Source organism: Pyrgilauda ruficollis, unplaced genomic scaffold, assembly GCF_017590135.1.
Source record: "Pyrgilauda ruficollis isolate IOZ18807 unplaced genomic scaffold, ASM1759013v1 scaffold2, whole genome shotgun sequence".
NCBI classification, from domain to species: domain Eukaryota; kingdom Metazoa; phylum Chordata; class Aves; order Passeriformes; family Passeridae; genus Pyrgilauda; species Pyrgilauda ruficollis.
In genome coordinates this window covers 30070637-30341133 of record NW_024519206.1, presented here as the reverse complement: position 1 = coordinate 30341133, position 270497 = coordinate 30070637, and the positions used below count along the sequence as shown (strand labels likewise).

The window sequence follows — 270497 nt, the reverse complement described above, 5'->3', positions numbered from 1 at the left end:
GGGGGGGGTCGCGGGGGGGGGGGGGGGGGGGGGGGGGGTGGCTGAATGCCAAGGCACTGTGTCACCATAAATGTAGCCCGTTGTCTTATGACACCTCTACTTTAAGCTAGGAGAAGAGCTCCAGATGAGAGGGCTCTATACAATCATTGAGGATATATTTTTCTATTTACAAATAAATGGTATGTGCTGTCGATATAGTCATAGCCTTCAGGAATTGATACTGCGTACTTGAAACATCGTTGTGTACAGCCAGCCGTCAGAAAGCCTTCAATCCGGCCAGACGCTGCACACAGCATTGTGTAAAAATATGGGTGCAGGAGACCTCATTATCCCATGAAATATTTACCCCCAACTATGCCATTCCTTTTTGCCAGTAATTGTAGGTCAGACGGACCATAAAACATTAATTCAATAACTGGGCGCTGTGCAGACTTATTGATCTTTAGTTTTATGCATTGGGTAATTTTATTGCTATCAAAATACATATTCAGTGTGTAAGATGAAATTAAGGTGACATCTGTTCTGGCACTGACTTCAGTTTACAATTGCTTGTATCAATATACATGTGAATAAATGGGACATTGCTGTCACCTTGTCACAGCATGTGAATTTGAATTAATACTTGCTTCATTTTATTTATTTTTATCAATTAAGCTGATGACAAAGCAGAAATTCCAAGCAACCTGTCTGACATGAAGTATCTTGTATTTGCTTTGGAAGTGAATATAACCAGTCACTTAAAAATTAGTGTAATCTATAAAATATCCTCTTCTTTGATAATTAAAAGTCACTTTAGGCATCATGTACTCTTTAATGGGTAAGTCTTTTGTGCTGTATTGCAGTGCTTGAAAAGGTAAATTCAGAGCCTTTTTAAAACATCTCTTGCCTCTGAGTAAATACTTTAAATAACATGTTTTCATCTAGGATGGTTTCCTACCTTTAGTGGAGACTGGCTGCATCAGCACAAGTAATGGCATTCCCATAAAGAAGATGAGAGTTAGGCCTTTAATATGAGTGTGTGTGGTTTCTATTTTCTTACACCTTCTACTCTTCTTGAATCAAAATTATGGAAATATAAAAGCAGGATCATACCAATTGCTGTCTGCTCAAGGCCTACAGGAAAGGAGAGAACTTGCTCCCTGGTACTTTGCAAGAGTGGGTTCTTCCCTTCTTCTGGAGCTGTGGGTTGCTGGGTTGGCAATTTTTGCATCATTGCACTGTTTGATTATCTGCACGCTGCTGTGTTTAACACCCTGTTTTCTGGAGCACTTCTTTCATGTTCACTGTTCTTCACATTTGTTGCAATGTGGTATGCTTAATTTCAAGCATACGAGGCCTTCTTTTCTTCTTAGCAGGTGGGATAGAATTCAAAAGACTTTCAGGCTTCTTTTCAGGGAGTGTTTTTTCCTTTTGCTCTTTTACCCTTGATGGGTGTAGAGCTCCCACAGCCCAAATGGGAATCATGGATGAAGGAGGACTAAAAAAGTTGGGCTGAGTGATGCATCAACCTGTAACATAAGTTTTAAGCAATAATAAATGCACATCTCTTATCTCCAGCAGTAGGAAGCAGGAGGCTTTGCCACTGAAATCTTGATTACATTTGTGCTGTTATCCAGTAAATGTCTAAATGGTACTGAAAGCACTGAGCCCTCACCCTTACTTCACCACCCCAGCTAAGCACTTCTGTAACCTGCCTTCTGCAGCACTGGCAAATATGCAGCCCTGCAGCAAGCTGATTTAGCTGAAAGCTGTCCTTTTCCTTTCTGTGACGTAGGTAAAATCCAACTAATGTCTGAACAAAGCCTGATTCTTACCTAGAAATCAGTTTCTTCATGTAAATAATGAAAGGTTTTGCTTACCAGATCAATGGGCTATTCAATCTTTACACAAGAGGAAATCATAAACCCTTCTCTTATGGCCTTTCCTTCTCTCCAATCCTCTTCACATGCTGCAGTGTCTGATACTCTGCTCATCATGAGACTAGTGCCAATTTTTTTAATAGTAAAATAAAGTATCTGTTACATTTTTGATCAGAACTAAAAACCAGAATCCATACATAAATCATTAGTGATGATGTGCTTTCCTGTGCATTTTGCTGCTTGATTCCCAGCATGAGTTGTAAATGAACCTAGCTAACAAGATGGGAAAGAGCATCGTATATCACAGAGTCAACCTTCCATGGGAGCTACACCATGATGCAATGTATGTGGCTTGTGGAACGAGTGTGAGCACCCATCAGGAATCTCCATAGCTCTAGCTGTGACATGTTCAATGATTCTTTCAGCATCTGTGATCATTCTTATTACAGTATAATAGTGTTCATTTATTTTCATGCACAGGGACTCTACAAATGTGCAAGCAACAACTCCATCCATGCTTTGCTCTGTGGACACAGGATGATGAGTATATGATTTCAGTACCCATGCTAAAGTGCTTTTTAAATCCTGGGAAACCATTGTAGCAGCTGGCATTAATCTTATTTTATTTCTGATTGTAGAGATCCAGCTGAAATTAACAGAGAAGCAAGAGCTTCAAGAATGGACCCTGATGTGATACATAATGGAGAACAAAGCTGTGCGCTGCTTTATTTAAAAGCAGTATGTGGAAAAACAAGCTATGGCAATTTCTCAGCTAGTGTCAAGTAGGACAGTAGATCGGTGGAGATAGAGTAGTTTATACCTGCTGCAAATCAGGGGTCATACTTTTATTGAACATAAATATAGTCTTTCATACTTTCATACAAAGCTTTTGCTTTTTCTCTGGTCACCTCTTCAGGCTGCACTCTGTCTGTGGTGTATCCTTTGTGCTCTGCAGCAAACCTTTTACTCCTTGATCACTACCATAGGCCTATAGTAACCTATAAGAAAGGATTTCCTAATTCCCTCTTCACCTCCCTTTATCTGCACTTCCTAGTTTCTTTTTACCTCCACCACTGTATAAGAATATATTCTGCTACTAAATTATTTAAAGCTGTTTAGGTCTAATAAGCTATGGGGGGTTGCTGCTTGTAAAAAACATGATATTATGAAATAAAACCTGTAGGATTAGGTTTTGCACTTTAATTGCAAAGAACTTGCAGGTTTTGGATCAAGTTCAGTCCTGTGTTCAGTAATGCAATGTAAGAGTCAACTAGTCTTTGTGGGATGTTATTCTGTTGTTGTAAGTAGGAACAAATTTCTCTGGCTGCTGTAAATAACTGATCTCTATTATTGTATAATTTTGCTATTTAATATCTCAGAGATTCCTGTGAATCTGAGAAGACACTTCGCTATTCAACCACAAAAGAAATGTTTCTCTAATATAGTTGTCTTCTTATTTTCTTTTCTTGTCTTTTGTTTTGTAGCAGAAAAAAGTGTCATGAAGTCTGCTGCACTTCTGTTCTGATGACTCCTGCTAATAAATGATAAGCCTGAACAGCAGTTCTTGCACTTCAGCTTGTTTTTAAAGAATGGATTTTGTTACAATCAAACGTTTTTGTTCCTTACCCCCTTATTGCCACTGGTTTTTGATTTGCACATCCTGAGCAATACAACGAATGCTGAAATCACGCAAAGATGTCTGTAAATGTTCTTAGAGGTCCTTACCATCTACAATGAAAATGGAGAGAGCTTGCTGCTATTAAAATGTACCCTTTATAATAATTTGCCTAATGTTCAATTCTAAAAGGTGTTATTTCCAAACCTGACAAGGTTTGTAAGTCTGGGAAAAGTTCAGTTAGTAGAAAACAAATGTAATCCTCCTGAAGCATGAGGAACAGAGGTGAAAGATGTTAGAATAGCTGTAGCTGGCCAGTATCAATAAAAGGAGCATCAAAACAAGTGGATTCCTTTTGCCTAAGGAAGCTCTTGCAAGCTAGACACCTTATTTCTTCTGATATTCTTTGAATGACTCAATGTCAGGGGCTTAAAGAGCAGCCCTAGTCTCTACCTTGATGTTAGGATAGGTGAAAGACTCAGGCCTAGGTTTCACCAGAAATTATGGACATGTTGCTGTGATGCACTGAGTGATCTCAGTCCTGTTTCTTCAGTTTTGGTTAATGGAGGCTTGTGATCTTCAGAGTGTATTCACAAGTCCATAGGTTTGGGTTCCATCTTCAGTGGCTTTTGCTGAATCAGGACAGAGTGGGGAACAAACACCTTCAGGCAAAGCAGCTTTACAACTTTTGCAGGATGAGAACAAACTACAACACTACAAGAAGGGAGAAGAGAAACAATGGGAGACAAGGGAATGCGAGAAAAACTAGACAAGAAACCATCGACTGTACTGCTCCTAGCTAGTGAAAGATCTTACTGACTATAAATGAGGCACATAGCTTATCTCTGCCCTGACACTGAAAGCACAAATACAGCGAGTAATGCTCAAGATAGTACAGCCTTGATAATGATAGTAGTGAAACGGCAAGAGAGTCTCTAACACAGGATATACCATCCACTGCCTGTAACTGCAGGTAGTCACCAGCCTTCAGGATCAACAATACAGCACCAGCCTGGAGGACAAACAAATTTCTCACCCATCTTTCAGCTGCAAGAGGTCAGGCCTGTTCCTGATGTGTTTGCTTGACTAGGTTTTGAAAAACACCACCAAGAAGGGTTTCCTCCACAGGCAGCCATCTCTGCTGTTGTTCCCTTGATCAAATTATTTCCTGTGTCAAACTTGAAAGCACTCTGCTGCAGTTTCAGACCATGTAGAGAAGTGTTTACACTGTTATTCATGCCTCTGTTGCCTTGCTAAGGAATCAAAACTAGCAGAGGTACAGCTGCCCTCTGAACAGTGTTGGGTCATGTGCACATGTGGATCATGGCACAAGGTGTGTGAAATGGGCTCCATGTCCGAACAACACTCTTCTCTTTCCCCCTGCCTCCAGCCCCCCCTCTCCCTTTTATGTACAGCAGATCCCTTTTTTATCCTTGTGGAAACAGCATGGGGAGCTGTGTGTTTTTACTGAAGAGCAGTGGTGACCAAGGGAATCACGGCCCCTTATTACCATTGCCTAACGCAATCTTGTTCACACATTATACGGTGGAGTCATGGGTACGAGGCTGTGCAGCACATCCATCCCAGCTCCTCCCAGTCAGCGCAGGGCTTCAGCTACCTCTGCAAGGTGTACGTTAGCACCATTAGCATTGCTCTTCCCTTAATTTCTATGTTTTGAGGGAGGAGAGAGAAAGAGGAACAGATCCACTTTTTCCATTAGTCACTGAAATGGTCTGTGTTAGCCAAAAGCCTGTGCCTGGATGATCTTGTCTTTTGAATTCTTTTTGGCTGTCAAGTTCTGATTTGCGTCTTTAAAAAAAAAAACCCATGTTGTTTCAGAAAGCATGAGGAAAAAGGTCAAATTTCCAAAATGTAGGTGACTAGGATCTTAAGAAAGAAACCAACTACTATCATAACAATGGTAAAACCCCTTTTGTTATGTAAGTAACAAAGAGCAAAGAAAGAAGTGTGAGGTTTTGTTTTATTTAAGGGAAGGATAAGGTTAAAAACCATTAAGGATGCTAAAGGTAATCTGAATCTAGTGAAAAGCAAAATTAGTATTTTTGTCAGTATTTAGTAGCAGAGAGATTACACAATGTGGCTGTGAAACAGGGTAATGGGAATAAGTGAAGGAGGGCACATTCTGGGTTTGGGTGAAAACTAAACTTAGATTATTTATTACTCAGTTTCACTGGGATTATAAAAGTTGGCAAAGGAAACTGTAATTCCTCTAGTGATGTTTATCCATACAGTGAGCAAATTAGCAAGTACTGTGTGGTTGGGGAGCAGCACATATAGGACCTGTTTAACCAACAGAGGAATCATGAAGCCATCCATTACCAACCATTAGTTGACCTTGGCAGGATGCAAAGATTTAGTACAGACATTGAAGAAAAGATTAATAAGAAAGATGGAGATAAGTGGAAAAAATATGATGTGAGTTTGTAATATATCATTCACAGTTGAGTAACTCACTACTGTTCTTTGGCAAGAAAAGCAATTTGGTAACTGTCACTCTTTGTACAGTTGCCGTAACATAACTGGTAATTTCACATGTAGCCCAGTAGCAGGTTAATACAATTATCTTACAGTAAGTGAGGATCCAGAAGAAAGGGGGACAACAAGGTGCTATTGTCAAAAAGAATGCATGGGGCTAGAAGAAAGGTCATAGGATTGGTAGTAAGGTAATAAAGGAGAGGATTTAGGAGTACTTTTAACAGACATTTGTATTAACAATGTTAGTACAGCAAATAAGGAAAAAAACCCAGTGAATTTTGCAAAGGATGATTAGAATGCTGTAGTATAAGACCTCACTGAAATGGGCAGTTGTGAATGGAAGGTTGGTAGCTTTAATAGGAGTAACGGTGTATTGACCAGAGTCCAAGGTCACAGCGGTTGCCTGCAGGGGAACTGGTTAGTTGTACTCCAAAAAAACAAATCCATTAAAATTGGAGCAGATGCAGAAAATGTGAATTGAGAGTCTGTTTAATGAGGAAAGCTGAGAGCATTTTGGCTTGTTTAGCAGAATGAAGGCTGGAATGGTATATAGATGCTGTTCATAAAAAAGAGAGAGATATAAATATACGCTGTATCTACACTAGGGAGGTGAGCAACGATTAAGGAATATACTTGCAATGGAAAAAAATATTATATGTTGCCCATGATGAAATTCAAGCTAAAAAAACAAAACAAAACAAAACAAAAGAGTGATTAACTATCAGAAGAGGAAGATTTTTGAGCAACCTATCAGTGAGGCATTTTGGAAATATTTCAATAAACTTCTCGGATAAAAAGTGCTATAATGTGGTAGTTGTGAGCCAGTAAACCAAGATTCTCATATTTCTGACTCGGGGAAGTACAGTAGTCTCAAGGGACACAAAAGACCTTCTCCTTATTCATCAACAGTGGCAGCTTCTAGGAGCCAGTGAATATGCAAACAAAGTTGTTTTTTTCTTCATAAATTCCTGCTGAGGGAGGGATATTGGCAAGTGAGATGGTTGTAATATTCACTAAACTTCAGTGTGAGATTTCCCACAGCAGGCTTTTAAAGTCTAATTGTCATTAACAGTTCTGCACATGTTGTGTTTATGTGAGGATGGAGAGCAGGCATCTAAACCTGCTTCAAATTCTGCCAAGGGAATGACAAGCCAAATTACTGGTCTGACAGATAAGAGAAAGTTAGAAAAGGATGGATCTTGCATTTTATAGCTTGAAGGGAGATTTTTGTCTGAAATGAACTCCCCATTCAGACAGTTTCCTGACATGTGTGTTTATTTCCTCAGCTCTCTCCTGATGTTTAACTGTACAAATCATCTAGTACTGAGCTTCCGGGTCTAACAATAATGAGGAGACAGCTGAAATATGAAAGTAGGGCCCTCCTGGAAGCCATTTAAAATCTATCAGTTTGACATAAAAGAGGCTACTAATAGTGCTGTATTTAGATTTTTTACTAACCTGAACAGATAAGGAACTTAGGTGGCATGTTCTCCCCTTTTTTCCTCAGGTATTCTAGCTTTGAAGAACATTTTGGGTCACAGCATAGAGGAATTACTTGGTTGTTGTTTAGTCCCTCCATCACTGTCACACTGCATGCAGTTCACCATAAGGCTGAGTATCCCTCTGCAGTTATGAAGATAATAAGTTGCAGAATACAGAAGTTTGTGTGCTTGAACAATGAGAGAGGTGACTGCTAATACCATAGAAAATCTAAATTCTGCTGAGGTACCTGCACTGACTGGTTTGGACTTCCTTAAGTAGTTAAATAAATTAACATTACTTCTCCATATATGTGTTGCAACTCAGTTGTCATATCACATCAGAATTAAAGAAATAACCTTTGTGCTATTCTGGAGTAATCTCGGCTCTTATCAAGTAGTACAAATATTGTTGCATCCAGGCTCAAGCAGATCATGCTTTTCACATCTATTTTTTTGACCATAAACTACAGCATCTTTCTGGCCCAGAGGCTCCTTAACACACTGGGCCAACTTCTGTAAAAGTTACAAATTCCAGGGACTAAGGGGAAGGAAATTATTGCAAAACTATTGATCATAGTTGACTATTATAAGAAAAGGACAACATGAGAGGAGCAAAATAGAGATAATGGGCTTCAGTAAAGCAGATGTTGGTAAAATTTGTGAGAGGATTCTTTTGGAGGGATAATTCAAGGACAAAGAAGTGCAGGAGTGATAGCAATTACTGAAAGAAACTGTATTTAAGACACAACAGAAAATTATTGTGCTGCAAAGGAGAAATGAGTCAGCATAAGAAGGAATAGCTGGAGAAGAAGCTCTTTAAAGTCTTGCATGTTTAATAGGGATTTATTTACAAATTAGGAGCAAAGACATCTGGCTGAAGCTGGGTAGAAACAAAATAGACCCAAAGTTCATGGTTGAGCCCAGATGGATAAACTGCACAATGACTTACTACTATTGAGGGTGATAGCAAATTAATGTGAAAAAATTGTATGAATACTAAAAGAGCAGAAAAAGGCAAAGTAAAATTCTGGCCCATTCCTTAATAGGCAAGGAATACAAATAATAGGCCATGAAGAGAAAGCCATGATATTTAATGACATCTTTGCTTCAGGCATGACATAAATTGTTAGTGAATGCCTAAAGCATTTAGGTTGTTTATAAGAGCACAGAGCAGGGAAAGATGATGTTAGAAAATATTTAATGTGTTACATATATTAAAGTTAGAGTGGCCTGATAAAACTGACCCTGGAATATCTAAGAAACTGAAGCAATATCTGAATCAGTAACACCTATTGGAAACAAAAGAAGAGAAGGTTCTCTAGGAACTAGAGAACTAGAAGAAAACCCACAGAACCCATTCTTCAAAAGACAAAAAGCAAGATTCAGGGAGAGAACAACTCTATTTGTGTTATCCTGAAAGATATTTGTGATCTGTATGTAGAGAACAATAAGCTAATAAAAACAGAGTAGATTTGTCAAGAATAAATCATGTCTAAGTAATGGCTTACTTCTCTGATAGAAAAACTATTCTCATGGATAAGGGAGAAGCTGTAGACATGTCTTGACTCTGCTGAGGCTTTTGGCATGGTTCCATCTAACAGATTGTAAAGGAAACAAAAGAAACACATACCTACCTACCCAGGGTCACAGTACAGTGGGCACATGCTTTCATGCTTTGAGGTTAAACTGGGAAGGCATTACATGCAGGGGTCTATAGAAATCATCTCAGCATTTCATCAACAACATGAATCATAAAACACACAAGTGTCCAAACAACATGAAGCCAGGAGGGATTACAAGCTCCTTGAGACACAGGTGCAAAATTCAGAGCCATACTGAGAAACAGCACAAAAGGCCCAAAATCAACAACGGAAAATTCAGTATTTTAATACAAACACTTAACCTTGGGAAAGGGAAATTGAAATACAAATTATAAATTAGGGAACGAAGGTTGCTCTTATGGAAATGTCTAATGGTGCCATAATATGATACTGTTACAAAACTAGGCAAATCTCACGCTGTGAGGCGCTGACTGAAGTGTTGTGGGTAACATATGCAAGGTAATTATCCTTTCCTGCTTGACCCTGGGATGCTGACACTGGCATGGAACAGTTTTGGACACTACACTTTCTCAAGTGTTGCCAAACTGGGAGGAGTCCAGAAGAGGGAAATGAAAAAGGTAGGAGGTAGAGAAATCATGGCCAGAAAACAAGAGCCAAAGTCGTGACTTTTGAGAAAATCTTGAAGGAAATTTCTTTGTTTGGTATAGAAAAGAGAAGACTAGAAATAAGATGTAATGATAATCCTGTATTCAAGGCCTGTTAAAGAGAAAGATGGTAATTTGTTCTCAGAGAGACTCTTGCAAAACAGACCATGATGAACTCAATGAATTTGCATCACAGATATTTTATGGTGATATTTTATTTTATTTATTTCCTATTTATTAGGAATTTATCTGTGGTGCAGTGCCTAAATATGCTACACAGGAGAGTGTTTATGGGAGGATTTTAAAATCAGGCTGGACAAATTATTAGACATGGTCTAGGTATAATAGCCCAATCCTGCAGCGAAGAAAAAGGACTGTTAGATGCCAGGATGTCCTTACCAGGCTTACATTGCCATTATTCTACTAAATTAAGTCCAGGAACACAGCAGGATTTGACTTTATTATCTTTGCAGAAAATGTTCATTTCTATACTTCAAATACACAAGGCTATTTTAAGGCATCTTTTGTTTTATATGGATGTTGGACAACCACAAATAAGAAAGGAATGTGATTTAATTTTTTTTAAAACTGTCCTTAATTTTGGGCTGGTTAAGGAATAATGATGTGGGGAAAACAAGATGTAATTAAGGAAATATAGGAGGCCTGTAAAGAATTAAATCTGGTGTGTATAATGAAATCCTAATCATTTCAGCAGGCCAGTTGAGATGGTAGCCTTGCTGGCAGAAATCAGACTAATTATACCTACTTTGAAAATCCATTCTTAGGATTATTGTGGAAAAGAAAATGGAGCATAATACAGAATACAACTTTAATGTGAAAAACCAAGAACACTCTTGTGTGAAAAGTCAAGGAGAGGTGTAGGAAATCCTGAAGACCTTAAAAATCAGAAGCAATAGTTGAGAAATAAGTTTAAGTCAAAAATCTTCTCTGTGTTTGTCATAGAATCACAGACTATCCTGACCTGGAAGGGGCCCACAAGGATCATCAAGTCCAACTCCTGTCTCTGCACAGGACAATATCAAAAATCACACCATGTGCCTGAGAGAGTCCACACACTTCTTGAACTGTGTCAAGTTTGGTGCTGTGACCACTTCCCTGAAGAGCCTCTAACCTAGGCAGAGACTGTAAAGGTTTCCAAAGTTGTCATTTACACCCTTGTGCTCTGCAATCATAGTGTAGAAGGGTGGTCACTGGAGGGCTATGACCCTAACCCTCTTGGGACGCTGTCACTTCAGTGTTGCTCCATTTGTAAAATCTCTCCCAAATAAAAGGTCTGTATGTTAAGACTGTGCCAGTGCTGGTTAATGAGGTTTCTTAATGCAGCAGCAGCAGCAAAGGGCATTGCTTGCTAGCTGCTGTAATTTATGCATTTATCAGAACAATGTGAAATGCAGTACAGGAGTTACCTATGAACTGCAAAATGTAGCACCCTTCTTTCTCAACTGCTGGATCCATGTACACCATGCAGTGGCTCTGAATGCTGCTGACAGCCTTGGAGGAAGGAGGCTTTACTGATAGCAAACTGTTGAAGCAAAGCTTTGGCTGGTGTCACCAACACAGCCTCTTCCAGACAACCTAAGGGTGCCATAAGTGCAGTGCAGAGGACAAGTGTCTCTGCAAACATAGCATCCCTCCTGGGACCTCATCTCCCACGCACTGCAGCCTCACCCAGTCAGAACTGATACTCAGAGATGACCTGATGGAGCTACAAAAAGGACAGAGCTCCTCTCACCCTACCTGGGACGTGGCATCCAGGAGCCTTACAGTGTAGTGTCTGGGCTTACTTCCCCCAAACACTTTTCCCAACTGCAATATTTGCATCTGTTTGAACCCCTTTTTTTGTGGCAGCATTCCTCTAAGGACAGGGGTCTTGGGATCTCTGCATCTAACATGAGTCCTGGGGCTGAATCTGTTCTGAGGGAAGAAGCTGTTCTGAGGGAAGTACGTTTTCTGAGAAAGCTTGTGAAGCAAAGGGAATTAAGTTTGAATGAGTTCTAGCTTTATTCCACATAAATCTCCTGACCATTAACCTGGAGTCATTATCCTTAAGCACCAGCGACTGCAAAGGCCCTTCTTAGACTTCTGAGCAGAGGCAGGGAAATACACACAGGTTGGCATGCCCCTTGAGGGAGCAGCAATAGACAGTGGGCAGTAAGAGTTTGGTAAGGGAGGTAACAGGCCTTAGCAGGTGGGATTTGTTAAATCTGTGTTCATAAGCAGACTCCTGCTCTTACTGAGAAAGGAAAAAATCTTGATATTTCTGCATGTAGCTGAAGCAAGCAAAATGTCTGAAATATCTGATGTATGTCTAGTCTGGTTTACAGGGACTCAACAATCCCATGTGTTGGATGCTTGGGGATGAAATAGAGCTAGACCCTCAGGCACAGTGACCTGTAAATCTTAAATGTGTCCACTTGATTTTTGAAAAGAGAGAGAAGCAGCCATAAGGTCAGCATCTTTGCCTTATAAAGCCTGAGGCTTTGAAGAGTTATTCAAGGCAATAATTTATCCTGTGCCTATGAGGAGCTAAACAGAATGATTTTTTTGCTTACAGGAAATAACAGCAAAACTTTGCTCCTGTTGAGAAGAAGACATGGTATCTTAATTAGCTAAAGAACATAGTTATGGCTCAGATGATCTCCCTGACCATCAACAATAAAATAGACAAAGGCTTAACATATATAGGACATATTATTTCTCTACAAAGGGGAGGATTTATGCACAGTGCTTCCTTTAAACTTTGGATATTTTTCTTACTGTATTGCAAACAAATCCTCCCCCATTAATGAGTAAGACTAAAATTTAAGATAAAGCCTTTTAGTCTGTAATTTCAAGCTCCTCAACAGAGAAAATTTAATATGTAATGATGTGACTTTTTGTTTTCTATATCTGTGATGCTCATTATTGCATCTCCAGACAATGAAGTTACCTGTGCTACAGCCAGTTAAACTCACATTTTCTTGAAGATAGGTGGAGATTTGGCTAAAACCCAGTAGCACATTTTCTGTAGAACATGATCTGCTTATCTTCCTCATAGCAGGAGTTACTGAAGAAATATGTACTCTAAGAATGTGCTGAAACAGTGCAAGCATCTCTATTGTCTCACAGTACATTGAGCATCTTTTGTAACAGGAGTGCTACAGAAAAAGGAGGAAGGACTTCTTACAAGAGAACTCTGATAATTTGCAAATACTGAAAAACTCAACAGGGTATGGGAACATGATTTCCCCCCCACCCCAGTGATTAAAACTTGCTTATAACACATAGAATCTTTTATCTGGAATTTAATTAAGCAATTCTCTCAATGAAAGGCAAAGCAGGTTAAAATTTGGTTTGGGCTTTCCTAACTGTACAGCATTTTTGTAGCTCAAATGGCTAAGATTCAAAAAACAGTTTTTTTATCTTGAAATCAGCCAAAAAGATTCCTAATAAATGTAATATAATCCTTAATAAATGTAAATTCTTAATAAATGTACAAGATCAGCTGAAAAATAAAGAAACACCTTTAAAAAACTGGCAACTTTCCTGATTTTATTGACAGTGAAAGTATTTTCAAAAATAATTGGGAAGACTCAGTTTAATGTATTTTGATGTAGTAAGAATTTCTTTCACTGCTCCTTTCTTTGCCTCTAAGTTTACCAATTCATCTCTAGCATTCAGATTTCTATGTTTAAAATAGACTGCTGAGTATCTGTGTTTGTAAGCAATGCAGACCAAAGAGCAACACACAGCAATTTCTGCAGCTAGCAAAGAACTTGACTTTGAATTGTAGCATGTTTCAAAAAGACACGTTGGCTTTTCTCTTTGTTACAAATTCTATTTGATTGCCTCCATCCTTATCAGTAGGTATTTTGAATTTTATTAGTTCTTCAGCATACCAACAAAGTATCTTTAATTTAAAAGCATGTATGTGACTCCTCTTCTAAATAAAAGATGCATTAACTTTATGATAGTTAAGATGTTCATTTTACACACAGTATTGTGACAATATCAATTAACTCCATGCCTGGTAGCAATATCAAGAAAGAGTTAAATGGGCACACAGACATCCTTGTGATGCTTCCATCTTATCCAGGGTGAAACTGAAGGATGTTGATGTAACAAGAAAAGCTTCTTGTTTAGCTCTGGTCTGGCCTCTCATTAGACAAATTCAAAATTAAAAAAAAAAAAGAAGGGTGTATGCTTGTGACAACTTCAGAATTTGCAGTATTAGGTAAAATATGGCACATTTATTTAGAAAGTTTATTCTTGAATAGATCTGCCTTCTGGTGGAAGAAATTGACCTTAGTTGTGTTTCCTCTCCCATTGAAGATATCACATTGCTTTTGAAGGAACTATTATTAACAATATCAAACAGCTAGTGATGATGACTGTGAAGAGCTCACTAATTGCTAAAGCTGGTTACAATCTAGACCATCTCTAGATTTTATGTTGTGTTCAGTGGAAATTCATTCCTGTGCTATTTTGGCTCTACTAACAACATTAGTGACATGATATTTTCTGCCTACTGCCTCCTGGTTTATCAGTGTTGTGGGGTTTTTTATTCTTGGTATCTGAGTCGAGTTTGCATTGCTTAAATGACCTCTCTTTGTTCTTTTTTCTCTCCCTTAAAAAATAAATACTTCCCTGTCTTCCAGTTAGAAGATCTAACTGATCAAGGCTTAGAAACCCACTGCCTCGGGTGTTTTCAGTCTCTTTTGAGTTTAACATTGTTTGTCAGGGTTCTTGCCAAGTGCCTCAGGATGCAAAAGAATCATGGACATATCATCTGGGAGAGGTTTTTGTGTTCAAGCCGAGACTGAATTGACTTACTGGCTGTATAGGGTACTAGGAAATACACATTCACTACACCTGTCTTCAAGCCAGGGCTTCAGTTAAGCACAAGAGAAGCAAAACTTAAGATTTATGTTTTAGTAGAATTGTCAGGTATGTTCTGTTTGCCAATTCTTTCTATTTCTTTTTCATATGCTCAGTATTTAAGTGGTTCTCTTGATGTTTTCTGATGCCTAATGTTTTCTAACAAATTGAATGGCAGTGCCACGTTCAAACTAATAAAATGCAAAAAAATTTGTCTGATCACAGCACAATTTGTAATTCAGTTTTCTTTAGTTCTGACTATTTTCTGACTACCTTCAAGATGAGGTTGAAGATGCTAAAGCTAATCTTTCTAACCTGAAGATTGTCTGAGTCTGTATCCACATCTTGCAAAATTGCAAATATGTCACTTCTATATCCTCTATAATAGTGTTGGGTCAAAATCAACCATGCAATTTCACAGGCATCCTTTGTCACATGGAAGGAAAATGCTCTTTTTGGTGACATTACTATGAAGACAACATGTGCTGGACAGACAACATAGGCCAACATTGTGGATTTTGCAAGGTGCCAATACACCCATGCAGTAATTCTCATTTTTCCTAAATTTCATGTGTTCATGTCCCTGCACTGCCGTTTGCTGTCGTATTTGAAGCTTTCAGCCATACTTTCTTTCTTATAATGAATGCTATCAAGTCCTTGCTTTAAAAAAGTGTTTGAATTAGAACACAAACAGAGTCATTGGAGTGTCTGGAGCCAAGGACAAATAGGGCTATTAGTATTTTCTTTGGCATTGGCAGAACAGAGGATATGAGTTTCTGGGATACTAAGTCTCCCACATACAAGAACCAAGATTGAAGGGAGCTACAGATTTGCAGGTTAGGAGGGGATTTGGAAATGGGTTTTTTTGGAGGCTTACGAACATATGAAATAGGGCTTTGCAACAAAAGCAGTTCATGCCAGCACTGATGTACTTCCTAGATCACAAAGCAGTGAGACTCCTACAGTGTAGTTGCTTCTTCAGAGATGGGTGTCCCATCCCTTGCAGTGCTCAAGCTCAGGCTGGATGGGGCTCTTGAGCAACCTGGTCTAGTGAAAGTTGTCCCTGCCCATGGCAGGAGGTTTGAAATTAGGTGATCTTTAAGATGCCTTCCAACCCAAACCATTCTATGATTCTATGATTCTTTAAGGCTCAGTTTGAAAAGCTGAGGAAATTTCCCTTTTATCCTTCTTTCCTTCTCTGAAGTATGTATTTGAAGACAAAGTGCAATCTGGCAATATAGTAAAAAAGTATATAAAGCACCTTGAATTCCTCACAGCATTATCCAAATGAAAAGCATTCTGATTGTCAGATGTTGCATGTTGACCCACACTGGTACTTTCTACGTTAGACATCTGTGAAATACAGGACTTGTATCATCTCAATCTTCAAGTATTTTAGCATGAACATTATTAGGGCTTTACTTTTGTGAAACAACAATACCTGAGCAAAATCAGTTTTCTCATAGTCCAGTTCATCTCACTTACCCTGGATTCAGCCCATCAGCCCTCAGATGCTCTAATGGGCAGTGATACCTCAGTTGCCTTGGTTTGAGGGAGAAGCTTGTGCTCAGAGACCTCTCAGCAGCAATGTGTGATGGAAAGCCTATTTTAGATTTTGCACAGTGATGTTCATAGGGGCTGTGTCCAAATCAGCACCCCCCTTAAGGAAATTCTGTGAGGGTCTCTTTGCCTTGCAAAGGATGGAGATTTCCCAACAGCCCTTCATGTTCTGACAGTGTCTGGCCAGACTTCACAGCCCAATGAGTGTTGCATCCAGTCTGGTGCAGTGAGCAGTATCTGATGTGCACAGCCTACTAGCACAGCAGAAGTATCTGCTCACTCAGAATCAGTTTCTCCTGTGATACCTAAAATTTTGTCCAGCTGCCATTGAAAGCAGTGTGGCTAACTGAAAAGTTCAGTGGCTAACTGCTTTTTTTTTTTTTTTTCCAGCACTGTTAAGAGCATGAGATTATTTTACTCACAACATGCCTTCCATCCTTGTCTTTACCTCTGACAACAACATTCCTGCTCCCAACCACTGATTTATTTTTGCTGAGAATTTCAACAAAAATAAGCAATTTTGTCAGGCACTGAGAAAAAGAATACAGACAGAAGAGAGAAAATCTGTAGTGGACTGAAGACCATGGGGAATTCTTGCTTCATTTGATCTAAATCAGCCTCTATGACTTCCATTCCAATTATTGTTTCTTTTGACAAGGATAACCGATGTAGAATTAAAGCACTTGGGAAGGAGAATAAATCACAGTCATCAGGCTGCAGAGTGCTTCATTACGTAAGATAATCTATCAGCTTTACATGGGGGAAAAAAACATAGGAAAAAAAATTGCTTTTCACCCAAATCAGTTCTGAGGGGAGAAGGCAACATCAGCGTATAGTATTCAGTGACTGACAGGATGGAGGTACAGGCTTTGGTTATGAGATTTTCCTCCTCAGCAGGGTGCCTGATTCTTGTGGCTCTGCCAGATCTGGCCTCTCAGAGTACATATGGCTTTAGTCAGGGCTTTATCATAGTGCAAAAGAGCACAGGACAGAGGTCTGAGACCAAGAAGGGATGAGAAACTGAAGAGTCAAGCAGGTGGTCTGAGGATGTGAAAGAAAGGTGGGAAGAGGATAAAGGATCCCTTAAGGTGAAAAAGATGATGGCTAAACAACAGGTAAAATGAAGATGTGAAGGATTGAAAAGAGAAAAAGAAAAAGCAAACCAACAGCACAACTTCTACGACTACTTTGAACAGGAAAAGCTCCTTGACCTTGGCCAAGAGTTCTTTGGTCTTTTAACACAAGTAGGTGGTGATAGTGGAGTGAGAGAAGATGAAAAGCCTGGGTGACGTTCTCAGAGAGGCACATCTTGCTTAAGAACTATGATAGTGGAGGCAGAAGGTTGTTTTTAGTGTTATATTAAGCTGTGTGACATGTGATGGGGCAGGGGAGGTATCAAGTGGAACAAGAGGACCAGACATGTTGCTGGTATGAGCGGTACAGATTTAGCATGCCAATCCAAGTGAGGTGGGATGTGGAGGAGGGATGTGTTCTTCTCACCAGGAGTGTTTCCTTGCACCATTTCAGTTATCGCTGAGCCAAGCGATGCTGCAGGGTGGGAAAAAGGAGTGAGTAGATTGATGCTTCCATTCCCCCTCTAGATGTGGGCAAAATGGGTATGTTTAATAAATGATTATTTATTTGTCTTAATGCTCAAGGAAAATTACATTCTGGTAGCTGAAGAGGCTGAAATATTTCATATGAAGTACAATCAGACATTTTAAGCTTCTGTGATACTGAGTTCTCCTAGGGCTAGTTCTGAGGATAAACAAACAGGCCTCTCTTCATGATTAGACTCAACATGTTGGTGATGTCACAATTGTGTATCAATCACTGAACTGAATCCATCTATCTATGTCACATACTTGAAACAGTCATCAGAAGATGACTTAACTTTCATCAAACGCGACTTCTAAGTAGCAGCGTACCACCACTTTCGAAATTCATTCCAGTCCCCTACCAATTCCATTGGTATTCCAGATCGATGAATATTTCTCTTTCCTTCCATCTCTGGTTTTAAATATAAACAGATGGAGAGCTTAGAAAAAAACAAAAAGGAAATGCTGTATGGTTTCTAGCTATTGGTAAATACCCAGATAAAGTGTCCTCAATAGATTAAAGAAGTAAGCTCTTAAGAAGCTTATCTAGCCTCATCTCCTACTATTTGACCTTTACTTTTTTTCAGAGTTAGTACTGATTTGATTTTTTTCCTGAAATCATTTGCTTCCAGAGTGGTCTGTCTTTAAAATGTGTGGTTTTGCCCAGTGTGTGTTTTGGTGTGGGCTGCTGATGGATGAATAGGTGGCAGCTCAGAGGACAGCAAGTGTTCAACCACCACTTCAAACACTGGAAGAAGGAAGAATTTGTTCTGAAACAGGGAACACATCATAATGTAGCTAATGTGAGATGCTGAAAGCTGATGAGGCAATAGGAAACACACAGATCTTGTGCTAGCATATGTCTGATAGCAAAATAATTCATCACTTAAAGGAAAGAGTGAACATGAGGCTCTGAACATTGCTGTACTTTGGTCCTTGTTGCATAGGGGAAAATACATAAACTTCAGTATACTACCAAACTGTCTGAAAAAGTAACTGCAATGTTGAAACAATAGGTCAAAACTTGTATGAACTCATTCAGGGCCTGAAAGTTTTAAAAAGAGTTCATTCAGTTGGAGCAGGAACTCAAATATCCCAAGACACCCAACCAGCATATATCAGCACTGCTAATTTCCAGACTAAACCTCTAAGGTGGGCAAGACAGATCCACTGTGGAAAACAACTGTCCTGGTAGTCCAGAGGCTTCTATAGTCCCACAGAGCTTAGCATAAGGAAGAAATGGTGTAGGTTTTTAAGAGGCAAGAGGAAGCCCTTCCGCCATGCAGTGTGAACTCAAGTCCTCTTTGAACTTTCTGGTGCTGAAAGTTTCCCTGAAAGATGAGAAAACCTTTTGTATGATGGAAACAAATGTTAGCTATATGCCTCAAAGGAGTAAAAGATGCGAAGTTTGCCTTGTGTGGAGCTGAGATAAAAGCTTCAATTAAAACGTTTCAGAAAGTCAATATAACAAACCAACATCCCTGTATGGAGGCCTGCTTAAAAGCTTTCACCCGTATCAACAGATGTACTGTTCTTCCCTCAGGAAAGTTTAAGAGAAAATTCCCATTAGTTGTAGCCCATTTGGTGCTTCAGTGTATGTGTTTGCAGCCATTTGTGCACCACAAAACCAAGAATGTCTTACCCCATTTGGACAACTCTGCTTTGCTTCTAACCCTGTCAGCAAATCATGCTTGAGGAAAAGTTTCTGATAGATCCAGTTACTCATTAGCAGCTTTACAGATCTAGTTTTTCACTTGCGTAATTTCTCTTAACTGACAAACTGCTGAAACTGGTGAAAGTTGCAGCTGGACCAGGAAACAGCAAATCTTGCTGGTTTTGTTTAATTTTCAGTGATGACAACTTGTCATTTTTTATCACTCTGTCATGGTGGTCACAGCAGAAACCCAAAAACTGAAGAACTGGGGTATTCATAGAATATAAGAATGGCATATATTCTATGGTGGCAAAGCCTTTAAAAATTTCCATTTGAAATTAACTATGCAATATGGTCTTCAGCACAGTTGATTCTGAAGCAGTCACAACAGTATCAGCCAACAAAGTATATGAGAAAGTCAGATTTCTAGAGATTAATTCAGTGCAGGAAGAAACACCTTCTATGAAGACATTACTCAGTATTAAATGGGAGACTAAACTTTATGATCACTTTTCTAAAACAACTAAGAAGGTTTATGAGAAAAGAGTAACGCAAAGTTTCCATAAATTAATCAGAACTACTACACCGTTTTGAAAACAGTGATAGTCAGATGGTAATCCAACTGCTAGGAGACTGTCTAAATGTCTACGTGCGTGTGTACATTGAAGAATTGGGTCAAAAGTGATCTGGTTATTCAAAATCTCATTGTAAAAGAGAGACAGCTAGTTAGAAGTCTATTTCTCTTAGCCTTCATTGAGGGATAAACATGCCATACAGTATTTTTGATGTCATCTAAGAGGAAATACATACAGAACTGTGTAGGTTAAAATGCAGATTAAAAATACAGTTTAAAACACAGGTTTACCTTTTGGATAAAAATCATAAGCTAGTGAATTGAACTTGGCTTTGATATCATGCACAAATGATTGATGCTCTTACTGGTGGCATGGCAGCAAACCCTGGTGAGGTGAGGCTTCTTGGGGCACTCTCTGGCTTGGGCTTTCAAGGGGGCCTCCAGGGTGCCTCCCCAGATGTAAGGGTGACCAGAAAAAACCCGAGTTGTAGTACTAACCTCATCGTGGCTGAAGGACCTGTCAGTGTGTGCCAACAAGACAAATGGTCCCAGAAGCCAGTTTACACTCATCACGGCTTTGCTCATGCTAAGGTTACATTCCTGTATTACCCCAGGAACGATTTCACTGACCTTCTGTGGGACTACTTCACAGAGCTAATCTTCCAAGACCAACCTAGAGATGTTCACTGCAGCAGAGAGGGTGATGTGCCATTAGTTATGCTTAAAGACTTAACAAGACATTGATGATGCATAACTTTTTACACAGGTTGTACACACACATATGCATTTCAGTAGCATACTTAGCACTATTGAAGAATTTATAGAAGTGTTTTGCATTTGGTAATGAGCCAAAAAAAAAAAAATCTATGGCTCAGCTGATACCTCAAAGGGATATTTAGAAGCTTTACTACCATTTCCCCTAAGGCCCTTCCCATGATAGCTGCAATACTGAGACGTAGAAGGCTAATTAGTGAAAGTTTGTAAGGACTTTGAAGATGAAAAGCTTGTTTTTTTTCTCTTTTTCTCCTTTTTTTTTTTTTTTGAGCTAAACATGCTGATGATTATAAAGGTGGGATTTTTGTCAGCCTCTTTGTTTTGCATGCTGCAGTGAAGTAGTTTGCCATTTATTCATTTTGCTGCCAGATTTTCAGCAATTAGTTTATCTACTTTACCTGCTGCTACCTTTTGCCATGCTGCCCTCTTCCCCCTGGACCAGCACTACTGAGGATGCTGGCTGATGTCCCTGCACACCACCAGGAACCCCACAATGGGCCAAGTGAAAGAAACTCATTTTCTCTAACTCCATCAGAGTTACTCCTTGACTTCAGTGAGCAACAGAAACATAACCTTGCAACCCAGGAAATGAATGGTGCTTATTGAACAGGATCTGTGGGGCCAGCTCTTATCATCTACAAAGGCAGCCCACACTGCCATTCTGCTTAGTAGGATACATCTTAACCATGCGAGATTGAAAAAATGACAGCAGCTCTGTCTCTGGAAAATTTGACAAAACCTTCTTTGCACAAAATCCAGTACAAAATACCAATATTTAAGGAGTCAAGTACTAAACAGTCTGCACTAGTGCATCTTATTCATTTAAACACGAGAGCTCAGCAGCAACAGCAGGCTTTGAGTCTAATTCTCTGAGCTTCCTGCTATTTCAATAAAAAAACTTCCCCTTCTCTTCACTGAACTCATTAGGTTGCTCTTTATCTACCACCTACGCTTCCTCAGGAACTGGAGCCTGGAACAAGGCAAACAGCAGTCTCCTTCATCACACAACTTAGTATACTTTCATATTCAGTAAAATTAGCTAATGTTATTCTACCAGCAATCTTGATGGGTCAAATTTATTAAGTTTTCATTAATCAGACAACTGCAGAATTGGAAAATTTTTATACCTATACAAGTGGGTTTATGAAACAGCTTATAGTGCTGAAAATATGTTTTGAGACATTTACATATTTGAATGTTTTTGTAGCTCAGACCTGAGGATACCTTGAGAAGATGCAAACAGCAATCATTGGACTTCATCTTAGCCACTGCTAGTTACTTGACTGCATGTTGCTTTGTTTGCCTGCATTGCTTCTGCATAGGGTGAAATGCACCTTCCCTATAAGAAAAAGCATCCAGAGAACTATGACAAAACCCACCTCTAGAGCAAACCAGTGGTGTTTCTGAGTTTGTACTGGATCAGAGCAATGTGCAGACTGAGAATTTTCTAAAATGAAAAAAAAAAAAAGTAAATGTAAAATTTAATTTTACTAAATGAAAAAAACAAGGCATTTCTTCAGCAAAGAGCTAAGAATCCTCTTTAGCACAATCTGTATTAAAATATTTATTTTAGAGCAATATGTTGTTGGAGGGAAGGCGTCTATACTACATAAATAGTTCTCCCTCTTTTTCTTGAAATTGTATTATAAATTATCACTATTAGTTTATTGAGCACTAATTTCCCAGCACATATGGGTAAGCAGTCTCTCTATATTTATGTTTTCAATATAAAGAGTGTCCCAATTAGATATTTCAAGGCAAAAATCATGGTCAGTATAACAGAAGATAAGCCACAAATTGGTAAACTGATATAATGCCCTGCTGGTTCAGTGGCTGGAAACCAGCAGGGCTCCAATCAGACCCTTTTGTGTTATACTCACTGGAGAGCTGAAGCAGCCCCAGCACCAGGAAATAACTCTTCTGCTTGGTGAACAGGTGTGAGCTACCAAAAATATTTCAAGAGTAGTTGCAGCCGGGGTTTCCCTCAAATTTCTATCAGTATTATTAAAATTCATCAGACCAAAGGTCCATATAGCAAAATATCTTTCCCAGTGGCTAAAAAGTAGGTGCTCAATGAAAGCACATAGAAAAGAAGGCATCCACGGTCTTGGAATTATTCAGTTTATGACGAACCTATTAATTAATTTCCTGATAGCCTCTAGGTAATTTTTTATTATTTCTTGGTGTGAGAAAGCATAAGTTTGAGTCATGATCATTAACTGAGTTTGAAATAGAATAGCAGTCCTTCATCCAAGAAAGTTTTCTGAGCAAACATTTTGAATGATAGCTTCAATACACCGTAACCAAGCATTGAGGACAAAATATAATCTCTGAGCCTATTAAAGTCTCCTCGAGGTAATTCCTTCTCTGTGTAAGCAGGTGATAGGCTTGCAAAATAGGAAATTGCACCCTGCAAGAGGATATATACATACCTGCGGCTTGTTCTGCCTGCTGTGCAAATCTTTTTGCATGGAAAGGTGAGACCAGAAGACTACACACCCAGCATCTCTTTTCAGAAGGCACATATGGGATCTTTTTTTCCACATAAAATCTAAGGGTCTGATTTCAAAGGGACCTCACTGTGCGAAGTACCTACAAAACCTTGCTAAGAAACATGAAGTGCACAAAACAGCCTACAGCCTGTCAGGGGTTTCAGCTACAGAGCTAATACTTGTGTAATTGCACTGATCCTTTGATAAAGAAACTGTACAAAAGGCTGCCACCACCTCAGCTAAAGTCATAAGCATTGGCTCAAAAACTGTCTTCTGTAGGTAATTCTCCAAACTGTCTCCTGCTATAGCCAACACTTCTTCTTCCAGGCAGGACCGACAGTCAGTTTCCTTTCTGTGGCACTGCCCCATATTCCCCTTGCTACATCGCCCTCCTCTAAGTAATACAAGTCCAAAAGACCATCCAAGAAGCAAATCTATCCAATCCTGTCCAAAACATCTCCAGAGGGCTCAAACCATTGTTGCAAAATAAAAATAACACATGTATAAAGGGATCTAGTTAATGATTTAGGAAAGAAAATGCTCTTTGTGTGCATGTGCCTTTGGTCACTCAACCACAACCAAATTACTGGTGCAAATTTATCTTAAAGAAAATACCTGTTTTCCCCAATCAGTCAACCAGTCTCTGACACACCTCTTCTTAACTCTACCCTCCACCACATTATCTTTCTGTCCTTAAAAAATATGCATTTCTGTCCTGACAGCCCTTGACAGTCCTGCAACACCTATTTGCTCCCTCCTCTTAGGCCATCCCACACTAGGTCAGGTTGCGTTTCTTTCTCTCATTCTTTTTGAAGTTTAAAAAAGAAAAAAACTGTTATTTTTATTACCTGCATGTAACAAGCTTTCCTACCTCCCAAGGTCCTTGTAAGACTAAATATGAGTCACATACTGTGAAGGAGACAGGGTCACCTCCCTCCAAGGTCTCTTCAGGATTTTTTTGGATAGTCCAAATGTCCCACCTACATCCTCTTGTCTCCTTCCTCTGGCTTCCCCCTTGTAAACCAGCACGGTGGAAATCCTCTGATGGATCTGGCCCAGCCACCAGTATTTCAATGGGCTCATCTCTGGCTAAATAATTATTTTAAGCTTTCCAGTGAGCATTGTCCCTCTGGGAGAAGTGACCTATTGATCTGCACCAGTTTCTATTGAAGGGAAGCATTAGAAAGCCAATGCAATTAGCATGCTGACAAGGCTGCTTACAAAGATGAATTTTTAGTCAGTGTTACCTCTAATAACTATTGCCTAATCACATTTGGTTTAATTACATATAGATCACTGATTCTCCCAGGAATTGCCTGGTGCCTGCCTGTCTTTTTGTGCTGGTTTCAAGTGCCTGTTGGAGGCAGCCTGACCATCAAGTAACTATGAAGGTGTCCCTTGCTGCTGCCTCCCCTGTGGTGGAAGGGGAAGGCTCGGTAGGTGTACAAAGTCTTCCTCATCAGGCATTGATATGAGATGGGAGAAAGCAGCCTGACTTTTGGGAGGAGGGCAGCTGTGTGTGTGCTCTTGAATTGTTACTTATTGTTTATAGACACATGCCTCTGGGGCATGCCCATTGCTCTCTGCTGCTAATGTTCCCAGATTTTGGCACACAGACATTTTGCTACTTTCTACCATTGGTACAACTCATGTCTGATGGCAGCTAGGTTTTTAGCTTAGCACTCAAAACCAAAGAATAATTGAAAGTCTTGCTTGTTTACAATTCTGTTCCAGCATCATTATTCACAGCAGCAAAACATAAAGTGGCCAGATTTTTTAGGCAGATCCCCACTGGATACTAAACCAACAAAACAAGTACTAGAAATAATCTTGCTTTAGCAAGCCCCAGGGGCCAATACACTAATTTTTAAAAGTATATGGAGGCAGTGTTTGCATTAGGTAAAACCATGGCTTTTTAAAAAATGTTATTCTGCATTATGTTAAACTCAGACTGGAGTATTCTCCTAAGATACAAAAAGGCTGGATGAAGAATTCTCCCTACCAGCAGTATAATGATCACAAACCAAACATGAACCTAGATCTCTTTGATCTGACACAGCCGGTTTGCATTACTTTAAGATTTTTCACAGCCTCATCTACACAATATTGCTTTTCTTGCAAGACATGGAGAAAGCCAGTAACTGAGAACTGGGGAAATAGAATTATTCACAGTTACATGCACAAGATCTTTTGAGGGCAGGAGGATATCACACTTGTTATGATGCTGTCACTTGTACCTTGTCACCAAGGGGTATAGTCATGTCCTTTGCATGCACATTGCCATGTCACAAGTCAGCTCTGTGGTGCATGCAGTTCTTGCAAGTCTGCTAAAACTAAGCTGCCAAAGAGAAGGATTAATTTTCCATCGGATCATTGCAGCAACCCTTTCTAGCAGCATCCCATACATAGGTTGGATTAAATGTACCATGAACCTGTACTCCAAATGGACTGGAAAATAAATTGCCTACGCAAGCTCATTTTTTCAGCTTGGTTTGCTGGGAGACCTATTTTAAAGCTACATATGCTCTGGACAGAGTTTCTTCCTTCCAAGAGAGGGCACCATTAGCTTTCCTTCTGCTGCTCTTTGAAGCAGGGGTAATAGGAATAGTCCCATAGGGGCTTTGCAAGCTTTGGTTCCTTTGGGATATCTCAAATAGCTGCAGATGTGCTCTACGAATGCCCCATAGGATGTCTGCCCACAGGGGCAAGGGCTGTGCCTGAAGGACCCCACCACTGTGCTGTGCCAGAGCTGCATTCCTGTGACATTTATGCCTAGCCAGGCTTGGTTTGACCTAGCCTGGCCTCCATGGGCAGCAGTAGAGGTTACACATTGCTCTATTTCTTACCCACAACCAGCAAATTCACAGAGATCCTCAGCTTTTGATGACTTAACAGGATCCAAGAGCTAGATGGGAATCAAACCAGCTGTGACCCTTACTAGATGTACTTTGGCTTGCTAAATTTGTGCCAGGACAAACACTGCTAAATAAAAGTTGTCTGTGAGACACAGATATCCATCTCTTGTATCATCACTGCTCCTATCTGAGAGGGACAGTGTCCAGTGAAGTCTAGAGCAATCCATAAGTCTGTGTGCTTTCAAAAAAGAAAAGGAAAAAGAAAAGGTGCAAACACACAATACATACATACAGTACAGGATAAAGATGAATAACACTTACGGTGCTATTTCTGATCTAGTTCAGTTTCAGGGCTGTAACTCACTGGAGAAAGCAGTCTCTGAGGTTAACACACACACATTGAATAACATTCCTTCTGCTCTCTTTAGAAAGAAAACAGGTTTTCAAGTAAAAGGATTTCTGCAACAAGAGCTCTGGTGTTGAACTTCACACAGATGGTACTTATTAAAGAGATTTCAATTCCCAACAAACAATTTAAAGCACCACCTGATCTGCAATTCCAGCTCCTCTCTCAAATAAACAGCAATAATTCACATTATGGGACTAAGGCTTTACTTCCTCCATTTATGTTTACAGATGTGCTCCAAGCAGGCCATGCGGGGAGCAAGATCAGCCACCCCACTGAGCATCCTGAGCAGGACACGTCCCTTTGTGCCTGCTGTGCCAGTGGCACCCCTCCTGGGGGTCTGCCATGGGTCTGATGCAGGAGTCTGCTGACAAAAGAACAGAGCCCATCTCAGACAGCAAACATAATGTCACTTTAAGGAAGCTGTCACCTTCACTGCTGTTCCCACCCCCCACCTTTGGCAACTGCAAGGCCCCTCTTTCTTGCCAGACCAATGCCTGGTACAAACACCCCGTATCAAATGCTGCTGCAGAAGCCTTGCCCCAGTCAGCAGCCTGAGGACAAGAACAAACAAGGCCATTTGTGACGAGTTACTGCTGCAATGTGACAGTCTCAACAGTCTCAATGATGGTGAAGCCCTTCCATGTTCAGTGCTGTAGGAGGTATGTGGGTTTGTCCCAGGTGCCATGGTAGGTGGTCCAGCTGTGGCTGTGAGCCTCCTCAGGCCACATTATCTGTTACTGGCTCCCTTGTACATTTCTGATGTGTTCTGATGTAATTATTGGGCATTCATTCCCCAAAGGCTGGCTTTGTTGTTTTCCTGGGTTGAGGTCAGGAGTGCCAAAGGGTAAGGCTTGCTTAGGGCTGCTGTTAATAATGATGGAGCCTATGGAAGAGACTTGTATTCCTCTCCTATCTTTTAATAGCAATTTTCTATATCTTATCTTAATCTGCCTTTTCCTGTGCAGGCAGATAAGGAGGTTAAACTGCAGCTGTGTTTCTTTGGCTGTCTTCTATTCTTGCACTCTCCGTCACTTTTCTGTTTATTTGAAGTTGACTGCACTGAACTCAGTGGAATTTCTGAATGCTCATCCTTCCCAAACACCCACGCTTTTCTATACTTATACCATTCTTCATTTTAAGTTCCTCTCTTTTTGGTGCTTTAAAAGTGGGATTTAGCAAGTCAGGGTCCTCACCCTTCTGGGGTAAATGCAGAGGCATTGCTGTGCCTCTGTCAGATACAGACAACAGCAGTTTCCTGTCTGATAAGGACTTTTAAATCTACAAGTTGCTTTCTGATCTTCAGAGGACGTGCATAGATGTACAATGTATATTTCAATTTCCTTTTTGATACTAATTATTCTTCTTCAGAGCAATACTAACTTATCTAGAATCTTCACAAGCCAGCTGATTTCAAAGTGGGGGGTGGGTAGGAATGAAATCATGTGCCAAAAGAGCAAATATTTATTTAATTACTTTTATTAAAATAAAAATATCATGCATTAATACGCATTAGACATTTCTGAGAACCAGTAATATGAAGATTAAGACTACATAATTTCTGCATAAAATAGGTTGAGCTGGTAAAACATGCAGCCTATGTACTGGAAGGGTCTGGATGGAAAGATGAAAATGAGAAAGGTGCTATTGTGGCTTTTTTTTTTTTTTTCCTGTGTACAAAATTAGTCTATAAAGACAAAAATTATTTCATTTACTAATTGTGATACCAGGGACCTATCCAGGCTGAATGCATACTGACAATTCCAGCTCCTCTCCTCTTTGCTGTCTTGCCAATGCAGTGTATTTTGCTCTGTTGTGCTGAAGACCCTGCAATTCCTTTAATCTTTGTCAGCCACATGTTCCACCAGTGGGATATTAAACACCCATACTCAGGGTACACTGGGGCTTCATTTGGCTGCCTTTGCTAACAGAATTTCTCTTCCTGCCTAGTATAGTAAAACAATTCAAGTCATCAGTGTGACTCTGGTTGAGACTTTATTTTGCCTTAGCTATGTACTTTGGAAATGGCCAACACTATGGCTTCATATGCCACACAGATCAGCCTTTGAGGGACTGCTTTCACTCTGCTTCTGCTCTTGTCATGGAAGTGAAGTGGGAACCTGACACATAAAAGAGCAGCTTTTTTTAGGCCCTGATAAGCAGCACCTGGGCTTTCATATTGCACTTCCATTGGTCACAAGGGTTGTCTGTATTATTGCTCACATTATGAAACTCCAGCACTGTGCATGCAGAGAAAAGAGTGCTGTTGAAGAGAGGAAAGAGTGCTGTTACTAGCTTCACTAAGCTCTGGATAAATCCCCAAGGTGACAAATTTTACCAGAAAAAAAAAATAAAAATCTAAGTCCATTAATAAAGAACCCTTACTGTGAGTTCTCCTCTGGCTACAAGCTACAAGCTAGCCACTGCTTTTTGTTCCGCCCAAATACAACAGTATATTACAATAAAAGTCCTCCAAAAATTAAAAACAATTAAAAAGAATAATATACACCTCATTTTTTCATCGCTCATATACAAACAATCTTTGATCAACAGTATAAACCATTAAACCATATAAAAGTCAAGAGTTTCTTATTTTACAAATAGTGCTTTCATAGTTGAGTAACTTTACAATGCTCTGAAGGTACCATCTGTATCTGTGGATATATTGCTTGACAGTTTATTGAAACCAAGTCATCATATCTTATATTCGGTTGATTGCATCAATACAAAGCAGCCTAAAATGGGCAATGGATCCATAGGATCTCTGATTATTGTGAGGGATTTTCAAAAATCACTCAACATTAGCCTTGTTTTATACTCTCACTGTAATAATTTTAAGCATCCCATTAATTTCAAGGAGAACACTATTAGGAATGTAGGATTAAAAAGGGAACGTAGGTATATGAGCCAAGCCTCCTACCATTGTAGACAACTACTTTTATTATTCCCTTTAATAAAATATGAGGATAACATTGATGGTGGTTGCAAATGCACACTCTCCAGCTAGCTTATGGGAGGTAAGGAGAAGAGTCTGGATAAATTCCAGCTGACTGGAAATTATGTACTGTATTGGCTGTGTAGGAACAACACCTTCTACCAGTCCAGTTGTTAGAGGCATTTTCTGGTTTTCTTTCTTTTGGTTTCTGGTTTTCACCTTATTAATCAGAAAAATCCATTACTTCAAAGTGAGAGATAGAAAGAGACCATAGGACCTGTGCTGCTGCATCCAGACAACCCCATCTGCACCATGTTAGATGACAGCAAAGTTGATGGAACACCAGCCCCAAATCTTGGTTGAAGGTGTTCAGCATTTTGACTGCTGACTTCATCAGTGCAACAAGTCCTGTGTCTTTTGCCAGGTAGGTCTTCAGTTACCACTTTTTTTCTCTTGGGAAACCCATTTTTGGATGCTGTTGAGTGCTTAGCTTGACCACTAACTGTAGTACAGCCAACTATGGCTGCACTTTTCTCTCCCTGCATAAAAAGAAGGACTGCACGAACCCACAATTCTCAGTCCACACAAGCCATGGTGATAGGGTGGTGATCTGCCTAACACCAGACATCAAAAGCAGGCAGGAAACATGGCAGAAAGCAAAGCATATAATGGAAGCTCTGTGATTTCAACTCCCCTGCATAATTAAAGTAATACATAACCAAAAGTGTTACTGTTTTAAAGTCTCACTGTCTGCCTACACACTTCCTCACACAAAAAAGTTATTTTATCATGCCTCATCTTCACATCACCGTATTTTTTCCTGATACTGAGCCAAAATATCATTTGCTTCTTTTTTCTTGGCTTCTTTTGCTTCTTTTTTTCTTGGCTATGTCTCTGTTTAGATATTGCATTAAGTGCAATACAGAGTAGAGGTTGTACGTTTGGCCCTGAAGTGATACATGGTCCTGATATTCAGTTTGGTTTTCTATGGACAGGCCTCACCCTCCTGCCAAACTCTCTTTGCTCAGTGGAGATCTGACCCTGCCCCAATGAAGGGTGGAGCTCTGTAGCTCTTCTCTATAAAAAGAGGCTGTGGAAGTGGTGATCAATACCTTATTCCTTTAAAGCAAGAAAACAAGACGTTACATCTTTGGTCCTAATGCAGCCCATTTGACAAGCTACTTGAAGGTGTCAAGTTTTTCTTTTGCATAAACATTTTTTTTTTTTTTTTATTATTTAAAAAGGCTTCTTGAAAGTTTTATGTCAGAACAAAGAAGGAACATTTTTAAGAAGAAAGCTAGAAAATGGGATCCCAATATAAAAATTTGAACCAGTGGTGATAAAACATTACAAAGCACTCTTGCTAAGTGTTGTACACAGAGTCTGACATTTCATGAGTATACAGTTTCCACCAAGAAGGAGGACACAGTTAAATTTTCATACTTTGTCCTGATTCAAGTGTTTTCTCATAGAGAAACTTTGGGGGAAACAATGGCCAGAGTACCATAACTGCTCATTTGACAGGCAGTAGTCATACTAACAGAAAATGTTGAACCCTGAATGTGAAAAATGAGCCCTTGTCTGGAAATGCAAAGTTTGTTTTTCACACACTGGAGCATCCACAGACAGACCAAGAACACCCCAGGCACCTTGTGATGGGATTTCTTCAAGCTGTTTGGGGTCCTGTGACATTGCTGTAACCCTAACTACGCCCCCTGGGAAGAGAAGAGATACCCCCTGTAGTACAAATGCCACATACATTGGTTTTCACACAAGCAATCTCTGCAACCCACTTCACATCAAGCTGGGTTCAAGACAGGAGCAGTGTACCTGCAGGAACAGTCAATGGCCTCAGTGATGTCCCTGTGCAAACTCAGCAGCTATCTCAGGTATGGACTGGTCAGCTGCAGCCCTTCCCTGGCATTACTCTCCCTATACAAGTCCCTTCCTTTCAAACAAACTTCAGGACCACATTCCCTAATGCTAGGGCAGGCTTCAAGTCATGGTGAAGTTGGTGGGATGGGGCATCACCCTGAGGCATTCCAGAAACCACCATCTGTTTCCAACTGCTCTCTCTAAAAAAGCTTACTTCAGTGTTGACTGTCAGCTGGGAACAATAGTAAGCCCCTGCCCTCTGGAAGAATTTACTCAACAAAATCAATTGCAAGAGGAAGAAAATTTCCCAGATCAACTCCCTTTGCAGCAGAAGAAAACAACCCAAGGCCCATGATGAAATAAAGTGCGCTGACACTGCACACAGTCACTGGAAAAGATCAAAGTAAGATGAAGACTCTTAAATTACATTTTCATAAACTTAGAAGTTATTAAAAGTAGTAAATTATTGCAAAAGGAGTTCTGTAATAACTACAGCTTTATGATAGATGCTAAGGACTAACTTGTGAGTGTTCTATTTGGTCTTCCATAAGAAATACAGTAAAAAGGGAAATTTTATCTTTCTCAAGTGGCAAGACTGTTGGCTTTCAGAAGAGGCTTTGGAATGCTATATTTCCCTATTTAGCTGTGTCTTTAAAATCAGCCTTTTCTACCCACACCTCCAGCTGACCTTTCAAGTTATTTCTGGATGTTGATTTATGCTGCTTAACCATGGTCTCCTGTATGAGCACACACAAACTGCTGGGGTCTCCTTGCTGTTTAATGTTCAGTGAACTGCAATGGGAAAACCAGGGCATTTCTGCTGCTTGTGTTTTGTTTGTTTTTGTTTTTGTTTTTTGTTTTTTTTTTTTTAAATCCTGGTGGAAATGATTTGGTATATTGCTATTATCTGTTACCTGTGAGCATCACCCTGCATAGCACCTGTGCTTCCAGCCACAGCCATTTGCTGCACAATCCCATCTGCTCCCAGTGCCACTGTATCTGCCCCTGCAGGCACTACCTAGTTTTTATTTTTTGCTGGGTTTTGAATCATTACTGCCAACTTACAAATCATGGCTTACAAGATGCCATGTACCAGAAATACTTCACAATATATAGTTGATCCCGCCAATCTGTAATCTACATTTGTATCAAGAGTTTCTGGTCCTACATCCTCTTTCCTACTTTTTTCATCAAAAATATCACATTCAAAGAGAGATGTTCTTTCATACTTAGATTGCTTAATTTTTAGATGAATTTCCTTGTTTCTAGCACTGAGTTGCTACTGAATCCCTCCTGAATTGTTTTAAAAGGGCAAGCATTAACCTCTATTCATGCTACATAATGCTGGTGATACATAATGCTATTTCTCAGTGGCTTTCTTGTTTTAGCTAACAGATTAAACAGATTAAAATCAGTAAATTCCTTTGTGCAGTAGTGTTTGAAAGATTCTGTGGGAGAATACGCACTATGTGATTTTCTAGTGTTCTGCTTGGAGGCATAACATCTTCAGCAAACTGAAAAATTATCTGTGAATTCTGTTAAGATCTTTTTTTAGTTTTAGGTACATTTCTGCCAGGGCAGTGGGTGGGGGAAAGCAGCGCTGCCTGTGTGCACATGTTGCACACTTGTGAGAGCAACACAACAAATCTGCTCCCAGGAATGCAAGGAGAAATCTGCTGCTAATTGGACATGGGAACTGAATTTTGGTTACTGTTTTAAATAAAAGCCACTGATAATTGAAGTCAAACATTGCATCTTCCACACTGCCGTGTCTGGGACTTGGTCATGGTGAGACACATCTACCAAACAGAACAATCTCTGGATTCTGACCCAACATGCCACTTCACACTGTACTGTAGTGGGACCCATGAGCTGTACACATACAAACTGCTAATGCACGTTACTTAAAAAAGGGCTCATTTCACATGACTGAAGGTTTCCTTTCCTCGGTAAATCTGTAAAAACAGTGCTCTAAGGATTTGCTGCTTGATCCTGGACTTTAGATGCAATACCTAAACTGAAACACATAATGATGTATTCTAAACACAGCAGCAGCTTAAATGTGACTGTTTCTTGCTACTTAATATAGACTACAGATCCTCTCCAAGTCAGCTGCTTATGCTACCCTCAAGCAAGATGCCAACATTCAACTAGTTAAGGGCCTTTGTCCCCAAATGAGAATTTGCTTTCTGATCTAGTGGTTTGATTAAAATAGCTGCAAAGCTGCTGGTGGGATGCATCTAAAGGACTGAGTAAATTCACACTTTAGGCACTTTATTCCTCCTACATTCAAAAGAAATGTTAGTGATGGAATAATTTTATGGGTCACTGGAAGGAGTTGCTGCTTTTCCTGCTTGTGACTGATTTATACTGTCAAGCCAAAATCTTAGCATTGCCTTGCCTGCCTATACCACACTAATAACCAGAAGATGATGTTGCATATTTCAAAGAAGCAGTAGGTAAGCCTGTGCTTCAGAAGAGGGAGATAATATTTTCCATCACTCTAGATTATTCCTTCTTTCCTTAATTCATTCTCACTGCTCCTCCTGCATTGCCAGAATAGTAACCTCAAAGGGACATGTAACCAGCCCCAGCCTCTGCCCCAGCGTGGGACAACAATTGGTAGTATTTTGCCTTGAAATGAGTGAAATGTACTGCTTAGATAGTACCCCTTTTCTTTGCCAAATGCATAAGGGAAAATTATTTCTGCTTTGAGTCCCTTTAAAATGGGAAATAAAGCTGCACGGCCAGAACTACCTGTGTTTCTTGCCTTAGTCAAGTTTAATTTAGTGTAGTTCTTCCAGTCTGTCTTGTGAGTGCTCCAATTTGCCACTATTTGCATTTCCTTGACATTTAATTGAAGTCTGTTAAACATTATATGACACTTCATTTTTCAGTTACGACAACATCTTTAACAGTTTTGTTGAAGAAGAAAGGCATTTTGACAACTTGACAGCTGCATAAGGGATCAGAACAAAAAAAAGTTTTGGGTTTGACCATCAGAAAACAGACTAGTGAGCAACTTTATAATCATGTATAGGTGACTTGGAGGCGTGTTCCTCTTGTCAGTTTGTAGCAGTAGTGGTCAGCAGGTGATGCATTGTGCCATTTTGCTGCTTGTGCTAGTTTTCCCCAGACCAATCCACTCCATACTGCCCTGGGCAGAATTGCCCATACGTCCCTCAGATGCACTTCTCACCTTTGGGCCAAAAGGCAGTATATGGAGCCAATTTGTAAAAATCTAGTGGCTTGGAATAACAGTTTCAGTTCCAGGAGATTTGGAACATAATTCTTTTCCCTGTTGGTGATCTGAGCAACACTTAGCAGACGAGCAGTACAAGCATCTGATCTTGTAAAAGATCCAAAACTTCTGTTAGAAACATTTATAAAAATACAGAATGTAGAAAGAAATTTGACTGTACAATGTGTACAGTTCTCGAGTTCATCCCAGAGTGGCTTTTTACCATGCTACCATTTGAAAATGAAAGGAATGCATCCATATTTCTTCAGTCTAGGAAGATCCTGCTCCATCCCAACATGCATCTGAGTGCAAGCTATGGGCCTCAGTTATTACATGGAAATGGGCACGGAAAGACCCAAACTACCATCAGACAGGCTTTGCAGTTTCAAAGCCCCATGTTGAAAAGCAGAGGTGCTTTTTGATGCATTGTGGTTGCCATTTGCTCTGAGCCAGAGTCCACTCTTGCAGCAGTCAACAGTTCACTTATTCAGCTTGCCTTGCTGCAAGAAGAAATTCTCTGTGGTCATGCTGAGGCTTCAATGTATTCACTTTTTGGTGCTGCTACCCTCAAGTACTCTGGGTTTTCTGCTGCAGGAACTTTCAAGAGACCATTAGATTTGGTTTCCTTCGGTAAGAAGTCCTGCTGGTAGTCAGGATTGTCCAGGTTTATTTGGTGGTTGCCTGCCTGGATCCAGTAGGGAGAGCTCTCAAAGACTGTCTTGGTCAGGGGAGACTGGTTGGTGTTGAGATACTCAGGGTTGTCCACAGCTGTGCTGTGTGAATTCTGGTAGCTGGAGTCTGTGGGGACCTTTGAGTTTGCTGTGAGAGAGAAGTTGTTGTAGATTGGATTCTGGACTGCTGAGGCAGATGCTTTCTTGGGCACCAGTTGGTTCACATACTCTAGAATAAAAACAAAAATTAAAATGAGAAGGAACGAAAAGGAAGATATAAAATTAATGCAGACATTTGTGTCACTTGGCATTTAATTTCAACCCAGCTGCCACTTGGTTTTTGCACATGGCATGTCTCAGAATTTCCCAGAGTGGAAAAGAGCCAAAGGCAGGGACTGCCACTCTGGGGCACCCAACATGCTACTCTGAGGTTCACCTTCAAGAATTTTGTTTGCCAACCAGCAGAAAGCCGGCGTGGACCATGAGACAGTGAGATAGCTACTGATGATTTTAGTGGCGCGTGGGTGGCTGTGTCCCAGATAGTGTTCTGAAATGGCAGTTTAGGAGGTTAGCTGCCAGAAGCTGTTTCCCTGGAAAAAATGTTTAGAGATGAGGAAAATGCCTAGAAAATACAGGACTGGCAATAACACTGACTCCACATTTCACGTCAGTGCTATTCCTCGCAGGGCCTTTCACCCTTTTTAGCTATGGCATATTCTTGGAATGGTTGGTTGGGATTTTTTAAGGACACAAAGCATCATCACTGCATTATCCAGCCCCATCTCCCTCAGTGCTCACTGGCTCTTTCTCTGGCTGCCTACACTGTAAGTCCACATGAAACCATGAACTTCTGTGGATTAAATTCTGAAAGCAATGAAACAGCCATAATGCTCTTTATATTGTTGAAATGGTAAAAAAATGAAACCAAATTTTTAGAGGGTATTTTCTCAAGTAGAAAGCTTTAAACATATAACCACACATGCAAACTCCCTGCCTAGATGGCACACATGGCTAACATAAGGAATCTGGCTCATGAGGGAACTGAAATGAGAAACAGTTAGAAGCAGACAGATAAAGGCAAGGAAAATGATATGTGAACAATTTTCCATTCCCATTTATTGAGCCAAAAGGGTAGAAAGCATTTGAATTGCTTCATTTATACAGAAAAGGAAGGAAAATTATTATAATTACAAGCAAAGGCCTTGTGAGTGAGTGGCCATGGGATGGAAAAACCAGAAAAGTACTCACCTGGGGCTGGTAGGAAGCTGTCATCTAGGCTGTCCTCCAAGAAAGCGCCTGTTGGGTCTGAGCTATACCTCTGGACAAAGCTGTCTTCCCGCACAGGGTGCCCCTGCTAGAATGAAAGTAGACAAAAACAATATTAAAGGGACTGATTTGTAGAAGCTGATCCACATAGCCACATAGGAAGAGTTGCTCCTTTATTAAAGGCCATTCCACTTACCCCGTTCCTGTCAATGCAGGTTGTAGCAGAGTTGTTGCTGGTAGCACTCTTAAAAGAGAGAGAAAGAAAATACAGACATTATGAGAAGCAGTTCACTCTTAAAATTTCATGCCATGTTTCCACAACGGAAAATTTTCATACCAATGAACTCAACAGAGGAGTGCGAGACGTTGAAGGGCTGTTGAAAAAGCCCTGGTGTGGCACGAGGTACTCATCCGCATCCACTATATCCTCCATGTCCTCCTCCTCCATCAGGGTGCGATAAAACTTGGAGTCTGTAGGGCTGGGCAGGTGCATCCTATCATCTCCCTGTTGAAAATGTCAGGATAAGACAAGACTTGTAGACTCCTTTCAAGCCCTCATTCTCTCCTTTTCTCTGAGACAAAGTAATTTAACACGAGGCACAAGATGCAAAATCTTGATTCACAGATTCACAGAATATTCTGAGTTGGAAGGGACCCACAAGGCAAGTCCAATGTTTATGTAAATGGCCCATTCAGAGATCTGTGTGTCTAACCAAATTTACCTAGAGTTTAGGAGAACTTAGGCCTGCAATCTCAGTCCATGCTGCTGTAAAATAACTGCATTTTGAAGAGGATCAAATTCTGTTCTCCTCTCATGGACTGTTTCTGGTCCATAACTGAGACCAGTACTAAGAAAATAGTGACCAGTCTAGACATTTTTTTTGTGGCTCTAGCTGAATGAGTTAAAACCTGTAAAGCAACAATATATCTGGCCTTCAGTTATCCATATAATATGTTCTCATATGCATTACTAGTTACTTTGGGCCTCCGATCATCAGAGGTCTTCCCACCACTGTGGTTAGTACCTGTATAACAAGATAGCGTGGAGGGTCACGGGCCATTTTTGAGAATTCAGCTATCAGCTCACGAAACTTGGGACGGCTGTCGGCATCGATCATCCAGCCTGCAGGAAAAGCAATGCACAAACAAAATTGTCTTGGTGATCAAACACTGAGTTTAATATAAAAAATAACAGCAAAAAAGTAGTGCCATGTGTGGGACAAAGAAAGGAGCTACCCCTAAGGGACCACCATAAAAAGTGAATTCATCAGCCATGGTTGTGAATTTCAGCATTTAAAATGCAGATCTTGGCAGTTTTGGGAAGACAGAAATAAAATCCCACACTGGAAAAGCTTCAGGCTAAGTCTGTCTCCTCTCCTGCTGGCCTATATCCACGCGGGCAGGCAGGTCCCACCTGAGGGATAATCCCAATTAGTTTGCTTTTAAAAAAGCTCTTGAAGGAGAGAACACAAACAAACACCAATGGGTGCCTGCAGAGGTACCAGGATTTGGCTATCTGATAGTCACTGGACTGCTTCATAAAGTCCTGGGAAGACTACAGCAGAAGCCTCCCTCTGTACCAGATGTCTTCTAAAATACAAAACATCCTCACTGGAGACATATTGAAAGATTACTGCAACTAAGCTGTATTTAATTAGTAAACTGACTTCAACAAAAGTAAGTCTTTACAGCTTAGTTTGGATCAATGCTAGAAGAGATTTCAAATATGGATACTGGAGGTTTTACATGTGATATTAGTTAGGAAACCCACACTTTCTGTAATTAACTAACAGATAAGCTGATCTAGAGACTCTTGTGTTTAAACTTAAAAATAATAAAGGTCAAGCTTAGCATGTCTAGAGGAACACAGAAGAAACAGCCTATCTATATTGATGGGAAAATGAAGTGGTAATATGCCTTCTGAAATCTGCATTAGACAAAGACATCCATGTTAGACAAAATCTCATAATTTCCAGTGACTTTTTATCACGCTAGAAATATCATTGCCCACTAATTAAAAAAGAAATGCTTCTTGCTATTAGACAAAATTGAGTGTTTGGGAGTTTACCGTTCTTGCAGGAATAGAATCTACTGTTTCTGACTTTATAAGTTGCCTATATTTAAATGCTAGTTTTTAAATTTAAAAATTAGTAATTATTTTGCAATAACTTTGAACATTTCAGATTATACTTTCTGATTATAAAAGAGGTGACTGGGAATCCTGAATTCCTTTAGATAAAATGGCACGGCTTCAATAGGGTCTGCACTGTAGCCTGCAAACATGAGTTGACCAGAGCAGCAGAAGATATGCAACTGAGTCCTGTGCCAGGAGAAAGACTCAGCCCCCAGATCCTCACACTCTTGCATTTAAACTCAGTGTAATGGCATGGAATGGATGGGGACACTCCATTGGCTGTGTTTTACAAGCAACAGGTACCAGATTAGGTGCCTGGCAAAATGCCTTCTTTCTACATCTGGACTGACCCTATGGAAAGATAGGGGCTGAGGTGTCAGTAGGGTTCAGAATCTCTGAGGAGGAGTTTCTAGGACATTGCTTTGGGATCTGGGCACCTCCCAGGCTAGGTGTACACTTCTGAATGCAGTTCCTGTTGCCCTGCTGGGCACAGGATCGGGGTCACCTTGTGTGATGCTTGTCCCACCACAGCAATTTGTGGGTGCTCTAGGATTCCCCAAAAGTGCTGCACTACAGAGTGTTCATGGTGGCTCCTGTTTCAGGAACAGGTACGTATTGCTCCAGTGAGAAGGTCTTAAATGCCACCTAGTGGGCTGGCTATCACATCCTCACAGCAGTGAGCAGGGATGTGGCAGTCATGGCCTAGAGATGTGCAGGAAGCCAGATAGTAATCTGACATTTAGTAGGTGATACAGATGGAAAGGGGGTTTGAGGTTCAGAAGCCCTTTGACGTGCCCTAAACCAGCCAAAAGTGCTTCAGAAACCCTCTGCTCTTGAGCTACTATACTGCAACAGCTGCATGCCAAAAAGGGACCAGCCAAATTTTGAAAAGGAATTCTGAATCCTCATGTGTATCTAATATTATGATTGTGCCTGCACTCCCAACAGTCCTTTAGTAATAATCCACCTGTATGCTTGCAGTGGGAAGCACATTACTGAATCGGGGGTGGGGGGGAGCTTGGAGGAGAAGGCAGTGTTGATTTTATTTCCTAGACATACAAAGTCAGAGTATCAGGCAAAGTGGTTGGTGTCACGCTAATTTATAGTGCCTGACCATATAGGTTTAAAATAATTGACAGTATCAGTCAGTGGTGTGAATGGTGAAAAAAACATTAGTTGGTTGAATGAGTGACTCATGAAGCCACATCCCGTGCTCCTAGGTAAAGCTCAAGGTGTGGGAATACACTCTGGTGTCACCACTCATTTCACACAACCCTATTTCTGTGCCATTACTGTGGATTAGGAATGCAGCACAAAATGCAACTGAGTTACTTATTCAACTCAGATGAGCAGCCAGAATCCCAGGTGTGAACTCACATTTGACCATGATCATGTACACATCGATGGTACAGATGGGGGGCTGCGGCAAACGCTCGCCCTTCTCCAGGACAGAGGAGATCTCACTGGCAGGGATCCCTTCATACGGCTTGGAACCAAATGTCATCAGCTCCCAAACTGTCACACCTGCAGGGTGGGAAGAGGAGAAGATCATGAAAAGAGACTGCCAGAAGCTGGACTGCTCTGCCTGGGTGTGAAGTGGCAAGCAGAGAGGGGTCCCCTGGAAGCATTGTTTTGCCAGAACCCCAACCTGAGAAACCATTTTCTGCCATGATTTTATAGAGAGATTAATATAACACTTTGAAATCATCCTGCTTCCATTTAAGGTTTTGCTCTCTTCCTTTTTTTTTTTTTAATCTCAGTTAATATATTACTGTTGAACATTCTACAAACTTCCTGGCCCCACAGAAAGGAAATGCAGGTTACTGTCTCTCTCAACTGCAACACAGCAAGTGGTTTTAAAAATGGACGTTCTGTTTTTGTTTGAAAACAATCTCTCTGGAGATGAGCAGAAGCAGTTTTTGAAAGACGTGTAAACCAGCTGCCTAAGCGTCATTTGCTGACATACCATGGACTCTTGTGATGTAGCTGTTGTGATTGTCCAGTAGCTTAGGATACAAAACAAGATTTTGGATGCCAAGATACATAAATGGATTAAGAAGACCAGAGGCTGTACTGTTTCAAAAAGGACATAGGATCTGACCATCTGTATTAAATATTTTCCAGAAATGTAAGAACCCATGAGGGGGAATTTTGCAATAGGTTGCTTTGAAAAGTTTCCTTTCTGCTCCTTTCTTTCAACCTGGCTTTATGAACAAAACAAATACAAAATAAATTCTCCAAGGAGGTTATCATACTGCTTCCCTTTTAGCATTGTCCTCTCAGTACCAGGACAGCATAAGCATTTCAGGCCTCAGCAGAGTTACACTGATTGACACCAACTGATAGTGTGGCCAGCGATTTTAATTCCTCCTAGCTATCTGTCTCTATTGCCAGCTCCATTATATTTCATGTGAAGCTGCTGAAGAAAAACTTTAACAGAACTTCAGCAAATAGACCAGTCTCCTACCTGTGGCCCTTTTCAGGGGAGGGCTCATTACCCAAAGCATATTCTTTGAAACATCTTACACCTCACTCACATGCAGTTTCATGGGGATTTTACTTGTTGAATAGGTGATTTGGGCACTGTGTTTATATATTTGATCTCTTCTTCTCACAATACAAAGTAAAAAGGTCAGTATAGAGTCAGCAGCAAATCATGAAATTTTCCAACCCATCTGCAATAATTGTAACTGCTTTTAAACTCACCATAACTCCAGACATCACTTTGATGAGTGTAAATTCGGTGTAAAATTGACTCCAATGCCATCCATTTAATAGGAACCTAGGAAAATTCACAAAGAATCCTTAAGAAGCTGACCTAAAATTTTTCAGGGATATTTACCACCAGGTGGTGTGTAAATCAATAGTTTGGTTGCAGAAGCTAAAAGCAGCCAGCAGATCTATCTGAATGGTAGAACAGGCAACTTTTGAGTTCCCGTTTATTATTTTCATATATTATGAAGAATCTGAAAACATGTGGAATACTAGGGGCATCAGAAATATCTCCTACTAAACAGTTTTACAATATTTTTAACAGTCAAATAAGTACTTTTTAGCCTTCTGTCAGAATAGGACACAAATCCAATCTTAGGCTACATGACTGATCTACACTCATATGGTTTCTATTTATGGCCTCTGCAATATTTGCAGCTTGTCTTTAATTTCTCAGCAGGACACATTCTCTCCATCAGCACGCAGTACAACACAAAAGCATGTTGAACCAAGTCTGACAGGTCTTTCTTCTGCTATAAATATACAACATTCCCTTTCTCTTTATAAACTGCACAGTCTTATTGGTGTTGGCTACACTGATGAATTTTCCCAGACTTTCTGGGTGGGAATTTCAAAAGCGTTTGCTGCTCTGCTACCTCTGCTCCCACTGCAGTCCCACTGGCCTGATGCTGCTTTGGCTGATTTCAGAGGACTTCCACAGGCTTCAAAGGCAGCATGCTGAGATGGCAGCTGAGAGCTTTGAAAAACATATTCTCTTCTCCCTGCCTTTGTTTTAGGCTTGTGTGCAAGCACAAACACCAGTTTATTCTGCAGTGTGCTTTACCTTGCCTCCCTCAGCATGATATTCCTTCTCGTCTGCACCGAGCAGCTTTGCCAGCCCGAAGTCCGTGATTTTCACATGTTGAGGAGTCTTAACAAGGACGTTCCTGGCAGCAAGGTCACGGTGCACCAGGCGCCGTTCCTCCAGATAGTTCATTCCCTGCAAGGTAACAAACACACTGCTGGTCAGGCCTCGTGCACTCGGAGCTCGGACAGACAAGTCACCAAATGTCAGCTGCTTTGTGGTAACTACAGACACCACCATAAACACATGGTAAGTTATCCCACCTGCACTCTCCCTTTACATGAAGTTTATTGCAGGGCGAGGATGAGTGTTACTATTATAATATTATTGACTGTTCCTATTACTCTGCAGAAACCTTCTTGTGGGTCCAGGCACTGGTGTAGTGATGAAGGAAAAAGACTCAGTAGTGGGTAGAATAGATAGTAGCAGGGGATCTTGTTCCTTTAGGACTTAGTTCAAGAAATACAAAATCAGGATGGAACTTAAAAATAAAGGGACGAAGTCTTCTTTCGGCTGCACTTGTGCAAACCCAATGAGTTCAGGAGAGCACAGTACAGAGTTTAACTATCCCCTGCTATTATATACACACACCAACCCTACACAGAGTATTTAGACAATTACTCAAAGTTGCTCGAACTGTGTTTTATTACAGGCAGCATACTCTGCCTTCTCCCTGCTAGCAATGAGGCAGTGCACTGCAAAGGTAAAAATGGGGGAAAAACAAAAAAAAAAAAAAATTCTAAGTTTGAACTCAAAGCTGCATCCATTTTCCAGTTTCACTGCCTCCCATGATTAGGCTGGATTTGCCATAGCATACGTGCTTTTTTGGTACGACTGCCTCTCAAGGAAGAATAGAACTAATTGTGCTGGTTTGACTTCTAAAGCATAAATTTAACAGCAGCGTTTCTGACCACAGAGATTACTCCACTTTCCCTCAACACCAGTCTCTTGGTATATGGAATAAAAAAGTTAATGATTTCCAAGTTTCCTGCAGTATCTTTTCCAAAACCCACTATTATTCCCAGTCCATGCATTTCTTCTGGTAGTAGCTTATGCACTTGTATTTTTATGAAGAGAATTGATAAAAAATTACTTTTAGCCTACAAAGTTAGCACCAAAATGATCATGTTGATGTCATGGTAGAGGACTGGAGGGAATAATTGCCTTCCATCCTCCACCCGCTTCCTAAGCCCACTTCTAAGCTGGACCACCATCGAATCCTCCTTCCAAGTCCCTCAGCAGAATTTCACCCATGCACTGCTAATGTTGCCAAAACAAACTACCCAAACAAACTGGCACAGTGCCACTATGAGTGTGCACTGAATTGCACAAATAGATCTTTAGCAAGCAGAGCTCTCAGAACAAAAACTTCTGAGCTGCTGACAGAAAACAGACTATTTAAAAAAATAATAATTATGTAATCTAGCCCCAGTAGGACAAAAAATGTCCTGCTAAAATTGATTTGCTGCAGAGGCTAATAAGACTCAAAGCTGCTGAAAGGCAGAATATTAGTGTCACATGAGGCTGTTTAGGGCGCTGATGGCTGAAGACTCATGCACGTGCATAACCATACACTGAAAATGTTGAACTGCCAGCTTAGAAAGTTCAGCAGATCTTTAATTGTGTGCAGGCCTGGAGTTTAATCCATTTTTCATCACTAAGCATGAGACCATTGTGTTCAAAGAGTTCCTTCACAGTGTTTCTGCACATGGAGTGTTTATGCTATCATAACATCTTGCCTGGAAGAGAGGACTCCATACCTCAGGAAAAGATAATGTTTGTAAAAGATGCAAAGAAAACTTATTTCAAAGCTGTGAAAACAGTAATGAAAACAAGCTTCCCAGGGAACTTGCCTCCTGCTGATTAGTTACCAGACATGTATTTGTTTCAATTCTCTTTTCCACTCATAAGTAAATTTTTAAAGAGTCAGAGACTGTTCAAAAATCTGGCATAACTTTATCAGAGTAGCAACACCAGACACATTGGTGGGAAAAAGCTGTACATAAGATTTATGAGTGCTTTGAGGAAAAGTTCAGTGTGGAGCAGCACAAAGGAGTATCTTGAAGGTCAGGCATCACTGGTGAGGGTAGAAGTTGCTATGGGCAAATGTTGAACTGACATGAAAAAATCAAACAAAAGCAAACAATTGTGAATGGCAACCTTTCAGGCAAGCAATGCCCCAAGGACCCATTTGGGGATACATTTTGCTACCTTAAAAATTAACAAGGAGAAGAAGGAGGAGGAGGGAAATATAGTCTCCAATTCACCCTCCAAAGAGACTGAAACCAGGACAGAGCAGTAATTGATTTTAAACAAGAAAGCAAAAAAGTCACAAAAAGTCACAAAAAAAGGAATTCACATACCAGGTGGACACATGAGTTAGATTTCACTTGTTGTGGAGCAAAATGTAAAAAAAAAGTACACTGAGATGAAAAATGTGCTCTATAGACATTTGGTGGATACATTTCTGAGGTCCTCAGCACGTTTCCTGAAAGCAAACCACGGCTGGGTGAGTCTGGCATGTACACAAGGCCTCAAGGGACCAATAAGTTTTTAAGTGTGTGGTTTTCCTGCAGATTGGCATTCCTGAAACAGAAAGCATTAAAGCAACCATGCTCTGTGGACACTGCCATCTCATATGATGAATCTCCAAGAAATTGCAGTTATTTTTTTGCTGGTTTTGCTTTGTTCTTCCATGCTTGCAAATGGCTAACCACCATCCAAACACAGCATATTGCTGCTAAGGGCTAGAGGCTGTGTTGCAGTTCCTTTGCTGCACTTTGGCAAACAGTACCAGGTATGATAATAAGACTTTTATGGCCATTGCAGTTAGATTACAGATCCCAGCTCAGCACCTATGAATTACAGAATAGCTATGGAGTGCCTTAATGTCTTTTGGTGAAAGCCAGCCTGAGCAAGGACAGAGCTGGGATTCAGCAGTCAGCAGTTTCGATCCCTGGCCTCAAGAAGTATTCAACATCACTGTCCTGTGACTTAGCCTGAAGAAATCCACTGATGGAAGCAGCATTTTGCTATGGAAATTGACAAATTCTTCTGTTGCCTTCACTGCTGCCTGGGCTGCATCACATTTGCATCACATTATCCTTTCAACACCGGGTGCTTGGCTTGGACATAAATGTCTAGGTGATAATATTAAGCTGCCTAGAAGCATGTTGAAGAATAGTTAATGTTTGCTCATCAGCATGAAAACAGTAAATTGTTCAAGAAAAATAACTGAGAACAGTAAATTGTTCAAGAATTTACTGCCATGTATAAGATGCCTATGATCCACGTAGTGAAACAGAAAGATTTGCAGAGACAGGTAATTACATGCTGTCAGATCTCTGAGTTTTAGCTGATCTGGAGTTCTGGTCTGCTCACCTTTGCAATCTGCACACACCAGTTGAGGAGGTACTGAGAGCCGATGTTGTCCTTGTGCTCTCGGATGTAATCCAGGAGGCAGCCGTAAGGCATCAGCTGTGTGATGAGCTGAACAGTTGAAGTGAGGCAGATGCCCAACAAGCGGCACACATGAGGATTGTCAACACTAGCCATCACATAAGCTTCCTGAGAAGAAAGGCAAAAAAAGAAATGTGAAACAATCCCTTTGGCATGACATGAATATTTGGAGGCAATTTAAACTAAGTTGGTCATCCAAGAAGTTGCTAAAATACTATATGCAAACTCTGTGTCTCATATCACATACAAAATACACATATTTCCCACTCTGTGGACTGACTATTTTCCATTCAGTGGAATGTCCAGATTTTCAACACCAAATCATCACTGAGATGCTACAGAAGAGCCAGTCTCTCACTACTGTACACCAAGCAAACATTGGACATAAAATCCTGGGAGATTAAGACTTCCAGGCCAAGGAGGAATTAATAAATTGAACACCAACTGGAAGCTGATGGGATTTCATAATTTTGAGCACCTAATTGAAAGGACAATATATTTTATGAACATGTGTCACATGGCTTTTTTTCTCCACAGACCTCTCAATGAAACTGTCTGGAAATCACAATTTTTGAGTATTCTGCTCCCCTGTCAAGACTGGTACTAACCCAGAAAGTCAAAGCTGTCATCTAGAATGTGACTGACAGTCTCATTCTTTAAGAGACCATGCTTGACCATGCTGTTCTTCATTCCATGTCAGACCTATCAGATTAATAATCAGTTCACTGCTTTAGAAGCTTGAATGTTTTCTTTAAGTAACAATGGTGAAAATGCTGCCCTCAATTGGAAAAGCTGGCTTAGACTCATATAGCAATGTAAATTATACTAGAAAGATACTTGGAATGTGCGAGCCCAAGCATTACAGACCCTTTGGTCAACTGGAATTTTGGGGTTTAGTTTCATAAATATGTGAAAAACTCTTTTTTCAAATATGGGTACACCCTGTGTAGCTTTAGGTACCTATCTACAACACCCAAGATACCTCCTCTTCTTTTGTTCTTCTGTGGGAAGGGAAAGACCCCTTCAGAGTCTGGTTCAAATACATTATTTAATATGGCCATGGGGTAAAAATTCCTGATCCTAAAAAACTCCTGATGGTTTTTTATGCAAAAACTACTTATAGATTGAAATTTGAGATCTGTATTTATACTCAAATCCATGGTCAAGTGCCAGCTCAAAGAATGGATTCCAGGGGAAAAAAATTAGAACTGCAGTTGTTTCATTTCTTTAACTAACTTTGTGTCTGATTTACAATATGTCACATTTAGATATTTTAGAAGTGATTTGGTTGAAAAGCAACACAAGGGGAAATGAATGGGAATTTTTCCATTCAGTGAGCAGGTCAGCATCTTGATTCAGTATCTGGAGCAACACCTACTAATCACCCTTTTGCAATTCAGGCTAGCAGTTCCCCAAAGCCTAAAATCATAGCAAAGACACGAGTAATGCAAGGGAAAGAGCAAATCTGCTCTTTCTAAGAGCTTAAGAAAATAAATACCATAGCACTTTACTCATCATCTAGCAAACATTCCACAGATGTCACATAGCTCCATAGCTGGTGAGAACTATTATTAAACAAAGTTATTAAGGCAATGACGTTTAAGAAATAAGCAACCCCAATTCTTAAGCAATACTTTCTGGCCTCTGTGTTGTTGCTTAATGGGCCAGCCTAAGCAAAACATGATGTAATGCAGCCTCTTTTGAGGTACTAGTTCTGCATTTGTTATCCTTGTTTCAGAGCCCTCAGGATGAAAATGGTCTTCAGGCAGACAGGTTAAATAGGATCTCCATCAGAATTAGTAAGAGCTCGTCTACCTACTGCATGATGTGGGCACACCATTGAAAAACAGCCCTCTGCCATGGATAGTACTGATTGTGTGGGCTAGCTCAAGGACAGATAAAGCAGTAACACAATCTGCTATTCAGTTTGTATATATTTGTGGCATCATTTGTTAGAAATTCTTACAAATTTGTTATCCAGTGCTCATACATAAGCAGAGACCAAAACAACTTCATTTCCCTAGGCTTCCAAACTGAGCCACTGTAATGATGAAGGATGCTTTGCTTCCTGCTGGGATTCAGATCCATATTGTATCCATTTTGGCAGGGAAGGGTGGGGGGAAGACTGCAGAGGAGGAGCTGTTCTCACTGCCCATCTGCCACACAGCCTGTGTGGGGCTGACCTGGGGGCTGAGCACGGGGACACTGCAGGAGCGGGGTGGGCGTTTGCGCCACACAGCCTTCAGAGAGCATCCAAATGCTGATCGTCTCCACCATTTGATACTGCAAAGGAAAACAGGCCACCCCCTCCTCCTTGGAAAGCAGAACAGAGCTATTGTGTGGTTGTGGGTCCCTCTAAGTAGCCCAAGACATTAAAGTGGGTCTTTGTTGCAGCGGTTTATCTTGGAAATCTCTTCGGGTGCGCTCTGACCTGCTCCAAGTATGCTTGGTATTTAACAACAACCTTCTGAATTAACCCTACCCTAATAAAGTCAGCCAGAGCTTGCCTGGATTACTAAGAGCTAAAGTTGCTGTGCTTGTTCTATACCTAGCATGATTCTGTAAGACAAATCATCTTCAATTAGACATTATTATCTTTGAGGTGCCAGTGACCTTGGAAAATTGGTTGTGTAGCAAAATCTGTTTTGAGAAGTGCTTTTGGAGTCATCCCTCTGGCTTCTTTCACTCGTTTTGTATTTATTGAAATTTAGTTCTGACATACAGAGTTCCACCAACCAAATTATCTAAAAGTTAACAGGACTGGAAAAGCAAGAGCTTTTTGATAAGCATCCTAATTCAAAGGAAAATATAATGTGGGGATTTGCTACAGAAATTTCTTCTGAGAATGCACTTTGATACCACTCAAGAGCACACAGTCCCTGCATCTACTGCCCCATCCGGTGATCTTGATCTGCTGTAGGAAGGATGAAGTACAATAGGCTTGTTAACTAACCCTTCCTCCAGGATACATGCCTTCAGGAATTTAATGCCATTAAGTCCAAAGCATCCTTTATGAACGCTGTGTTATGCTCCTTGTCACTGTGAAGAGCAAACTGTGGGGCAGAGCTCAGGGCAGGCAGCTGAGCAGCATCTCTGCCAGCTCCTCAATGCAGGGAATGCCAGTGAAGGGAGGGATCACAGTCTGGTGAGGGACAGGAATGAGGGCCACATAGATAGGGACCTGGGGAAGGGCTGATTCATAAATCATTAGGTCTGTTGTTATTTGACTTAGTAGTACCACCATAATGACAATGAATGCTACAGCTTAAGGCCTGAAATATCAGAATAAAGAAAATATAATTATCTGTAAATGTGTGGTCCTGACTACTCCTTAGGTCCTATCCCACAAGTATAAAATCTGTATTGGGACTGCGTTCATGAGAGAGACAAAAGCACTTCACAGACTGGGCTGCAAAGTGCAGAACTTCTAGATGGACAATTGAATTTAGGATGCAAAATATTTCTTCCCACACAAATTCCTGAAACCCCTCTAGTTGTTAGAGAAGAAAATCCGCAGACCACTGGCAACTTGAGAAAACAAATATGAAAACTCACATCAAGTATTTCCTTGTTGGCTTTTGGTGATGTAGCCTCTCTCAACTCTTTAATAGCAACAGGAATTTTAACCTTCTCTCCTTCTGGGATCCAAAGTCCCTAACAAAAAGAAGTACAAAGAGTTATTCAGTCTCATACCTAACAAGTTAATTCTCACAGTTACACATATATTTTGCATCTTCTGAGTAGACTTAAATATTCTGAGCAATGAAAAGACACGGCAGACAACAAATATATGCAAAAACTGTGTCTTGTGGGTATTACCAAATTCCTGTTAATGGGGTGGTACTTCTTTTTCAGTCACCTCTACCATACTTTCTTGAAAAAACATGTTCATTACTATGCCTGCGTAAACAGCCCAAGAAATGCATAAAGAGCAACATTTGTGGATGGAAATCTAACTAATTAGAGCATCACAGCAACTGCATGTGCAAAACCTTGCCACTTCCAATGTATAAATAATGGGATGAAAATAATTAGCATTTTCTCATTAAAACCAGATGGCACCTATACTGTACAAACAATCCAGTCATACACATGCAGTGGTAGGGAAGTCTGCCCCACTGGTGCAGTGCTCTACATCTGAAGTGTCAGGAGGCCATTTAGGTGGCAGGTCAGCAGTGTGGCACTGGGAGGATATGCTACTGAAACCCCCAGCAGTGCAAGTGCACATCTTTTAGTGCCCCTGAAGTTCCTAATCATAGCTGGATGTCTGATTCAGAATATAGAGCTTTATAAAGAAATATAGGAATCTACAGTTAACGGAAAAGCCTGAAACACATATCCTGAATAAAAGGAGGAACTTAATGAAGAAGCACAGAGGATAAACAAACACCAAGAGAAAAAATAACTTGTGAACCTACACAACTGAAGGTGTGAAGACACTTTCACAATCTGAATCAGTTCTAATGAAAAAATGATTGAAAAATATAAAAAGAAGATCCCAGATGACACAGAAAAAATGGTTTTGCACTGAGCTAACCACAATGCATTTCTTTTTCTTCTTAATATTTACAGTGGGGTGTATCTGACTGTGGTAGTTTTTAAGTCATGATCTTTGTTCTCCAGGCTCAGCAGTATGGCTTTGGTAACATTTTATGTAAACCTTCGCCTGTTAGCCAATTTCTAGCAAAACTGATGATGATTGAGTAATCTCTCTACCCTTCAATAGATTGATACATGCTATAAAATCTAGTTTAAAAAAAAATCTACACAATGATTGAAGCTCCCAGTTCTTGCTTTGTTTGGGCAGTTTCTACAGGAGGAAGCAGGATGAAGAGGGGAATAGAAAAACAATTATCTTACCTTATAAACAGTGCCAAAAGCTCCAGAGCCTAAAACTTTGACCTTTTTAAATTCTGTTTCCTTTAGAATTCTCAGATGAGCCTGGTTTGGTGCCTCCCCACTGGGTGTCAGTGGTTCAACAAGCTGGTGCAGAGAGAAGATGATGTTAGAAGGTTACACAGTGTGGAAGGTTGATCACTTTGGGGAAGCAAATAAATCCTTCCTTTAAAATAATGAACATTTGATTCCACATGAAGAGATAGTTCTGCTCTGACTTGCAGGAATAAATACCTGCTCCAAAAATCAAGCATAGAGTGGCAGCTGCCATTTTGAGGGAGAATGAAGGAATACCTCTTCTCAAATGGAGGCTATGACTTCAAAGCCGTGAAACACATGGCTTGAAAAATCATGTAATTACCACAGATGCTAAAGGAGATTATTTTTGTTTTGAACTTGTGAATAAATTATTAAAATGTTTAAAATAATGGGCAAGAATCACCTGCAACCTTTCATGTCTGCTCTTGTTTAACTGGATAAAATTCCCATGGTACCAGTAGTTCCCTCAGATCATGCAGTGTACAAGCAGTAATTGAAACTCTGACAGTGGTTCTTTTCTCAAAAAAAAGGATGTTGAATTACCTATTGATTTTTTCAAATTTTTATCTCAGCCTTATTGCAAATTGTGGTAATGCCCACTAAAGATATTTAATGCTTTTATGATGCATAAGTCAGCTTTTTCCTTAGTGTTTTTCCTTCTGCTTTTTCTTTGAATAAAACCATATTTAGCTAGATTCAATCTGATTTTAGAGGACCAGCAGCCTCTCTGTTGTGATGAAATATCCTCATTTTGAGGAGCCCAGAGGGTACAATATGAGCTGAGCACAAATTGAACTCTACTATCACAACTGCAGAATACAGCAGTATGTAAAATATAGTTTCATAGCGCAATGAAAAACAAGCCAGCTTATCTTTTTCTTTTCTGTTGGTTTTTTTTTTGTTGTTTTTTTAAGGATTTTGGGAGCTGACTCTGCAAAGCTGGCAAGTACAAAATGAAACTGCAATTGGGTTTTTAGCAGAATGTTAAAAACAATTGTCTAATTTGCTAGAACCAGACTAGAAAGAGAAGGGAGCTAACCACAAAAAGAGCAGCTTCCACACAGGATTAGGAATTTTTCTGTATATGAGGTATCCAGAGGGTGATGCTGTAATGCACACAAAACCAAAGAGCAGTGCAGAAACCTTGTTCATGCCCAACAGAGTGAACCATTCACTTTGATGGCTTTGTGGGCATTTTGTGCTAAAAACAAACCAAAGACTAGACACAAACACTTCCTCAATTCCTTTACCTCCTCTCCTTTTTTTCCACAGGATCAGGCACGCACCTGATCAAGGGGGAAATATTTTCAAAAGCACCCCAAGCTGCCACAGGAGCCTCAAGGCTTGTCTGGAGGGACACATAGTTTGAGGCTGAAGGTCTACACAGGAAGGCAGTATGGATCAGCAAACACACTGCACCTCAACCTGAAGGTGTAGTTTTTTCTGAGTAGACAATCTCAATGACTTTCCTTGGGATTGAGACATCCAAATCCCTTAAATATTTTGCAAATTATATGCAGAGGGATCAGCTTTGTGATTGAGAAGGTGTTAGGTGCATGCTGCTCCTTTCCTGATGGGAAACCACCACGTTTCCCATCCCACGGGATTGCTGAGCTACAAGGATGCAGGATACAGATGCAGGGTGCTTTAATCCTCTGGCACAAGGAGGAGGACCCACTGGGCCAGATGAAGCACGGGGGCTGCTCACCTCCCTCTCCTGCAGCAGCCGGCGCAGGGTGCGCTTCCTGACGATGTGGCGTCTCCGCAGGTACAGGCCGATGCCCAGGCCCACCACCACCAGGCACAGGAGCCCTCCAACAACACCAGCGGCGATAGAGGGGATCTTGGAGCTGCAGCACAGGAGGGGAGGCAGAAAGAGAAAAGATTCTTAGGTGTTAGATTTTAAAGCCCTACAGAGATTGCAGGAAGCCTTATGTTTTGATTCTGGATGCCCACATAAGCCTATTTGACATTTCAGGTTTTTTGGGCACCTGTATTTTTAAGTCCCTCATCCAGTAATCTGTTCAAAGTGGTGCTTAATTTCCATCTGGGCTTAAACCACAAGTCTTCATTCTTCCCTCAAACTCACAACTGGAACTGATCCTCATAGCTTAAGTGAGGGGATTTCTCCTCCCTCCAACAAACCCACCAAGCACATGAGCATAAGATCTGTGATGCCTGTGTGTGCCAGCTGTGGGCAGCCCACGTGTGATCAGAGACATGAAGCATGTGGAGAGAAGGCCTCTCAGAAAGGCATACACAGTTGGGATGCCAGCAGTGCAGCTGATATCCCCCCAGATTGGGGGGGAAGGGGGGCACGCTGTAAGGGTCACAGTGAACGTCAGATCGTCGGTCTTCCTTACAAGTACAAAGGTGTTGTGTACCATTCCCACTGTACACACAGATTGCTGCCTCTTTATTAGAGCCTGGGTAATTGCAAATTTAAGTTGAAAAGGAAAACCTGTTTTCCAAGGTTGTTTTTTGGTCTGTACTTAGAGATTCTTCCCAGCATTTTTCTAAGTTGCCCCAGGGATTGCTATTAAATGCAGTCAGTTTTTAACAGTACTTCTAGGCTGAATTTATCTTGCCATAGCATGACTTTGTGGCCAGAAAAATCACTCTCAGTCAGAGAAGACTGTTTGCTTGTTGCATCACCTCGAGCACATAATGAAGCCAAACAGTGTGATTTAAGATGTAGTCTGAGTGTCATGAATGAGAATCCAGTGGGGCACACAGTATTTGGAGATGTACAGATCACAGGGCTGGAAAAGACCCTCTGCATCTCTGAGTCTCCTGTAACACAGGTAACTATATCAGTCCTGAACATATCTCTCTTTGTCCTTAATCCTTTCTTTTTCCATCCCTTCCTTTTATTCTTCAGTAACAGATCCCTGGCCTCACCTTGACAAAAATTGTAGGCAGAACAAGATTTTGAAGTCTTGTGCCAGCAGCTCTTTTTATCAGTTCTTTAAACCATTTTTATAGCTCTGAGCCTGCTCTAATCTGTCGCTTCCCTGTGAACAGCTGAAGACTTTAGTCCCAGCCTTGCAGTGTCCAGTGTGGAAATGTAAACACACACACACACATTCCTTCTAGCTCTGCCATTAATTGTAGCAGATGAAATACTCACCCATTTGGACAGCCTTCAAGACCTGGCCCTTTGCACCTGTAAAAACAAATGAATGTTACAAACATAGTAGCTCTGGCCTACATACTTCTGTAATTCCAACTAAGAAGAGTGCTACTGATTTGAAAGTTTGTGTTTCAGAGCAGTCCAAGTGTTAACATAGGAATTTATAATAGTCATACACTCCATTAAATATCAGTCAACAACCTTGCTCCAAAATCTTGTATCTAGAGAAATAGCTACGCTGCATACTTAGTTTAAAGAATGTTTTAAAACAATTTTTTTAGCATGTGGTAGAAGTGGGGGAGGACATAGGTACACAAAATTCACGGATTCCCTATCTCGGTGCAGAGCCCAGAGCTGAATGTGGAGGAGGACAGAAGTAGCCGCCTTCTCCCACACGGACAGAAATACATGTGGAAACATGCCATTGCAGACCCTCCTGCATAATCCTTCTTTGCTGATAAGGTAAAGATTTCAATTTCCAGACTTTCTATTTCAATGGAAAACTTGGGTAACAGATACACAGACTTCCATCAAAAAATGGGACTTGATAGCACTCTCTCGGGCTACAGTTTGTTGGCATGTGTCCATGGTATTTTTCCTTTAGAATCCAAAGTCTTATATTACTGGCAATGTAAACAGGTACAATCGTTATCCAGGGAGCCAGGAACTCTACTAGCAAGTCATTCACCCTCCATTTGAGTTTAAAATGCTCAAAATTTTGGCAGCACAGTGAAAAAAAAACCACAGATGAAAACACAGTGACTGTGTTCACTTGATGGTCTAATGAGTGTGAGAGGCACAGTGCATTCCCCAGGTGCTGCTGGGCTGTAAGATGTATGCTCTTCATGGGAATTGTGGTCTTTGTGGTGTCTACTGGGGAAGGAGAGCATTACTGAGAGAGTGACATCACCTCTAGAAAATAGAGCACAGGAAAGGAGTAAAGTCCAGTTTGTGGTATCCGCTCCCTGCGCTGACTTAAAGAAAATGGATCATCCCAAAACAATTCCAGAGGAGGTCAAATAGGGGGTAAGGAGTGAGCCCATGCCTGGAAAACTGCTCTGGAATCCCTCTCACTGACAGGAGGAAGCAAAAAAAATTTCAAAATGCCAGGTAGAGTTGCACATCTTCTCTCGTAACTTGGACTAGGTCTGGGGAAGGAAGAAGTGAAGCAACTACTCATTTTACTCGGTTTTAGTTTGTTTGTTTGTTTGTTTTCATTACTCGGATCTTCCCTTGTGTATTTGTCTTGTTTCTGGGCCAACACAGTGCTCCAAGACCCAGCATCTGGAAGGTCTTGTAAGTTCACTGGGCTCCCATGCAAGAATGTGCATCCTGGTGTCCTGGACATGCTGGAAGTGCTGTGCATACCAATTCCCGGCTTTCAGGTCCTCAGCCTCGTTAGCTTTCCTACCAGCATACAGCTTGCTTTGTTTGCTCAGTTGTGCAACTAAGCACAGAGAGGCTGCATGTGCAGAGCAGAGCCACCAGCTCCCTTATCATCATGGGAGGCAGATCTTGCCTTGAGCTTCTCTTTTCAGGTGCTCAGTGGAAAACTGATCTAGGACTCCAGACCTCATCCAGTCATGGTCTACCTCCCAGATATGAATTTGTAATGCAACAAAACACGTGCACCTGCTCTTGATAAGAATGTGAAATTAGAAGACTTCACCTAATTTCAGAATATAACTACTGTCCCTCAGAGGACGTCTTCCTCAAAATTCTGGTTTGCCATGCTACTTTAAGACCTCAAGTTCTCTATGTGCTTCCTAACAGCAAACAAAACTGGCTGAGGGGATTGTAGCTAGAGTCTGAGGAATGACTGACCAGTTCTTCTCTTACACATCAAAGTAGAGGCAGGAGAACTGGAGATTTTTATCAGTTCCCTTCCTTTTCCCACACAAATCCATCAATATCAAATCTTGTAGGATAAAAGTTTCTGGGAAGAAATACAGAAATCAGCTTGTGCTTTTCAAATCCCACTTGGTTTTCTGATTAATTTCACAAGTCAGAGAAGAAACAAAGACCATAAGAATTATCACTCCAGGACTACATGTCTTTCTTAATGTGGAATTTTATGATGCCACCCTACATAAGTAACCCAGATTTTATGGAATCTAAACAATCATGTTTTCCATTCCTAAGTAATTTTTCTTCTGCTTACAGAAACCAAAAAGACAAATGTGACCTTATGTTATGAAGTAACTCAAGAACTTATGGATATATGAGATGAATATAACAGCAGTGTAGGCCTAGATATATTTCTCTACTTATTGGAAAATTAGTTCTGTGTACAGCTCCTGAAAACTACTTCTTCCTGAACTACATGTTTTACCCGTCTATGTAAATATTACTTGTCCCGGTGCACACACAGCTGTTTATTTCCTAAATCCATTTCCTTGAACCTATAGTTCCTAATTTGATGTAATGCAGTCAAGTTGTTATGACTGATGGCCTTTCAGAGGGGACTCACACTATAACAGCCTAAGTTACTTCACAATCATAAAAGAAATGGAAAACAATTTTAAAGTCTTTTAAAACTTTACAAAAATTTTACTTTGTCCCTTCTTTCTAAGTAACCTTCCAAGAGTGACAAAGGCATAGAATTTGTGCTGTGTTTCTGCAGCCTTCCCTCTCAGATCCCCTGGCCACTTTCTCATCTTCCCCAAGAATCCCTTAGCATTTAAAATGAAGACTGGTGAGACACAGAGTGTTGATAGCAACTGTGGATGGAGGCAGGATGTGCCAGCCAGTGGTATTGGCTACAGTGGTGGCTTCTTCTCCTCCATGCTTATCCACCCCTGTGGCTGTGTTTGAGTTTATTTCCTGCACTTTGTGAGACTGGCAAGGGAAATCCTTCAACACTGATCAGATTAATTAAGATGGTGAGTGTCTTTAATTGATGAACATATGGGGTAATTCCAGGGCTTTTGAGATGTTGCTTTCTTTATTGTAGCATATATTCTCAGCTGCACTAGAGGCAGGGCAAAAGGAAGCTTGTGTACAAAATCCCCAAGAGAATACAGGAGAATTGGGAGAGAAGGGGTCTTTTGAGCTAAGCAGGAGAAAGCATCCTTCATTTTGTTTCCTAACGAAGGCTGAAAAATGGACTCAGCAAAGAAAATGAGACCCAAAGGAATTCTTCATGGCATTGCAAAAGAAGCAATGTACAACCAGTACGCATACCTAAAGCGAAAAAATGAAATTCCTGACACAACTCAGATGGGAAGAGAAGTCTTTTACTTGAAGCTTCTTCAAATAAGGAAAACAGAGAGAGATCCTGGAAACCTTTGCTTGCATGACTACTGACTACTGAAGTCAGCACACTTAATCATGCTGATAAGATTTTGTGGGCTCTAGCCGTGAAATTGGACAGGGACAGAAATGAAGTTGTTGTTTCTTGTCATGCAGGAATCACTGAGACAGTGGTTTCTAAGGATGCAAAAGCTTTGTGAGGCAGATGTTTTCCACCCACTGCTGAACAGATCCATTCCCACAGCAAAATGAGGGAAAGGTGTGAAGAGAAATGGCATTGCTGATGGATTGTCTTCAGAGGGACAATGCTGTGCTTGACTGCACGTTCCCATATTATAACCCTGACACCGGCTCCCTACTCATCCATGGCCACAGATGTCTCATCTGTATAGCAAATATTGCAACACTACCTCCTTCCAGCTCTCTTGAGCCCTTCAGGGATACAGCCTATTTCATCTGCCACATTTGGGCATCAATTTGAATTGGCCTATTGAGCATGTTCACAATGTAACTGATGCAAACTCAGCCCAGCTTCTTTCATGTGAAAGATGAAATTGATACTACATTTTATATTCTGCCTTAATAACACATGGCTAAATACACTGAGGCATATGTTGGGTAATCCTCATTTTAAAAAAGTCTCCTTACTGTAACCTCATCTTCTGCCTGACTCTTGTGGTTCCCCCATCCACTGCTAAAGCAAGGCAGGAATTGACTTCTCTGATCAATTCTGCTTGGGGAACATGCTTGTGCACTAAGAGCCACTGTGCGGCTTGTTTTACATCCCTGTCTGGCAAATTATCTTCTCCAAATCTGCATTTGAGTCTAGTGTTTGATCTCACTACTGAGGCTGCACAGTGAAAAAAAAGCCTTGTTCAGATGTGGTTGCTCATTACACTATTCCACTAATCAGCTGCATTTCCATGTGGCCAGTTAGAAGGAGGATATCAGACCACTGTGGCCAGTTCGTATCAGTAGGGACTACTGAAGAAATTAATAAAGAGCAACCGTATTATCATCCCTTTTCAACTGAGGAAATTTCTTCCTGGGCTTGCAGTGGGAAGCTCTGATAAGCCTTGTCTGTGGCTATAGAAAAAGCAAGGGCCATAGCTGTAAATCATGGCAAATCCAGCAAGCTGGTATAACTACTGTCTGAAATCCATTGCACTGAATTTCACTACGAGCACTAGAAAGGGCTGTTCCTTGCTGATTCCACCCTTCAGCTCCTTTTTCCCATGAAGGTGGGGAACTGGCAGTTGGATTAGCTAATATACAATGTGATGGTTGGTCTGAGTATGTTACAATTCCACTCTTGCAACATTTATTACGGGCTTATTATAGAAAGATTTTGGATCAGACAAACTTGCAGAGTAAAAAGCAGAGGCCTGTGAAGGAAAATACACCAAACATGAGCTTTTTGCTCTGAAAGCATCACAGTCCAATAACCAGCTCTCAAACCCTAAAACCTTTTCCCATGCATCCCATGTCTTTTGTAGGCTGGAAATCAGGAGACAAGACCATTACTACTTGTGATGTAGGTTAAACAATTACACCTTGTTGCAGGTTGCAGTTTAAGCAACCATTTTTAAGAGGAAAAACTGGCTGATATAGATTGGATTTACTGTGATTCTTGTTAGAAAAGCCACACTCACAAGGCTTTAAACTCAGACCAAGTACTAGCACATGGAAAGAAGGAAAAAAAGGAAATCACTGGGATTTCCCTCCTGAAAGTTGAAAGGTGCACAGAAAAATGGGCTCTGGGAACCCAGCATCCACCAGATGTCACTGATGTTCCTCTCAAAACCAGAGGACACATCAACAAGCCAGGTAGGGAAAAAAGGGTGCATCACTGGTGGGTGAGTCCTGTAAAATTCTTTCAAGTTATCAAACAAGCCTGTTTCAAACTCTTTAAACTATTTTTTTCTTTCCTTCTGCATAAAGACAAAGTACCACTGATCTTTTCCTACTTACAAAGTTTGCCACACTCTGCTTACATTAATCATGTCCTCCTGATCTCTCTTGCTCCCTGCTAGTCCTTCTCAGTGGTTTGACATGGGACTGTCAGGAGGAGAAAGAGCTCGAGACAAGCTGTTTCCCTGTTTCTTTTCTTCCCTGTCACTATTCAGTCCCAGGTTTTACTCACCCCCGGGTGCAGTTTGGATGGCAGAGCTGGCAAACATTATTCCCATCAGCATATTTCCAGACGAGGGTGTCATTCTCACCCAGAACCCCTGCTGGGCAGGATTTCACACAGTGAGGGCCATCTATGAAATGGGCACACTTCATGCAATTGTCAGGGCCCTGCAGAGAGAAAAAACTTGTTTATAATGCCCTTATATCAGCCTAATCAGGAAGAAATTCAGAAGATAAATCTAAATGCCTTTTACTGCTGAAAGTTTTCAGCATTGTCTGGTTTTATTACCTTGCTACCTGATATTCTTGCAAGCAATTCCTCTTGCAGGATGGACCATACAAAAGACAGTTCCTATTGCTTAAAGCTAATATTTTCTTGCATTACAATGTTGCTTCTTTTTCACCTCTGCCTTCTGTCTGGTTGAAAAACTTGTGTTTTGCATTTTAAATGGGGAAGAATTTAATGACACCTTGATAAGGGACCAGCTGAAAAGCAGACAGATTGGTTGCTACCTGGTGCAATCTACTGTCACATAATTTAAAATAGTGGATATAGACCTCCTGATACCTCCCTGAAAAACAGGAATCAAATCATTATTTTTCTGGTTTCTCAGCACAGGTTCTTTCCTCTGTTAGGAAGAAGCATAGGATGATGAAGGCAACCCAAGGAGTCCATGTATTTTTTTTCCACTTTGAAAAGCACTTAGTTTGTATTTAAAGGCATTGCCTTAGGCCATTTTTGACAGAGCTGTTTTTATTAAGACTGTAACAGCACCATGAATGACCTCAATATTTTAAAGCAGGGGAACCAGCAATTGTGGGCCAAATTCTACTGTGGAGAAAAACCAGACCAGATCCATAGTGCTGGTTGCAGTGGGACAAAAGTAAGACATGCTATAGGAAGATTATTTTAATCACTGTAATGTCTAAGGGCTACTATAATAGACTGATTAGCAGATGCTAGGCAAATATGGAACAGGGGGTCACTCCTAAAGGAGTTTATAATGTAAATAGCATCCTTGAGGCCATGGTGCTAGGAGGGAGGATGGAAATGCTTCACATTACTGAGCAGTGACTCTTCAAACTGATGATGGGTGTCCTTCTTCTTGACAGGATAGGGTTAATTTTTGCAGTAGCCAGGAGGGGCATGGCTAGGACATGGGGATTATTCTATACCCCCTCATTTATACCTCCTTCCCCCAGGGGCAGGGGGAAGGAGTTTCTTCTGGGGAGAAGGGGTTCCTTCTGGTTGAGCAAGCATGGTAGAGGGAACAGTGGGGTAATGCTGGTTCTGAGCAATTACATCAGAATCTTTCACCTTTCTTGTACACTGTTACTAATGTTGCTGTTACTGCTGCTTTTCTTATCTCATTGCCGTTTCCAGTAAATTGTTCTTATCTCAATCCATGATTTTCCCCTCTTATGCCTCCAGTCCTCCTCTCCAGCCTGCCACAGGGGAAGGCAGGGAGGGAGTGAGTGGCTTGTCATTTGGAGAGTCCCAGTGGGAGTACTAAGTTGGGGAGTACCATTCCTAAACCACAACAATGAGCAAGGGTCAAACACTCAGAGGCTGCTGGTGGTGGCAAGAGGTGTTTAAAGAGTTGGGCTAAATAACACAGAGGTGGACCTGTGATGGAAGCAAGAGATTTGATCTCAAAAAAAAAAAAAAAAAAAAGAAAAAAAAAAGAGAGAACTAGATTTTTGTAATTAAGATCTGAGTTTGATTCTAATGTCTTCACACCAACTTTGAGTGGTTACATGTTACTCAAATTTTTGCCATATTTGCCAAAGTAAGTATTTTTTTAAAATACAAAATTTAATATTTTAAAAAATATTAAAGACTCTGCAATGTCTGTGACTGTGGATTACCTGTCAGAAAATAACACCCTGAGGTTTCCTATCCTGCTCCCTTGCCCAAAGATCTTGACTTCTAACTACCTCCATTCTCTGCTTCACCTCAAATAGGGTTAAAATGAGACCTCAGGATTATCTGAACATGGGAAATACATATTAATATGTGATCTGAGGCTCAGGTTTGCTAAGATGAATCTGCTCTTACAGGTCCAGTGCAGGTTGCATTGTACATGGTGGAGTTTTGCACCAGGCACTCAGGGTGGCATGGGAGGCACTTGGAGTCCTTTTCAAACTCTCTTGGCTCCCTGGAAAACAACAACAAAAAAAAGAGAAACAATTAAACCTTAGAAATAATAGCAAGTGATAAATCGTGGTCTTCTCTCCTGTTCCAGACTTTTCCACGTTTGATTGAGATGATGATGATGATGCTCAGACAGGAGGAGGGACCCTCTTAGCTACACCAGTAGCACTTGCTCAGTGCAACCAGGATGTAAGAGTAAGGGAAATTTGGTTGACAGTGAAACACATGGCACTCCAGATTGCACACTACAAATTAGTTTCCTTTCCCTTTTAAGCTAATGTCACAGAATACTCACAACCATTTCTAGAGGCTTTTAAATGGTATTGATGCAAAGAGATCAGCAAAAACAGTTCAAGTAATTCCAAGGCTACAAATAATAATTAGGAAAGTTAAACAGCAAGGTACTGATAATTAAATTCATGTCCTCTCTACAACACACGATGAATCATTAAAATATGAAAGTTGGGAACAGATGGTTTTAATAGCAATAAAGCTGTTCCACTTCAAGTAATGGTGTTATTAATTAAGCTAAATCTACCCATCATTTGACACAAAATAATGCCCTGATCTGCCCTTCAGGTTATAATAGCTGCTAGAGGGAATTCACTTTAAAAAAAAAAGACAGCTGCACTGTAAACCACTAGAGAAATACAAACATCAGAGGCCTTAGCACCCTGACATATTGGTTAATACTCAGGAACTTTAAAAGTCAGACTTTGTAATTTTGCTGCTAGACATGCCTTTTCCACCTACATCACCTGTTGAATTGACACACAAGGCAGCAATATTTTTTCCATGTCCTGAGTGAGGCTGAGGCAATAATTTTGTCTGAAATTGCTGCTCTCAGTCATTTTCAGATGAAAGTTCATTCTTCCTTGACTGCAGCTTTGCAAACTGCAAGAGTGAGCTGCTTATCTGAGCAAATACAAGAGGAAAGAAGTCTATCAAGCAATGAAGTCCTGGCTCTGGGGATGACGGAGCTCCCAGAGATTCTAAATGGCTCTGGCTCTCACACAGTGTACTTGACATGACAGCCACAGACTGAGCTTTAAACTCCTTTCTTTCCTATGGGAAGGAAGCCCAAGGTGTCCTTGGGCCTCCAAATAGTCTCCTTGTGGGCTTAAGGGGATGTTTTATTAGCAGTCACCATGTCAGGAGCAAACTCCTAAGCAATAGTGAATGGGGCAGGAGAGGTACCTTAGCTAGGTGCTGTGTTCACACAATGTCTCTGCAAGCTGGGCCAATCCCATGCAACCAGAGATCCAGCTTCTTGCTCTCTTTCTAGCTACAAAGCATTTTAAAAACCAAAGCCCCCACACCATCACAAAAACCTAGAGCACCCCTGAGACACCTTACCCTTGCAGGATGTTGCACTGTTTAACACATTCCTTCTGACGATCAAAAAATCTGCAGGAGAAGCAGTGGAAGGGCCCTGGGCCCCAGCAGCCTATGTCTGAGCACAGGGGGTCACAAACATGCTTGGCAGCAGCTGAGAGAGAAAGAGGGACAAGAAAAGACATGAATGTCAAGGTAAGAGAGAGGTCAAACTCTCCATTCTCACTCCATCTGACCAACCGGTTTCCCCAGCCTGTTCCAAAACAGATATGAATGGTTCTGGTAGAGTGGAAGAGGAGTAATCATGCTTCTCTAAATCCCAAAGTCTGAAATTCAGTGATTTCTGGCCATTCAAAATAAGAATGATCTCCTCTGTGGCAGCTTAACAGAAGTATAATAAAGTTAAGTCAGGCTGAGGGAGCTGGGGATGTCCCCCCTGGAGAAGAGACAGCTCTGGGGAAACATTATTGGGGCATTTTTGTACTTGAAGTGCACTTGTAACAATTTTTAACAAGGCCTGTAGTGACTCGACATGGGGAAATGCTTTTAAATAGAAAGAGTAAATAGATTTATGGATACAATGAAGACATAGTTGCAATGGGTGGTGAGACACTGAGTTGCATAGAGAACTGGTGGATGCCTAATTCCTCAAAGTTCAGGGTCAGATTGGATGGGGCCCTGAGCAACCTGGTCTAGTGAAAGACATCACTGCCCACAGCAGGGGGTTGGCCTACATGACCTTTAAAGGTCCCTTCTCACCCAAACCATTCTGTATTTCTATGACAAATTTCTAAAATACAACAAATTCATATTCTGCAAAAAGAAATAATTAGATTTTGGCCCAGAGACCACTGCAGTCAATAGCAGTATGGTTGAACAACAGCTTCAACCTTGTTAAAAAAAGTCAGTGTTATGAGTTAGCTTTTGTGTCCTTTAAGTGACATGGCTTCACTATGTTCATAGTAGTGAAGAAGCTCCTGATTTGCTGGACACCACAAAGTCCACATTTTGGTGGGGGAAAAAAAATCCCACTCTTTCCTCACCACTTTTATTAAAGCAGTATCACCAATGAATTTTGTAGCCAGAGGAACATGGAGAAAAAAGCCTTGCTTGAATCATGAAAATGCAAGCTTACTTTTGAATTCCAGCACGAGCTTTGATGGTGAGCAGGAATGCAGCACTCACTTACCACACTCATTTTTATCTCTATTCTGTAAAATCTTCGTTTTCTGGCTCTCAGTTGCAAACAGGCTGTGCCAGTCCATGGTGTCAGCATAGCAGAGGTTCTTGTTCTTCATAATGGCAACATCTCCATCACTTATTTCCTTGAGGGAGCGCAGCCCTAGGGACTGTATTTTCAAGTTAACAACGGCAAGAGAATACTGGCCACTAAAATGGAGATGGACAAATAGAAAAAACATGCAAGAAAGGTAATTAGTAAGCAGGATTTACTCAGCATGTTTTTCTTTTAGTTGTCAAATGCGTCCTGCTGTGAACTGCATTTTCTTCAAGCAAGGTTCTGCTCAGCCTTCTAAACTTAATGCCATGTACATACCATGCCTCTTATATACTGCAATACAACTGCAATACATTTGGTTTTGCAAGGGTTTTTTAAGCTAAAACTGTCAGGACACACATGTTCTGACAAGTAAATGATGTGGAACAATGGTTGTAGGTAAAGCAGCTATTATTTTGTGCTTGTCCACCAAGTCACTCTTCCTCCTGGGGCAAGCCTAGGAGGGAGGGCATTTGGAAGCATTGCTGATGTCTGCACTGCTTGGCAGCCTCCATCCACAACTGCCCAATTGCCTCAAATCCCATAGTGCTTCTGATCACATTATGACCTACTCCAGACTGTAAAGAGCACTTTCTGCTTGTGCTTTCAGGATGGTGGGGGAAACCCTGGTCCTGAAAGCAGGCTCAGGGCAGCCCTCCATACATGGCACAGAGCTGAGGGTCTTTGCTCCCAGGATGGTGTTCTACTCCTTGCAGGGTTTGCCCCATTTTCCATCAGTTTTGGGACACCTGAGTCTCACACTGCTTGCAACCTTGGTGTGCTCAGACAAGAGCAGCTCAAAACAGGGTTTCTCTTAGAGTGGCTGTGGCACACGATTTACTTACTGCTGCTTTGTTCTGCCTCGTATAATCTCCAGATTTTCAAAAGCATAGAGATCAGTAGCATTCTCAGGCCAGGCCTGAATTAACAAAAATCCTGCAAGAGGAAAAGAAGATTAAAAAATAACCATAATGGAAATAAACTCACTGTTAGTACTGGCAGCAGAACCTTCTCCTGTAGCAAACCCTGCACCAGGAAAAGGCACTTGTACTTTCCCTATGCTTATCTGAAGGATCTCAAAGTCTAACATGACATTTTTAGGGAGCAAGGAGATATTTTTAAACCTTGTTTAATAAACAGTTTACTTCTCAGCCCACCATGAGGGCTTAGGAGTGCAACAGAGCATGTCGGTGAGCTGCACATCCTGCCACACCGAGTCACCAGCAATGATGGCTCTTGCCAGTAGATACCCTGGCTGAGAAGCTGCAGACTCTGGATCTGTGGGAGAAAGGCAGCATGCCACCTCATTTTTCAGCTGACCTCAGGGAAGAGGAAAACTGAAAAGCAGAAACAGAGCAGAACAGCTACTTGTAGTGCATTTTCTGAGGCAAGCAGAATTCCTCACTCAGCTGAGGTGTTTGGGAAGAAGGGGAGAATGTGGAAAATTGCAGGCTGCTATATGAAGCTCTGCAGTTAGTCACTACTACCCTGAAGGGGAACCATACTGGTGAGAGAGGAGAAGTGGAGTTGTGTCTGTAGACCCAGCCCTGATGTTACATTCATTGCATAATGGGCTGAACACAATTACTTTTAATTGATACTTGGTGCAAGATGGTGGCTGAGTGCTCTGCTGGCTGCTTTGTGCTCATGGAGACACATTCAGCCCAAAGAAGAGCTCATCAGGCTGGAGGGGGTGTCTCCATAAGGATGACGCAAGCCACTGAGCACGCTTCCCTAAGGAGCTGCTGAAAGGTTTTCCACAAATAGAAACACACTTGGCTTTTTTTAGCTGGAGTGGCACGCCTCTACATCATCACAGGCTTCTTGGGTGGCTGAGGATCTCCACCGACTTTACTCTTCTCTAGGGCTGCCAGTTCAGCAGAAGGGATGTTCTGGCCAAACCACACACCTTGGATGGAGGACCAGTATGGGTTATGTGGGAGTAATGCTGGCAATGTGCTGCTGACCACCTTGGTTAAGAGTGACCCTTGTTAGCTCAGAGACAAGAAACATTTTGCATGCACTTCTCCTCATGTGCTTAAAAAATTCCCCTCCTCCCCATTTGTGTTTTTGGCAGTATCAGTCAAAAAACACCTCAGCTTAAATTCACTGCTAACCTGATATTTCTTTGACTGTTTTGAAGACATCCAATTTCTTGGGATCCAAAGGTAGGGTCTTCGTGAAGGCATCACTGAAACAAACATAATGAGAAATTGGGAAAAGAACAGCTTAGCCTGGATTTTCCCTAGCCTTTTTCTTTCAGTGCTTGATGGCCAGCAGGTAACTCACCCTAGAAATGCAACTGGGAGAATGCTGACATCCCCATTGATCTTGGTGCAGTTTTTGAAGGAGTCGATATTTGTGGCATTTATGGAGAGGATCCCTTTAAGTTCACCTATTCCAATGCCATTGCACACTGTTAAAGGAGAGACAAAAGTTAGGGGGGACAAAAGTGAAGCCCAGTCACATGGCAGGGTAGAAACACGGAGGTGCCACAAGTTCAGGAAGAATTCCCATATAGTCAAACCAGCCACTCTAAGATGAGTTTCATAGATCTTTTGCCTATTTTTGCTTTTCAGAAAGTGCCACAGGATAACTGCTTCCTGCTTGCCCAGCTGTGCAGCTCTGGTCTGAGCATCTCTGCACACAAGCTCTAGCACATTCCCTTCTCTCTTTGTCACATTTCCATTCCCCTTGATGAGGCACAGGGAAGGACAAATGGAGGAGAAGGCTGGTGTGCAAGATATATATGCACACAACACACAATTTTATCTACTGTACTTGTGGTTTATCCCACCTGGAGAGCATGCTCCACAGTCATGCTTCCTGATCAAACCTCTTGTCAGATCTGCAAAGTATTACTGGATCTGATTTATACTGAGTTTGCACTTAACCAAGATCAGAACTCCCTGCACTTTTCCTAGTAAGTTCTCTATCATCCCAAAGCCTCACTGGTTTATTCCACGCTTTTTTCACCTTTGCTGCATAGCCCATCACACTTTTTACACTTCCGAACGCCATTTTCTTCCACTTCGTAAGTATCAGCGTTGCACGAGCGAACACAGGAGCCGTGGTCTGTTACCACGTAGTTGTCTGGGAAAAAAAAGGATACAAAGGTGACTGAAATACAAGAGGGATGCTTTGAGGGCCAGACAAGCACTTCAAGACTTGTAAGAAAAAAAGGGTTTTGAGCTTTTGCCACCCTCAGGAAAGTACAGGAATTAACATCACAAACATCATTTGAAGGTAGATGAACATACAGTGCTATCACCATTTTACAGGGAGGGGAAAGGTCACAGAAGGATGAAACCACATTAAAGTCCTGATGGATTAAAAAAAATACAGAAATGTAACAGCAAGAAAGGAAAAGCAAGCATCTGCAGAGAAAACAATGACCACACTCCTTGAGACAGAGTGTTAAAATCAATTACTTTTAACAGTCCTAATTAAGAACCAGTTAAGAGTTGACAATGCTTCGGTAATCCATAGCATTGATCCCATATAGCCATTGTTTTAATGGTTTTTAGAAGACACCTTTCTCTTCACCAAGAGAAAAATGTTCAGAAGTCAAAACGCAAAGATTTAAAACCAGGAAAGGTGATGGATGCAGACTGTTTCAAGAGGCTCACTTTGTCACCTGTTCTCAGCTGCCACAGACACTGAAGAAAACAAGTGCTTTTTCACCTGATCACAAATGCAGAGGGATGACATAGGACCCTTCCCCCTTTTTCTCCAACGCCCCACCTCCTCTAAGGCTGCAACCTGAAATGAACTTACGTGGACATTCCTTCACACAAGTGGCTCCAAAGCTGTATTTTCCTTCAGGGTTCACATCCATCTGGTAAGTGGTGGGGTTATACAAGACCAATGGGGGACATGTATCCTTGCAAGTAGCATCGTCCCGAAACTTGCGGCATGCCTGTCATTGAACAACAGCACCCATTAAACTACCTTTTCCTTAAAAAGCGACAACAATTTTACATCAGGTCTTCAAAACAGTCTGATGGCCTCATCTGCTTCCTGCTTAGCTCTAACAGAAACCCCAAGCAGCTACAGGGATGGTCCCTCAGGCTTTGAAGTTGAAAGGTTGCTTTAGGCTGGGCAATGGAGTTCAGTAACTTTTTTTAAAAGAAACCATGAACTTTTCTTTTTCTGAACAAGAAACCTTGGCACTCTGGTGGAGAGCTGCTGGGATTCACGTGGGAACAGAAGCAAATCTGCATACCTTAGACAGAAAAATTTTCCCTTACAAGCAGCAACCAGATCAAGACAAACTGTACTTTTCTTGGCCAGTTTTTAATAACCTAAATCAAATCAAGTCCTTTCCTGCCAATTACTGACTTTTCTGGCTAAATATTAAACTCAAGCCATTATATTTGGCTGCAGGTAATGAACAATTTAGCAGGCATTTATGAAGGGCAAGTTGGTTCTTCCAATCTAAATCTGCATTAAATTAATAATGACTCTCTTTTTCCCTTTCTTCTCCCCTAGCTTTCCAGATGAGAGAGAGTAACTGTCTTCCCTGTGAGCCAGTAAGGGGATCATAGCCATCTTAAAAGGAAATCAGGAATAGAGGTAACAACAATAAAATCCAGGTCAGATGAATTCTGTGGTGATTACTGAGATGTCACTTAATTCTCAATGAAGTATAAAGCAAACATGAGGAAGAGTTAAAACCATGGCATGCAGCAAACCCCTTAAATTCTCGTGGAAAAGCAATGGGACCTTTACTCCCTAAAGTTTCTTCTGTCTTCACTGCCCTAGGGCTCCCCAAGTACAGTGCTTTTGTGGCAAGTTAAAAGCAGAAAGGAAAACCTGGATTTCACACGTGAAGTTTGGTGAAATGCAAAAAAATGAAGATCCATCACTTCTTTATTTCCCTTACAAGTTCCTGCTTTAGTAAACCAATATTACTACTGACTAGTGCTAAGGAGTACAAGGCAAAGCTGTGGATTACAGCTTTGGAGTACTAGGATAACTGCTGCACCGTGGGGGCAGCTGTGGGCCTGTTCATGTGGGCAAGTTGCCTACAGCAAACACTTAGATGCTCTGCAACAACTTTGAGCTCACTGGGCAGTCAAAGGCACTAGCATTGGTTTGGAACACACTAGGAAGGTCCACGGGCAGAGTCAGTAAAGACCAGCTCAGGGTGCTGTGAAGTTCATGTCATCTTCCCTCCCACCAACCCCCATGCAGGGAAGCCCTGGAGCACCCTCCAGGTCAGCATCCCTCAGGGGGCCTTCTGGGGCTGAAGAAGTCTAGAGGACATGAAGGTGAAAGCCCTGCTCGCCGTGTTGTGGTGGTGGTGCAGCATCCTTACCAGGCAGTCACTCTCCCGAGGCCCCGTGCACCCTGCGGCACACTGGTTGTGGCAGCAGTCGCTGGGCACCTTTCCCCTGCACCGACCAGAGCACTGCTGAGCACAGATGACTTTTGTTACTGGAAGATACAAGAAAAAATGAAAAACATCAGCTGTACTTGCTGTAATGAGATCAAGAAATACGGAGAAAAGGTCTGGTGCAGGTTCTGTGCTAGATTTTCCTCATGGGACGTTCTGTCCTCATTTGAGGCCAAAGTTTGGGAGGGGTGAGAGCAAGTGTGGGTGGTGGTAAGAAGGGGTCATGTTCAGCCTGTAATTATCTTGGCTCTTATGAGGTGCTAAGAACTCTGATCCCAGCCAGGAAATATGTCCTGCTTAGAAAGAACAACCCTGTTGCACCAATGCCTAGACCAAGTAAAACTCTGTGACAGTCACTGCATCTTATAGCTGGGCAACAGAGACATGGAGACATCTGTCTCCATTTAATTGAGAAAATTTATTATTATGGTGCTAACTTTGGGAAAAACAATGTGACAGAATTGCCAGGACTCCATACTATAACTGGAAACTATGCATCGTAGGCGTGGTGCTGTAAAATGTCCCTTTAATGCACTAAAATATTTCCAAAATTTGCAGGGATAGAGGAGACTCACTCAGCAAGCAGATTTCATATGCACATTGAATTATTTTTCTTTAATGTTCAAATCCTTGGCCAAATTTTATCTTCATTACACAACTCCCTCAGGGTTTGCACCAGTGCAACAACCCAAAGGAAGGAACTGGCCCTGATCCAGCTTTTTGCAGGGAAGCAAAAACTGCCTGCAACATTTTGTTGAATATTGGGAAAGCTTCTCCATTTGACTATCAAAGCAGAGAAAAGGATAATCAGAACAATTTTTTAAAAACACACAAATGAATGGCTAGCATGTTTTTGTACCAGATACCCAAAATGGGATTATTTTGTTCTCTAAAAAAAAACCAAACCTGATCCATGAAGTCTGGCATAAGGTGCCAGAAGAACCTGATGGCTACTCTGCCTCATACAGCATCCTGAGTGTTTCAGCTGTGCACTGTGCTAACTGTTATCAACTTCACAGTTGGCACAAATGAGTAGCAATATTATCAGAAATTCCTGTAAGTCTGAAAACCATGGTTGTTAATTAACAGAATATTATTTCAAAAAATAGCCAGCTACAGGGTATACAACAGCGATTTTTCAAAATCATATATTCTTTTTCCATTACACAGTTCTGTATCCAAACTGTATTATTTTATTTTTTCTTGTAGACCTGTAAGTAAGGTAATATATTTTCAAGGAAACAGATTATTTCCACAGTATGCATTAGCTTCTCTGATAGCAACTCCTCCATTCAACTAGAAACGGGAATAAAAGGCACATTGTTCTACATGAACAGCATTTTGATACAATTTTTTTCAAAAGAATTAGCAGGGGAATAAAGCACCTCATCACTTTGATAACTATTGACTCGAGTTTCCTGCTGGAGACATATATTACATCAAACAATTTTACTTCATATAGATATCCCACATTCATTTCCAGAAGAAAGAGACGTATCCCCCAAACTTTCCCACATATGGAAATGTGGGATACATTTTCAGTTGGCCAGATTCTCAAATGCCTGGAGAGGCAAGCAAGAGCCCGCAAAAGATTTTGTTTCATGCACTCATCAACCTCCTGATTCCAGCGCGGGTTTGTAAATGCTGGAAGCTTGCAGGGCTGAGACCTGAGGTTTCGCAAGGTCCTGGGACAGCTGTGCAGCCTCAGCTGCAGGAACTGACCCAGGAAGGGCTTTGTATGCACAGCCACTGTCCACCCCGAGAGCCAAACTGACAAAAGCTGAAGCATACACTAAGTGAAGACAGGAAGGGTATATGCTCCTCTTTCCTCAAGCTCTAAGTCACACAAATTTGGCTTGATATTTGCAGACAAAAAACTTAGGTTCAGGTGACTATTTGCAATGGAAAACTGAATGTAGGATGTTGATTCCATTTGCATTATTTCTAGATCAGCAGTTTTCCACCAAACTTTTCACAAAACAAAACCCAGTGTATTTCCCCACTTTTTAAAGGAAAAAAAAAAAAAGTAGTGAAAGTAATTGTCATGGTGCTCCTCCTCAACCTTTACTTTAGGAAAAATAAACTGTTGCAAAATCTCAGGCACTTGTAAATGGATGTTTCTGCTGCTCTCTTAGTATCAAGGAAGCCTCCTACTTGCATAATATGGTTAGTTTTTCAGTAGACAGAAATGTAGTATGTATGTTAGATCACACAAGCTATTTCTTAACTAATCTGCAGGCTTACATGTCTGGCAGTTTTGTTCACCAGGACCCCAGCAGTGGTCTTCTGTGCAGTTCTGATGGCATTTGGGACCTAAAACACAAGAGAGAGTATAATATTCTGTAAATGAAGAAAATAACAAGATACCATGAACAACAGAAAACAATGACTTGAGATTTCCTTCCTGATAAACCAGGGTAGGAAGCACCTACATAACAGTGCTCAAAAAATTTGAGAGCTGAAGTCGTTGTCCTTTGTTCACCTCTGCTTTCCTACGTGCAGCTCTCCACCTCCACACCTTTGAGCAAGCGAGCACATTACCCAGCCAGTCTGGCTTACGAAAGAGGCATATTTTTCCCAGGAACAGGAATCTCAGCTACTGCCCGGCTGGCCCTTCTGCTGGGGTTTTCATGCAATGGCAAGTCACCACTGGCTTGAATTCAGGCATGTGCCAGCTGCTCACCACAGGCCACATGTAAATCAGTGTTTCTGAACCAGGCAGCTCTAAGAAGAAAACAAATCCAACTGGATTCACAGGCAACTGCCAGCTACTCTGACCACAAAGCAATTTGACTTGTCTGCTTTGTGCCCTCCTCCCATGCTGTGCCAAAAATACTCCTTGTGCTGGACTATGCTGCAGATGGATGATTAATGGAGAGGTGGGCACAATGGACAGACCCCTTGCCTGACCTCGAGGGTTCAGTGCTGGGTTCTTTCCCATTCTTCCCTCCTTGCTCTATTCTTTCTTCTTCTTTCTCTAAATGACAAGCAAAGTCCCAGAGAAACAACTTGTTTTAGAGTATAGGATCATTATTAATGCATTAAAAGGCTGTCTTAGCAGATTAATGTGGAATTCACTACATTTAAAAGACATTTCCTACTCGAGTATTTCTTCCCACTAACAGCATGTGATTCTCCTTTCCCCCATCAGCCATCAAATAGCTGAACAAATGCCAATAGTTATCCAAGAGTTGATTGATTTAGTGTGGGACCAAAGAACTTTATTTTTTTTTAAGTTGAAAAGTTAAAGGTTAACATTTCTGTGGTGTTCAGAGCCAAACTCCTGTGCTGACATGTATAGTTTGCAACTCCTTGATTACGCCAGGGCTCCATAGAAAAATAAGTCAACACAGAAGTTGGCTATTAGCTCTCAGGCAATTATGCAACTGGAAGAAGATAAAGAAAATATGTTTTCCTGCCAATTTATAGTGCCAGAAATGAAATGCTCAGAAATGAAAATAAACCCTCCTTTCTGTAAAATGACTGGGGATTTTACGAGGGACTTGTAAGGCTGAAGGATTAGCTTGAGCCTGCACTAAGCATATGCTGTACAAACTTTTAAATATCCCCTCATCTCCCTGTTGATCTGAAGCATCAGATTTATCTACCTGTTTATTAATACTTTTGCCAGAGTAATCTGTGCAGCCCAAAACAGGAGAATTTTATGGCATCACTTGGGCCTTAGCTCTAAAAAGGCTTCAAGTAACTCCATTAAGCTACCCATATGGTTTTTCTAGACCAGGGCCTTACAATGTAAACAGAAGATCACTAGAAAGCAAATGAATGCATATTTTTCTGAGCTGAGCACATATGCATGGTACTGTATTAAATCAAGAGGAACATTCCCAAGAACTTTGCTGAACTATGAGTTAAGGACCTAACTGTAATGAAAAATTACGTCTTAGGCCAATGGTGCAGAAATGAAAGCACTTCTCTTGGAACAGAGCTGGGTGACCTTCATTAGAAATTGTTGGACCAGGAACCCACTGCATGAAAGATGGGCTGTTCATTTTACTCTCTGAAATGGAGGGGGACACATAGCACTTTTCCTAAGTTAATACTCACAAGAAGACAGGTTGCTTGCAAATTCAAGCACTGTGGGAGGTTTCTTGCTTGTGTCAATGATGTCATTCCAAAGAACAGTATCCATGTTGCACAGTTTGGGGTTGTTGCTGATTTTAACACCTCCATTGAGAATTTCTGTTAAAGAAAAAAATAATTGCTAAGTGAAGCAAATCCCTAATTTGCTCCAGAGACATCACCAAAATGTCTCTGGTCTAAAGAAACAGAAATAAATTACATCTTTCTCCACCTCAGTCACATGATACTGAGAGAAAGGAACAATCTGCAGGGCATCAGCACTCCTTGCAGTGTAACTAACACCTGGATCAGACCGACAGGTTCTGCAGAGTCAGCTTTTCTCAGATGCCACCAAGATGCCACGACGTGCAGTCTTCTGCCTGGGGCCACCTCTGGGGCCCACAGCAGTCAGCAGAGTAGGCACTACTGGTGTGCCCAGCCAGAGACCATGTGAGACACACATATTACCAATTACCACAGGGATCTAACAGAAAATATCCATATGTATGTACTGGAATCAAATAATACAAAATAACAAAGGGATGCTTCTTTGCCAGTTTCGGGAACAAAGAAGAATCTTGATGAGTTTTCTTTGTCTTTTGCAGAAGACTGGCTAGCAGGAAAACAATTAGAAAACTACATTCAGATCCTTGCTTTTAAAGCGGGTTTTGATGGCCTATGACTTTGAGAGGCAATCTCCAATAGATGCTGAAAACCAATAACCTGACAGCTGAATTGGCTTTAGAGGTGCCTTCACTTCTTGCCCGTGTCTCACCTGAAAGCCGCTTCATTGGCAACTGTCGGAGTCCCTGTGTTTTATTCATGTGGTAGTTGGATAAAACAGCCAGGGCGTAAGAGTTGTCATACAGCACATTGCCTCGGATGATCTGAAGGTTTTCGAGGGGAATGACATCCACCATGTTAAGGGCGATGAGCACATAGCCTGCAACCTCCTGTATTGTCTGAGAGAGCAACAGAAGAAACAAGGTGCTTAATCCACAGTACTCTTCAATAATGGCTTTCCTCCTCCAACTCCTCCAATCCACCATCTTTCAATTTTAAGGGATAAGAGACCACCTAATCTCATTAAAAATTAATAAATCCAAGAAGAAAAAGGGACTATATGCAAAACCTTGGTAGTTAAGCATGTATAAAATCAACCTTTCAGCAGTGACGGTCATTCCAAAGGTCCAGCATACCCCTAGTTCTGTCCCCAAGTAAGGATATGTGGGGCTGACTAAGAGATGCAGGGGAAAGGGCAAACATGTATGAAATGACTAAGTGTGATGCTTTCCATAAATACTTGCCTAGCCTTCAGCAACTGGCAGCACACAGATGCCACCTGATTCAGGCTTTTACATGGTCTCTTCTACGCCGCTTCCCATGCTCATCAGAGGGGAATACTATGCAACCTTCTCCTTTGTAAATATATATCTTTACAGGATAAAAAGACAAGTGAAGTACTGTTCCTGCATGTTGGTTTATTCCTGTCTTGCACTGTGAAACATATGCATTTCTATCCCCTACAAAAATCACTGCAAGTGAAAACCCTTCAGGCTACTAAGGATATTTTCCTTTTCTATGAAGACTACCAGTAAATTTTCAAGAGACTCGTTATGTTCCTTGGAACCCTGAGATCCCTGATCAGGTTGTGTTTGAGAAAGAAGAATAGCAATACTGTCATATTTGTAACCCATATGTTCAAACCACATTTTTTGATATTGCTTGTTGCTTGCTGGTGGAGAACCTGGAGGTCCCCATGCCAGCCATGGCTCCTCCCCATGCTGTGGCTCTATTTTAACATCCATCCTCTCTTCACTCCCTCCTCAGCTTGCCTTAATTTGCCCATGAACTTGTGCACAAAACAAATGTTGAGATGGGAGTAGTCCATGTGTCAATCACAGGGGATTATCTTGAAGATCACTTCAAGAATCTATGTGGGAAGTTATTGCACAGGACTTGCCTGCCTGCTGAGGGTGTGAGCACTTCAGGCTGGAGAGGGACTCACCACTATGGCAGGGGAAGGGATCGCAGTTTGGAGGGCAGGGAAAAGGTCTCCACACTTCACAATCTGCCACTCACTGTGTGCTCTGCTTTGCCCAACAGCACCCCAAAGCCTTTTCCTCTCTGAGAAGTGAGGTAATAGGTAAGGATGTAATCCTAATTATAAATGAGAAGAAACCCATCTGCATGGCACCCAGCACAGGTTGGCAAGTGCTTGAAAAGGTATTTCTCAAAGTAACTGATTTCTTTAGTAGGGTCGAGCGCACCCTGCAGCCTACAGGTATGCTTAGACTGTAGGCTGTGATTCCTCTGACCTTAACTAGCTATGTTTTTGGATCACCACGGAATTTTATCATCAGCCGATCCTTGCACTTAAAAAATGGAGTAGGATGTTTTGCAGCAGAGAAGGCCCCATTGGTCATGAACACTAACCTTCAGGAAAGAGAGGTCACGATTGTGCTCCACATATGTAATCTCTAGGTTGCTGAGTACCACCTCGCAATTGTTGTACATCCTCTGCAGGCTGGTGAAATGGTCTTCCACATGTCCCAGCTGGGTCAGCTTGTTATTTGTTCCTTGACAAACTGTGGAGGAAAGAAGAAAGCTCCATGAAGGAAAGGAAAAATAACTACAGGGCAAAGACTTGTTGCTCACTTATCTTAAAAGCACTACAGTAAGTTAAGCATCAGCTTCATACGAAACAAGAATATTATCTGTCATGACCCAATGGCAATAGTGTAGGAATATGCCATGTTTCCCAGGGACAGAGATGTACCAGAATTTAGAGTGATGGAATAACCATCAATCACTTTCTGTATAGAAAAGCTCTAATACGAGCCTTTTGTACATAGGTAGCACTAAGTTTTCTGCATCAGCGACACAACTCATTTCCTGAAGAGAGGACATTGATACAGTTCCACTGAACACTACTGAAACTGGCATGCTGCCAGCTATCACCAAAGGTGATTTTCCTGAGGACCTATTTTACATTACTTTCAGGGGCATTGGGTCTCCTTGTAAGCTCAGAGGGAGGAAAGGGGGCTTCCTGAAAGACCCCTTAAGCTACATATTCAGGTTTTAAGGTCTAACTGAACCTCCAGGGCTTACACATCTCTTGCCACTCTGACATTTTGGGAGTATGACAGATTCAGGAGATTTTCTGGCATATTCATCTTTGGCACTCAAATCCACTTCTGCCTGGTGGGGAAGGAAGAGGTGTCACACAGAGCACCACTGAGATTCCAAATATTTATAACAGCACGATAGAAAAATTAATCCCCTCCTGAAATTATATTACTGTGCTTTATTAAATCTAGAGGAACTGAAAAAAAAAAGTTACCACCATTGTATTTGATTGCAATGAATGAGAAAATTCAAACTTGCTCTGAAGAAAAACACCAGACACAACCCTGAAAAATTCTGTACTCATACAGTTATTCTCTATATTATGTGCTATCCCTACAGGGGTCAAATGAACACATCTCTCAGTTATGCTAATATAGAGCAAAGGAGAATTATATAGAAGACAATGTGGTAAAAAACTTTACAATCCCTTCCAGAGGCTCCTTCAGCTCCACTTTGCTCTTCAGTGGGAGCAAAAGGAGGCTGTTATCTCATTGTTTGCACAATGCAACCCCAGCCTGACTGCACAGCTTTCCATATTGAAAGAATGATATTCTTTTAACTTGGAGAAATGAATACATTAAAGGGTACTTTTGTAGAGCCATAATTCACAGAAGCACCAATCACAAACTGGGGTGCAGCAAAGCAAATAACAAAGACTCTTGAAAAAGCTGGAAATATGTTTCAGCTCTAGTAACAAAAGACAACACCTGTTGAAGATTTACTGAACAACTGATGCTTTATTAGTAGGAAAAACAACGTAATGACAGTGATAAAAACACACTTACCAATCATCAAAACTATTCACTGAACATGTGGTACTTCTCAGTACAATCATCAGCATTAGGAGTTACAGTGATAACAGATTAAATACTCTGGACCATGTTTAAAGCAAGGCTGTACATTCACATTCCTCAGTTATTTCTCATTATACATCTAGAGAAACATTATAGTGTTTGGAATCAGAGCGACAACTGCTGGTAAATGGGAACATTGTGACAGGCTCTGAGTACATCATCTAAGCTGCTTGACCCTTTTTATATATTTTGAATTTCTGAATTTCCTAACACTTGCTTTAGAAATTCTAAGTGGGATTTTCTGTTTTAGTTTCTGTTCCAGTTTCAAACTTAACTGTTGCATTGTGTTCGTACTTCAAATCTGTATTTGATGTCTGCTTCAAGTACAAGGATCACAAATTATCAGAGTCATGGGAAGGTTTTTATTCTGCGGAGTGGTCACATTTTGAAAGTTATAAATACTGTCATATGGCTAGTCTGCTCTGGAAAATATATTGCTGTTGGGGACAAGGATGAAGAGTCTTTGAACTGACTGGAAAAGTCAAGGAGTCATCCCAGAGGGCATCTTGAATTTTAAGCAATATTATCCTACAACCAAGGAAAAACCAGTAATTACAGATTTTCAGACTGTTCAAAACCTCAGCTTGGATGCTCAGTTTAGGCATCTCATATTTGATCTTTAGAACAGTGTGATTTTGGAGAGTACTCCAACCCAGTGCAGGAGCAGGTGCAGTTTAGCCTGCTCACAGAAATAAAAACATATAAGTCATCCTGCTGTGGTCTTCAGGGTCCCCAAATGTACCTGATGCCCTTGTGGCATCTCTGAGGTTACCAGCAAAGATCTGCCCCAACACTCAAGACAGGCCCAATGCAAAAGCTGCAGTGTTTATTCTACACCTGAACCAAAGGACAACTGGAATGAGGAGCTTTCCCCGGTGGCATTCTCCTGGCCACCTGTGCCCTTGACCGACTCTACGCAATTTGGCACAGGTCAGATCATACAATAAAACAGCCTAGCTTGCTGAAACAACCCCTAAGACAAACTGCACTCATTTGAATGTGCTTCTCTTGGGATCAGACAAGTGTTGGAGCTCTGAACTTGGGCCAGCTGTCTTGAGAAAGACAGACTTTTTCACTGCTTACTAGGTCAAGACTAAGGCAGCAGTCAGAGGGCATTGTTACTCTTGCACTTCTCCCTCTCCCACTCCCATAGGACCTCTCAGGGAACCATGCCAAAGAGTTGATCCAAGCTACAAATGATATAGGACAATAAATAAATAATTGGACAGAGGGTATTTTTAGCTCAGGAAAGCTTGTTGATTTGGTTCACCATAGTGCTCCATGCATTGGAAACAGCTCAGAAGACAGCAAGGAGGCAGAAGAAAATAGTCAAGAGAAAGAGCTTCCCTGCTTGTGAAGCTGCAGAGGGAAACCCTAACACAACAAACTCTGAAAGGGCTTCAGCTTGGTCCCCCAGGACCTCCTTTCTCCCCTGTACTGTGAGCAGAGAGCACTTAGGTGGTTCTCTACCAAAAATGTCTTAAGCTACATGCAAAACCACTGGTCCCCTCATCACATCCTCCAACCAGTAAAGAGTAGCTGTAGATGAGATGAGTTAGTTACAATATGGAGAGCGGAATAAAGAGGGCTGCTTCTGTTAATATGGCTGTCAGAGTATCAGCCAGAACACCTCAGTGCAGCTTTCTCCCTCATGCACAAATTTTTGTTTGCGCTAAGAGATATAGGGGATCTAAGTACATCCACAAAGTGGACTTCATCACACCAGTATTTACCAAGTGAGAACCTGGGTCATAAGCAGTATATGCTGAGCAAATAAAACCCAAATCAAACAAAACAAGGTAAATCCCTGCAGCAGTATTACCGAGCTCAGGCAACAGTGCAGAATAATTTTCCAACTAGAACATTTGAAAAGAAAATAAAATGGCCTGCTTGTATCTGATGAATAACACCATTCCTGCAATTTCTTTGCTTATGGAAACTGTTCTAAAAAGATACATGCTATAATTATCTGCATATAATTCACAGTGTGAATGCCACTCCGGCCAGAGGCTAAAGCACAGACAATGAGGTGTTTGCCTTGCTCTGCAGAGTTTTAAGTGGGATGTTCATACTTGAGTGGATGGAATTTATTACGATTTAACCTCTATTGAACTCAACCTACTTGTCCTCTAAAGGACAGATTCTGATGCCACATGTAATACATTCATCATGTAATTTTGTTTCAATGTGTAGCAAAGCCAGCACTATCCAGGTTTAGGAGTCAGTGGTGGGCATGGATACTTGCATGGTACTGCCAGAGGTTAAGGTAGCATGTACCGTATGTTATATGTTCTATGTGAACACTTACACATTTTAGCTAAAAGGGAGAGTAAAACATTCAGGGTGAGAACATCCCTGACCAGTAGAAAAGCCAAGATCCAGAACTGAACTTCAGGGCATGGCCTGATCCCTGAAAGACGAAAGCTTTGCTTTTATCTGTGATGTTAATATAATAAAAACACAACCGGTCTGGAAAGTTTTGACACAGAGGGCACATCCCAAGAGGCTGCTGTCTGCGGTAGTACTGAGAGCAGGGCTGCATGCTGGGAGTGCAGGGTTCTCCTATCCCAGCCAGGGTGATCTGCTGGGCCCTTAGTGCCCCAGCCACCACTCCTATGACATGGGGGCAACGCAGAATTCTGCAAGGCAGCATCATGGGATTAGCACCATGAAGCACTTAAATTCTATGTGATATAGATTTTTAGCCCATACGCCACAATTCTGAAATGCCAAAGTGGTGTTGATCTTGAATCAGCTGCAGCATTACCTCAACAGGCAGCCTAACAAAAATTTAGATATTGCTGAAATGACCCCTATGTCAGGTGCTGTATAAGGCAGCAGCAATCAAAGGGCTCAGGAAAGAGGCACACTATACTGACAACTGCAAACTCATTGAATCTAGTGCTTATGAAAAGTGCAGGGTTGGCTGTCCTGGCTACCAAAACCTTATGTGTGTCCCTTATGTCTGTTCCTCCCCTTCTCTGCCTCAAACTTGGAGCATTTCTAGGTGATGTAAACTGGTTCACCCACTGCAGCCCTTTGCTCCTTGGCTCCTTTTTTCTTGTGCAGCCTGAAGTAGTAGCATGAAACCAAAGTATTTCCTAAATGGCATTTTCCCCAAGTGATGGTAGGGAGACAGAGGGCATCCATACAGCTGTAATGCTAAGTGACAATATTTTCCCAAATCCATACAAGCTCAGATTAAACAAAATGGTCCCTGCAGCAATTGCACTGATACAAGAAAAATCTGTTTTCATCTTTTCCCCAGAAAATCTCTGATCACTGAAGTCCCAAGCCTGTCATGCATATTTGCTCCAGACTTGAGAAAAACTCTAGAGAATGTTTTGAAACCAAATTATCACCAATCCCCAAATCACCCTCTGTTTCTATCCATGCTTAGCTTGTGTTAGTCTCCCTTCAGCTCTGATAGACACATCAAATAGTAACTCATAAAGGCAATTTCAGATATATGCAAGTCCATTTCCATGCTTCATGTGTCACTTACAACTATATATGCCCTAGTATGATAAATTTATGTACTTTTGCATGTTTTCTAGCCATTACTGACAATAACACAAAACTTGTAGATAAGGGATATTTGTTTAATCTGACAGTGCATTTATAAATGTTCCTCTCCTTGCTTGTTAGCAGTAATTTAACTTTTGATTGTTTTTAGGTACTTATGGAAGAGCAGTACCTTGCTGGGTGCAAAGCTGCACTGAATGCCTGGGGAGATAATGCCACTACTGGGTGTGCCACCATCGGTGCTGCCCACACCCAATACACCTTCATCAGAGTGAGGGGCAAAATACCTTCCAGGTGAACTGGAATAACTTTATAGGAAATATTGCTCAATTTGGGTCTGTATGAGCAATCACACCATCCCAACCCTTGCTTCTTGTATCCCCTGGGTCACTCCTGCACAACAGAGGGGATCCTGGCCATAGCCTGCATCTCCATGATTTTTCCTGGGGGAAAAACTGTTTCCCCCTTATCAGGATCTTCGTCTAATAGGTGCTCTGAAATTAAATGAAGATGCTTGCCATTTAAGCATAAATATGCACATCGGCTCTAAGGGCAGGTTCTCTATATCAGGTATTTTTTTAGCCACCTTCAAAGCATGCCCTTAAAGCTATCAAATGGATCCACATAACCTGCAGTGGAAACCAGCAAAGTGCAGCTTACTAGCTGTCAAATAATCAAAATAATTATATTTAAGCTCACAACAAAGTACTAGAACAGACATTCATGTCTGTTCATGACTGAACAGACATTCTAGTCTGTTCAGACTAGAACATTTGTCATCATGATTAACCTATTACGAAGAGAAAAAGCCATGCAATGCTTTCCCTAAAGAAAACAGGGCATGAAGTATCAGAGGTTGGAATAAGAAAGTGACATTACGTTTTATGTAATCAATCACTCAAATAGAAGTATTTAATATATTCACAAGTTCCTCAGCTCTACAGAGAGAAGGGATGGAGAAATTACCCAGTATTGCTAGGCTGAATACGTTTACTGAGTATGTTTCACTGAGGAAGAATTTCAAGAGGGAGGAAAGTTCACGTGACACAAAAGGAAAACCAAATCTGCTGCAATGTGCCATGGGAAGTTGTGGGAAGGAAAGCTAGGAAACAGGGGAGCAGTACAAACAGTGCTCACATACTGGCACATGTTTTCCCTCGAGAACAGTGTTTGCAAACCGATACAATGCCTAAAAAGTCCAGTTTCAGCTTAATGACAGCAACATTCGGGCACTGGAAATTCTTCTGCAGAAGATAATGACTTTGCACATATCCAAATACTTTAATTTAAAACACTGTGAAAAACAACCTCATGTGGCTTTAGCAAGCTTTTGCTCAAACAGTGTGGTTTAGAGTAATGCAGTTGCTGAGATTACTTCCATCTTTTAGGCACACTGGGACCAAAACAATGACACAGCTCTTAAAAATACTTACATGGAAACTGTAATTGCAAAAATTACCAAAACTAACACCCTAGTGGAGAAAAAGAACATGCCTTGAGGGAAAGCTTTCCCAGATGGTTTCTTATTTCTATTTACTTGACAAAAACAACTTTTCCAGATAAATGTAATTTTAGGTTTCCCTTCCTTACTCAAATTAAGAGTGGAGACCTGCCCTTCAATATCAAAAGTCACATCCTAAATTGCAAAGGATGGAGGCATCACGACAGATGGTCTGATTGCTGGTGAGTGCGTTTGCCTGAAAGAACAAATAATCACATACAAATCAACTTGCTTCTGGATGAAGACCTCACCAAAGTCACAGTATTTCTGACAATGAGGGATTCATCCTTATTAATTCCTCAGGGTGCTTTTTTTCCTCCCCAATATCATTTACGGATATTTCTATTTTTCTTCTTTGTTGCCATTATTTAATTCTGCATGTATGTTTATTAATCCTCCAGAGATTAAGGCCAGACCAGGATGTGCTGAAATCAGTCTTTCCACTGGCTTCAATGTGAACTGGATGGGGGATTAAATTCTTCTCTTGCTGATACCGGTATAAATTTGGAGCAAGTACATTGACATGATGGACTAGCCCAGATTTAAGCTTTACCCTCTGAATGTCTTAGGATAAAACTGTTGTTGATACAGATATTTTCTGTAAATATGACCAAAATCTCAAAGAAACAGGAGTCATCGCCTTGCAATCTTCTACAGTTTGGGGAAAAGTTGATTTCCAAAGGTGAATAATAGATGGGAATTTTAAGAGAGGGTATTTCCACTGAGGTGCTGAAAGATAACCTGAGTTTAGCTCCATTTTCTTTATATGGTTTTGTCAGTGATCTCTAAGAAGACTTCAAATCACTGCTGAGGATTCCTGCAGATGACACAAGCATTGCTGGAGTTCTAAATAACAAAGAGGGACAGATGACCTGCACAGGCCAGTTTGTATAATTTAGGAAAATAAGCTCCCTGAACATTACATGAACTATAGCCAAAGGCAAGGTGTTACATCAAAGACTGCACAACACATAGTAGGCAGAAGATGGGGTCCTGGGATGCAGTTGCCCTGAAAAAGACTTGGGAATAACATGAGGTGACCAGAGGGAGAAACCACGATCCACTGGTTCCATCAGTGGCAAAGTGCTGAAGGAAGGAGAGGCAGGCGCTGGCATTAATCCCTGGTGGTGCCCCAGCATGCCCCAAGGGTGGTGGCCTCTGCACTGGAGGGCTCTCCTCTCCCTGCAAAGCAGCTGCCACCTGGGGCAGCTCCTACTCCCACTGGTACCAGGATGCTCCCCTCAGGCTTCACCAAGCTACACTTCAGCCCACGTCCCTGACACATGGCCAGTGATTAGTGCACTAGGATTTTGCCTTGACTTTTGTAGGCCATTTATTGAGAATGATGGCTGGAAAGTCAAGCTCCCCAAGTTGTCCTCCCCAGCAGCGGGGATGCTGCTGTTAGGGTGCTCTTCCCACTCACACCCTCTGGAGAAGCTGCTACAAAGGTAACTAAGAACTTGCATGGGGCTTCCTCTTTTGAGCTATTGCTCAAGGTTAAAAGGCCAGGTCTATTACAAGTGCAGTAACCAGTGAACTTAAATAATGAGTAGTTTATAAATGAATAGTTTATAAATATTAGACACAACACTTAACAAATTTTGTGCAGAAAACCACAGAGGCGCCTTCCCCCCCCTTTTTAACCATATTTAGAGAAACTCAAGCCATACTGACTGTGCTATGTGAAGTCAGCATGGACTCTGAGATCCCCCATGAAGTTTCCCCATGGGAGCCCAACAGTGCAGAGTGATCAGCTTGGCTCTACAAATATATCAGTATCAGGATGGGCAAAGTGATGAGTTCATGTTCTAGCTGGCTATTTTTAGACTCACTGTTCCCTACATACAACAGAGCAACTGAAGCTGGATGCTATAGTGTGCAAAATGGGGCTCTTCAAGACAAAATGCCAACTGCAGCTTAGATATTCAAGTGGTGTACAGCACAGGAGAACACTGCTGAGTGCTATGGAAAAAAATGAGACATCCACTGAGGAGGAAATTAAGAAATGGGTGAAAGGCAGAGCTGGTGGTATATTGGTTATGCTGGATGGAAGTCCTGCCATCCTACTTATTCTGGGTCTCCAAAGAGAAAGCATTGCCCATGCCTATGTTTTAGAAGAGTGATCTTCATGCTGTGTGAAATCCACATCCTGACCAAAGCACGTTTGTCTTACACTGAACTATGTGTACCCAAACAAGACCATGGAAGGGGCAATAGACTCTGGTGTCAGTCCCAGCAGCTCTGTGCACTACTGTGGCTTGTTTCCCTCAAGGCTGGATCTGCCTATCAGGTAGCACATGCCCTGGCTAAAAGTCCATGACTGCAGTCTTCCCACCCTCCAGCTTCATATAGTAGCACATCTACTATGTTCATAGCAAGAAAACTGTGTGCATCTACTGGGCAGAGCTCTGGAGTGCGAGAAGTGCCACACAGCTCCATTCATGTGAAGTTCAGGCCCTGGGAAATGGCTCGCAGAAATGGAATGGTTCTCCTGGCATCCATGGTGGAGTTTGTATTGCTGTGTTGCTGCAAGTGGTGTAAACAGTCTGCATAGAGCACAACAGCAAGCAGCCAAGAGACCTCCAACAACAGGCATGGCTCACCAAGTCTTGAATCTGGTGACACATGTCTGGCAGGGCTGTGGCACCTTAAGGTCTACACCAAGATATTTGGGAAAAAAAGTAGATGACAATGGATAAAAAAGCCTGTGTTCCATGGTCTAAAAAACCCTACGTTCTTCATTGTTGTTTGTTCTGGCAACAACTATGAAGCAGCAGGATTTTATAGCACAATAAAAAGAAACTGAAGATGTGTGGCCATGAAAATATGGGATCAGTTGCTAGTTACATCAGCAGTGAATTGTTTAAAATTGTTTCAAAATGAGTTAACTTGAGAAATGAGAGTTAAAGGCATTAAACTGTGCTGTGAACATTTTAGCATGTGGGATTTCTTGAGACACTGCAATTGCATATTTCAATTTGTGCCTTCCAATGAAGAAAGTCATATGTTTTTCTTTATTTAGATTAAATCAAGTCTTGTGTTGAAGTAAGCTGTGGTTCTCATGCACGTATTTCTGAAACCCCTGAGGTGTAAATTCTATGTGAGCACTCACACACTAGCTCAAAAAGGACAACAGAATCCACTTTCTTGATTCCAAGCAGAACACTAAAAGCTTGCTATTACAAATACAACACATCCTTATTTTTTTCACCAGCAAATATATGATTACACATACACACACAAACATACATAAATATCTATATATCTATATATCTATATATATCTGTATCTGTATCTCTCCCAGATAAGCAGACAGACATCTCTAGAGATGCAACATATGTGGAGTACTGCTGAAACACAACAGCAACTACACAAGCTTCATCTGCTGCCTTGAACTACACTTGCCCATCTCCATGATAACCCCATCTGCTTCTGTAGAGGTGTGGTTCTGCCCACTGAGGACATGGGAAGTGCTGCCAGCACCCACGGTGAATGCTGCACCAAGCCTTTGGGCCTGCACAGCTGCATCAGTCCCAACACTTCCTCCCAAGCTCATCTACAGTAAGTTCCAGCCTCCTATGGAGTCAAGCTGGAAAGCTACAGGAAGATCTATGCCTCAAAGTTTCCTACGGGACATCTTGTCCCTTAAGAATGAGGTCACCTTCTCGAGCAAGACTAAAACAAGACACAAACTGCAGACAGGACTAAGATAAACAGTATTTACTGCTTCAAACAATAAAAGGTACTGTTAAATTACTACTGTAGCAAATGTCCTGTCAACTGACTACAAAGAACAAATGCAAGCTGATAAAAAGCTTTAAAAGTTTGTTTTCAACAACTGTGCATTCATGGGAATAAATGCTAACAATTACTCTAGGGCTTCCAGATTAAATTTGGATATTTGTGCATGTTGACAAGCTAGCAAGTTAATACACGCTGCTGGGTTTGAAGAGCCTCTGGTAATATTTAAGTTTAAAAGGCATAGCAGAAAAGCATATTAGATGCAAATGAGGATCATCTTCTGATCTTCATTTAAACCTTGACTAAAGCTCAGTGGAAAGACTGCTATTGAAATGAATGTGATCTGAATCAAGCACTTATTTCACTTAATTTAACTGTGTGAAATTTAATAAATGAGGTAAATAGACTTTCTCCCATCCTTTATTCTGGAAGGAGGAGAACTACAATTACATTTTGAAAGCCCAGCTAAAAAGCCACAAAATGCTTTAACAGCACCTGGGTAAGTTTTGAAGATGAAGAACAATTTATCATCAAAAGTCTGGGGAAAAATAAAACATTGAATTCAGTCGTTGTTACTATAAATCTTGCAAGTTATAGCAAGTGGACTGCTTTTAGAGCTGGTCTTATTTAGCAGTAGGAAATCTCAGTCATATTTAATGCCAGAGTTCAGTTCTGTGAAGACCTGTAAACAGGTCTGAACACTATAAAAGGTATTTGAAATGATCACATGATTACAGTATGTTTCACGCTGTTCAAACTCCAAAGAAGTTTCCTCTCCATTTCATGATTTGCATGGTTTCTTCCTCATGTCCTTTCACCCTTTTCAGCAAAGCAAAAGCTCCATGGCTTAGTACAGAGCCCAGAAAATCTGCAATCTGAACTCCAGAAATATAATGTAATACTGGATAAAGCTCTGCAAACACTCTTAGACTTCTATGATCATAATGTCCATTCATGCAGGTCACAGAGAAAAAATTTCTGAGGTTTGTTTGTTTGGTTGTTTGTAGGTTTTTAAAAACAGGTTTTGTCTTTGAAAATACTAACAAAACAAATATTGAAAACGGGTAAGTAAAACTTTTTTCTCATGTTTATCAAAAGACTGTGCCTTGTATTGATCTATGTGTCTTTTTAGGACAAATTATCATTTCACATGTACTCAGAATTAGAGGCTGTTTAATTGTGAACAGTTTCAAATAATAATAATAAAGATTACTGCAGCTGCTAAATTTGGTTCTGCAACTCCTTTGTCCCTCATGTCTGAGGGATGGTCCTTCTCAAGGACCTTTTCCAAGCAACAAGGCAGGAGAAACAAGGCACAGCTTTGTCAAACATGTCACCCCCCACTGCATGCAAATATGAAAATCTAGAAGATGACATGCAGATAAGGATTAAAAGAAAATCCGCCCTTACATAAATGACACAAACCTGCTTTAACATATTCCACCCCCCACAAAAAAATTTTCCAGAAAGAAACTGCCCCATCAGTTCAGTTAACATAGGGAATAAACGTACCCTTGTACACAAAAAGCTGGTAAATCAGCTCCAACATAAGCTCCAGCACAGAATGTGAAAATGTTATCGGTAGCAGACGGTTGGACTATGCTTATCTTTGCCAGAAGTGTCTTGAGGGGGGAAAAAATGCCAGAAACTTTTTACTAGTGCAGCAAAATGCATGAAGAGACATGAAAGCAAGAGATGACTGACTGTAGAACTAATCTCACTTGCTCCTGTTCCCATCTGCTCCTCTGTTCCTGCAATGTTCCTTCTGCAAAAGATTGCACTCAAGAGTTTTGATGAATGGAGGAATTTTTGTCATCCATTGCGGTTGGGTTGGTTTTTTTTTCCACTCTGACTAGAAATAATCACCTTTTACCTTTTACTATATTACAATTTGGAAACTTGCTGCTGTACACAGGTCTCTGGCTTTTTTTGTTTCCTAGAAGAAAACAAAGGGAAACAGAGCTGGGAACATCCCAGTGCAAGCTCCAGCACCAGCATCACTGCTGTGGGGCATCTTGGCAGTGTTGCAGGAGGATTGGCCCTGCTCATCTGCCAAGCGCAGACACCATGTACATGTTTGTTACTCCAGTGCTGCTAGGATGCCTTACACCTTCCAAAATACCTTCTTAGGCACCTGCCTAAGAAACCCACCTCCTTGACTTCAGCTTTTGTGGGAAGAAGTTTCTTAAACAGCAAGACAATTTAAATCACATTCTAATATATTTCTGGTACATTGCTTGGAGATGCCACATTTTTGTCTAGCCCATATCTTTGGTGGAAATTCAGCGAAAGGAAGGGTTGGTGCAGTAGCAGTCTCAGAATATATTAGAGGCAAGCAATGTTAAGATTCAAGATCCATCACTCCAAGAATTTGCATGCTTGAATCTTCCAAGGACTTTTAGGAGTACTAAAACTACGAGGGGAAAAAATGATGTGAGGCAGGCATTTATGTACCTCAGCTGAAAAAAAAAACCCCAAAAACACCAATCAGACTTTGTTTTCCACAAAATGACATTAACTGCAGAAAGATCTGGCCTTGGTCATTGCATCCCAGAAAGTTTCCAAAATTGCAAAATGGTCACCTTCTAAGCAAATGGACACATCACACAGCCAATTCCGCCACTCCACTGCAAAGCTGCTCCCTGCCTTGTGAAATATCTTCTGATAAGCCTTACTAAAACCAGAGCCACCTTATCTGGAAAAAATGACACCTACTAAGTTTTTAAAGCCATAGGTCTGTTTGGCTGCCTTTGATGCATTTGCCAGACTTCAATCACTATCTATCTATCACTTCATAGAGGAGCTGCAGCAGATCTTGTGAGCCCAGTAAACTACCTCACTGCAAGTGATGAAATGCCACCAGTCCCAGAGAACAGAGCAGCTTTGTGTGTTAGCAGCTTCATGTTTTAGCAGCTCTGTGTTGCCTTCGTCCTCACCACCCCAAATGTGGAAACAAATACTCATAATGAACAAATAAAATTATTTCTTCCATGTGCTAGGAAACGAATTTTGCAGTGTTGAATGTGAGACTGTGTAGTACTACATTGGATGGTATGGCCAGCCTTGGAAAAATAAAGCAGAACAATCCTGTTCTCAGTAGTAGAACTAAAGGTCTGCATTACAAAACTTCAAAAGATTTAGACAGATTTTCCACAGTAGGAATAGGAGTTTGGCATGTAAATCATACAGCATGCCAGTGGGGAGGTGGCCATCAGCACTGGCTGTTGAAAATCCTCTCTTTGAGATGGATCAGCACTACTCAAACAAAGATGGAAGTTTTGCCACTAAGAAGTAAAGTTTTCAAGACCTACTATGCCTCCATGAAGGAACATTCTGAAGGAACAAGAGCCCCCATTTTGCCCCAAATGCAACATCACTGTGTTGATATCAGTGTTGCATAAAGGCATTGACTTCACTTAGTTGCACCAGGCTGCAGTACCTTGGAGCAGTATCATAATTTTTAAGCAGAATACAAAATGGTGTTAAAAATAATAGTGGTAAAAGAAAAAAAAAAAGAAAGATGGGCTTAGAAGGGACAGAAAACAGCTGCTGGTAGATGTATTACAGCCGCATTCAGCTTACAAGCTCCCCAAAGGTTCTGGTACAGGAGTTAAGCAACCCGTTGGGAAAACTGAGCTTCTGATCTGGCTGTGTTATACAGCTACAGGATGTCTCTGCTGTCACCAGGTTTGCTTTTACGAGACAGCGCCCAATAGAAGGGGGCTGTGTTTTTTAGCTCTTGGATCTCATAAATGAAATTACTGAGTTCTTTCAGAGCTTTGCCAAAATAAGTTTCCATTAAAAGTATCAAAACTGTCTATGGAAAGTTTCTGCTATGCTTTACTGAACTCTCCCAATAAATGGCAATGCAGTTTATACTTGTGGGAAAAAGCTCCAGCAGTGTGCATCTATTCCAGATAATGTGCTACTAACACAACTCAGGAAAGAAAGTGTAGGTCTCAGAGTAACTCAAATGTGGTGGTTTAGGGTGTTGCTTTTCCTTCTGTATGTTGGAGCCCATTGTTCCAAGGAGGAGTCCCACAACCCTTGCAACTGCATCTCACAGGATGTGACTGATGTGCTCTGCCAGATGCTGGGACACGGCAAAATATTGGCCTTCTGAAACCTCCAGATTAAGGTTGCACTTTAGTGAGGAATTCATCCTACCCAGAAATGTGGGGAGGCTCATGAACACCAAACATACTCTTACCTGTTCCTAATAACGTCTGTCTTCAAGCATGCAAAACTGTCTGTCCTTCTTTTTCCATTTAAGTCCATTTATTTAAAAAATTGGCTTTCCATCAGGAAGGGAAAATAAGTTTGATGCTCCTGGGATACAAAACTTATCAACTGGAAAATCGGCATTGGCCTAGGTCAGTGACCATGTAAAGATGAAGCTCCTGAAGCCCTGATGGTGATATTACTGCTTTTGAAAATTTTGTCTTAAAGCCTTATCCCATTCTTTTTGGTTTCAAGCAATTTTTTAGACTAAAATTTGACCATAATTAATCAAACCCTATACCACAGAACTGGAAGGCTGTCTCTTGTTGGAAAGCATTTCACTGTGCCCACTATGTGAAAACTTATGGAGAAGCAACAGGACTTCAGAAGCAATGACAAAATGTGCACATCTCTCAGACAGGGCACTGGAAACTTATTTTTTGCCTGCTTTTAGTAGAGATGCTATTAGATCTCTGTGGTTATTACTGCAAAAGTGGATTATCTCATTCATTCTAAGGCATCATTTCATGTGCTTCCTCAACCAGAGACTTTCAATTTGTGTTCAACACCACGCTGGGAGACCCTGGACTATTTTCATGCCTGTGAAAGCTAAATAATGAAAAGCAGGCATGCACTTGCTAGAGAGATCTGTATCCTACCTCCCTTAGAGCTACTGGAGGTGCTTTCATATTGACCAATGCTGGAACCACTGGTATGCATAAACTGTGAACTCCTTTAAAGCACCTCCTACCACTGGCTGACCCCCTGCACCCCACATCACTGTATGTTCACACACACATGTAATATATATATTACATGGCCTCTTGATGCCACCATAAGTCTACCTGAAGTAATTGAAGCTGAGACTGAACTGTGGGAGAGGAGTGGTAGAGTATTGCACACCAATTTCCAATCTCTGCCTGAGCATGAGCAGTGCCTACCACTGTCTCCCATAAAGTCTTGTGCGCTTAGGCACAGACCCCTTAACAAGAAAAACCTCCAATCATGCAAATGCTTACAGGAATCTCCCTATGAAGGCACTGCCATTTCTTCCTCACTTATTTTCAAGGAATATATGTCATCAGCTTTAATTGAAGCACAGCAAATAAGTTTTTCATTCAGATGAATAAATACCCCTCTAATTGTGCAATGAATATCCCAGTGCTGAAGACACAGTGAGCTAGGAAGCGCTCTTGAGTGCTTCAGAAAACAGAGACTCGGTACATTTTATAGATAGGTATGATACTGACATATAGTTGACTGTGAGCAAAAAACAATCCTGTTTCAATTTCCACAGGAGTTTATCATCACATAACCCAGATACTGTAACTATTTCCTTGCTATGATGTGAAAAATTTCTTTCTTTCTTCACCAATTGGCTGAAGAAAAAGAGTGGGGGTGGAGGAGTTACGTGGGGATGTGGAGCATTATGTTCTGCAATGACAACTGCCCAAGTTAGTGCATTAATTATTTCTCAGCACTATCACGTAACAGTGTGTCCCTAAATAAAAGTAGTCAGCATATTTATCAGTGACTTAAAAATGTACTTTATCCTCTGTGGCACAATACCATGACTCAAAACAAAGTCCTGAATTCTTCAGCCAGAGGTTTTACATCTAGGGTAATGCTCCTGTCTCGACTAAGAAAATACAGAAATTTTTTGTTTGGTTGTTTGAGGGTTTTTTTGTTTGATGGTTGGTATTCACTGGGACTTTTTCATCATTTTTTTAAAGGAAAGCACAGTTTTTTATTTAGTTCTGAGATAAGATATTTACTACTGAACACATGCTACAAATATATGACAGAGCAATAAAGACGATTTAATAGCCTGGGAATCTCTTTCTCAAGAGGGCTAAGAGGTCAAAAGTTATGGCTTTGACATATAACATATGCTTTCTGAGTGCCTTCTAATTGCAGGAAATGTTTTGATTTTGCAATCTTACAAATATTCCTGAAAACTCTGAGGTATTTCTGAAAGTGATTCACTTATGTGGGATTTTAAAAATGGGCGCTTCCTCTGACCACCTTACCTTAGCACCAAAGTGCCTTCATGAATGTGCACTTTAGGAGGCCATGAACATCTCCTGAGGTATTCCCCCTCCTGGAAGGGGACTGTAATAATTCCAGTGTATGCAGAGCACTGCCAGCGTGGGGAGAGATCAGCACTGGTACGCCAGCCACCAGTCAAACAAGCACCGAGCCCAGCTGCGCTGCACACGCACACAGACCCTACCAGCTGCCTGCCAGATGGGCCCAAACCCTGCCTCTGCAAGGGCAGGAAACCCACGTCACACCATTCCTGACAACTGGGTGCTGCTGAGTCACTCATGCCCAGGAAGGGGAAGCACCAGACACAGCTGATTTCGAAGGACTCACTGGCATGAGCTGTCACTAGACCCTCTGCAGTCAGCGGGCACAGATAAGCAAAGCAACAGAGCTAATCATCCCTGCTGCACAGGATACAATGCCCCTTTATTTGCAGACAGCTTAAGACCTCAATAGAGACACAGCATAAATCAAATTTCTCTACAAACATCTGGGTTGTAACAAGACCTAACTTGCCTGTGATTTATGAATTTACAAACAACTAGGAGAGTAATAGGAATGAATGACACCAGTGATAGCTACAAGCAGATTTCTTATCCAATACAGGGTCATGTGATGTTTCTACAGGTTCCCTGTTCAATACTCATGTTCAATTCAGTGTGTGCCATGGCACAGCCCTCTGGAAACACATGGAGCCCCAGGGAGGCAGGAGGGCCCTTTGTGGCTCTTGGAGGTTGCTCCAGACCTTCATCACTCTTATATTTATGAAATTTGTTTCTAAACGTTCAGCCTAAACTCAGGCTTTGCCATTCAGACTATTTGTATAAGTTGTGCTAGCATTGTTCTTTCCCTTAAGGTAGCTTCTTCCCAGTCTGACACTGTCTTTTCCAATGCATATACCATGTTACATTCAACTCTCTTAGCCCTGTCTCATAAACCAGCATATTTCCCTGATTTTCCTTTTATTATATCCATCCAGTTAATATCCATATTCCATTAAACTGGGGACCAGAACTACACACAGTGCTCCTGCCAAGGACTTAGCAGTGTGTTTTAAATTATATTAATGCTTTATCATTGCTGGGACTTTCTGCACAGTGTATCCTTATTTTCTGGATAAGGGCTTCTCCATTATTCCAGATTTAAACAAAATACATACTTTTGCATTCTTTAAAATTTTAACTTTTATTCCATTTCTTAGCATCCTCCAATTTTACTCAAATGCCATCCAAACCTTCCTCTTCCATCTCACTCTCTCTCAGCTCTCCATTGTGAAACATCACTGTGAGAAACACCCACACAAAGATCTTTAACAAAAGTATTTAGTTAGACACATCCCAAGAACAGTTCTTAAGGATACCCAGTAGATACCTGTCTCCAGAGCTTTTCTGATACAATCTGTTGTGTCCCCTTTAATCAGCTCTTTATCTCAGTTTAAACTCTGCTACTAAACTTCACTTTCTTCAAGTTATGCAGTAACTTCATTTCATTACCTGGGTTACTGAAGTTCAGACTAGTAATTATCTCCACAAAATGAAACAAAAGCAAGAACCCAACCATCTCACCAAAAAAGACAACCTGGTAGAACTGATCTTTGCTAACACAACTAAAGCTTTAGATTATTTTCCATTCACTTTATCCACCTTAATGTTCCTTTCCTTCAAAGCACTTTCTGAAGCTGAGCGTGATCTCAAAGGCAGAATAAAGGTTCTAAAGGTTCTATAGCCATGTAGCTTTCCTCACTTCTTGAAAACACGGGGGCCTCATTTTATTGCACAGACATGTAGAATCATGATTGCTTGATGACAAATTATATTGCTTACTTTTAAAATAAAGTATTTATCACTCTTTTTAAACTATACATAATAGGAGCTTGACCTGGGTGTGCTGTGACTGGAGAGTGATTGGAGATGATACATTTCTTTCAGTGAAGATTTAAGATTGTGAAATTCCATTAAGAATTACTTTCCTGCAGATCTCTCCTGACCATGTACCTTTTACATGTACATGTAAACATCCTGTCTGTCTTCAGTACCATATAATGCTTTCATGGTAGCAAAAGCCAAGCTGATGTAACATGGAGCTAACCTCTGATTCATTTTCTTATTAATTAATGTAAGTTTTTAGTATTCATGACCTTTGCAGAGAAATAAGGAAGGTTGGTCTTTTACATCTAAGTTAATTTTTAAGGGAAATATAATTGAAAAAAAACCAAACTCACACAGTCATATCTATGTTGCTGAAGCTCCATGAGCTGTACCTGATAAATTAGCTGACTGTGATGGCTCAGAAACACTCTGCTACTTCCTGTACACCTTGTGTTGTAAAGCTCTGTTTACTTACCTGTTACTTTTTGGCTAACTATTAACCACAATTAATCTGATGGACTTTTTTTCTAAACTGAACAAATATTTACCAGAAAAGCAAAATTTATTCAGTAAGCCAAATGCAAATGTTGTCTCAGGCAAGGTCAGAGAGGTCATGGGGAGCAATAAGGTTCTATTTCCACATGCACTAGTTTTTTCATTATTGGTGATTGAAAATAAGGGGGAGATAAGTAGAAGACCAGAACTGTAACTTTCTGTTTATTATGGATTTTTTAAAAGGTATTATTTACAGAGTGGTTTGAGAACTAGTTCCAGATTGGAGGGAGAAAAAAAAGCTGTTTTCTAGGCTCATTGACAAAAACATTTTAAAATTCACTGTATTGTTACTGACAAATTTTGGGGTTTTTCTTTCCTACTGTCTGTTTCTGAGCAGCAAGCAACAAAATATTTCAGGAGAGCAATGGATGTTGCATCCTACCAACTACTCCTGCATCCTTTGCTAACTGCTCACTGGCATCTCCTCTTGCTCTGATATCTGGGGTGATGGCTTCTGTCCCCTTCACTGTGTCCCTGTGGGACAGACTCACAGGGTTCATACCTGTAACACAGTCTTACTGATTTGAGACACCACTCTCACACGTGGTTAAGTCCTGTCTCCCCAACTTAAAAAAAATCACTAGAAATTAAAGCAGGTAAACCCAAATTTGGTATTAATGGCTCCAAAATTAGCCCAGGCTATGGCTGAAATAAAAAAAAATGCAAAAGAGACCATCAGATGATACCATAAATGCCGGCAGATCAGTCTAATTCCTATCTTTCTTGGCCGGAGGAGGAGGTTTTTCAGTAGATACTGCAGACATCTAAATCTGAGAGCTCTAATTGTAATAAAGCATTTCACTTTTCCCAGACGGTGTTCTCCTATTCAAGGATGTTTGTGAAACTGTGCTGCCAAATCTGTGATTTCACAAACTTTTCCACGGTGATAACATAAACAGTGAGTAGTGATTTATCTGAGGGATCAAGCTGCACTAGAAGGGGAATGTGAAAAAATGTGCATTTGAAGGCATTCTCTCCCCTGAGGAAGGATGAAATGTATAAAATGAACCACACATCCCAGATCTGACAGAATTCAAGCTTCTTTTGATGTACTTTCTGAAAATCCATGTCAAATTCAATGAACTGAAAAAAAATTCAAAATAAAATGTCTTTCTTTTTAAAGTGAATTCTCTGTCTTTGCTCTTAATAAAGCAAATTTGTGAGATTTACACAGCAGAGGTTTAAGAATATTCTCCATAACTCACTGAGCTTTCACTCCTCCTTTTAAACTAGTAGATGATGGCTTTCTCAGGGAAGATCAGATTTTGCTCTCAGTTACATCTACATCAAAACAGAACTAATGGTACTGACTGGGACAAAAATATTCCAGATCTACATCTCTCTCACGGGCAGCCCCAAGAAAGAACAGTTTAAAGACTATCTAGTTAATTAAATCCAAATTCATCACACTTTTTAAGTTATGAGCAAGAGGAAAAACTAGACTTAGTATGTTTGTCTTATTGCCAAGGAGCACTCACTATAAAACCCCCTTGAATTCAAAACTGAATGAGCACATATATTGTATCAGGGAAGTTATGGCAGAAAGGAGAATAATTTTACGAACTTTGATAATTGCTTGATCTGGAGTTTTGATTAAATGGTCTTTCCAGTATGAAATTATCATCTAAGAGGGCCACGCTTTTGAATTCTGTCTCACATTTCCTTAATGGTTTTCACATTTTATTTTCTCTGCTGCAGTCAAAACAACTTCTTTGGCAGTCCTATCTTCCTGAGTACACAGCCCGTGTGACCACTCTTATCCTCACAGAAGGCATCTGGGACTACATCCTCTCCTGGATGAAAGTGAGAGCATCTGTCTTCACCATTGAAATGAATTACTTCTCATTTTTGCAGAGCTCTTAGGGCCTTGGAGAAAGGGAGGCTATCACATAGGGCTGCTTATGCAATTATCAGGTCATGTATTCACAGTACACAAGGGGGTCAAAGGAGGGAGAGATGTGTGGCCAGTTACCTGTCCCAGCACACACAACTTGTCCTGGTGCCTCTCCCTTCATGCTCCAAAAAAACCACACACACAGGTTTACAGCACTCAGTGCTGATTTGAAGAATCACATAATCTGAAAGTGCTTTTTAAGCTTTGTTTTTCTGCTCAAAAGAGATGCTCAAGGGAGTTAAAAAATTGTAATAAAGCTGCCTATAATGTAACCTATCCCGTAGTTTATTATGTACTTACTTGAGTACCACTTATCTTTGGGCAGAATCATGAAGGGAACTAAATGCACCAGAAAGAATAAACTCTGTCTTGACACACTATTCTGGAGGTCAAATGAGAATCAGCACCTCAAAAGCAAGAGGAAAAAACTATGATCTTGCATATATTGGCTAATTTTTTTTTTTTGTGTGGGCCATCATCACCACTCCCTGTCTAAAGGAGGACATAGTACTGAAGAGCCAGAAGCCTGGAAAGACAAATATTCTCATCATCAATAGGAGGAATGTATTCCTTGTGATCAGTCACTGTCTGTTGCTAATCAAGGTTTTCTCTGTATATATCCTCAACCTTAACTCCTTGTGGTTTTATTTTTTTACTTGGTGCTTTCCCATGGAGATTCAACTTTTTCTTTAAAGATCTAACCTCTGCAATCTGCCATCTTGCAAACAAGCAGACAGAACGCAGGGAACTAGAAGGCTATTCTCTCAAAATAATTAAGAGAAAAAGGCAAAGAGGAGAAAGGTCTTGTTTCAGGAAAGCAAAGCCCAGGAGAGAAGAAAGCATGAGCTTACTGTGCAGTGAGGAAAGCACCTGTGAGCTGTAGCTTGGGTGGGTTGGCATGGGCCAGGGGACATTGCTCCCACACCCTTGTGCCCATCCCAGAGCCAACACTGCCTCCTTTCCCACTGCCTGACATCACCACCCAGAAACTCCCAAGTGCAAAATCCTTTTGCCTTCTTATTCACATCATCCAAAACCACTTGCAAGCTGAAGATCAGGGCTATGACGCACTCAGAGTTCATTTACCCAGAGTAAATGTGATAGCCAACAGCAGTTATTGTTTGTTAATATATGGAGCCTTGTGTCCTATCGCTTTATTAAAATGTCTACATGTATTTATCCACATTCAGGAGGTGTTTAATCTTCTCTGTGACCACTAATAAAAAATCCCAGCCAATATTTGATATTAAAGTACTATTCCTTAGTGAAGTGCCAATTTCCAGGAGCCATGAGTAAAAACCCCATTGTGAACATACACAAAAAAATTTTAAAATACTAGATTATCTGAGTCAAATGAAAAACAAATAAACCCCACCACAAACAACACCAGGAAAAAATCAAGACAGCCACATTTTAAGGATATGTTTTGCCATTAGGGGTTGATGGTTCTGTTAATGGCAGCTAAAGGGAAAAAAATTACTGGGGTCATCTGTGATGGCAAGGAGGTAAGAGATAGTACTCCGGCCTCCCAACACAGACACCAAGGGAACTGCAGAGGGGAGAGCTGACACTGTCCTTGCCTCTGGCAGCACTGCTGGGGCTGCTCCCAGCTCAGCTCCTGGTGCTGGCTGGGCATCAGTAAGGGCATTTCCCAGTAAAGCTGGAATCACTGCTTTCTGAAGAATACACCAGTCATACTGACTGAGTACTGTTAAAAAAAAGAAAGAAAGTACTTTTCCAATTACTAAAAAAAGTAAGTCTTATCCTTGGTTACACCCTTGGCTTTCTTATAATAACTCATATTTATCTGGGGCCACTGAAGACCCTTTGCAGCAAGCCAAGCAAACCCAGCTCACTGCACAACTGGATTTCTATTTCTGGCCCCAAAGAGCCACGTTGAGACGTTTCTCAGCCACCACAGGGTGCTGAGAACCATCCTACCCAATATCTGGCGGTTCATGGTGTAGTCATGTGTAGCTATGATATTATGAAAAATCCTTTGCTGGGATTTTTCCTTTCCTTAGAAGCTGAAGAGCCTCAGGAGAGAAAGGTAAATAATTACTATCTGCTGCTGTGAAATGCAACAGGTGCAGCTGGGATTGGTCCATGTAAATTGTTTTTCATTAATGACCAATCACAGCCACCTGTGCCAAGGCTGTGAGCAGTCACAAGATTTTGTTATTCTATTTTGTTCTCTTCTTGTTGTAGCTTTCTGATCTCTTTGGTTTTTTAGTATAGTTTTAATGTAGTATTTAAATATAATATTTAACATAATAAATCAACCTTTTAAAATGCAGTCAAACCTCGTGTCTCCACACACGGAGAGTCCTCAACAGTCATGCTTCTGAGAGGCAGGGCTGGTCTGTGGCAAAAGGCCAGGTAAGCATCACGGAGCAAGACAAAACCTGACCAAGCATGACAGCTGGCTGAAGCCGAGGTTACTGTGGCCTGCAAGAGCTCTTGCCCTGCCATCCCAAGCCACAGCTGAGCAGAAAAGTCAGCATTCTGCTGCAATGCAACAGGCTCCCCCAGCTGAGTTAAATCAGAAATAATAATAAAAAATTAAATTCACATTCTGAGTTAACATACATAGGATTTGGGAAGAGCAAATGGGAGAGGGTGACGAACAGACAGAGTAGGTGCAGTCAGCTGCTCACCCTAACTCAGGCCAGGGCTTGCATGGCCACCAAGTCAGCTTCTGGGCTGTGAACAGAAAAATCCAAACATCAACCAGCAAAGCTTGACACGTGGGAGAAATATCCGGGCACTCACTTGAGGCACGGACTCTTCACTGGATCTGTCACCCACTCGAGTCTGCTTTTCACATTTTAGCAGATGAGAGAAAAACAGGGCAACAAGATCCCTGAGACACAGGATGGTGTCAGCTCTCCCACCCACTGGTGCACTCCTCCTCTGCCCTTGCTGGCTGCTACCCAGCAAGGCACTAGGAATTTGATAGGACAAACCCGTCCCCAGTAAACATGTCGCATCTCATTTAGGAACAGAATTATGACCAGCAGGGGACAAGGGAGTTACATATCAGGTATCACCCAAGGTTTTATTGCTGCTGGTACCATTCATGTACAACTCATAGGCAAATGATGTGAGGCCAAATGGGAATTACTCACAGTATTTGGCATGACACAATGCTTTACTATGAAGAAACAAAGGTTACTTTGGTCCACCTGATGCCAGAGACTGAGAATTCTAAAGCCAGTGCAAGTTATTGCTTCTTCAGGCCTCTCTGAAATACATGCTGGAGCCATTTAGATGCCCCTGGGGACACCAACATCTCCGCCACCTCCATCTCCACCACACTCTAGTGTGATAGCTGCTAGGATGTGGAGGCACCAAGCAGGGCAAGAAGAGAATAATGACAAAGAAATCTAACAGTTCTTGCAGAAAATCACCACCCAGCTCTGACGAAATTTCCTGAGAAACAAAGCAAATTATAGCATTAGGGGATGATCCTCATAGCTGATCAAGGCTGCTAATTGTCAGAGGCTCCAATGCACACACATATATCTGACATTACACAGAGTAGAATATGAATTTTCCCATGGACTATGATACAGTTCCTTCTTAATTTCCAGAGGTAGGACAACAAAATTTCAAATGGTCTGTATAAAAAAATTCCCTTAATACTTCCTCTCATTGACAGCATAAGGGGACTACCACAGGCCACATGATTAGGATTACTATACCAAATTCTGCCTTCACTTAACAGTATCTTCTGACTTGCTGAGATAAAGACGAGAGGAAGAACACAGTCCACAGCACACAGCAAGTAACAGGAACAATAAATGCAGTTACCTGTGCCCTGAAGCCAATACATGTCCCTGATCTGCTGCCATGGGAAAATACCCAGTTGAAACTACCAGCGATTCATCCCAGAATTTCACATCATGTTTGTGCCTGCAGCACTGGCAAGAACACTGGAGGGGTTTTCCCTGTGGATGTTCCTGGTGACAGGGTCTCTGGCCATAGCCTAAAATATGCAAGGAAGTGCTTGTCCAGATGCATGTTTTATGGCCCAATTCCAGGACAGCCTTAAATAATTAGGCAACATTAGCCAAACTGCAGTCAGGAACATGAATAAGCGCAGTGTGAAGCCGGTTTCAAAGAATGGTAAATCCCCATGTGAATTTGAGAGCATTTATTTAAATATCCATTCTTTTTTTTTATCATCTGCATAAATGACAAAGTTAATACCCCCAGGAAGACTGACTCATTTGGGAAAAATCAAGAGCTCCCAATTATTTCTCTTGTACCTGTCCCTTCTTGCTTTATTTGTAAAGAAGGGAACAACTATTAACCAACAGACAATGTGTTCATACTACCCCACCTTCCTTTTTAAAGCTATCAGAAATCACATCCTATTCTTATCCTCAAAGATACACAGCTGAACCTGCCTCTGCACACAGAGGGGACTTTGCACGAGCAGTGGCAAAACTGATATATTTTTTCCCTTCCCAGCATTAGCATAACCCTGTCGGCTTACTCATCCTTTCTGCTATCAAAATCTATTTTATGGATGAAAAATTATTGAACCCAAGCTCTGAGAAGTCTATTCTTGGAATTTGACAGGGGGAACAGGAGAGATACCACTGCTCCTAAAAAAATTATAATTTTTTTGCAACCTTTCTCTTTTTTTAGCAAATTATCAGAGCTCATTGTTGGTACTAGCACATGAATACATCTGCAATGACATGTGTAGTATTAATGAAAATATTATTTTAAATACTAATATTAATAAAATTAATAAATGCAAATTTTTCATGCCCCATTAACTGTGAAGGGCACACCTGTGTGCCACTCTCTGCAGAAGGGATTGCCCCTGACTGACCCAACAGAGCCTGGCCTTTCAGCTTAAATCCAACACAGCTGCCCACAGGGACACGAATTCAGTGGCACTCAAAACTGTGATAGTGACTTAGTGAGAGCATTTTAATTCCTCTGGGATAGTTTTGCAGGGAAGGGGATAGCAAGATCTCTCTATCTCGCCTTTTTTTTTTTTCCCCTCTGTTACAGGAAGATGCCTCATTTTCAGTCTTTTGTGGAGAAAACAGAAAGTCAGTATCTGGTTACTGCTCTGTATATTTACATAGCCTTTAAATATTTTTATTAGCTCCTAAGCAGTTCATCCTGCCTGCCAGTGACTTGCTTCAGGGCCTCACAGAACTGTCTGGTGGGAATAATGGTGAAAAAAGGTGACTTAATTTTATACCTTTTTACTAACAAGCCCACTCATATTAGGTCTTCTCAAATAAAAGCAGAATTTCACTAGGGAAGGTTTGAGTAGAAGGGGTGGTTATTCCCATTCTGCTCTCTGCCCTGTGTTTACCAGAAGTGGCAGAATTACACAGAACCTAAGCAGTTTACACGACCACCTGAAATAACAGGATTTGTACTGTTTTAACTCCATAGGAGTTGGTGACTCACCAGCAATGATACTACACTTCAAATAAAAGATATTCAGCTCTGTTTTTTTTAGTTTAGCAATCGAGCCTAGCAGGAGAGGGAAGGGGGAGGTCCAAGCTGTCATTCCTCTATTAATATTCCTTCAATAATTAGCTGCTTCTCAAAGTTTTCACCTTTTTATTTCATGCCAGAAAGCAAGCCTTTCCATGAACAACATACCAAAAGAGAGTGCTACTATTTTAAAGTGTCTCAGGGTTCGCAATATGAACTGCTCTGTGTAAACAATGAGATCTTCTCTTGCCTTGAGAGAACCAGATGTTTCAGAAAAAAACCCCAAACCTTCCCATATGGAAGACAGTTACAGCAGAGATTAATCCACCAGACTGACTGATGGGCTTTTTTATTGCTGATGGAACAAGTCAGCTTTTCACTTTTTTATTTCTTCTGGCTAATCTGCACTTTTCAGGTAGAGAGCCATAAATCAGTTTTTCACAGTCATGTCTTAATAGAGAAATCTTTAAATGCAAGGCTATATCTTCTACTGTGCCTGTCCCCTCTTTCCTACAGAAACTGTCCTTGCCTTATTAAGATGCTGGATATGATTGATTGTAGTTTCTCGGTTTTTTCCTAACTCCTAGCCAAGGTTCATTTCATGGACACTGCTGGACAGCACATTCAACAACACTGTCTACTCAAGGGGCAAACAGAGACAGAAGAGAACCCAGGTATGAAGATGATTCTGTTCCTCCTGACAAAGCCTGCTCACATCCCAACTCTGAGCATGGGTTAAAGTGAGCAAGGTTTCAGCTGTGGCTTTCTCAGAAGGGCTAACAGAGCAGGAATCAACCCAATGGGACCTTAATTAGTATTTGCAGTGCTAATTTCCAGTGGAAACATGCTGGACTTAGAGATAACTGAGAGGTCATCTTACAGTGTTTCATCCACCTCATTAGAGAGAAATCAGCGTTCAGCGCGTTACTGAAAGATTGCATTTAATTAGGCAACAGGAAAATAACCAACACAGCCCTGTACGATGTCCACAGAAGTAAATATCTGCATGATTTTCTTCTTCTTACTATCATGAATCAAATTTCAATTTCCTGCTAAGGTGATATAAACTTCTTTCCCTGAGGTAAAAAACCCTGTGCTTTCCCCCTGGCTCTTTTTATTGTTGAAAGAAAACCTCAGAATTACACTAGTGAGAAATGAACTTGCCCCCTCTTCTGTCTTAATAAGAAAAATTGACTGTGGGTAATTGTGTTGTCTATCTTTGTAAAAGCCAGTACAGATGTAAAATGTTCATGGCCGAGCTCAAATTATCTTTCACATGATGAATGAGTATGCAGGAATTGGGTTTCAGTACTGAAGTCAAGCACCTGATTTTATTCTCTGCCTAGAAAAACACAGAGCTGAATATTGGCTACTGATAAAGAAATTAAAATCATGATGAAATGAATTGACTATGGTTGGGTACCAGAAAAACATGGAGGCTTCGCACTGTAGGCTCGATGTCTTCTTGAAAATCATCAGTCAAGAAAAAATACTTTTAATCCTGTTTTCTAACAGGTTCGCTCAAGGACTCCGAAGGAATCCCATTTTCACATGTGTTTATACTTACATTTTTTCATCCTGGTGTCCCCAGAATAGCACAAATTAAAACCAGAACCCCTACAACAAGGTACCTAAGCAAATAATACAAACATGGTCTGCATCAAAAGAACCTGGGCTAGAGGATCTCAAATTTCTTTAAAATACAGCTGCTGGAGCTACCATCCACACAGCTATCTGTTAAAATCTGTTCAATTGCTCAATCAGAAAGGATAAGGTCTGGTTTAGTATAAAAGAAGACCATCATAAAATTAGAAAATAAGGAACAAGCTGAATTGCTGAAATCCCTTCACCAGCTATGACACTCAAGTCTCTTCAAAGAATCTGCTCTGCTACTAGGCAGGCTCAAACCAAGCCTGAAAACCACAGGCTGCAGTGTCTGCTAGACCAGGAAGAGAAGCCTTTTCCAGACTTGCCAGCTGAACACTCTCTCCCATGTTCTGCGGGTTTGACCTGTCTGAACCAGGGCTCTGGAAGAGCTCTGCTTCTGAAAAGGGGCACAGAAGTCACCTGGTCACATCTGCCTTGTGTTCAACTGAGATGATGAAACCATAACTTCTTGCAAAATCTGCTTGGAATTCCAGATTTTGGGCAGAGGAGCAACTTTGCTGAAATGTGTGTTGCCACATACAAGATTTCTAGGAGGGTTGCAATGATTACCTTGAAAACCAGAAACACACACTCTGCCATCACTCATATTACTACACTTCTGCACCATTAAAAATGTATATTTTAAAAGAATTTCCCATCCTGTTGTTATGCAAAAATTGCTTGTAGGCAGTAGACTACATAACCTATTAAAAAGTTTACAAAATGATCATAGAATTGATGAACAGACAATCATTTAGTTTTCCAAAACACTTCCAATTTCGTAAACATGACTTTTCACTTGCAAGGATAAAGAGAAGTTGCCTCTACGAAACTCTTGCCTTTCAATTCACTCTGCAGTGCACCCAGAGGACCTCAACAGCTTTTTCCTCATCTTGTATATTAAAAATTCAACTTAAATCTTTCCTGCCTAAACTTAATGAAAATTACAGAGCAACAAAACTTCTATCTTTTTTGTCACCACTCACTATCAAATAACTTTTTGGAAGGCTCTGAAAATGGTAATGCATAGACCAGGCTTTCTAATATGTTTGGTTTCCTAGACTGGGTAAGTCTTTCATGTTAATACTCTTCATATGAAACACAGATGGTTTTAATATAAATAAAAGAGACAAGAAAAAACGCATAGGATTAGGGATAGCAAAAAGGTAAGATGCTGTAGTATGGGGAAAAAATGTTCCTCCTTGTGGTCTCCAACTAGACTTAATAGTTTGGGTCCACAGAATTTAAAAAGAACCTAGAGCATGCTTCCAGCTGCTGCAAATTTTTACTATTAGAGATTTAACAAACTCTAATATTATATATATATATATACTTTAATAGTCTATTAAAACCCTAAATCAATGAGACTGCTGTTATCAACACAATTATCCTAAACAGCAGTATCTGTTCAGACATGCACTTTTTTTACATCCCAGACAGACTGGTGACTACTTAGGGGTTGAAGATGTGCTTATATTTCACAAAAAAAGAGTGAAAGGATTTCATATTAAAATATTTTGAAAATATTCATGTGCAAAATAATCTTTAAAGGTTGTTTCTGTCTTTTCTCAAAGTCTGAATTATAGATATGTCATCAGGAAAAGGCCTCCTCTGGTACAAAGGCCACTCTGCACCAGTGAGAACTACAATTCTAACAACAACTATTAAAATAAATACAGTTAGTTATTCTCCTATCAAAGAAGAAAAGTTATTTTTGGCCCTGGTAGTGCTATTTGCAGACTAGTATATGCTACATACTTCTTTAAGTTTGTTATGACATAGCACCCTGCAAAAGAAAACAACAAACGTGAGCTCCTGTAAGGGTAGCACTCTACAGACAGTGGCATGTCATTCTGACTCCTTTATTGGATGTTAGAATAATTATACTGAGCACAACCAGTTCCCTCACACCAAATAAAAAGGTCAGAATTAACTACTAAGAGTCTCATCAGAAACATATTTAAATATACACACAACAGCTTCATAGCTGCATTTAATCTTACATGCAGCCAAGATCCCAATGACTTCAGGAGAGCAGAATCAGGCACTTAATATTTGCTGAGCAACAAAGTTACACCATATAAAAAAAGCTAAGTATCTCTCCAGAGCTTCAAATACTATTAATCTGGGGAAATGCATTCATAGAGTCCAATAATTCCACTTACAAAGTAGATTGTTGTGAGAAGGACAGCTAGTATGCACCTCTGCCATGAGTTTCAGCTTCATATTGTGTTCCTAAGTTACCTTCTTCACAATGTCTTAGTACAAAACTCACTTACTTACACATATGCTCTGAACAGTTATGGTAAAACCAAATTAAAAACAGAAAGTAAACTTAAAACAGCGATTTTAAAAAATATAGAGGAAATCTACACACACAGCTGATTTTCCCCAACCTTCTACTTAATTATGTCTATCACTGCAGCAAACCCCTTATACTCTTCCAAGATACTTCATACTTCACTCAGTAGTACTAATAAGCATTTGAGTAACAAAATGTTAACTACAAACAAAAATGTCCTGTTCTTCTTTGCCCCTTCACCAGAAGAGCCAAAAAGCTTAATTCTGCAACACAGGTATTATCCCTTTTTTTTTTAATGCAAAGAACTGGATCAAAGTTCAGAGACTGAGAATGCTGAAGAAAAACAGACTGCAGATCAGTCAGTCAGCTGCTGTTAACCCAATTAATTTTCTCCCTCATACTGGTCTGGAGAAAATAACAAACACTTGGTTTGGGACCAACATTCCTTTCATGCATCAAATCAACTCTTCTTTTATCTCACTGGGAAGCAAAAAAAAAAAAAAAAAGAAAACCCAAAACCCTAACACCCAGACAGACAAATTATAACAAATGTTCATACAAGATATCTCTGATATAACAGTATGCTGAAAACATCTGTACAACCAGATACAGTTCCTGTGTGCAAAACCCAGCTGAGATTGCAGTCTCATGACTGTGATGTCATGATCCACACAAGGAAATGTACATCTATACAAAACCCTTGGAGTTATCAAAATTCAATTTAAAACTAAAGGAGACACAAAAGAAAATTTTTCTGGTCTGATCCATCTCCATAATTTATTGGACAAGAAGGTTTCTTTGCTGCTCAGGACCTTCAGCTTGGGAGAACTTAACCAACTTCCGCAGATCACAGCCATATCACAGGGCTCCCCAAGCAAATCACCACCAGCACAGTAAGATTTGAGGTGTCTGATGCTTCCCAAAAAAATGGGGGAAAAGGTCAGTACACACAGTCCTTAACCAGGTGGGATAGAGTTGGGAAAGTGCTCTATTCATGCACTAGGTGTCAACAACAGCAGCGATAATGTGCCTATTGCTTAAAGAAAGGGGCTGAAGTGTCTGCAGTGCTTTAAGCAAAAGGAGCAGTATCTTGTGGACTGGTAACATTACTGGAAAAAATGAGACTTTACACTTAAGTCAGTGTAGATCTCCATATGGAAGCCTCTTGACCAGCCCCTCCTTATTTTAACGTCATGCCATTAAACCTAACGCGTGTGCAGTGGCTTTTCATAAAGCCTGACCTTTAATAACAAGCCAGTGGTATTACACAACAAACACCAACAAAATACCCACTGCTACAGAGGGATAAAAGAAAAATCCTATTCCTAGGGGAAAATCAGGCTTCAGGACTGGAAGGCAGTGCCACATGCCTCAGCCTACATCATGGGTCACCAGCATGGCCCCAGTCAACTTAAGAGGGTTTATAAAATTTCCTTTCTAGCAGAAAAGCCACAGACCACATTCTATGGCCTTGGGAACCACCAACACATCTACAAAGCTTTGCAGCAGATAGGATGTCCCTCAGAAGATCATGTCCATGTTAGTGCCTTGGGTCAGGTAAGGGATGTACCGATAGAGGAAGAAGTCTCTTCAGTTCATGGATATCTGGACACCTTTCCCAGTGCTCCTTTGGGCTTTTTAAGTGCACTTTGAATTATTGATTTTGTCACTGACTCCACTGGGAGCACACTGTCTCAGGCAGAAGCCCCAGACTCATTGTATTTCCTGCCAACTAGCAGAAATTAGGCAAATACCAATACCTTGATACTTTTGCACCTTGGTACATGTTGGAACAAGGGGGCACCATGCCCTAAGACTTCCCTCCATAACAGTTCTGGGACAAGAAAGGCTCCAGGCTTTTCCCTGTTGCAGCAGCCAGTAATGCAGCTGCTGAACACCCACTGCATCAGCAACACAAGGACAATCCAAAGGCATCTGGCCAATTCAAGTGGCAGGGGCTGAGCCTGCGTGTGGTAGGAGAGGCCAAAGAAAAAGTCAACACAAACAAAACCTAACCCCACGCCCCCTGATTTCCTCCTTCTAAACAGTATCAGAATAAGACAGATGTGCGTGTTACTGCTTTTGTCCGGAAAAACTCCTACGTTGCAGGTTTTTTCCTTCTTCCTTGTAATACAAGTCCAAAAAAAATGTGGCAAAGAGAAACATTATGAGCAGTTCCCTCAAGAGGGAAGGAGAGAGATGCCTAGAAATATAATGCATACTGACTACAGAGACTGCTGGATTCCAGGAAATAAAAATATATATAGCCATTAAACCAAAGAAACATCACCACTGACAGCTCAGTCTCCACTGATCAGCTTCCAGATGGGGAAGAATTAATTTTTCTTGCTGTTATTCTACCTCTATGGGAAAAGACAGATAGGGCTCTGACTACAAAAAAGTGAGATAATATAATTATCCAAATATTTGTACAGGAAAATGATGGAAGCTTTGTAGGATGCATATTGATTGGGAATGAATAACAAAGAGGCTGGCAAAAGGACTCCAGCGTAGCTTCTCACCACCCAGAGGGAAGAGGATCATTTAAGGGAAAGAACACACACATGACCTATGCTAAAATCTAACTCAACTCCTACTCTGTTCTTAGGATAAGCTACAAGCCGGTCTTGTACAAGGCGTGCTAGAAGCCTAATCCAAGGGTTTCAAAGTGTGAAAGTGAAAGAAAGCATCTGCTGTGCTGTAAAGAGAAAGTGCTCAATGTGCTGTAATAACTTGGTTTAGCCATAGCTTCAACCTGTTGGAGAGACAGTGCGATGGCAGCATTGGAGGGTTCATTGGAGAAAGGCTGTTGGTGATACTTTGCCTTCTTGACACCTCTCAGGTGCCAGTTGACCCTTCTTCTCTCTCTCCATCTCTCTGGGGTTTTGAATCCACTACAAAACTCCTCTTTGAGAGTGGGTGTATTCATTAAACTTTAGGGAAATGTCTCACCAGACTAATTAAGTCAGGTGACATTTTATAGGCAGTGAGTGCTTTTCCAGGAATGTTTCTGTTCTCGGCAGTAACATATTTGGATAAAATTTCAGTGTTGATCCTAAGGCTTAGAGCTGGAAGGAGAAATGAGGACATTTGCGTGATGAGAAATGGAAACATGGCCCCAGTCTTCCCCTCTGTGGCATGTTTCCTCTGAAGGACCACAGATGAGGGTGATGGCATACGTTAGGAAATACATTTGTTTTGCTTTTATAACAGCCCTAGTCTACTACTGCCTAAAAGTTTGAGGCCAAACCTTTTAAATCATTAAGTTTTCTTTCAGAATTCCAGCATAAAGAGACCAAACCAACAGTGCAAACTATTTCCATTTCTCTCCTTCCCAAGGGCATTTTCTCTCTATACCACAGGCTTCCCTCCTGAAAACAGTTATCCCCAACTCCCCAGACAGTCTTTCTGCATCAGTCTCTTTTGGAAAGCTACTGATTTTAACCCTGCAGCAATGCTTCCCCTTGACTAACCTGACGTGGGCAAAAGCCTGAACAACTTATTCCCCTGACTATACACCCTCTTCAGACAGGAGCCATAGGTGGCGAAGAAACTCTGGTCTTAATTTTATTTAAATGCAATTTACTTTAAATGCAGGCATGTTCTAGCTGGTGGATTTAAAATCTCAAACATTTCAGTGGAAGGACATAGCCATGCCTCTGTGCTGACTCTGAGAACATTTACCATTTTGTATGGTAGGGCTGAAACATAACAGGAACAGAGAGAACCTGGTGCCTGTGAGCACATGGATGTCTCCAAAACCATTCACAAGGAGGATGGAAACTTATAGTAGACTGGATCTGAGTGGTGGAAGAGTGCAAGCCCAGGTTGGATCTGAGTGGTGGAAGAGTGCAAGCCCTGAGCAACCTTACCTAGGTTGGAGTCCCTTTCCATGACAGGGGAGTTGGAACTAGATGATCTTTAAGGTCTCTTCCAACTCAAATCATTCTATGCCATCTAGATGGCCCTTGTCTTTGATGCAAGGTGAAATATGAGCTCTGTTAACAACATCTAGTAGCCCTGTAAAGTTTTATTAAAAACAAAACATCTCCCCACACAACCCATGCCAGAACTTAAGGTTTACACTTATCAAGAAGGTAATAAAGAGGGCAGAGAAAAGGTGTGGCCACAAGAATGCTTGTTGACTCTCATGAGAAAATGAGATATCATTCTGGGTATCATGATTTTATTCTCTGCTGCAGATATAGAAAAACTTTCAAACATATCACAAGAGCATTTCAATGATATATTTACAAATAGGTGCTTACAAATTGCAGTGGTCCAGAACCATTTTTTAATAACAGGATTAAGTTTCCTTCTTCCAAACACAGAGCTATTTGGAAGCTGAGCAATATACCACAAATAGAAATATTAACCAGAGTGGTCTGTACTAAAAAGCCACAGATTTATTTTTCCAATGTATGGACCATAAATATTGTTAGAGAAGGAAAACACTAAACATACACCATCTGGCACACATCTTTAACTTACACACCAAAGTTGTTAGCAGCCTTATTCCATGGATCTATTCTACTGAGGACATTCCAGCTTTTTATGCTGTATTATATTATTGCAATACACAGCTGAAAAGCTTCCACTATAAACAATTTTTCTGCTTTTTTAGAGTCCTGTTTGGCTTTCTAATGGTCTACAAAGGTCTGACTGGAAGCTCAGCTGGTTGAAATCAAAGCAGCTTCAGGGCATGAGACTTTTCAGATAGCAACAAGTTCTCTAGCAGATCATACTGTACTGGCCTCTCAGTGATAAGGGGAAGGAGCTGGAGGAGATTGTGGTGGCAGCAAGGGAGCTGTTAAAGTTTGGTTGAAAGAGCCGCAGCTACTTAAACAGAAAAGCTCTACTAATATTTTTCAAACTTCCTTTTACAAAGGGTGTGCATACTAAGAAAAAATACCAAATACACCATCTTTACTGCTCGCATGACTGCACAGAGAATAACCCCTACAAAAGAGAGGGGGAGCCTTTTAGGTGAAGAATTTAAAAGCTAGGATGCTAATTAGGAACTCAGTCCTTGAAAAGCAGAGCAGTTCATAAACAATGAATCCTTTCTGAGTGCAAGTGCTACTAGGGTTGAAGATTAATTGCAAACCTCTGATACCTTCCTTGCGTTTCTGCAATTGCTAACTCTCTCCACATGCAGTATGCACCCAACTCCTACATTCAGAGCTCTAGCTACGTTTAGGGTTTTTATTACAGATTCCTGCAGAAACCTAGTGAGCAATAAACCCATAGACGTCAGTAATGACCATGACAAGGATATTCGTACTAAGGTTCTCTGAATCACCCAGTTATTTATCAGTTAACTAGAATAAATATTGACTTGTTCTTTGCACTGTCCTCAACAAATACAAACCCACCAGAGGGCTCAAAAGGCTAAAAAAAAAAAAATCAAAGTTGCTAGATAAATATGAAAAAGAGCTGGTTATTTGTCCTGGGATTTTCCTGGTGTTTCAGATTTCCAGTTTATCAGATGTTGGCATTTAGAGAATAATCTTAAAGAAAGAAGACCTGATATTAATACAAAAACCTGAGTAGCTGACGTTTTTGTTCATTTGTTGGCTTGTAAAGAAACATCCAGAGAAAAACAAAACCAAGAGACCACTTTTTCATCTGTGGCTAAGCTTTCTTTCCAGAAACAGATAAACACACATATTCTGATTTGCATGGGCTTGAAAAAATCAATGACAATTAAGCCTGGAGCAATTTCCTACATCTTTAGCTACAAGTTTTCTGTTTCTCTTTCTCCTCTATGGCATAAGCTCTTATCTGAGTGATTTCAGTTTTGGCACCCAAATTGCGGCATCTTTCTTTCTATTTTCCAACAGAATCAAAATATCAGCAGAAATACCAGTCACAGTCTGAGGGATGCAAAAGAACAACTGAAAGCAGAAGGCTTCAGCATCTTCATCTGAACACTTGGCCAATAAGACACTCAAAACCACAGGGCACTTGACAATGTGATGCTTTTGTTTACTTCCTTTTATCTCACCCATAAGAAATAAAAAAAGTAGTGAAGACAACAGAGAAGTCAGTCTCCACTCAAAGTCACTTGTGCAGATCAAACATGAGTGCAGGCCTGCCTGCATGTGACCTCATATATAACTCCTTCTGTTACTGTAATAACAAAACATATAAAAGATATGGGCTCTAAAAAAAGCACAGGTTCACATGAGAACCTTTCAATTCTCCCCCGGCCCCTTAATTAGCAAACAAAGGCTCTAGGGAGCCACAACAGAAAAAATTTCCATTGACCTTGGTGCTGTTTCAGTTACAACTTTGACCCCTCTCTCCTTGGGCACCAGCATAAAGCTGGCTCTTCTGTTCCTTCACCACTGGGCAAGCTGAACAGAGCAACTCCTACCCAGCTGTGAGGTCATGGGAAGGTGGGCCAGAAGTGGTGGAAAAGGAGATCATGACAAACCAACAAGGAGGGCAACCAGGGTTACTGTGATGAGGCACCATACCCAGGAGACACAGGAAACATCAACAGAGAAGGAGCTCCTTTAATTCTAACACTTGCAGAGTACTTGGTGCCCAAAAGTTACACTGAGAAGGAAAAGATAAAGCCCAGGAAGGAAGACTTTCAGGACTAACTGGCTATGGTTAAATGGTCTATATTATTCTGGATGATAAGGGACACTTGTTGCCTGAAAGAGCCTATGATGTATGTATGGGTGTTCTGCTGCTGGTTTACAGGTAAAAAACCCAAACCACACTAACAACTTCCCCTAAGAAATTCGTATAAGAAATAAGTATAGCAGCAGAAATATCTGTTCAAGGCTGTAAAAAGGAAAACTCTTCCCATTTTTAAGAAAAGAAAAACCTAAACTCTCTATTTGGATGGCTGTCAGACTAACACTTTGCGTTAGTTCCCCCCTACAGCTGTGCATTTGTGAGCCTTACCTAAAAGGGTACCATTCTAGAAAGAGAAGGTGCTCTTTCCCTGATGCTTTTCTTTCTGCATGAACATGGAAATGGAAACTCTGGAGGCAAATGAATTTAGCTCCTCAAATGAAAAGCATATATTTAATTCCAAGATACTGAACACACTAATTTAATTGTTTTTAATAAAACATGGGCTTGAGCAAAGTGTTTTTAATAAAGATCAGACACCAAGAGCTTCTTTTAATGTTTTCAAAACCAGTTTTAATCTCACACTTAATGAGATGCACTTCACTTTTCTAGAATTCCAGCCCTCTTACAGATAGACTAACTTCAAACAAAAGAAAAGGAACTCAACTGGCTTCAAAATCACTGCAGCTGCATGGCCCAGCTGGAGGGAGACAGAAGGCATTATTCCCTGTTGACTCCTTCAGGGGATGGAAGGGCCCAGCGTTGTTCTTGACAGTTTGATACTTTAGGCCAGTGCTGCGGGGAGGAGAAGAGGCACATTCTCCCTGGCTTACCCTCGAGTGTGTTTTGCGTGCTGAGATGTACATGTGCCATTGACACTCCGTCTGCTGCCTCTGCTGGGGGCTCCATCAGACCCTGGGGCATTAGGCAGGAGCCCATCCGTTCACTTGAGCAGCATTTCAGTACCAGATCCCCAAGTAAGTAGGTGGAATTTTAATTAAAGAAAGAGAAAACATGTTAATCTCATTAATAACCGTGAAGGGGAAACCCCACTAAGATGAAAGACTTGTTTTGTAGGAGCATTAGAAGAATATCCCTATGACTGGTATGTGCAGTGAATTTTGCTGGTCTGTCCGTCCATTCTTCTCTTCAGAAACTTTTGGTCAGTGAGGGATTTATTTTCTGACAGGGGTTAACATCATGCTATTAGTCACTACTCTTGTACTAGGTACCAGCAAAGCTAAGGGAAGAAGAATGTGTTGGATAATAAATAACACTTTAGGTCAGTAAAATCATCCAAAATGCAACATTCTAGTGATGGTTTCTGCAGTGTTGCATGTGCAGTGGGATTTTTATAAAGAGGTATTTTTGTGAGGTAGATGGCAAAGTACATTACAGTGTGTAATGCAATTGTAATGAGGCATGCGATAGTACTTTAAAAAAAGAAATGCAAGTATGGCAAATGATGACAATTTAGTGAATCAAAGAGCACCACTGTTATTATGAAATACTACTCTTCAAATAACTGCATGATTATAAGGTTTGCAGTTTGTGTTATGCTGGCTGTTTACACATACAATCACGGTAGACTCAGAACCAATAACAACACCTGATCTCAGGTCTTATTTAAAAATATACGTCTGTACTTTTGCTAAAGAAGAAAAATTCCTTGACATCCAAATAATTTCGTGAAACTTGTAATTAGCTGACGGATGAGAAAGAGATGCAGGCTACAGTAAGGAAAGAAAATTTGGCTGAACAAATTTTCAGGGACTATTTTAGCAATTTATGTTCTACTTTCCAGCTGTGAAAGCTCTTATTCACTTGACTTGCAAGTTTAAATAGTCCCCTGCCCATAGGCAAGTAAATGAAATGAAGTATAGATGATAATGTTTGTAAGTTCTGGCCTTAGAGCTCCCTTTGAAATCTATGAAAGTAAAGAGTGTTTATCACCTAAGAAAGTTTTAAGTGTCCATTTGTGCCCTTACTTTGCAGGTTTATCTCCTGTTGACTTAAACCAAGGACAAGATTAGACTCAACAATTAAATTCCCATCAGTTTGTTTCAGCACAGGACTGTTTTCCGCTCTCTATTTCACAAGTCTTGGATTCTTGGACTGTGGCTTAGATGCAACTGTTGTAAGAAGAGATTCCAACGACCATGAAATGAAAATAAAACACTTGTCTGGCAAATGAAATAGCATCTACTTCATTAGAAGGGGTTCTCTGCTGGCAAATGTCATCCAAGCCACTCTGTAAATAAAGTGGCTTTATTTGTATAGGGCAAACAATAGATAATCTAGACTTTCTATCTGATGAGTTAAATCCACATCCATGACAATTTTAGTTTTAGGGGATTTGTAAATGCTCTGAGCAGATATAAACAAAATAAATAATTTTTCAATGCTCTTATAACTATATTGGCAATGAAACAAATGCAAAGGACAAGCACTCAAATTACAGCAGCACATGTTTTATCTAACACACCTTGTCAATATTGTGCTGGATGTCATTCTTTAGCAGTTTGATACAGCATACAGCACTGAACTGGTTGTGTCACAGGGTTTTGACCTAGCAATAGAACTTCTTGCATGCAGCTCAGTGCTACTTAAATTGGAAACTTTAATTAATTTCAAAAATTTAATTATGTTCTCTAAACAGTGAGCTGAGAATTCATGTTTGGGAGATGGCTGTCATTAATACAATCTGACCACAATGAAAAGAACATGTGAATTTTATATAATTTCGTCATTGCATCTGGTTCAGCAAAATTAATCCAAACCTTCCCAGAAGTCAAAAGCCTGCCATTTCCAGGAGACATCTGAAACATAACAATATTCTTGTGTAATACATGGGATGAGTTATGTCCTAAGTGGGTGTGTAGTTTGATACCGTACCAATATATTTTTTTCCATCAATGGCAGCTGCCATCTGCACAGAAAGAGAAATTCCAGCGAATGAATGTTATCACCAGACATTATCTCCTGGGACTCGGCCTCAGGAATTATGTTTTTCTCTTGAAGTGTGGAAAGCTGTTCGGTGTGCTGCATCTATGCAGAGCACTGTGGACAGCATGTGGGAGCATTGTGGACAGCACGTTCTCTCATTAACTTGACAAACATAATAAATGACAGGGTTTGCATTTCATTACTAAAATATGCCTCTCACCTTATTCTCCTCGGGTACTCATAGAAGGCACCTATTAAGAGTCCTAAGGCATGACTTGTGAACACAAGAGTACTTGCCACAGCAACTGGATGCACTTAAGAAAAGCCAAGACCAGCTCTAAGTGTAACATACTGGCAACCGTGATTGTAGTAATTCTATTGCTTGTGCTTCAGATGGTTTTGGAGCTATAAAGGAGAAAGAAGAGGTTCAAGGACCCTCTTTTTCACATCCAGCAAATCCAAGTAGGCTTTTTTTGCATACCCTCACATTCATCCTAGTCTCCAAAGCACTTAGACTAAGAGTTTAATAGATGGCTTACACATATTTTTTTAGGACTATTAAAACTGTCTTAAGATGGATGAAGTCTCCTCTCAGCAACTCACTCGGGTTTTGGGCACAGCAAGGCAGTGAGGGACAGGCAGGCCACCCTGGGAATGACACTGCCCAGCCCCTCTCCTCCTTCGTACCCACAGCTCAGAAGATCCCCACATGACACAGCACAAGCTTCTTCCTGGCCGTAAGCACACTCCACACTCACTTGCTACAAACACTCACCCTTTGTTTGTCTGTCTCCCATAAAGCCCCTTCAAAACATTTTAAGGAAATATGAATCTAATTCCTGTTGAACTGCAGCAGCAGCCAATAGCTTTACTTGGGTGTTCTAAGCTTAAACAAACAAAACACAAGAAATAAATGCTATTTGTCTAGCAGAGTTTTGCAGACATGGGTGGTTGACACAGGAGGATGTGTACACCTAGCGCTGGTGCATGTGTGCACTCATGCAATTGCAAAGGCTTTACAAGTCAAAATGTCTAGCTGCTCACCCTGCACCCAATTTTGAAGAAGAACAAACTTGTGGTACAATATGAAGGTAAATCTGGGGTTCAAAGATCACATAATTATTTTCTCCTGCCCATTTGCCCTAACATGAATGCCTTACAGTCTTTCCCTTCCTATACTACAATTATCAATTCCTGACAAAACCAGGATCCTGTGATTTGTGTCAGCACAACGGTTTTTCTAGTGGCTCACCTACATGTTGGCTGGATTTCCTACTTTATAACCAGCCACAGGTTATCCCAAAGAGATGCTAAGGATTCACATCCCCCAATCACTGTACTTCATAATCTCCAGATCTGCTTTAGAATTCCCAGCATGTTATTGGTAATAGCTTTCATGCTCTCCCATTAGCACATTAAAGACCTACCGTAAGTGCACCCACAGAAGGGGATAATTAGGCTAAACTGGCAAACTTCTGAAGCAGCTTTTCTATAAATAAATAAGACCCTATAATATAAATAATATCCCATTGATATATACTAAATATATTTATTTTAGATTAAGGAGATAAGGAGCTTTTCCATTTTCCCTTGAACTGACTATAATATCCAGCTCTCAAGCCCCCAGTTTGCTGCTGGAATGGAACAGGAACTATGGGCTCCTGGCTGCAGCCCTGGGAGCAAGAGCAGTGCAAACTCCACGGGGATGGCTGGACCAAGAACTATGGGGAGCTCATGGCAGTTGCTTGGGGGTCAGGAATGTGAGCTGCAGGTCCCACCTGGAATTAAGTGTGCAGAGTGCAGGTGGGGCAGTTACATAAAATGCCACTTCTGCTTGCAGCTATCGACTGCAGATGCACAAGTTCGCAAAGGGCCTTGAGATCCCTAGGGAGCTGTGTGCTTGGAGCATTAGAATATGCATTATCAACACAGCCTGCACCAAATACACACATTTACCTTTAGAGAGGACATTCACTCATGCTCCAAACCCAGCCAGGGCAAAGGGAACAGCCCACAGGGTCCTGCCTGTACACACACACACCAGGCCAGCCAGCACCACTGGGATGAAGCTAAACCTAGCACACATCAGTGGAAGCCAGTAAGCTTAATCTAAGTGCACAAGCAGGCTGGTAGCTGGCAGCACAGCTGGCCATCACTAGGACAGCCCTCAGCAGCCTTGCACCAGCGCTGCCCCTGGCTGGAAGCATGTCCACCATGAGATCTCTACCAGCCTGCACGTTTGAACACAGCAGTCCCATTTTGGTGTCAGGACACAGTAAACCAGGAGAAAAACCCTTGGTGAAACTTTGCAGCTGATTAGCTTGACCCTAACAATATGCAACATAAACTGTGGAGGAATGAACATATAAAGGATAAATCTGTGCATGTTGGATTTTTTTAGTACACAACTAGTTCTTTGGCCTGAGTAACATCACAGGGTGATTGTTGCTTGCATTAGAAGCGCTGCAAAACAAATGCTACAATCCCATGCCTTTTCTTTTTTAAGAGCTCAGAAGTGCAAACAGTTAATTTAAGCTTCCAAACAGTTCAGTGGCTCTACAAAAGGAGAAAGAGAATATTTTACTTGCTAAATAGTCCTTTCACAGGATAAGCCAAATACAGCAATAAACTTCAGCACTTCAGAAGGGGAGTTGAAACTGCAGCTCTGCAAAGACTCACATTTAGCATAAAGGAGTGGACTGGATCTTTTCTTTCACGTATGTCACATAAGGGAACATTTCTTTCAAGTGCCAAATGATGTGGTAATAACAGGGGTAAGTCACGCTATAACGCACTTACTTGACTTTACTGTAAATGTCACATGCTCATAGGTGTCCCACTGTACTATAATTTGCTCTATAATGTTGCATTACCTTAACAAAATAACACCCTCGGATTTTATTTTTAAAGTTAAAAAGACCTCACAATTCACTTAGAAATTGCACTGAAATTTTCTGCATTTGATGTGATTTACCATACATGTGTTTTAGAAGCTCACTGCCTGAAAACAAGGAAATAACCTTGGTCTGAGAGCTGCCCACTGACAGTTGAGCATCATCTGCTGGCCAAGGCCCAGATTCTACTTGTGTTATGATTTAGAAAAGAGGATGATCCTAAAAAGATCAAAATCAGATTAGGGATGTCAGATTCTAAAAGTCCCACTCCTGATAAACTTAGAGAATCATAGAGTATTCTGAATTGGAAGGGGCCCACAAGGATCACCATGTCCAACTCCTAAGTGAATGGCCTGGCCCGTACAGGAGTTGAACCCCAACTTTGGCACTATTAGCACCATACCTCAACCATCTGAGGGTCTTCTCAGTGTTCTTGGAAAAATGTCCTTGGAAAAAGGACCAGCTTGGAATTACTTCTGACCTGGTCTTTGGTATCTCACATCCATGCATCTCCTGTCAGTTCAGTAAGCAGAGTCAGAAGAGAAGTGGCCAAAATAACTTTGATTGTTTGCCTTTTCCTTTCACTGCAGTGTCACTGCTGACATTACTGTATGGCACACTTCACACCAGCTATTTTCCCAATGTACTATTCCTTCTGAGCATCAGAAACATTTGAATGACAACTTCTAAGCAAACACACCAACTAAAACACCCTTTGGGGGTTTATCATCCACTGCCTAATCTAAATTTATCACAACATTTCCAGCATGCTTCAAAGCAGAGGAAAGGAAGAAAAAGATAAGGGGTTTTGCAATGATTAATAAAGGAATGCTCTTATCTGATCCTCCTGCTCATGAAATATACAGAAGTACAATAAGCATTTAATATCTATAACTTCTGGGCAGCCCTAATAGTGAAGACTTCTTTTTCAATCCGTGTTGTACCAACTGATCAGTGCTGCTTGATTAAAGCAGGCATGTAATGCTTAGGGGGTCTCATGAAGGTGAGTTCCCAAAGCACTGACCAGAAGATAAACAGGATGTTTTACTGCCATAGGTTTTTTCCCTCCCCCGTTGTTATTGTTGACTAGGGAAAAAAAAAAAAGTTTCCAGATGAAAATATGCGTGAGTGTAATGGAAATGACATGTGGGCAGCAGGTTCCCTCCCCCATTCGGCTGTCAAATTGAGCTCAGTCTAGAACAGCCCAACAAACTGCATGGGGGGAGGGGAGGAGGAGTTGGGGGGGGTGAGGGGGAGGGCTCAAGTGGGCAGGGGAAGCAGTGAAAGCCTAAATAAACTTTGACTATTAGATAACTGGGCTATTATTGCTCTGTAACACTTCCTGAATGGCCTAGAAAAAACACAGAGACAGTTCTTGTTCCTGCCTGAAGAAAACAAAACACGAGGATGAGTGATCAGTATGTCAACTAAAAACTCTGGTTGTTTCCTTCCTTCCTTCTTTCTCTCTCTTTTCATTAGTTTTAATTTGAATTTGTTTCTTTTTTTTCCCCTTGTTCTTCTTAAAAAACATGCTGTATACCTAGCCAAAGCCATGAAAACCCTCTTTCCATGCAAAAAAAACCCTATTCAAGTGTCTATTGCAGGATGCAAGCCCCACATGTTTCATGCAATGCACAGACTGCAGCCACTGGGGCTGCAAGGCGAGGCATCTCACAGCCCTGCCAGCAGCACTCCGGCAGCTGCAGCTCCCCGACAGCACCTCTGCAGAGACATCTCACTGCTTCACAACCTGGAAAAGTTTTTTTCTCACTTAGTCACTTCAGTCGAGGATATTCCCTGTTGTTAACTCTCTCGCTTGCATGTAGGATACTGTTGGTGTGCTAAAGCTGTTAGACTCATTAGGGAAGCACCTACACCAGTCATGTATAATTACAATTCCTCAGACTCAAACCAGATGCTCCAGACTGCCACAAAAACGTGTGCTGTTTATATTCACTGGTCTCTTCGAAGGTGAAAGCAGTGAGAAATAGGTTGCTCAACACCACATTTGGAAGACAGTGTGACCCGGAGTCACTGCTGATCTTCCTCTCCAAAACTGTTACAAACTTCTCCATTCCTCTCTACCGACTCCTGGTCCATCAAGCTGCGAGCTCCTGCTCTGGCTGCTTATCTTGCTGCACCCACAGAAATGTTGCCATAAAATGTGGCAACCAAGATCACCTCAGTGCACTGCCTCCCAGGCGGTGACACACACCTCCCCTAACACGCTCACCGACCTCTGTACCAAACATCAGGTTTCTATCAGCATGCTTGGCCAATGCCCTCAAACAACACCTGAATTTTCCACTTCTTTACACATTCTTTGTTGTGCTCCTGCTCTTGTCTAAACCACTCCGCCTATATAGCAGTTTTCACTTCATCCTCAGCTCCCTACTACTCTGTACTTTCTTCACAGGCATTTCCCATTCCTTCCCACTTAACCACTTTAAAGCCTTTCTTTTTGCAACATTCAATATAAAGTCCCCATGGTCAACCATCTCTGTGGTGGAGGAAGGGTGGATCTGTGCAGGACTCCTCACACCTGCTCCTGCTTTCAGCAGCACCCGGTTGGCCACTGGGAACAGCCCCTGAATGAGAATGTCAAACTGAAAAGTACTGGTCTGCAACTGGAGATAATGGGACAGCCTGGCTGGACAGACACCTCCAACCTCTGAGTGCTCAGAACTGGGCAGTAAGAAGAAAAAAAAAAAAAAAAAAAAAAAACCCAAATCCTTAAATGCACCATTTTTGGTCTAGTGACCTTAATATGTTGCTTTTCATCTGAGCAGAGAATATATTTAAAAACCAGAAAGAAGCTCCAGACCCAGGAGACCACACGAAGGCACTGGAAAGGACAAAGAGAGGTGAGGAGGGGAAGGAGAGTTTTCTGGAGTGTAAAATTGAGCTGGGGGCAAATAAGAGGCAAAAAAATGCTTAAATGGATTTCTGGTGCAAATAACTGTGATATAATTTTTCCTAACTCCTTGTGATATTTGCCCAAATTGTTCCTCATAACAACTGCCCCTGGAAAATAGAAATACTGAGAGGGGGGGAAAAAAAGAAGTAAATCTGAATGAAAGCAAATTCTGCATTTGTATTTTCGTAAGCCGCCAACATAAAGCATTTACCAGCTGTGAGCTCATCCAAAATGTTGATGGGTAGAAAAGTCATTTTGCAGGACTGGAAAAAGTGATGTTCTAAGTGACTTAAAAGTCTAAGCTTTTTTCCTCTAGTTTCAGTAGCCTAGGAACATTGAAGAGTCAATTCAGGAGCCCTTGTAATCATAAATAATTCTTTTTCTGGTTAGTGGCTGTTTAATTTTTTTGTTCCCAGAAAGGTTGTCATTAAACAAACAACGGGGATCACATATGAAAAGAGAGACATCTTTGAAGCCTGAACAAAGAGAAAGCCATTCTAAAAACTCTTGAAATGAGCAACCGGACAAGAGAGAAGGATGGCATAGGATATGACTCAAGGTCTGACACACTCTTCCAAGCCCTGACGACTGACCTTGATGGGGTATTCCACTGGGGAAAATAAACCTCTCCAGAGAAAACAAAGCCATTACACATGAAACAGGTGAGGAAAAAAAAGGAAGCCCTACCTTGATGTTAAATAGCCCTGTCACTGAATCTCGTACGTTTGAATCAAGCCTCAGTGTGGGCTGTGGCTTGGAAAGACCTTGTAAATATCGATGATGGAGCAGCTGGCTTTTACATCACAGATGTGTGGTGGGGGTAAAATAGAGGAGCCAGGAGTACTTGTGTGAGCTGCAGGACACCAGTTACCATCCAGTGCTGGCTAGCAGGCGTTCTGGTGTTAAACTGTTACAGAAGTTGTTACATGGCTTCTCCTGTTCCACCTCAGCGGTACAGGTGGTACCAGACCCTGCAAACACATTCTTGGGGCTCCCAGGAGCTGTGAGACCCCTCCCTGTGAGGGTGGATAGCCTCAAGCCAATACAGCACACTGGCTTTACTCTTTGTCCCGTGATGAGGTTTCCACCCTAACGAGCCAGCAGGTAAAGTCCTCTCAGAAACAAGATTGCTCTACCAGCTCCTGTGTGTGCCTAACACTGGCAAAGCCTCACCTAGGGACTCCAGCAGCATACTGAAAAGCAATAGTCCGTGCTGCTACTGAACCCTTCAGGGAGACTCAGAGCTCTTCAGGGTTGCTCTGAGTAAGAAAACTGCCCTAAAGATGATGGATCCAGACCAGTAAATACACAAGAAATCAGTTGTCACTGTCTTTGCTGAGAAATCGCAATTAAATATCAAATCTGTGTAAGTGCTAACTTTCACTTTTTCCTGTGCCATTATCAAGTTCCTGTCTTCTCTGAAGAAGCACCTGTTGAAAATTGTCCATAAAGGTGAAATCACTTGCCATGGCTGAGTGCAGTGCAAGGGCTGGTGTCTGTTATCACATGGTAAGTGATTATCAGAAAGGGTTACTTTGATCATACAGTCCATTTATTCAAGCCTGGAAAGAATGTTCCCACAATGACTGAAGTAGGGGTTTTGAACTGAAAGTATCACCACAAAGAGAAGGCATAAGCAAATTTGGGGGAAATGACCTCAAAAAGAGGCATTATTTGTAGCAAAACTCTTAGGTCCTTGATGCAAGCATTCGAATGCAAGAAAAATAAAAGGAAACAGAGACTTCCCATGTTCTGTTTTTATTACACATCCCCAAGCAAGGGACACACTCCAGTCTTAAGAGAGCAGCTCACCAGTAAGGTGGGAAGGTTTTGTGCAGCTTTGCATTCATATGAATGAAATTTCTTTTAAGTGCACAGAGCACTCTTGACAATATGCTGTTAAAGTGAAGTAACTTTGAAAGGGAGAAAAGTACAAAAACAGGTTGTTTAACTGGCTAACAATAAATTTTTTCTGGTTGAATGCATTTACCTCTATTCTCATTTAAATGCAAAGTATGTACTCCACTGAGTCCTATTAGTCTGGGTAACTAAGGAAATTGACCAAAAATGAATGAATGAAGGAAAGAACTTAAGTTTCACTCTAGTTTCTTGTATAAAGCTATCTGATCAGCACATTTCCTCTCCTTGTCCTCAGCCCCCAGAAGCAGTGGCACGGTATCCAATTTCACAGGAATCGTCATTGCTTTATCTGGATAATTCTATTAAATGAAGCTGAATCCCAATCCCCATTTTTTTACCATTTGATACTATTACCAGAATGATGAAAATGGAAATCTAAGAAACAGGACAGAAATGTAAAATGTGAAATGAGCTTCTGAATATGAAACCAGAAGGGGAAGACATGCAGAAGGTCACTATAGTCCTTTCATTCACTCTGTATTAAGGTTTCCTGTGAGTGCAGAATAATGGCTATAAATTGGGAGCACAAGTCTGAAACGTTTCCGCTTCTTAGCATCAAGATCAAGCTGAGATAGCTGCTAAGAAAAGCTTTAACACTTGTGTGACTTGCACATCTACCTCTAGGAAACAATATTTTACAAACTCAAACAAAGAAAACTCCAACAAAGCAGTAAGAAAAGCAGGTGCAGTCCTTAATCAAATAAAGTACACTAATATATCTGAAAGTTTCAATGAGAGTCATAGGTGCCCAGAATCTCCTGGGAAACAGTTCATACCTTGTAAAGCTGAATAAACCACATTTTCCAGATATTGAGGGCAAAAGATAAGGATGCCTGATGAAATAGCAAGGTAGGAACAATTTGCAGGACTGTCTTGCTTTTGATGTCTGCCCATGTCAAAAACCCCTCATAGTTTGCATTACTGTCAGTACCATGGGAAACCTCAGCCTGTCTCTTCTCCACAAGAAGAAGGCAGCTCTGGGGCACAGTGGACTCCCAACACCCTCAAACATTTTGGGGAGCTTTCATGGTACAAAATTCCTCTGTCTGTTCTTTCCAAAACAGAAGACTTCTTTCACAAACCATATTGAACATCAGAGTTTTTCAGCTGTAACAACATGAGAGGAACAGCCTGTGCAAAGCCATGGTTTATACATCTACCAACTGCTCGTTCATTCCGATGGCAGTGTGGCACTTTGAATGCCTGCTGTCTTGAAGGCCTGATGTGCTGTTTATCACACACCAGTTCTCCTGCTCTTCCACTGCTTTACCACCACTAGCCCATGAAGATTCTGGTCTTGGTAGTTAAAGATTATGGGGTTTATTTATTTCCCCACTGTAAATGCTTTCCCACTGAAGCCACTTGGTGTCACAATCAGAATGTTAAACAACACACTTGAAGTCTAAAACATGGAAAAGCCATAGCTTTATCCAGCATTTCAATTCTGCAATGGAAGTATGTTGCACAATATAAAAAGCAGGATTCTATTTTTCATTTATCTTGCCAGAGCATGGTTACCTCCAGCCATTTGAGGACCTTTGTCCTTTCTGCTTCTTTTTCCAAGCCTGTGCCTATCTCTAGCCCAACTCAAAGCATTGCTTTTTTTCATGCCCAACACTTTAATCTCATCAAACACCACTTTCATCTTGTGCCAATGTTCTTACAGCTCTCACTGTTCTCACAGCTAAGAAACACCTCTTTCTAAGCAACACTAGGTGAAAAGTAGCTAAAATGCTGCAGTTAATGATCTAGATGAGGAAACATTACCTCTGTGCACTAGACTGGGTCCCATCATGCACCTCCTGCACAGTGCTGGGTAAGTAATTCCCTTTCCCTCTATCTTTGCAGAGCCAGGCACAGAAGAGTTGAATCGAAACTGGATTTGCTAATATTTGCAAAGCACTCATTGACCATAGCTAGGAAGTGTTATTACTACCTTATTACAGAGATGACCAGCTTTGCTGCAGAGACATAGCTCTTCTCCTCCGCAGCTGAGCATTTGTGAAATAACCAGCTGACCTAAAAACCTCATCAGCCTCCTGTGAGACCTGCTGTAGCACAGGGAGGGGACTCAGGGGCAGAAATCTCATTTCATCTTGTTAAACAGGCTCAGCTACAGAAAGTTAACAAATTGCTAGAGAACCATGCAAACCCCTGTCAGTGCATGACTGCAACAGAGCACACAGACTGTGAGCCATGTGAAAGACTGGTGAGATCATGAAGCAAAAAAACAAACTACAGACTAGTAAATTAGGAAGAGCTTGTGTGGGCAAGTCTGCCTCATTCCCTCTGGTTTTTGTAGTAGGAAAGGTGCCATTATGAAGTGGCTGGAGCAAGTTAAACACCTTTCAAGTGTGTTCTAATAATTAGTGCTATTATGAAAAAAAAAACCCTTGGCATTTGTTTAAAAAGAAAAGTTGTCTTATTTAACTACAACTCCAGTGTTTAAAGTATTAATAGCTGCCTATGCCACTCGTTCCTACATGCTTGCATGCTTTTCAAATTGCATTTGGAAAAGCTCAGTCCATCTGTTTTCCCACACTCCATCAACACATGCAACAAAGTGAGCAGAGGCTACCTACAGTAGGGTTGTGTTTTGTTCAGATCTTTCTGCTTGCATACCAGAAATTCAGTGCTAATTCAACATGCTTTGGGCACATTCAAGCTACAAAAGGAGGGGGCTTGGGAAGGGGAGGGGAGAGAGGTTTTCCCTCATAACCACACATGCACTTCCAGATGAAGAAGTGCCCGGGAAGGATTTGTGCACTGTGGAAGCCCAGTTGCATACCAGTGCCTCTCGACTCCAGGACAAACCTGTTGCAACATGACAATATTATGCAGCAGAAACTGGACAAGCAGCTGCTAATTCGCTGCACTAACTTCAAACCCCATAAATTTTCTTTTCAAACCCATCCAACAGGACAAAGAGAAGTCTGTTTGAGATTCATCACAAGTTCCAGGCTGGTGGCTAATTTGTATGAAAATACGTATGGTGGCTCCTGCAAACAGCTCTCCTTAGATACTCTGTAGGTAAGTGGCTTGGGGAGCATTTGAAAAGGCATCACCCCCAGCTAATATCAGCCTGCATCAAGCCTAGAAAGAGACAAATGCTTGGATGTGCAGCCCAGAAGGCATGGTGACATAAGGGGTCTTCATAAAGATATCCAAGGAGGAGAAGGAGCAGAGGCAGAAAATGAGAATGTGCTGTTTGTGGCTTTTCAGGTGGATTCTTCACCAGCCATACATTCTGGTCCTCTGCTGCTGTTCCTTCATCCCTTCCTGTCCCTGCCAAGCCGTCTGTCTGTCTGCCACCCCCTCCATTGCGCCAGCTCAACTGTTTCAGCAGCCGCATTCTGTGAACCGGACTAACAGGTCTGGCTCCAAAAGAAGGAAAAAAAACCCAACCCAACCTAAACCATTTTAATTGCCAAGCTATTTTTAAATTCTCCAGTGTTGCACAGCATGGCAGGTACAAGTGAGGGGGTGGCATTTATCAGCCCAAGGTAAGGGCAAGTGGAGAATGAGGATGTTCTTAGTGGATAACACCAGGAAAGATTTTGTCAAATGAAATGTACATCGTAACTTTCTCCTCCATTATAGTTCCCAATGGCTGCTTTGCCTGTCATTTCTTTCAATCTAGTCTGATTCTGGAGTCACACTAGACTGTGTGCCAGCACAGACATTTAAAATCCCTTCTAATGTCTTCAAGCTTCTACAGTTTGACTTATAAAAATATTTAAATAAATCTACTTGCGCTTAGAAGAAAGCCAACAACACACAAAATTTTCAGGACTTATTTGTTTAAGGATTCTTTGGCAGGGTGCACAACCTACATCAAATGCTAGTTCAGCACTGCATGGCCATCACATGTGTTATGAAATTGTCTGAAAATACCTGGGGAAAGACACTGTGTTGGACAAACCGCAGTCAGAATAAAGACTTATATAAATGAACTGGCACTACCATCCCTGGAAGCAGTTTTAGGTGAAGAAATGAAGTAGCTATCACTTAAATCTTTTGTGTAAGAAGCTTTGGAGGTTTTCTGGAAGCAGAAACAATTTTCAAAATCCAGAAAAGAAAAAATTGGGGATTAACTCACTATGGGTTTCTTACAAATGTAACGTGTCATGTTTGCAACACAGCCTGGCACATAAGCTGCTGAGCATTTACTGCTAGAGGACAGAATGGATATTTAAAATGCCCCCTCTATTGCAGATGGGTTTCTGGTGATGCAGGTGGGATGCTACATACATTTATGATTAAATACACTGGCAGCAACTACCTGCATGGGCTCTGGATGTCATTTGAATCTCAGCCAGCAACCTTGAAATGTTGTTCATAACAAAAAATTCCTCCCATCAATGTAAAGGTCAAAAGCTGTCCTCATGTGAAAACTAGATTATAAGTATTTTTTCCCATTTAAAGCTTTTGTGCCCGAACACACTAAATTCTAGTTTCTGCTTCAGGACTAAAGGTTAGGATTTAAAAATATTCATCCCTACTTGATTCATATCTCCCCAACCATATATTCAATGTGACTACAAAATCTTCCCGTAGCTTATGCCAATGTAACACCTGGAATAAGAAAAAGCAATTCCCATTCAGCTTTTACTCTTTACGGGAAAGTCCTCATGGCAGCATTTATTCTTTGGCTAAAGATTTTGATATTTGGTTCAAAGGATGATATTCCAGTCCTACTCAGCTGTAAAATGTGGTGAGGCTAAAATCTAAGCCCAGATTTAAGCTTCTTAGCCAGCCTGCTATGTTTGAAGTACTACTGGTCTCCAAAACCTATGTCATGTTGACTTAACTATGGAGCTGCACTGCCTGGCCATTAAGTTTTGTTTTACTCGTCCTCCCTCAGCTGCAGCTCTTCCTGTGGCATCAGGGGTGCTCACATCTTCATAAATTTTGACTCTCCTGCCAAAACAATCCCTGCACCTTGTGGGATTTCCCAACCATGCAGCATGCCTGAACTGAAGGCCAGTAAATCTCTACTTCCACAGTGTTTATATGCTAAGTGGCATGGAAACTCCATGTCAATTAAGAGAGTTTATTTGGTGTCACCGTGATTTCCTCCCCCCCCCCCCCCCCATTGCTAATGTATATATATACAAAGGGGAAGGAGGGAGCTCTGCAAATACAGGAGACAGTTACGAGTTCTTCCTTTAATTGCTCTGCTGCTGCTTGAAGTCAGCTTGTAGGGATGGGGTAAAGTGAAAACATGTTATACAGAGGTTTTCCCCAAACAGTCTGGAAGTGAATAATGCTATGAGGTCCATAAATGTAAATGGCAATATTGGGAATATTGGGAGCAGAATTATTTTGTGGTGCAAAATTACCCAGTTCAAAGAAAATCCAGATGGATGGGCTATTGATCCAACTCTCCAAGCTGGAGTAACTGAAATATCTCTCTCCCCTGTGCTTGGTTCACTTTTGCTTATGAATAGTGCAGAATATAATATCAATCTGGAACCTTCCAGCCTGCTTTTGACATCTATATAGCAGGCACCGGATGCTTGCAGAGGCTCACAGCACCTTCAGCTCCAAACAACCCTTGGTTTTGTTAAGATGATAGCAGAGAACAGCCAGACTTTCATTCACTGCTTTCACAACGTCAGCCAGGTTGTAATTTGCTGGGAACAGGATGAGGCTATCAAAGCAGCAGTGGGGAATTTTGTTCACTGCTATTTTTCTTCCTAAGCCCAGTGTTTGCTTGAAAATGTATTATTTTTTCTAGGAGAGATTTTCATTCACAAGCAATTTGTCAAGCGACTTCAAACTACTGGGACCGTATTGATTCCAGAACTGCAATTGCAGTTGTCAGCAACATGGGCTCCTGCAATCTGTTAAACACATTCCTCGAAGGTGGTTAGTATTCTCCCTTCTCTTTTCCTGTGGGAAAGACAGTAACAACGGGCTCTCACTCACCATTCCCTGAAAGGCTTCTCTGGGATAGTTTATTGTATTAAACCCCTCTGGTCTTTGCCCTTCCTCCCTGTGAGCCTGCCTTGCAGCAGAGCCAGCTGGGCTGGCTGATGGCTGGCTGTAGCCTGCTGACTGATAGCTACCAAGTAATGGATCAAGCCAGCCATAAGGGCTGGAAACCCAGTGCTCACCACCTCTGTCACCCCAGAACAGTGACTGCAAAGTCACAGGGGCACCCAGGCAGAAAGTAACCTCAACTTAATTTGGACAAGAGTAAAAATCTTCCCCTCAGTGTATCTAAACTTGGGGTAAGAAGAGGGGGTTTTTTTGTATGCTTTTTCTTTTTTTCCTTTTTAATGCATCTAACAGGACTAGAACAAATCAGCACCAAAATGCTTGATCCCCCACATACGGTCAAACAACCAAAAGCCTGGTAGTTCAGTTGTTGTTCCTTGCTGCTGCCTTGCTCAATTCTGGCTGTGGCAATGCCTCTCTGTAAGAAAAGGTGCTGAGTCACACATAGCATTGAACAGACTCATTCTTACATCCCTCTTCTTCCATGTATCTTTCCTTTGCAAATTAAACCCTTTTTCAGACACAAGAGCAAGGTGAAATGAGGTATAAGGAATCGCTTGGGCTGCTCGTCCAGCCCTCCAGCTCACAGAGCCTGGCAGAGGGCCACTGAGAAGCAACGGTGCTGGGCTGATTTGCACCAGCTGAGGCTCTGCCAATAACCCTTTTAAGGATTTGGAAAGAGTCCCGGTGAACTAACAGGCTGAGAGATTTTAATCCGAGTGAAGGGGAAGGGCCATTCTGCCCGACCTTCGCCTCCTCTGACGGAGGGGGAAGGAACAGTGGTGCAGAAATTATCTCAAATAAAAACAGGTGTTGGCATACACAAGGTACTGCCTGGAAAATAGAACTGCTGCAGCCTAAAGCAACATTCCTTCATACCAGAGAGATGAATAATATAAAATAATACATGCAAGAAAAACACTATTCTCATCTATTCCCCATTTCCTTCCCTCTTGCACTTCTCAACTATGACCAAGATCAAAGACAAGGCTATTCCGATGTGTAGCAAAGGCATTTGCTTGATTTATTTTAAATGAAAATGCAACAAACTTGCCAAAAATAACACTCCAAGTATTTGCACCAGAACAATCCCACCAAGGGTGAAATGTGGACAAGTGGCACCAGGGCTAAACTCACGACAGTCAAAGCCCAAGAGGGATTACTTGGCTTTGTTGTAAGAAACTCCTCTCTAAGCACTTTCTCTTTCAACACTGCTGAAACTGTTGCTAGCAACGAAGCAAAGCAAAAACAGAAGAAAATTTGGATCTAACATGCTTTCAGCAAGAGCAGGCATTAGCTGGCAGGCTGCATGGCCAAGAAAACCTTGCAGGGTTTCTGCCAAGCTCTGCCAGAAACACAATATAAGTAGTCAGTCCTTCTGAAAACACTGCAGTTTGCCTTAAATTAATTTTACTGTCATATCATCTAGCCATATTCAATGCTCTTTACAGGAACTGCTATAGATATCACAGTTATCATGAAATTATCAAGGGCAAATGACATGTTTTAAGAGCAGCCACTTGAACTGCAGCTCTTTTGACTAAACTTATTCAGAGACAAGCTTTCTACATAGGCATCGTACACTTAACATCAAAGGCCTCTGGCTCTGTTTTTAAATGGGTGTATAAATGCATAAATTGTCCTGTATCTCAGAAAGCAGAAGACATTGGATAAATGCTAAGTGCTGTTGAGAGAGCAGGACATACTAAAGGCATTCATGGAAACACCAGTGTACAGACAAGACTGATGTCTATATGACTGCTATTATACAAATTACATTGTATTAATCATCATGTTCCTCTAGATATTAGAATCCCTTTCTCTAATGAACTGCAACCATAAGCTATTCCAATTCTCTAAGTAGGTCACAGGATGCTGGAACACGAAAATCCTTCCATCCATAGGCAGTAGCTGTAACAAGTGCAAAATAAAAAACATTTGTATTTCATCTGACCCACCTTGTTTTGCTGGTATGCTTGGCTTGCTATTCTTTGTATATGGAGAGGAAGAGGCAGCACAGCCTATAAGTCTATGTTTGTATATACCAGGAGCATAGGGGAGCAAGAAGCGGAGAGAAAATAATCATGCTGGGCTCCCAGGGCAGCAAAACCACTTGGCTACTATTAGAAAACCTTCCCCAGTTTCCAGTCCATACCTGACCACCCAGTTGGATTCTGCAAGGGCTTTCAGTTTGTGCTTATTTTGGGTGGTGCTTAATGGGATTTAATATCCCAGGAGTTATCCATGACATGACATGATTTCCCACATTGGCTTTAGTGCTATATAGGTTTTCTCTAGCAGTTACCAAAAATGCAGTGGCCTATCCTCTAGCCTCTCCTGAAAGACTCCAACTTCCCCCACCCTAATCTCATTCATGTTTTAAACACAAATTAACTACTCTGGCCAAAGAACCAGAGACCTGATTTCCAGTACAGCCCTAAGTACAAACATCTGTACAGGCACAGGGTGGAGGTGGGAAACTACAGCAGGTGACTATGAAAGAGGGGGCAAAGCAAATATTCCCTAAGCCAGCTTTGTGGATAAGGAAAACAGTCTTGGAAACAGTTTCCTAAATACATGTATACAATAAATTATATTGGTATTTCATTCCCTGCCTATATCAACGTCTCATACACTGTACTTACAAACATTTTAAATGAAGTAATGGAAGTTATTTAACTGAGGGTCTGCTCCACATAAAGCCTTCTCCCCTGCTTGCTTCTGATTCATTTTGGTTAAAGCTTAATAGAGTAATACACATTGACAGGCCTTTCTATATTTGTCACTGGAGAATCCCCTCATCTCCTGCCAGCTTAGGCTACAGAAACCCCTCAATTAAAAAAAAAAAAAAATCAGTTGAGATTCATTTAAAGAACTCTTCCTCCTCTTTAACTTTTGCAATTCATTAGACCTCCATAATTAAACCAATGGGAAATCTTCCAGTTCCCCAGTGGGTTTTTGTTAGTCAGGGGAAAAAAAAAAAGTTTTCCTGCATGTGCCTTTCAGCTTGCACTGAGAATCCCAGGCTTTTCGTGTGAGCAGCTGCAGCAGGGTTACCCAGGGTCGGCTTGGGTAGGAAGCAAAGGTTTCCTCCAGTCAGATAGGGGGGAACACAGCCATGGTTGGCAAAAGGGAAAAGAGAAAACAACTTCCCTTCAATTCAAAGTGCTTTTAAAAAGAAAAACAATAAGAAACATTTCAGGAAGGGACTTTGCTAATGGAGAATGATGAAGAGAGGAAAATCCAGAAAAATCTAGATGAAGTGCTAAATATTCAGCAAAAAATGTAAGCAGAATCCAAATAAACCACTGACACAAACTTTTTATTTTATATCTGCGCACACAGCCAGAGTACTTTACCTTGCGAACCTGCTTAATATCTTTCTTCCAATCCTCAGTTTCAGCTGAAGCAGCCTGGACTCACATGGTGCCTCCATCCTTCACTAAGCAACCCATATCCCTAAGAGCTTAGCATCCCAGGCTTCCCAGGTGCGTGGTTACGTACAACAGCACGAGCACGCACACGTGGCCCTGTTGTTTTCATTGTACTGCATTTACTTTGGAGCAGGGAGGAACAACCCCCCCGAACCTCAAAACAAAGGGGACAAGGGGCAAATGCTCTCTTGAGAGCATTACCTCCCAGCACCTCACATGGGTTCAAGTAAACCCCAAGGCGGTATGGGAAGATGCCCAGGTCAGAATGCAGGTATGCTCTGCAGGCTTTGCTGCATCCAAGGCTCCACCTCTCTGGGGACTCGGAAGTCAGTAATAAACAAAACCATCCTCCTCCTCCAAAATCCTCCCAAAACCCTAAAAACGCACTGTGACTTGCAAAGTTCTTGGACTTTAAATTTCCATCCTGTTTATGAGAAAAGGCTATTCTTAGTCATAAAAGAAAATCAAAGCTGATCCATTTTAACATTACTAACCCCAAGAGCAGCTCTTTCTATTCTTCAAAGCCTGCCCCCCACTTGTACACATGCTCATTCTCTTTGTCCAACATGTGCCACTCATTAAAATCTCTGGGAGACAAGTCTGCATGGACACCTGATGAAAATACCTGCACAATTATTTTAACTACTGGCAGTATTCATATCTCCTCTTTATTGAATAGAGGGGAAAAAAAGGATAAATCAGGCTTGAAAATATTTGCTTAAAACTTAAAAAGAACATATGAGCAAGCTGGGTTTTTTCAGAATAAAAAGAAAGAAAAAACCCCATGCAGCACCTGGCAGATTACAATAGCTGCAGAAACTGAAATTCAGTTTATCTCCAGATAAGAAGGAAGGGATGTAGCAGAAGCTACTCCAGTTAGCTACCCTGGGAATGCCTGCCTTCAGCAACAAGGAATACTCCTCTGCCTCAGCACAGAAGCTGCACTGACCAGTGCCAGCTGCATTCTGGAGAGACCCAACAGCCAACAGGGATGTGACACAGCGATTAACTGGTGGTGTAGGTATTTAACAAGACAGACAACCCCTCCCCCCCCATATATTACTGTTATTGCTATATTAGTGTTGGTATTGTTTTACATATTCTCACTATCTTCCTTCCAAAGCATCAGCATATATATGACATACATACACAGATGTTCAAATAATCTCCAAACTCAATATTGACAGGTCATAGATCTTGTTTAGCATGTTTTTAATCCTACAAGCTGAACATCTCACTGGGAAACCACATACCTATAGGGGGAAAAAAAACCCAAAAAACAACCCAAACAACTCTTATTATTTGGTTTGCGACAAGATTTAAGGACTTGAAACGCAGACATTATTTTTTTGCTTCAGACTACACCAATCCTGTAACAGCAGATCCCTGTTGTGAAATGAAAAAGAGTACAACTCAATATGCTGTTCATGAATAATCCAATGTGGACACAGAGTTATTCAGCTACAAAGCAATTAAGAATGAAAAAGAGAGGGTAACAGTGGTAAACACCCAGGGATATTTTGAATGTAATTGGGATTAGCATGTAATACTCTTACAGCCTTTTGAAGAGAGGCTACACAGTGGCATACTGAGAACACAGGCATTTGAAAGCCCCAAGCACCTCATTTAATGATCCTTTCAGCTGGTGTAAGTTGCTTTCAACAGTGGGTTCATTTGCAGGGACTTTCACCCAGCACTGCTGCTTGAAGCTGAACTCTGCTGGGGGGAGCAGACTCCAGTGCTGAAGTACATTTTGCAGTACATCTCACACAGAGATACTACTACATGTAACACCAGGGAGTGTTTACCTTGAGGAGAACAGCAGAAAAAGACACATTTGGAGGGCTGCCAATGGGATGGGGGAGGTGTGTGCAATCCACCTAGACAGAGTCTACTTGGAGAGCAGGTGTCTATATCTATATGCTTTCTGTGCACAGTTCTTCTAGGGGATATATAAATAGGGGGGAATAATCAATTACTATTTTTAACCTATGTTTTGGGAAGGTGGATAGGAAGAAATCAGGCAGCCCTTGATGGTTTATCCTCTGCTGACAGAAGTATTTACCAGTAACTGCCAATATTCTGGTACTGCCCAAGCTGTTTAAAAAGCAATGGTGCAAATACCTGCAGCTTGTTTGCAAAAGCAGAGCACCCATCCGTGTCTCAGACACTTGTGCTGCTCTTGCCTTGAAAAATGTCTGAGGGAAGGGAAAGGGATGGTTCAGAGTCCAGATCACTGTTAGCGCCCCAAAATATAACCATCAGCTATCAGCTCACAGAGGGCATCTTCAAGGCTCTCACAAGCCTAAGCAGAGGGGCAAGACTGAAGTACTGTGAGTTTTACCTATTGAATTTCCACAGTCTGCTCATTTTTTAGTGAATGAGTCTACAGGAGGATAGTAGGGAAACTTGGGCACACAGGGGAATAAAATGTAAGGGATGTCTTTGATATTTTTTCCCTTTCAACCTGCTTCAGATCTCTCCTTCAGGTCACAAGTGTCAGTATGGTTTTATAAAAGCCAAAGTTTGCGGTAGGGCTCTCACTGCAAAGGCACTACTGTCCTTAAGTAGTCTTTGAAGATTTTCTTCCAAGCTGCTCCCACCGTGTGTCTCCTCAGTTACCAAACCCAGTGGGAATCAGTTGCACATGTTGTCTCAAGTATTTCTACAACTGCACAGCTTTGTTTGTATGTGGTGGTAGTGGGAGAAATGACTTTACTCTAAATATATCCCCCTCTTACATCTGGGGGAAGAACTAGGGATGAGGTTATCCTTTTAAGTGCTGGTAACCGGGTCTAGTGTATTTGTTATTGCACCACCTCTGAGAAAACTGAATTAGGGACTGTTGTACTAAGTGTTGTTTTTCTCATGTAAAGACAATCTCTGCTCTGGTGAGCTTATACAAATCCACCTTCTGCCAACAACTTAGCAAAACACGGAGCACATATTCCGCTGACTTGTGTCTGCAGCAGTCCCACTGAAATCAGTGAGGTTGACCTACTTGTAAATGGAGCAGAATTTGATTCCTGTGTTTATTTGTAAATGGCTATGGAAGAGGCTGACCAAGTCTGAGTGGAAAAAAGATAACTCACATCAGAGGTAGCTTCTGCTTGGACTAAACTTCAGAGGGTTTGAGGACAGAACATGGGAACGGATGGATGAATCCTTACAAAAACAGCAATGGGACTTAGCAGCTTTGCTTTGTTAACCTGAAAACTGCTCAGGGAACTCCCATGCTGGGAGAATTCATGTGATCTCACTATTACTTACTTTCCACTTTACCATTTTTCATTAGTGCATGTTCCTTGAATAAAAGAAAACCAGTTGCAGATAAATGATATACCCAAATATCGCAGCAGCAGCAAATTGAAAGCAAAAAGCAAAGGAAAAACTCTGTACAGGTTTCTAGCTACACCGTGCAACCAGCAAGGCAGCACAGCTTGAGACATGCTTCATCAAGCCAGGCAGAGCATTTGCAGCTGGCTGAGCATCGAAGGCAGCACAGACCCAAGCATGTGCCCTGTATTGTAACAGGAGTGCATTGGTATTGCCAGGCAACTTCTGGTTCCTGCGCTTTTAACAGGGACAGGAGAAGTGAAGGGACATAGCTCAGAGTCAAAGTAATTAAAGGTTTTGGGATTAAGATACCAAAAAACACCACTGTTTATCTGTAAGCACCCAGGAATCCTGGGAGCAGCTGCAACTGCTGCTGAGCTGCTGTGCCAGGTTCAGCAAGGACCTTCCTTGACAGACTCCACAGGGACAGGAAGGGAAAACACCTAGATGAAGCCCCAGCAGTTTGGAGAATATTTCTGAAACTTGCACCTCAGCTGCAAAAAGGGATTTTTGGAGACGACAAAAACCATATGTATAGATGACAAAAACTAGGAAGTATAAGCACATAAGAATTGGAAAGACCCAGGATTTGCATTTGGAAACAGCTGGGAATAAAGCATCTCTTCAGCATCCTGCAGAAAGCAAGCCAGCCTGCTGAGAGACCTGATGGAAGCTGTGGTTCTACTCACTGACTAGCCAGTGTGGTGGGCTGAGAGACAGATAACATCATGTCTGCACCCTCATTTCAGAGGCAAAAATCTGGGCAGGAAAAAAGTATACTGCCATTAAGTGAGCTAGTATAGAAATTATTTTAAAGCTCCCTGGGAACAGAGGAGGAAAAGTCTGAGCACGGGCAAAGTAAAAGATCTTAAAAATGAGCCTTCACACAGGGCTCTCCATCACTTCCAGGATTCTCTAAACCAAGCTGGCATGCTGCAGTATGAAGCCAGTTTTCACTGGCACACAGTAGCTCCTGGCTTTCAGTGATTTCCAAACTCGGCAAAAGCTAGGAGCCAGGAACCACTACCTCTCACAGACACTGTACCAGCATGCTTAATTTGGGAAAGGAAAATACAGTCTGGCACATTAGCCCTGAACAGCTGCCAAGCCCTGCTCTCATCTATGCGGTGCTGGAGTTGGCCAAAAATATGGGGAAAGAAGTCCGAGACCAGGTTGGATTTCCTGAGTAACAATCCTCCTTCCCGGCTATCTCAGTTTCAGCGCACTCACCTCCTTCCAAGCATTACAGGCAATCAGAGTGTATATTCAGAGCTAACAGGACCACCAAACCACAAACAACCTGGGAGAAACTGGGGGTAACACAAAAGTGAGTCTGCAGAGGTGCTTGCATACCCTGTAATGTTGAAATAACCAGTTCTGGAGATTGTGCCAGGGCTTGGTTCACCATCCTGCTCGATACCACCACCAAGCACGACAAAAATCTTGCCTTCAAGGCTGCTCCACAGTGCACAGTCCTGTGCCTAATCCAACTATAATTAAATAAACCTAATTTCAAATGGGAAAATTTCAAACCTATTAAGAAGAAACCTACAGCTATTATATGGATTAAGAAACATTTTGGATTTATTAATACATGTGTTATTAACACATGTTAGGCCTAATCAGAAGAAAACCCTATGTGTTTGAATTGTTTACTACAATCACCTGTATTTTTTCAGAAGTCTCAAGGTACACAGGTCTCCATGAAGGAGAGAGCTGTATTTATTTACATTTTAAACCCTAGGAAGCACTGATGTCTTATTGCATAACATTCTCTACAAGCAGGAAGACTAAACCCAGCTTTTTGGGTGGGCTTGTTTGGGTTTGTGAGATTTTTTTTTTTTTTTAAATTTGTAATTTAATCACTTGTTTCCAGGATACTGGGCTTTGAAGAAAATGTCAATTGCCAATTGTCAAATGCCAATGCTGCTGCAAATGGAATAAAATATATTCTTGTTTGCAAGTACATACAGGATCTTCAATTTGGCTTTGACCAGAACTAACCAGCAGTGTTTACCCTCAAAAAACATGCTCCAGAAAACAGACATAAGTACACAAATATCTTTGCTTGCCATTTTTTGTTGCAAGTAATAAAACTTTGAAAGTTTTCTGCATTCACTGAAGGAAGAGCAAGAAGAAAGGAGTCTGGTAACACACTGTAATGCAAGACAACAACATGGTGTGGAGATCACAGAGCATAATTTAAAGCCATGCTATACATCCACAGGCTCAGGAATTGCTTTTAGCAGCAACTACAATTCCTATTCCCCATCCCCAGAAGAGTTCAAGGCCAAGCTGGATGGGACTTGATGCAAGCAGAAGGTGTCCCTACCCATGGCAGGGCAGCTGGAACTGGATGTTCTCTAAGATCCCTTCGAACCCCAAACATTCTACGGCTCCATGAAGGACACAAGTAACGATGGAGCACATCCATCACTCTCCAGTGCTCCCACTCAGCCATGCCAGGTCACAGAGCAGCCGGTGGGAATCTCTGTCCGCTACACTGACATTGGCTGCCCCAGTGAGGCAATCAGATCCATGCCTCTCACTTTCCCCCCAAACCTGAGTCACCCTGGAGTTTTCAACCCAAGGAATAAGCCCATCCTAGCTGGAATTTCAATGGGCAGTGGTGGAACCAGCAGCTGGGACCAGCTTAGAGAGTTTTCTCATAGAGATGAGTTTATGTGTGCCATCTCCTCGACCCATTCATTTCCCAAACCAGAAAGCAGCAGACAAAGTAAGGTGTCCTCCCTGGACAAGTATTAAATAAAGCAGATCAAATAATCCATTCTTTTGAAATGTTCCTACAATTTATACTACTCAAGATATCACAAATCTCAGAAAAACTAACCAAAGTTCCCAAGATGCCATCTTAGATTAAAAAAATAAAGGCCTGTCTTGGATAGATAAACTACTGAGAAAGGTCTTAGGAACTAAAAAAAGCAAAGTTTTTCCCAATGAACCATATAGGTAAGGGAAGTGACTTATTTTTGAAGCTGTATTGATTTTTGATGTTTTCTTGCCTCCTCTTAGGTTCAGGCAGCTAACAATTAACTGCTCAGAAGTGAAGGACAAATATAAAAAGATGAAGCCACTCATTCATGGGAAAGCAAACGTGCTTGGAAAGCAGCAGCAAATGCTCTGCTTGATCCACTGTCCAAAAGAACTTCAAGTGTGTGAAAGAGTACAAAAATTATGTAAATAAGTACGTCTTTGTAAGCCCTGTTCTTACAAAACCTTAATATTCTGGACTCACATTGCTAACTTTGTGACTTGAGGGAGTAGAGCAGCTGGTCTGTCACAAAAGAATGACCCAACCCCTTGGACACAACATAGACTAAACAATGATAGCCCACTTTCAGAACCTGGCAGAAGTGTCCCAGCCTCACCCCATCCTTCTTTAACCACAGGCTCCCTTCCTTGATCTCTTTATTTAACATTCACCACCTGCTTACTGCTCACTGCCTAAAAGCTGCCTTAGTTTCTGGAGTTACAAGAATGCTGTTTCTCTCACAACCCAAACCCCTTCGTTTTATCAGAAAAGAATGGAACCATCTTTTGCTCTTTCTCATAATTTGTTTGAACAAACAATGTTTTCAAGAAGAAACAAAAGACAATCACATAACTGAACAAACGAATAAAGACAAATTCCACTTGAACTGACCATCCCTAAGTGGACAAGTATTTTCTCTTATAGTGCTAGCACTGCCCAGATGAAGGGACTGAAGAGGTTTGCGAAATAATTGTGATGTCCTCATGGTGCCCACCTTGCTCCTCCTCTGTCTTCTCTAAGGAGAAATAGTGAGTTTGTAATTAATTACTTGGCATTTTAAAGCAGTAGTACTGCTTCACGTATCTTTCCCCTTGGAATTTAGCTAGGGTCAGCTATTGATAGTATCTAATGAAAAGCCTTGAGGGACTTCACGATCAGCTATCATTTTCACACAAGTCTTGGTGAAGAACAGAGATGCACACAAACACAGCAAGGAAGACAAGCAGAAGCAAATGTTAAAAGCCCCTGCTTTTCAGGAGTACCATCAGAAGTTAAAGTAACAGGAGGAGGACATCTCCTACTGTCCTGTAGCTTTCCCATATTAATCCCCTCTCCCCTCCATACTCCTGTTTATGATGTGCTTCCACTCCAGCGCACTGGAGCTCAGATATTTTACTGGCAGCCACCATACAGTCAGGTAAAACATGGCAGACCCAGCTACCGGGGTTAAACCAAGTTAACCTGAACAATGTGTGATGGGCCAGAAGAAAAGGAGTGGAGAGGGGAATATAGTTCCAACATTCACCCTAGGAAGTTGACTCTGAAGTTGAACACAGTTCTTTCACTTGTTCTAGGAACTATGAGCCATGCTGGAATAAAGCATGCCTCATCCCTACTTTCCTTATAGGCATTTCCATGAGTTGTCCTAGAAGAGGATCTTCAGGGTCATACTTCATTATCAGCCTAAGCATCACCTCTTCTAAGGGGACCTTGCTCATGCCTGGGACCACTGGTAACTCACTCCAGGAATGAGCGTAACAGGAGCTCACCTCTTGACTGTCTCACTTGCAGATAGTGGAGGCCCAGTTTTACACAGGCAGAATTTCATGCAACAAATCCTTGTTTCAGCTGCAATAATTCACTATGGAAAAGTATTCACTATAGAATATATTCACTATTCCCATGGAGAAGCATGCTTTCCCATTTCAGTGCATGCACATTCTCTAGCTGCAGGGGACATTAAGCTTCCATAAAGACTATTTTAAGAAGTCAGCTCATCTCTTTTTTTTTTCCTTTTTTTTTTTTTTTTTTTTTTAATTCCTGTACTCTGCTATGAAATGGAACAAAACAAGAAAATTTGTCATTAATCTGTCAATTCAGATAGACCCACTGAGCTAAGATAATGGCATATATTGAGTGGTACAAAACTTAAGAATTATGCTGAGCTGAGAATGTGTTAAGCTGCCATGAGAAATCTGTGGTGTCTCAGCATGATATCACGTTGTAATTTCCATTCAAGAGAGACCCTCTCAATCAGGATGTATTAGAAACGATCTAAGGTTTCTGGTGTTGCATGAAAAGCTCTCAAAGCACCAAATTTACACCAATGCTTCTGTTTTAGCTTTCTATATAATAGAGACTATGTCAGTGGTTGGGATATTCGATGCTATCACAGCATAAACAAGTCAAGACACATAAGCAAAAATAAATTAAAAGATGCCCCCAAATTAAAATGCAAATATTAGAGCATGTTGGAAAACAAAAACAAAGTCAACATGGAGTAAAGTGTTCTGGTCATACATGGCAGACCATAGGGAAGTGGTGAACAAGCCTCATCCCTAAAGCAGAGCAAAACAAAAAAACTGTGTATTTTTCCTTAAACAAATGTTGGAGGACTTGTAAATAAGGTTTTGTCTAAAAATTCCCAAAAGAATAAGTACCTATCTGCTCTTCTAAAAGAGAAGTAAAATCTCCAGCTGGAGACAATGGCAGCCCAGGATGGGCATCAAATCCTCCTCCCTCCTCAGCGGGGCCTGCTACTCATGTGCAGCACACAGTCTCCAAAGTCCTCCAGTATCACTCTCCCCCTCACATTGCTCCCTCTCAAATTTTTTGGCTCAAGGCTCACCTGCCCCATGTTACTCCTCTGACATGTTTGATCTGTGTACCCAAGTTGCCATGGAGTAGGACAAAACTTTGTAAATCTCCACTGCTCAAACAGATTCTCTCAAGATGTGTCATTTTAATGCATTTTCTCAGCCTCCCTTTACATACCATCTCTCTGCCCTCCTTCTCCTCCAGCCCTATCTCTCTTCCCAGTACCTTCAAGAACAGTATATGCAGTAATAAGTGAAAATGCAGCAGCTGCTCACTTGTTAAAATATTTATATTTTTCATTTCTGCTTTACAGATTGAGCCAGTTATGCTCTCTGACCCAATATTTAAAAATATATAGAGCTGTATGTTTTATTCAATCTCAAAAAACATGCAAAGAGTCCATGGCATTTGAGAGAGACAAACACAAGTGACAGGTTGGAAGATGGGACAAAAAGAATGTGCTGGCTACTTCTTTTTGTGATATAATCCTGCTTTCCAATCCTTTCTTGGGAATGTTTATTTCTGTATTAACACCACAAATTATTTTAGCTGCACTGTAAATATTTCTATTAATTTCCTAGTTTAGTTTAAATTTCATTAGTATCCTAAATACAGAAAAAAAGGGAAACTTTAAACAATCAACAATATGCAGAGAATTTTTTCTGGGATGCTGGAAAGGCTCCTATTTAGTACTGGGCCCACTCCCTCCAACAGCCCAGGAGTGATTTCAGTAGCTTGCTCTTAAGCAGTTAAAGAAATTCCCCCCAAAACACTACAAAGCTGGAGAAAAATGTAACTAATCTGCATGCAAAGAGGCGCATTTTCTGCAGAGGCAAGTACAGGAATTAAGATCTGCTTGGGTTTCAGCTGCACTAACATTACTTGAGCATAAAACGTCAGTCCATATGGAAATAATCAGTTAAAAGAACACTGAAGGCATGGTCTGAGCTTTCCTTCAGTACAGCAGAAAATATATTACTTTTCAACTGTACAAATGATCTTAGCTCTTTTTTTGTTTTTTTCCCGTAGAAAACTCCCACTGTTCATTAAAGCACCTCACATACAAAAGAGGCCTTAAAAGGAGAAGTGGCTCTTGCCTACAAGCAAGATGGATATCTATCTACCCTGCCCCTACCCCTACAGCCTTCTCGGCTCATGAACTGGGGAAAAGAAATTATTACTGCAGGTCTACTCTTTCTCCTCTTCACCTCTTTAATTTTCCTCTTCATTTTTCTTTGCTTCTCACAGCATTAGGCTGAATTGAGGTTGGATTATATGTCATCAAGCGAGAGCCAAGGTTAATACCTATCCATGGGTTTTAACTTATTTTCTTTCCTATTTGGCAGTTCTCTAAAAAATAGAGGGAAACAGGTCTTCAGGTGGACTGTTACTGTTTCAGACTTTCACTGCCCTGTGGCAGACTCACAGACATGCCCTAATTTAGCAAACAGCCCAGGCAACTGCGCATCCACCCATCTCCTCCCCCTGCATCTCCTGGCCCCAGCCCTGCTAGCAGAGGCTGATGGACCCAAACACTGAAACTCTTGGCTTACATTTCCTTCCTACCCTGAGCTTGCCACCTAGGTTTTAATTCCCAGCAGGTTCAATGTCCACAGCTTATTTATTGAGCCAGAATTATAGGTACCACATGAGGGAAGCAGACTATCACATGGGCATAAGCAGCTCTGCTTTACCTTGGTAATTTTGCTCATTTCTGATGATCCATCTTCAGGCAAGCCTTGCTTTTTCATCTTCTCCAATTCACAGCTGAACATCCCAAGTCTGTCTTCATCATTCCTATTGCAGAGACAGTTTTCTACCCCTGAAGTCCAGGTTAGTGCAGATAAAATGCTGGATGGAGCAACGAATGAAGAGGGCTGATCTGAGATGACAGCTATGACCATGGACACTGGTGCTGCAGGAAAACAACAGCCTCCACCAATGCAGCACAGGCACATTTGCAGCAGGGAGAGATGGCTGGAGGAAACCTCATCAGGGCAGGAAGCAACGACACCAGCAGAAAGCAGAGGGGTAAACAGCTCCTCTTTTCCCCCCTTCTTGTTGGCACTGGTGATTTTTATTTTACCAAACCCAGATATTTCACAAAAGGGTGTAACAACCTCTGAAACAAACTGTAACTCAGGTTCTTTTCTTCATTTATTCAAACAGTGCCAGTGCTGAATTTATTTTCCACAGAAAGACTCAAAACTGTCAAGAACTGGCTGGTTCTTACATCAAAGAACCAAAAATTACTTTGGTCCTTCACAGACAACTTGAATTACTTCTAAATGCAGAGGCGAACCCCACCCAGGTCTTGCTATTTAGCCTTCACTCAAGAACTGACTTGTCACAAAATTTCACTGGCTTGCAGCTCAGGAACCAGGCAGAGTCTTCCAGCAGCTTCTTTTTCATTCCAGAGCCACAGCATACCTGTCCTTGATGCATTAAAAAAGAAGAGGCACCAGAGCCTGATGTTTGACAAGAGAAAATGAGCTCTTGGTAATGCTGTCCCTTGGGACACTACTTCTGGAGCCCTGGTGGGTCATACTAAACCCTCCCACCTCCCTCTTTGGTTTGAACACCAGGACTGGAAAGCTCCCCCATGAGGGACACGAGGGGTTCAGGTCAGCCAGAGGCACATGACAGCATTTCTGTTGGGCTACCTGGGCCAGGTGATGTGACATTTATTTTGACTCAGTGCCTTCAGACCACCTTCATGACAGCTGCAGAACAGCCAGTATCTGCTTAGGCACCAAGTCAACTGGTACTGAATTACATCAATCAGCTTTTTTTTTTTTTTTTTTTTTTTTTTTTAAATAATTTTAAATAAAAATCTTGAGACTGGATGGGCATGGGACAATGAAGTGGGATTTACCTCTTTGTGAAGCCAACAGAAGCCAAAAACAGTACGCTGGGGAGAGGTGTCCACACTAGATCAAACTGCCCATCAGACTTGGCCGCTGTTCAGTACTGCAGCTCACCCTTGTCCTCCTCCCAGTCACGCCTCACAAAAGCCTCCCAACAAGAAACAACTTCCCCAGTCTGCCAAAAGGCTTAAGAAGAGCATGAAGCTCCTCCCTGAAGAGAGCCTGAGGCCGAGGGCTTGTATATAGCTAAAGGAAGGTGTCCTGATCAAAGTCCTCCCTGCCATTGCCAGGACATGCCACCTACCATACTTCTTCTGGAGCTGGGTGTGTAATATTTACAGGACATTTTGAAGGTGCCATGACTCCTTCACCTTCCCTGTCCCTAATGCATTTTCAGAGTCTTCAGACCTCTGACTCCACTATTTCAATGATTATTTCTTTTAGAGCTCTTTAGACCAGGATTCCTGGTCTAAAGAGCTCTAAAAAAAAATAATCAGCATGAAAAATATCTTTCTAAGGAAGAGAAACTCTCCTGTAGGCACTTGAGAGACTCCTATTTCAGCTGGTACAGTAAGGTAATCCACATCTTCTTCTCAACTCAAACCCTTAAACAATTCTATTTAACTAATAAAGCCATCCTTAATAATCTGCCTACTGCTGGGTTCCAAAGCTAAGGCATAACACAAATATCAAGCAGATTTTTTTCCCTTTCTCTCAAACATTCTCAGGTATTTCTTTGAGGGATCTTTAAAAGAGCGTGTTTAGACTCAAGGAAGTGGAAGTACATGTTTTTAAAAAGTAGATTGCTGCAGACACATAAAAGAACAGAGAAGAGTTTGCAGACTTGGTTTGAGAGAAACCCCTCCAAGCCTCAAACCCAGTGTCTTCAAATTGCAAGTGCAGACTCACTGCTGGAGAATGCATGAAGCAGCAAGTGGACAGGAACTAGAGATAAGCTTTACACCTCCTACAACCATTGTTTTAGGTAGCTGAATCTGTGATGAGCCTAAACTGCAGAGCCAGAGATGGGTTTTTGGTCAAGGTCTGGCTTTATTGGAAAGTGAAAATGCACTTACATGCTCGTGTATGTAAATGTTTGGGGACACTTTCTATTTTATGAAAGAATCTGCTGTTACTACATCAGATGCCTCTCCATTTACAAGAAACTATAATAAAAATTCCACTTCTTTTTTCCTTGAGTTTCTGACATGTAGGCCTAAAGAGTTTCATCATTTTACCTTAAACCACCAAACGAAGTTCCTTTGGTGGCACTGTATTTAAGAAATCTGGTGGCCCTCCTGACCTGCAAACCAGCACTGCAAAGACACTTGAGATAACATAAAAACTACTTTTCTCATTTGGAAAGTTAGGCTTTGTAAATCAGGGATTATCTGAAAATATTTAAGCCCCAACTAAATTTAGCAGTAAAATCTTCAAGCTATTGAGTGAGCTTTACTATGAATTTCAGATATTTTCAGCCACTACGAGGTTCTCCTTGAGCAGAAAATGGTGAAAGAAATATGGAGTTAATCCTACACTGGTTGGTTAATCCCTGTTTTCCAACACAAGTGTGTCTGCTGGCAGATGTTGGCAGGAAGCAAACTATAGACCAAAGGTTAAAACCATTACAGGGAGAGAGCATTGCTATAGAAAAACCCATCAAGATAGTAACTAGAGGAAAGAGTTTTCCAACTCATGATTTCTCTCTGGTCTTTTATACAGTTTATGTATCAGGTTTTTTTGGCTTTTTTTTTTTTAAACACCTATTTAATTTCTTTTCTGGCAATCCAGCTGACAGTGCTGATTATGAGGTTCAGGTCCCCAGGGGTAGCAGTGTTGCAGTGACAGCTGACAACCCAGCTTCAGCAACTGCTTAAGAATGGAAGCCAATCTCAGGAGTTTTTGTACAATAGCTCTCCTTCCTCCTGCAGATCCCCTACCTCATCTTCCACAAGGACTGTCCAAAATGCCTTGTCCAAAATGCCATCTGCCAGGGGAAGTGGCATGGGCTGTGCAGGCAGCCTCACCTATAGTGACTCAAAAGTTAGGAACTTTGACAGAGAGGACATGGCTGGGAGGAATAAAGCCCCAAACCCACATACCAAGCACACTTGACATCACAGGGGAGTAACGATGAAGGGAAAAGGATCAGAAATGAGCAAAAGGCAATATAAGGGCAGTGGTTATTTCCTGTTCATTTACTTAAGTTTTTTTTCTTAATGTGTAAATTGGCCCCATCTGGTTTTTTCATTCAGCCTCTGAAGGGAGAATATGGGCCACAATTTAATAACAGTGTTCCCACGAGACTTGGCAATCCAGCATTATCTGAACGTGTTGTTCCAAAACTGAGAAGAAGGGGGAAACCACTCAAAAGATGATAAGAGTACCACATGACAAGCCATCACCATTTGCAGAGACCTGTAGGATAACAGTAAATTGACAGCAGAATGAAGAAAATATATACATATAATCCAAGATTAAACACTGATGAAAGAATGTACATTGTGAAAACGAGTCCTAGCATGGCTGCAAGCAGCAAGAGGACTATCCCACTGCAAAGCATGACATGAACTTTGACGGTAACCATGGAGCACTAGCAACATTGTGAAAGTCACAGACCGAAGATACTGTATTTTAGAAAAACTCTCTCAAGATAATTCTTTTGAAATAGATTCAGATTAAACCTTATGGAAAATGAAAAATGTAACAATCTTTCAGCAACTCTGCAGCATAATATTCTAAATGCTAAAAGGTCTTCTCTAAAGAGTTCTATGGAACCCACTTGAATCCCTGCCTGACTGAGCCATACTCCTTCCAACAAAGACGAGCATCTCTTCACAGGAACCCATCTTAAACTCTACTTGGACACCAGTCAGCTTTGGGTATAAGCTTTCAGAGTTAAAGACTGACAATATCATGTCTTAACAGCTATATTGAATGAAATTTTCTTTGTGGACAAAATGACAGTTCTGTGTTATTTGCATTTTAGCACTTTTAATATGGATTTTGAAGGTTGCGGCCTTGCTTCAGATGAAAGTCTTATTCAACAACTTATTTATAATAGCCTTTTCCTTAAAATAAAAAAAAAAAGTTGTCATTCATATTTCTCCTACACACCTTGGGACTAAAGTAACCAGCCTTGCACGTTACCTTGGTCCTCTAATTTGGGGTTACAAGCATAAAGGACAAAGTGATTTATTGCCCTAACATACTCTATGAAAGGTACCCAGCTCTGAAAATGGGCTCAAAAAAATGTAGCTTTCTTCACCAGGTTCATAATAGAAACATTTGAAGGAAAAGGAGGAATAAAATAGAAAACACATGCACAACATAGATGTTGTAGGAAAAAATCTGCTTGTTTCTAACACACTGGTGAAATTGGTTCAGGTCATCACATCTGTTCTGAAGCACAGTTCTCACAAACACAGTCACAAGCAAAGGCAAGGAACAAGCAGAAAGGAGGAAAGGTATAAAGCCTTCACCCCTTTATCTGTGCTGACCACCATGGAATACATCCTCATACTTTATGAGAGGCTGAGGTGCAAACACATACCCCCCCCCCCCCCCCCCCCCCCCCCCCCCCCCNNCCAGAGATCTGTGACCCTTCTTGTCTGAGTGTGCGACATGGGCATGTGCTCAAAACAACTCGGCACAAGCTCCCTGGGAAAGCTGTTCCTATCCTACTGCATCCATCTGCTTTAGGACATAAGCACAAATCCCATTGCAGAGTTTTTTTCTGAGAAAACAAGAGACCTCATAAAAAAATGGAACAAGAAAAAACCCCACAAATGAGATGCCTTTTCAGTAGATTCCAAAACCCCCCAGATATTAGAAAAACTTTAGTGAACATAGATGGAAACTATATTTTTGGAAACACAAAATTCAAGCATGTGTAAATTGAGAACAGCTAAGCACTGTCCACCCTGCAGAAAAATGCCTCCAGAGCATTCCCTCTCAGCCCTGCAGTCAGAAACAAATCATTTCACTATACAGACAATCAAGTTCTAAGTAGAAATTCTCACTTTTCAATTGTCATTTCAAAGTCAGTGGTGAGTTGTACAAAATAAAAAACCATGGTAGCTTGGTCCAGTAGGATTTGTATGTGACCACAAAAGTTACAGAGATGAAATTATAATACTCTTAGGGTACTCTCTGGGAGCAATTGTTGGATGCAGCTAGTTATAAAATAAAGATAGAAAAATCAAGTCTGAGAAAGCTTTTTGATATGTTGTATTTGCTATGGAAATGCATCTAATAACATGGTACACTGAAATGGATGAGTGGGAAAATCCACAGCTGCCAAGGAGGAAGTAGCATGAACAAATAATTCATTTTCCTCTAAACTTCACTTATGAAAGTAGGTGCTCTAGGGATCCTCAGTGGTAAAAGCCACTACATAACAACTCAATGAAAAAAGGCTATGTTATATAGAGCAAATCTTTATTAAGATTAATTACAAAACACTGTGGAACAACAAACTTTCCTTTGCTATGCTCAGTTGCCATTTTGTTTCAAAACCTCATGACCTTCTCACTGTGCCCTTGAATTGTGCCATTAATTTATACAATATATTGTGAACTAAAATGAACAATGATCATCCATGCCCAAACTTTATACATACATTTTAAAAAACATTGGCAAATGGGCTATTAGAAGTGGATGCACTGTATTGATTTCCCCTTAAAGCAATTTACAGTTAGACAGCACTATTCACTCAGTAGCTTTAGAACAAAAATTGCTTGTATTTATCTTGGTGGCAAAGAGAAAACATATAAATGCATTTGAGCTGAGATTTGTATCTTGTTAAAACAGTGCCAAAAGACTGTCCACTGTATCTAGCAGAGACCTGCACAAGTGCTAATGTGACAATATTTTAAAAGATGAAGATTATCTATCATAAGAGATAAATATTTTGCCATCTGATTGCATTTCCAAGTGTTTCCCTGTATTCTTCATTCCTCAGTGAGCCTTCAAGACAAGTAACTACAGAAAACACTTTCACTGCAAGATGTCTGGAGGTTTAATAGTGCATTTAATCAAGACAAAAATATCTTTATATATTATATTTTTGCTGATGGTCCCAAGAGCAAAAAGCACATATTATAGGGAAAGACATCTACAGGAGCCAGGAGAGGAAGGAACAGATATCTTGAAGGACAAAAGAGTGCACAAATCAAAAAAGGAAGTCAATGTGACTAGTTCCTTACAGTACTGTGGTTCAGGGTAAGTTCCCTAACATGCCTTCTTCCTTCACAGGCTTCCTTGTAGACATCTTTTTCCAGGTCCATTGCTGGAATTGTTAGAAAAATTGAAGAGCATTGCACTTTGCTTAAGTCAGTGAGAAAACCACACAGTCCACACTGCACTGGTCAGTGTTTTATTACAGATACACGAGGTTCTCATCAGCACATCTGATCAAGTCACACTTAATGGCTTCAAAATCTGCCCACCCTCACCTGACATGACTTTGGGTACAGACCTTTCCACTTTTACAAACAGCCTTTCTTTAAAACCCCGAGATTCGCTTAGTTGGTTAGAGCATGGTGCTACTAACACCAAGGTTGTGGACTAGATCCCTGTATCCCTGTATAGGCCATTCACTGAGGAGTTGAACTCAATGATCCTTATGGCTGCTTCCAACTTGGAACATTCTGTGATTCTGTGAAAAACATGCTTCCCAGAAAGTCAAATAGCGATCAAAATAAGTCATCGTGGACAAAAGAGAGACTGAGGAAAGGCATACTTTTGCTGCTTTGGGGTAAGATTAAACATGATAATCACCACCCCTACTGACTGAAAACATAATTTAACACAGCTAAGGACTGAACCACAAACAAGCAGGGATGCCACTGGTGACATCTTAACATTATGTAGGATGATTTGAGACTGTTCCTTCTGTATCACCAATCACTGCTCCACGCCCAAGCGCCTATCGTTAAGTGTCGAGCTACATTTGTTCCACCACCACGTGATGTCACATCACGATGACACCCTGACCTTGACCTGCATTCCTCTGCTGCTCTGGTTTGGAAACCTCTTATTTGTGAGTGAATGCCATCTTTCTTTCACACTTGTTACCACCAGGAGAGTATTTCCAGTTTAGGTAAAAAATTTTCTCATTCTGATAAAATTCTGAGGTGGATCCATGAAATGGATTTACTGATTCAGAGATAGAACTGTGAAAAACCAACCTCATGTCTGTCTGTGAGGAAGGAGAGCTTTGCGATTAGAGGATACCAATGCCTCACACATATTCCTGCAGTAATAAATTAATCCTTATGCAGCTAACACTAATTATTTTGTTCTTGATGAGCTTAGCAGATATCATCAGGGCTGAAACGTCCAGAGCAAGTTCAAGAGTTGGTGCCCTTGTAATTAACTGATCAGCCACAGCATGAACTGAAAGCTCTTGATAACCACAGACCACTCTCATTTTTAGACAGTTTATGGGAATGCATTCTAGAGAAAAAAGGAGTTCTCTCCAAAGAGACTAGGGAGACAAGGAAAGCACGGAAATCCTACAGCCCCAAAACTCTGGCAAAACCAGCGAGGCCCTCTCCAAGGTGTATTTATCTGACGTTTGTCATTTTGAAGGACACTAGAAGGTACCGTCAGACAGGCCTCCTGTGCCAAAGCAAAGGAATTATCTGTGACCTCTGAGAGGAGTACTTTTTGTCACATGGAGTTCATGTACATACAGGAACACTTCCAGTGACCAAACATAACTGGTATGTACTGGAGATTGGAATCAGGACACAGAACAATAACAAAACCCTGCAGCTGTCTTGATGTCACGTGTTTGGATTGCACAAGTCATCGATATTCTTGTACTGCCATTCTACAAAAAAGCCTTTTCAGTCATTGATGGCTGAATGTGATTGTCCCCCAGCCCTCATCAAGGGGCATTATGCCTCCAGACACACCTGAGCCTGAATGGTCCCTGCACTCCTTGTTCTGGCTTTTGGGTGCCCATAAGCACATACCTTAACTGGCAAAACACACCACTACACTGCACACCTTGTCCAGCAGATTAGATTTTACTACCATGTTCACCACACAAACATCTCATCAGTTACATATAAATGCCATGACTGTGTGCAAGTCGTTTGTGTGCTTTGACTGCTTAAAGGAAAAAAGGAAGCTTTTGGAACAGGCACCATGCAAAGGCATACAAAAAACTGTGTAACATTAATCTGAAAAACAAAACAGAGCTTCAAGTTTCACTTTAGGCTTTTCACTGGCTTCTGGAGCCATATTAGTTACATCTTTATCAAATGCTTTAAGCAAAAAAGTTGCTACAGAGATAAAGATTGTCACAGATGTCTTTTTTCCTGAAAGTCATAGTCATTAATATAGTGGAGATGGCCGGTTTACAGAGGCCTGTCCCCAAAAGTCACACTCATGCATTCACTTGCTTTCTTCAAATCAGCGTGAGATTAAGTTATTCAAAGCCTCTCCAGAAAAGCCTTAAGAAACAGCTGTATTTTGCACTTTTAACTGCTCTTTAAGAATTTACAGGCAGGACAGTGTTAGTAAATAACCAGATAATATTTCTACTACATGCTCCATTTCTATCTTATTGAAAGGGAAGCTAATTTTATGACTAAAGCTCAGTTTTCAGTGAATACAACTTCGGCACAGATGCCTTGGTGCTGCTAAAATCCACAGCAACTGCATCCTTAGCTATTATCACCATTAACTGAATGGATCTCTGGTTTGCCAGATCTGTACAGGGTCTCCTTCCAGATAAGTTCCTAGATGTCAAACAGGACATTTCTCTGTATCAGCACTTCTGCTTCTTTGAGGCATTTACTGAATTCTGCAAATTAGACAGTGGCAATTTGCTCAGCTCCTCTGAGCAACTAATGCTCATTCAAAAAGGAGCAGAGGCATGTGAAGTGAAAAAGCAGCACAAGAGCACTCCTGGCAATATTTTTTAAGTGGGTGGAAGGTGGAGATTTTCATCCAAGAGGCTTTAGCTTAAAGAAGCACCATGATCATCTTAAAAATGGTTTCCTGGAGCTCCAACCAGTGAATACTAAAAGGTAAAGAGCACAGAAACAACAGCAGTGTCTTCTGCCCATCTGAATACAGCTGCCAAGAGGAAAACTGAAACTGGTTCCTGGGAATATCAATAACTTGAAGGAGCTGCTTTACAAAACCATTTATGGCAGCTATGAGAAGCATCCAGGGGTCAGAAGACTGCACTAGTCTGCACCAGCAAATCAGCAGGAATTGCATTCAACCAGTTGAATAACTGCAGATTAATAGCCTCTAGTCAACTCAGCAGTGTCCTGGTTTACTGTAAAACATCTTAAAATGGACAAAATGCTTCAAAGGCTCCACAGGTCAGCAGAATAAGAAAAGCACAATCCTATAAACCATACAGATAGCAGACTGGTGGTGGAACAACTTCACAGGAGAATTCAGATGTTTGGACTCAGCTTCCTTTTTAAAATCCAAAATCTTGTTTAAAATGTTAAGAATTGTTATCCTGGACAGTGGTCTGGGATGGACAACTAGCCCAAGTTCTTTTCTTGGAAATTGCTAGAGAGTGAAAGGAAATTCTCTGAAATTTGACATCAAGTTCTACCATTCCTCAAAATCTTTGCTTTGATCATCCATTTCCTGCCCTCAAGTCACCCTGTTGTATACTCATCTGTTGTCCACCATACCACTTAAGAAAAGGAAACTGCCTGTGTTTGAATAAACTAAAACTGGGTTGGCAACTACTCAATGAGAAGAACAGACCAGGCCAATTTTCTTCAGTACTGGCTTCATGTCCAAGGATACATCTGTTTCCTTTCTCCTTCCAAGCCCATACCACTTCAATCCCTATTTTACCTGTGCAGAATACAAGTAAATCAAGGTCAGCGTTTCTCAGGACTGTAAAAGCCTTCTGGCCATTTGAATAGTAAGTCCCTCCACCTTGTCCCTGCTCCAGTAGCATCAGCAGCAGAAGAAAGCAGCCAGGACAGCAGGGAAGTACTAAAAATGCCTTTCATGATATTTTTTATCACTCCATCAACCTGTCACTAAAATAAATTCGGAAACAAGGGGATGCAGTTCTATTAAAGGGTACTTGATAGATATTTCATCTACAGATTTCCCCTGCTTGCTCTCTGAACCCATGCAAATACTGTGGTAAGGAGTTCAAGGGTTTTAAAAAAATCTAAGTAAAACTTGACAGAGCTGTCAAACGGGACATAGGATACAAAGTACTGTTGCAGTACGTGGTGTTTGTGTGGTATTTATGAAAAAGTAAACATAGGAAAGCTAAAGGCATTGGTGGATGCTTTGAAAAGGGAATGCATGGACCCATGTCTCAGCCCCTTTGGCAGGAAGAAACTCATTAGCGACACAGGGCTGTGCTTCCAGTGGTTAAATGTCCTGCAAACATTTAGGCTCCAGCTCAGTTGCAGTGAGATTCCTTGCATGCTTAAGGCAAAGGCACTGTGTAAATGTTTGAAGAATGCCCCTTTGCTAACTATAAGAGCACCGGGTATTTGTTCTTGCCTTGGACAACCTGGGAACTCTCAAAGAGATGCTATTCACATTCCTATTCACAGAGGTATTCAGCAGAATTGGATCCCACAGCACAGCAGACAGTTTCAGAGGAAGAAGATCAAGGGAACAGACCTGCTAATGAAATGTTAGAATTCACATGTTTTGCTCTTCCACTTCAGAGCCTGTCACCCGAGCCTCTTTCAGCCTCAAAAGCCTCTGACAACGCATAGTTCTGCTTCAGAAACTTAGAAGCCTGGAAATGTATACAGTTTCCAAATACTGCCTTAAAAAATATTCTGCAGTTTTTCCTCCTCTACTCGTAATAACGGAGCAAAGAATAAAAGAAATTTAAAAGGGATTGTTTGAAGCTTTTCTAAGTACATTCCTTTGTTTAGGATTAGAAGATAACAGCTTTTGCTTTGCTGCAGAGCAATTATAGAAATACTTCTATTTACCTAGAATCTTTTATCCTGAGAGATCCAAGGGGTATTTATGAAACATAAGCCAAAATTTTTAGCTCAGGAATGTGTGCAACTGCAAACAAACACTTTCTGGGCTTGCTCAATTCAAACATTTGCACGGAAGAGCATCCAGCTACGTGTTCCATTTCATCTCCTTTTAAATAAACAAACAAGAAAACATCCTATTTGCAAAACTGATTTGTAGAAATAAAATTCATGTGCATTTGGAAAAATACTGAAAAAAATTACACTATGAAATAACTCAGTCTGGTAAAATTACAAATTCAAGTGTTGTCCTGTTTCAGATTCCATAATAACTATATTTAATTATACCTGTGCATACCAATTTACCTTCACTTTCTCTGAAAGTTTTATTGCCTCAGTACAAGAGTATCTCCCAGGCAACTCACCTGGGGGAGTGGTGACAACTGCTGTTTAATCAGTACAGCAATTAACTTAAGTTCTGCTTAATGGCTGAACGTTCAGCCGAGGGCATGGACTGGAGTGATGTTTAACTCCAGGGAAGCAGCAAAGGCAAAAGTTTAAATCACTATCTTGTTTCAGAAGAAGAAAGTCTGATGAAGGTTAAATAAAATAAAAAAAAAAAATTAAAGAAGTATCAGATACTAACAAAATTTCAGTAAAGCTCATTTTCAGGACTTTTTTTTTTTTAATAAGTGAGTTCCTCTTGGCCAAACACAGTAACACAATTCCCAAAGTGAACTTCCTAAGGGATGGCTGAGGGTGGGAGGGAGAAGGAATCTTCCTCCCACTGTGAAACTGTTTTACATCCGATGGCTAAAAGAGCTTTCTGCAGCCACACTGCTCCAGAGAGCTTGGGGCACAACCAGGAAAAAACCTTTCAAATGCTTCCACGTGCAGTGTGAATAACTAAAGTGAAAAACCCACCAAGCCTTCTACCCCATTCACTGAGTCTCCCGGAGAGGTCAAGAACTGGCTGTGGGCTGGGGAATGCAGTTCTCCAACCCTTCTGGGAAGTATTGGGACTTCTTATCCAAGCTGTGAATCACAATATAACTATTGCTGATGAGGTGGGGAAGGGCAATACCGATCTAAAAGCCTTATGGCCCTTGTTAAACTCTGCAAAAGAAAGGCAGAAAGCCAACCAGGCATTTAACATCCGCCAGTGGACATGGTTTGATTGAAATTCTGATTTGGGGCCTGATAGCTTTGCCAGGGACCCAAATCAGGCCTTTTGAGTGTGATGAGAATCCAAGCTGTACTGCCTCATTCATACATTTCCTTGAATAATGCTTAAATTATTGCTGTCCTACAATTAGAAGTGAAATCAGACCCTCTTTCTTAACTAGACTACATTGTTATTAATATTACCATTTGCATGAAAAATACCTAGATAAAGGATGTTATTCATGCTAACAAAAGCTAGGGAGCTCTTAGTAGTCACAATACAGTATTGGAGTTGAACTCTCAAGAGAACTGTTTTTATCTATTCTTTGATATCTGGTGTTATCTGATCTTTTGAATATTAATCACTGCAACAAAGTAATGCTAAACCTCTGCTATTCAGAGGACAGGACAGAAGATACAATCCAATTCACTTTAAGTGGACATAATTCACTAATTATTAGAAGCATATGAATAGCTCTGCATGCTATGTCTGTGCCATATAAAAAGTTCATTAACTTTACCACCTTTCTTTTGTGGAAGTGATTTTTCTAGCCTTTCTCCTGAATGAAAAGTGAGGATCAAACCAATTTGTATCCTCTGAAAACAAATGCACTCAAGTCCAAATCAGATGTTAAAGTGCCTGCTACATGTGAAAGGCATGCAAGGCATAAGTATATGGGGCGGGGGGGGGGGGTGGTGTGTGAAAAATGTGGTGCATTAGTAATGGGCTTGTAGCATTCTTCTCTTTTCTTTCCAGTTGAAAATACCTTGTGAAAACACTGTACTGCTAAAAAAAATCTGACTATATGATCTCAGCTGTCTTAGGGCCACGTTCAAAGTAACAAGTGCCACAGAATAAATCCAATTGTAAGTTTTAATCAGTGGGGCTGCTTTAATGCAAAGCTTCACACACAGACACACTGCTCTTCTACTACACCACCACCCACATATTGTGCTCTTCAGAAGTATGTGCTCACCATTAAACAGACAGCTTCCCACTTTCCCAATCTGCTTTGACTTTTCAGAGTGGATCTGGCCACACATGAAGTCGCTCAGACCCATCAGTTTACATTCAGCCCTTCACTTACACCTCTTCCATCGAGGACAGCGCTTGCGGGATGCAACCACATGTAATATAAATACAGGGGTAGGACAGCCCAGGGGCTTCTTCTGGAGAGAGACTCTTCTCCATGGAGGCTGTGGACATTGCCCTTTACTCTGACCACTTTGTCCTTCTGCCACCAGATCACCCAAAGGGAAAGCTGGGTCCCACCTCTGCCATTCCTACAGGCGATCCCAGGGCTGAAACCTTGCTGGTGAGGGCTGCTGCTGCAGAAAACCATCTCAGCTTGAAGCTCTGCAGTAGAGGACAGGGTGTAGTTACACCAATCACAAAGTTCAAGGCAGAGGAGGGGGAACATGTTCCAGCTTTCAGTATAAACACAAGTATCTACTCAGCCAAGCTGAAGTTTTTTTGTCTCCTTTGTAAAGCTCACAGAGGTGTTCCACATGGCGGAACAGAACAACAGGGTTGTTTAGCACCCCGGGCAAAGAGCAAATGTTTATTAACTGAGAGAAAATATTCCTGCTCAGACATGGCCTGGCATGCACAGCTCTGATGAAAAGTCTCTGCAGCCATCTACATTAATTGGACTAAGCTCTTCCTTAAGACTAGAAGAAGCGTCTGCTCCACATTTTCATCATAGCTTCTTTTACTCTCTTTTTCTTTTTTAATAATATACAAGTTTTTCCATTTTAGCTTTAATTAATCCATCATTTCTACCTGTATTAATTTTCTGGATACATCACGGATTCAAAATAAAAAGGGTCGGTTCAATATTGTCCTCAAAATCTCATACAAAAACTTCCATCCCTTCTTCCAGCTCTTAAGAGACTTGAAAATACGCTAATTTATTTTAAATGCTTCAAGAAAATATGTATGTTAAACAAATCTGAGATGAGTTTAACATCTCAAAGCTTTAGAAATGTGCAGGTAAAGTAGAATGGATGTTAGGTGTCGGTGTGCAAAAGGAGCAGAGATTTCAGGAGCAGAACCTGTTGCAGAAACATTTCATTTTGAAACTGAGCATAGAAACTGTTAAAAAAATTCTCCTGAAGTGAACAGTCGAAGTTGCATTTTCCATTGGTATCAGAGCCACAGCACACACAGTTTCACAGTGAAAATAATCTACATTTCTTTCCCAAGCAATATCCCTTATTTGTACTTCCTGTCTACGGATTACAACGTCCCTCCCACATGGGCTAAGTGCAACCACTGAATTTGGATGAGTAATGACCAGCTGGGCTGAAATGTCTCCAGTAAAATGTTCCTCCACCACAAAGTATGAAACCTTTTTTGTTTTCTGGCTTTTAGTTAAGACTACAAAGCCCACAGATTCAAGAAAGCACTCTATGTCTAAGCCAAAGGTTTGATCTATGGAAAGTTCATGCTTGGTAATGCAAACAGAGCACACTATCACCCAGAAGGGACTAAATTACAGAAACAGGGTGACATGAATGAACAACACACCTGAAAAAAAACCCCAGCTGAAATACAAAACATGATAAATTACCTGTAGAAAAGAGGAATCAGCATTCCTCTCAGTAGCACTCTAGGTCCTAATTACATATAATGATCTTGCCAGGTAGCCAGTTACCCATCAGACCTGCCACCCCAGCACAAGAGGACAGATGCTTCTACCACAACATGCAGGTTTTCCTGAGAAAAGTAGGAAAAGCCAGTAACTACCCCAGGTGACTTAAAGTCTCTGTCCTGACTTCATTTCTCCCATTCAAAAAAGATAGGTTACAGCAATTTTCTTCACAAGCAGTTATAGAGGGAGTCTGTGACCCCAGGGCAGACATTCTGAACAACATGAAGATAACTCATGGATAGAGAAGCAGTGGTGCTATATGTCTAACAGAACCACTATTCCACACCAACTGCCCATGGGACAGCATTTTCAAATCCAAACACCAAAAAGACCCTCTTCCCCAAAACACCTTGCTCTCACAAATAATGAGGGATGAGACAACACAAGCAGAACACGTATCCTTCCTTCCCCCAGCAAGGGTCTAAGCAACGCACCTCTGGGGTTCTCCATGGAATGGATTCCATGGACTGCAGTGTTGGCCATGGGCATTTAACTGTATGCAGGCAAGCACCAATCTGAAATGTGGGATGGGACCCAGAAATCTCTCCCCAAAGACAAATGCATGGAATTTAACCATGTTATCTATAAAAACTTGGAGACTTCCCAATAACAGGTTAGGACAGCCTTGACATATCTGATGCTTCAGCAAGAGTCTGTGGGAATGAGTCACAGCAGCCTGTGCAGCTGGCAAGCATCCAGCTTCTACACAGAAGATCAGGAGAGTCCCAAGAACTCATTGGGACAGTAAGGAATTATTAACAACTTCAAAATCAGAGCAATTTTCCCTTTTACAGGAGTGGGCGTGAAGACCTATAAAGGTCAAGCAGCCAAACACATTTGCAACTGTCCTGTAGCTCTCCAGTTGTAACCTTCTGCCCCTCTCCTGGAAGAAGTGAAGCACCTCAAATCCTATACTCATGGGATGCATGGAATCCTACAGACTTTCCAAACCACTAGCAAGCACAGTTCCATGCATCAGTGAGATTAGCAAATGACTTTTCTACCAAACGAAGTCTGCAAACATGAGTCATAAGATGACAGGACCAAGAAGTTCCTCCATGCTGCCACTCCCCAGAAATTTATATAAAAGTGGGCTCTCTACAACATCCCCTGTCCAATCTCCATTCAGCTCTAAATGTTCTACTACCTATAGAATATTTTCTAGCATTAAGCTGCTCTTGGGGGGGAGGGAGGGAGTTTGTATCACTTCAAGTTTGAAAGCTGATTAATCAACCTTCTCAAATTCGCCTTAGGGAAACAATTTTTCTCTCTCATTATTTATTGATTTATTTTTTTTTTAAACATTTCATTACAGTCAAGACCTAGATTCTGAACTCAGTCCCTAGCCAAATCGACTTCACTTTTGGAAGGTGAAAAGTAAAGATACCTTTCAGCTGAAAAGCAGCAAGATCTACCTTCACATGAGTGCCTCCTCCCTCAGGTCTCCACTCTCTGTTTGCACAGCAGGATCAAATCAGGCTAACAGGTTGCACTGGGGTCGTTACCAACCTTATCTTCAGTTAGTAATCCCACATATCTTTAAGAGGCAGGAACAACTTTGGAGAGTGTAATTGTGAACAACCCATGAGCTTAAGTGAGTGAGCACTGGTATGGGCCTTTCAATTCATTGCACTTCCACCTGGGAGGTACAGAAAAAATCTCTTTTTCTCAACTCTGTGGAGTTCTACATGAATTTCAACAGAGATGCAACTGCACAGGAAGCTTCTGCTTTCCCCTCAGTGAGTGGAAAGCACTCAACATTTTATATGCTGCTCCTGTTTATTTAATTTAGAAGTTCTCTTTATGTTTTAAAGAAAAAATAATACAACTGGATTTTAAAAAAAAGTGAAGGCTGTGAATTTTTTTCCCCTCACACAAATATGTACAAAGTCCTTCAATGTTCCCATAATTTTCTTGTCTTGGCCTTGTCTTTAAAGACATTAATATGCTTTAATACCTGGGAATTAGGTTTCAATTACCAGGATCCCCCAGAGGTGTTTTTACTTTTTCTTCTTCATTATGCAAAGAACATGAAGAAAGATCAAGTTTTTTATGAGCCCACCCACAAAGGCTTCAAATATGCTGACTCTTAATAACAAATTTGGAAAGGAGAACCTAGTCTTGGTGAACATGTTTTAATGTTTAAAAAAAAAAAAAAGAAAGGAAAATCATGAAAGAGGTCCTTTCACTCTGACAGAACAATGACAGGACAAGAATGAAAATAAGGTGACTTCCCAGTTTCCCCAAAACATCATTCCATTTTATTTCATCACCTACAAGGGTGCAGAGCAGATTTAACTATTGCTGCTGCCCTCTTTCTTATAAAAAATTTATAGAAAAAAGAGATTTGGCACCTTCACTTTCATCCTGTTCTCCAGACAGAAACAACACCAGCCACCACTCACTACACCTCCCTGGTGTTGAAAAGACCGAGCTGGCCACCAGAATAATAATGCAAAAATCAACAGGTGTAGACCCATAAGAGGCAGTTAATGCAATTATTAATAAATACGGCCATTTAGTGAAACCATCCACTTACTTTGTTTACGCTCTAGAAATTTTAGGCCTCATTGGAAATTATCTTTCATCCTCTGGGAATGGAGTCTCATGGTTGGCTTCAAAGATGCTGGCACAAAGCGCAGACCTTTTGTTTAATTGCCCTCTTTTGAAGCAGAATATTAAATCAGGTCAGACTGAGTAAGAAAGGGAGAAGCCATACTGGAGTTGGTGGGAATGAAAGCCAGTAGTACAAACCATATCTACCCCTTCTTCTCAGCTCTAATGGTAATAAGGGAAGCATACTTTCCCATCCAGACTCTGCAAAATGCTCCAGAAAGAAAGGGAAAAGAATGTTTTGGATCGAAAAAGCACTATACTTGTCTGAGTAAATTTTATTTCATTTTATTTTTTAACATACAACAATATTCCCAGACTGTGTATCTAAAGCTGTCTCAGAAGTACTGGTGCTGGAATAGTTTCACTTGTCAGGAAATATCTGATACTAAGTTAGACTAAAGCTGCCTGATAAAAACTCCATTGGTAATGTTTTTAAAGAATCAGGATTACTACACAGCAGATGTGTAAAAATAAGAATAGACCTACATTTCCACGGATACATGTAAGTAAATACACACAGAAATGCAGCACCAACCACACCTTTGTGGACACTAGGGGTTGGTTTGCCCCCAGGATTTAGGACTATTCCAGCATGTTACAATTTAGTATTTGCATTTGTCAAAAAGAAACTGCCAAAGTGAATAGCTTGAACTGTTTTCATTTGCTGATACAAATTGTTACACAAACAAAAGAGAACAACTACTCAGAACCTATGGGCATGCAGCAAACTGCTTTACTCTCAACAAAGAAAACTTTATAGGGGAAAGAAAAATGGTCTCTTCTCTTTTTTCCGTAACAGCAAAATTTTCTGCTCTTTTTAAATATACTCAGGGCATTGCTTACTGAAAGCTTCCAGAACTTAAATGAAACCACTGCATTGGCTTTATCCAGTTAAGTAAGCAATTATAGATGCTACAAGCAATAAACTTCTAAAGTGCAAGGAGGTGGGTTGCTTAGTTATCTCTGTGAGTGTCTGAAAACATTGTGCTGGATTTTTGTCTAGTTTTTGAAGTAATTATTTTCCTTTCTCTTGTAAAGTCTTCACATCAAGGTGGTTATAGCAGGCTGGGGTCTGATAAGGCAAGGGGCAAAACCCTGTCCTTTACTTTTGGTCCTGGGAAGTGCATGTCATTCCCATGCAGGGGATAAACTGTGGTCCTAAAACGGATGTGCAGCCTGGATTTAGACAGTTGATAATGAGTCATTACATGTAACACAGCGAAACACAGAGGCCATGTGGATCCAAACCACTGCGTGCATGTAAGACAAATGCCTTCTTGGGCAAATACAGAAATGCATGCTCCTCCCTGCCATGGCAGACAGGGAATTCTCCAGGCAGGCATGGATCCATACTGTACTGTAAATTATGGCCTGCTATAAATGAAAAATGCTGATTTGGGGATTGTTCACTTTGTTATAATTTTCCAAGAGTAATATCCTGCAGGGAACAGCCAAGTTAATACAATGTTTCCACTCAAAAATTGGCAGTGCAAGCACAGCCGATGGGGTGTATTTAATGAGACTTTGCCTGCTGATAAAATGTTATTGCAGAACGTGCAGGCCAAGGAGAGCCTCATAGTTTCCATCCCAGATGAAATGTTAGCCTAGCAAAACCCAGTAACCAGCAATACTTCTCTGCACTTGTAATACAATGTATAGTCTACTCTGTTTTAGACATATTCTATAATTGGCAAGATCTTTTAGCCATCAGAAGAGTACAGATGCCCTTTTGTCTGGTTTATTCTCAAAGGGAGAGGCTTGGGATCTGCCATGGATACGACTCATACCCGTTATTTTCACACTTGGCTCTGATGTGCTGCATAAAGTTCGTCTGCTCCATCTGAGAGAACCTGAGTGTAACTTATGGAGCTAATCACCTCCAACACAAGTATTTGCTCATTTTCCCTGAACCTACTCTATTTTCTGCAAACTTCCTATTTTTGGCACAGGGAGTGAATAATTTCCAGTGAAATGTGAAACTACAGTAATGTACAAAACAAAATCTGGGATTGAGCAACTGAACTGAGAAAAATCCAAAGTGTCAAAAAGCCCCCGCTGCTCTGTTGTGAGCATGGCATGAAGGTAACAGATGTGTGCAGCCCTGAAACCATCCTCTCTGCTCCTCTCCCTGCCCTGTGCCTACAGCGCTCAGCACTCCTTTTGCATCCATCAGCTTACATAAAGCTCACAAGCTGCTGAAGTCTGAAACTCATGGAAACATAACACAGGGAAAACTCCATTTCACGCTACATCTCCGTGATCAGCATCATGCACAGATGAAGTTTCAACTTCTGCATCCGCTGCCAGGTGACAGATCAGCGCGTGAACACCGAGGGCTTGAAGGAAGGAGCCAAGTACCACAAGACCCCCTTGGGCTGGGAGCAGGAGGTTGCACAAACACACACCAACAAATGTTACAGGCCTCCCCCAGGGAACTCGGGGGGAGCGCTGAACATGATGCAAATTGCATGGAGTAACAGTTTTGCCCTAATTTGTACATCATTTTGCAGCATAGCTGCTTTACATCCAGTATTGTGCAGAGGAGGAAAGAAACCCCCAAACACTGCCTTGAGATCACAGGCCAAGTGCTTTCTAGAGCTACTAACAAATGTGTGCGTGTGTGTCAGCATGTGCGTGTAACTCCACAGCTCTTTTCTCCACCCCCATACACAGCGCAGGGAATCTGCTAATGCTTAAATGGTGGGGAAGGTCAAAGATTTATTGTGGGAAAGCCAACAGTAATTTTGCTGCCTCTCTAGAACACTGCAAACATCCAAATTGCGCAGCTTAAGCAGAAAAATAAAAGTTGCACTTTAATTTCAGACTTTAAAGAAACTCTAAGTTCATAGAATCCACCACTGAAGGATGGTGGATTCTATGAACTTAGACACAGACCACCGCGTAGTTCCATAAATTAAGAGCAGCAAGTTACTCCCTCATAAGCAGAGCTCCTTCTACATAATGTGACAACAAACTTTCCAAAGGTAGAACTGGAATGTCAGAAACCTCCTTGCTTACAGGCCTGCCAAGAGCCCAAAATCCCTGCCTTTTGCAAGGATTTCTCCAACTTTCCTTGTGCCCCTCCACAAGAAGAGGCATGCAAACACTGTGGCAAGAGGCAGAAAGAGCTGTGGAAACCACTGTGGAAAGCACTGGAAGCAGGATTTTCTTTAACAGCATGAGGGATGAACTAAGAGAGGTTTGCTGTCTCCCCAAGTGCCCATTTGCTTCTGGTCACACACACGACTTTGGAGAACACCATGCGCTGCAACTGCGAAGTGTCCCAAACAGCAGACATAACCAAAGCTTATTCAATCTCTGGGCTGCAGAGTGGCATTTTGAAAGATCTTATCTGATCCCCCAGGCTGGTCCCAGACTCAGTCTTCACTTTTGGGAACACTTCTTTCCACGGAAGAAAGCTGCTAGTGAGAAAGACCCTCTGTGCTCAGGAGTGGCTGCATATTGCAACACCCTCGTTTGGCAGAGGAGGCTGCAGCATCCCTGCAGCTGTCCTGGGAAGCAGCCAGGGGCTCTCGCCGAAGGTGCTTCATCCTGTGTCCAAATCTTTTATGAGTCCCAGACTTGCACAAGAGGACTGATGCCAAGTTCAGTATGTTCTTGGTTTTACCAGCTGCCTTTTTAAATTAAATTATTCCAATTCATAATGGGATGAGAAACTGAATACAAAATGAATAACAAGGTGCAAAAGCTTCACTTGATTTTGTTCAGGTTCCTCAGTGTTTAGCTGGGGATGTTCACTCCACAGCCCAAGGCTTCAGTAAGTGCCAGTGGCTGATGCAGACTTTTCTCTGGTAGGAGAAGGAGGCTAAAAGCATTAAAGTGCCAATCCCGTAAAAGTAAAAAGAATGGTGCATCTAGCCTGTCCTATGTTAAACTAATGCTAAGTGGCACAAAAAGTAAGCATCTCTATGTACTTCATCCCAAAGCTTCCAGCAATTTGTTCCATTACCAACCCTCAAACCACTTATTTTTTCAATCAGTTGCATTTTAGACCTCTGTGAACTACTGTTTCATTCACTGCAGATACTCAGAGACCAGGTACTTTGTGATTTTTGCTCTCTACACCTTAAGCACACTATGGAGAAACATGAGGCAACACTCAGTGTCAAGGTCTCCCCAGCTTTACTTTTCAGACCTCACCACAAGTAGACCTCCCTCAGTGATTGGTCTCACCAATGAAAATTTTCATTGCTATGCAGGGTCCCAGGCCTGAGGGATCTTCTCTTGCATCATGTAAATTTCTCATCCAACTGGCAACTTCTTGCCATGATGATTGCAAAAGCAGACTAACAAGCATTCACCAAATTTGAGAAGAAATCCTGAGGATGCTACATGAGCCAGCTGGGTTTGGATGGCACGTGCCCTGTCCAAACAGCTCGATCTTCACCAGTGAGGGTAATGGAGTGAACAAACCAGGCCAGTAGCTGAAACATTTTCTAAAAATCACTGAAAAGATAATAAAAAAATTCAATTGCTGGCCTCACACAGTACCATCAATACATGACAGAAAGCAAGCACTTGGTTTCAAAGGGGTCATTAAGCCTTAAACTAGCCACTTAACAGGAACGCCAGTAGCAATACTGGTCAAGTCAATGTTTGTGCATGATTACACTTCACATCTAAATGTGAAGCTATTGTACACAACAGGATCTGTGGAGACTTGTTTCTCTTTCTAATGGATTTAAATTGACAATAAAATGGAGCCCAGGACAAAGGTACAAAACAAGCTTGAAGAACAAACATGCATTTTCAAAACATCAAGGGCATTTTGTGTTGCCTGTCCAATGCACATAATTTAAAAGAAAATATTCAATTAAAAATAGATAAAATGGTTGGGGAGGAACACCTTTTGAATCACATAATAGAATGGACAGCCATCATGGGGGGCTCTTCTCTACTCTCCCCAGCTGTAAGATGCTTTTCCTTCCTATGAAGCTTTGTGCAAAGGCACAAATCAGCCCTGAGAATGCTCAGCCAACTGAAAACTTATGGTGAGGGCAACAGGTGAGTGGTTGGGCAAAGGAATACACCTATTCCACCTCAGGAGAAAATAAAGCAAACACAACATGACCAAGATTGGCATTAGGTTCTTTGGCCAAGGAGAAGTGTCCAACCCTCTTTTTACAGCTCAGTCTGGCCAGTTTGCTGCAAGTGTCCTCGTGATATAGTAGTTAAGTGCAGAAGTTGTGCAGAACCTTTTGCAGTCTTTCCAGATATTACAGGGCTAGTTTTACCTTATAAAGGCCTTTTGTTTTCAGAAATCATGTTTAGCTGCAAAGCAGCTATTGTCCTGAGATTTTTGCCAATGGACCAAACTCTCTTTCAATGCAAATAAGTTATGCATTCCTTAGGCCTCTACGGTATCAAATGCTATTAAAAAAAAGAAAGTAAGAATAGAGATGTAAATATCCCACCTGTTATCCTGGCATGCTGCAGAAAGCAGTGTCACTAAAAAACCACCCAAAACCCAGCTGAAAAACAGTAAGAAAAAGCAAACACCCAAACCAGAATTCACTACGCCATGTAGGTGCCTCATAAATATCTTCTTTAAGTATTTACCCTCAGCTGAATTTGGACTGCAGCAAAAAAACTCATTTGTATTCAGCCAAAGGATTGCTGCTAATGCTACAGAAAAACACAGTGCAGATTAATTCTCAATATTAATGAAAGCAGAATATCCTAAAGCTGTGAACTAATAAATATGCAGTCATGGCCAATGACAGTTTGTAGACAACATATAGTTCAAAGTTTTATAAGTTTCTTTTTTTTTTTTTTTTATTCCCTGCTCTGTTTTCTATTGGTCCACAACCTAGAAACCCTGATAGACTTTGCAAGCAAAAGACATGGACAGAAAAATTAAAGGGATCTTAAGGAAGCTGTTACGCAGCCCTCACCTAGAGAAGTTTTAACAGGGTGAATCATGCCTAACCCAAACACAACCTCCCTGCTTATCGAGGAGGCTCCAATCCCTGCCGATGCCAAGCCGGGGCCAAAGAGCAAAGGCACAGAGCTGGGCCAGCACGCCAAGGCTGTGAGCAGTGCCAGAAGCCGTGAGGCAGGCAGAGGCTTCCCCCTTGGCATGCCTGGACAGTGACTCCCACAGGGGCATCAGCCACCCAGCGCAGTGTCTGGCACTTGAGGATGCCCACACACTCCTTGGAAAGTCAGAGGCAATTAGTAACAGGTACATTTCCCCAAAGCATTGGATTGTGTGGCAGTTTCCAAACATGCACACACAAACACTTTTTTAGACCCCAGCACTTACACACTGCTGTGGCTTCACTCACCCTTTGTTTTACATTTAAGAAAATGAAGTCTCTTTAGTACACACAGCTTGTATTGCAGCACTTAATTCTTGATAACACACAATTACTTGGGACTGGGGGTGGGGTGGGGCTTTGACCATATCAAATCTATACAACAGTGCAGACAATTATAATACACAGATCCTGATTTTATAATCCTCTTTTGACTATCTCATGGGAAATCCATTATTCTGATCCCTATACAGTCAAGTCAAACTCACCCAAACAAAATCAAAACCAAAGCTCTCCCCAAAATCCAGAGCTTGCTAAGGATTTGATACTTGAATTCAGGCAATTTTAGCTCCTCCTTGGGGTATCTTTTTCTCGGGCATACTTCTTCTGAGCATATTTCTTCTTTCTTGGGCACTTATTCTGAAACACTAAGCCAAAATCCCCTGCTTTATCTGCAACAGATTATGATTTACATGCAAAATTCCTTATTGCAGTTACAGTGGGTTGAAATAAATACTCAAAACAACAAAAAGTAATTGGCAGACTATGGCATAGGACTTATCTACAATGAATCATAAAGGACAAACTTTTTTTTTTTCCCAACAAGTCCTTTACACCTGACAGCCCAGACTGGGAGCAAACCTGAAAGACTTGCATCCCTGCATTTGAACATTGCTTTTCCTGACTGTATTACCCAGGTCTGCTTTCAGACCTGAGCACAGTACCTCAGCATTTCAGCATTGCAGAAGATTCATCTAAGGGTAGAATATGACCTTATGTTTTCATATCACAGTGCTGCAGACACACTGTCCCCTTTTCATACCTGTGCATGTTAAAGTACTGTCAGCTTTAGGTAACAGCTCCCATGCATCTGCCTGCAGCACAGGCAAATGTTTGCTACTCCTTCCTATAAATGGAAATATGCTAACAAGCTTGCCTGGCTTTCAGAGAAGCCTTTGGTGTTTAACTTAGTCCATAGCTAAAGCAAGCTCTCTTTAGTATATCATGTTGTATACAATCAGGAAACACAGCAAGGGAACACATGCATTTTAAACTGGGAGCACTAAGCATTAGAAAATATGGAGTCCATGAAATAACTTTCTAAACCTTGGGAAGCTTCCCCTCTCTGACATCAGCCACTCACTTTCACTTTGTGCACAGGCCGTGAGTTTATGGACAAAACATCATTTTCAGGTATTAACCCTACCTACCACCACATCCTTTAGGCAAGGCCCTGAACTTCATGTACTGAAATAATGCCACTGCCTTTAACTTTAAAATTCAAAATAGACTGTCCCCTCAATGTCTCTGTGAGTAGAAAAACAAATAAATTTCCTACCTGGGTAAACTACTACGAATGGTGAACCCAGTTCCTCTGCCCCTGGGAGCTCCTTTCAGATAAACACTCATCAGACTTCTAAGCTTTTCTGCCTCTATGTCTCCAAAAGCATTTTTAATATGCATCTCAAGCAGCTTGTTAAAAACCTGCTAGTGCTGGAAAGCATTCCCAACATAACATTGAGTTTATCATCAGAAGTGAGTGATTAATTAGATATCAGGCAGACAGGCTGGATTTTTGAAGGCGGATTTTTCTGAGATAAATCACTGCCTGCATTCAATTTTTGATGTAGTAAATTTAAAGTACTACATAAAAAGAGCAAAATATATAATTAAATATTCTGCTTTTGACCACAAACTGACTTGTTTTTATTGTCTCAGGCAAATTATCATACATGTTATGTGTCTGAACACTTTCACTACACACCTATTCATTTAATACAGTACTGGGAACATGCAAGAAATATCTTTTATGCACTGGACTCCCCTGTCATATTTGTACCAGAACTAAACTGAGTTTCTGAAGAAACTTCTTAGTGACCCTCTCAATCAGTTTTTCTTATTGTTTGGGCAGCACCACAAAGGTGCTGTTTCCAGCCCTAGGATACAGACCCTATTGCTGCCTTTAACTCATTGAACTTCCAAGTGCTTTTGGCATTTGTTCAAACAAAACATACTGAGGCTGTAGGATGGTTATCAAGAATACCTGCTCTACCATCCTAAATAAGAGTGACAGTAAATATAGTTACCAAGAGAGAGAATTCATGAGAAAGATCCGAATGGGGATTACAGAGATGGAATATCAGCTTAAGTGCTGTGGGTTATACCACAGTGAAGGTGTAAAAGGCAGAGGTTCAGAAATCATCCTAAACTGATCTATCAAAGTTTGTGCCTGCCTGACCCAGGCTAGGAAAGGAAAGGTGTCTTACAATCCAGCATGGCTTTCATGCAAAACTTGTGAATTTTCAGAGGGATTTTAATGACAACCTATAGCTTCACCAGGGCTTGGATTTAGCCCTGAACATCCAGCTATAGCAGGGTCTTCTTACACCTCAGTGTCTTGAAAGGAAAACTCACGTAGCTTTACACTACTAGAGTCAGACTAACTTAAAACCTTTCCTAGTCTTTCCTAGGTCTCTTGCCTCCCCTAAAACAATTACATTTTATAGTACAGAAACTTTTACAATGTCCTGCTCTAATGTTTAATAGACAACAAAACTATGCACACCCTTCAACACATATTCCTTGTTATATCAAATACAGGTGATACACAAATGTAATACAAAACCTTGTCCAAAATTCAAAACAACCCATTAATCAAAACTTCTCTGATACTTCCAGTTACTCACAACTTCCCTTTCAATCATTTTCAGTGGCTCGTTGTAGTGAAATGCCAGGTATCTGCCCTCACCAGTCACACCCTACGAAAGTGTTACAACTGGAACCTCTCAAAACCATCACTCCCTTTCACAATGCAATTTTTGTCACCTGTAGAACAAGACTCTTGAACCTGCACAAACTCTAGCCCTACACAGAGCTCAGCTGATTTCAAAGGGATTGTACATAGGTTTGAAATGATGCATCTGTCAAAGAGCCTGCTGAATTAGATCTATTGCTATCTATTTCCGTTAAGAACTTTTCTCAACTTCTGAAAAAATTCATGATCTCCTTCCACTGTAGCATTCACCAAGTGTTAAATTCCTACTCTCACTTTAGCTACATGCACTTTAAAAATCTGTCTAATATACTTCTATAAGCGCTTCATAGATGGGAGCTGCTTCAGTAGCGGGTGGCACAGCAGTTGCTGTGGTAACACCATTTTTTCTTAAATGATAAAGCAAGAGTGCCAGAGGCCTCCATATACTAAGAATTACATATTAACATATCATCTCAGGCCTATAGTAAATAGTTCTCAGGAAGAGAGAGAGAGAGAGAGGTGTATGCTACATACACATGCTTCTTTGCAAAAGCTCCCATGTAAAAATTTTGGCTTCAACACATCCAGTGTGTGAGTGAAATGCCTCTCAACTCTATAAAGTTCATTCCAGCAAGTTTAGACTTATCTCATTTTTGCTAATCCATGGGACCACCACTTTGGCTTACAGAAATCAATGCCTGAAGCCACAGCGCTTTATACAGCCTAAAGAATTTACCCACCCAAAAATATATCTAGAAATAATATTTTCAGAAAAGAAAATGGAAGGACAATTACCACAATATCTACTTACTAGACTTACTTGCCTTACCCAGGCAAAAGACTCATTACAAGTTATAACACTGATACCATAAAATCTTGGGATGTGATTATCATCTTACCTTCTGTTTTGGGAGAATTACTTTTTGGCACAGTGCTCATATAATACAGTGTGGTATTCCATATCAGTTTTTCCCTTTAAACTAGATGAGAAGAAATTTCTTAGGCAAATAAGTAATAAAAAAACCCCTGAACCTGCAGTGGCAGGCAAAATATCCACAGACTTCAAAGGGATATAATGCCTACAATTTGCTGGATTGAGCCTGAAGAGAAAAGGCATGTCCCTGCTGCAGTGTTACTGTAACTGAGAAGCAAGAGCTCCAGATTTTCTTATCTTTCCTCCAGCTCTCCATAATTTTACCTTTTCCATAAGCTTCCCTGTATGTAGCTGCAATGCTTTCTTTCAAAGTTGCACATTCTGAAGCTGGGGAGGCAAATAATTTTGAGCCCCTCCTTGAATTCAACTTTACTACCCGCTGTCAAGTACATCAGGAAAGTGGAGATAGAGCAAGCAAGTTTACCAAAGGGCCATTCAAGCACAATAACTTAAGAATTATATTTTTCTGGGGTAAAGCACTCCTGAAGCTGTGTTGATGGAACCTGGAGAATATATTCCCTCAAGATACTTTCCTACCTCTACCATCCCCCTAAAGAAAATAAATATGGGCAAGCAGTAACTCTAGGAGGACAGACCTTGTGTCTATTTAGCACGTTTCTGTTCCCCTCCTTCCCAGAGTACAAAAATGAAACTCCACCTACAGGCAGGTAAACCAGCTCTTTCTTTCTATCCCATGTTGCAGAAGTGGAAAGTCCATGCTCAACTCTTCATTAAGCTTTGTATTAGCAATGCTTACGCATTAGATATGTTGAATATCACCAACAAAATATCAGAGCTGGAGCAATTCACTGCTTGACTAAACTAATGACATATTTTCCTGCCGTCCTCACTGCATTATCAGTGCAGTATTAACCGTGATGTTGCTTAATGCACTGTTAAATACCGTGTGCTATTTATTTTCTTGCAAAAGCACTTCCTTCTCTTCCCACTTTGGATTAAAGCCCATTTTGCATCACACTATGGCCAATAATTTACATAACCAATCATGTGGAAGGGATGAGGGAAATAAAAAGGAGATAGGAAGTTAGTAGCTGTGAAAACAGTTCGAAAGAGACCATACATTGACACAGCTTGTCAGTTATAGCGAAAATTTAAGCGCTTCTTTTTTTAAATAGAGTATTCATGCTTATGAAACTAATTAAGCCTTTTAATGTTCATGTTCTAATAATTGTAATGTAAAAAAATCCACAGTGAAAGCTAACAACAGAGTAGAAATATAGTAAACTTAAACTATTTTTTAATTTTCATACAAACCTTGCACTGACATTGCCTATTTCTACTGACCTAGTGAGCAACCGGCAGAGGTAATGAAAAAGTGCCTGTCCTCTACACACAGGAACCTCAAATGTAAACCCACCTCAGCCCAAGCCAGGTAAGGAACTTCTGGGCAGCTACAGCAACAGTGAACCTGAGCCATTAATCTTTAGCTGACAGTATTTTCTATCATTTATTATTAGAGTTATTACATCTTCAGAGGGAAAGCCTTATTTTATGAAATTACATAAACACAATTGATGGTAGCAATTTATTCCAGGACCCTAAGACGTTCACTGACAATCTAACAATGGATGGAATTATTGTTGACAATTTTACAAAAGCTTTTATCAGTTTACGGGCCGTTAAGGCCAACAGTGCGATCACCAGTACGATATCATCTCTCTCAGTAGTACAGAGCTGGCCCATAACAATCCATTTTCTAATCTTCTCTATTATAATCAGTCTGTTTACTTAGAAGTCATATGTTTGCTATTGCTGAAATTATCTGAGTCTCTGAAACTGTATTTTAGTCCACAGACAGGATCCAATAGGTCCCATGCTAAACAGGATAAAATAGCCCTTCTTTAAAATTCCAACAATCAACTCAGATTTTCCCTTCACAAGTTGAAATACAAAACACAGATGTTAGCATACCTGTATTAAATTACATGATACAGGTAATACAATAAAAACAGTGATATGTCTCCCCAGAAAATCAAAGGATTCGGTTCTTGACCCGAGTTTGTCATTGACACCCTTCCAGCCCCTATGCTGACAGGAGTTAATTTGGCTGGTAGTAACTAATGACCAGACAGAAAAGAAATAGAGAAGGTGTTAATTAGCTATTTTTACTCTTAATTCACTGAATAGCATGTGCTCATTGATGCAAACCAGACTGCTGCTGTTCAAATCAAGATGACCCTCATTTAGAAAAAGGGTCTGTTCTTCCTTTTTTTGCACATGCTAAGTCTTTCATGTGTCAGCAAGAATTATCCACACATACAGATGGGAGCATCTTACACACTGCTGAACACAAACTTCCTTGGTGCTGGATTAGTTCATCTACCATGGACAACTGTGATAAACTGATGCTGCCTAGGGGATCTGCCTCATTAAGGAGGGAAAGAGAGAACAAGAGCAGATTTGAAATAATAAAATCATTAACAAGAGCACCTTGAAGAGCTTATTAGGTAGGAAACAGACTGACAATACTATTGTTCAACACTTAATTACTTTTTGAAGACCAGATGGAAATAAGAGAGCATTTCAGTGGTCATCCTTTCAAATTCAAAACAAAAAGACAAATATCAAACTGATCCATTAACTGGGCATGTATCCTAAAACAGATGTTTGAAGAAATAATGAGATCCTACCAGATAACTGAAGATGCTTAAGTTTCAACTTCACATCTTACTGCAGACTTCCTCACTACAAGAGGTCAAATTAGGAACTACAAATTACTTTTACACCAAATTAAAAATGCTGCAACTCAACTACTTATCCTTACAGGCAGGTGGAAGCTGAACACATAACATAAATCTGTCTTACATGCTTTCCTTTCCGGATCTGCTGTGAAATACTTGTCCCTGCTCCTACCCTCAAAGACTGAACTTCTGCTACTCATTTTGGGGTAGTGATAATGGCATCAGTATCTACCCAGATGTTACAAACATGGCAATAAAGGCAAAGTGTGGTGCTGATACACCTTGCCAGCCCCTCACTCAGTCTGCTGCACAGACACCAGCTCAGCTCTCATGTTGATCTTCCTCTGCTACATGAGTGAAACTTCGAATAGAAGCCCGTGCTGTGTCCCCAACATGTTTGGGTACACAAGGACCAACTAGAAGGGGCTTTTTTCATTAGAAAGCCAAACACCAAATGGTCCATCTGTACAGGCAATCAGTGCTGGCCATAGTGTCTCACTAAGGACAGTCTCAGCATTCTGATGCCAGTCACCATTCGAATATGGAACCTGAGGTGGAAAAAACTCTCCTGCTGGGCATAATACATCTTCTGTTCACATTACCACAGGTCTCCAATAGGAAAAATCTGGACCAGTACTTGAGGGAGGGGAGATGTGACTGGTTTTCTGACAACTTGGTTTTTAGGAGTGTTTTCAGAGCTAGACTAAGGGAGAGAAGTTGACGTCACACTTCCACAATTTCCCAACTCTCCTCAAATGCCAAAGGCCCCACGTCGTACCCACTGCTCTGTGGTGCAAAACCCATGTACATGTGGAAACCTAACAGTTTCAATTATGGTCTAGCTGTGACAAATCAGCTTCCAGAGTCAGGATTTTGCCAACTAACACTTCTGCTTCCAAAAAAATTGGTTTGTTTTGTTCTGGTTTAATCGGTTTTTCACTTGGGGTTTTCTGTTTGTTTTTAATAGGGAAGGAAAAAAAAAAAGTCATGTACTTGGTGCTGAAATAGTCTGAAGAGCAGTAAAATAAATTGAATCCTGTTCAAGAAGTGAGAATGTCAAAATTCCATTCATGAGAAATAGGTTGCAATAAAAATGGAGGAGAAAAACCACTCCACTTCTGTAATTTACATTTTCATTTTTAAAGGCCCTTGCTATTCAGCAGTTTCCAAAACATCATGCCCACCAGTCACTCAGACTTGAGGATACCTCCCCCACATTTCTGTGGGGGAAGACTTCCTTGTCTTGTGCCCAGTAGATGATCTGTGGACCTTCAGATTTAACACATGAGAAACAAATTTGTCAAACATTAGCTGTATCTGCACATATCACAGCTGTCCCTTCTCAATGATTAAAGGAAATGAGGAAGGTTTTATTTTTCTCCCAGCTTCTAAAATTTGTGTAAAATTCACCACCAATGCCTTCATGTAACTTCCACTCTCAGAAGTAACAGTGATCACATATGTAAAATGGTATTTTTATCTGGCACCGAAGATTTGTTATCTTCATTATTTTGAAATATCTTTTATCAATTTTGTATAAATCTTGTGTTTAATGTACCTTTCATGCTATATTAACTGAAAAAGTTGGAAAGAAACACGATAGAAAAATTTTATCCTGAATAGAGCAGATGATCACTTGGCCAGTAGGCCCCGAATCTTTCCATATCCCAAGGCTCCATATCACATTGATGGTCCAGAGCATATTTTCATAAATTAATACTGTTTTGTACGTGGCACAAACAGGTATGACAGAGTAGTAAAGTGACCATACATTTTTTTAAATACTATTTTCACAACACCAAAACCACCTGGAATTTTTCCAGTTCCATAATATAGCTACTTAAAATTACAACAAAGTACAAAATAAAAACATCAGGAAACAAACGACAAGCAGACCTTTTCTTCCTTACCTTCTACATTGAATTGCAATGCTCTCATCCAAAGTCCAAATCCAAGAGCAGAAATTGCAAGTGACCCATGAAGCAACCCTTGGAAACACCAGGGACAGCACATAATCCATGAACACATCTGAGAAAAGCAGTTTTCTGCAGCTCTGGTTATGCACTTCCATGGGAGTTGATGGCCAAGTAAGACATGAAGGAAAGCTAAGACTGCAGCAACTGTAAATATTTGGGAAGCACCTGCTTGAGAATTGCCCATTAAAATTACAGAAAATGGAGGTGCCCTTGGCCAGGTGATTTCTTTTTCCTGTTAATTTGTAGAAAATTCACAAGAAAATATAAGTGTAGAAGATACAGCACAATGCCACCTGTGCAAAACATATGTGCACCTCATTTTAAAGTGAGCTCTGGTTAAGTGGCTTGTGTTGAAATGCTACCTAGCATTCAAAGTGTAAACCAGCTTAATCATATCTATTGAAAACCACATAATAAATAACATGAAATATGCAGCATGCCATCCTAATTGCAGAGGTTGTCTCACTTACTAGAAGTCATTTATTTATTCAAATGACTTGAGCTACATGATTCAATCTGAATCATGGGAACTAGTTACTGATTTGTGCAAACAGCCTCTTCTTTGCTAAAGGCATTGTTGAAATAACTGACCCAACTGCTAAAACAAGCTTCTTCCTTGAACCTTGCCTCCTTCTTTAGTTTTACTTCCTGAGTGAACTTCAGAAAACATCACTGTTCTCAAAAACACTGTAAATTTAATAAAAAAATTAATTCCAATGCAATGAATTAAGTAATGTGATGGGAAAATCAGTATTTTCAAGATGAAAAATTGCTTAGTAATAGGGAACTGCACATGCAGCCATAACTTCACTTTGCAGAACTGAAGTACACAGCTCTCAAGAAGAAACATCCACTGCCTCAGATGTGATTCAAACAACTTTCAGAATTGCACATGTCTCAGAGCTTAATGAGGCAGAGGGAGTGAATACATATCCATGAATACATATTCCCAGACAGAAGAAGCTACAATTCTTTTTTGGTTGGTTGGTTGGTTTTAGGTTTGTTTTTTTTTTTTTTAAGTTAGGCCTTGCAAATGTTAAAACTGCCATCATAACTGTGCTGCAGCTACATAAAAAGCATAATTTAGGAAACAATACATCTGCTTACACCCAGCCTTGATTTGCAGCTACTGTCTCACAGTGCTGTTATTTCAGGAGGTGCCAGGGCTTCCCCGGGGCGGTGGAGCAAGGGGCCAGGCATGCTGAGCCCTACCACAGGCAGGGAGTGAGCACGCCTCAGCCAACAGGAGCCAAGCCAGACGCATGCCACCACAGGTCACCTCATCCCAGGCTCCGGCCAGCCTCCATCAAGGGACATGTCCCCAGGGAAGGGCACACAGAAGGACCTTCAGCAAAGGGAAGAAAGGATGCTGCGCATGAGACATTTTTTCAAAGCTTGCGAATAAGCCCCAAGTAGGATGTTGGTTACCTTCAACTCCAGGCAGTGTTTATCATTGGCTTGGGCATGGGGTGAGAGGCCAAAATACTAGCAGGCAACTTCATCAGTGGCCAGATGTATTGCCTCAGGCAAGCATTCAAAGTCTCTGTGGCTTCCAGCCCTTGAATCATGATAGGTAAAACAATACTTTTCCCTATCTAGGAAAAGTGCTGTTCGAGCTCGCAGTGCCCAGTGCCAAGACTGGCTGATTTCCAAGGCTTTCCTGGTTATCTTTGTATTTACTGCAGAATCTGGTGATGGGAAGGCAGGGATTATGCCACCATATCCTGATTACCAAACATACAAATGCCGCTCCCACAAAGTGATAATTTTCTTCTTATAAAAGCCAGAGCTAAAATACTACTATCCTGTCATCAAGACAGCTGGTTTATATCCTCTTCTCCTTCCTTCCACCTCTTACCCAGAAAACATCCTGTCTAGCATGCTCCCTGCCGACTCATCCAACCCATCCTGCACGCAGGAAGGAGCCATCTACCCCAGCAGAGTGGTTCTGGCACAACTGCCTTTGCTGGCCCTGAATGCTTACAGTTTTTCAGTTTGGGATGGAGGGGCTGGCAAATCCCTGACTTTTCCAAGGAGCTGGATGATACTCTGGAGAGGCTACCCACCTTTCACACAGCACCTTTGCAAGGTAAAGCAACCACAGAGAGGTAACTGCTAGACAAGATGGCTTTTAACCCACACAGAAGCGTTGCTGGCCCTTGGGCCATTGCTCCCGCTCGGCAGTGTCACCCTGCCTGCCCAGAGCCCCAGCCTGCCTCCAGCAAGGAGCCTGCAAGGCTCAGGCTCCTCCACCGGAGCTCAGCTATGGATGGTGAAGGGGTCAAACATGTGGAGGCCAGGGAGGTGATGGATACCAAGCTTCTTCTAATTTAAACCTATTTATTTATCCCCATTTCATTACTTTTGCTATTTCACCATTTCAATTTATGAATATAGAAAGAAGTGATCACAAGCATTTTGGACTTCATTTATCTCAGTGCTCACAGAGATCAGAGCAGAACTATTAATGTGTACACAAATGACAGTTTACCCCACTCCCAAAGCCTTAATTTTTTGAGCCAAGCTCAGCAAACATGCCTTGGCCAAAAAACTAAGTGGGAGGGAGGTATAAGAAAATCAAGTGGTATTCTGGTATTTTCAAAATAAACCTGCAAATTTTCATTTCAAACAACATTTCATTTTGCTTCTTACCCGACTTGAAAAGAAATCGTATCAAGTCAAATTTGATCTTCCAGATTATATTAAAACAGGGCTTTTTTCTTGGTGTTTTGTTGCAGGTTTTTTTTTCTCTTAATTTCACTAAAACCACCCTGACACACTTGCTTCAGTACGACTGGAAATTATTCTTTTTTTTAGGTTTTTTTTTCCTCTTCAACCAGTGAAACAAACAAAAGCCACCCATGATTCAATGCACTCTGCTAGCAGAACATGCACGTGAACACGTAGACGTTTACTTTCATGTACGCAGATGTGCCGTGCAGACGAAGGAACGCTGGCAGAAGGAGAATCCCTGCATCTGCCTTGCATGGATCTGTCAACAGGCAAAACACACTTTGCATTGAAGCTTCCAAATGAGAGCTCACACATCCCTACGGATTACATAAATCCTCCATGTCTCTCTCCTAACTATGCCTTCTGTTTGTTAAAAAATAATTTTTTAAAAAGTGTGGTGTGGTAGCACTTGCACTTGTCAATGGCCAACCCACATGGCCGCATCTTTTCACTTTGGTCATCAGAAAGATTTCCTGTTTAAACACGCAATCTCACAGGTAGGTTTCTCATGCTTCTTCCTTTGAACAACCATCAATAACATTAAGCATGGAGAGCACAATACCCACACCTACACATTCCCCCCTTAAGACAAACTACAAAGTCGTGTCGCAGTTCCTAATAAATAACCACCTTGCTTCAGCAGAAATAGGTATTTATTTTGGTCCAATTTCTCTGTACAGAGGAGTACATCTTTTTTTTCCTTTAAGAATGACTTCTTCTGCACATACTAATGCCAAATGTTCTGTAACTATTTCTGAAATTAAAAAAAAAAAAATACACTATTACTCAATACTGTTAGGTCAGCAGAATTCAGCCATAAAAAAGGAAGCATTACAATTCCATTTGCCATAGTTGGAAGTGAAGAAGTAACATAATCAGAATGGACTGAAACACCACTAGGTCTCATACTGTACCGACTAATAGTGTTCCTGGAAGATCCTGGAAGAAAGGGAAGGTTAAATCCGTATGTACTTTACAGGATCGGTGTGTACTGTATTAAGCTGAACAAGGACTTTCAAAGTCCACACAAAACACTAAGCAGCAGATTTCCACACTGTGTACCATTAATGCCTGGAAAAACATAATTCACTGAACACTTGAACACTTTCTACCAACACCTACACAATGCCGACAAACCCATAGTGCAGGCCCTCCATGTACTCATGGATTTCAGGAGCTCTCTGAAGCCAAGAGGTATGAACAGCAGTGGTGCTCAGGGATGGAGGGCTTCTGATGGGTCACATCCAACTCAGTTCTTGCACCATCCTCATCACCAGAGGTGTGTGGCATTGCAGAAGCTTTGTTTAAAAAAGGGTGATCCCAGCGGTGAGGGCCCTCATTATTATTCCTGTTCCTCTGCCATAGAGCTCAGCATCACACAGCTCCCAGCCATGGTCCCTATCACAGGCGCTGGGTGAAGCACTGCTCAAGACCCAGAGAGGCAAGTTCTACACTTAGAGCAAGATGTGTTGCTCAAGCTAATCTCAAGGCGAGTGCGAGACAGGCAACTATCCCTGTCACCGCAGAAACTGCTGCTCGAGTGCTCATCGCAGGCTACACACCTCCCACAGCTGCCACAAAGCAAATGCAGGAGTCAAAGAGTGAGAACGATCCTACCACTGAGAAGCAAATAACAGCTCTGCTGCATTTCCTAATAACTTTCTCTTTTTGATAAAGCTAGTCATTACTCAGCCAAGTTGAATGAGATTCTTGTGCCAGATGAGCCCTGACTGACAGAAGTTCATTTTCCACTAGTAGATGTGTACAGCAGAACGGGGGTTTGAGAAATTATAAACACAATTAGAAGATGCCTTATGCAATTCACACAATTCAAAAATGGCAATTATTCTAGCTAGCAAGCAATCTTTTTACAGAATTTGACTAGTCTAGATTTATAAAGGTTTGTCAGCCAGGTCACCCCAGGAAGCGTTCCTAATATAGAACAGCCAGAAGATGCTTTTGTGAGTACAGCCTGTTCTGGCTCCCTCAAATAAAAGTTCTACGAGTCAAATTTGTGTTACACAAACCCTTTTGCAATACAGATGCAAGTCTAACATGAGTTTTGACACAAGTTCTCATACCCGTGAATGCTGGTGCTTATAACATGTTGACACTAATTTTGAGTATCAGTTCTTTCTGGGATAATCCACTCACACACACGGTGTGACTGTACTCTCAGATGCACACATACTACTGAAACCTGGACTAGAGCAAGAGTTTGTAGCAATATCAACAGTTTCTATGCAAAACCATTCCATGAAGGTACTGTCATCCTCCCAGAAATGAAGTAAACCTTCCACTAGGCTTGTTTCAGAAGGGCCATTAAGCAAAGGCAGTTTGTGCTCAAGGAAGATAAGGACACTTTCTGAAGGAACTGGTTTGGCTAGTCAGCTATCTTGCTGCTAAAGCTAGCATATCCCAGATTTCAGTGATACATGGATACCTAAATGCAAAAGTCAGCCCTGAGGACCATAATGGCATTGTGCGACACTCCCCAAAAGTCTCTCTTTATAAATTAACAAATAAATTAAAACGGACTACTCTGATTGTAAAGTCTCCAGGGCATTGATCTTGATTTCCTATTTATCTGCAAATCTCTTAATATACTCTTGATGCAAGAAATAACACATTTGTATTTAGTAGCACTTCAGCATCTAGTTTGCTCACCATACACACACACTTTGCCGAGAGGCCAATCTCCCTCGTAAAATTTTGCACATAGTCACTATTTTTTGCAGATTGCCTGAATTAAGGAGATGACTTGCTAGCATTTTACCTTCCCTTCGCTGCTCTTAATGATGGGGTTTGGGTTTTGTTCTTAAGCATTCACACACTGAGGCACTGGAGTAAAAGCAGCTCTACACTCAACAGTATTTATTTATTTCTATTATCTCACCAAATCAGGCCATATCAGTGTCTAAGTTTCCATTTCTCTAACTGTATTTACCATCAAGACTGCACAATTTATTTTAGTTCGCAAATTCAAAAAATATTTGGTCATTTACCAAGGAAATAGAAAATGATAAAATAGAAATCATAATAAATGATTGCACAGACAACACCTCACACAATAAATACCTACACAAACATACTACCAGCTCCTGTCCACATAGAAAATTCCACTTGTGTCAGTGGTAATACAAACACAGGAATGAGAGAACAGCGTGCCAGCTCTCCCGGGACTTCAACAGGAGTACAAGACATCCTTTACCAGATACCAGGTAGACAGGGAACACTGCTGATTCCTCAGCCACCCTGTGGATGTGTGGGCAGCCCTCTGCTCCTGGGAGGCCCCCAAAGAAGGCACAACTCACAGGCTCCTGACAGATCTTTGCTCCACAGAGCAGCGGCCAGGTTACACTGGAGGGCATCTAAAAACGCACTGGATGCTTGCACGTAACTGGATCAAGCTCTGCACAATCCACAAAGACTCATCTACCTGTAGGTGTTTGTCACAAGCAAGCATGGAATAATACACAGTGCAGAAACTGCAAGACAATACTCAATATAAATACACACACAGCCCACATGTAAACACTAGACAGGATATTAGACAGAAGTTTTTTACTTCACATGGACATGAATACTTGGATACCCTTAAAGAACTTAGTCCTTTGTATAAGACTCCAGGCAGAGAAGGCTACCACAGTCCACTCTGGCAGCTCCCGAGCTGCCTGGTACGCCTGCGTGCTCACTCCTGACACGGAGCAGCACACTCCCATCCCACAATGGCTGCAGCTACAGATCAAAACTAGAGATATAAAACCAATGTGTAGCAACAAAAAGCAATTTGCTGAACCGTACCACTGTCACCGAGCACTGGCACACAAAAAGGACACGGGTCAAATGCATCCAGCGTAAGTGGCATGCCAGCTATCATAGGTATTTATCTCAGGTACCACCAAGCAGGCCTCCCGGGTAGATTAGTGGAAATCTGGATTAGTTCTACTGTGCTTAATGTGGGTCAACATCAGAGCAGGTACAAAGAGGTGGGTATTGGTCCCTGTGATGAGAGTACTTCACTTTTGAGCAATGCTGTTTGGTTCTGGAATATGTTCAATTAGACTTTTGTTTGTATCTTAATGATTACAGTGTTACAACAAAACCAGTTTTCTCTCACCCATCTTCAAGAAAATTAATTCTACAGTTTTGGGAGAAGATACAATTGTATTTAAATTTCCATTCAAACATTATGCTGATTGGATTTTATAGGCTGATCCTGATGTTCTTCAAACAGCTGTCTAGGCACATTTTCTTTTTTTTGAGACCACCCCATTTGGTAATAGAACAAATCAGGTTGAAGTTTTAAGAAGTGCCATTTCACATGCAATTTGAACTTGCAGAAGTATTGCATATATTTATGACAGCAAGTTTCCTTTCAGCATTTCTCTGAATTCTGATGCTGGGTCTTATCACTTGACCAAGGAGACAGTCCCAAACATACACTGATCCTCTACTACCTGCTGGACCTGTTGCATCAAATCAATAATGCACAATTCTCAGATGCCGCTTCATTTTGTGCCTCTGAGTAATTTTCTTGCTTATCTTCAAGTGTGGGGAGAAACTGATGAAGTCCAATCAATTGATTAATGCTTTCTGAAGAAATCCTTTTGCCTCCACCTCTGCCACTGAGCCTCCAGCTCTTACCAGAGGAACAGTTACTTGCTGACACAACATTCTGAGAATAACCTCTACTGGATTTATCATGTAGCCATTGATTATTTAGTAATCCTCAAAAAACTGGCAACCTTCTAAGCTTATAAGACACAGAATTAAACAAGGTATTTCTCCTCACTCTTAACATATTATACAGGGCATGTGCACCTGAGACTGCATCTCTAAAGACAGGCAGAGCAGATGAGAGGCACTTTACTTCTCATCACCTTCAAAGGATGAGGAAAAATAAATACATAAATAAAAAGAAAACCAGGAAAGAAAAACTGCCCATGTTACATCAACAACAGGTATGAACTTGAATTCTGGAACAAGAGAATCTTTCCGCTTTTTAAAGGTTGTGCAACTAGTTCTTTTGGATGGGGTGTTCCTCACTTTCAGGGTGGCTTTACAGTCCACAGTCACGAAAGACTCTAACTCAGTTGCTCTGAGCCATGCAATCAGCCCTTCGAGTAAGTAATAGTTCTCTTCTCCCGCTTTTTCTTTAAAAAGAATGAAAGGAAAAAGAAGAAAAACCAAACCACCCAAATCTGCATTTTTTCCTCTGGCTGGCAGATTTCCAAGATAAAGAGGACTGCTCTCCGGCTGGAACAGCAGCCGGGGCCTGCTCTCCAAACTCACAAAAGAGAACACCACACACAGAGAAAATGTGACGGGTCCGACCGGCCAGAAACGTCTTCTCACCCTCTGAAACAGCTTCTCCAATAAAGAAGGAAAACCCAAGCACCCGTGGCAGCCCCACGCCCCGGCCCCACAGCCAGCCCCGCCGTGCTGTTCCCACGCACCGCCGGGACGGGCGGGCAGCGCCGAGGCTGGCAGCGCCGGCAGGCTGGGGACGGGACGGGACGGGACGGGACGGGACGGCGGCTCCTTCGCGCCGGGTCGGGCAGGGATAAATCGCTCCTCCTTCTGATAACTGGGGAACCAGAACCCACACGAAGTTCCCCTTCTTTTTTCAGTCACCCCCTCCCCAGGTGTATACTTCTTTCTATTATTACTACGACTATTTCTGAACAGGACAAGCGGAGGTGTCCGGGTCAGAGCGACAGCGGGTTACCGGAGCGGCGCTTACTCGGGAACCCCGCGGCTTTTCCCCGCCGCCCCGGTGCAGGAGAGCCGAGAGCGGCTGTGCTGGGCTGAGCCCGGGAATGCTCTCCGGGGAGCGACTGGGAAACGTGGGAAGGGGGGAAGGAGAAAAAAGAAACACTAAAGAAGAGAAGCACAACAGATGAGATGTGCCAAGGCTTATTCCCTTTTATTTCCTCCACCCCCACAAAAGAAAATAAGCCAAGAATCAGGAAGTCAGGGCTGCGTGATCTCTGCTATAGGTTTGGTTTTCTCCCCGTTTCTCCCCTCTCTCTGTTTTTGGGGTGGGTTTTTTGTTTTGATTTGTTTTTTCTTCTTAGGGAAATAAGTAGTTGGGACTTTCCCTCCGCCTCTCCCCACGGGAGGCCGCGGCACGCAGCCGCCCGCAGCCCCGGCTCCCTGGTCCCCCAGTACGCAGCCGGCAAAGGACGGCGGGACCCCCGCGCCCTCGCCCCCTCGCTTCCCCGTCCCCTACCTTTCTTTCCCTCCACGGCGAGGCAGAGAGCGAGGCGCCCCAGCAGCAGCACCAGGACAGCGGCGCCGCGGGGCCCGGCGGCAGCGAGGGGGCTGCGGCCGCCCATGCTGCGGGACCGCCGCTCCCTCGGCGGAGTGCGTGGGGGTCGGACGGGAGGGGCGCACGGATGATTCCGCGGAGCCGCTCCTGCTCCCCTCTGCTCTTCTCCCGCGGCAGCGATCAGCTCCTCTCCGGCGCTCTGCCCTGCGCGGCTCCGAGCAGCATGCTGGAGGACGGCCGTCGAGGTCTGCGCGCACACGTGCGTGCCCCGCTGCGGGCGGGCTGCTGCCTTCTTCCTCCTCCTCCTCCTCCTCCTCCTCGTCCGACCTCTGCTCCTCCTGCTGCAGGCGGCGGCGGGTGCACAAGGGCTTGCGGAGCGGCTGGAGCCGGCTGTGGGACGGGGTGCGCCCGGCTGCGCTCTCCACTCGGTCGCGGAGCGCAGGGGCTCCCTCTGGGGACGCCAAGGAGGAGGAGGATTGGGAGGGAGCAAGGAGGAGAGGGGAGGAGAAACCGGCAGCGCCGTCCCCGCCGAGATGGAGAAGGGGCGGGCACCCCACCTGTCCCGGAATATAGGATGAGAGGAGGTGGGAGAGGGGACGAGATAGTATAGTCGTTCCTCCTTGCTCGGGAGGGTGTGTATGCGTGGATTTTCTACTTCCTGGCAGTTTCTGCCCGGCAGCTGCCAAAAGCATTTGCGGCACTGCTGGCAAAAAAGCGGCGTGGCCCTAACCCAGCTTCTGCCCTCCCGTGTGCTCCCGCCCGGGAGTGGTGGGGAGCAGAAGGCTACAGCAGTGCGGGTGTCCCGGGAGCGTTGCAGCAGAAGCGCCGTCCCGTCCCGTACCTCAGCGAGAGCTGTCCCGTCACAGCGCCAGCGCAAGGGAGAGCTGAGGCGTTTTACTGGAGAGCAGTGAAGCCGCTCAAGGAGGTTCGATCCACTCCCCAGGGGCGCATCGCCGGGGCTACGGCCTCTTTTCTGCCCCCCAAAATCAGCGCAGCCCACTCGGCCTCTGCGAATAGTCCTGCTCTCGTACTGGTCATTTTACTCCCAATACTTGTAAGGCCAAGTGTTTGCGTGGAATGAAGCAGCGCGGTTTTAATGCGTATTTAGCGCACGGATAACAGGGTGCATGTCTGCCCGTACCGCTTCTGTTCCCCTGCTGCCAGCACTGAGAAAGTTCCCTTGCTCCGTGTAGCAAGTTACTTAATACACACAAAATAACACAAGTACTCCTGAGGTGCTCCAAGCACATCCACAGACATTAAGCAAAAGAGTACCAGTATGGTGCTCCTTTCCCTCAAGAGGAAAACCCAAGGTATTCAGGATTCATTAAAATATTCCTATGGGTTTTTTAACAGGCTGTTTCTCTGGAAAGTGGGAGGAAGCACTGTCTTGTCACTCAGATATGTAAATAGGACACGTACGTGCCACTTGTCTGGGCTGGGGTTTCTCCCAGTAAATCAGGATTCAACGCTCAAACCTGCTGAACGCTGGTGGTAATTTCTTTATAAAGCTCTTCTGAGGGCTTAGGTTACACAGTCAATAGGATATGAGGACTTAAAACTGCTGTGGTTAAGTGGGAACTCCAGAACTAAAGCAAATAATGACATGAGGCTTGGGAAATTCCATGCTAAACGTCTGCGTCTGTCACAGGATACTGGAGCACAATAGATTGCAAAATAGTCACTGAGTGTACCTTGACTTTTCTCTGTTATGCGTGTTTCCCTGAGAGATCCATCACCCTTCTCCTACCAGTCAAATTCCTCTGTAAAGTCTTTTATTTTCTGATAGATCAACTAGCCCGCTCTCCTAACCAGGCAAAGAAAACTGCCATCCCATTTACACATTCTAGCACAAAGCCCGATGCCTGGCCACATGCCTTTAATCATTTATTGGGATGAGTTGCATTACAAGGCAGCTTTCATATGCTGTAGCTGACATTCTGGTTCAATTATATTTTGTAAATAATGTGAAAGGTGTACTTTGAAGTAAACTCAGACATTACCAACATCCGAGGAACTCTATTCATGTGATTGGTTTCGTGGCTGTAGCTGAGGGCAGAACCTTAGCTTACAATAAGATATTAGTACAAATTTGCTTCAAAGATTCTCACACAGTGCAACTTCATAAATACTATGTGTATATGGTTAATTTTCATTTATTTAGACAAATAGGAGGATCTTTAAAAGCGAGAGAGACCTAGGAAAAAGAGATCAGTTTCTAGGGAGGGAAGATTTGCAAAGCATCCTCAACACACACTAATGATTACAGTTTGCACTATGATAAAGGAAATGCAATTAAGACAACCAAGAAATTAACTTCAAATCAGTTCTGTAGGTAAATAATAAATAAAAATGTGCCCCTAGACATGCACACTGGGTATCAAGCTACCAATATAGAAGGTAATAGGATTTTTAAAATCTAGAAAAAGAAAGGATTCAAAGTAACAAATGAAAACCAAACTAAATATAGGAAAAAAAAGAAAACATTTTTGCATGTGAATTTAGTGGAGAAACTGATCCAAATCCTGTCCTAACATGCTGAAGAACAAATACTTGCTTTGCAGAATTTTTGTGATTCTATCTGATATACTGAGCAGGAACATTTAATACTTGTTTCACACCTCCCCCACCGCCCCCCCCCCCCCCCCCCCCCCCCAATCATGTACTGCCCTGACATAAACGCGCATAAATTCAAGTATTTGATCCTAACTAAACACCTGCTTCATTGCTGACACGGTGAGCAAGGAGAGACTAGGCAAATTCCCCTTTAAATTTTTTTCCCACACTGCAGCTACCCACTATGGAGACTCTCATCTGCTGCTGGCAGTGCAGTACTGCTGAAGGGGCTGCGCAGCAAGCTGCCGTAAATTCTGTCCTCCCACCTTTGCGAGCACAAATGTGTTACTTTTGTGGCACTGTGCTCTGCTTGCCAAGATCATGAGACATGTAAAGGAACTCTAAGACTGAAGTTTGAGAAGCTTAACACAGGCAGGAATTTCAGGCCTTTTTTACCCAACTGAGCAATTTCTGAAATGGATTGAATTCAAACACCACATATTCCCTAAATAGCTGGTCACATACCCACTGTTGCTTTGGTATGACTCCTTTGGAGGGAACATGATTTTTACCAAGGGCATGCAATATTCATGTTGCAAAATTTTATTACTTATTATTGGCTGCATGTGTGCATGGATCAAAGGTCATGGAACAAAGGTCGACCTTTTGATCATCAATTTTAAATTGATTGTTTGTAATGAAAGTACTAAAGGCAACATCTGTCTTCAGCTTTCTTTTGATTTGCTTGCTTTATAGTATGTAGATGATAGATAGATGATAGATAGATAGATAGATAGATAGATAGATAGATAGATAGATATCTTGTCTTGTATATATTAAGGATAAACATGCTGACCTATGAAGTGAAGATCATGTAATCTGGTAGTTCTTCCACATGAACATACTTTTGGATTGCAATATTTGACTCACCACCACTTACCTGCACCACTGAGCTGGTTACTTTGCCAGACATGGAGAGAAGTAGCTGTAAGAGGATGAATAACTGATTTCCCTGTCAATGGAAAAAGCAGGACTAATTCTCCTATCTCTTCCACATTCCCTCCAAACAGAGTTTCAAAATCCTCTCAAGAGTAAAAAAATCCCTGCTGCTGGATCCTTTCCTTACATGAAAAAAAAAAAAAAAAAGTGCTGCTTTTCATTATCCACCAAAAGCGGGTCAGCATTTGCCCCTCAAAAAAATTTATCAGCAACCATTCCTCAATGGTGATGCTGTTCTTCTCTGTGAGTTGTGAAAGTAGTTTTAAAGGGCAGGCCTTTTACTGGAAGAGAAGAAATGAAATAGAGATGAATTAGCGGAGTTCTACAATTTGGTTTGCTCAGATTTTGCATGGTGTTTGAGATTGTCAACATTGTATTTTGCATTGTAGTTTGTATTCTATGACTGCTCACTCAAGTTTTAAAGCAAGGTCTGAGATAAAAATTCATGGAGCTTTATGGCACTTTGCATGTTGAAAATATTGCACACACATTAAGTAATTTATCTTTGCAACTCTCCTGTAAAGCAGGTTAGTAGCTATCATTTCCATTTTATAGATGTAAAATAATTTGCCTTGGGCGGAGTGTTAGTGGTAGAGCTAGGGTTATCACTCAAGAGCTCTATTTAAACCTTGGATCATGCTATTTCTAGAGAGTGTCCCTGATGAAAATGGATGGATTTTTACACAGATTATCTTTCTCTCTTAGCTTAACACTGTTTACAGAATAACAGAATATGCTGGGTTGGACAGAACACATCAGGATCATCGAGTTTAACTCCTGGCCTTGCACAGGACACCCCAAGAGTCACACCTTGGGCCTGAGAGCATTGTCCAAACACTTCTTGAACTGTGTCAGGCCTGGGGCTTCCCTGGAGAGCCTGTTCTAGTGCCCAGCCACCCTGTGGGGGAAGAACCTTTTCCCAATATCTAACAGAAACCTTCCCTGACACAACTCCAAGCCAGTCACTCAGGTCCTGTCGTTGGTCACTGTTGATCACCACAGAGAAGAGATCAGTCTCTGCCCCTCCTCTTCTGTTCATGAGATTTTAGCTGCAATGAGGTCTCCCATCAGTCTCCTCGAGGTTGGACAGACTAAGTGACCTTGGCTGCTCCTCATACAGCTTCCCCTCATGGCCTTTTACCATCTTTGTTGCCCTCCTTTGGATGTTCTCTAATAGCTTTGTACCCTTCTTACACTGTGGCACCCAAAACTGCCCCCAGCCCTAGAGATGAGGCCTCCCCAGAGCAGAGCAGAGCAGAGCAGAGCAGAGCAGGACAATCCCCTCCCTTGCCCAGCTGGTGATGCTGTGCCTGATGTACCCAGGACACACTTGGCCCTCCTGGCTGCCAGGGCACTGCTGACTCACATTCCACTTTCCATTGACCAGGACTCTCAGGTTCCTTTCCATGGCACTGCTTCCAGCATCTCATTCACCAACCTGTCCATACATCCTGGGTTGCCCCATCCCAGATGCAGGATCCAGCAGTTTGTTTGGGTTTCTTTTTGTTTGTATAATAACACTTAAAAAAGACAACACCAACAAATATGAGTGTTGAAATTAAGCCTTAATTATAATAAATGGTGCAGTCAGTATTTCAACACATGACCAAGGTGTTATCTCAGGAGGGTTCCTACATGTTCTTTAATTTTTTTATATCTGTGTTACATTTATCTATCATCTCAGTCACCAAGTTCACTGTGGCATTTTTCAGCGAAGTTCTCTTAAATCAGGAACAGACTTTTAAAATTATTTAACCCTGTTAGGGATTCACAGCACTAGCATGTACATTAATGAAAGTACGCCACAAAAAAAAACAAAACAAAACAAAACAAAACAAAACAAAACAAAAAAAAAACCAACAGTTTAAAAATAAAACCTGTGTAGCTGTAGTGGTTTTTAGCACCCAAAGATTAATTTTACCCATTGCATGGGAGAAAGTGTGAGCCATCTATTTTCTGAATTATGGCTTCTCTTTGAAAAGACCCCCAAGTTTTTTCCAGTATAAAGCAGGGAAAAAATTGTTTTGTGCATTTTGATTAACATCTAAAGTAATTACAAGAGAAAAAAAGGTATGGCAAATTCTTTCATTATTGAAGATAAACACAGCAATTGATAAGATAAACTGAACAAGGTTATCAGGGTTTCATAGGAATAACCACACTGTATTGACAAAAGTATTCTGATTTACTCACTGTATAGTTGTTCTTTCCCCTGTGGCAAAATCTCTGCTGAACTCCTGGGGAATGTGGCACCTCCATTGCTATCTAGGAGATAATTTCAAAGGGTAGAATGCATTTCCTGCTTTGAAGCATCAGTCATTTTGCTGTTTGTAACCTCACATAGAACTACTGTGGTTTTTCACAAACTTTAACAAGTACAAAAACTAGGCATTTCTTACCTCAGTAAGTTTTGCAGTTTGTGAGGGTAAGGACATAAGGACTGATACTATGATGGAATGAAGTATATTATATACAAAATCTTTGTTACTAAACAGCACAAGTTTCCTACATAAAAACAAGCCTCTTCCTTATTTCTGTACTTTGTTGAGGTTACTTATACCTGGATATTATTATGGTCCATATAGTCCTTCATTCAACCAGGAATCACACAACTCTGTATGATTGCAGCAAATACAGTTTGAGCATGACGTCAATTAATGAGATGTCAGTGAAAGCAGAGCTAACACAGAATCACAGAATGGGTCAGATTGGAGGGGACCACAGTGGGTCACTTGATCCAGCCTCTCTGCTCAAGCAGGGTCATCCTAGAGCAAATGACACAGTATTGCATCCAGATTGTTCTTGAATATTTACAGTGAGGGAGACTCCACAGCCTCTCTGAGTAACGTGTTGTGGGAAATCTGCTTGGTCATCTGCGCAGTAAAGAAGTTCTTCTTCCTCATACACAGATGGAGTTTCCTGTGCATCAGTTTCTGCCCATTGCCTCTTGTCCTATTGCTGGGCACCACTGAGAAGAGTCTGGATCCATCCAGTTGACACCCTCTCTTCAGATATGTACATGCATTCATAAGGTCTCCTCTCATGGACATGGTTTGTGGGCAGCTTGTTGTTCACCAGGACCCCCAGGGTCTTCTCCACAGAGCTCCTTTCCAGCAGGTCAACCCCCAGCCTGTGCTGGTGTATGGTGACACTATCAGAGCACACTGTATAGTTAGTTATTCAGGATGGGTGAGTAGTAATGCTAGGTGTCTGATTATGACCACTAATACTGCTAATTGCAGTACTCTCACTGTCTGTTCTGCACTTTATGCCCTTGCTCACCTAATTCCTGACCCACTGCATAGCCTGTCACAGCCCATGTATGCCCACAGTGACAAAGAGATGGGGACAACAAGGCATAAGCCCATGCCATGAACTTTGACTCAGGAAGAGTAAAAGTGCCAAGAAGCCAAGCTCAGGTGAGGTGGTTGGCTTGGGTTGGTTGTGTTTATCCTGTACCTTCCCCTTCCCTTCCCTTCCCCTTTCCCTTCCCTTCCCTTCCCTTCCCTTCCCTCTTCCCTGCTCCCACACCAAGTTGAATACCACATGCAAATACTGCAAGTGATTGCTCAAAGTACTGTCTCCTTAGGTGTTTGTAGTGCTGAGGAATCTATGGCACAGAGAGAGTGAGGCAAGCTGGTAGCCCTGAGTAAAGGCACAAAGAATGTGAGTTTCATCAAGGGTGTGGCTAATGGGGGTTTCTTCAGATCCAGCCATCTCCTCCCCGTTTGCATCCAAAGTGGGCAAAGATAGAAATGATAAGACATTGCAACACTGTGATTCTTCTGAAAAACTACAGCAACCAGTCCGTATATAGGCTAGGAAATATAAAAAAATATCAAGTTTCCTTTATATCCACTCCTCTTTTTGCACTATGGAGGTGTCTCTAACCTTAGCTGACTTTTCTACATGAATTCCTATATGTTACTCAAATTAAAACAAAGATAGACAGAGGCTGACTAAACAAGTAAATGTACAGGGCCATTCTCCAGTATGAAATGAATTGTCACAGAGTAGATTGTATCCATCAAAATGTTAAAGTCTCTCAGCCTACAGAGTGATGTGGTTGCACCCTATGAGGAGCACTCCTTGCCCTCTACTGCCTCTCAGGCTGTATGTGTAAGAGTATTAGCCATTCTAGCCTGGGACTGTTTGTATTAATGAATAATGCAGATGATCTAGCACAATGTGCAGGGAACACTCCCTGCACAATTGACCAACATGAACATGGTCATAGCTATTTCCCAACATTTTGAAGTCAGCAGTTCTGTTCCTTACTCATCCCAGTGCACACAGATTCAAGAACTCAAGTATCTGAGTAGGTAAATTTTCCTTTCTAGACAAAAAAAGCAGAAGTGATCATCAGTTCTTTTCTCCCAGCCCTATTAGTATGTACCCTAATGTTTATAGACCTTTCCTTGCTTCTTCCTTCTCTGTGATCCCAGAAATACGCCACTGAAATAATTACTTTGCATATTTTCCACAGTAAAGCTAAGACCAATAGCAAAACTGTCACTGAAGAGAAGGGGTAAAGCATTTTTCTGTCATGTGCTTTGAAATTTTATCCCCCAAGGGTTTTAACCGCAGAGTAGATGATCATTTTTATTTAAAGCAAAACAAGTCATAATGCTTTATGAAACATTCTATCATGTTTTATTCAGCACTGCATAGCTAAATAATAAAGACAAGTGGCAAAGTCTGGTCAATTCAATCTGATGAATGTAACCTAAATCCCAGAGATATTGCAACTGCACTGAAATAAATTCCATAGGACATAGACAGGTAACCAGCTGATCTTTTAATCATACCTTTAATTTTCAAAATCTTTCTCAGGTAAAAGTTTTCTGCAGCATGTTGGAGACTGTCAACCAATGTGGCTGAGCAGAAGAGCATCTTCTGGAAATCAGAGATGTCACAAAGTGCCTAAATTTCCAGCAATGGCATCTTTATTTCTAATAAGGAGGAACCAATATAAAAGCCCCTGAGGAAGGCCTTAAGGCAGTTTGGCTAACATAACAAGGTACAATATTGAAGACTGAGATTTGGGTAAGTGACTTGGTGTTGGAGGATTGGATTTGTGCAGTAAAACAGCTGCAACATAAGCCCTGTCATTGTCACTGCATGTCTTTCTGGGCATTTCAGTTCAGACTGCCTCTTGTGATCCTGTGGACTAAATATCCACTACTCACTGGGGTGTGCTACATATGCCCCTGGAGCACATCTTTCAGCTTAGCTCTTTTTGGAAGAAACACAGGTTTTGCACCCAAAGCCCATGGCATGAGGAGGATCAGCCCCAGAATCACACTCCAGATCCATACCAAAACGCTTTTACAAGTGCTTGCCCACAATCTGCAGTTTCCAGAAAATAAAAAAAGAGAAGCAATAAAATGTCACTCTTGCACTGAGAATGACACAGGAACAGGCGAGAGGTAGGATTGTAGAAAAGGTAAAGAAGGCTTTATTAAAGAGAACCATGTGGTTTTTATAGAGTGATACGATAGGTTCTATTTGATTGGCTAACTAACAAAAACATCTTCCTTGCACACTGTCCTTGAAAAGAACAGGAAAGCAAAGTAGAAAAACACCACCTGCAAATTGTTTATACTTAACAAGTTATCACATCTTTCCAGCTCCTTAAAATTTTTCACAAGCTACTGTGAGAAACGTTTGCCATTTCTCTCTCTGTGTCCCATGGTATCCACAATAAAATATTTTAGTCCCTACAGAAGTAAGAATTTTAATTTTTAGAAGGCAAGACAAGACCTAGAACTTCAGTCTTTGAGGTTTCCAAACTGGGCTGACCCCAAATCCAGAAAATAAACAGACACAGTCTCTTATGGATTACCTAGAAAACCACTTGATATGAAAATGGCAAAGTGTTGAGAATGCCAAGCACTTCCCAGTACTCAGTGATACTGCAAGGTAAACAACATATATAGGACTTGTAATGAAAAGAACAGGCTAAAAGCAGCCTTCAGGGAGCCATTACAGTGGTACACAGCAGCAGGCAGGCAGGGTGGGAACCAGGGCTGGCCACTGCATCCACAGAAATAAGGTGCTGCAACTCAGTACAAAGTTAGTTAGTCCACAAACCAGAAAATCAAGAGCTGACATCCCATTTTAGGTGCTGTCTAAACATGGCTACAAAAAGGTGTTGTGAGGGGCCACCTGAATGCTCTGAGCTTTTTCTTTCTTCCTATTTATAGCATGGTCCCCAACACACCTCAGGATATCTGTTTGATCTCAGCTCTCTGGTATTTACTTCTTGAGCTCCCAACAAACGGCTTTGATGGCAGTACTCCCCTTCTGTTCAGACAGATGAGCAATTCTTTGGGCATTTCAGTAAATCTTCCAGAGGTAATTAAGATACGGCTGTCTCTGTAGCTTCCTCTTCTTCAAACTCGGAGTCAGTCCTTAAAATCCTCATGTGACTTGACAGTGAGAGGATGTGAACCTATAATCAATTCCGTGTGCACACTCCCACCTCCATCAGAGCCCCAGCTACCAGTGTGTGATATCCTGCACTGCTGGCAAGAACACAATATCCTGGTGTAATAGAAAGCATACCATAAAAGAGCCCAGGGGTATATGAGGATAAAGAGACCTGCCTCCTGCCAATTTTTTTTTTTTCCTGAAAGAGTTTAGATTGGATAGGTTACTTCACAGTCTCCATCATCCCATCTTATAAGCAGCTCCCCAAACTTACAAGCTGCTCATCATTTGATTTCATGCATTACTTCCTTTCCCAGCCACTTCTGCAGAACTAGAGACCCAATACATTTTAAAAATGAGACCCAGTGCAAGGGCATTAACTTTTCCAGACCTGCTTCCTTCCTGACCTCATTGCTTATTTGACTGTAAAACAATTGATGCTGCAGTTTTCAAAGAGGCTAGTGTGGACCACAATTTCTATTCCCAGTCTGTGGGAGTGGGAAAGTGACTTTGGCATAAATACATGCAATTTGATACTTTAAATATATTTTAAACCAGCTCCTTTTCCTTTAAGCCTAATTTCCTCTGAAGACAGAAATTTATCACCAATGACTCAAGTTTTCTCAAGGTTTTATCAATTTAAACCTCAATAGTGTTCTTCCTTCATGGGCTCATGCTACATTGCCTAGCCCTTGCTTATCCAGCCAGCACTTGCTCATGCAAACCAATACTTTGGCTTTTCTGACTTATTTGCGTGACTGTTTTTTCACTGTGTGCCTTGCCCAATCTACTAATTTGAGATGAGGGTCTTGTGGGAATTAATAAGTCTGCAAATGGATGAGCTGTTTAAAATCTTCCCTGTTTTCTATGTGGTTGCAGAATACAGAAATGCTTCTCCTTCATGGAGCAGGCAACAAATGCCTGGAGCTCCCAGCAATGGAACTATTGGAGACTGTTTTCCTACACATGATTTTGCTTTCTCCCTTTGTTGTTGCCTGTCATCTGCAGTACACTCCTGTGCCCTCCAACACCAGCTGGGTTAGAGGCAGCTGGTATGGAGATGTATCCATGGTAATTGGCCACATGGGCAAATGGTGATACAACAGCTTCAGCATCTCCTCTTTACCTACCACCTGATTTCACAAGGCTTGGGAGGTCCTCACTCTTCCATGGTATTTGGTTAAAATTAGTTGATAGGAATGGGGATCAACAGATGCATGAATCTTTTTTCCAAACTAAAAAATCAGGGGCTGGCAAGAAGCTGTGATTGTGTGACTTGAAACAGCTGAAATGTGTCCTTGATGTCCTTTCTAGAGCCTCAGGAATAATGACAGGTTTAGAGAGTGCAGCTCTGTGACCTTATTTGAATTGGAGCACACTGCAGTGTGTCTGAACAGCTCTTTCCAGGCTTTTTTTGGTAAGTTTAAAGAGATTGTATCAGGACATCAGTGTGGTCCAAGGTTACCAGAGTTGTTAGGGCTCATGGCAGAGGCACATGTGCTCCATGATTCTGATGTTTGTCATTCACAGATCTGCTCCTGACCTTTCTTTTTATCTCTGCATCTCACCCTGAAGCTAACATAAAGTGCAACAGAAGCCAGGTCTACTTGAGCAAGCCCACACAGAAGTCAGAGGGCTTCCTTGGAGAGTTGGCTGCTGGCTCACAAGGACTTCCCCCAGGAAAGGAAAACAAGGAGGCTGTATTTGTTTTGCACTTTCTCAAGAACCAGAAGACTGACCATAAGTGAACAAAAGTCTTATCTGAGTATGGAGAAGGAATAAAGGGAAATAAGAATGACAATGAAAAAGTCTCAAAACCTCACAATTTCTATGTGTGGCCTGAAAAATTAGATGCTGAAGTAGGAGCCAGAGCTTCAAAAGCTGGAGGTCTGTGTAAGACCAACCTTCCCAATGTAAACTGGGGATAACAAGTAGCACAAATACCTAAAGAATTTTTAAGAATAACAACTTAATGACCACATGGTGCTTTACATCTAAGGAGACCTTCAGGAATGCTAAATATTCTTAAAATCTTGACATTCCACGATGATTTTGGTTTGGTATCTGCAAAGGGGTGTTTTCTGCTTCAGGGACCAGCTGCACTCTCACTTCTTAAGTGAAGGTTCTTCCCTGAAATAGAAAGATATCCAGGTTGATGGGATACAGCACTAGCATTGCTGCTCTGTTCACTCTTAATTACTGGTGTGGTGACAAGAGCAGTATGAATCAAGCCAGACCAGCCGGAAGATCTTAACACAGGTGGTTAACCTCTACATTAATATGAACGTCTGACACTTCATTTTCTAGAAGGGATTAAAACAAGGGTAAAACCTTGGGGGAGGCCACTTGCTGGTATGTATGGGTCAAGGTGGGGGGAACAGAGGCCATGAGCAGGAAGCTCCATGGCTTGAACTGGTTCAACCCTCCCTTTTGCCTGTGATGTGGAGCCCACTCAGACTTACCTGGAGCCCAGTGTGAAAGAGGGCAATGAACTCAGGTAGGGTTTGCTGCATAGTGGTTGCATATGTGCCTCTAAGCAGGTCCAAAGCACAAAAAAAATTCACTGCTCTTGGTAATCAGAGTGGAATGATGTATTTGCTTTCTTTCCATTTTAAAACAAAAATCCAGCCTGAGTATTTTAAATAGCAGCATTTCTCTAGGAAAAGCATTTGTTTACTTTAGTGCCTGTAAAATTCGTCAGAACAAGAGTATGGGAAATAGAAAGCCTCGTGTTATTCACAGAACAAGTATAACAAGTTCTGCAAGTTCTCTTCCAATGTTTCACCAATTCACTCTGCTCAAAGCTGGCAGATTAGACTTCATCCTAAACACAGTAGAGAGATTTTCTTTAGTTTATGAATTAGATACTGCAGTGTCTTTATAAATCTGGGCCTAACACATATAACTACCTCCCACCCAAATAGCAATGGCATTGCTAAGAGGCACCAGTTTTGTGGAGTCAGGGCCAGGCTATTGAGAAACTTGCTCTGCTGACACTGGGCCTAGAAGAGCAGAAGTCACTGGCCATCTCCTGCAGGACCCATAGCCCACACTCTGCAAGAACCTTATTTTACCAAAGTTGTGCTTTTCCCCTCAGTGCCCAGCTTTGCTGGGAAGGACATTGCCATGGGATGTGGTGATGCATATGAGCAATTTATAAAAGAGCTCAAGTTCATTGGAGGTTATTAAATACTGGGGCACAAACACAATTGTTGACTCAGGAAAGGTATAACACCACAACTGGGACTGTTTGGGATGGAGAAAGAGAGGTGTCATGGGAACACTGATTTTAGTTTGACAGAGTACAACCTATTCCCCCTTAATTAAGCAAGCAGAAATGGAAGTCCTTAGGCACTGTTCTCCAGCTTTTAAGGCAGAACACCTCTTCTCCTTCCCTTGGGGAGTGAACAGCCTTTTTCCACCACAACTGGAGCTATTTTTAAACAGCAGAGAAGGCTTTTCCAGTGTCAACTCATGAGCTGCTCTCTCCCTGAGCTCATGGAATGGGACACATATTCTGTCCAGCTACTAAAAATACTTGTGGAATGTTGGATGTATAGGGACTGACAGATCTCTAAGATATCCAGAGTTGGGTGATAATTTGGGTTGAGTTCCCTTGATTTGGCTTTGGTACCAGGCTGCTGTCCATGTGTTTCTGGCTGTTGACTTTATTCCCACATGACACAAACCTACCCAGGATCACATCAACCCAGAGGTACAGAATGGGAAGAGACCCTAATATTTGTCCCTAATGCTACAAGGAAAGTCTCTAAAGCTTGACCATGTGTTAAGTAACTGCTTAATTTCACTAGGAGCTTCCCTGATCTCCAAGGCATGACTCATGGAGGAGGGACCTTTGTACCATGAGTAAAGGCTTTGGAATCCTGCCTCTAGTGTGGAACACTGCGGTAGCCACACTGAATATGTAAATCTCTTCTTTGTACGATATGTGCATAACATTAGGGAAACACTACAGTAACAAAGAGCAAAATAAGGAAGGCATGTTCAACACCTCAGTCTACATTCAAGCTGCTGATTTACAGAGCCAAGGGACAAGCTCTTGATCTTATGTTCCAGCAAATTGCAGGAACAAGATGCTGACAAGTTATCTAAGGAATGTGGTCCTCGAAGAACTTATCGAACCTGTCCATAAGTCCATTCATGTGCAGAGGCATTGCAATTTTGGACAGCACTAAGAAAAGAGACCAGCCTCCATAGGCACATGTATGGCTTCCACAGATTCTAGAGAAGTCTCACAAAAGATGAGGATACTCAGGACCATGAGCATTTGTGGCTTGACCTTCTTTAATCTCAAACAGCAGATTCCCCAGAATAATTTACAATGACAGAGAAGGAAAGATGATAGCATTTGATCTTTTGCTTTGTTGTGGAAAAGCAGAACACAGGGTAATACAGAAAACACATTTTCTGCTCTGCCTGAATGCTAGCACCACTATAAGAAGTCAAATTCATCAAATTATACCCTTATGAATCATGTATTTAACTGACTTTGCAGGGGAGGCAGAAAGGAAAGGAGAAGGAATGGAGTTTGTTTCAAGCTTCTCCTCATGACATAAATAAATAAAAAGAGGGAAAAAACCTCTTTTAGTTATTTTTGCTGTAACAGAATGGTATTCAATAACTACACAGCAATGACACAGGTAAGTGTTAAAATTATCTCATGTAATATATCACAAAAATACACATAGATTCTTTGCTTTAGTTGCATATAAGGCTTGCAATCCACACTCTACAGTGAGAATTGAGAATGTGGTTAAGAGCTGAGAAATTAATAAAAAACCCAGCAGTGTTATTCTAATAAGCAAATTCTGCAGTCTACACCATATTATCTCACTAACTCCACTTGAAATTAAACAACATCCAGTGTGAATTATCTGCTCACTTCCTGTCCTACACAGAGGTGTCAACAAGAGGGCACAAGCTGATTTTTATGATGTGAATCAGGTCTGGTGGAAACTATTACTTCTTAAATTTCAGCAGTGGGTTGGCTGATAGATGGTATAAAATAAAGACTATCCCTGCCCTAGGGGGTTGCAGTCTAAAAAAAAGACCAAAGGAAAGTATTTGTCTCTTGCAAAGTGATTTATTCAATTGGTTCTCTGAGTTTATAGTCTACTTTGAAGGTGGGCACATTTGTTATGTAAATTCTAGTTTCTGTGAGAATCACAGAATAGGCCATACTGATGTATGCTGATTCCAGAAATTGTATTTGGCTTAAAAATTAAAAAAAAAATTCCTGTCTGTTCAGATATTTGAAGTTGAAATTATTTATTGGTTAAGAATAAATTTTATTTCTAGACTTCTTTGAATAATGTGGCTAAATAAAAATCTTATGTACAAAATAAGTCCCTTCCAGAAGTGATTCTTTCTACATTTTTGTTCTAGGGAAAAATTCTGGGGAAAAAAAAACCGTTCTGAAGCAAAAATATTCCAAACCTGAAAGCTGCCAATCAGCCTCCTGTTCAGTAAACTCTGCCACAATAAACATACTAATAATTTCATGAAAGAGTGATAATTGTGAACAAACCTGCAGCAAAGCAAAGGGCTGGACTAATTGTTGGATCAGGTAATCTGCAGGACTCGGATTTAGTATTCGAGGTCATAACTGGGTCCCTGACCACCTGCTTTGGTCACTGGAAATGAATGCAGCTGGACTTGGCTGGTCACTCTGGCAGACATTTGCTGAAGGATGCACTGAGTGCTCTTGTTAGCAGTTCGTTGCTGTTCAGGCTTAAGTCGGTGTAAATTGTTGCTGAGCTTAAGTCTTGCTGTCGGTAACACCAGAAGTAAAGGCTCTTAGGTAAAGAAATAGAATTTCCTCTCCTTTGTCACATGGCTTTCTGAAGCACAACAGCATGAATGCGTGTTAGATAATCTATAATTCAGAATGCTTCCTACACAGAGGAGGCAAAAAAAGTAACGTGGCTTAGTAGAGTCTGCAGGCTTTGTGTCAGAAACCTGGTGCCCCAGTGCATGTCCCTGCTCTGCATCCTTCAGCAAAGGGCATAACCTCCGACCCTGCACTTCGCTTTCCTTTAGATAATGATATCTACCCTCTTTTTAGAAAATGTTTTTAAATATACATGTAAGATAGGTTGGATCATTACAAGAGCAAGCACACAAACAAATATACACACACCCAGACAAGCCATAGTAATACATAAAATGCAGACACTCCCATGCAGAGAAATGTACTGATGACCTTAGGCTAATGACTGGAGTCTGGGTGGTACTGCTGGCATTCGCAGAGCACACTCTCAAATAGCTGTGCAGGTCTGCGCAGGCAGCCAGAGAGCCTTTTTGCATGAGGCTGGCTAGCATGGATGTTCCCAGGCATGCTGAGCCATTTGGGGAAGCTGGCAGCTGCTGGGATGCTGCTGGGCAGGCAGCTCTGCTAGCTCTTCTGTAGCCTCAGAGGGCAGAGCTTATACTCACAAGTAAGGAAAGGGAAGAACAGTTCCCACTTTCTAGAGAGCTGGAGGTTTTATTTACTTATTTATCAAAGCTGCTATTTCATTTAAAGCCCTTATGTACTTATCAAGAGCCTTACTAGATCAAATGTGGTGCAGCTGGTGGTGAAGTCTCAGAAGTGTCTCTCATTCAACAGTTCCCACAGTGGCGAAGAGCCTGGCCTCTCCCGCATAGTTTACAACTGCTGTGTTTGGAAGTGTGGAAAGGAAAAGCCCTGGGAGGAGCAAGAAAAGAAAAGGAAAACCAGTTGGGGAGAATTTTTAGTTCCCCAGTTTTAAGTGCAATTTTGAAGCAATCAGAAATAGCTCATTCTAGATGGGCCCACATATTGTAATTTTTGAACTTCCAGAGCCCTCCCACAGGACATCAGGTTATTAATATATTTTACCGGAAACAAATTTCCCGGGTATATCTTATTTTCAGTACACAGTACTGTACCTTGCTCTGCTGCGAGGTTAAGCCAAGCAGTAACTCCTTCACTGTCTGTCAGCTTCAAGTCTTACAGCAGCTCATGTGTGGTTCAAAACTGAGTCTTGTTTCATGTATTGTTTGCTAGATCACTTACAAACTCCTGAAGTGGAACTGTTGTTCCTTAAAAGAAAAAGCTCTAGTGATGTTCCTGCTCTCCATGAATGGAGCCTTTGCTCCAAACTTTGTGCAGGGTTCCTGTCCAGTCTGGAGCAGAGTGTTTCAAGCTGTCCTTGCCAAGCCCGTTAGCACATGCTGAACAGCATCAGTCATATTACTGCATCCACAGAGCTCTGGTTAGAGCTAGAACCATAAGCTGAAGTTTACTCCATCCCAGGAGGAAGAGGCTTACCACACACTGCTCCCCTTAATCTGAGATCTTGCCCAGATACAAATTCAGTCACATGTGCACAGCACAGTTAGTGAACCGAAAGAGTATGTGAAACTTTGGACCCATCCTAGCTCATAAACAGGGCTCAAGTTCAGAAGTTATTCAGAAGCTGTTTATAGCAGTTCTGTACACTCAAACCAAAACCAAAAGCACGCAAACAATGATTGATGCATGAACCCAAGCACCTCAGCATGCTTTTGGCTCTTCCATAACCAAACGAAGGAGTCTAATGTCTCATTGTGTGTATTCAAACAGGATGCTACTCTGCAAAACTTCCAGGTGGCATCTGACGCTGAATAAAACTGCTTTATCAGGCAATGCAATCCAAGGTGTATTTATAGGAGATTTACAGTGTTTCATATGCAGGCAAATAAATTTATCACCCTTGACTCACTCTATTGCTTTGTCTTTCAGCACATTAGACATTACGGGATCTTCCTATGTTTCTGCCCCAGCAGCACCTCCTTCCCTGTTACTACTAACCCTTCAGGTACTGCTCCTAGTTTGGTGACTGCTAGTTCCCAAAAATAAAAGATTCTTTTAACCTGGCTTCTGAGATGAAACAGTCTTGTTGGATACTATACAGTCCGCTCAGAGAGAGATAAATGTTTTGTAGTGAAAGAGATTTCCAATGAACTTCTCATCCTCTTCAAACTATAGAAAAGAAAAATAAATAGATTTAATAATGTATTAGATTAATTCAGGATTTCTACATATTTCTTTAGTGAAACAGATTTATAGGAAATTAGGTTTCTTTAGTTCATCCGCTCTTGGAACTACTCCCTTTCCTACTCTCAGGATAGTAATGAATTTTATAGATCAATCAGAATTGCTCAACAAATGTTTGTAATAGTTAAGACGGATTCCACTTCCAAAAGCTCTTTGAGGCAAAGGCTGCTCTTCATTTTTTGATGCTTGATACTCTGTATTTGGCCAGCATGACTCAGCACGGGAACATGACTTCTATTCCCTGAAGGGATGACTCAGTCTGTACATACAAAGACAGTGCCTGAAGAGCACACAGCACATTGCATGCAGAAAAAGATAAGGAAAAGAGAATCCTCTAAGAGTCTGCTTTAGACATATTAAACATGTTCTGTAGATATTATTGGCTTTTTCTTTATAGGAATATAAATGGTCACAATTTTAAGGGAAAAAAGTAATCAAATGAACTGACGGTTCTTATACTCACCTGGGCACAAAATAATTTCTAGTTCTTCTGGTTTGCGGGGTTGGTTTGTGTTTGTTTTTATGTTGTTGTTTTGGTTTTGTTTCTTTGTTTGTTTGGGGGGTTTTTGGGTTTTTTTGTAAACTCATTTAATTAATAGATTAGCACTTGTGTCAGGAGGAGTAAAACTCCCCTCAAATATTCCTGTGTACAAATAACCAGTCAAGTAGCTTGATGCACTCTTACAAGAAATCAGATGGTGACCACGGTACAAAGAGCATAAGGAGACAGTGCACAAACACTATCTTGCAAAAAGTCAAGTAAAATGGACTTAGCAAACATGCTTGCCAAAAACAAAAGCAAACATTCCCAAATGACATCAGACCCAGTGCTAAGATGACAAACTTCAAGAGATGGGATCACTGCAGTGACCCTCAGTGTACAGAGGCTTTCCCCACTAAACATCTTGACAGAGGACTTGCTCTTAAAACAGTTCTCATGGGGCTTACTGCCTCTACAGAACACTCAACAAAGCTTAACCATTCCCCAGTTTCTCACTCCAGAAGCAATAGATAGTTATGGAAGCATAGTTTCAAGTCTGTAGAAACGCTTGACCAACATCTGCTGTATTTTAATATTTTGGTTTTATAGATGCTGGAAAATGAAAAGACACAGAAAAAAAAGATTAAAGCTGGTATTTTTTTCAGTCCAATGTGACTGCTATTGGGAGTTCTTAATTTTATTCTGTTCACTGCCTAGATGTAATAGCCAGAGACCAGGGAAAAAGTCATCCGAGGAAGAAAACAAACAAAAGCCAGACTGCTTTGAGTCAGAGCCCATGTCTCCAACTTGCAGTAGCCTGCAGCACACCTTGTCCACAGCACTCAGACACTCCAGGCGAAGGCCCAGTGGCTAAAGAATATGGCTAGCAGGCAAAACACTCGGGCAACTGAACACCAGTCACCCCACATTCCCACTGTGGGCAAATTATTGTAGCTCATGTTTGCCAAAGTTTATGGGTGCCGTGAGGGTCTAGTTGTCTATATGGAATTGTCCTCTGGCCAGAGCAAGATGTATCCGTCTGTAGAGTCAGACATATTGCTTACCTCACAAGACTTTTGGGAATTTTTAAGGATGATACTTGAGATTTTTACCTGAAAATTGAATCATTATCGTTCATTACCAGGCCTGAATTTTTAAACAACAAAAGAGAAGTCTCAGTCACAGATTAAAAGGTAATTACATACCAGCACAAACCAATAATTTGCTTCCAAGAACCCAAGGCATATGATTTAGGAATAAAGAATGCTTATGACTCTTGCACAGGACTTGCCAATAGCCCCTCCCACCTCATCTAGGAAATTTAGTCCTTACCTGGCTTCTTGGTGAAAGGATTGTGGTGAGGCAGGCACATTTGTTGAGTGTTGGTGGTCTTGCTCTGAGCTGTACAGTTCCAGGACAGAGATACTTGCCTATCGTGGCTTCTTCAGGAAATTCAACTTGAGAAAGGACAGCAGGAAAATGAGGTGCTGAGTTGTTTTGGGGGCTGAACCACAGCCTGTGAGACCCAAGAGAGTTTTTCTTCTCCATGTCAGGATTTGAGCCTTGCAGAAGCACCTGTCAGTTGAACAGCTATTCAAAAATATTAATTCAAGTGGTACAAACCACTAAAACTTCCACATTCAATCCTACAGTTCAAATGAGATGAGTGACTCTCAGAGATACAAATTACATCTTGACTTAAGACAGTCTACAGCATATGAAGACAGAATCCAGCTCCTAATCAATTTTTTTTTAGGCTGGCTATGCCAAATTTTCATTAAGGACTTTCAATCTCTAGAGCATTATTTCTTTACTTTTCCTGCAACCTTGAAGTTTTTCAGGGGTGTTCAGTACTCAGGGTCGTGAAGCTCTTCTCTGAGGGCATCACCTGATAGGGGAATGATTTGTTTTCTATCCTGCTGTCTGGCATCCTTGTGTGAAGCCTGTCTGACTCTGACGCATGCTGTTGAGGTTGTGCTGTTGCTAATCATTGGACTGATCATATTTTACTTACTACATGTTTATAAATAATAATTTGGACAACAGTCATTCTAGTGTGAACCTGTGGCATTTTGTATCTTTCTTAAATCTGTTGCCTCCGTTTAACAGAGGATTTTAATCCACATATTTAAAGGAAAATGTCATGCTCATTGGTGCTGCATGAAAACTTTAAAAATTGGTATTGAGACGACTGGCTAATAAATAAATGAGAAAGAAGTAAAAAAAAAAAAACCCATAAAAGGTGGTAATCTATAGATTCAACAATAAAAGGCAAAGAAGCAATATCATATTTATTAAGATGACCTGATTACTGAAACCAATCACGCTGTTCCTGAGTGACAAGAGTTTTGAACGTCTGTGGCTTGCAATACCAAGTATGAAAGTATCTGAGCAGACACAGGGAGGAAGGGGGGGAGGGAAAGGCACTATGGTGCCTCATCCCTGGGATCTGGGGTCTCTCTGTCACCTTCCACACAGAGGCTTTTTCACATCCTGCACAGACTTAATTAAGTTGTAGGACAACTACCAGGAGCATTTCATGGACGCCTTTATGCTATTTCTTTGTCTGGTTCTCTGTGAAGGCCACGTTAGGAGTGCAGGCCATGTGAAAAAGGATTCCCTGGGGAATATCACTGGATCATTGCTCATTTCAAGCAGTCCCAAGCATGGAGTCAGATTGCCATGCACGGTTCAAAACAGCTTTTCTGCAAGAAAAATTGCAATCTGTGGCCAGTTAGCCCTTGGCAAATTTCTACCACAGTACAATAAAACTTTTTCTATTAGCAGTTATTTGCACCAAAAGTATTTCTTTTTTCTGTTAGGCGTCTTTAGATTTGTAACATTAGGGAATGCCACCAGAATAAACACTGCTTTATAAGCCTGTGGAGTTTATGATATGGTTGGGAGCTGGGAAAAATGCTTTGTCTATGCCTTGCCAACTCTGTGGTAGCATAAAGCAGAAGCCAGACATCAAAACATTGAGAGAATGCAAAACAGACTTGACAATATTTTGCACTTGCCAGAGGCTTACTCAAATTTGGAGAGGTAAATATATTTATAGCTGCTTTCAGAAGTGTCTACACTGAACTGAACCATGCACAAGTACTTAGTGCTTTCAATACTTAAATTTTAAAGGAAAGAAATAGCTCCACAGATATAATTCAGAACTAAATACTGCTATCTTTGCTGTTACGAGTAATTTTTTCACTACCTATCAAGTATTGTACACATCACAATTAATTTAAGTAGCTGATTCTTGCCATCTACACCCTAACCTCAGTAATTTACAACTACATCAGACAGGATTTCACCTGACAGGATTTTCATCTAATTCCTACATCACTGAAGCATACTGAACACTGGGGAGGAATTCCCTATGGAGGAGCAACTCACTCAAAAATAGCCCTATTGTGAAGCAAAGTTTGAGCATTGGGAGCAGCATCTTACCCTAATCTACCATCCACACAGCATCTCTGTAGCAGTGGGGAATTCTGGAACTCACTGGAATAATGGTGTTGTGACCATTATGATAGTGTAGAAGTCAGAGGAGTAGCCACAGCACCTTGTTCCATGTGAAGCAAGGAGAAAAGACAAATGTAGCTTATAATCATCGGCAAGGGGCTGTTTGGGACAAACCAAACAAAAGCCTTACCATAGCTTGATGGCTGTTTTGAATGGATTTCTTTCCTTTTGAAAGAAAGCACTGCAGGACAGCTTTTTGTGCTCTACAGTCAGGACAGTACTCCACTAGGTAGGCTTAAAAATGGAATTCCACCATCAGCCTTGAATATGTTGTGATGTATTTCTGCAAGGAGAATGAAAACAATTCTACTTTTTAGAAATAAATATACCTTGAATTATGCCCACTGCTCAGTACAGCTGTGTGTACACTGGTATTACAAGCACACTCACATGTCAAAAACACCTTAGTGATCTGTGCATATTTTTGAGTTGATTTTCTTTCTTCTCTTGTTGTTCTGCTTATAATTTTCTCTCTCTGTATATGTCCATGTTCAGATGCCATTGAACCGCCAGGTGTCCAAACTTTAATGACTCCCTTGCTATTTGAGGAAAATACCATTTTTCATATAATCCTACTACACCTCATGCTATGTGCAGCTTGGTTTCCTAAGGCAATGAGGTTACTGTAATTGTGCACTGTGTGTGTATGTTTATGTGCATGCATAACTTGACCCAGTCTCCTCCCAGCAACCTTCGATCCTGCTGGCCTGCCAGTCCAATGTAACAAACACATGACAGCTTCAGATACTTTCAGTTCCTCCAGCGAGGAAAATAGGCCAGCAGATAGTGAGAAGAATCCCCCCATCAACTCCCCCACTGACAAGGCTACAGCATGGTTGTCCTAGATGGATGAAATGTTCTGAACTCTAATCCTGGGAAAACAGTGTGATTTTCCATCTAACGAGACAGCAGATAACACACTACAAGACAAAATTATAGGAAACCAGACTCCACCACCTCCACAGCTCTCAGGTGAGTTGGGCACCACCTAGGTATAGGTTAAGGTTTAGGTTTCCTTTTGAGACATGGCTGCTGCCATGTTCCTCATCCAAGGGACCCCTAACTCAATTTTTACATCCCTGAAATGTCTACTGAATATTCAAGAAAAGTTCCCTGTACACCTGAAGATGTGGAGCCCTTCTGTAGGCACAAGGGCCATCATGGTTTACAGATTAACCTCTGATGGTACATGCCATTTTCTTTCCCCTTTAAGGTGCTCAGTAACTTGCTACTGATGCAATGACTGACAATTACACTGTATAAGTCAGTGAAATATCATTTTTCCAATTCTCTAATCAGCTTGCAACAGCACACCTTCTTTTGGGCTGTTGGGCTGCTCCACCCATGGTCAGAGGCCACATTGTCTGTTAGCAGCACAGCTGATCCATCAGCAGCCAGACAAAGCTGGGGAAAGAACATGCGAGTTCTGCCAACTCATCAAGCAGCATTACTTCCTCATACTCCACTGGCTGCAAATTGCTCTGTCTTTCTAAAATATATGACAGAATCCTCTAGACACTATTTCAACTCTGTCAGGCTTAATGCTACAACCACTTCCCTGAGGACTCTGCTCCAGCACCCAACAATCTTCTCAGTGAAGAAGCTTTTCCTAATGTTCAATCTGAACTTCTGATGCAGCTTCCTTCCATCTCCTCATGTCCTCTCGCTGGTCACCAGAGGGAGAAGATCAGCACCTTCCTTCCCATTTTCCCCTTAAGAAAGTCATGGGCTCCACCGAGGTCTCCACTCAGCCTTCTCTAAGCTGAACAAGCCCAGCGACAGCTGCACAGTTAACCTTGGCAACACCTCCAACCTTGGTGAGCCATCATCTTCATCAGTGTTTGCTTTGACTTCCAGAGGCTTGTACCTATTGTACACAGGATGAGTGGAGACTAAATATTGTTTTATGATAAGAATAACTTGTGGTTTATCTGAACAAGAAGCATAAAAATTAGATAACCAAACAGCACACAAAATAATGCCTTATCCAAATTTCAAATGAGTATTTTGACATCTGACATGTCAAAGCCTCTGACCATGTAAGAGATCAGCAAGAGAAAGGTTGCTTCACAATAGAGGATAAGCCAGAGCCCAAGCTTGATCCTAGTGCAAGAAATGCCATCGCCACCTAGGGTGCCACCTCACAGGGCAGGAATAATATGGTTAAGTAACAATCCCTTACAGGGCAAGCTAAAGGATCAGGTCCAGAGGACATTTCAGAGTCCAGTCACAAGGAGCAGGAGGCAGAGCTAGAGGTTCAACCAGGTGGACTGTCAGAGACAGCACTGGGTGCAAGCATACCCACAGTATAGGTCAGACAAGAACCAAAAGCTCAGGACTATGCCTGAATTGATCTCCTGGCTGCACTGGCAGAGGGTGTGGGAGAGGCCCAGGTGAGTCTGATCTGGGCTGTTAAGGTCTAATAGTGCCCTAAGGGCACTGAGAACTTAAAATTTTACTCATAGTCAAGTATCAGGAAAACAAGAAAAACTTTAGCTGTTCATGCAATGTCTTCTCTGTTTTTGTCTCTCTGACCATCCAGGCCCTCAGAAGAACCTTCCACATAACCTTCTCTGATCCAAGACTAACAGGATGTGATGGAGCAATCACAGTGTGCACCTGCACCCAGGAAAAGCCACTACCAATGGGTGGAGCCACAGACAGTGACACCAGCTGGGAAAGAGTGATTCACAGGTGATGGATCACCACCCAGCACTGGGAACCACCTGCAGGACAAAGGTAAATCTGTGGCTGATAAATGAAATGCTTTTTGGTTTCTAGGTCAGCAAAGCAGGTTTATTGCAATTGATCTGCTCTTCAGCTTGAAGACAAGTCAGCCTGCAAACCTAGGTTTTCTTGCAGTAGAAAGCAGTGTGGATATGTGAGGCATGGGAGAACTGGGGGAAGAATGCATGGACATTTCAGTGTCAGGACCTGTCCAGAGCTCATGCCCACCCCAGGGAGATAGATAATAATCTCAGGAACTGAAAAACACACAGAACCAGCTAATTCTATGACAGATAGCACAACCAGGCTGGAGTAACCAGTAAAGAAATTAACCAAATTTGATTGCAGTACTGCCTTCTAAACGTGGGTGCCCAAACACAACATACCCAGCAGTTGTGGTTATCCAATCTCCAAAGTCAATAGGAGGGCAAGAAAATGCTATGAAAATGAGTTTACATGATACCATATCAACACAGAGTGAGGAATGGCACCCAGTGAATACCTCCCACACCCTGAAGCATCACCGCAAGATTCTTCTTAGTGTTTGAACATTAGAGCTATCATAGGTTGAAGTAGTGTTGCTGTGAGGTTAAAAGCCAGAGCAGGAATTAACCTTTTGGCAATGTCATTTTCACTTGATGATGAAGGGGTTTTCTAACTCAGAACTTTGAATGACAAAACCATACATTTAAATGGACCTAATTTTTTTCGTCCCAGAATTAGCCTCTGTGTTGGAGCTTTGTTGCCACTATAGCTAATGGTAAAAAAATATTTGTATGAATGTAAACACTGGAAAGGGAGAGAAAACGTTCCCCTTTTATCTGTTAGGAAATCTCTAAAAAGATGCCATATAGAAAAACTGCAGAATAGATTTACCTTCTTTTCTTTTCATGGTGTGACACCATGAAAGTGTCAGGTCATGTCGGCTTTGGTTGTAATCTTATCAACAATACCTCATCCTTTAGGAATCTCTGCTACAATTTCAGCTGGAGTACCTTTCTGGAAAAAGAGGACTCTTGAGAAAGAAAAGCAGTTGTACAAGATGACCTAATAGTTGAATAATCTTTTCCCTTAAGGCAAAGCATGAAAAAACATGAAAGCTACCAAACAGGGTGATCAGAAATAACTGGAAATACGTGTCCTGAAGGGTGGTACATGATAGATCCCAAAAGTCACTCAAAACTTCACTACCAGTTATTTGTCCCTTCTAAAGCTGAGGGTCTTTGGAGATTGACACTTTTTCCATCCTTAATTATCTTTCACATGCACACACACACACATACACATTTACAAACACATAGTGCTAGGATCTACACAGGTATGTAGAGCTGATGGAAAATAAATGGCAGTATATGAGCCCTAGAGATTCAAGAACTTTCCTATTCTTACGTGAGGGCACGTTAATGAAGCAAGACTCTCCCTTCAGGTGTCTGCCATACATGTGTTGCACAAAGATGCACACATTATATTCTGCTTTGTTGAGCATGTATTTCCTCAAGTTTTCTCTGCAGAGCTAATTCAGCATAATGACAGTGGACTGTAAAAATCATTACTTAGGACAATATTAATATGCATTTTTTTTAATAGGGTCCTGTTAGCTCCCTGCCAAGTAATACGTAAGCAAATCGTTGTTCATTAGGGAAGCTTGAGTAACATTGTAAGGACCCAATTTGCTTAAAGAGTCTGAAGCTATTGCTGGGCACATGTCCAGTGTTTCCTCAGATTTGTAGAAGCATAGAGAGAGTATTTTCCCCCTCAAGTTACTTTTGTATTCTTCTGCTTTTCAGATGTGTATTTAAATACAGAAATTCACATGAAAATAATACCCGAGAAGTTATTTTCTTTATAAAAAGCAATCCTAGGAGGTGGGTCAAATGATGGTCCCATTTCCAAATGCATTGACTTCTTTAGTGGCCTGCCAAAGACTAAAATTTGACTTTGTGTTCCCAGAAAGGGTTATGGTTGGGAAATCTGAAACCATGTAACCTTTGTGCATTCATTAAATGTGTAAGTAATAGAACTGCTGGTGTACAAAGTACTTTCTGACTATGCCCATGAGACTGGCTGTCAGCCTTTTCAGAAAACAACATCTCCTCTTTCCTTTCCTTGAATTTAATGAAGAAAAAAACCCCCAAATCGCCCAGAACAGGTTTACTAGAGTATAGCGTAGGATTAGGGTAAGGGGACTTAAATTCAGGCTTTTCTGAGGCAGATTAGCAGCAAGTGATCTTGGTAGTTTGGGGTGTCAGATGTCTTGTTCCAGTTATCAGACACATTAGGGAGGGAGTCAGAGAATCCTGCAGCTAAACAATATTGTAGCAGGGAAACTGGATGGCCTGAAAGGGAGCAGATGGGTAGGCAGACTGGAGATGCCTGTAGTGGGACACCTATGCCAGGGGACCACTGCACCACACCTGAGTCAAAGAGACTACAACAAGGATAGCTCTGGAGTTCAGGACATCAGGCTGGCTGCTAGTGGCTGCTGGAACATCAGGGAAGGAACATCAGGGAGGAAAGAGCTTTTAGGGAAAAGAGAGGATTTATGACACTAGGGAAAAGAGCAAGAGAAAACAAAGAATAAGTGTCACCTCACTTGCCAGGATCAGCAGTGAAGCTGACAGCTCTTCAGTTTGGAAGTAAACAACTGACAATGTGCATTTGTAGCCCAGAAAACCATCCTTGCCCTGGTCTGCAGCAACAGAAGCATGGCCAGCAGATCAAAGCAGGTGATTCTTCCCTTCTGCTCTGGTCTCTTGAGACCCCACCTGGAGGGCTGCATCCAGGGTCATCAGCACAGGAAAGATATGGACCTGTTGGAATGAGTCCAGAGGAGGCCACAAAATGATCAGGGGGCTGGACCACCTCTCCTACAAATACAGGCTGAGAGAGTTGGGGCTGTGGAGCCTGGAGAAGTGAAGGCTCCTTGTGGCCTTTCAATACTTAAAAGAGGCTTAGAAGAAAGATGGGGACAGATCTTTAGTAACAGGACCTGTTGTGATAAGACAAGATGTCATGTTGGTAGACTGAAAGACTGCATAGATTCAGACTAGATATAAGGAAAAGCAAATTGTGATGAGTTTGGTGAAATACTTGTATAGGTTGACTGAGAGGTTGTAGATATCCCACCCCTGAAAACATTCAAGATCAAGTTGGACTGGCCTTTGAATGTCTTGCTGGATAGGAATTTGGAATTTGGAACTGACAGGTCTTAATAAGTGTACAAAGCTGAATAACTCAATACTCTTGTAAAATAGGTGCTTAAGTAATCTTGAAGTAATTTTAAAATTTGCCTGACTTGTGGTAAGATCTGAAGAGAGTGTAAGAGAGAAGTTCTACCCCTGCTTTGGCCCACCATGAGATGCTTTAAAGGAGGTTATTCTTCCATGTGTAAAGAGGAAGCTCTCAAAATAAGTGTTTAACTTGTCTCAAAGGTGTTCTAAAAAAACTGAGAACATCAGACCCAGGAGCAGCCTGAGCAAGGAGACCCTGCACACAAGCATAGCACATCCTCATGGAGGGTCAGAAAAACACCAGAAAATGCTGTGTCTCAAATGCTTTTACATCTGCCTGGCAGAAGGTTATCTCCAATCTGAGGTGCTGACAGTGATATTACCTTTGCTTGTGAAATGTCTAAGACAGAGAGGCTTAGACAAGGCCTGAAGTAAAAGCTATGGATACATTTCCTAAGAAACAAGTGTAAGAAGTGCCAGGAGCAAACCTGAGCAGTTGATCCTTAGCATGGCTCTGTTTTGTTTTACTGCAATCAGCTGTCCCCAAGGTTTGGGGTAGGGATATCCCCACAAACTGGTATGTATTAGGATGCACTAATTTTGATTCCTTTCACTCTGCACTGTGCTCCGAAACTATCCCATCTGGTCTTGTACCCTTAACAATTTTATCACATCCCCATGCCACATATCAGGGCATGAAAGAAATGCCGTCAGATGGACTACATGCTCTGGAGGAGCACAATGCAGTCCTCACATTAGTTCATTCACTCTGAACACAAAAATTGACATCTTGCAGTCAGGAGGGCATTGAATGATCTGCTGACTGAGAGTGTGGATGTCTCCATGGATGTCTCCCTACATCTGCACCTATGGGCTTGCCCCTAACCAGGCACAGGTATGAGTTTCCCTTTGGAAAGAAGACACACAAAGTTGGGGGGAGGTGGAACAACTCTCCATCAGTTCTAACTCTCTCTCCTCTCAGTGGGCAGGTGTACTTCTTGCACCTTCAGAGATTCCTTTTGTATGACAAGACATCAAAGTTGGCAATTCAGCCCCATGTTTTCTGAAAATAATTTAAAGGAATTACTTCCCAATTTTCCCTTCTCTTCTACATTCCTCATGCTCTATGTCAAGTGCAACACCTTCAAATGGCAACAAGTCATAGGAGACACTGTCAATCTTCCTGTTCTAAATGGGGAGAACCATTTCTTTAATGATGACCAGAGTGGGACCAAGACCAGTTCTTTCCTAACTTACTTGTCACTGAGCGCAGCACTAGGAAAACATATGTTGTGATGCCTGGTGCATTCCTGTGAGAGTTATATCAACTCCCAGTCACGTGGCAATAGCTGTGCTCAAAGATTGCAGTGCATGTCTTCTGAATTGCATTATTATGCACATACTCACACATGTAAATATGTTGCATTGTTTTTGTGATCACAATCAAGATATCTATGCAAAGTAGATGTTAATCTCACTTTCAGGCACTGGGGCAGAACTTCCATTGCACAAACAGACCAGTCAGGTGTTGCATTGGGTTGCCATGTTCCCCCAAAGGCTGTAGCTCAAACAGCTGGCACCTCAGAAACATCATTTTCCTGTGTTTGCTTCCCCCTTTTGTGCACTGCTGCCTGCATACGTGTTTATGTGCACAGAGCATGTCCTCTGTAAGCAAACATTGGGAAAAGGAACAGATCCATGACATGGGTACATACATGTAAGTGCAGAGGAAATCTTCTCTTCTTCTTTTTTAGAAAAGCAAATATCATTAGGGCCAATTGTTTCCTTCAGGCTCTAACCAGTAAAGTACATTTATAAAGTAGTAAAAGTACTGGAGGAATTTCTATTTGGTGGCATGAATAGTAATGCATTTTAGATCTTTCTATTACTTATGCAAGAAACTCTAATGATGTGCTCCTAAATACATGAATTTGAAAAATGGTAAAGTATGTTTTATGGATAAATCTTTAATATCTGAAAAACTTAAATGAAGGTAGCTGTTTTACTTGTTGAGTTTTTTTCCTCCTCAGATATACAGGTTTCTGAAACATTTTACTAAATCTGTACATAGTTTCTTGTAGCAGAAAAACTGACTGTTTTAAGTACTTCTGCTTGCAAACCTTTAAGAGATGAAAAGTCAGTAATTTTTAAAAAATTATTAGACCTGAGTGAAAAATATTCCCTTGAGACTTTCGTTCCTTTTTTATTTAATGGAACAACTAAGACCATGCAAACACACATTAACTTAATTATATGTTTAACCCTTTGCAAAATAAACACCTTAAGATTCTGCCTGTGAAAGTATGAGAATCCCACACAGTTCATTTTTCTATACGTGCATATATACCCACCAGAAGTTTTGTCTCTTCCTCCTTACAATAAATTAGTTATTTGAGCCTTTTGATGAAATGATCTGTGGAAGATCAGTGTTCCAGAAACCCAAAGCTTTAATAGCTAGTTAATTGTATCTTTTGGGTAAGTGACAAAGTGATGGATGGAGTTACCACAAATTACATTCTCTTCAAGTGAAAACACCATCTTTTGGGTACAGTAAGCAGTACTAATTTGGCCAAGTAATAGTTAAGTGACTTTATAATAAAGAAGGTGATACAAGCAAAGTCCCAAAAAGTACTGAGCTTTCATTTGCTTTTTGGGAGGACAGTGCAGAGACCAAATGCTTGAGGAGATAAGCTTTAAAATATAATCAGGTCAGAGAGATTGTATTGGATATTTCTGGTGCAAATCAAAGGGAATTATAAAGAGCTTAATTAATTCTTCTGTCCCAGCATGACGCCTGTTCTCACATAAACAGAATCTGGTGGAGTGGTGTTTGTTACACTAAGGCAGTACCTTTTTAATGGCCAATGCACAACCACTGCAGTATGTGCAGGAAAACCCATGAAACATGGATTATTTTGCATGGAATTGTAGTTAAATTCTTGCAGAATGTCTGTGCTCCCCAGAGAGCCTGTCCCCTCATCTTTGGGGTTGTGGCTCCATGCTTGCTACCACCACAGCTCTGCTAAGCTCTTGAGGCAGGACTGCCCAATGCTGTGTTTCAGAAAGGCTCATTCTGCCTAAAAAAGATGCAAATTAGTTAATCAGCATTGTAAGTTGGACAGCTACTTATAAACTTCTTTGCATACCCTTTGACCATCTTGCACTGTCCATGTGATACGGACAGATCTACGATAAAAAAATAAGATCTGATCAAAGACATTGCTGTTGAGGGAACTAAAGCTGGAGTGTCAGAAGGAGTCGGGGATGGGAGGAAGGCTGCAAGAGCTGTGTCCTCAGCTGCTGTCATGTCACTGAGCCCGAGAAGAAAGCCTAGTTCTTTTACAACCCTTTGTACAGGCAAACTATAGCTTCCAGATTAAAATCCCAAGGATTTATTTTAACTGGCTCTCCTTTATTATAGGTTCTGCAAAGTAACAGTCTGTAATGGGATCCCTGAAAGGAACTCCAAAGGGAGAAAAATTCCAATGTAGTTTTGCTTGCATTCACAGACACAGGCAGAGACCAAGAAGCCCATATGGTCTAACTTTGACACCTCTCATCCATCAAACCAGTTAGTCCCTCTAGTATTTAATATACAAATCAGAATAACCACAGGCTGGGCAGACATGACCCTTCCTGCCCAGGAATGTTTGTGCTGCAGAAGAATAAATCCTGCCAGTGGGCAAGAAAAGAAAACTTAGTACTCCAACAGAAGTTAGAGATGTGGGGCTGTACTTGTAATTTTAAGAGTTTGGTGTTTTCAAGAAGGTCTGAGAAGAAAGACTGGTCAAATACCTTTCAGATGCAAACACTACTGCCAGCCCTGGTTTGCACCACTGTAACCAGGAACAGCCTTCTAATCATACATGCTGAGGAGGGTAACAGAAGGTGTCTCTCATCCTCACTGAAAGTTAAAGAAGACCAGCAGAAAGGTCTGTCTGTTTCCAAATGAGATGGGCTTTCTGTATTACTTTTCATCATATGTAGGACTAAATAACAGAATCACTAATTTTTGCAATTATGATACTATCATTTTACCTGAAATTTCTTAGAGGCCTCAAGCTCTCAACTTACTTTCTGGTGAAGAGGAGTTACAGTCAGTCCACATATTTTGCTGTAGCTCATCAAGATAGAAACGGCTTTTCTTTTCTTGTGTTCCCAGCTTAAGAAACTAATCAAACATATGTAGCAATAAGTTCTAGTTAATTGGTTTGAGGTGCCTTCATTTAGTAGTTTGCATGGTATATCCAAATAATGGGGTACCTGAATTTATCCCAGAACTAAGCAATTAGAATGAAGCCAGAGTTAAAACTATACAACAAAATGCTACCTATTTTTTTTTGGCCTAGATAACCTCCAGAGGCTTGTTCCAATTTAAACCATTCTGTGCTAATGATTTGTTCCATGAGGCTCGTTTTGTGCTTCCATGCACATTCAAAACACAGGTGAAGAATCTGTATTTTAACTTTACTTGTGTCCTTTAGTTCCTTACCCCAAGAGCTCTGTCAAAACTAGCAAGACTCTTGATGGAGTAAAATCCTACTCAAGGTGAGTAAGAGTACCACAGGAGCTGAGATCTGCTGTTAAAATGCAGTTATGCATATTTGTGCAGTGCTCTACACAAACACTGTGTTTGGAGGTTGGCAGGATGAAAGCAGGTGTCTTACCTTCCAGTTACTCTGTGACTAAACATATTCTTTCCCCAAAGAATCCAGTCCAGTTTGCCATGAGTTTGTTATGACTATGAGCCATGACATCAGCAGAGACACATCTTTTTGGTTTGATCTAAAGTACATGGAAATTGATGGAAAAATGTACTCACTTTTAAAGGTATTCTGTTTTTAGCTCCTATGTAATATAAATAATATTCTATTTTGTTTTGTTCAAGTATCACTCTTGTGGCATACAATCCTTAGGACATGCACTGCTTTTTTGGCTGTACAAGAAGAACACAATACTTTGGTATTCATTTAATAAAACATATCTGAGATATTTTTTATTGTGTCCTTCCCTTCATATCCCTTGTGATATGAAGGGAAGGACACAAGGAAATACTACATGGAAAAAGTAGTCAAACATGCAGAATTTCTCAAGTAAGAAATTGGAGCTTCTTTTTGCATATCAAGATAAGTGATCATACTGTTTCGCCCGTGTGCTTCTGAAGAATTCCCTTCAAAATACCACTTACCTCAGAAGGGAGACATGCTTCTTAGGAAAAAGTCAGGATCAGCATGAACAGGAAATTAGGTGAGAATGAGCAGGACCAATTGTTCAGACTTGCAGAGCAAAAAAACCCCAAACAAACCCCAAATCAGACACCCAATTAAATATGTGAGAACTGGCTCAGGTTTTTAATGGGTTGTTTGGATTAACATACCCCCAAGAAAAAAACATCATTTGTGTTTGCTGTCCAAGTACTCAACCTTCCTTAGCTCTGCACGGCTTTCACAGAAAGGATGTCTCCAGAGCTGCTGCAGAAGCGGCAAACAGCTCAGTCTGGAGAATGCTGAGGGAGATCTACTGAGATGCAAAGGCCTGAAAAACAGGAATGAGAGTGTGTGAGACACGCACACTATGTGAAACCTGTCCAGCTGTTACAGCCATTTCCCCCAAATTTCTTCTTTGAAGCAGAAGAGCACCCAAATCAACTTTTGAGTCAATCAGCACCAAAAAAATACAAAAGAGCAAGTGGGAAATTGCCCATTTCAGCAACCACTTTAAAAAGGGATGGGCCTTTAACCCTTCTACTTCAGAGGCATTTCTCCCCTTCGTGTAGCTTTGCTGTGACTACACACACTTATCAAATCTGTTGCTCACCACAGTCATAAAAAAATTTTCCTGTTATGCCAAAACCCCAATCTATGCCACCTGAGAAGGCCCTCAACAGGCAGCAGTTGTCCAGCACTTGGCCATTCAGGCCTTGAAAAAAATCAATAGATAAATGAACATCTGGACCTGCCCTTGGATCAACTTTACCCCACGACTCCCCTTGTCTCTCTGGGGTGGATAAGACTGGCCAGATGCTGCTGAGCATTAACAATTTTTTTTCAGTAACTATAAGGTGCGCTGTATTTTCTTCCCAACTTAATGTACAGGAATCCTACACATTCAGACCTTCCACAGCCTGCAAAATTCAGAGATACCAAAGAAATTGTATGTAAAACTCTCCCAGAATACATTATGTCTCTGCCATTTCTTCACAGCTCCCAGCTGTGCTGCTAGGAGTCCAGCTCTACAACACCAGATCCTCTCCAGCTACCAGCTACAAGTGGCAGTACGTCATTTATTCCCAGAAGTCCTCTTCTCCACTTCTCCTTTTCCATGGCTGAGCACATCCTTTTTCCCCACCTCTCCTCCAGTAAGAGTTAAGGTTTTTAACCTCCTGATCAGAATTTCAGAGAGTTTCTTCACAGCATATTTTTATCAGAGTGTTCTTTCCTGCCAAAGAGTAGCTCATCCACCTATTCCACTTGGATTTCTTTTGTTCGGGACTATAGTACTTTCCTGAGATCAGAACCCAGATGGAAATAACAACCAAGCTGTGTTAGCTCAGCTAAGATGACTTTGCTCAGATACAAAGTGGCTTTGGGAAGGAAACTTCTGTGTGTGCAAGTTTACGATGCTTTCTGATATTGCCTCCAGAGTCACGGATTGTGATCTTCTTTAGCACCAGCAGACTGCAGAAACAACCTCCTTAGTCAGTAGTGGTATTTTGCCTGCATTGAGGACAAGAGTATGATTAAATATGTTCCTGGACCACTGTAGATCGATTTCTTTTTTCCAGAAAAGCAGCTAATGATCTTGGATGTCCCATCTGAAACATCTGACTTCCAGAGGAGAATGTCAGGAATTTCTGAAGAATCAAAACCCCATACCCAGCATATGTTTTGAACAGGGCACCCAAAACAGACTCTTGGAAGGAAGCTCCTGTTTTCTGAACATTCCCAAATAATTCTGAATGCTTTGTTGAGGAAGTGAGGTGTTCACCAGAAAATTGCAAACTATTCAGAAATGCCAAGAACCAGAAAGGAACATTAAGAAAAGCCTACTTGACATCCAATGGTAAATTAAAAAAAATAAAAATTAAAACCCCCAAACAAACAAAAAACCTCCACCAAAATAAAGCACTACATTATTAGCTTTTAAAATAGTAAAACATTCTGACTCACATTGTTCAGCAGCCTGTCCCTGGCAGAACTGGGGTTAAGAGTGGCCCAGCCAGAGGTACACCACCAGCTCTCAGCAATGAGCCACTTCAGTATTTGCTGCCAAATGTCTCCTCTGGGATCACTATGCCTATACACATGCCATTCTTCCTAGAATGCCCCCGGGAAAGGACTGGGATAGTGCGCTGGAAAGGGGAAGATGAGGAGGCATTGCATTGACTCTGGGACCAGGACACAATACCTGGGCTCCACCAGCTGGTTACGGGCTCTGTGAAGTTTGACCTTTCATTTTGGCTCTCACTGATTCAGACTGCACACTCACAGTTCGGCACTGGGTGAAAGCAGGCTCGGGACTGTGTGAAAGCTAAAACCGGAGCAGGGGAATTCTTGCCCTTGGCATGAACAGCTACCACAGCAGCTGGCTGAAAATGTTATAATACATGGGAATCTGGCAGGTGGCTCAGGGCTGCATAGCTTTTGTGGAAACATTCTGTATTGCCCCAGAAAGCAGGAGTCAAGAGAGAATGCAATTTGCATGTACTGCAAAGTGACGAATAGAAGATTTAAATAACACAAAAGATACCGTCCATGTTTAATATTAAATATAAAGCCCGCAGATTACTATGAAATCTTCCTGTGTTCTGAGAGCAAAGCATGCTAACTCTCAGGGAAGGGATACCATGAACATACCACAAGTTCTCTGAATGGCATAGCAGATCAACAGGCGATCATGCTGCTGCAAACACTAGAAGAGACATGTGGGGATCTGTAGGCTCTGAAGCGCTCTTAACAAGTGTTGTGTGCTGTGCAGGAATCAAGGGAGGAACTTCTGCACAGACAGAGTTACTCCATGCCTTTGCAATGTGTACAACACTGCCTGAAGCCTCATCTGACTTCTCAGGTAGATCTACTTCTCCAGAACCAATGTGGCACTTGCAGATGTTGATCTAATTGTAGGTAATATAACAAGCAGGATTAACACTCTCAGAGCTGAAGACAAGGCTAAAGAGAAGAGGAAAAATAATGATGAAAGATTTTGAATATCTGTACAAGTCATTAAGTTCTGAAGAATTCTCTCCAGAGCAATTTCTCAGATATTTAAGGATATTTTGCTGGCTGTGAGGATGTGATGCTCATAATTTAATACAATGATACTCATGAAATCAGCCTGATGTCATAAAGTTTTTTGCTGATATAAGCCCCTAGAAAAGCCAATGTTTTAGAGAGCATTCTTTCAAACAGAACTTAAAAAACACATTAATTTAATACTGTGAGTTTGTCTGGGATCAGCAATGAGAATAAAAAAGTAGATAGAACAACAAATTTAAACTATGTCCTGGAGAAATGTATTCACCAAAGAGTTGCATCCTTGGATTTTAATACTTTTTTTTTAAATTTAAGTAATCTTGTTAGATTAGAATTAATACCAAACCAAATTCAGTAGTAGTTCTGTGACCAATCAGTGTACATTTCCTATATATCAGCATATATGCACTTTTATCCATACATTTCTGTAGCTGGTCAGTAACTGCAGGGTTTGCTTTTCCATTGCCTAGATGATGCCTGCAAGGCTCGAGTCCCAGTCTACTGTAAGTGCTTCTGTATGTACATTTATTGGCATGCGAGGGTTAATGTTGAACACCTTTAGTGAGACTTACAGCTCTCTTTTATTACCCCATTTCTTCTTTCTGAAAATGTGAGGCGGGAGTAGAAGGAAGACCAGATCCCCATCCCAAAAGGGGTGGAAGCAAGGCCAGTTCCGAGTGTAAAGGTACATGCCCATCCTCCTTGGCCATGATACCTGCAAGGTGGAGGGCACTCGCTCCTGCCACAAGCTCTGTTTTTAAATGGTATTTGGATGCCTCATGCTTCTGAGAGCATGTGCCTATCATGAACACCTAAGGGGCTCTCACACATCATTTAACACTTCGCACATGTATGTGAAAAATTGGACATTATGTTCTAGTTTCATGTACAGGCTCTGTGGTTTTTTTTTTCATTTTACCCTCCTTTTTATTTTTTCTATAAACATTCCTGTAAAACCAATGCCTTTAATGTCACCATGTGTTTAGCCACGAAAATTGCCAACATTTGTTGGAAACGCTGCTCATGATTCAACTGTTTGCCAATTATTTCCTTTAATGTTTTAATCCTATGTGGCTCCATAAAATAATTCTATGCAAGTTTGATTTTTTCAGACATTTGATCAGTCCAACTTGCCTGCTAAAAATGATGTTTGACTCATATCCTGGCAAGTGTTTATTTGACGTGCACTGGTGAAGCACTCTAGAAAATCGTACTCAGTCTATTCCAAATTTAGCCTCCTACATCTGTGTGTGTTTTGGTGTTTGGGTGCGTCTGAGTTATCGGCTGTGTCTAGTGGGTGACACAAGCTGATCAGTGCACCTTTGTTGTTTAATTAGAAGTTCAGTGTTGAAGAAGCCTTGAGAGAGAAAATATCTGTGTTCCTTGCAGGCTTTTTTTTAGATCTGTTTATCTTGGGTAGCTTTGTGCTGTAAGAAAATCCAAGTCGCTTTAGACTGTGTCTATCTTCAGCCAAATTCCAATTACTTTTGTATTTCTGTCCAAATAAAACTACTTGCCCTAAGTCCAAACCTATGAAAAATGTGCAGCTGTGAAGTTACATCCATTCCTATGCTCAAAAATGTAAAGCAACAGTACCAAAGTTTTTTTCAGAGGGAGGCATACCTGAAGACTAGATGAGGGGGGAGGCTAGCCACATGCTGGGTTTCACGTGGGAATGCAGGGAAACTAAAGAGGGGAATGTCTCATTAAAAGTAGCTGTAGGTAAGTTGGCTGAGTTGGTCTTCCTGTGCACGATGGGTATCAAACAATGTGAGCACCTTGCCAAGGAGCATCCTTCAGGATCACAACAGCTGTGGTGGGAGTGGAGGCATTGGGCCAAGGCTCCAGCCAAGCCCCAGGCTGGACTGCATGCTGCTTACTGAAAGCTTCTTGCCGTTTCAGTTCAGTGACATATTTCCTACTCCTACTCCAAGAGGTGGAAAGATCTGGGGACTGGCTAATTTGTCCTTCAAAAACGGGTTTAAAATCCTCTTATTCCTGTTTACATGAAGTGAGCAAACACGTAACTGCTCAAATAACCAGGCACTAAATTCACTTCACTGGCACCTCCTCAGCAACTGCACCACTCAACAGAGACCCTCAGAGCTTGTGGTGCCGCATGCCAGAGCTAATTGGGTTTGCTCATCAGTGGAGGCAGCAAGCACAGAGGTGCTGGCAGTGGGAGAGGGCAGGTGCCTTCACCAGCAGCCTTCCACCACTGCAGCTGCCTCAGACACCTCAGAGCACTGCTGGGTGCTGCATGAGCTGCAGTCACACCGTGGCTGTGGGGTGCAGGCATCTGAAGAAGGCTGAGCACATCTCCTTTCTTACCACGTCTATAGTCAATTAGGCTGTATTTCCCCTGAGCAGAGGCACCCCTGCCTGTGCTGTGAGGACAAGGCAGCACCCTGTCCCAAGGAGCCTGGTGGGATAATACTGCTGCTTTGGGAGACCTGACTGTTCCTGTTTGTAGTGTATGCAAAGCTGTGGAGGATGATGGGGCTGCTAAAATTCCCTCCTGCTGATTCATTCCTACCTGAGACTATTTACCTTCAGGGCTCAACGTCAGTCTGGTTCTGGAATGTATCAGATTGTGCCAAAAAATAAATGATGGGGAAAAGGCAGGGTAACAGCAGGATATTTTAAACCAAGCTACCTGCTGCCAGCCCTGCTTCTGTGCATGCTCTCCATTTCACATCACACAAGCAGGGTGACACACAAAAGCCTTAATGCATTCAGAATATTTCTTTTCAGGATGAAATTGTATTTCCAGCCAGCACAGCAAGCTTGGGTTAGCTTGCCAAGATTTGTTGCATTTTTCTTTAATTACAGCAGAAGCCAATAGGTTTAAATTTGAGTCCCAATGAGTAGAATCCCTGCCTCTCCTCCCTCTTCACTGATTGTTTGAATCTTTAAGAAACAGCTTCCTAGTGTCTTCGGGACAGTCAGGAGAGCCTTTAAGCACACACTTATCTTCAGCTAATGCATTGCACTCAGCTGGGTGTTACATGTTTGCCAAGTTTAGTGTGTGCTGAAGTGTTTTCTGGGGTGGAGGCTGGAATACACTTGGTTCACAACTCTGGAAGCATGTGATTGCAAGGAATTTGTCTTGAATCAGAGAGGAATTTTTTTGGAAGGTCTGCTGTTTAAACAACAATCCACTGGTGTTTCTGAGGCTTCTAGAAAAAAGTTGCTATTAAAAAATGCAAGTATTTCAATGTTGCACAGATGTAGCATTATGTGTTGTATATAGTTTGCAAAGTGTGGGAAACTTCAGGTTGAAAAGTGCTCTGCACATACATATGACCATCATCATTATAAATGCATTGAAGGCAGAGAAGCCTAAGCTGATATATTATGGGCACCTGCCCTGTATAATTTTCTAACACTGCCTGACTGGCTGAACTGATGAGATCCCCACTAAATTGGGGTAGCCTGTCTTTTTATTCAGATTGAAATGGATTCTCTTGCCTTGAATTTCTGGCATAGAGAAAACAATCAAAAAATAATGGCTCACAGATAATAAGGCTGTGTGTCGAGCTAGGCATAAGAGATACACAGCTGTCAACACTTTTCCTGCACACGTTTACATCGTTTCATTATGAGATGAGCAACCCAGGATGAGAGGCAAAACAGGGCCAGGGTGTTTACCATTTGACCCCCTCCCCCCCTCCAAAACCAACCTGGAATCCTTCTAATAAAGCTGGTTCTTGTAATTTACAACAGCCAGAGAGATGGGCTCCCTGGCAGAAGGGTAGGCAAATAGTTTGCCTTCCTTCAGATAAGCAAAACTGATTATGTTCCACTGAAATGATATCTAATAAGTGCTTTTGTATATTTTGGCCCTCAGCAGGGCACCACTTCTCCTGCTCTCATCCCTGGAGAGCTCTTGAAGTCCAAGTGTTGCATTTTGTAGAGATTTCAAGAAAAATACAGGCATTCTGGACAGATTTCCATTTTCAAGGCTACATGGGAAGCTGTAACTCAATATATAAAGGCTTGCCTTGGTTGTCAACAGAGTCACACTGGCACAGGACAAAAACCTGCTTGAGCCCTATGACTCCATTGTACTGCTGAGGTCAAGGCACACCAACTTCACAGCAAGCAGCAGACAGGAGAGGGATGTTGTTATCACACCAGGCTGACTCTCATTCCCCAGACTGGATGAAATGGTGACACTTTCCAATGGCATGTGCCTGCAGTGTCTTGGTTCTCTGATTCCAAGGCCAACTACTTCAGCTGCTCTTCCATCCTATCCATGTCATGTCCTTTTTGCTTACCTGATTCAGCCTCATAAACTTAGTTTTGGAGTATGAAAATATATCTAAAAATATGTTTGATTTGTTCCTTCCTTGCTGTGTCTGAGTATGTACTGCAAAACTGGAAGCAGTGGAGTTAGCAGCAGCTGCCTGCAGCTCATCTGTTGTCAAGGCTGGAGCTGAAATCACATTCTCAAAGTGCCAGAAAGATAGACTTTCTGAAAGGAAATGTCGGGTGAAAGAGCAGGAAAGTAAGTTTGCTTCCAAACAATAAACATGCAGATCGGAAATAATTGAGGCACTAGAACAAGGAGAAGGGAAAACAAAACAAACTGTAACAACAGATCCTCAGATGAACTGGTTTTCCTTGTAGCAGGGAAGAAGGACAAGGGAGAAAAGGAGGAAACCAAAACCATCCAGCTTTAGATAGCTCAGAACTGACCAGAATAACATTTTTCACTTTGTGATAAATCCTGAGAAGCTGCTATGTTCAGTGTCACAATGATAAGCTGGCATCCTGGTGGTTCTGACAACAAAGTCTTTCAGGACCTGTCTGTCTGCTGGCTGACCTGCTGATGAGCCAGAAAACTACTTGCTGTGGCTGGTTTCCTTTAAAACACCAAAAATATTGACCTGTTTCAGCAGAGCATGTCATTTCTACCAATTCACTGTCTTTCCAGCAGACTCCTGTGTGATGGGGAGATTTTCCAAAGACAAAGAACAGAATAAAAATTAATTTCCTTTACTACTAGACAGCACTTAAACTGTGTGAGAATGATATCTCCGGGCTCCTAAGCAGATGGCCTGTGGGTCACTTGAGGTCCAAGGAGAGAGGGAAAAAGGATTCTGGGAAGAAGGGGAGCACACACAAAAAATCTAGAGCCAAGCAGGGTAAACAGACTTTTTTCATAACTTCATGGGATACAGTGTACAGATGTAAGCGTACATGACACTGTTTTCTACAGCACAAGAAGGATTGCTAAAGCACTGAATTTAGGCACCCAGCCTAGCTGGTTTAGTTACCTGGCTTGCCTCCTTGAATTTCCTTAATAGAGAAGCTCTCCCAGAGGCAATTCAGAACAGAAGCCCAACACAGGCTTACTGAATTGCTCCTGGAAGTGAGTCTCTCTCCCTCTGTTTTTCCGTTGACTCCAGGGGGAACCTGGAGAGCCCAGCTGGTTAGCATAACCAGCCAAATTGGGTGGCTAAATTTGGGTGGTCTGAACACCTCCACTTCTGCATGAGGCCTGGATTAGACTGGGACCTTTGTCTTTAACACCTGCATTGCTAGAAAAATACATTGTTGCTCTTCAACCTTATGTTGCTATGCTTTAGATTAACTGCATACTTATGTTAGACATTGCTTGTGACTTGTACATAGGATGTGAAAGTGAAAATCTAGTGGTGTGTTGTATTGAAGAATGGGAGGACTGGGAGAAGTTGATAAAAAAACTGGAAGCTATCAGAAGTTCACATTCACTTTGGGGTATTGCCTCTATTGAAGACAGCATCATCCTGCTGAGTGACAGTAGTGAATGATGAATATCAGTGAATATTAGCCCTGAGTGGCTGTATGTTGGTATTGTTCACTCTTTGTTCGCCATCTTTATAATGAAATCTGAGTGTGTCTGCTCTCTGTCTGGTTTTTGCAGCCTTCCAAATAAGAACATGCCTCCTGAGCTTCAGCCTGCATTATTGCATTCCAGCATACTTGCTTTGCATGACATACCAGTTACCTTCAAACAAACTTTGGGCTAAGTTTGCAGAGACCAATTCAAAGGGTGCCATTTAAAGAAGCTGAGCTCTCACCACACATTTAGTCAGTTGTTTCTTTCAGGCCAGTGAAATAATATGCAGGCAGCCACCTCCTGCGTTTCCAAAGCTGGCCTTCAACAGTGCAGGTTCAGACCAGATTAGGAAGCTGAATTGTAAATTATTCCTTAAAAAAATAAGCCAAGTCTCTTTCTGTGGTTCCAGGAGCCCAGTTCTTACCCCAGTATGATGAGCTGCCTTTCCTGTGACAAAGTTTATAGTTTGAATGTGGCAGTATCTGCAAGCACTTTGCACACAGGAGGAAAAGCACTGGATAGACCTGGGCCTGTCAGTCCAAGCAGAAGCTTGGGAGAATGACATGGTCCTGCTCTGGAACATTATTCCTTCCCCAGGTTATGCACAATCTCCCAAAGGTTACCCTTTGTAGCCCAGACCTCTAGTCGCTTTCTGAACAGAGAAGAGAGAAATCGATGTTTATTATCAGAGCAGTCCAAGCATGAACCTAATAGGCCAGAGGGTAAATCTTGTTGACAAAGATGGAGCTATCATTACTAATACATTTTTCAAAGCAGAACCACAAAGTTTCTGTGTCATACATCTAACTTTTCCATATGATGGGGAAGAGGAGTGGTGTGGTGGGAAGAAAGACTGAAATGTTTTCCAGTCTTGACATTACTGCTACTGCATACCGCTTCTTATAGCTCCTTCCAGCTGAAAAGGTATTAAAGAACCCATATACATTTGGACTCATGCAGAGAAACATCAGAGAAGAAAAAAAAAATCCCATGCTCCTGTTGCCTGATTTTCACTATGCAGAACACAGACTTGGAATTGTGCTATTATATATATTATATGTATTATATATTATATATTCCTCAGATAGGGGTAGGTCTGAAAACATCTGACCTGGTCACATTGTGCTTGGCAAGGATGAAAGTCAATATATAAACTCTAATAACCAAGATCTACTGATAGGCAAAAAATGCTGAGATTTTGTTGTGTATACTTTGGGAGAAGTAATTACATTTCGTTATATAATCAGTTATACAACACAGATTCTCCTCAAAGTAAATGGTAGCTCCATCCATGAAGACTTTTGATGTGTGTTCCAAGAATTTGTAATAAATCAAAACATAAGTAGACTTTTTTTGGTGGCACAGGTTGGATGGCTTATAAGGAAACAAAAGTTCCCTTGAATAAAACACAGCTTTTAATCAAACACTTTGTTTTCACTGAATTTTTACCAAATCCAAGACTTTGGGCCATTCATGGGTCTAGGGAGAGTTTGCTCCAGGCTAGTAGTCTTCAGGTCCTGGAATCCCCTGGCCCCACAGCACCTCACACGTGCATCTGGTCTGCAGCCACATCCCCATCCTGCTGCCAGAGCTGCTAGCACTGAAGTGCTCCTAACACCTGAGTGCTGCAGGCTCCAAGGCTCACTCATCCAACAGCTCTGCCTTAGGAAAGGGGGATGTCTGGAAGCTGCTTGTAACCACCCTGAGAGAGTAATGTTTTTGAATATTGTGAAGCCAGCAGAGCTTCCAGCTTGATTGGAGAAAATTAAATAAAAGTTGGATTCTCATCAGAATTCAGACAAGTTGAATTAAAATTAGAAATTATCCTGCAAGCCTCTGCGTGGTGTGTGGCACTCTCAGTATTAAATGTCTTGATTTTCTCCAGAACTGGAAGCAGTTTTGTCAGCACACCAGGATGAACTACCAGCTGGTTCTCATGCAAGTCAGAGGGGACTATGCCTGATCAAATCAGTCAAGGAAAACAGAAAGTAAGCATAAAGTTCATTTTTTGGGCCCATTAGTGCTATGTAGAAGTAACTTTCTCCTGTCACCACAGAAGCTTTGACATATTTACTGTGGTCGGCACTCAAGATCTCACATTTCAGTGCTGCAATGCATAAATGAGCAATGTAAGAAAGAGATATCAAATCCACTTGGTTCAAACCAAAATCATGTGTCTTCCTTAAAAGAAAATTCTAAATAATGAACAAAAAAACTGGAAGTATTTAAAAGAGAGTGTGAAGAAGGAAAAAAATGGGGGAACCTTTCTAAACTCTAGCACAAGTAACTTGGCCCATCTTGTGTTACATGCCTGCAGGAACTGGCCAGAAATAATCTTGATATTTGGTCCTCAAGGCCAATAGTCAAGCAATAGCCAGAAATATTAGGCTGAGGGATTGGTGGGGAAAGTTAGGCCACCTGACTTGACCCCCCCAGATTCCTGCACAAGATTTTAATTAATTTTGTTGTGGTTATCCTGACATTCTATTTCCTTTATTACTATGGCCTGAAGTCAGTAATACACTTGAAAGTACATGTATATCTTTACCATAACTTTGAACTTTTGAGAACCCCATTATCCTCAATGAACACGTGTGAGTACTTTCCTGGAGACTGGGCATGATTTTACTCACTGGTTCAGCAGGGATAGCCAAAAGAAAAGCCTCATTTTTTATTTTTTTTTAATTAAGTAGAGCATGACTGCTTAAATAAAGATTCTGTAAATTATATCTCCCATTAAACCAATAGACGCATACATTTTGGTGCAGTTATTATTTCTATTTCATGGCTCCAAAATGAAGCAACAAAGGTTTGAAATCACTTTCAATGTTTTGCAGAGCTCCACATGGTGACCTAGTGCAGCAGCAGCTGTAACACAGAGATGTATTTAAGGTATTGCCTTGTTTTGGTTGTTTAGCCATGTCACTGCACAAGTTCAGAAGGCCTTTTATCCGGAGACTTTCCGCCAGGCTATGGTCCATGGAAGTCTGTCAGGACTTGGTAGGACTGAAAATTTTGATTGTAGCAATCATATAAATTTCCCCCGGTACCTTTAATATTTTTCTCAGAGACAGTGTTTAATGGGTTATCCCCTACAGTCTGTCCATTAAAAAAAAAAAAAAAAACATAGGAAAACCCCATTGCCAGCTTCAAGTTTGGATCCTTATAGATTAATGCAAACTCAAACAGTGTGAAAATGTCTAATTCAGTAGACATGTTTGTAAACAGGACATTCTCCTTTCCTAGCAAGGTAATAACAAATACATTTTCTTGCTGAATGACCTCCACAAAATGGGCTACATTTATTTATGTGAAGTTAATTAGGTCATAACATTTACTTTTCCTGTTCACAGATTAACAACTTATAAATCAAAATTGAAACTTTGCCTCATTTCCAGTATGCAATTTAAAAATATTTCTGGTGATTATCATACTTCTGTTTTTAGATTTTGAGATATTATTTTTATTACAATACTTGAAATGGGAAATATAATCAATTACATGGAATTATATCTTTTCAGGCATCACACTTTTCCACATGTCAGGCCTCAACTCTTTTTAGTGATAAAACACCATTTGAATTTTTATTGAATCTATGTTCGAGATTTTTCTAAGGATTAAACCTACCAATTTATAAGTATGCATCCTGTAGTTCAGGTGACACTATCAATTTTCATCTGTATGTAAATATATTCATTCAGCGGATCCTAAAAGACATATTTTTTTAATAACAATTGGAAGCCTATTCAAGAAAATGCCTTCAAAATCACCAGGTAAATGTATTCACAGATATGTACATATTTATAGGTATAAAAATATATGCCCATGTATGTATGTATATATATATAGCGCTGAATAACATTCGAGAAAGTAGCAACCTTTATGGGGCTGCTCTCCATGCCAAGAAAATAATTAATGGACACTTGCAATAATACTGTAAATTATACTTGGAATAATAATATACGGGCTCGAAAAGGGGCCGCAGTAGCATTTTTGGCACAGTGTGAAGCTATTCATTTCTATTTATGTCTCTGCAACAAAGTAATTAAGCACATGCATAAATCCCCAATAACCTGAGCTGAACTTCAAAATATTTCAAAGGACTTTGCTTAATGGGCCTGGGACATAAGAGGTCAGAAAGTGAACAATTCCACTTCCCAGCAAATACTGATATTTTGACTCTTTTCCATTTTGAAATGGTGCAATAAGATGAAAATATTTTACAAAAGGAACACTCCACAATTAATTTTTATAGCAAAGGTTAGCAATTTCAAAGAGATTTGACAGGCAAACCATTACAAAATAGTAATACATAAATTAAAAGAAATCCCTGCAAGATCAATAGAAATAGAAAAAAAACAGAGCAAAATATATTGGTGCCCTCCAAATAAATAAAAATTAATTCTCCATCTAAATATTTTCTCTTCTCAACACTATAAAACCAAGACAATCCCCAGAAACACTTCCAGTCTCAAAAAAACCCAGATTCCAATTAATTTTGTTTTTTAGCTACAACCTGTACTATTTGTAGGTGTAGGCACATAAAACAAATCTTGATGTCTATTCTGCCTTCAGCATTCCATTCAGTTTCTACAATGCTGCAGAAACTGATCTTTGTGTTTCTTTATACAATAACTAGAACCTGGGTTGCATGTTCCATGGTTCCAGCTTATGAAGCATCAGCTGGGTATCTTCATAATGGAATTTCAGTAAAACCACTCCTAGAAATAATGCACATCATTTTGGGAGTAAATGAATACTGCAAATCCATCTTTGCAGTGAAAAGCAACGAAAAGATGCACAGTTTAAGCTGGGCAATTGAATGTTCTCAAAATTAGATGTACAAAAAAATATGGGTCACCCATAAAAAAAAAAATCTTAATTTAAAACCAACCAGGCTTGCTCACAGCATACACATCCTTCTGTTATAATTTATGCTGCAGTAGTTCCTAGAAGCCCTCAGTCTCTATCATGCCACACACTGCACAAACATTTATTTATTTATTTATTTTTAGGGCATTAGATTTACCTGCTCTTGAGTGAACAGGTAAAGCACTGATTACTGAGGACACCACATACACCCAGGCAGCCAGCCACAGAAAGCAATTTCAGCCTTTGTTTTAAATAAACACCTGCATTTTCATATGGAGAAAAGAATTTGTTTCACAATGAGCTGTCACAGCATGTTTGCCTGCTAATGAACCAAAAGCTCTTTGAATTCTCTCTCTCATTCTTCCCACACTGCAATTTTGCCAGCCCTGACTATCCCTTTTAGTGCTTTTTCTTATTCTTTGTTGGTTTGGTTTTTGTTTTCTTTTTTTTTTTTTTTGTTTTTTTTTTGTTTTTTTCTCTTGAACAAAACATTCCTGCTTAGGCCTGCAGTTACTTTGTAATTCCCATTTCATTTACTACAGGGAAAGGCCTTGTTTCCGTTCACAGAGGAAAGAAGCAGATCGTTGTCACTGCCATGTGCAGACAGGTAGTCTCTGGTTGATGGTATTTCAGTGGAAAAATACATTTGGAAAAATAACATTTATATAAACAGGGAGCTCAAGACAAAGCTTCTCATGGCATCCAGGATCATGGCATAGGATACTGTGGCACATACAACCCAACCTAGTTCCACTGTGGCTGTACACTCCAGCGCATTAAATCCCCAAAGACTTCCAAGGATCGGGCCCTCCTCCAGCGTGAGAGTGTCTGGCATGTGTCAAAGCACGCCCTGCTCCCCACAGGAGCCACCCCCTGCTTCTAGCACTGTAAAACCAGACCCAGCCTCTGCTTTTCTCTATCATATTAAGCAGTGCTCCAGCGGGACTTTACACAAGAAAGTTTGTTTTCTTTGGGCTCCTGGATCAAGACAAGTCCTTTGGCAGTTATGGCATTTAACCTTTCTGCTCCCCCAGATGCTCACTGGGGAGAAGCACATATTGAAGAAGTGATGTTATGCAAGCACAAGGTTTTTTTAACCTAGGAAATTTCTCATGGGGCCCATTATATCACATGAGGAAGAACAACTGAGTCATTTTAAAGTATAGGAATTTAGCATAAAAATAGCCAAGAAATCCTTAGCTTGAGCATCTGTCCCAAACTCACCCCTCCTCCCTTTCCTTCTGCCTTCCCATCATGCGTGGACTTTCCCCTGAGCTCATTCAGTGTTTTCCTTGCCTGCCTTATACTACTCCATGTATCCCACCTAAACCTTATTTCATGGCAACATGAAAGGGACTCTAAAGGGGCTCCCTTCTTCCCCCAGCTTAGCAGAGGAGAGCCTGCCTGGGCAGCCCACCAGAGTGCTGGGAGTGTGGGGTTAAAGAGGGTCTCCTCTGGCAGCAAGGGCTGGGCCATGGTGTGAGAGAACAGCCTGGGGAAGGGAAGGAAAGGAGGTGTGGAAGCTCTCTGCTGTCCAGAGGTGTGGTGACATGTGCATACAGAGGCGTCTCTGTCGCCATGGGATATCTTCACGGGGTGACCCCAGTCATCCTCAGCATGTCACTATTGGAAAAGTCTCTTTTAAGCTCCTATTTTCTTCCAAATCCTCCTTCCCTGAGCATCAGACTCCACAAACCACACTTTTTTTTTTGAGCTACGCACAAATAATAACGTAGAAATAAAATGTTCAACAATGCTGTGGCACCTTTTGCAAGACAAGTACTGAGAGTGGATAAAGGAAGGAGATGGGATAGCTCACCAAACCTCCCCCTCTTTCTGCTCTTTACAAGAGTCAGCTGGGCTGTCCTTAGGGACCTGGCATGCACATCCCAGGTGCCTGAATTTGTTGGCACCAACAAAATACCCCTGGAGAGAAGACAGAGTCCCAGCCCTGCCTTGCCTATCAGGGCTAGGCCAGGAAGGTGAAGGACCTGCTGCCTGCAGTCCATATCCTCATGGCATGGTGTGTAGCATCCCATCTTCCTCTGGTCTAGGGCCACCAGCATCACCTTCCAAAGCAGCCCCCAGCACACAAAACCAATCATGTTTAAGCTGAGGCTGTACAATCATGGGCTTCACTCCTGCAACAAATTCTTCCTCTCAGCAAAGTCATCCTCTGCTTTGTCAGCTGCACCTTGAAATTAGAAGTACTGTATAAAAAAAATTATATAGGGAATATAGCAAGTAAGAATTGCCTAAATATTGCACATCACATTCCCTGTGAGGCTGGACTGCTGTTCCACCGTGCTGACTGAGGGTTCAGAGTGAAACCTGTGTTCGTGTTACAGAAGATGGGGAGGGAGGTGCTTTTGGCTGGGAGGCAGAGGACGTGGGGCTGTGAACCAGTGCTCCCGCTGCCCCTCTGCCAGCTCTCCCTGGGGTCCACTCTCTACCTTCCCCTCCGCGTCCTGCACCTGACACACAGGTCTGCCCAGTGTGGCCAAGGCTTTGAAACTCCTGCCCTGCATAGGTAAGAAATAAAGGAGAATATTTCCTTTACTCCTTGCCATGAGCCAGATAGAACTAAGTTCTATCAGTTTACAACAGATGAGTATTAACACGTAAGAAAGAAAATAGGGCAAAACAGATAGATATCTGATAAAAGTTCTCAGCTGGAGGTCTTTTAGACCCTTATTGCCATATTTACTGTGCAACATACCTGTTTTACACTTCCAGGGACATCAAGCAGTTAATACTAACAGAAAATTGCATACTATCCCCACAGCAGAGTTAAACCAAGAAATTAAACAAGAATCTATCTTGATTTGAATTGTGGCTGTATTTGACTGAAGGATGTCAAAAGTCAGATTAAATTTTAAAAAAACACAAAACAACCAAAATTTCCAACTGCATATGCGTAGTTGGGCTCATCAGGATTGAAAGGACTAGAGTGGTTTTCTTGCACCTTGATGAAAGGGAGTCAACAAACCAAAAGACCATTTTAAAGCTGTCTCAAAAGACAAACTTAAAAGAAATACTTTATAACCAGAGGGTAAGGTGGTAGGAGGGGATAGCATTTTCTTCTCCTGTTTATTAAAAACACACCTTGGGCATGATTCTAATCTGATTTAAGCATCACGTGAGGTGCATTTATTACATGGGAAAATTGCCTCAGTGTGTTCACTGACACAGTTTAGACCCAGCCTGTAGAAGCTCCTCTGCATGCAAAAGACTCTCCAGTACACAGAGATGAAGTGTGGGGGACGGAACAGCAGCCAAGAAATAAAAAGGGAATATCTGGGAGAAAGCCACCTGAAAAGTAACAGAAGGTTGAGTGAGGAAGGATATCCTGCTCCTAAAAGCTGCAGGGAAGTGGCTACCAGGAAGGATGGGACCACTAGCAGAGGGAATGGAGAGTACGAGGAGAAACCAATGGAGTCTGAATGGTCTTGGAACCACACTATAAAATGGAGCAAATTATAGTCGGCAAAATAATGTGTGAAACAGCCAGCTGTTCCTGAAAATGTTGGACTCCTGCTGCTGCGAGGTTTCAAGGTTGATAGCCTTTCAAGGCTGAGGCACAGAAACCCCAGAACAAGGAACAAGTAGTAAGCCTCTGGTCTTCCAGATGGACCAAAGATCATCTGTGGGGCACCCACTTCACAATACAGGCAACTGGAAAACAACTTGGGGGTGCAGGCAGTGAATGAAAGTGTCTGGCAATGACAGCAATGGGGACTGATGAGCTGAAGCACCTGACCAAAGGTGCAGTGAGCAGAGAAGAGTGGCTTTACACCACAGAGTTAACAGGCATTCATTTGGTGAGGGCTCCTTCCATGCAGCCCAATCTTGTCTCCACCTCAGTGGAACCGTTCGTTGGACTTGACATCAACATTGCCATGTGCGTGGGATAAGGGAGGCAGCAAGAGAGAAACAGCCAGGGTCTCATTATATAATCATGAATCTCTGCTCCAAAAGTACAAGTTATTATTCAAAAATAGCCAGTTTTCTGGGCAATAGCCCAGGGCAGTACTTTGCCAGAAGTCTGTATAAACCAAACCCATCCTTTTCCTTTTGCTGCCAAAGGAAGTGTAATAGGCTCCCCATACCACAGTCACTCCTCTCTCCTAGAAACACAGTTGGAGAAATCATCACAAAGGTCTCCAGGGTTAAATTCCAACCTCTCAGAGTAGATCAGTTGGTTACCAAAAGACTTCAGCAGGCCATGGATAGCACTGCAACATGACCAGTAGGTCTGGAATTTCTGTTTTGAAACTGAAGTGTACTCCAGATCCTTAAAAACAGACACTTCCTTTGGAAAACTCTCCTTACAAACCTCTGGCTGCATGGAAAAGCACATTTAGCCCAGTCTCATCCTTACTCTCAGCTGGAAGAAGCCTTCTGAACTTTCAGAGTCCTATCACATGGAAGCTAGATGTGCAGACACTGAGGTTCTGCCTACAGCAGCTAGAGAAGGAGGGGGATGGTGCATGTGTGGGGAAAAATATCATAAAAGTGTCTTTAATTATTAATGTTCACCAGAGCTTGTGAGGGCCTAGTGGGAGTTAGGACCCCAGAGTGCTGAGCACACCACAAGGCTTTTATCCCTGCAAGGGGACTGGTCACTACATAGAAATCCCTGCAGCAACAGAAACCAAACATGCTCTCAAAGCAGCAGCATCCTCTCAGTCAGTCACTGAACAGCTCTTCGTTTCCTTGGGCAAGGCACATTGTTATGTGCCTTCTGAAGCCCTGTCTGACACATCAGCACCTGAAGCCCTTGCCAGGGATACCCAGCCTGGAAAAAAAAGCTGCCAGGAGCAATATCTCATGCTTCAACGTTTGGATTTTACTCCAGTCCCACCCCTCTGCCCAAGTCTGCAGCCCTGCAGCATGGCTGGTGCTGAGGAACACACTTGGTGCAGGCAGCCCGGTTTGCAAGCTGCAGTGGGAGATGCAGATCAAGCTCTGGGTGGGAGCCTGGACAGACAAGAGGCCGTGAGCTGCCAGCCCTTCCCGTAACAAAGGGCACAAAGTGCAGTGGCAGCCGGTGAATGGATACTGAGAGACTTGGGAGGAAGAGCGAGACTTGTGAGCGGGTAGATTGTGAGGGAAGAAAAGCCCAGGGTTCCATTGCTGGGGATTCTCCTTGGAGGCACTAGCTCGGACTGTTTGTGTGTTACTGTGCCCTGAATAAATGGCTTTATGGAACGAGACGTCTGACACTGCCATGGGAAACCCGGGGTCAAACTGGTCAGCTCTATTAAGTGACAGTATCAAGACCAGGCTAGGAGTGGTGAGACCCCTTTCCACAGGGCATCATGCTGAAGCTGGCCAAATTATTCTGGATCTTGGTGATTAAGTGCAGGCTGTGTTTGATTAATTAATAGTAGACTTTCTACACCATTATTGTCCGTTTTTCAGGATCAAAACTGCATAATGTCAATACACTACAAGAAATTATCTCATCCCAGATCACAGAAAACAATTTCAGTAGGTGAAACTATAATGGCAGCAGCATTTTATGTCAGTTAGTGACAAAAAAAGCAACTTCTGTCTACTCTCTCCTCAAAGAGACCCTCTGTTTTTCCTAAATTAGGTGTGAAATGTACAGTACATGCCACATTAGGATATGGGCTTCCTACTTCAGGGATAGAAATGTGCAGTCAAGCCTGCAGATGACCAAAGCACCATCCAAACTTCAGCAAGCACAGGCACATGATGAAGATATGGGTCGCAATATCTGGTTCCGAGTTCCAGTCCTGTACATAACTTCTGAAGGTGAATTCAGGGCAATTACCTCTGAAAAAGCATCATTCTCACTTCAGAAGCCACATCCACAGAGGAAATCATGGCAAAGGCAGTTAGGAAGGGGCCTCAAGAAGATTTCTGCTTTACCCCCTGTGCTGAGGAGAATCATAGGTTCCTAGTTGGTGTGGTGGTTGGCTCTGTGACTGAGACAAATGCATATTAGTGTGGAAGAAACCATACATTGACTTTTTATAGTACCAGGTTACTTCTTAGAAAGGTGCATGGTCCAGGAGGGTAGATTGTGGTTGCAGCAATGGGATTTGTTATTAATTAGATCTTTGGCTGCAGCTTAAAGGCTCCATTGTATCTCTCAGGTCAGACTTTCCTGCTGCCAGTGCCATCAAAGAATTTGTAATTGACTCCATAATTCACTTAAATTTCTCTGGCACTACATTGAGCACTACCTGACGGTCCTTCCTACATAAGTTCCTTACAGTGTACAGGGTAATAATGATTTATTTAAACCCTTGCATATATGCATTTTATTTCCCATGCATAAAACATCTGTTGAAATCCAGATTATTATTTTTTTAATCCATCGAAACCAACTATCTCATATTTCACATGGACTTCCTTGTGATTGCAAAGACATCCTGAAAGAAAACAAGTAATTCAGGGACACTTGCAGCTCAGCTTTCCTTCTCTCTTGCCATTAAAAAAATTAATGATTTATTAAGAAATTGGTTCTGGCTCAGTTAATCTGACTGGCAAGGTCAGATTAAGACAGTGCCTTCCTGTCAGCCTATCCCATCCCTAATTAGGTACTCCAAATAGTTGCATTTCATGGGAAAAGACCTATGGTTTCTGCAGCTACTGTAGAAAACTCACTCATGAGCTGTCTACTGTTCCACCAGGAATTGTGGTTGGCATACACTGTGGTATAAATTCCATGGCTTAATGTCTGAGCATTTAATGGCAGAACTGCAATAAAAAATTAAATAAATGTAATAAAAATAATTAAAGAGAAGGAATAATAATTAAAAAGAAATCCATATATGGTAGTTCAAATGCACATTACTACATGAGCCAAATGAGTTTTCTTCAGATTCTTCTTCTCAGACACGAATGAGTATTCGCCTTCTGATCAGGAGAAGTACACCTAACATGGTAGCGGGGCTTTATTTTTTTCAAAAACAACAATGTTATGTGACTAGAGAAATAGAAATTACAGCTCCACTATGGAAGTACTCATTCTCAAGGCTGCCATTGTCTCTCCACAGTGTTGCAGAAAAGTGGTTGTGTAATGGGAAGTGAAGCTGTAAACGCTATGTCAGATGTGGCTTTGACAAATCATTAATTCTGTTCAGATGATTTGGTTCACTATCTTAGCCTCAGCTAATGTCAGCTTTCAGAATGACAACATGGATCATGAAGAGTTGTCAGTCACTGTTAATATTCTAACAAGGAATACATAAGAGAGAGCTATGAGTTCCTCCCACTGTCCATGGGATAAATGCTTGACTGGTTTCCTGAGCTGGAGGATGTAAGAAGTGTGCTTTGAGGTGACCCTGCTCCACAGTATTGCCATATAACATTTCTGGCTTATCAGGCAGAAATCAAAGCAAAGCTGACTTGTCTGACACTACATGGTGCTAAAAACAAAATCTGGGTGTTCCAAATCCTGATACAACAATAACCTTTCCATTTCATGCCAACCTATTTCATCTCCAGCTCAGCGATTCCAGGAGCAAGATTCTGTAGTTGGGCTTTGTAAGCTACTGGCTCCTTACATTTACTTTAGATGAGAAAAAAATGCCATGATCTAGCCCTGAAAAAACTCAACCTTCTCCACCATCTGCTACTCTCCTACACATTTATACTAGCACTGCATACACTGGGTTAACAATTTTCAATTAAATTGATTCTCAGCCTCTTAACATTTATTTTTAGCCCTATGATGAGTGAAATTTCACTTTATTGACAACAACTTGATTTCTTGTTTACCTGTCATTCAGGTCCTCAGAAGCACCTCATGATCTGTGAGGGCTCTGGCAAACATAGACTGAAACCACTTCTCTGGGGAGCTGCTTGTCAAGGAATTTTATGCCTTGGTCTTTTACACTGCAACATAAATCCTACAGTAAACATAACACAAACTTTGTATTCAAGTGGACCTGCTTACTTCCAGAGTTTATTACTTCCTATCTTGTCACATCTTCACCACCTTTGATTTACACAATACTTATCATCCATAAGGGCTTTAGATGCTTGCTCCAAAATGCTTGTGTCTGCTGCAGGCATTTCTGCTTTCCCAGGACAAAAACCAGAGCCACCCTCTCTCTTCAAACTCCACAACACACAGGAAGGGAGCACTGCTCTCCACTAATGTCACTGGTTAAAAGCCATGCTTCAAAATGGCAAATACCACAGGCAGATTATATCTGTTACAGGCTCACATGAACCACACAAAGTAGTAACCAGTATGCAAGATTTCTATGCTAATACTTTAAATGTCTTAAACAAATGCCTTTCTCTCCCTAACACAGGCTGCTGCAGAAGGATGTCTCTGCAGTATTTTACTCAGAGAGGCAGCAAATCTCCTCTGCTTTCACCCACGGCTGAAAAACAACAGACACATTTGGGAGGAGCTGAGCTCCTGGGCATGGTTTGCACCATCATCAATCTCAGCCCTGCACCAACTCCTTGAGCAACCCCAAGAAAAAAGCACCAAACAAACCAACAAAAAATGACCCTTCTCATGCTGCTGTCAGCATTTCATCTGCAAGGTGAAGAAAATAGTAACTTCTTATCAATGTAAAATGTCTGTCAATCCACAAGGAGACCTGCAACTCTACAGATGTTACCACAGACTGCTGAACAGCCACTGGCTACCATCAATAAAGCAAAACTCCTCTGGGAGAAAAGCCAAAAATAATTGTAACAACCAGAAAATATATTTCAATATAAATATGTGATGTATGACATTATTATTATTGTAATTATTATTATTAATAATATTATTGTTATTACTATTATTACAACTACTATTACTACAACTACTATTATTACTACTATTATTATTAAAAAAAACCAAACTGTAGTTACTTGATGTTTGGATTTTGATCAAGAAATTATGCAAACTTTGAGGAAAAACATTTTTTGTTCAAGAAAAGAGGAAAAAATTTGCTGATTCGCCTCCTCTAAAGACATGCTCATTTTGGAAAAGAACAGGTAAAACTGACAATCTACTGAATGCCAAGCAAGAGTCTCATCCCTTTGTCATTTCATCTTCTTGCATAGTGATATTTCCACTTGTGATAAAATATCATAGTCTCTCCAACTCTGGGATCCCAGGCATCAGGTCTAGCTGAGCAGCTGCCAATGAACCAGACATCCCTGGCACCTGTGGGTATGGACCTGCCCATAATGGACCAGTGTGTGCCTCTGAGTAAGGCTCCTCTTAGGAGGCACATACTCCTAATGGCAGCTCCAGTTGGGAGCCCTCTCACGGAAGCAGGGCCTTGAGGGCTCCTCCCAGGGGCAGATAAGGAGAGAGAGGCCTTCTCTCCTTATTAGAAGTCACTTGCAATACATGGCATGGAAGATGATAAAAGGAAACAAGTCATGAAAATAAGTCTGAAGTGCAACCTTGCTTGAGATAAGTGCTTGGATGTCTGGGTCTGTTCAAACTGTGCAGCTCTCTTGGGTTTATGGCAAATGGACGGTGAAATTTCCAAGGCAATTGCCTGGTATGAGGTTATCACTACTACAGGGAGTGTAGGAAGGAACTCAAAATTGTTTTTCCTGACTCCCTATGTGCACAGAAGTCCAGTAGACAGCTACTATTTGGTACACTGACTGCCATTAAAAAATGTCTATCCTTTTTTCTCTGCTCTTTTCACTTTTTTCCTCCTCCTCAGTTTGGTGCCTTATGCTGACATTTGAACTCCTGTGCAGTGAAAGTGAATGTGCCCCTGCAATCTGGTAGTGCTGTACATCCACTTTGCACAAGCATAAATTATTTAGCAGTGTTTCAGACAGAAGCAATTGGGTCAACATCATCCACCCTCTCACAAAGACAGTGCCTTTTGCTCTTGTCTTGTTTGCTTAATCGGAAAGGTCACTGCAACTGGAAGCATATGTTTATTCTTTTGTATGGAAAATATAATACTACTTATTTCCTTCCTAAGAAGCCAGAATTGCTGGAATAGCCATTTCTTTCACAACATTACTGCACTTCTGCTACTTGTCCTGTCAGGAATCTAGAATTTCAAAAGGGCATAGAATAATGGAGAAGCTATGATGAACATTTCTGGAAAGTAAAAAATGGAAATATTGATTTGAGTTGTCTGTAAAAGTACAAATTATTATGCATTTCAAACCAGTTCATCTACTTTGTCTGACTTTGTGTTCCCAGGGGCTTGCAGCCAGAGCAATCGCTAAGGCTTCCCAATGAGCTCTTTTGAAAGGATGCATTTTCCTTTTTTTTTTTATCATCAGCTTTGTCTTATCTGCAAAATGATAAAGAAATAAATCTATATTAATGATGTGTACCCATACAATTAATGCATACTTTACTTTTAATTTAAGCTGTCAGCGTTTAGTTGCAGAGCTGTAAGCAGTTCTATAAATTCTGTATTTCTGCAGTTCTTCCCTGTGGATCCCCTTAGTAGCTTTGCCAGAACTGAACCTAAACTCAGCTGCTAAGGCAGAAATTGCACAGGTCTGTGGAACAAAATTTCCCAGTGTGTGCAAGAAAATAATTTGATTCATTAACAAGGTAAAAAATCAGAAAAAATGGACTTTATTTATATAGTAAATGGCCTTTATTTATGTAGTTCTGCAAACTACACTTCGAATTTCTGAAATATTTTCTGCATAGTTTGAGCTTTAACTTATTTTAGCTCTGAGTCTCCTATGGGGAATGCCTGGTTATTCTGAGAATTTCTCATGGGTAAGAACCTTGGCATCTTCCTGATTTCCACATTAGTCACTGACTAGGAGCCTCACTCTTTAAAAGCTCTTTGCTTTCTTGAAAATAGAAGCGATATTTGATGCATGTGATACCTGGAGACCAAGGGTGAAACTCTGTGCTTGAGAGTCTTTGTGGAACTTTTCTCTCAGTGTTATCCGTGCGATCAACAACATTCCTACTCAGGGTGATAGGTGAAAAGAATGAAAGGCACGAGGAAAACTCTTTATAAAGAATAAAACAAATAGGCTAGGTTTTGCTCTTTCACATGACTTCTAGCATGCCAGGAAAAAAAAAACAACGAACCTTCTCTGGTTCTTCAGTCATACTCATTTTAGTGTAACGATGATAAATTAAAAAATGTTTTATTTTGCTTTTCATATTTTCTTTTTTCTCAATTAAAAGCTTAAAAAGATAAATTCTTCCAGACAAAGAAATAATTCCTCATTAAAGTGCAAGAGAACTCTTGTAGTAGTACTTCAGGTAGGCCTGCTGTATTCTTACAGAACAGATTCCTCTTTCTTGTACAACATTTTACTCCACAAGTTATGCTCTGAAAATGAGCATGAAATGAAGAGCTGGATGCTAGCTGGATGAATGGCAACAGCAAAACTAGAACAAGAAGCTCAGGCACCTACAGTGCATTGTAAGCAGGTTTTTTGTAACCTCTGGCAGGAGCTTGCAGAGCTCCGTTTGAAGAGGAGTGGCAATGTACTTAGCCACCAAATAAAAACCACTACATAGATCAGTAACTTGTAAAGATGTTGTCCATGGGACCAAGACATTCTTTTTTCCTATATATATGGGTTTTTTAGCTAGGGATGTCTTAATGAGAGAAGCGATTTCCCCCCTCCTCTGGAATTATATGTAAAAAAAAAAATTAAATGTGTCTTTATTCATTATTTTTACATTTCTCTTAATAAAGAGGTCATCTACAATTTCTTCCTTTATATTTTTCATCCAAAGAAAATCACTTACAAGCCACAAAGAGATGACCTTGGAGGTCCATAAATCAATGTGACAGGTGATTCAATCAGCCACATGCCTTCTCTGATTTAAGCAGCTGCTGACTCTCCTGGAGCATGCCGAGTGCAGGTCCCAGCGGCCCTGCCAGTGATGAAGAAAGCAGCAGGTCTGCACTTTTAAAACCACTGAAGCCTGGCTGAGGAAATCACTGACACAAGTGAAATAAGAGGGACTGAATATTTAATTTGCATGATCCGCTGGCACCGCGCACACCTCCACACTGCGCCTTCTTATCCTACATGCGCCGTCAGTGTCGCTGCAGAGACTGCAACTGCCGTGGGGATTTTCTCTCTACAAAGTGATATTTCAAGTTCATGAGCAATTTTTGTGCACTTCCCAGGCAAGAACCTCATGAACTTTTAGAGAACTGCAACAAGGGTCGGGGGAATACTGTTCAAAGTCAAATGGGAGACACAGAACTGGACAGGCTGCTGAGTGCCAGCAGGAGGCCTTCACCTGGTTGGCCAAATTCTCCTTAAATTCAGAATGGCTCATTAAATTGGAATGAATTACTGCTACTTTTTTATGGCATTCCTTTGGATTTTTTCAGACAGATAAAATAAGAGGGCTCAACAGAGTTGCTAGGGTCTAAGCAAAGATGCAGTTTATTCCTGAAACAAAAATGTATACTTCATTTACTCTGATAGCCCATGTTTTTCTTCTCACTTAAAATTTATTTGCACATTGCCATCTCAAAATTCAACAGTTCACAGTGCTTTCCCAGGAATGAAACCTGTCTTCTCAATTTTACTCCTTCAGAACACCAAAGGAAGCACAAAGAAAGATTCAGGAAGATGATCTATGAGTGCTGAAAAGCCTCATCTTTGAAAGCAAGTTGCCAGTATGCTCCTAATTTTGTAAAATCTACTTTGAATGAGTATTTAGCAAGCTTTTGGAACCAGCAGGTTTCATACAGTTACTTAGAATAAAGTCTCTGAGTCTCAGTACCTTTTTTTTAGTTGATGATATTGTGCAGATTAATTCACTGAAAGAAAATGAAAACATGAAAGAAAAACCAGAAAACTGTCAACTTATTTTTATAAAACTTGAAAAATTCACCTCTTTCTTGGGAGAAAAACAATGAAAATGTTCTGCAATGTATGTGGAAGAATTCCTCTAGGTCCTGGAACATAAGATCTCTCAGACTACCTCTGATGAAAGATCTGTCTAGCCCAGTGTCCTGATTTAAAAGTACAGACGGTGGAAGCTCACGCTAAAAGACGCAGGAAAACCAACAGATAGTTATATAAAGCAAAACTACACCTTACCTTGCCACCTCCTGTCTCACTGACTCACCATGTGGCCACCATCCTGAGTGAGTGGCAACAGCCTTGCCAGGGCTCTGAATTGCATCAAATTCAAGCAATAGGATGGGCCACATGCACATTTCACCTAAAAAGAACAGCTGATTTTTCATGGCATGGCTCCTTTTTGTCCTCTCCTCCACACATGGTTTTGATCAAAGCTTAATTTGGGAAAGTTTTGTGGCTAATGTTATGAAGAAAATCAGACTGATTTACTGCAATGGTCCATTTTGTCCTTGAAATGGAAAAAAAATGGTGCACAAAAAGTTTTGAAGGATGTATTCCCTCACTCTCAGGAGGGAAAATGAGAAAGTCAAGGAAAGGTCTCTAATCCCTTTCTCTTATGAATTACTTTCCTTCTACTCACTGTGTTTTCCATCATCATTATTTTTTCATGGATCTGCTTTCTCCAATACTTATTGTCATCTTTCCTCCCTCAAATAAGCCCATTAAGCATGTTCAACTTCAAAAGCTAATAGGCAGAGGTGCAGAAAACCACTGACACAGACATGATCATTAATAATGAGCAATGGTGAGCATGGCCTTATGCTTTTTCTCTTTAATTGCAGTGCATTAGCTGTATTAATGTATGTTGCCTAAACTCTATCCCACAAAATAATGCAGGCTTAGGGGAACAGCAGCCCAGTCCTGATTGTTTCAGGCAGGCTTCTTGTCGCCTTCAAATTGTAATTTTCTACTGAATCCTCAGCCAGCAGTAGGGAACATGCAGGTAAGAAAAGTGAAATACTGAAAAGAGGATCAGACCTTCCTTTGGCATAAAAGACTCTCAAATGAAGTACACAGTCTGCAAGAAATCCCTGAAATTAATCTATGTCCAGGCAGGTTGCATGACTATACTATTTCGTGCTATTTTTACTTAGAAGAGATGACCAAAAGGCATGGAAAGTATTTAGGAACAGAATACAGACCAATGCCTCTCAGATGGAAAGTTAACTTCTGTGAAGACAAGGTGAATTTAAAGCTTGGAGAATAGAGACTACTGGTTGCATTAGGGAAGGAAAAAAAAAAAAAAAAAGAGAGAGGAAAGATTTATGGTACATTCACACTTAAGTCTATCTGAAACATAAGCAATAATTCTTCATTTAGTAGTTGAAGAACAGATTAAAGCCTACTTCCTTAGCTGAAGCAAATTATGAATATGAATAGAGGTTTGCATAAGACAAGGATAAGGCTTTATATTTTTTTAAGTGTGTTGTAAATTTATTTTCTTTATAATGCTAACAATGAAATAATTTGGGGGAGAAAAAATTTCTTTCCATGGAAGAGTTAAAGGAAAAAACATAACATGGGAGCTTGTGCCAAGGCTCCAGCTGCTCCGAAATGACAAGTTTTGAAAGTTCTCACTGAAGCTACAGTGAAACATATCTGTCTATCATTTCATCTGCTTCAAGGATTTTCAAAGGAATACATCACTACATTCAAAAAACACAGTACTTTGCCTGGTATTGCTTCACTTCTTGGAATATTTTTGACAAATCTCCCTCATGAAGTAAGTCTGAGAAAACGAGCAGATGAAAACGAAACATCTTTCTAAGGAGTTAAAGTACCAAATTATTCTTAGAATCATGGAGATGACAAAGATTAGGGGTTATTTTTGATAAAATCCATAAAATATTAGTTAAAAAAGAACTTACAGTAACTTTATTAGTAGAATGAACTGTCCATGTATAGTATTTTCTCCCTCTCTCCCTTTTTTTTTTTTTTTTTTTTTTTAACTAATAAAATCCCCAGTAAGGGACTGGGCTCGGTACTGTGATGTCACATTGTGGCACCCCAGCCCACCCACCCTACATAGCTGCTCCTCCTCTGCTGGTCACTGTAGCTAATCTCCTGCTCCTCTGCTCTGCCTGATCTCCAGGAATTGTGGAGTAAAGACTAAGGACAGGCATTTCAGAGAGGCAACACTTTGCAAGTACTTTTTCATTTCAAAGATGTGACATTTTACTAAGACTTTCTTTTCTCTCAGGCTCCAATTTTTGCACTCCAAAGGCACAAATTATTGCCCTGCTTTAAGATGACCCCAGAACTGCTTAGAAGTAGTTGCTTGATTGTCATTTTTACACTTAATAAAATTGCTCTACTTTAGGATAGGCTTATATTTATTATAGAAATGCTGCAAATATGATAACACAAAAAACCACAAATTTGACACTTAAGGCAAATCCACTATTTATATTCATGTCCACTCCTCTCAACAAGACATCACTGGACTCTTTTCCTACTCTACACACCAGAAGACCAAACTTTGGACTACATTTTTTGTCTGAAATGTGTCTTCCTTCAAGATAAAGGCAACAGACAGAAGTGCAAGATGTGAGCAGCATATGCCCCTGCATTTGCAACTGTAAAAGTCTTGATCTGGTGACTGGTAAGTCAGATAGATTTTTTTTCCCTAAGCAAAAAACAAATTAACTCTTACAGTATGTGAAAGAAAAATATCTTTACCTCATTGTCAAAAGCAAACACTTCCAGACACTTGATCCTGACTCTTATAGCAAGGTGTGTGTGGAAAACAGGAATGGTTTTCTATCTAAAATTTCTAAGGCACCTTGAGGATTATGTTTTCCATTCTTGGTCTTTCCTCAAAAGTACAATCACAGCTCTGTCAGCTCATAAACACTGTAATAAAGATGAAAAAGAGACAATGGTCTTGCAAAATAATCCAACCATGCTGGAAGAAGAAACAACTGAGTTTTTAACTTGACTTGGATTTAATCCTTATTAACATCTTATTTGGTTTGGATGCAGTAAGTGGCAGGAGCATGGGAACAAGGAGAGTGCTGGGGAGATTCTGATTGCTCTTCTCATTGGAAATGGGAAATTTCACTTTTGAAGGTGAATATTTTGAGCATCAGTAGACAGCAGATAAAGCCTGCTTTTCAGAGTTAGATGAAAAATGTTAACAGTAATTCCACTCTCTTGTATGACATGCCAAAATCTTTAGATTTCTCTGAAATTTTAAAGACATTATGCTGATGCATTTTTAAGGAGGCTTATATTTCTCTGTTTAATAACTTGTGTGAGATACTTTTTTACTTTTCTTTCATTCCTCTAACAAATTATGAAATGGGCTGAAACAATGGCAGTAAAGGCCATCTCTGAAAGCTCAAATGACCAGGAAATGCAGTGGTTTTTTCAATCATGTTGAGGGTTTTGGAAGTGAGCATAAATCTATTTATTTTGATACAATCACTGTCAAATATGCCACGCTTCTAATATTCGAGTGTTATTTTGGAACTCTTTAGGTTTTCGGTTCAATTTTATCAGCATAGTATCAGTTTTAGAAACCTTGGCCTGTAGCAGTATTAACTTTTTAATCTCCCAAGCATGTCTGAGAGATTGATGGTCATGTGCAATGTCTTCTGGTTTTAGGGAGAAGCACTGTAGGGACAGGACATAAAACCATCTTCTCATGGGCAGATGGCAATTCAGTGCAGTCCACAGTCCTTGTCTCATGGATTTGGTGCCAGCTAAGGGAGTTCCTGATCTTGCTTCATAATGTCACACTTCTAAACTCAAGCATGCATGGACTGGGATCAGGAACTACATCAATGAACCATACTGCAAAAAATTTAAAGGAGTTTATTCCAGCCCCTCTTTGAGCTGCAAGTGGTGTTGAAAAACAAATGTGTGCATGTAAGGTGAGGAAGGATAATGTGGGAAGAACCAGCTGGGATCAGCTATGACAGAAGGGGACAGTTTGGACCAACATAACTTCTAAAGAAAAAATCTGAGCTGGCAGAGCCAGAAGAACATGTATGTTCCTGACATTTATTTCCAGAGGCATGTGTGATACATGTCATATCTTGTTTCTCCCAGTTTACCACCCAAGTCTCCTACTCAGTTCTTAAGAAAACCCTGCACCATTAAATTTTCACTTCCAGTTTTCTGCACAATATTTTTCTTGTTTTCACCAATAGCATCCAAAGGAGGTCTAAAAAAGGTGACACAGAGCTCAAGAAAGGAGGGAGGAGCAAAAATGCCTCTCTGTGTAAAAATTTGCATATGGATAATAGTACACAGTGTTCATCAGCTGCAATTTGAACCAGGTCTCTGGAGTTCCTGAGCCAACCTAGTAAACTGGGGTCAGGTCCTGACCAAATCTCGGCTGAATTTCAAGTGATGTCACTCCCTCTCCATGGCCTTCACACAAAGTTTACACACTATTTCAGTATGGTTTGGATAGATATTATGAAGGTGTGAGCAGATGGATTTTATTTTGGTTCTAAGTTAGAAAATATCTTAATGCATTTAAGTTATGAATGATTCAAACTGAATGTCAGCCCACGAGCCTCAAGAAATGGTGCAACACTTATTACTATGATATTTGGGTGGCTGGTTTTTTTTATGATACAAAATACAAATAGTGCTTGGAATAGTATTCCACACTAATACAGTGACAATCACTAAAAGGTCCCTGTTTCCTAATAGTTATAAGGATTGCCATGAGTCTTTTGTACCTGAGTAAATGTGAGGAGATGACACAGGAGATGCACACACCAAAGCCCCATGTGTAGACTGAACATCCTTGCCCTGCTTGGGCAAGGACGTGGCTAGATGATATAGCAGGCAGAGAGGTATAATAATGTTTTCACTTTTCTGAGAGTTTCAAAAGCAGAAACTGAAATAATCCATCACACGCATTCCAAGGGGGGACACAGCAGAGCTATCTTTGGATGGGACTTGTCACTCACAACCACAACTTCACACAGACTAACTACTGATAATTAATTAAGGCTTATGATCCTCAGACAGGGACAATTGTTCATCTGCTGAACTTCATTCAAGGTCTTAGTCCCCATGACTGAATGCAAAGAGAATGGTGGCTATTTCCATATTGTATTGAATCCATCTGCTTTTACCCTTTAGCTTAGAGAGCTCCTAAACCCTAATGCACTGTTAGACAGCCATCTGACTTTGGGTCTAACAAATTAGAAGTTCTACTGCAGAGCAACATCACTGCACCCTTCTTTCCGTTTTTCTCAATTTCCTCTGCTCTAATAAATGTTCAACATTCTTGCAGGGATACAAGCAAATGTGAGGGCTCAGAGAAATGAGGGGAAGGTGCAACAGCACCATGGTGTAATGCCTGGCATTGTTGAGGCTGAATCATTTGGACCTGCAGAGATGGAACCACTGACCTGAGCAACACAAATGCAAATCCTACGCATGCAAAAAAAAATTCATTTTATGCTCTCATTTCCCCACCTAACCAAATGACTGCTTCCCAGGACTGCCTGGTCACAGATGCCAAAATTTGCTTTTTCTGCAAGGGCAGAAAAACAAAATTTGCTTTTTCGGCAAGGGCAACCATGGTTTTGGGGAATCCCTCAGAACCTATATGCTTTGGCAAATCCCCCAGTTTTATCAGAGACTTTTATGGGCTCAACAAGGGAGAAAGAGAAGGTACTCCAAACCTCAAAATGGCCTTCAAATAACAGCTGAGAAATTGGATCAGGGAGCAAAATCAAACACACTCAGAGATTTGGAGAAGAGAGTCACTCCTTCAACAGCTGGCAAGGAAAAAGAAGAGGAGACTGCATCACTGAGAGGAAGATGACCTGCAAATTTCCAATTCAAAAAAATCTTCCAGAATGCACTCAAGCCCTTTGAACTGCACTCCATTGATAGTTACAAACACATTGCACCTCAGTTTTCTATCACATTCCACAAGGTTTAAAACAATTATTTCTATAGAAAGCTCTTTATTTAATCCTTTTAATCTTTTCAAGTATATTTTCTGTGTTTGTTATTCAGTTCTGATCTTTAGATCTATGGGATTAAATTTGTATTGCAGAAGAGCCTGGAGTGTTTCTTTTCAGTTTTATTTTATTGAGGGGGAAAAACCCCCCAAGTTTAAATTACTGAAATAAATACCGAATGACCCAAGCAGCAGTTCATCAAGTTCACACCACTACAAGTCAGAGCAAGCTATGGATTTAGAAAGCATGAACCATGAGAACAATTGCAACATAGATCCAGTGAAAACCCCAGTCCCTAAAGAATTGCACTGCTGTTTTAGGCAGTCTACATCTATCTTCCCTGGGTGTGTGCTTTGATCATTTTCCCACAATGACATTTATTTCAGATTTTGTGACCTCTTCCTTAATTCTTTGCTGCCTCACTCCTTGAATGTCTGGTTTCTTCTTGTGCCCTATGCAAAGTGAGTCTGGGGTGGTTGTAAAAAGTCACTGAATTGAAACTGCTGTACTGCCCGTGGGACATTCGCTTTGTATAGGAGTGCGCAACTCTCTCTGTAGTTCTAGGAGGCAAAAAAATAGCAGGTCTTGCTGGGTGGTTTTCTACTCTACCCCTCCCCTGCCCTGTTTCAAAATCAATTAGTAATATGGTTCATGGCCCAGCCTCACAAATAGCTTTACTGCTGCAACTCAGGGAGCAGCATGGGAAAGCTGTGGCCTTAGCAGTTAAAGGAATCTGCTGCGTTACACAAAATGTCTTTTTAAACTATAAGGAATAAAAAGATAACTATCCTGACTTTAGCATGAGTGTATTCTCTAGGTTCAGTTTCATAGATGGTATATATTATATTGGCAAGAACTAAAAAAATCCCCCATACAAGAAAGGAATTCCTTGCCATGGGAGAAGAGCAATTTCTCAGTACAAAAGGCCAATTTTTATGAGGCGACATGCAACTCTCATTTCAGTATCTTATATCAGTATCAGTCTGTGAGAATGTTCAGGATAACCCATTGAAAGTGTGAGGGGGAAGATGCTTGGTGACATTTATTCTCAGCTGTTCTGTGTTGACAGTGAGCAAGTCCCCCTTGGCAAAGCAAGGAGATAAAAGGTCATGGATTTTACCTGGTATTTTGCAGGTAATCAGTTACCAGCCCAGCTGACAGGATGTAACTCATTTGCCCATGAAATACACCCCAGCTGACAAACACCAGTGCCTGATGTCACCAACCAGCTCACACCTTACTCATGCTCAAGTCCCACCAAGACCTTGTACCGGTATCCTGACATTCCTGTCTCTCATGGTTCACTCCAACCAAGCATGGCTAGAGGGGAAAGAGGACATGGTGACATCACATCTGGGGTGATGTTCCCAGATCCTTGTAAAGCAGTAATTCAACAGTCTGATAATCTGCCATGTGAGAGAACCAGGTTCAGCTCCTTCTCCATCAGAAGAGGTGTGAGACTGCACCTCCCCTTATACAAGGAAATGTTTTAGCCCAGACCAGAAAGTTAAGGGTGTGTCACTCAGTCCTCTTTGCTGAAGAGGACAGACAGATGAAGTAATTATTGCAATTATTAACAAAAAGTACCAAATACTTCTAAATCCATAACTGCTGCAGTTCTTAAAAACAAATACACAACTCTTGGCCTCACAATGAAATGGGACAACATAAGGATACCTGCTGTAACTGGAAGAGTGGCCTCCCACACATGTACCTGTGTGTGTTCAGCAATTGCAGTTCTTTTTGCTGGAAGGGCTTGGATATTTTCTTTGAAGCTCAGCATGGAGCTAAGGGGAGCAGTTATCACTAACCACTGCACGGCCATGTATTCTTTTCTCATTTTCTTTAAATCCCTTTTATAAAATATTTCATCCTCCTGTAAGCTGCTGCTCTAGTAAGCTGCAGCAAGGTTTTTGTGGATGCACGCTGCGCTTTGAATACAGAATAAGCAGTGAGGTTGCTGTGGCAGTGTTTGCCTTGCTTGAAGCAGCTCTTACTGAATTTTCAGTTTGCTTCTTCTGTTTTCAAAAGCTTAATAACTATGGTAACAAGTGTTGTTTGTTTTGTTTTGTTTTCATATGAAAAAAGATGGCACCATTAAGCAAGAAAGCAGTGTGCAGTGTCCTAAGTAGGAACCTCTGAACTATACAAAGTTTAGTCTAGCTACTCAGCTTAACTTGCTCTCCATCACAGGCTCTGTGAGGGGCACTATTCATCAGCAGTATTTTCAGTTAGGACTCTGAATGTATATTGACATTATCCCTGGCAGCTTGACTGGAAGAAGAGGCCTTTTAAAAACTGCACTAAAACACATTAAGATACTCAATAAACACATACGTGTTTTGACAATTGTAGAGCTGTATGATTTAACTTCAAAATTAGCCATCCTTCAGGAACTTGAAGGAGCCCATTTTTTTTTTCCTCCTCAAAAGTACAAGGAGGTTGGGTAGTAATTATTAAAATCACAGCACTTCAATGCACATTAAAGTACCTCTGTTTTTAAAATCCATTCTAGAACAAACCAACTCATCAACTGTATGGATAGGTCAAGAATAGTTCAGAAGAAAGGGAGAGGAATTTCAGCAGGATTTGAACCACACACTAAACACCTGAAAGCCCCACCAGTGCTAAAAGCCCCTCTGAGAGCAAAGGAAGATAGGCAGCAGAGCAAAGGACACCTTGCAAATGCCCAAAATAGGCAGCTCCACTATAGTGGAAGGCTGGGTACAGAGAGTTTCTCAAATGGACCTCAGCTCACAGACAGACTGGAAGTCCTGAAACAATGCCTGCAGAGATACGCAGTGTGAGAAGGAGAAGTATATTTGCCTCCATGAAAAATACAAAATCTTTCCTGGACCAGATGCTCCTTAGAAAGAGATGCAGGGTTCTTTGGCTGCCCAGGTTAAAGAGAGAGAAATAACAGGGCATGGAAATTAAGAGCCATCCTGGAAAACTGTAAGGACTATATTCTAAATCACCAGAGTATGAACCCATTGTGTGCCAAATAATGAATTTATTTGGCTGACAACCCCTCTGCTGCATTCCCCTCTCCTCACAGACTTTTGTGGATATTCACGTGCAGGGCAGGGTACTGGGGCAGTAACAGTAGAAGAGACGTAAACTTCACACACCTGAAAGCATTTGCAAATGGTGCAAGTATTGGCACTCTTATTTGCACAACTGGGGTGTGTGGAGGGTATTGCTTGATCCTCAAACACCACTGACTCACTATCTGCAGTTTATGGCCAGTGAAGACTGCTCTGGCAACCAGCAATGCCACAGCAAGAGGAGATGCAGAAGAAAATGCTGTCTTTTAGATAATGCTTTTAAAAGTGATTGGGAAAGAAACTGGTTCACAGACAAAGTGCTCAGTCTTTTTTTGGTGAGAATGTGACATGAAGTGGTTTAGCTGAATTAGGGCTGTGGGGTTTGCCCTTCAGTGCTGCTCTAAAAAATTCTTATCAAGAACTGAGCCTTACCATTTGTATTGGCCCAGCTCCTCCTGCTTTTCAGAAAGCAGCAATTGCACACAGATTGCTTTACTTTGCTTGAGTTCCCCTGGGGAACCAATACTTCTCATTTCAGTGAACAGAGCTGAAGCTGAGAAAATGAAGCCTATTGTTACTTGAGCTTAAGAGGCAAAAGATGTTTGGAAATTTTATAAATTTGGCTTAGAAGACAGGAGTCTTTCCTACCCTCACCATCCACTGGGACTAGCTGAGCTACAGGCTTATGTTTTGATAATATGGAAAAATGTTCTCCCACAACTGCAAGGGCACCACCCTTCTCCAAACACCTTTGTCCATTGAGCAGACCTCTTTGGCAGCTCCCTCAGTACAATTACAGTCCATCTCAAGCACTGCATATATCATGTATCCTGATTTCCCCTAGGTGTTCAGTTCAGGTTGAGCATAAATGAGTTGTAACTACATCTCAGATGGGAAATAAGGCTTCTAACAAGCAGAACAGAGAGGATCTGAAACTGTCATATCACTGGAGGAGTGAATACAAAAGTTTTCTTTATTTTTAATACAGAACTTGATCTAGCATTCCCTAGCATTAGAGTGAATAGTTCTCCACACAACCATGAAGTTACTGCTCATGGCATCCTTTCTAGGCCCACAGTGTACCAATGAATTTGCATGAAGCTAGTAAGCCACTGGGCTAATGCTCTGTGCTCTGAGCTAAGTAGCACTCACTGCAGCTGCACCTCCATTTCCCAGCTACTAGCTTTGCACATACTAGAGAGCTGGAATACAAAGGTCTTAATCCAGTGGAAAGATGTGCACCTCAGAGACTACAGAATTCCACAGAAATGCCGGCAAGCCTGTCTTCTGTTTGCCAGAGAGGTATCAGATAACTTCTGCTGCAAACCTTCTTATTTGTATAAGTTATGCTACCTTGAAGCTGCAGGACGACTTCCTCTTCCCTTCCTGTTAAAAAGACATCAGCTGAGCCTCTCTCTTTGTAGTCCCTGCCACCCACACCTCTCATATAGCTATTTATGATTCTGTGAGACATGGCAGGTGAAGAGCACTGTGGGCTGACCATCTTCAGAAACCAGGCTTTGCTATACTCCATTAAGTACTGGTCTGGGGTGGACTGATGCCTTTAAGTCCAGTCCCTCTTTTCCATAACCCTTTCCTACTTGGGAAAATTCAATAAGGAGTTTCCCCAAGAAACAGCACAATGGGACCAAAGGTGTTCTGTATTACTGTCCTAGATCCTGTGAAAGAAATTCCCTAATCAAAAGTTGATTTAAGGTACAGGACTGGTTTTAAAATATTCCAAATGCTTGATACTTACCTTCCTGGCTTGGTGTGAACCTTGCAGACAAATAAATGATATTAGCAAAACCTAAAGGTGCCTTGAGTGCATAGAGTCTTAAAACTCCTAAGCATTTCTCACATTACTGTAGATCATTCCTTGCTTACGTTATCCTCCCACACAGAACACCCAGAACCTGGGATTCACCTCTTTAACAGCTGATCCACCAAAGTTTTCAGGTGTTATATGCTACCTTATAAATTCTCAATAAGTTTGACACAAAAATGTTTAGGAACTTCATGTATTGCAGCTGAACCAAAGGGATCCACACCTTTATTAGTGCTAGAAACAGCAAGGAAATAAGGGACCACACCAGCACAAGCAAAATGTTGAAAATAGGCCCTATCATGGCATTTCTATTTCTGCTGCAGGAAGGCACCACTTTGCAAGCTTTTTGCAATTGTAAGAGACTGAATTTTTCAAAAAGCTGCTCAGGAAGCACATACTGCCAAAAAAGTCCTAACTTAGGGATTTTGCAAAACATTTATCTGCACAGGGTGAAGTTTGGATTTCTGACAGCTCATACATCAGGCAATTCTAAGCCTAGAGGTCCATCTTGTAAGAATTGTTTTTGTTTCCTTTTTTGGCCTTATTATTTGGCCTCTTATTCTAGATCTGTGATTTTAAACAAGCCTTTCTTTCAAAACAAGACATATTTCCTGCTGGAATTTAAACAACAGTCCTACAGCTCTAAATGAATTATTCCCTTAGACAAATGTCAAAATATATAGTAACTCAAAACAAAATAGTGTCTACTGTCTTCAGTTCAGCTTACAAGCAATAAACTCCAAGAGGCTTATGTAAAAGAACTTGTAATTGTGTATTTTATGTGAAATAGCAAAAATACTTTGGCAGTAGAGTGCTAGCATAGAGCTTAAAAGTATACTTCTCTTGTACTTTATAGAGATCAGGCAAATGGGCAAATGGATGAAAGCAAAAAGTTTATTTTCTACGGAGAATTCTGAAAAGCTGAAATAATTTTCTTCTAGACATTTTATACTTAAGTGTTTTTGAAACATATATATGGGGGGGGGGGGGTTTGTCAAAAGCTAGAATGTTTAGGCTTTTGAAATGTTTAGATCCTTCCCAAAGAAATAAGACACAAATCTTCAGCAAACAATAATTTACTAAAATTTTGCTTTAATTTATTTTCTTTTTTTCATCACTTATTTTGTGAGAATGGCACCCCTGAGGAAAGTCAAACTTCAGTATGTGGTGATTTGTGTTATTATTCCATGTTTCCTATAGCTTGAAGAGGCTATAAGATATAGGATTAAAATTGTGTTACTGAGCAAGCACATTCCCCCTAAATCATTGAGATTTAGGTTGAAATTCAAGAAAATATCTTTCAGTGTATAAATCAGAGCTTTGTACGTGAGGAAGTAAAAGTACTAAGCTGACTTCTGACTCTTACTGACTTCTGTGAGTGGCTTAACATTTTTTTGAAGTCTGGCTTCTCTTTTGTGATCCTGAATTTTGACGTAGACTTTTAAATATCCGGGGATTAATTTCTGTTGCTATAATAATTTGTACATTTCATTTTCATTGTGAAGGCTTTGTATAGCTTTACATACACATATAGAAAATCATATCTTCATTGCTACCACAGAATATTGTAGAAATTGAAGTTATATTTACCTTTTTCAGACAAATAACCTCCAAGTATCATCACTGAAGATGAAGTTCTTCACAGTGAATTTCAATGAAGCTAGAAACACAGCTTGGTCCACTCTCTCTTCAGGGAGTTGCAAAATGGCCCTATGCTACATCTTCTCTGTAACACACTCGTAATTACTTTCTGGCCCTGATTTGGTCCTTTGAAACTAAGCAGATGGTCCTGCCACCCCAATGCCCCCTTCTCCATGAAAGACTGGTGTTGGCAAATGAATCCTTTGTAGATGGAACCCAGGAGAGGCACTCACAGTGACAGCTGTGGGACCAGCTAACCCTTGACAAATGGGGCATTTGTGATGGCTGTGGTTTCTGAAGACATTGACAGTCTTGGAACCACACTGCCAGCCCTAGAGGGAGGTCTGGTATTTCACACACACTGTCCAGTACAAAATTTTTACATTTGGGGGTTATGCATGGATGCACATAAGCTAGGCTCTCCATTTTGAACTAAGTTCAACCATTTTGAACCTTCCTGTGTTTGACAGTGCAGGTGCATTTTCTCTCTATTCCTTAAAAAGAACCAAAACCAAAACACCAGACTTGGAAGGCCAAAAGCAACAAAGCCACAGTTTTGACAAGTGATTATTAAATTGATGTTCTGGAATACTATAATTTTGGGACAGCAAAGTTTGGGATCATCACTCTCCCTGCTTCCAGCTCTCTGATGACCAAAAGCCAGGTCCTTCTGTCTGGCCACCTGTCATGAGGTGCTGCAGACTGAGTGGTGGCCTCAGAAGAACTTGTTCACCATCACTGGTTTTGCAGATTTGCCACATGGAGCTGGCTAGAGTTTGGGAGTCAGTGGTTTGCAAAAGAGCTTCTTGCTGGCAGTGAGTAGAAGCAAAGTGCACTTCTCAGCAGCAGACTCAGCAGGTAGGACAGATGGCAGCTCTATCAGATTAGAAAACATTGTTTTAAAATAGGCAATACCTCAGAGAAGGACCCATTTTTTAGGCTTTGTGTAAGGGCTTTTTGACATATGTGATGGAGAGAAAACCTGGAGGTCTCTCATCTATAAGCAACTTATTCCAGCTGTTGCTGAGCCTCATTTCCTGACCTCAGGGACCTAACATTTGACACCTACTGGACCATTTTTAGCCTTGTACCAGAAACTGAGATAATGGTCTTGTTCTAAGGGGAAGCATGACCTCTGAAATCCTGCCCATGTGTAAACACCCATCCTGACCCGGTTTGTACTATTGACACAGCACAGCTGTGCACAGCAGCCAAATTCATACACTTAAAATACTATTTCTATATAGAGTCAATCAGTAGTCTAAGACAGACCTGTCTCATCTCTCACCTGCCAGCCACTTGGCTTGGGGTGCTAGTCAAGTGAGCTGTCCTAATTCATCAGATGCCGAATCACCAAAATAATCTCTTTCTTAACAAGACCTAAGCTTAAAGTAAACATATTTTTCAAGTTATTCTTCAATGTGTTATATCTGTTATTTATCAAATGCTGTTCTGTTGGCTTACTTTATCTTCATGGTTTTTTGCTGCTCACCAATAACTCTTGGCACTTTAAAATTAGCATCTCTTGCACTTCTTTAAAATAATGAGTGAGATTTCAGAGCAAGTGTTCAGTTAATCATCTTTCCAGTTCTTTCAGTTCTTTCAGTTTCTATCCTTCCACTCCAACCAGTATGCAGCCTACCCAACTACTATTTAACATTCAAGGGAGCAGGGGTAAGGAATTTAAGAGTTTTACTTTACTCAGTAAGTTTTACTTACTGGAAAATAGGAGAAGATATTTTTTTCCTTATTTGATGCATTTTTTTCTGCAATTTTTGTGTTATTCAGGGGTCCTTCTCTAAAAGCTCTGAAAACTGAAATTGTCCAGCTTGTTCTAAAATCTTCTAGGGTTAGAAGACAGGGATGAGAGATGCATGCTGAGTGATTTGTTTTTGTGGTCTTTGAGCCACACACATGTATAGCTTCCTTACATCCAAACTAATGAAAAGCTTTCTTTAAGGTTAGGTTTGAACAGAAATTTCTGAAATCAAATTTCAGCTCTGAACTTGTTTAGACAGTCCTAATGGCTTGGCACCTCTTCCCAAGCTTGTATTTCTCTCTACTTTTGGTGAGTTGATTGGCAAAATTAAGTGCTTGTAACAAAGAATCCAGAGCATAGGTCCCTAAACAGGCATCTACTCACTGCTCACTAAAAAAGATGGATTACCTGACCTAAACACAAACTGCACTGCTAACATTTATCCTGCCAGTTTTGCTCCATCCTGAAGCGGACATGTAGATGCTCTTGAGTCCAACCCACACCTAATCTGTGTCACTCCAGATCTCACTCTCGGCAGAAAGCAGAACAAACAATTTTAAAAAGCACAGTACTGCCATCTGTTTGATTTTATTTGGAAAAATATGACCTAAGGTTGATGAAAAGGCAGAAAGTTCCTCAACCTATTGTTAAAAAACAAGTAGATATATGAATGTTTGCTGGAAGGGACAGGAGATCCGTGTACATGGGGATCTTGAAAGGATTTAGGAGAGCAGATAAGAGAAGAAAAGCACTGAATGGGTAAGATGATCAAGTGAACAGTGCAAATTATGAACGTTGAGGTGTTTCCTGGATACTCACATCCTGAGTAACGAGATGACTTAGGCCCCTGGATGGACAAGAGCTATGGCTCAGTCGGTCAGAGCACAGCAGGAACCAGATACCCAGGGTCTGGAAAACTGCTCAGTTTGATGTACTTGGAAAGCAGACGTACCATCACTTGGACTTAGTAGAAGACACCAAGACATCAACAGCAATTCACTTGTGAATAGTTTAGATGAATAAACTGGCTTAAGGGGAGGGAAAGTGGAAATGGTAGCTGATGGGGAGAGACAGACACGTCTACCTTGGTTTTGGTTTCTGTAACTCTGCAATAAAATGGCTAAGACTTTGGGATAGAGCCCAGGACTGATTCTTCTTGGTTGGCCAGTTACAAGTGACATACACACAGAGTACTTCAAAGTACAACAATAATCTTCATTTAATGTCAAAGGGTAAGGGATGGAGAGGGAGAAGCAGGCAAAGCAATTCAGTTTCTAACCATAGTAGTGTCTTAGGCAGATAAACTCATTTCCCACTTGGCTGTGAACATTTTCCCATGGCAAGATGTTTGCTGAGGGCTATCACTGTTGCCACCTTTGAGAGGAGGCATCCTGAAGCTCCTTCACAAAAAAGGCTCCCAGAGCTCTTTGTTCATATGTGGCCAGGTGAGGCAGCAGAGCTCTCCTGTCTGGCACAGAAACATTGCCCAGCCACATCTTTTCTTATCATAGCTAAACTGTGCTTCCTTATAAGCAGAGCTCTCTTCTAATACAATGGGTACAAGCCAACAATCAATGCAGCCAGAAAGTTGTCACTGGCTACTAGTGGCTGCAGGGACAGGGCAGTCGTGGGCTTCAGTGTGCTAGTGGTGTGCTAACAGTTTTGTTATCTAGGGGTTTTCAGAGAAGTGATCCTGAAACATGTAACTTTTCCACCACTCCAAAGGCGAGAGAGGTGTGCTGAACAGTCAGTTTCAGAAGGCAGTGAAACACCATGGGATCTCTTTCACTGCTAATGAAGTTGGCTGCTAAGAAGCCAAGCTCTGAGGTGGCAAGATTGAGTTGCAATGGCAGCTGTACTCCTTGAGCCCTCAGGGGAGGTACTGTCTCTGCCAGCTCCTCCTTGGCTCCTACCACTCCAGAGGCCTCACTTTATTAGCAGGAAATCACATCTGCTTTGCCAGGTTCCAGAGTCTGTTTTTTTTTTCCTCTGCTGCACCAGCTGTACCCTCCATGACACCAACACACAAGTGAAAGTTAGCTTCTATTTCTCTTGTAATTTATTGATTATGTATCCATTCGATGGAAAGATAAGCAGTGCACCTGGGAGGGCTGCCTGAAACCCTCATGCACACAAGGCTGCAGGCTGGCTTGCGCTGGAGTCTGCTTGTGGTAATTCTTTCCATCATTTTTTTTACACCTCCATCTCTGCATTTTGTGTAATTTTGCATTAGCAGCTACTGCTAGGGATTCTCAACATGTGTCTGATTTAAGAAGACAGATACCAATGCAAAAGAAGCCAGAAGTGGCAGCAGATATTGTTGGCACTACTTCTACATAACAAGAGTGAGAACCACTGCTGCTGCTTCTGCTGTGCAGAAGAAAATTCACATAGGTAAATCTGAAGTACTAATCAAAGAACAAGGACAGACTGGACTTCCTTCTTGACTGATGAGGAACTACTAGACAAAACTAAAACTTTTCACCCCCTATATCTCTCTCTGTTTCTTAAGAATGTTTAGAGCTTGGCTACATTCAAGTGCTACATGGAGCCTTAGACCAGCTTATAATTTTCCCACATGGCTCTTTATTAGGGACTTGCACTGAAATACTTGTGATTTCTGGCTGCTCATTTATACCCACTTCAAAGCTTCTTAATAACAAAATTCTTCTCTCTGAAGAGTTGAATTTTGCTGCATTTGAAAAGAATGAAAAATAATTATGTATCAAGTAATGAAGTATTGGTCCTTAGACTCTTGGCCCCTGAAGAAGTACAAGGTATTTATTCTGTTATTGAGATTAAAGGATTTTATATTGTTTTGAGTTTGGTATAAGCAGCTCTCAGAAATACTAGTGGGGAGAAATAATAAGGGAGGCAATCAGCATGAGATGCTGTTGATTAAATCAGCATTAACAGAGGCATTTGTGAAGCTGAGGAGCAAAACTGTACACTACCAGCTTGGTCCCACTGATCCCCAAACCCATAGGAGATAAAAATGTCTGCAGATGTGGGGAAGCTTCTCTATAGCCTGGACCTCTTCTCAGTTCCTGCTAAGGGACGTCTTCAGAGCCATTGCCACCAGATGTGGGTCCCAAACGCTGTCACTACACAGAAAGACACACCTCCCAAGTGGGTAACATGAAGACAGGAATTGCAATTTATTTTCTATGCATCTACATAATTCTGGTCACAAAGGCAACCATGATTCAGAAGTGGGAGGCCATAATTAATGCTCAGTATGAAAACAGACAGACCAAACTACTCCTACTCTAGCTGATGCTTTAGAAAAATTGGGCCCACCAAAGAATGACAAATTCCAGAGTGGAAAGCTGAGAAATCTCTTGGGTGACCCTTTTTTCCCCCTCAAATAAAAGGCAGAATTTAAAACCTAAAGCCATTATTTGCTTACAATTACCGTGAATACCTTTCTGGGATTTTCAGGGAACTCTGTCTTACAATTCTCTCCTTTACAGTGAGAAATTGAACAATTCCCAGGATTATGAAAACAGAAGGAATTTGCCGAGTTATATCATATCCAAATGATAATGGAATCATTTAAATTCAAGGGAGTCAATTTTTCCATTTTAACATTCTCTTTAGGATACCCCACCCTTTTCTGCAGACTTGCTAAAATCTCATTCCTTCCATCTGAACTGCTCCCAGAAAAAAATGGAAGTAACTATTTTCCTCAGCAAAAGCTGACTCGGGAGAAAACATTATCCTTTTGAACATAGTACACAGCATGCTATCTTATCAGAAGCTGGTTGAAAATATCTTAGAGGCATTTTCTTTGTTCAGTGTAGTTACAGGGAGCTTTAAAACTGTTCAATCACTGACAGGCTGTTTCTTTTCAGAAGGATTTTACTATCTGCCTTCCATTTGATCCCACACTACATAGTATGTGGATGTTTCTGCATGTCCAACCAACATATCTAGACACAGATGGCTCTGTCTCTAGGAACAGTGGTGGTGGTAAGATGAGAAAAGACTAGTCATGAATTTTATTCCACTGTTGCAACTGTGTGTGCAACTCAATGTAGAAAGCAGGGTTCATTCTGAAAGTACTCTTAAAACTGCCATTAGCTCTGGCATATTTAGAAAACCATCTGGCTATTAAGCATCAGGTCTCTTCTTGTCAGGCAAGCTGAGGTGACCACTACAAAGATTGATACATATATTTGGAGGAAGCCAGTGCCAGGTCAATATGCATAACCAGATCTTTGGAAACAGATTTTGGTTGTGGGGCCTTTCCCTCTCCTTCTCACTTCTGCAAGCCCTGTAGAAGAAATATGGAAAGTGCCAGGCAATAAACACTTGAGCAGCCTGAGGCACAGTGCCTCCATTCCCATCTTTTTCTCCAAGATGGGTGTCAAAATGTAGAGCCTGACTTTACACAGAATTATATCATTTTTCCACATACTTCTGTAGGAGCCTTTACTGCTTTTCCAAGGGCAAAGTTGATGGTGGCCAGAGAGCGAGCTCATCAGCTATCTTGGATGTCTAAAACTGAATAAATAACTTGCTTCTCAGAGGTACAAAGCAGTGCACCCCTGCTTTGAGCATCAGCTGGAGCCTTGAGAAACAAGGACCTCAGAAAATTAGGGCATTCATGGCAACTCAGAGAGCAGTAAAAAATATTTGCCAATAGCAGCCAAGACTCTAATGCTTACTTAGTATGGGCAATGTTGAGGCTTGTTCATCTTCCTATAAACATTAACAGTGTTAAAAAATATCTAGGAGGGCTTTTTGCTGAGTTTGTTTTCAGAAAGAAGAAGAAAGAGAGAAGAAGGAGTGGAGAGCATGAATACTTGTTGGTGCTTGTTTTCAGCATACTAACTGAACCAATTTCAGTAAAATTCCTCATTATCTCAACAAGCGAGACTAGAGATACTGTCAGCTCATAGATTTTGTCAGGACACACCCTAAAAATGGCAAGTGTTTGGCTAAACCTCTTATTAAAGTTGCCTTAAATGTATGTTCTCCTGTTTGTGAATGTTTGGTAAGGTAAAAATACATGCCATTCTGAAATGGACACTCTCTTTTGCAAATTCTGTGACCGGTAAAGAGACATTAACATTTCTACGGAAGACATTTGTACCCAGATATGGAAATGTGTCTACTTTGGATTGCCACCCTTTCCCCTACTGTGGTGTGCAATCCCTGCATGAGACATTTCTTGAGTTCTTACCCACACAAGCATACAAACACTTTATATTGCTACAACCAAGCATCAACCTATGTAAAAAGAACAGGAACATGGGTTAGTTGCAATATTGGCACATTTTCTCTTGAATCTCAATTTCTCTGAACCCCTGTAAAACAGATTAGTAATGCCTTCACCTTGCCAAGCTGTCTCTATGACCCACATCCACTCCTGCCTGCATCCCCCTCCTCTGCTGTAGTTTGGCTGGCATCTTTGTCCCCTGGACCAAACTGGTCACACACATTCCTTTTGGGAGTGACAGTCATCTGTTCTTCTCCTCCCAGCTACTGAAATCTCCTCCTGGTTCCAAAGCATGACAAATTCAGGCTGCCCTACATGGTCTGTGATTTTGTGATTTACATATCATATGGCTGCTCTTCACACATGAATGACTTTCATTTTACATTCAGCAAAATTCATAGGTTAAACCTTGCCCTTTTCATCCACGAAGGGGGAAACAGATATGAGTACTCAGCAACTGAGTGGAGAGGGAGAAGTGGTTGAGGGAGGGGGAAAGAGGAACAGCTTTATCATTCTTCTCTCATGCTGAGGTGTCTGCCTGATGTAAGGAAATATCCAACCAAGATAAAAATTTTAATGAATTTTATTCTATTGTTGCAATTTTTGTGTCCAATTTAAGTAATGCATAAAGCAAGGCCCTCTAAATAATGTACTCTTAAAACTGCCATTAGGTCTAGCATTTTCACAAGAAATGTGTCTGCCTACAAAGTCTCAGGCCTCTTCCTTTTAGGGAAGCTGCTGTAGCCACTACAAGTAACAATACATATTTTGGAAGGAGGCATTTTCTTGGTCATAGGCTGATGATCCTGGTTATCTGGTCTTATTAGTCCACTGGGAACAAGATATGTTCAGAATGAGTATTAAACAACAATTTTTTTTCCTTTTTCAGTAAAATAGGTGAATATCTTACAGTCAACAGCACAGCCTATAGGCATTAAAGGCTGTTTAACAGCCTGGTAGCTTTCCTCAGACAGCAGGGGCTGGAGTGGGGCATCCCTTTAGGATTTGCCTAGCTGATGATGTGCACATTTGGACAAGCCCTGCTCTGCCAGCTCATCCTCAGCCACCTCTAGCTAACCTGCTCACAGGCCTTTCCAAGCCTGAAGTGCCAATATAAACAAGATGAGCACTTGCCTTGTGTCTGCTGGCGTTTCAAAGAGGAATGAAACATCATTACAGGAATTAGCCACAAGCCAGAATTCATTGTTTTTTCAGCTATTAATTTTTTTTAAATAAAAAGTGATGCTTCATTTCAGGAAAGAATCTGGAAAAGCATTTGGAGACCTCGTCTCCAAATAAACTTCTTTTAGACTAAACTTTGAATGACAAGCTTCTGAATGAAGTGAGCTCTTCTAGCAATGTATAAGAGAACTGCCAGCAATAGCAAAATATGTTGTTCAGCTATAATTAGAGCAGCAGACTTAAACAATAAAGTTAGAAGTATTTGGGCTGTACCTGACAATTTAGAGGGATATTCGATCAGAAAATACTGTTTCATTGAGAGGATGTGAATGAGGGAGTACTGACAAACCCGTGCGATGTTCAAACTAACAGTATCTAGACAGCCTTGCTAAACACAAAATTCAACCCCAAATGGAAAGGAGCTTGTAGTACTAGGGCCTGTGTTAAGGCTAGTGAAGTTAAATCACACAGACAGATACTACATGTATGAGCAGCAGTATTGAAAAATCCAAGCTTCAGCTGGGCAACAGCCACTAGCCAATCTGACCTGCCAAGCTATTCCTAAAATGCCGTTAGCCCAGTATTAGGATACCAATGCCATTGTGATGTTAGAGAGCGATCAATTCAGCCTTGGTTATTAACAGAGAGTGCCATTATGCCAAATTCATAGACCAAACAAAATCTATAGTGCATAACAGGAACATAGTTACTTGTGTCACTGTGGAGGTTCATTTAAGTCTTGTGTGTGGGGAGGCTCTGCATCCTCTCAAATCAAGACATTACTCATGACTGTTTTCCTTCCAAGTAGTTAATCTGTATGAACCACCTCTGATAAGTGTTTGCACTTGCTCATTCATGTGCTGTCTTCCCCACAAAGGCTTTTACCAACTGATTTTAAGAGGAAATGCTTGTCAGGGCTGCACAGCCCAGCCTTTTGGGGCTGCTTTATCCTATGGGCTCGGTTCCCCCTTGGCCTTTGCCTGGCTGCAGGCAGATGGCAGTGGGGGTCTCTGGCAGCCGGTGAGCAGATGACAGGCTCCAGGTGCCTGTCTGCTCCAGCATGCTGCAAGGCAGCCAAACTGAGCTCCTCAGTGCCAGTCCTGTGGTATTCTGAGGATTGCTCTAAATCTGGGAAGGGGTTAATCAGACTGTAGCTCCCTGTGATGTGTCTGCAGCCTTAGAAAGCTGATTAGTATTTTCTTCAGGAGTAAGACCTCAATGTAGTCACTCCCAGCAGCCTATTCAATTATTTTTTAAGGGCTTCAGTATCACATATCTGCAGCATACAATCTTACATTAACCAAATTTCATTTGTATTATTTACAGAAGCAGTGAAATTAAAAGATACCATAGGCACATCAAATTGTAGGAGGTACCAAGCCGTGAACTGTATTTTGTGCTGCTTTATATCCCAGACTGTGTCAAATCACAAGACCTTTAGATATGTAAGAGCAGGAATGACCCCACTCTGGAGAGACATGGGAGTTGGTTGCAGCAAAGGGATTTTAAATCTGTTTCCCAGAAGTTTGGGGATTGTGAAGATTAAATGTTGCTTTGGAATCATCTTTCTGTTGTCTGAGGCGTTCAGTCCAGTGCCTTGACCAGACACCACATGCTGCTTGTTCCCTGTGGCAAACCTTTCACACTTGGCAGCTTGCAGAAAAAAACAGAATACATTTGCTGGAACTTTACACATACATTAATTCTTGGCCAGAGTTAAAGGAAAATCAAAGCAATAATTCAATGGATAAAACGTTAAACCATTGAAAAGGGGAGCTTCTAATAAAACTGATGATTTAATCCATATCAGCAAATTGCCCATAGCTGGACCATAGAATTGTCATGGCAAATAGTCCAGTGTGGAGATTTTAGTCTCTGGGTCAAAAGCACTGGTGTTTCCCATCACCCTCAGAAACACAATGCATAGCTCAGTCTGTGGTAATAGAAGGACCGATCACTTTCAGGTGAGGGCATAAAACACCTCAGCCTGTCCTCCACAGGGGAAAGGGAGACAGAACTCCCTCAAAACCAGCTGCTAGTGAGGAATGCAGTCTAAGATACCCTGCTGTGAAAGTGGTTTGTTTGCACAATAGTCTTATGAAAGATGGCCTACTATATAGCTGTTGGGATTTCATTGTTGGTCTTCTACAGCCAGTGGGGATTTAACCTTTAGGTCCTCAGATGCTCCCTAGTGCAGCAATCTTTGTCCTCAGTAACCTCACCAGCCATGGCACTTCTCATCCAACAAACATTTGGAAATTCCAGCCTGATTTCTCAAGAACTCCTAAAAAGTGACTGAAGCAATATCCCCAAGTCAGAGATAATCACCAATGCCTTCCTGCTTGCAGAAAGGAGCTTTAAAACTTAGTCACACAATAGTTCATGTAACTTGGCTACTGGTGGGGGCAATGGGAAGGGATAGTCAACCTAAGTAGTGGTTTATTGTGGAAAGGAGGAGAAACTGTTGAAATCCATCCCAGAAAATTTGTGCAGCCTGAGTGGGGTCCTATACATAAACAGACTCCTATTGTTAAGCTCTGGGGTAAAAAGCACTTTAACCTCAGGCAGACAAGGGAAAAATGCTAGACTGGACCTTTCTGTCTATTGGTCTGTGGGGTGAGATACTACACTGTGTTAGCTAAGGAATGTTCTCAACTTGGGTTCATCAAGCAGAGATGAATCTGCACTATAAATCTGAGTCCATCCCAGACAAGATGACTTAACTCCTTTAGAGCTTGCTGATATTTCTGCTTTTTATCTACCAGAGGGCATAATCTTTTCAAATTCCAGGCAGAAGTTTCCCAGAATCTCAGCAATATTTCCTCCTTTCCACACTAATTAACTCAAACAAAAGTATCTTCCCACATGTCTTGGTGCAAGGAGAGCCAAGTGTTAAGTTGCTCAGCCTTCCAGCTATGTTCTTACACTGTGGAACATGTGCTGTTATTGCAGATCCAAACACCACTTCAACACCTTTCTTCCCAGATTCAAAAGCCATTCATAGTGGGGCTCAGAACAAGCCTGTGGAAGTTTGCTAATGCTCAGGTAAAATTTAAATGAATTGAATAATGTTCCTTTGGTGTGCTTTGAAAGGTTTTGATTAGAACTGCTTAAGCAAAAAAGATCTTTTCTTTAACTCTTGTGCATTGCTACTTCCTCAGGAGAGACTTGGAATAAATTTTCCAGATATAGATGACTATGTTTGTATTGGAGTGTTGCACATCTTCTACATGGCTAAGAAGTCCAGATGTAGCTGGCATTATTTTCATTCTCCAAGCTGTTAAATACATCATCTTCTAGACAAAAAAAGTTATTGGTACTTTGCAGACCCTGTGTAAAAATAATCAGATGTCATAACCATGAGAAAGAACTCAAGGCCACATCCAACTCTGAATTTATGCTGCAAATTATACTTGAAACTTCATGATGTTGGGATCCTTATGACGGGTTCATTCCTGCTAGGCAGAGGGCTGGCTGCAAAGGTCATTTGTGCCAGGAGTTGTCAGAGCTCCCAAGCAGCCTTCTGGGGCAGCTTGGAGGAACTAAATTGCACTGGGGGTAAGTTGGGTAGATGTGGAAGGACAGCTGTTGTGGAAGAGCTGTTAAGCAAGAAACCTCAACACTATCAAATCCAGACAGCCAAAGTGGCAGAATCTGTTCAAAATGGCATTGATTTAGGAAGGGAGATAAAACTACAAAAACATTTCCTTCTAACTATCATACATGTAAGGCCTACTTCTGGAAAAGATTTCTCGTCACCCAGTCTAGAATTCAGCCCTCATTTTGAAATGTAAAAAGAGGTGTTTTCTCACTGTCCAGAAATATTTTGCCCAGTCCAGAATTCAGAAAATCCTGTTATACAACACTTAGGAGATGGGTGTCTGTCTGACCTTTAGAAAGCAGAATTAACAGAAGTCATATCAGTCAGAGGTATTTAAAAGCAAAATTAGCGGCATGGAATCCTGTGGAGTGACCTGATAGGGCAGCATGTGTTTGCTTTACAGCTTGACCTTCCGGCACTAGAAGTTTAAACAAATTCAGAGATTCTCACTGGCCTTGGTTCTCAGCTTCTCTTATCCTATGTCACTTCTCACAAGCCGTGAAAATAATTATATGTGCAATGGAAAATTGCAATTTTTCTTCCCTGTGACTTTTCCCCATAATGTAAATCTACTATTTGCCTAAAAACCAACAGGGAGCAAAAGTTAAAGTCAGATTGTATTTTTCTTCTGTTCAGGGCAAATTAATTATCAATCAGAAAAACCAAAATCAAATTAAGTGAGTTACTCCTGAATTTGTTTTAACCATAATCACACATGGCACTGTAGGGAATTGCCAGAACTAGACAGGTAAATAAATGCGCAGAGCTTTCAGAAGACAGTGCAAAGTAAACACATAAAGAAACCAGAGATCAGGGACACAGTACTAGGTCTCCTGGGAAACTTATTAATGAAGGTGAAAGGATTAAAAAGAAGAGGAAAAAGAATCTTAATGCTTACTTTTCACTCTCCCTCTCCCCAAGACTTCTTCAGGGAAGGTTTTTGAAAGTTTGAACACACTCAAACCTAAGGGGACAGAATTAGGAATCTGATCTGGCATCCTGTTTCAGGGACTTTCTATGATCAATGGAGCTGACATGACTGCTCTCACACATTACATCTTACGGTAATATTATTGCAGCTGTGAAGAAATCCCAGTGTCTGTATTTCTGAATGATTAGAGATGGACATCATGCCCTGGATATAACCTTTTGGTATGGCATGTAGTAAACTGTAAATCTACCATGACAATCAGGAACAGAATTTCAAATCAAAAACTGTTGGTTTTAATTGCTCAACACTCAATGATACTGATAGGAATGTGGCAGTCGAAGCAGAATATAAAGCTCTGAATACATGCCAGTCTTCAAGTCCTCACTGTGTCAAAATCATCCCATTTTACTGAATTCAGCATTGGCATTCACGACCAAAACTATTTAGGCACACACACTCAACTCCAATTTAATGTGAGTGATGACTGCAGTCCGCCATAGGATTTCCATTAAAACATATTGAAAAGATGGGTCTTATCTCTTTCTCTGTTTAGCAACAAAGCTAGACATGACAGTTAAAAAAATGCATTTGTCTCACTAAAATATTCTCAGATACAGTTATAACCTTGTTTCCTAAACTGCAATTAGCTGGAAGAAAATAATCTTTAATTCTCTCCATTATCTTTGGACTTTCTCTGGGAACCACATTTATCACAAACACTATTCCGAATGAGGCAGAAACACCGTTAGAGTACTTCTGGTGAATAGTTAACAACAATACTAAGAATTAGTACTAGCAGGGGTATTTCCCCCCCACTGTTAGATCACAGATTGATTTTCTTCTGCCTTGACTTTCTTCCTTTAATAAATATTAACAATTTTGAGCCACTTTTGAGTTGATTGGGAAAAAAAAAATTCAGTATCCCCTAATGATGG

The 270497-nt window shown here is 41.3% G+C and overlaps 1 protein-coding gene across 1 annotated transcript; it reads right to left on the bottom strand.

Annotated features, from left to right (window-relative positions):
• Window positions 1-27962: 27962 nt before the first annotated feature.
• On the bottom strand, window positions 27963-184984 carry EGFR (epidermal growth factor receptor). The gene is made up of 28 exons (XM_041466395.1): window positions 184557-184984; window positions 75740-75891; window positions 74079-74265; window positions 73289-73423; window positions 71468-71536; window positions 69146-69264; window positions 67603-67744; window positions 66802-66918; window positions 66115-66241; window positions 65943-66016; window positions 64671-64761; window positions 63739-63938; window positions 62571-62703; window positions 61119-61218; window positions 59070-59227; window positions 53672-53707; window positions 52250-52391; window positions 50467-50589; window positions 49162-49260; window positions 45529-45714; window positions 42127-42282; window positions 41277-41352; window positions 39948-40094; window positions 37462-37559; window positions 36774-36941; window positions 36633-36680; window positions 36419-36524; window positions 27963-35399 (listed from the first exon to the last, which is right to left on the bottom strand). Exons 1-28 carry the CDS (start codon window positions 184660-184662, stop codon window positions 35023-35025), a joined length of 3672 nt encoding a protein of 1223 aa, XP_041322329.1. The 5' UTR covers window positions 184663-184984; the 3' UTR covers window positions 27963-35022.
• Window positions 184985-270497: the final 85513 nt, after the last annotated feature.

What these genes read in the sequence shown, in the direction of transcription:
- EGFR (XM_041466395.1), bottom strand. Translation starts at nt 184,662, where the DNA reads ATGGGCGGCCGCAGCCCCCTCGCTGCCGCCGGGCCCCGCGGCGCCGCT. An exon ending in CGAGGCAGAACAAAGCAGCA is followed by an intron (nt 63,939 to 64,670) that starts GTAAGTAAATCG and finishes TCTCCATTTTAG; the next exon opens with TGGCCAGTATTCTCTTGCCG. An exon ending in ATCATGCTGAGGGAGGCAAG is followed by an intron (nt 41,353 to 42,126) that starts GTAAAGCACACT and finishes GAATTTTCCTAG; the next exon opens with GTTCCTATTAAATGGATGGC.